Source organism: Pelobates fuscus, chromosome 5 (genome assembly GCF_036172605.1).
Source record: "Pelobates fuscus isolate aPelFus1 chromosome 5, aPelFus1.pri, whole genome shotgun sequence".
NCBI classification, from domain to species: Eukaryota; Metazoa; Chordata; class Amphibia; order Anura; family Pelobatidae; genus Pelobates; species Pelobates fuscus.
Genome location: NC_086321.1, coordinates 24,345,356 through 24,633,713, shown reverse-complemented (window position 1 = coordinate 24,633,713; position 288,358 = coordinate 24,345,356). Strand labels below are relative to the sequence as shown.

General features: G+C 41.2%; 1 protein-coding gene across 3 annotated transcripts; it reads left to right on the top strand.

The window, feature by feature from the left end:
- Positions 1-101,160: 101,160 nt before the first annotated feature.
- Positions 101,161-281,380, top strand: PAM (peptidylglycine alpha-amidating monooxygenase). Of its 3 annotated transcripts, none has more exons than XM_063453661.1 (26): positions 101,161-101,269; positions 102,558-103,043; positions 108,475-108,595; positions 124,863-124,920; positions 147,572-147,659; positions 184,121-184,206; positions 184,531-184,614; positions 192,087-192,135; positions 193,079-193,146; positions 194,641-194,721; positions 194,862-194,938; positions 201,267-201,370; positions 207,829-208,022; positions 210,097-210,168; positions 241,718-242,038; positions 251,701-251,830; positions 258,328-258,444; positions 260,256-260,328; positions 262,939-263,143; positions 263,693-263,887; positions 265,937-266,055; positions 266,688-266,787; positions 268,726-268,779; positions 278,540-278,854; positions 279,147-279,203; positions 280,597-281,380. In XM_063453661.1, exons 2-26 carry the CDS (start codon positions 102,952-102,954, stop codon positions 280,773-280,775), a joined length of 3,039 nt encoding a protein of 1,012 aa, XP_063309731.1. In that variant the 5' UTR covers positions 101,161-101,269; positions 102,558-102,951; the 3' UTR covers positions 280,776-281,380. The 3 variants fall into 3 exon arrangements, with proteins under 3 accessions (XP_063309731.1, XP_063309730.1, XP_063309734.1); XM_063453660.1 differs by lacking the exon at positions 101,161-101,269 and adding an exon at positions 101,662-101,909; XM_063453664.1 differs by lacking the exons at positions 101,161-101,269; positions 241,718-242,038 and adding an exon at positions 101,664-101,909.
- The last annotated feature ends 6,978 nt before the right edge of the window (positions 281,381-288,358 follow it).

Below are 288,358 nucleotides of genomic sequence, written 5' to 3'. Positions count from 1 at the left end.
TGGGCACCTGTTCTAAAGAAGGAAATCATGGCACTAGAAAAAGTGCAGACACGAGCTACAAAATTAATTATCTGGAAATCTATTCATAAACAGGGCTATACATAGGACACGAGGTCACACACTTAGGCTGGAAAAGTGTTTTTTTACAGTAAGAGCAATAAGGATATGGAATTCTCTGCCTGAAGAGGTGATTTTATCATAGTCCATACAAATGTTTAAACTGCAATTGGATAAATACTTGAAAAAACATAATATACAGGGATATAATTTCTAATTAGTGGGATAATAACTGCTTGATCCAAGGAGACATCTGACTGCTATTTTGGGGTCCAGAAGGAATTTTTCCTAGTTTGTTGCAAAATTGGAAGTGCTTCAAACTAGGTTTTTTGCCTTCTTTTGGATCCACAGCAAAAACATATGTGAGGAAGGCTGAACTTGATGGACACAAGTCTCTTTTCAGCTATGTAACTATGTAATATGTAACATACCTGTCTCTTGCTCTCTCCTAAAGGGCAGCACTTTACTCTCTCCTCCAGCTCTGCTTCACTCCCAACGTATTTGATTGCTATTTCCGTTCCTATTGTGTTTTACACCCCACCTCCTATAGACTGTAAGCTCGTTTGAGCAGGGTCCTCTTTAACCTATCGTTCCTGTAAGTTTTCTTGTAATTGTCCTATTTACAGCTAAATCCCCCCTCTTATAATATTGTAAAGATCTACGGAATCTGTTGGTGCTATATAAATGTAGTACATATAGAATAGGGATCCAGCTTGTATCACTAAAACACAAATAAAAAATACAACATAGCGTAATATTGTTGCAGCCTTATTGATTGCCCAATGCTTCAAGGTTACACTCACAGATTTGTTGTATATAATAAGCCTTCAGGTTGCAACCCCTGTGGATAGGGGGGTATGTCCTGCTGTTTGTAGTAATGCCAATCTGGAGACCAAGAAGTTCACACTCTCCCAATGGTTGGATGTAGAAAACGGTCAATTTATTGGCATATAGTAAAATAAATAAATTCAAAACGGTCCTACGCGTTTCGTTCCCTTTAGGAAGCTTCCTCAGGGAACAAAATTAAAATACATACAATTTGATTCACTACAAAATACTAACAAGTGTATCCATTAGCCTATCAAGTGCTATATAAATGGCAATAATAATAATAATAACAAAAATGCAAGCCATGAGTATAAATATTCCTAATCAGCAGATGGAGCTCCTTAAGGAGAACTTCCCACTGGACTGGCGAACAGACTCACTTTTGTTTTTAGGCCTCAAAATAACAAAAACCCCAGCTAGCCTATTTAAAACCAATTATCTCAGAATTCTAGCAGCCTTTAAATCCACGCTGCAGACATGGGAAGGGAAATTTCTTTCTTGGCTGGGTCGCATAGCAGCACTCAAAATGTCCCTACTCCCCAAGCTGCAATATCTTCGATAACTTCAAATCCCTCTCCCCACAGTTTCCTTTCCACAGTACATAATATGCTACGAAGATTTACTTGGCAAAACAAAAACAAAAAGATAGAGGGGCTACCAAACTACAAAAGTGAGTTTATAAATACAAAATACAAAAGTGAGAGCACAAATAATTGCATAAATACCACACGTAAACGTTGAATGTGGGATGTGAAAAATGCAAATATAGACAGACCATAGAGTAATATAGTATACACAGTAATAGCTAATATACACTTGTTACTGGTTCAACTCACATGGTCATGAGCCACTTAAAAAAAGCTGGCTCGGGCTAGTAGCTTGTGAGTTGAACTAGTAACAAGTGTATATTAACTATTACTGTGTAAATTATACTACTCTATGGTCTGTCTATATTTACATTTTTCAGAACCCACATTCAACGTGTACGTGTTGTATTTATGCAATTATTTGTGCTCTCACTTTAGTATTTTGTATTTATCTCACTATTAAGTGTGTTTGTAGAGTGATTCACACAGGTGATTGTAGCACTTGTCTTTATCACTTTCTTACTATTGTTTTTTATTATTATCATACAAAAAATAAATACCTGCTAAAGGGGGCCTGGGGGCAGCGATCCTTAACACGATGTCACTGCTTAATCCAATGCAATCTTCCCCCCAATGGCTACACATCGAATCATATTGGGCTAAACCACTGGAACTATATACATCGATGGACCCCAGCAAGTCATAGACCACCCTCACACCACCTTCTGCCCACATCACAGTTGCTAATGCACTTGTGGGATGAGGTCAGGGACGACATGGTTTGGTATCACACAATTTAACTGGCAACCCCGATGGCATCGATAGCGCAAGTGATCCCCACGTTCGACAAAAACAGGTGGATAGAACATACAATTGTATGACAAGGGAAAAATACTCCAATTCCCAGACTTACAAACACCATTCCGGTTACCTTCCCGGGCTATTTTTCCATATCTCCAGTTGAGGTCGTGCCTGCTTAGCACAAAACAAAAACCAGGTAATGCTAAACCAACCCAAATGCTCTCAAATATGTATAAACCAAACAACCCTCCAAAATAATTCTCACTGAGTTACCGCTTATTCATTAACTCACACGATAATGTCAAGATCACATATAAACAGGCATGGCACAATTGCAGATCCTGCAACTCATTAATTGGCTGAGAGCATCAAAACCTCACCTATTTATGTAAGATCCTGCTCCGTCTGCTTTCGATCAGAAGAACCAACATCACAGTCAGCTAGGTTGCTACAGTATCTTCCTATTCCCACTTGTCCTTGGTCTCACCCCACAGTTAACTTTATCGTGGACCTTCCATCATCCAAAGGCTGATGTCCTTGAAGTACTGCTATTGTTGTAGCCGATAAACTGACCAAAATGGTCTATTTTCTTCCAACAAAAGGAATTATACTAGTTTTCTGCACAACTGTCAGGTCAGCAGTCTTCCCCATGATTGTGATTCCTACTGAACCAGACTTAGAGACCATTTGAAGGCTCAGAAACCCTTTGCAGGTGTTATGGCTTACTTAGCTGATTAGAGTGTGACACTGTGAGCCTAGAATATTGCACCTTTTCACAATATTCTAATTTACTGAGATTGTGGATTTCGGGTTTTCATGAGCTGTAAGCCATAATCATCGCACTTATGACAAATCGCAGCTTGAACTATCTTGCTTTGCATGTAATGCGTCTATCTCATATATTAGTTTCCCCTTTTATGTTGCATTACTGAAATAAATGAACGTTTGCGCGATATTCAAATTTTTTGAGTATCACCTATATATTAGGAGGGTGGTTAAGCAAAAGCACCTTACTTAAACCTAGAACCCTGAGCTTACATTGTTCAGTTGTTCTTTGCCATTAGCTATGACCTGTTTGCTGTGTATTGCCTTCCAGGGTCCTGGCATTTGACCCTTGGTCCGGTTTCACATTTCTAACCATTGCTGCCTAGATTTAGAACCATTGGACTGTCTAATAGTGATGTCGCGAACATAACATTTTCGGTTCGCGAACGGCGAACGTGAATTTCTGCAAATGTTCGCGAACGGGTGAACCCGGCGAATCGCCATAGACTTCAATAGGCAGGCGAATTTTAAAACCCACAGGGACTTTTTCTGGCCACAATAGTGATGAAAAACTTGTTTCAAGGGGACTAACACCTGGACTGTGGCATGTATCTCTGTATTACACACAGTATCCCTGTATTACACTCAGTATCTCTATATTACACACTGTATCCCTGTATTTCACTCAGTATCTCTATATTACACACAGTATCCCTGTATTACACACAGTATCCCTGTATTACACACAGTATCCCTGTATTACACTCATTATCTCTGTATTACACTCATTATCTCTGTATTACACTCAGTATCCCTGTATTACACTCATTATCTCTGTATTACACTCAGTATCTCTGTATTACACTCAGTATATCTGTATTACACATTGTATCCCTGTATTACACACTGTATCCCTGTATTACACTCAGTATCTCTATATTACACACAATATCCCTGTATTACACTGAGTATCTATATATTACACACAGTATTTCTATATTACTCACTGTATCCCTGTATTACACTCAGTATCTCTATATTACACACAGTATCCCTGTATTACACTCAGTATCTCAATATTACACACAGTATCCCTGTATTACACTCAGCATATCTGCATTACACACTGTATCCCTGTATTACACACTGTATCCCTGTATTACACTCAGTATCTCTATATTACACACAGTATCCCTGTATTACACACAGTATCCCTGTATTACACACAGTATCCCTGTATTACACACAGTATCTCTGTATTACACTCAGTATCTCTGTATTACACTCAGTATCCCTGTATTACACACTGTATCTCTATATTACACACAGTATCCCTGTATTACACTCCGTATCTCTGTATTACACACAGTATCCCCGTATTACACTCAGTATCTCTGTATTACACACTGTATCCCTGTATTACACACTGTATCCCTGTAGTACACTCAGTATCTCTATATTACACTCAGTATCTCTGTATTACACACTGTATCCCTGTATTACACACTGTATCCCTGTATTACACACTGTATCCCTGTATTACACTCAGTATCTCTATATTACACACAGTATCCCTGTATTACACTCAGTATCTCTGTATTACACACAGTATCTCTGTATTACACACAGTATCTCTGTATTACACACAGTATCCCTGTATTACACTCAGTATCTCTATATTACACACTGTATCCCTGTATTACACACTGTATCCCTGTATTACACTCAGTATATTACACACAGTATCCCTGTATTACACTCAGTATCTCTGTATTACACACAGTATCTCTATATTACACACTGTATCCCTGTATCACACGCAGTATCTCTATATTACACACAGTATCCCTGTATTACACTCAGTATCTCTGTATTACACACTGTATCTCTGTATTACACACAGTATCCCTGTATTACACTCAGTATCTCTGTATTACACACTGTATCCCTGTATTACACACAGTATCCCTGTATTACACTCAGTATCTCTATATTACACTCAGTATCTCTGTATGACACACTGTATCCCTGTATTACACACTGTATCCCTGTATTACACACTGTATCCCTGTATTACACTCAGTATCTCTATATTACACACAGTATCCCTGTATTACACTCAGTATCTCTGTATTACACACAGTATCTCTGTATTACACACAGTATCTCTATATTACACACAATATACCTGTATTACACTCAGTATCTCTGTATTACACACTGTATCCCTGTATTACACTCAGTATCTCTATATTACACACTGTATCCCTGTATTACAATCAGTATCTCTATATTACACACAGTATCCCTGTATTACACTCAGTATCTCTGTATTACACACTGTATCCCTGTATTACACACTGTATCCCTGTATTACACTCAGTATCTCTATATTACACACAGTATCCCTGCATTACACTCAGTATCTCTATATTACACACTGTATCCCTGTATTACACACTGTATCCCTGTATTACACTCAGTATATTACACACAGTATCCCTGTATTACACTCAGTATCTCTGTATTACACACAGTATCTCTATATTACACACTGTATCCCTGTATCACACGCAGTATCTCTATATTACACACAGTATCCCTGTATTACACTCAGTATCTCTGTATTACACACTGTATCCCTGTATTACACACAGTATCCCTGTATTACACTCAGTATCTCTATATTACACTCAGTATCTCTGTATGACACACTGTATCCCTGTATTACACACTGTATCCCTGTATTACACACTGTATCCCTGTATTACACTCAGTATCTCTATATTACACACAGTATCCCTGTATTACACTCAGTATCTCTGTATTACACACAGTATCTCTGTATTACACACAGTATCTCTATATTACACACAATATACCTGTATTACACTCAGTATCTCTGTATTACACACTGTATCCCTGTATTACACTCAGTATCTCTATATTACACACTGTATCCCTGTATTACAATCAGTATCTCTATATTACACACAGTATCCCTGTATTACACTCAGTATCTCTGTATTACACACTGTATCCCTGTATTACACACTGTATCCCTGTATTACACTCAGTATCTCTATATTACACACAGTATCCCTGCATTACACTCAGTATCTCTGTATTACACACTGTATCCCTGTATTACACTCAGATCTCTAAATTACACACAGTATCCCTGTATTACACTCAGTATCTCTATATTACATACTGTATCCCTGTATTACACTCAGTATCTCTATATTACACACAGTATCCCTGTATTACACTCATTATCTCTATATTACACACATTATCCCTGTATTACACTCAGTATCTCTGTATTACACACAGTATCTCTATATTACACACTGTATCCCTGTATTACACTCAGTATCTCTATATTACACACAGTATCCCTGTATTACACTCAGTATCTCTGTATTACACACTGTATCCCTGTATTACACACAGTATCCCTGTATTACACTCAGTATCTCTATATTACACACAGTATCCCTGTATTACACTCAGTATCTCTGTATTACACACTGTATCCCTGTATTACACACTGTATCCCTGTATTACACTCAGTATCCCTGTATTACACTCAGTATCTCTATATTACACACATTATCCCTGTATTACACTCAGTATCTCTGTATTACACACAGTATCTATATATTACACACAGTATCCCTGTATTACACTCATTATCTCTGTATCCCTAAATACTAAAAAGGGGGGGTGGGACCTAATGTCCTCCCCCATGGCCCCCACCCCTGTGTGGTGAATGGGGGCCCTAAACAAAAGTAAAGGGGGATGGACCTAATGTCCTCCCTCCTGGCCCCCACCCCTGAGCGGTGGGTGGGGGCCCTAAACGCGAACGGCGAACGTGAATTTCTGCAAATGTTTGCGAACGGGTGAACCTGGCGAATCGCCATAGACTTCAATAGGCAGGCGAATTTTAAAACCCACAGGGACTCTTTCTGGCCACAATAGTGATGGAAAACTTGTTTCAAGGGGACTAACACCTGGACTGTGGCATAGAAACATAGAAACATAGAATGTGACGGCAGATAAGAACCATTCGGCCCATCTAGTCTGCCCAGTTTTCTAAATACTTTCATTAGTCCCTGGCCTTATCTTATAGTTAGGATAGCCTTATGCCTATCCCACGCATGCTTAAACTCCTTTACTGTGTTAACCTCTACCACTTCAGCTGGAAGGCTATTCCATGCATCCACTACCCTCTCAGTAAAGTAATACTTCCTGATATTATTTTTAAACCTTTGTCCCTCTAATTTAAGACTATGTCCTCTTGTTGTGGTAGTCTTTCTTCTTTTAAATATAGTCTCCTCCTGCACTGTGTTGATTCCCTTTATGTATTTAAATGTTTCTATCATATCCCCCCTGTCTCGTCTTTCCTCCAAGCTATACATGTTAAGATCCTTTAACCTTTCCTGGTAAGTTTTATCCTGCAATCCATGAACCAGTTTAGTAGCCCTTCTTTGAACTCTCTCTAAGGTATCAATATCCTTCTGAAGATATGGTCTCCAGTACTGTGTACAGTACTCCAAGTGAGGTCTCACCAGTGTTCTGTACAATGGCATGAGCACTTCCCTCTTTCTACTGCTAATACCTCTCCCTATACAACCAAGCATTCTGCTAGAATTTCCTGCTGCTCTATTACATTGTCTGCCTACCTTTAAGTCCTCAGAAATAATCACCCCTAAATCCCTTTCCTCAGTTGTTGAGGTTAGGACTCTATCAAATATTCTGTACTCTGCCCTTGGGTTTTTACGTCCAAGATGCATTATCTTGCACTTATCCACATTAAATGTCAGTTGCCACAACTCTGACCATTTTTCTAGTTTACCTAAATCATTTGCCATTTGGCTTCTCCCTCCTGGAACATCAACCCTGTTACATATCTTAGTATCATCCGCAAAAAGACACACCTTACCATCAAGACCTTCTGCAATATCACTAATAAAAATATTAAAGAGAATGGGTCCAAGTACAGATCCCTGAGGCACCCCAGTGGTGACAAGCCCAAGCTTCGAATATACTCCATTGACTACAACCCTCTGTTGCCTGTCACTCAGCAACTGCCTTACCCATTCAACAATATTGGAATCCAAACTCAAAGATTTCAGTTTATTGATAAGCCTTCTATGTGCAACAGTGTCAAACGCCTTACTGAAATTTAGGTAAGCAATGTCTACTGCACCACCCTGATCTATAATTTTAGTTACCCAATCAAAAAAATCAATAAGATTAGTTTGGCATGATCTCCCTGAAGTAAACCCATGTTGTCTCTGATCTTGAAATCCATGTGTGTCATGCCTTAACTATGGTATCCTCTTACTTCCTGGTTCCACGGAGCCTAGCCACACCCCTTTATGACACGTCTCCTTATTTAATCCGACCGCACCAGCTGATCGACGCTGGATTATTGAACTACGTTCCGTACTCACGAACCGGCTACAACTTCGTTGTGAAAGCCCTCTGTTATCGGACCGGACTGGAAGACTTCAAGTTCCCTTCACCTCTCCTCATCCACGACTAAAGCTGAACTCTCTTCACTCATGATAACCGCCTCTGAGGAGATCTCGGGAACCAGTGTTCTATGTGCCGGAAGCTAAGTAAAACCTCTGTGATAAGCGTTACATCTCAAAGCCGTTATTTCCTGTCTCCAAGGTCCTTCGATAAAACAAACCAGTTACAGCTAACTTCAACTCATACTCTATACAAGTTAGCTGCATCTGTCTTGCTTCAGTTAAATGCTATGGAACAGCTATTGTAACTTCTTATCACCTAATTCATTAATACTACTAAAAGACTCTTTCTGATTCAGTGTCTGCTAATTACTACCGTTTACTACTTAAAGCTACAGTGCCTGTAATTGTGGACTTCAGTTATCGTTTACTACTTAAGCTACAGTGCCTGTAATTGTGGACTTCAGTTATCGTTTACTACTTAAGCTACAGTGCCTGTAATTGTGGACTTCAGTTATCGTTTACTACTTAAAGCTACAGTGCCTGTAATTGTGGACTTCAGTTATCGTTTACTACTTAAAGCTACAGTGCCTGTAATTGTGGACTTCAGTTATCGTTTACTACTTAAAGCTACAGTGCCTGTAATTGTGGACTTCAGTTATCGTTTACTACTTAAAGCTACAGTGCCTGTAATTGTGGACTTCAGTTATCGTTTACTACTTAAAGCTACAGTGCCTGTAATTGTGGACTTCAGTTATCGTTTACTAATTAAAGCTACAGTACCTGTAAATTGGACTTAACGTCAATACCTTTTACTTTTTATAATAAATATTCAAACTATAAGAAATCTGCAGTTGTGTTCCTTCATAACAAATGTTTAGACGTGACAGAATAATCCAGCCCTTGTAATGGATCCAGCAGATTTCGATTCTACGATAACTACGCTGAATCAAAGAGTTGATACACTAGCCCAAGGTGTGCAAGATCTGCAAGTTACTAACGAAAGAATTCTCACTTATGTCAGAGATTTACAAACTCATACTCCTCATACTATTCTGCACTCGGCTAGTGATCCTGCTGTATGTAACCCTGAAAAGTTCTCTGGAGATCGTTCTAAATACAGGGAGTTCCTTAACTCTTGCAAACTATTAATTGCTTTGAAACCTAGATCTTATCCTACAGAAAGAACTAAGGTTTGTTCGGTTATTTCCTTTTTAAGAGGTGAACCTATGTCATGGGCCCATTACTTTCTGGAAAACGATGACCCCATCTTAGACTCACTGGATGAATTTTTTGAAGCCATGTCTCTTCTCTATGAAGATCCTAACAAACAAGCAACAGCTGATTTAACAATCAGAACTCTACAGCAAAGACATAGACCCGTTGAAGATTACATTGCTGAATTTAAAAGATGGGCAGTAGAAACGCAATGGAATGACATCACATTGCGCAACCAATTTCGAATTGGTTTATCTGAAGCTGTAAAAGATGAACTATCTAGAACAGAACTCCCTACTACTTTGAACGCTCTAATTCACCTATCAATCAGCATTGACAGAAGATTAAGAGAAAGAAAGGCCGAAAAAGCCCTCTTACATTCTAAAGACCGAAAACCTTTCACTCCCTCAAAAGCTCCTGAAAAGACTTCCTTACCAAGCGAACCTATGGAAATAGGGGTAATAAGAAGTCCTCTCACTCCTGAAGAGAAGAACCGAAGACGTCAATTAAACCTATGCATGTATTGTGCTTCTCAAGATCATTTGGTTCCTGATTGTCCCTTATTGAAACGGACAAAGGCCGGTAGGCAAGCCTATGCCTCTGCTATCTTAAGTGCACTCCCTTCTACACCAACCACTCAGTTCACTCCTATATCTCTCATACTACAGTGGGATAAGGTGAGAATTATGACTGAAGCTATCATCGATTCTGGTGCAAATGGAGTATTCATCGATTCAACCTTTGTAACAAAGAATAAAATTCCTTGTGTTCGAAAAAACACTTCTGTTCCTATTAGAGTGATTGACGGCTCCCTTATCTCCTCGGGACCGATTCTTCATGAAACCATCCCTCTAAAGGTAACCACCAATCATATTCATACTGAATTTCTAGTATTTGATGTTATTCCATCACCTCTCTATCCCGTTATAATAGGGATCAACTGGTTAAGGAACCACAACCCTCAAATTTCTTGGTCCTTTTCCAATAATATCGGTTATCAACCGTAATGTTGTTAAATTGAAACTTCCACCTACTTTGAAACTACATCCTGTTTTTCATGTGTCCTTGCTAAAACCTCATCATCCTGACCCTTTCCAAAGAAATGTCACTACTTCTCCTGATCCCATATTGGTCCAGGGTGAAGAAGAATACGAAATTCAAAGTATACTGGATTCAAGGATCCATCGTGGCTCTTTACAATACCTCATCAGATGGAAAGGATATGGAATTGATGAAGATACATGGGAAAACTCCTCTGTCGTTCATGCTGACAAATTGATTTCCAAATTTCACAAGCGTTACCCTTCTAAACCAAGTCAATAGCACCCAGAGGTTGCTCATTAAGGAGAGGGTACTGTCATGCCTTAACTATGGTATCCTCTTACTTCCTGGTTCCACGGAGCCTAGCCACACCCCTTTATGACACGGTCTCCTTATTTAATCCGACCGCACCAGCTGATCGACGCTGGATTATTGAACTACGTTCCGTACTCACGAACCGGCTACAACTTCGTTGTGAAAGCCCTTTGTTATCGGACCGGACTGGAAGACTTCAAGTTCCCTTCACCTCTCCTCATCCACGACTAAAGCTGAACTCTCTTCACTCATGATAACCGCCTCTGAGGAGATCTCGGGAACCAGTGTTCTATGTGCCGGAAGCTAAGTAAAACCTCTGTGATAAGCGTTACATCTCAAAGCCGTTATTTCCTGTCTCCAAGGTCCTTCGATAAAACAAACCAGTTACAGCTAACTTCAACTCATACTCTATACAAGTTAGCTGCATCTGTCTTGCTTCAGTTAAATGCTATGGAACAGCTATTGTAACTTCTTATCACCTAATTCATTAATACTACTAAAAGACTTTCTGATTCAGTGTCTGCTAATTACTACCGTTTACTACTTAAAGCTACAGTGCCTGTAATTGTGGACTTCAGTTATCGTTTACTACTTAAGCTACAGTGCCTGTAATTGTGGACTTCAGTTATCGTATACTACTTAAGCTACAGTGCCTGTAATTGTGGACTTCAGTTATCGTTTACTACTTAAAGCTACAGTGCCTGTAATTGTGGACTTCAGTTATCGTTTACTACTTAAAGCTACAGTGCCTGTAATTGTGGACTTCAGTTATCGTTTACTACTTAAAGCTACAGTGCCTGTAATTGTGGACTTCAGTTATCGTTTACTACTTAAAGCTACAGTGCCTGTAATTGTGGACTTCAGTTATCGTTTACTACTTAAAGCTACAGTGCCTGTAATTGTGGACTTCAGTTATCGTTTACTAATTAAAGCTACAGTACCTGTAAATTGGACTTAACGTCAATACCTTTTACTTTTTATAATAAATATTCAAACTATAAGAAATCTGCAGTTGTGTTCCTTCATAACAAATGTTTAGACGTGACAATGTGTTTTTAGATGTTCAACAATCCTATCCTTTAACATGTTTTCCATCACTTTCCCCACTACTGAAGTAAGGCTTACTGGCCTATAGTTGCCCGACTCCTCCTTATTACCTTGTGAATGGGCACAACATTCGCTAACTTCCAATCTTCTGGGACTACTCCTGTTAACAATGATTGGTTAAATAAATCTGTTAATGGTTTTGCTAGTACACCACTAAGCTCTTTTAATAGCTTTGGGTGTATTCCATCAGGTCCCATTGACTTATTTGTCTTTACTTTTGACAGTTGAAATAGAACCTCTTCCTCTGTAAACTCACATGTAATAAATGACTCATTTATCCTTTTTTTTAACAGAGGTCCCTTTCCTTCATTTTCAGCTGTAAATACCGAACAAAAATATTCATTGAGGCAGTCAGCTAGACCTTTATCCTCATCTACATACCTTCCTTCTTTTGTTTTTAATCTAACTAATCCTTGTTTTACTTTTCTTTTCTCATTTATGTATCTAAAAAAAGTTTTGTCCCCCTTTTTTACTGACTGTGCTATTTTCTCTTCTGTGTGTGATTTGGAAGCTCTTATAACTTGCTTAGCCTCTTTCTGCCTAATCTTATAGGTCATTCTGTCTTCCTCACTCTGGGTTTTTTTATAATTACTAAATGCTAACTTTTTGTTTTTTACTATTTTGGCCACATCTGCGGAGTACCACAGTGGTTTTTTGAATTTTTTGCTTTTACTGACTAGCCTAATGCAATTTTCTGTTGCCTTCAGTAGTGCAGCTTTTAAATAATCCCATTTATTTTGGACACCATTTAAGTTGCTCCAGTCTGATAATGACTCCTTTACACATATTCTAATTTTAGAAAAGTCTGTTTTTCTAAAGTCTAAAACTTTTGTGTTTGTGTGATGTGACTCAGTCCCTGTTCTTATATTAAACCACACTGACTGATGATCACTGGATCCTAAACTTTCACCTACAGTAATATCTGATACCAAATCTCCATTTGTTAACACTAAATCTAGTATGGCCTCTTTACGAGTTGGCTCCTCAACGACTTGTTTTAGAGACAATCCCAGTAGGGAGTTTAGAATATGTGTGCTTCTGGCACAAGTAGCTATTTTTGTTTTCCAATTCACATCAGGAAAATTAAAGTCACCCATGATGATAACTTCCCCCTTCATTGTCATTTTAGCTATTTCTTCAACTAGTAGATTATCCAACTCTTCAATTTGTCCTGGGGGCCTATAAATCACACCTACACGAACTACTGTGTGATTACCAAATTCTAACGTAACCCAAATGGACTCTATGTTCGTCTCACTAACCTTTATTAGGCTAGATTTTATGCTATCCTTCACATACAGGGCCACCCCTCCCCCTTTCTTGCCTTCCCTGTCTTTTCTATATAAAGAGTACCCTGGTATTGCAATGTCCCAGTCATTTTTTTCATTATACCATGTCTCAGTAACAGCGACTAAATCTACACTATCAGTTGCCATTATTGCCACAAGTTCATGGATCTTATTCCCTAAACTGCGAGCATTTGTAGACATGACTCTAAGCTTATCATTTTTTAACACACTTGCTACAGGCACCTTCTGTCCTTGTTTTGGGGGACAATTGGATTGATGTTTTATCACCCTTTTGCCCCCCCCCCCCCTCCTAGTTTAAATACATCTTAGCAAAACCTCTGAACTGCTCACTGAGAACATTTGTTCCCTTTTGAGAAAGATGCAAACCATCTTTTTTGTACAGTTTATTTCCTTTCCAAACAGAGCTACCATGAGCAATAAAGCCAAATCCTTACTCCCGACACCATTCACCAAGCCACAAGTTAAAGTCCCTAATACGCATCCGCCTCTCATTCTGAGTGTTATGCACAGGCAGAACTTCAGAGAATGACAGTGTGGAAGCAACCTGCCGTATATCATTGGCAAAAACACTAAAAACTTCCTTAACCTCTGAAACCTCATTGCAAGCCAAGTAATTTGTCCCTAAATGGACAAGTACATCCAATTCCCCTTCCTGCTTTGCTTGCTTAACAATATTTGAGATACGTCTCCTGTCTCTGTGAGCAGTAGCTCCGGGAAGACACCTCACAAGACCACCATTGTCCATCTCCACACCTCTTATGATGGAATCCCCCAACAACAATTGCTTTATATTTGGCCTCATCAGAGTCTTCAAGCCTCTCTGCACAACACCACTGGCCTCAATGCCTCTCTCCACAACAGCACTAGCCTCAGTGCCTCTCTCCACAACACCTCTAGCCTCAGTGCCTCTCTCCACAACACCTCAACACCACCATATTCAAGGATATAATCTTTCAATGTAGGGTAATAACTGCTTGATTCAAGGATAAATCTGACTGCCATTCTGGGGCCAAGAAGGAATTTTTTGTCCTTGCTTGTTGCAAAATTGTGCTTCAAACTGGGGGGTTTTTTTTTTTCTTTTTTTTTTCTTTTGGATCAACAGCAAAAAACAGGTGTGAGGAAGGCTGAACTTGATGGACGCAAGTCTCTTTTCAGCTATCTAACTATGTAACTATGTAACCTCTAGCCTCAGTGCCTCTCTCCACAACACCTCTAGCCTCAGTGCCTCTCTCCACAACACCTCTAGCCTCAGTGCCTCTCTGCACAACACCACTAGCCTCAGTGCCTCTCTGCACAACACCACTAGCCTCAGTGCCTCTCTGCACAACACCACTAGCCTCAGTGCCTCTCTGCACAACACCACTAGCCTCAGTGCCTCTCTGCACAACACCACTAGCCTCAGTGCCTCTCTGCACAACACCACTAGCCTCAGTGCCTCTCTGCACAACACCACTAGCCTCAGTGCCTCTCTGCACAACACCACTAGCCTCAGTGCCTCTCTGCACAACACCACTAGCCTCAGTGCCTCTCTGCACAACACCACTAGCCTCAGTGCCTGTCTCCATAACACCATTACACTCTGAAAGTGCAGAAAATGAATTATGTAGAACAACAGACTGTGCAATATGCCTTTTATCCACAACTCTAAGTCTACCAGATCCTACAGTAATCCATCTGCCATTCCTAGTATGTCTCTGTGGCAGTGGCTTTGCAGCAGTTGCAGCCTGAGTTTGTTTACCAGATAATTTACAAATCTCAGACTTCAAAAATACAATCTCCTGCCGCAAGATAGAGAACTGTCTACAGATTAGACAACAACTAAACCTCCAAAAAGTGGAACGCGAAACAAATGCATAGCAACTATTACACTGAACTAAGTTTGCCATTCCAATGAGATCAATTATTTAAATCAAACGAATCTTAACTTTTTATTTAACCTCCTGAATACCTCAGATTACCTCCAGTTTATCTCCAGAATATCTCCAACCACAGACACTTAGAAGCAACACTCTCCAGAATATCTCCAACCACAGACACTTAGAAGCAACACTCTCCAGAATATCTCCAACCACAGACACTTAGAAGCAACACTCTCCAGAATATCTCCAACCACAGACACTTAGAAGCAACACTTAGAAGAAGCAACCAAGCTCTATTAGCCAAGCTAATGACAACAGCCCTTATATACTCCTAAAATCACCTCCCACTAGGAATGTTTAACACCTGGATAGGCCTCTGCTTATTAGCAAACAATAGCTAATTTACACAGCAATCAATAGCAAGTAGCTACCTAATCCAATCAAATGCCTTATAATTACCAACAGGAAATCATACCTTGTGCAATCAGTAACCTTTTCCTACAGATGAATCTTACCTGTAACAGTAAAAAAGAAGAAAACTCTTAGCACAACTCTTAGATAGTTGAAGCTTCTGTAAAACTCTCCAGAATATCTCCAACCACAGACACTTAGAAGCAACACTTAGAAGAAGCAACCAAGCTCTATTAGCCAAGCTAATGACAACAGCCCTTATATACTCCTAAAATCACCTCCCACTAGGAATGTTTAACACCTGGGTAGGCCTCTGCTTATTAGCAAACAATAGCTAATTTACACAGCAATCAATAGCAAGTAGCTACCTAATCCAATCAAATGCCTTATAATTACCAACAGGAAATCAAACCTTGTGCAATCAGTAACCTTTTCCTACAGATGAATCTTACCTGTAACAGTAAAAAAGAAGAAAACTCTTAGCACAACTCTTAGACAGTTGAAGCTTCTGTAAAACTCTCCAGAATATCTCCAACCACACACACACTTAGAAGCAACACTTAGAAGAAGCAACCAAGCTCTATTCATGTATCTCTGTATTACACAAAGTATCTCTATATTACACTCAGTATCTCTGTATTACACACTGTATCCCGCTGCTCGCACCCGTACGGCCAACTCACGCTTGCAGGACCTCTCACGGGCGGCTCCTCTCTTATGGAATAACTTGCCTACTGCCATCAGACTCTCCCCTAGTCTTCAATCATTTAAGAAGGGCCTTAAAACCCATCTCTTCAGGAAAGCGTATGGCCTCCCAGAGTAATCTCTCCCTTACATACCTGTCTCTTGCTCTCCTATGGGATAGTGCTTTGCTCTCTCCTCCAGCTCTGCTTCACTCCTACTTGATATTTCCTTTCCTAATGTTTCTAATACCCCACCTCCTATAGACTGTAAGCTCATTTGAGCAGGGTCCTCTTCAACCTATTATTCCTGTAAGTTTTCTTGTAATTGTCTTATTTATTGTTACATCCCCCCTCTCAAAATATTGTAAAGCGCTACGGAATCTGTTGGCGCTATATAAATGGCAATAATAATATTACACTCAGTATCTCTATATTACACACAGTATCTCTATATTACACAAAGTATCCCTGTATTACACTCAGTATCCCTGTATTACACACTGTATCCCTGTATTATACACAGTATCTCTGTATTACACACTGTATCCCTGTATTACACACTGTATCCCTGTATTACACTCAGTATCTCTATATTACACACATTATCCCTGTATTACACTCAGTATATCTGTATTACACACAGTATCTCTATATTACACACAGTATCCCTGTATTACACTCAGTATCACTGTATCCCTAAATACTAAAAAGGGGGGGGCCTAATGTCCTCCCCCATGGCCCCCACCCCTGTGTGGTGAATGGGGGCCCTAAACAAAAGTAAGGGGGGAGGACCTAATGTCCTCCCTCCTGGCCCCCACCCCTGAGCGCTTGGTGGGGGCCCTAAATACAAATTGGGGGGGACCTAATGTCCTCCCCCCTGGCCCCCACCCCTGAGTGGTGTGTGGGGGCCCTAAACAAAAGTAAGGGGGGAGGACCTAATGTCCTCCCACTGGCCCCCACCACTGAGCGGTGGGTGGGGGCCCTAAACAAAAGTAAGGGGGGAGGACCTAATGTCCTCCCCCCTGGCCCCCACCCCTGAGCGGTGGGTGGGGGCCCTAAATACAAATTGGGGGGGCGACCTAATGTCCTCCCCCCTGGTTCCCACCCCTGAGCGGTGGGTGGGGGCCCTAAACAAAAGTAAGGGGGGGAGGACCTAATGTCCTCCCCCCTGGCCCCCACCCCTGAGCGGTGGGTGGGGGCCCTAAACAAAAATAAGGGGGGGAAGTAATGTCCTACCCCCTGGCCCCACCCCTGAGCGGCGGGTGGGGGCCCTAAAAAAATGTCCCCCTAGGTGACTAGGGGTCCCCAAACCCCTAGTCACCCCTTCCCCCCCCAAACAAAAGTATCCCCCTACCTACCCCTTTCACCCTAAAAATAATGAGGGAGGGCCTTTAACTAAGAAAGAACCTGTAAAGAAAAAGAAAAAAAACTTACCATTGGATGTTTTCTTTCTTCTAAAATGTTCTTTTTTCAGCCCCAAAAAAGGCCAAATAATTCTTTGGAATTTTCCCACGCTGTGTAATTTGACTCATAACTCTCTGACTGGTGGATTAAGTAACCAATTAGAGAGTTATGAGTCAAATTAGAGAGTTATGAGTCAAATTACACAGCGTAGGAAAATTCCAAAGAACTTTCCCACGCTGTGTAAAATGACACAGAGCACTCTGATTGGTGGATTTCAAACCAACCAATCAGAGTGCTGTGACAGGTAAATGTAGAGACTCACTAATCAGAGTGCTCTGAGCCTAATTGCAGGGCGGGGCAAGGCTTTATAAGCCTCCCCTCGCCCTGCAGAGCTCAATCTGCGCGGAGCCCTCCATGGGTGAAGATGGATTATTATTTTTTTGCGCTCGTTTTTTGGGGTTTTTTTTTTTTTTTTATTGCGTCGGTTATTATGGTTTATTATTTGGCATTTTTTGGGGCTGAAAATAGAAGATTTTAGAAGAAAGAAAACATCCAATGGTAAGTTTTTCTTCTTTTTCTTTACAGGTTCTTAGTTAAAGGTCCCCCCCTTATTATTTTTAGGGTGAGGGGGGTAGGTAGGGGGATAATGGCCAGGGGGGAGGACATTAGGTCCCCCCCAATTTGTGTTTAGGGCCCCCAGCCACCGCTCAGCCGTGGGGGCCAGGGGGGAGGACATTAGGTCCTCCCCCCTTACTTTTGTTTAGGGCCCCCACCCACCACACAGGGGTGGGGGCCAGGGGGGAGGACATTAGGTCCCCCCCATTAAACACAGGTTACTGGCTATGGGGGGATAATGTATAATAAACACAGGTTATTGGCTATGGGGGATAATGTATAATAAACACAGGTTACTGGCTATGGAGGATCATGTATAATAAACACACAAAAAAAATGATAATAATAAAATTAATGAATGCAGCTTCCGAATTAATCTAAATTGTATGCTGTCTAGGAGGAGGGAGGGTCTGCTGCTGATTGGCTGGAATGTGTCTGCTGACTGTGAGGTACAGGGTCAAAGTTTACTCAATGATAACGAACGCTATGTTCGCCAGGAACTATTCGCCAGCGAACCGTTCGGGACATCACTACTGTCTAAGTACGCTACTTGATTTGCATTTGTTTGCCTTAGACTTTCCCTTGCCCTAATTCCCCAGTGATCTACGGCCTCTTGGGTTACACACCATACAGCCACCTGACATAGTTCATGCCACATAAGTGAGCAACACTCTGTGTACGGCATATATAAATACTAAATACTATACAGACAGTAGCTGTTTGTCACCAATACATACTGTCATAAATTTCCTAACGCCTTATCCACATTTTGTGACCTATTCCTAATAACGTCTGCTCTTACAGATAATGTTCAGCTTTTACTGTCAGCCTAAACTCATTTAAAGAGCTAAATATTTCACCTTCTATGTTGCTGCAATAGCAATCACAACTGAATGCTATAAAAGGCATCCCTGTGCATTTGCACATATGCATGCTATTTAACAAACACTTAAACACACATTTATTTTCTCTTCCTTCATATTTATACTCTTTTTTTTTTCCATTCTCCCATCCTAATGCATATTCCCATGCCCACATATCCTATTCCCTCTCTTCCGCCAGTCTTGTTCCTGTCCCATATCTTCTAGTCAGTTCATTATCTTTAAGGTTGGTAGTTAGGTTAGGAATTAGTTGTAGTATAGATTGGAAAAGATTGGATAATTGGTGCCATTGCAGATACGTATGGTATTGATGCCAACAGGAATGAGGGGTATAGTGTAAAGAGGATAGGAGGGAAGAGAGATGTGGTAGAGCAAGCAGAAAAAGAGTGGATGGCATGCGTGGAGTATGCAGAGGAAGGGACTTAGTAGTATCAAGGAGTGGAACAGTGTGCATGGAGTATGCAGAGGAAGGGACTTAGTAGTATCAAGGGGTGGAACAGTGTGCATGGAGTATGCAGAGGAAGGGACTTAGTAGTATCAAGGGGTGGAACAGTGTGCATGGAGTATGCAGAGGAAGGGACTTAGTAGTATCAAATGGAAAAGGTTTGGCCACCATTAGACATTTGGTGAGGATGCATGGGGCAGCCTATGTCTAGTCAAGGTGTGGGAGGAAGAAGGGGTCACAGCCTGGAGGGTCAGGCCTGTGATGTAGGTCTAGTCTTGGGTCGTAGGACAGAGAGCAAGTAGGCCAACCATGCAAGGGATACTAGTTGAGGGCACAGTTGCTCTGTGCACTATGCTTGCTGTAAGGAGCTATAATGTGCGGTCATCTACCCGGATGGGGTGCAGTGTCTGAGAGTGAACACCAACACCATAGTGGTGGCACATTCAAACATCCCTAAAGGAAAGCATTGAGTCAATATATTCAAATGGGGGTTTCTGCGTCACAAGAACATGTTTTACTGTTTTTAGTGCAGTGGAAGGTGCATCTAGTGTCTGTTATATTGACATCACTAGCGATGGATTTAATCCTTCAATGTAAACTGTGCAGCTTCTAAAAAATTGCAATGTTTTAAATTGCAGGTTAAAAGGACAGGGAGAATACAAAAGAGAAGACAAAAGAGAAGTATGGATGCAAAAATGAAAGATAAGCAATTCTAAGGTGCAGATATAAAAATATATACAACCTTGTAATGATGAAGTGAGCGATATCTATATAGAAATAAATAAATCGCATATAGTGTATTACAGAACCAAAATGTTATAACACGCAAGATGATTGTAGTAACTCACAAGATTGTAATGTAAAACAGGCCCATCATCCTCAGTCAGGTAGGATCTTCAATATATGAAGTAAACAGATTCTTCTATAGACTTGGAATAAAAGAGACCAAATGATAGTGCAGACAGAAAATATATAGAATTAATTTAATATACAAATGCACTTACAAAAGGGTCCAAGTAAAACAGCATAAAAACCACACTCAGGTGGTATCAACAGCATCAAAGTAAGTCCCCAAGTGATGTAATCCGACGCGTTTCGTCTAGTCGACGTCCTCAGGGATTAACTCAGGATAATTGCTTATCTTTCATTTTTGCATCCCTACTTCTCTTTTGTATTCATACTATTGTATTGGTGTTTGTAGAGGGCACACTGTTTAGTAGGTTTGCTATTTACTGCTGTGTTGTTTAGTGGTTGGGTACTTTTTTGCCTTAAAAGGACAGGGACACTGCATCCAGACCACTTTATTGAGAGGAAGTGACCTGGGTGACTATAGAGTCCCTTTAATATCATACCTGTGGCATTTTGCAGAGGGTTGATCATTTATACTTTATATGGTTTTCAAAAGCTCTTTTGTTCAATGTCTGGTTTCCGATTCACACCTGTTTGAGGATTTCAACTATGTTTGAACTAAAATTAGATTCGATCTAAAATGTAAGGTTGGCAGAACCCTTAGTGTATAACATTGTCAAGTTTTACAGCAGGTCAAATAAAGATCTGTTGAGAGGAGTCCCTGATGCGAGCCGGCTGTTGGATGATAGTTTCCCTTAATAACGTTTTTTTTAGACTCCTGAACAGGTGTAGATTTTATGGTAAATCTTTGCACGCAGCCAAGCGATGTTAGCAGTATTATTCCACTTAATGAGATTTGGGAGTTGGAAAGGTTCCATTGTTAAAATAAAACCCGAAGCGCCGGTACTGATATGTCTATAATAAGAAATTGATCTGTATCTTAAAAAGCAATAACTATAAGAGAAACAAAGTGTTTACAGAACTTTTATAATAATGATATATTATATGCATACATTTTTATACATACACTTTCAAGAAAATTATATCACGGCACATAGATTTTACAATAAAATTAGAAACATAGATGTTGCTAGGGGGATTTGATGTGGGCTGGAGTACTATGTGAGGTCATGAAAACCCCAGCAAAAATTATACCTCCAGATGTACCACTTTAATGCATGAAACAAGATTAAAGCAGGATTACCCATAAGGCAACTTAGGCGGCCCAATGGTCTGCTATCTGGGCCTCCAACTCTAGCTGTCCCTTGAGGGGCCCTCCCTGAGCTTTAACAACTGCATTACGGTCCCCCGGCACTTCTCAATGACTCAATGATCACTGCACTGATATTGGTGCAGATCACAATGCTCCCCCACCAGACCACCATGACTCCTGCATCCCAGCTCACCTTCCACCGGAACACCATGGATCCAGTCAAGAGTGCCCTCCACTGAACCACCAAAAGATTAGCAAGAGGGAGGCAAAATAACAACTTCCCCACGTACAAAATCAGACTGCTCTACACATTCAGATTTCATCTACCACACACAACACTCAAACAGCACACACAGGCACATTCAGCCACCCGCCATACAAATACAGCTCTCAGCCTTCTCCACACACAACACTCAACCAGCACACACATCCTACACCCAATAAAGCTCTCAGCCTTTTCCATATACAAAACTCAACCAGCACACACAGGAACACTCAGCCTACCCCCACACAGCTCTCAGCCTTTTCCATGTACAAAACTCAACCAGCACACACAGGAACACTCAGCCTAACCCCTACAGCTTTAAACCTTCTCCATTTACAACACTCGATGTCCCTCACACACAACACTCACAGAACAGAGGTCAGGGCACTGAGAGGGGACCCCAATCTGACATCCAGCCTAGGGCCTTGGGCAACATTAATCTGGTGCTAGACAAAGTTTTTGTCTAGAGATGTTTTGGTAGAACATTTCACCAGTGAGCTTCATCAGGGTTACACTTATTCCTATGCATTTCTATTTGCTTAGTGCTCCTTATAAAAGGCACTATATGGAGTACACATGCCACATGTTGAGGAATTTGGTACCAGTGGATCAAATTATCTAAAATGCACACTGCTATTCAGCACAAACATAGTAGCTGAATTATGCCAGACATAAAAAAAGATATACCCCAATCTTACTCCAGGCTGCCCTTTTTTCTGAATATTTTCATACAACCTCCTCCAATGTCATGGGGTCATGGTCGTGAAGCCAGAAAAAGGTTAAGGTGCTAATTTGCAAGGATTTAACCAACATAACCAAGCTGATGGATAACCACTCCCAACCATGATCTTGTTTGTTTACTGCAGTTAGTGGAATACAGGCAGTACACATTGCCCGTTATAGAGGTCAAATCATGAAGAAAAACAGTCCAGCATGCCACCGTTGTAAAAAAAAAAAACTCTCCAATTTCCAGTCTTTCAATATATCCAGGTCAATATTTCAAAAGTATTCAGGTCTTTTAACTCACAGAATGAACAAACTGCAACAAAGTTTATAAAAAGGTTTCAAACAGTCATGTGAACAATAAGTAGGAAATTAGAGGGGTACCCATCAGAACTCATATGATGACATGTTGCTAAGCAATCAAATTGATTATCAAAAAAATGAGGACTCTGACACTAATTTCTTTTTTGTACTACAACTTGGCCCGTCTAATTAAAACTTTCATTCTACTTCCGGTAGCCATTTTTTTGAGAATCCATGAGTGGGGTCACTGACGCCTGGGTGCAAGAATCTTTTTGATGCCCCCTACCCCCCACGTGTGGCTATATTGCTAACTCCTCCCCTTTACAAACATAACCCTTCTAACCACACCACTCCACCCCCAACCCAGGTCACATGAATAATGAGTGAGGCGATAATCAAAAGTTGATTATCTTCAATAAATTCGAGTGTTTTTCACTAATGTGATATGCTGGACTGTCGCTTTTACATATCGGACTGCAGAACCATTAGGGAGTATGTGCTGGCTATTTCCTTGTAAGCATTAAAGAATTCTGGAATGGCAACACCAGTGGTAACATAACATCACCAGAACAGAATAGAGCATATCCTTAGGTTGTCAAGGTGGGTAAAAAAGGAGATAAATATCTGAGGTTCAGGTGGACTGATATGAACATGTCTTAGGAGTACAAAGCATGTTTAAGACACAAAGTATTCTTCAAGCTTTACCTGGTATACAAACCAGGCATTAGTATACAGGAGAGCTTGCAGGTACAAAACATAAAAATGAATAAAATAAAAGGAGTAAGTTGATTAAATAGAAGCCTTTATCTCAAGTCCAATAAATAATAGTAATAAAGCAATTGTTTAAAAATGTTGCTTACAATTTGGAATTTAACGTATAACCCTGCTTACCATATCCCCATAAAGTTAGAGAATATTGAATATGGATGACATCATTAAAATAAATTGGCGGACAGCCAGCGCACCCCCAATCAATCTATGTTCAATTGTATTTACTTTTTACCCTTCATGTCCTTTATTTTATCCAGATTCCCCAGGAGGGTATAAAATGCTGCTCCTTTTATTGCCTTACAGAATTTGTGACATTGATATTAACTGTGATATAGATTTCAGTGCTCACTACACCATAATCAATAAAGAAAATGAAAAATACGTGTTTCCAGGGCAGGGCACTGATGTATTCTTGTAGTCATGTCTGCCCAGGTACACGGTGTTACTGATATTAATAATAACTCTCCCCTAGGCCTATCTCGCTTTATTTATTATATAAACACTGTATGGAATAATGCAGCACCTTGGATCTTTACACACACTCATTAAATATCCACAGCCATCATGGAAAAAAGCTTTTATTTTAAATAAGATCTTACGGCATATTGTAATTACTTTTAAAGTTCTTATCTTCTGTTTTGTCACAGGAGGCTGCTGCAGGCAATTAACAGAGGTGGAGATGAGAAATTACATATTAAACACACTGAGCAATATGTGAAGCTACACAATGACAAACACACACTGACACACCCACAATGTCAGATACACATACACACATGCTCACTGACTTGACACACAGATCCTCACTGATTTGACACACACATTCACTGACATAAACACTAACACACACAGTCACTCATAGACATACACTGACAGACACACACCACAAACTCATCACTAACAGACACATACACACATTCACTGACTGACATACACACACACATATAGCCGATCCTGGGCAGGTGCAAAGCGCCCAGGCGCTCAGTGGGTAGAGGCACATCGCGGTGTTAGGCCCTGCCCCTCACGCTAAGCCACGCTCCTGTCTGAAGGCCCTCAGAGCTCCTAAAAGGCTGGCTGGGCTGGAAGGTAAGCACACACAGGGGAGGGGAGGCTACATTAGGGCACAGGAGGGGAAGGGCTATGAGGGCACAGGAAGGGGAGGGACCAAAAGAAGAGCACAGGAGGGGAGGGGGGCTAAAGAAGGCACAGGAGGAAAGGGGGACTACATAAGCGGACAGGAGGGGAGAGGGGCTAAAGAGGGCACAGGAAGGGGAGAGGGCTAAAATAATGCAGAGAAAGGGAGGTGGCTAAAGAGGGCAGAGGAAGGGGAGGGGCAAAAGACAGCATAGGAGGGAAGGGAGCTAAAGAGCACAGGAGGGTAGGGGGCTAGATAAGGGCACAGGAGGGAAAGGAGGTACATACGGGCAAAGGAGGGGAAGGTGGCTAAAGGGTGCACAGGAGGGGAGATGGTCAACATAAGGGGACAGGAGGGTACAGAGGCCACAGAAGGCACAGAAGGGGAGGGGGCTAAAGGGGAAATATGTGGACAGGAGTAGAGAGGGGATAAAGAGACATGCAGAGATGCTGGGGAAGAAAGGAACACAGATGGGCTGAGATGGGACAAGGACACACAAAGAGGGGTTGAGGGCAGACAGACACACAGAGGGGATGGGGGTACAGGCACACAGAGGAACATAGAAGCACTTGGGGGGCAAAGAGACACAGAGGAGCTGGGGAGGGGAAAAAGAGACACACAAAAGAGTTGGGGAGAAACAGATGCAGAGGCTATGGGAGGCACACAGAAGGGCTGTGGGGATGAACAGACACATAAAAGGGCTAAGGAGAGAGACACACAAAAGGGAGAGTTAAAAAAAAGAGACACGCAAAAGGGTTGGAAATAGATGCCTGCTGGCGGAAGAAAGAGGCCAGTCACAGTTGCCAGCGCTAGCCAGCCGGCAAGCCACAGCAGCCAGCCTGCATGCCAACCAGCCACAGCAGCCTGCCAACTGGCCACAGCAACCGGTTGGCCACAGCAGCCAGCCAGTCACAGTAATTAAGGTGAGAAGAGACAGCTTGAGCTGGGTATCACAGAGCTTTGTTATATCACGATATTGTAAATGGCGGCCAGAATTTTTTAGAAAACCTTCTCCAGGGCCCTTAAGACTCCATTGTAGTCTCTAATAACATACAGTTTACATGTTTGTGGAATGAATATTCTTGAACACACTAAAAATAATTGTGGGTATTTTTTACATTTAAAAAATTTAAAACACACTGCATCCCGTGCACACAGACACACACTACATCCCCTGCACACAGATACACCCTGCATTCCCTGCACACAGACACACACTACATCCCCTGCACACATACACACCCTGCACACACACGGACACACACTGCATTCCCTGCACAGACTAGACAAACACTGCATCCCCATCACACTTTGAGACACTATTCACTACACACACTGCATAGCATAATGGATGTGGTTGTTTGTTGGTGTGCATGCTTGTGGTGAGGATGGGGGGAGGGGCAGCATTTCATCAATTTAAAAAAAATGTTTATGGTACAGCGGTGGTACAGAGGTGGATTATTGGGCAGTCTTAAAGGAGCACTATAGTGTCAGGAAAACAAACCTGTTTTCCTGGCACTATAGGGTTATTAGGTTCCCTCTCTCTCGTGGCCCCCCTCCCGCTGGGCTAAAGGGGTTAAAACCACTTCAGCCACTTACCTTAATACAGCACCGGGCTTCCTCGGCACAGGTGTCCCCCCCTCACATGCTGACTTCAGCTCCCAAGTGGAGCCGCGCGCATTCAAACCTCCCATAGGAAAGCATTACTCAATGCTTTCCTATGGGGATTTGAACTCACGCTGCGTGAGTTCAATGTGATTTTCACACTGAGAATTGCGGAGACTAGAGGCTGGATTAACACTGCAATGTATGTTTTCAGCTGCAGGGTTAAAACTAGTTGGACCTGGCACCCAGACCACTTCATTCAGTTGAAGTGGTCTGGGTGCCTAGAGTGGTCCTTTAATATCAACTATAGGAGGCGTTATTGAATGTATTTTGGGGATGAAGTCCCTAGTCCACATAGCAATGCCCCTGGGGATGGGATAGAGCTAAAACTGGAAGAGAATTGTGAGATAAGTCACACAGGGACATTTACAAACATAAACAAACGTACTGCTGAAAACAACAATAACATCCAGTGAAAGACACTCATACATACATACATACAAACATACACACACACACACGCATCGTACAAATACATTCTTGCACTTACTAAGACATTTCATACAAATCAATAACTGCATCTGTACACATTATTTATTATTATACACAAATATTCATTTGAATTCACACACATCGGTAAATACATTTCTGCCTTCCAAATGCATTGACTCTCTGCAAGATAAACCCAGCTTATACACAGTTCATACAAAAACACTACCAGCTGACAAGCTCTCTGAGGAAAAGAAATGTCACTGATTAGCAAGTTTGGGACAACAATGACACTGGTCAGTGATTTGGGCACACAAATTGCACTATTAAAGGACCACTCTAGTGCCAGGAAAACATACTCGTTTTCCTGGCACTAGAGTGCCCTGAGGGTGCCCCCACCCTCAGGGACCCACTCCCGCCGGGCTCTGGGGGGAGGAAGGGGTTAAACTTACCTCTTTCTCCAGCGCCGGGCGGGGAGCTCTACTCCTCCTCCTCTTCTTCCTCGCGACGTCATCGGCTGAATGCGCATGCGCGGCAGGAGCCGCGCTCGCATTCAGCCGGTCGCATAGGAAAGCATTCATAATGCTTTCCTATGGACGCTTGCGTGCTCTCACTGTGATTTTCACAGTGAGAAGCACGCAAGCGCCTCTAGCGGCTGTCAGTGAGACAGCCACTAGAGGCTCTGGAGGCTGGCTTAACCCTCAGAATAAACATAGCAGTTTCTCTGAAACTGCTATGTTTATAAAAAAAAGGGTAAAAGCTAGCTGGACCTGGCACCCAGACCACTTCATTAAGCTGAAGTGGTCTGGGTGCCTAGAGTGGTCCTTTAATCTATTTGGACACAAAAGTGGCACTGATAAGATGGGGACAAAGATAATTTGAGACTAAGATGGCACTATTTAGCTATATTGGGACAGAGAGATGGCAGTGATTAGTTATATTGAGACAAAGATGGCACTGGGAAGCTGTATGGGGACAGAGGCGGCACTGGGAAGCTGGGCACAAATATGGCACTATTAAGCTAATTCGACACAAAAGTGGCACTGATAAGATGGGGACAAATGTATTTTGAGACTAAGATGACACTAATTGGCTATATTTGGACAGAGAGATGGCACTGATTAGCTATTTTGAGACAAAGATGGCACTGGGAAGCTGTATGGGGACAGAGGTGGCATTGGGAACCTGGGCACAAATATGGCACTAAAGCTTTTTGGGGGCAAAGGTGGAACTGTAGGAAATGGGTGACATGTGACCTGGGTTGGGGGTGGAGTGGTGTGGTTAGAAGGGTTATGTTTGTAAAGGGGAGGAGTTAGCAATATAGCCACACGTGGGGGGTAGGTGGCATCAAAAAGATTCTTGCACCCAGGCGTCAGTGACCCCAGGATCAGCCTTGCACACACATTTACTGACAGACACACTCACAAACTATATATTTATTTATTTTTATTTAAATCCACCCAGCCTTACTAACTTTGGGAGTGCTGGACAGACAAACAGGCGAACTGATGGAGAGTTTGGACTTGAGGGCGGGCGAACAGAGGGATGGGTGGGCAGACAGATATAAATGTAGGAGACACAGCTTTGATCACTGGTAGATAAGGCTAACATAGCAATTGAATATTTTGCTTGATGTAGCTCTCCGAGGCAGAACAATCATTATGTGGAAAAATGTAATTTTTTCAACTTTTACACAGTTCATTTGTTGAGATTCAATAGCCGTTAGGGTCATATAATGTCACCTTTTTAAAAAATGAGCAACAACCTTGAGAAATATTCTACCTGTTCCAAAATGCAGAAATGTATATTATAAGTCATGTAACAATAGATACCATTGGCAATAATTATATAGCGTAGCATTAAACTTGATGTTATTTACATTTGCAGTCAAACATTCGTCAAAATGGTGAATCACTTCCCTTAATTGTTGTAATTGATAAAGAGTTAGTAAGTTGATGATATTATTTTAACAAATAGCACATTTTATATATATACGCTAATTGATATTAACTCGATCCAGTTATAATAATTAACCTCCGCGACCACAAAATTCCCATGAGAAATAAAGGAAGTCTATCGTGAAAAACATGCATATTTTAACGAGTTAACTTTTATATATTGTGTGTTATACGATTGAAGCACAATAAAATAAATATAATTGACTTGTGTAATATCTATATTCCGGGACATGCAACGAGATGCATTTAAACACTTGGTTAAATAAGCTATTTCACTATTGCTATTGACTAAGGTAAAAATAAAAAAAAATATTTGCTAAAATCAAGATGACAGTTTACTCAGCAAATATGCTTTCCTCTGTTAAAACCATCATTTTTTTTTTATTTGTGCTGAATACACATTTACTTCTCGATTTTCTATGTAATGCTAAATACAGGCAACGTTGTAATTTAATCTCGTCTAGTTCTTAATGTGTTTCGGAAAACAAGTAAGTAATTTTTAGCTCAGCGTCTTTTCATGCTTTCTGTTATTCATTCAAAAGGAAATGGATTATAAAAATGTAACTGCATTCGGAAAGTGGGTGAAAATGATCATTTTTTTTTTTTATATACTGCAACCCCAAGGTAATTGTTTTTGTGGTCCTAATTGTGGTCCTAATTGTATCAAGGTATGTGGACTTACAATGAAATCTCTGACAACAAATTTTATTTTATTTTACATTATCAGTTTAATATAGAACCTATCTCACAAGTATATGATTTCACTCAAAAACAGAGTACAGAATTTGCTTTTTTGTATGTAAAATAATATTTATGTTTAAAATGTGAGACTTGGAATCAGCATTTGTCATTAGAGATGTCCCGAACAGTTCGCCGGGAACTGTTCACCGGCGAACATAGCTTGTTCGCGGTCGCCGGTTGTCCGCCTCCTGTTCATCATGGAAGTGGGAGGGTCTGGGAGGGAGGGTCTGCTGCTGATTGGCTGGAATGTGTCTGCTGACTGTGAGGTACAGGGTCAAAGTTTACTCAATGATGACGAATAGGGGGCGGACCGAACATCGCATATGTTCGCCCGCCGCGGCGACCGCGAACAAGCTATGTTCGCCGGCGAACAGTTCCCGGCGAACTGTTCAGGACATCTCTATTTGTCATGTTTACATTTCTCTTATTACAGCAAAGGTTGGGAGTACTAGCAAAATTCATGTAGTTCCTCCACTTTTCCCAGGAGCAAAAAGCATGCAAAAGACATGTACATTCAAGACACACTTTGCTCCTCTTCTGAGCAGTTGTAAAATTAACCAAGTTTGATTTGTGCCAGTCCGTTGATCGTTCACTGGTGGGCCACAATGTTGACCCACCTCAAAAAACAAAGGAACCAAAGTTGCCACCTTCCTATATTTAACTAGGTGTTGATAAGTACATCTAAAATTGGATTTTTGTAATGTGAAAAATATTGGTCAGATAGTGTGATATGTATGGTTACTGTATGCAGCCAGGGGCTGTGGACTGGGCATACTCTGATACTAAGGCAGCAAACAATTAACAAATGTTTGCTTAACTTGGTTTCATGGACGATGTTGCAAAGTTTATTTAACTTTAGGAGAAGGATCGTGTTGTAAAATCCTCTCAACAAGGGAGTTAAATATGATTTACTGTATATTGTCTGATAATCTACAGTGTGTGGGGAGGGAATAGATATAATTTGGCTTAAACTGAGTAGTGGCTATACTATAAGGAATTCTGCAACTTTTTGCTGTGTCTTGGACGAGAGTGGTGTCAGACTGTAGTGGGGCAATACGGTCTTTGGGAAGACCAATCAGGAGAGGGTTACAATAACCCATGCAGGAAATTACTAGAGCATGGACAAGCTCCTTAGTAGCATCTTAGAATGGGCCGGATACGGGCTATGTTTTTAAGAGGGAATCTGCAGGACTTGGTAACATGCTGGATGTGAGGCTCAAAGCTGAGGCCAGAATCAAGTATGACACCAAGACAGCGCTTGCAAGGATGGACTGATGTGGATACCACTAACTTGAAGGGAGAGTGAAAGAGGAGGATCAGTATTAGGAGGAGGAAAGACAGGGAGCTCAGTTTTTGAGAGATTTAGTTTCAGAAAGTAGGAGGACATCCAGTCAGAGATGGAAGAAAGGCAAGCAGTGACACATTGCAGGATGGCAGGGGAGAGGTCCGGGTAAGAGAGATATCTCTGGATGTCTTTTTTGAATCCAAAGCTTCTCTAGGACTGTCATCTGGATGTGCTGATACTAATCTTCTTTTTGAAAAGTCCAGATTACTCTAGTAAGGGTCTACACAAATTACTGGCAGGTCAGTCAACCATACATGCCAGGCTACCTGCCAAACAGGGTCCTAGTGAACGGAGAGCGTGCACGTCTGTTTGTAACGCACAGTTTTCAGATGTCCTCAAAAGCAGGACACCAAGGCATCGATTTAATATTGTTGGATATGCTTTCTAAATGATTTAATATTTTTGGAAAGACTTTTTCCAAACGTATTCATTTTATGAAACATACTTTCATTTTTTTAAATTTTGTTATTTTTTGATATATTAATATTTTTTTTATACAAGATATATTTTTTTAGAATTTAATATGTTTGAAAAAAATATTTTAAAAGTTTATCCAAAAAAAATTAAAGCATTTATAAAGCTTATTAAAAAAATATTGTATTATTTGAAAGTAGTGATGTCCCGAACGGTTTGCTGGCGAATAGTTCCTGGCGAACATAGCGTGTTCACATTCACCACGGATGGCGAACATATTCGATGTTTGGTCTGCCCCCTATTCGTCATCATTGAGTAAACTTTGACCCTGTACCTCACAGTAGGGTTTAAGACATACCTGTCAGTCTCTTAATTTACCTGTCAGAGCATTCTGATTGGATGGCTTAAACCCACCAATCAGAGTGCTCTGAGCCTAATTGCACGGCGGGGCAAGGCTTTATAAGCCTTGCCCCACCCTGCAGAGGTCAGTCTGCGCGGAGCCCTCGCCGGGTGAAGATGGATTATTTTTTTTGCGCTTGTTTTTTTTTTGTTTTTTTATTGCGTCGGTTATTATGGATTTTTATTTGGACTTTTTTGGTTTTAGATTTTAGAAGAAAGAAAACATTGAATGGTAAGTGTATTTTTAAAGGTACTTAGTTAAATGGTCCCCCCTCATTATTTTTAGGGTGAGGGGGTAGGTAGGAGTTTATTTTTTTGGGGAGGGGGTGACTAGGGGTTTGGGGACCCCTAGTCACCCGGGGGTGAGGGGGGTTAAATATGTATTTAGGGCCCCCACCCGCTGCTCAGGGGTGGGGGCCAGGGGGGAGGACATTAGTTCCCCCCCCCTTATTTTTGTTTAGGGCCCCCACCCACCGCTCAGGGGTGGGGGCCAGGGGGAGGACATTAGGTCCCCCCAATTTGAGTTTAGGGCCCCCACCCACCGCTCAGGGGTGGGGGCCAGGGAGGAGGACATTAGGTCCTCCCCCCTTTACTTTTGTTTAGGGCCCCCACCCACCGCTCAGGGGTGGGGGCCAGGGGGGAGGACATTAGGTCCTGCCCCCCTTACTTTTGTTTAGGGCCCCCACCCACCGCTCAGGGGTGGGGGCAAGGGGGGAGGACATTAGGTCCCCCCCCAATTTGTGTTTAGGGCCCCCACCCACCGCTCAGGGGTGGGGGCTAGTGGGGAGGACCCTTTTTATTTTTTTTATTTTTTTTTAACAGTGAGCAGCCACAGACTGCTCACTGTTTAATAGACATGCCCCTACTCGCGGTATAGCGAGTAGGGGCATAATTTACTAATACTAAGTAATTTTTACTTAGTATTAGTAAATTTGGCTGAAAGACCAATTTAGGTCTTTCAGCCTTTTAGTAGATAGCTCCCTAATACCGTGGGAATTAGGGAGTTATCTACTTATTAATTCATGTCATTACACTGACTGGCTTAGTAACTTACATTTTATATGAATGTGTGTTACTTGATTGTTGTAAATGTTGCAAATGCTTACAGCTGAATCCTGTCTATGTTTGTATACTTTTTATATGAAATTGTATACAGTGTAACATTCTTCTTCTTTCACTGGGTAAGTATATTCGTACTTAGGCAATACTGTGCTTCGGAACTTCGGAACTTCGGCACTTTGACACCTCGGAACTTCGGCAACTTCGGAACTTCGGCACTTCAGCAATTCGGCACTTCGGCACTACTACACTTCGGAAATTTGGTAATTTCGGCACTTTGGGACTTCAGCAATTCGGCAATTCAACTATTCGGACATTCGGAAGCACCCGAATGTCCGAATTATCTGAAATTCCGCCGAATTTTAATTCGTACCGAAACTAATTGCACATGTCTAGTATATAGTGATCATGATTTTTAGCGATATCCAATATTTTTAAGGTGGTCCCAGTGCCACCACTCATATCTGGTGTCACAATAGCTTGCATTTAAAAAAAACAACAACTTTTTTGAATGTAATATAATAGCAGTCAGTTTCCTTCACACGTGTGCATTTCAGAGCCTGCCAGGGCACAGTGTCACACCAGTGCAACTCATATCTGGTGTAACAGTAGTGTACATTAAAAAAAAAAAAACTAGAAATTTGACTGTGAAATAATAGCAGTCAGTTTCCTTCACACGTGTGCGTTTCAGGGCCTGCCAGGGCACAGTGTCACACCAGTGCAACTCATATCTGGTGTACCAGTAGTGTACATTAAAAAAAAAAATACAGGGGGCTTGTTGTCACCTTTCGGGGACCCTTGGTGTTGTACGTGGCTGGGTGGAGGAAGAGACCTTCAATGACATCAGTGAGGACAAGGAACGGGACATGGCTAGCTTGGTATCCAACCTTGTGCAAATGGGGAGTTTGCGGTTGTGCAAATGGACTGTTTGCGGTTGTTTGCGGTGCGTTAAATGGGGAGTTTGATCTGTCACTGTGAAGCGGGCGTAACCCTTACACTACCTGATCGATACAACATCATACCTGATGTTTTAAAGCACGTTATTCCAAACAATTTAGGTGATTTATGCCCTTTATGGGTTAAAACCAGACTCTGCATCAACTATGTAATTTTCCATGGGAGTTTTGCCATGGATCCCCCTCCGGCATGCCACAGTCCAGGTGTTAGTCCCCTTGAAACAACTTTTCCATCACTATTGTGGCCAGAAAGAGTCCCTGTTGGTTTTAAAATTCGCCTGCCTATGGAAGTCTATGGCGGTTCGCCGGGTTCGCCGGTTCGCGAACATTTGTGGAAGTTTCATGTTCGCGACATCACTATTTGAAAGTTGTATTCAAAAATGTTAAAACAAGGCCTACATTGGGATGGTGGGCCAGGGCATGAAAATCAGGAAGGTCACATTGAAATCAGACAGCTTGAAAGTAGGGATTTATGAACTGATTTTCCTCAGCACATGTAAGGCAGAAGTTTTCATGGAGTATTTGGAACCTCTACTCCAGAGGAACTCTGAACCAGTCACCTAGCCTGTAAAAATGTCTGCTATTAGCATATAATACATAGGAATAATTACAATTATTCTGGAATAACACATGGTGGTGGAAACACCAGAAAATGATCAGTAAAATGTTGTCTCTTTATATTTTAAACTTTCTCGTAGTAAGGAAAACAAGAACAGGTACGGTTACTAGGAGAACCGACATTGAAAGGTCAGCCTCAGGCTGCATATATTATATCTAAACTTCAGTACAGAAAAGCATGTTTGACAGCCATTAGTCTCAAGGTTTTATATACATGGCCTCCTGTATTTGCAGCACGACAAATGGCCAAAGGCAGTTTGGGGAAGAAACTAAAACTAGGCAGGAATTAAAACAACTCATTGAGGAGCTATTCATAGCGATTCCGAATATAGAGTGTAAAACGTATTTTCTTTCTGTTTCTTTTCTATTACAATGTTGCAGAAAAAAGGGAAATCAATTATATTTTTTGCACAACCAAACAGGTAACAAAATGGTAAATAAAAGTTCCTTTTTAAATTTAATTTATGGTAATTCTGTGTTGGAACCTAAATTAATTAAAATAATACTCCAAGCACCATACACAGCTATATTTCCTGTGACATATCGGCGCTGACCCCCCATTCTGATCTTTTCCAAGCACCATACCCACTAAAACATGTTGCAGTGGTTATGGCGAAAGAAGAGCCTTGTAGCCTACCCCCCACTACACTTTTGTAAATAGTCACACCATTTTAGAATGGAATAGCCAGAGCTTGCAAGAGGAATACATTAACTCCACACCCCGCAGAGGTTCAGACCATAGTCTCCCTGGGTTACTAAAGAATTATAAGGGTGCCCTGGGCTGGTTAGGGATATCATTGATCTCTCCATTTGCCTATGAAGGCACACACCATCCTTTTGTGCTGACTTATGGATAGCATTTTCCCTGCATGGGGAAGCAAGATCATTTGATCACCCCTGTTGCCCTCAGCCAGTGGCCATTGTGTAATTTGCCCAATGGCTAGTCTGCACCTGCAGCCACAACAGCACCAACAACTTGGGTCAATCAAAGGGATAGCTCTGGCCAACTTTGTTGGAGTGTGGTAAGATAAAAACATATTTATATACAGCCTCTTGGAATTTAGTGGCAATGGAGCAATGGTGCATTAGGTAGAGGATATTTTGCCACTCGTTGTGAGTATAGAAATTAACACGAATCATGTTTCACCTGCCCATAAGAGGAAGGAGATTGGGTTCCCACATCTTACATAAATAGTTGTTATAGAGTTAGTATGCTAGGAGGATTTTTTTGAGTCAGAGTTTACAAGGCTTTCAAAGATGCCTTGTGAGTTGCATGGGGAGATAATTCAAGTAGTGCCTGATGTGTCCTGATAGGCCCTGGTGTGCTACTCTAGGTAGCTTCAGATCTTCTGAAGTGTCATAGTTGCATAGTGATTTCAGGTTCCAGATTGTTCATAAAAGGTAGCATGGAGAGGAATAGAACAAGGTAATTTGAGGCAGTTCCATAGTTTCATAGTGGCACTAACAAATAGGTGTCATGGGGTCAGTTTTGCTACATTCGCTGGAGAAAGACATGGAGGCAGTGGTGAGTACTATCACACTATTTTCCCGTTTATCCATCACATGTGTTGGCAACAGATAGTCCAGTCTAGCAAGCTGATAAGATGTGCAGCATAGCAATATTTATGATAAGGTCATTCCTTCTGAACATTGGGAGAATCAGAATGTTGAGTCTAGTGTCCTTTACCGTGCACAAACACTTAATAATGGCAGATTAAATGTGGCAGGAAAAGGTAGATGGAATCGTGAGGGGAAAGTGAGCAAATGGAACATGATTTTTTTTTCTATTAAAAGAGAGTATCACTGCCTGATACACTTACCACATAGTAATACATAGTTACATAGTTACATAGCTGAAAAGAGACTTGCGTCCATCAAGTTCAGCCTTCTTTTTTTTTTCATTATTTTTAAACTCTAAATTAAAATGTTTGGCCTCTAGGTGAATTGCAGTTATGTAAAGTAAAGTTCGTTTTTTTATCCCGTTGGTACGGAATATTGTTAGATAAGCAAATAATTGTGTCTTAGAATTCATGCTACTTATTATAATTTGTCCCTGAAGTGATCTGTAAAATTAGTTATTGCAGTGTATATCTACATTGGGATTAAGTTAGTCATGCATTAAAATAGACTAAATTGAAGGATCAGTTCCAGAACCTTGTCTGGCATTGATCTGAAAATCCCATTGCACAATGGTTGAATATTTTCACTGTAAAATCTGTAATTTGTCTTTTGCGTATTAGTTTTAATACTCTTATGCCATTAACTCCTAACCAAGGAAACATACCGCAGTTTAAATAAATGTAATATTTATATAAGACACATGTTCACTATATTGTTTGGTATGTACTCCTGCCTTTAACAGTCTATCCAAGATTAGTGCCAGTGGGGCAGTTTCTTTGGCACAGCTGAGAATGCACCCAGGATAATTGGTAGACTTCGGTAGATCACGCCAGATATTGGCAAAATCCACAAACAGGGTAACATTTTTAAATAATGCTAATAACAAAACAATGATTTTCAAGTTTGTATAACAAAGAATTTTAATCAGTTGAGCATGCCTCATAAATTCAGGGAGTTCCCAAAATATAAAACAGGGTCAGACTTGGAATAAGAAACAACCCTGGGAAAAGTTACGATACATTTCATCAGTATATTGCACAGATATATAAAAGTGGGAAGGAAAAACCCTTAATGAAAATTATTTCTCCAAAATTAAAAAATATATATATATGTAAAAATCCAAAAGGCTTTGCACTCCAAAAAAATAATTACCCGGTGCATGATCCACATGCCCAATACATTTGTAAGAAAGGTCAGCACAAAAAGAGAAAACAAATTTTACATAATGTGTAGTTTTTTGTCTTTTTGTGGATTACAAATTAAGGAGATAAAAGAAAATCCTGAGATTGCTGATCTTTCTTACAAACATATATATAAATAATGTAGACTTGATAAACTATCTTTGTGTTACCTCCCTTCTAGACTTAGACAGGTCCAACCCATTTTCTCTGCAGACGTATTGGCACACAATCCCTGCAACTTGGTTGTGCATGTGAGTGAATGCTGTCCCTGCTAGCATCTTGCACTCAGCTACTTTGTGCTGGATCGTCTCAGAGGTCTCTTTGCACAGTCTGCACTTCGGTGCTGAGGGCCAGTGTTGCTAGAATTAGTGCCTCAGTGCTGTCTCTCAGTGGTGCTTTTTCCAGCCACTGATAGGATTTTTTAATGTGAGCCACACCCACTATCAGCTGGTGACAGTGGTGGAACTAAGACAGAGAGTGCCCTGGTGCAAGAATTTTTGGGGGTGTCCCCGCTATTGCAAAGATGGCACAAAGGTAGATCCCAATCTGTCATATAATTCTCACACTACTTTCACAGCTGGGGCTCTACTATTTTCCTATGCTTCCCGGGTTGTGTTTCGCACTGAGCAGTGTTTGTGTGTTTATATGTAAGCATGTTTTTGTGCGGAGTATATTTGTGTGAATGTAGTGTTGGAGTTTGCAGGCAAGTGTGCATTTGAGTATAGTGTGTTTTTTTTAATTCAGAGGTGTATTTATATATAATTTTGTTTTTTAATAAATAGGTGTGTTTGTATGTAGTGTTGATGTTTGAATACAGAGGTGTGTTTGTGTGTAGTCTTGGTGTTTGAATGCTGAAATGTATGCACATATACACATACACTGCCACACACAGATACACACACTGACACACATGCAGATATACAGACACACATTTACACATACTGAAACACACACTGCTAAATAGATATGGATACTGACAACATACACACACTGATACGCACACTGACAAAAATACAGATAGACAGGCACACAGATACAAACATTGACACATGCAGATACACATACACATACTGACACATAGATACACACACTGACAGACACATAGACACACATACAGATACACGCTGACACAAACACACACACACTGACGGACATACAGATACAAAGACACACACACTAGCACACAGACATACAAACATATATATATATACACACACTGGTCAAAATGTACACTTTCATAGCCACCCTCCCATTTCCTACCTTTTGCAGGAGGGTGGCTTCACTGGAGTCCAGTAGCAGGCTAGGGCTAACAAGACAAACAAAATAAATTTCCTGGAAAACCAGAGACAGATATATAGGTGGATTGGCGCTATAACGGTAAACAAAGCAACAACTCCCAAGTGCCAGAGAATCACCAAAAGGCACTATAGACATACATCATTTGGTAAAAAACAAGAGAATAGGGAGGTGCAAGAAATATAGTAGTATTATATTTATAATAGGTGAATCTCTGGATCAACAGTTCTGTGTGTGGTGACCGGCTTCCAAGGAGAAAAGAACACACTGTCTCAGACAGAATGGTTAATTATTTGCGATTGTAAATGTTAGCACCATTTGCTCCTGCTGGTGTTATAGGATCCTGCCGAAGTGGTCATCGTGCTGGTCTGGGTTTGAGAATGTTCGACTTGGTAACTATTTATCTTGGTGAGTTACTTGTACTTGGTGTCTCTGCCCTGGCTGGAGTATCACCACACACAGAACTGTTGATCCAGATATTCACCTATTATATGAAGCCCATGGAACAGTGAAACAGGGGAGTGGGCCTTGACAAGGCCAGGAAGTAGGCAGGTGGAAAGGTTTTGGGATGTTCAGGGCGGGGCTAAGTAGGGGAGGAGTCAGGTAGTGTAAATAGGCGGCCATCTTAAGTGAGGAGCCAGTTAATCTGAATTGCACTGACCTGTCACTTGTGGCTGGTCGGCGGAGTTCTTTTTCTTTTTCTCCCTCTGCAGGTAATGGCGTCCCTAGAGGAGATTCTGGACGGAGTTCGGGCGGCGGTTCGTGATCGAGGGCTGGCGTGGCTGCATGAACAGATCGGGGCTGCTACCACCCACGCGGAGGGACCGGAGAGGAGGTCGGCGCGGAGGACCAGGCCGCCACAGAGGTTGAGCCCGGGAGAGGCCCCAGCGGCCCGGCGGCGGAGGAGCCCTTCAGCGGTCGGCGGTTCGGAGGCCGGACCGAGCACGGCGGCGGCGGAAGGAATGCGGCAGGCGCCTTCGGGCGGACCCGCCGGGCAGGCGACTGTGGGCGCAAAACGGAGGCCACGAAGTCAGAAGGCGCCCCGCGTAATGGCGGCCGGCGGGACAGCGGAAAGAAGGACTGCGGCACCTCCAGTGGACCATGCGGCTGCGGATGGGTTCACCCACGCGGCCAGTGGGCAACGGACTGAGCGTCCCGGTGAGTCAACCTCCAGCGGTATCACTGAGGGGCAAGGTGGGAATACTGGTCGGGTTACTACAGCACCAGCGGTCCGCCAGGCAGTGCGGGGAGACCAGGCCAGCAAGGGATCCGAAGGGGCGGCCGGAGGGAGGGCCAGGACTGAGATCAGTAAACTAGGAGTAGAGGACAGCGGAGCGGGTCGGGCGGCTCAGAGGGTCTCTGGAGCTAGGAAAGCGACAGGCGGCCTATCCTTAGGGGCTAGGGCAGAGTCAGACGGGGCGGCCGGTGGGGGGCCAGGCGCAGCGGCTGTGGGAGAGCCTGTGGTGTCAGCACGATACCGGGGAACTAGAGATGGCAGTAAAGAGCGGGGGGGCCCATCCGGCTGCCCTCAGGTACGGCCTAGTGAAAAGGAAGCGGCAGCAAAGGGCCGGGGCGGCCAGCGGCGCAGCAGCAGCGCCAGGTGCAGCAGTGACAGGAGCTGGTCGGGAGGACGGGACAGCAGGGACAGGAGCCAGTCACGGCTAGGCCGCAGTGAATCCAGGTTCAGCGTCAGGGAGAGGAGAAGGAGGTCCAGGTCAGAGGAGGGGAGGCGGAGCAGAAGGCACAGTGGATCGAGATCTTCAGAGAGGAGCTTCAGGGAGCAGCGACGGGGAGAGCTCAGCAAGGGAGGTCGGAAAGAGCAGTGGAGAGGATCCAGGGCAGTCGGAGAAGAGCGTAGGGAGGAAGGGCGGGTAGGGAGCTACTCGGGCAGACTACCCAGGATGTCTTCTCCTTACAGGTCGCGGAGTAACTCACCAGCGGTTCCGAGGAGGGACCAGGCGGGCAGGAGTCGGCGTCTACTGGGAGCTCCAGTGTCAGAAATGGCGGATGGAGGGACAGCAACCCCGCGGCCTGCGGCGGCCAGGGGCATCAGCGGTGAGTCTACCTCTACACCACACCCGGGGACATTCATACATTGTTTGAAATCATTTATAGATTCGTGGTCAGAGGATAGGGAGCCACTTAGGTTCGATAGGGTTTGGTCAGCAGGTGAAGGCAGTGGGTCGGGGTTGGTGGGGGTATCCTCAGGAGTGACAGGTGGTACTAGGGAGGAAACGCGTCCCACTGATAAGCCTGACGGATCATCGGTGGGGGACGGGGTACTCGACGTGACGGGGGGGGACATTACGGAGGCAGCACGTCAGAATGTACATGTGTCCTTCGCGGGGCCGTTGGGTTGCCATTTGAAAGGGGAGGTGAAGGAGAAGATTGCGAAAGGGGAATTCGTGGAAATATTTTCCCTTCTTCCCCTGGAGGAATTCTTAGATTTAAAAGAGGAGGACAAAAAAGACGCCAAGAAGGAGGAGGAGGAGAAAAGGCGAAGGTATCGCAAGATACCGAAAACCTTCGGCAACTGGCTGCGAGCCTTTTGCATTTTGGCCAGTGTTATTGGGGAGAAGCGGCCGGAGTGCTGCTCCCAGTTGTTTTGTTACTTGGACGGAATCGGGGACGCATACCGCACCTATGGAGGGTTGGCATGGTGGAGGTATGACGAGCAGTTCCGCCAGCGACTGGCGGCCAACCCTTCCATGCGCTGGGACCAAATGGACCTGCCGCTTTGGATGCGGTTAATGATGGCGCAAAAGAGTGCGCCCTTTCCAGGGACTGCCGGCACCGCTCCCGGGGGGGCGGTGGCGGCAGGTCAAAAGAAAGGTGCCTGCTGGGCCTTCAACGAAGGACAGTGTAAGTGGGGATCCGCTTGTAGATTCCGGCACGAATGCTCAGGGTGCGGCGGGAACCACGGGGTCAACAGGTGCTTCAAGAAAGGTAAGTCGGCCACAGGGGGAGGAGCAGCGGGAGCGGCCGCTCCCACAGCTCCCGCTGGGGGTGTCACCAGTGAAGGTAGGCGCGATGTTGCCTTGGCTAAGGCAATACGCTGATCAGGCTGTGGCAGAATTCCTTCGGGCGGGATTTGCCGAGGGTTTCAAAATTCCCTTCAAAGCCACGGGGCCGGGGGCACCTTGTGAGAACCTCAGGTCGGTCAGGGAACACCCGGGGGTTGTGCGGGAGAAGTTGGCCAAGGAGGTGCAAGCTGGGAGGATGGCAGGGCCATTTCCGGCTCCGCCCTTGGCGAATTTGAGGTTGTCACCATTGGGGGTGGTTCCCAAGAAGGAAGAGGGAAAGTTTCGTCTGATTCATCATTTATCGCACCCGAAAGGGTCTTCGGTGAATGATGACATCGACGCCGACCTATGCTCGGTCTCCTACACGTCATTCGACAAAGCCGTCGAGCTGGTTAGGAGAGCGGGGCGTGGGGCGCTGATGGCCAAGGTGGACGTGGAGGCGGCTTTTCGGCTGCTGCCCATACACCCGGACTGTCACCACCTGTTGGGGTGTCACTTTGAGGGTGCAATCTTCGTGGACTTGTGTCTGCCTATGGGTTGTTCCATCTCTTGTGCTTACTTCGAGAGGTTTAGTACCTTCTTGGAATGGGTGGTGCGCACGGAATCGGCCGGGGGTGCTGTAGTGCACTACCTGGATGATTTTCTGTGTGTCGGCCCACGGGACTCTGAGCGGTGTGCTCAGGTACTGAGGGTTTTTCAGCGGGTGGCGCATACCTTTGGGGTGCCGTTGGCGGGGGACAAGACGGTGGGCCCCACCACGTGCCTTAGCTTCTTGGGTCTCGAAATTGATTCGGAGCTCGGGGAATGCAGGCTGCCTAGGGATAAGCTGCGGCATCTGCGACAGCTAGTGGACGTGGTCAAGGGGGCAAGGAAGGTGACCTTGCGGGGGCTCCAGTCCCTCGTGGGGAGCCTTAATTTTGCGTGCAGGGTGATCCCCATGGGGAGGATATTTTGCCGGAGGTTGGCGCAGGCAACGAGTGGGGTGCGGCGGCCGTCGCACTACATTCGGGTGTCGGCCGAGATGAAAGACGATTTGGGGGTTTGGGAACAGTTTTTGGACAACTTTAACGGGACAGTGTTCTTTCGGGAACCGACGGTGTCGTCGGCAGCAATGAAGTTGTTTACAGACGCTTCCGGCAGTGTTGGTTTTGGGGCCTACTTGGCAGGTAAGTGGTGCGCGGAGGCGTGGCCGGAACCGTGGAAGGTGAGTCCTCTGATTAAGAACTTGGCGTTCTTGGAGTTGTTTCCCATCGTTGTAGCGGTGGTACTCTGGGGTACGGAGTTGGCTGACAAAAAGGTGGTATTCTATTCCGATAACATGGCGGTAGTGCAAGCGATCAATAGCTTGACCGCCTCGTCGCCCCCGGTAGTACGCCTGCTTCGACAATTAGTACTTAGTTGTATGTCATTCAACATAGTGTTCAGGGCTAGGCACATCCCGGGGCTCCAGAACGTGGTGGCTGACTCACTGTCTCGTTTTCAGTGGGAACGCTTCCGGGAGGCTGCGCCGGACGCGCTGGCCCAGGGTCAGGAGTGCCCGGGTGTGATGTGGCAACTCGGGACGGCCTGCTTGGAGACTGTGTGAGGAGGTCACTGGCGCCGAGCACGTGGGCGTCCTACGTAAAGGTTTGGAAACTGTGGGACGAGACGGTGGCTCAGGTGAGTAGCGCCCCTACGGAGGGGCAACGCTTGGATGCACTTTTGTGGTTACTCTGTCGACTGTTCGCGGCTCAGGCGTCGCCTGCCATGGTGGATAGGCATCTCTCTGCCTTGGCTTTCCTGTTTAAGTTCAATGGCTGGGTTGATGATACCAAACACTTCCTGGTCCGTCAGGCAGTGAAGGGATTCAAGAGGGGGAAGAAAACGGTAGACTCGCGTAGACCAGTGTCCTTTGAATTGTTGCGGGAGCTGGTGGGCGTTCTTCCGGGTATTTGCAGCTCCACATTTGAGGTGTCGTTGTTCACGGTGGCATTTGTGTGGGCTTTTTTCGGGGCCTTCCGGATCGGGGAGTTGGTGAGCGCAAACAAGAAGGGCCTTGGGGGTCTTCAGCTCACAGATGTGGAGGTTCGCGAGGACAGGGTGCGAATTCAGTTACGCCGTTCGAAGACGGACATTTTTGGCAAAGGGTGCGCAGTTGTGCTGTTCGGGTTGCCTGGGTCAGGGGTGTGCCCAGTTGAAAAGGGGTCGGAGTACCGGGCATTGCGCCCGGGGGGTGATGGTTGCTTCTTGGTGCACCAGGATGGCTCGGCCCTGTCGCGCTTCCAGTTCGCGAGGGTGTTTAGGATGGGGGTAAGTAAGCTGGGCCTGGAGCCAGGGCAATTTGGGACTCACTCCTTTAGAATTGGGGCGGCAACTGAGGCCGCACGGCTGGGACTGGGGGACGAGAGGATTAAACGCATAGGGAGGTGGGAATCCTTGCGTTTTAGATCATACGTTAGACCAGATAGGCTGGTGTGAGCAGGGCGATGGGATGCTGTGATGGAAGTGGAATCCATCTGTTTGGTATTAACGTGTTTTTCTTTGCAGGATGGAAAGTATGGATCTGGGGCCACTCGTATGTCTATTGGGCTCAGAAGAGGGCTGCTGTTCGGAGAAGTGGAGCACAGCTGGGTTTTACTCAAGGAGAAGTGTCGATTTCTTGGTTTGGCTTTAGGGGGTTTAGCTGGCAAAGCCTTAGTAGTTTGTTGTTTAGCAGGTTGGCCGGGGGGTCTGCTCCAGACATAGTTTTATTACACGGGGGTGGGAATGACTTGGGTCTGATTCCGCAAAGGGAGTTGGTTAGACGGATGAAGAGAGACGTGGATCGGCTGTTGGACCTGGTCCCTGGCGTGGTGGTGGTGTGGTCGGAAATGGTCCCCCGTTTCACGTGGCGGCACGCCAGGGATCCAGTTGCAGTGGCTCGATGCAGGGGCAAGGTTAACAGGGCAATGGCGAGTTTTGTGCGGCGATTGGGGGGTATCGTAGTTCGGCATAGGGAACTGGAGGACATGCTGCCGGGCTATTTTAGGAGAGACGGGGTACACTTGTCAGACGTGGGTTGTGACTTGCTCAATCTAGGCTTTCAGGAAGGGATTAGCTTGGCCCTGTTTCAGGGTGGTGGGGGGCGCACATGTCCTTAAGGGATCAAGTCATGTGCTATGGCGGAACAGGGCGTGTTAAAGCCAGGAGTTAGATGGAATTGGGAATGGACAGGCCAAGGCCTAGGCTGGAGTAGGCCAGATGGATTAGATGTTGGTAGGTTCAAGCTCTTCGGTGGCTACGAACCTAGGGGGTAGGGGTGTCTGGGTACACCCCTACAGTTAACAGATGGTTTTGGGGCCTCTCTGGTAGGCCGTGTGTTTCTGGTTATATATTAAGTGAATGTTAATTATTGTTCAAAAGATAGGGTCATTGTCAGGGGTATTGTACGGGGGGATAGTAATATAATGTTAGATGGACAATGACCCTAAATTGTTAATTTATTTATTTACATATTTAATAATTAATAAAGCTGTGGACGTTATAATCCAACAGATAAATTCGGTGTCAGTGTTTTATTTAAGGTAAACTAAAATGGCACCTGCCGAATAACGACGGTGCATATGTCATGAAGCCCATGGAACAGTGAAACAGGGGAGTGGGCCTTGACAAGGCCAGGAAGTAGGCAGGTGGAAAGGTTTTGGGATGTTCAGGGCGGGGCTAAGTAGGGGAGGAGTCAGGTAGTGTAAATAGGCGGCCATCTTAAGTGAGGAGCCAGTTAATCTGAATTGCACTGACCTGTCACTTGTCCCACCCTCCCTCCCTATAGTTGAGTTTTGATCCCGTTTGGTCACAGCGGCGGGAACAGGGCGTGTTAAAGCCAGGAGTTAGATGGAATTGGGAATGGACAGGCCAAGGCCTAGGCTGGAGTAGGCCAGATGGATTAGATGTTGGTAGGTTCAAGCTCTTCGGTGGCTACGAACCTAGGGGGTAGGGGTGTCTGGGTACACCCCTACAGTTAACAGATGGTTTTGGGGCCTCTCTGGTAGGCCGTGTGTTTCTGGTTATATATTAAGTGAATGTTAATTATTGTTCAAAAGATAGGGTCATTGTCAGGGGTATTGTACGGGGGGATAGTAATATAATGTTAGATGGACAATGACCCTAAATTGTTAATTTATTTATTTACATATTTAATAATTAATAAAGCTGTGGACGTTATAATCCAACAGATAAATTCGGTGTCAGTGTTTTATTTAAGGTAAACTAAAATGGCACCTGCCGAATAACGACGGTGCATATGTCAAGTATAATACTACTATATTTCTTGCACCTCCCTATTCTCTTGGTTTTTAGCAGGCTAGGGCTGTTGAGAGTTAGAAGCTGGCTCTCCTGGCCCAGCCCCCCTCCTTTCTGTCTGCTCCTTCCCACACGGCTTCTATCTCTTTTGGAGGAAGTGACAGGCTGTCACTTTCTCCCACTGCTGCCAATAAGCAAGGGGCCCGGTTGCACTGTTAAAGGTCCTCAGTGCTCAACCGGGCCCCTGCTGACACATGCCGATTGGCTGGCCCTAAGAGCATGATCCATTTGATGGACCTCCCTCAGTGTGTAGTTCTGCCACTGGCTAGTGGTACGTCCCATGGAGAGGTTTGTCTTGCCATGGAACTCTTCCTTTTCTGCATTCTCTATCTGTTATTATCTTGGGCATTCTCTTAGCAGTTCATCTTTGGGCGCCATCTTCGTGATGTACTTGTTGATGCTCTGTGTTTCATCCAGGACTTGACACTCATCAGGCACCGATCTCCTTCTTCCATCTGGTGTACAGTCTCTGGGTGCTTAATTTAGGGTGGAATCCTCTATTCATAGCAAGTAGTTTTTGGGTCCATAGTGATTAGCTCATATGTTGGCCAGATTTACCATTAGCCAGAGTAGGCTAGAGTATGTGCATTTTTACGATTCAATAGACTCCTGGGGTGAGATAAGTACTAAGAGCCATAGTCAATACCCTCTCCAGTCAGTCGTAATAGCAGAGCTGCAGGAACAGTTACAGAGTGTGTAGAACTCCAGCTTCTTCAGTATCTGTGTCTAAGGCTGGACACGAAATGGAAAAGATCAGTTCTCATCTGCCCACTAGTAACCTCTTACAGAGGAAGTGCCTTGCAGGAAGAACAGTATGACATTGAGTAATGCATACTGTATAACCACTTGGATGTTGCTGTCCTCCTTGTGCCTTTTCCTCATGATTGCCGTGTGTTTGTGGTTTCCCCTAGAACTGTTCTCTATGTCTCCCATTTGGCCTTCTGGCAAACCAGCTCTTTCAGTCCTTAACATCTTCCGGTTTTTTTTGTCATCTTTAGTTCAGTTATCTAGTCCAAAATGACATTCTGATGGCCTTGCTGTATATCCTACTTAGGGAGATTAGTGAGTCAACATCCCACTCACTCTTAGCATACAGCTTAATGTCAGCCAGGTAAAGAAGGTGGCTGATGGCAGCTCCACTCTTGATCCTGCATTTGTATGATGTTCTTGCTGAAGTGATGGATATCTATACAGAACAGCATCGAAGATAGTGCATCACCTTGGTATATGACACATTTGATGTTCATGTGTGTAATTGCCCTGGAATTGGTTCTAGAATGGTTCTATACTTGCCCATCCATTTCTTCTGTTAGGCGTTTATGCAGTGTGGGGGTCTTTTAATGCCGGACAAAACTCTTAATAAGGGAGTAATCCATAAATGGAATAACCCTTTATGGCCCAGGATAATGAGCATCTTCTGAATTGTGAAAAAGCCCAATTACATTTTCTCACTGGGGCCAGGAGAGTGGGCATCTCCAAAGTACTGAAGGGGGCCACATATATTTTTTAAATGGCCCAGGTGTCTTGGAAATTTCTGTTCTTTATTTAACTTATTACTCTTATTATCACTCTTCATCACTCTCTTTCTCTGGGACCTATGGAGTGTAGGAAGAGGAGATGACACTCACTGTTCTCCTGGTACTTGAAGGCTTCCAGGGGAACCTACCTTTTTATTATTTGTTTAATTGTTGGAGTTTTTTATGGTGAAACCCAATTGCTCTGTCAGTGTCATAAAGCTAATCAGGTCTCTTTTAGGACATACTATGGCCTCAAAGATGTTTGCATGCCCTATATTTTTTGCAATGCAAGCAGCGAATAAAGTATCTCTGTTTGTAGCTGTAATTGACTTGATTATGACGTCTGTTTCTTAGCCCTCGTTCTAGGGAAACAGATCTGTTGGCTGAGCTCTGCCATGTTAGTAAATATAAAAGATATTTAACCTGATGTCCAAGCGTGACTTCATGCAGCAGCAGCGTGCCAATTTACAGCGCCAAGTAAATCGACTTGTATATGTTTGCAGCGTGAGATATATATATATATAAATTCCTCAATGTAAAGTACAGTAGATGTTAACATAAATGATGGTATGTTTTTTTTTTTTTTTTATGTCGAATGCAGTTATTATTCTTATTTCAAATTGTCCATTCTCCTTTAACCTTTAAGATGAGCATGACGGGAACGTTTCTTCATAAACAACCGATGTCCAAGGTTAGCTATTACTAGCCTATAATCTACGTAGAGTCATTAATTTCTGCCACATTCAACCTCAATTTATGTTGAGAAGAAGCAGTTCCTACATCATTTATCATGCTTCATAGATTGTAAAATTAAATTACTGTGTGCTGCATATTGCTCATTAAACGTATCACAAGTTGAAACCATAGCTTCTGCTTTCATGTAGAACTTCAATTTCTCAAAGTAATTAGAGCAATTCTTCTTTTTTTTATTTTTGTTTTTTACTTTTGCATATTCTTATTTTCATTCATACTATTCTTGTTCAAATGAAAGGTTTAATATGGCAAAGATTATATTGTTTCTAATTCATTGAGGTCCGGGGTTAGGTATATCCCTTGTACACGTTAGGAAAGCATACCATCTTCCGGGGTCCTCTCATAGACCAGTACACTCTCTCTCCTACCATTGTCCACTTGTTTCACACACCATTCTACTTATTTTAATACAGGCATTGTATCCATCAGTTCCTCCTCCATTCTGACATGCTGATATTTTGCTTGTATGTCTTTACCTCTTCCTCCTAAATTGTAAGCTTTTGAAGTAGGGCCTTCTTCACTTCTCGTCTCTGCTAATAATGTGTATTAGATTAATTTACTCCAGTGGCTCAACTAATGTAGACAGAGCTCTGGTGCAAAAAGTTTTTTTTAGGCTCCACTATAGAGCAGGGGTGACCAAAAGGTTTTTTTTAAACTGTCATGCATCTCTGACAATTCTTTGTCAGCTGTAGACCTACCATTTGCCCGTTCTTGCAGGGTTATTTGTGTGTGCAATGCTTGTGTGTAAATATAAGCGTGTTTTTGTATGGAGTGTGAATGAATGTTTATGTATTTGTGTTAGATGATAGAATGGAGACTGCAGGGGTGTATTTATGTGTATGTGCAAGAACCAACATTTTGAATAAAAAAAAAAAAAAGAAAGAAAGACAATACTGGTATAAGGGAGCCAGGAGTTAATTTTTCCCAGGGGCCCAGAAGGCTGTTATCCTATCTCTAGATACCAATCCCCAACGTACTCTTTTAAATAACGGAGGTTTTTAGTACCCGTAATAATTCACCTGGTCATCTTGCCTGTTTTTGTTGTACTACAAATGTTTCTGCAGATTTCTTTGGTTTGCATTGTGATTGTATCACTTTACATCACTTTCTGACCAGTTTGTTTAGCATCGAGTACAATATAGAGATAAAAAGTTGCACAATTACCACAGGGTTTACTCAGTAGAAGTAGAAACTAACGATAATATATATGCATTAGCCTCTAATAGAAAAACAAAGTTATTATATATATTTTCTCTGTAGATATAATTTTCATGTTAAATAATAAATGACCTTATGATCAATATGTAATAGGCTAATAATAAAATGAAAATAGAAAAGTGTTTTGTTTTTTCATTCCTATAGGACTATTCATAAGAATGAAATTAGACTCACACGATAAAGAGCAAATCAAGGCTCAAAATAAATGGTATATTTTACAGCTATGATTTTGTTTAGCTCACCTTTGAATATAATAATATGTTTACCTTTAAATACCTAAGGGCTGCTGTTCCAGCACATTTCAATTAGAATCATAATAGATTTTTAGCTACAGGCAAAAGCAGAGACTTCATTTGAAAGAACATTCAATGAAATGCAATACCATTTAAATCTAATGCACACTTCATAGAAAGGATCTTATTTGATGTAGGAATTGTTTGTTATTTCAATAGATGTTCTTTTCCATTCACCAAATGTTTTTTCTTCTTCTATTAACGCTGGATGATTGTGCCAACCTGACCCGACTGCAGTGAGCTAAAACACAAAGCTGAGACCAGGTGACATTTATACCTCTTGGCATCAAATGATTGTTTACCTATGAGTTGTGTGTTCTATTTTTCACATGCAATGTAATATTCTGCACGTAGTACATGTATAGGTGAGAGTGGCAGACATGGAAAAGGGTCAAAGCCTAGTGTGTACTTTCTTTTGCATTGCTCGTTCAAACACAATTTACAAACAATTTATATTTTCTCTCTAACAAAGTGGGCTTTTCACGTAGATGAGATCACGTAGATGTTTGTGTCTTCGCTGTTTTCACCTAAATTTTGCAAGTCAGTTCTCAGCTTTTCATAACTTACTACTCTATGCCTCCATCAATGTTACATCTATTCGTACAGACCTCCGAGTCAAGTTCCAATCACACTCCTATAGCTGGGCTTACATATGGTTAAAGCCTGGTGCTACCTGAAACATACCTCCCAACATTTCACATGAACAAAGAAGGACAGTTTAACTTTTGGGGTATGAGTTAGGATGTGGCCAGGTGCAGAACTGCACTGGGAAAAATAATATATTAGGTGCCTTGCTGATAACAAGTTATGCAGCTAAAATGTAATTTTGAAGAAGCACAACATATCATTTACAGAGACTGATTTCAAAACACATTTATTGTAGTGTAAAGATGCATTACTGGGAGTATTATCGCTGTGCAGCTCTGTTATACACTCCAACAATATGTAGCTCCTAGAAAAGAGGGGCATTAAGATAGAAAAGCGAGGCAGAGAGATTTTAGTTAAAATGAGGTATTGTTCCTTCAAAATTGGAACACTGGGAGGTATCCTACAGCAGAATCTATAAATGGATGTCAAATATATTATCTCTTCTTGGCATATGCCTGAATAGACCCTGATGGGAAATTCATTGTTTTACAAATGCAATGCTTAGTGAATATTCCCCTAGACATACAGAGCTAGAAATATATACAGTAACCTGCAGATGTATTGCATACTGAGACGTGGATTTAATAACATATATTATCTTATAGCAACAGATATCTGGACAAGCATCCCTTGATGGCTTCTTTGGTGAGAAATGACGAGGAAATTGAGGTGAAGAATTAAAGGACCACTCTAGGCACCCAGACCACTTCAGCTTAATGAAGTGGTCTGGGTGCCAGGTCCAGCTAGGGTTAACCCATTTTTTTTATAAACATAGCAGTTTCAGAGAAACTGCTATGTTTCTAAATTGGCTGAATGCAAATCACCACCAGAGAGAGCAGTTTTACCCCCTGGAAGTGGGGGGCAACACAGGAAGACTCAGAAAAAGCTGTTTCCTGAGGATTCACCCCGCCGAGGGGACTGCTTTAAATGTGGAAAGTCAGGGCATTTTCAGCGGGAGTGCCCTGCGAATTCCATGGAGGTGGATGTGGAGGTGCTGGCAACCGAGCTCGAGGAGACTCAAATGACCAGGTCTTACAAGCGAAGGAAGACCCGGCCTACACATAGTCTATCTGTAGGGGCCAAGATTGGGCCTAAATCTTTGATACACGTACAAGTGGAAGGAATTCATGCTTCAGCATTGCTAGATACAGGTTCTCAAGTCACCATTATCTACAGAGACTTCTATGAACGTCATTTGAAACACATTCCTATGGAACCTGCAGGAGAGTTTCAGCTATGGGGCGTTGGGTCGCAAGCTCAACCTGTGGAGGGATGCATAAAAGTGACCATAACTATTCCCCAGTTAAATACCGGGATGATATGTCCTATGGAGCTGGAAGCTTTGATATGCCCTGCAGCCAAGAAAGTGTGTGCCCCAATAATATTGGGTACTAATGCAAAGATGGTACAGGATGTATTCAGGGCCTATCTGACAGAAGTGGGAGATGTCTCCCTAGACCGACTGATGGAGGTCAGCCCTGTCCTAGGAAAAGAGTGTCGACGACTAGCCCTTGAAACAAAACCAGGGTTGTGCCACTATTCAGGAACAGAACCTGCATTTGTGAAGCCTGGTGAGACTAAAACCTTACGAGCCATAGCCTCAATGCACCATGAAATGTTGGGGGCAACTGGACAATACCTTATTGAGTCTCTGCCTGAAGAGGATCAGAAGAAGGGGTGGACTCTCATACCTGAGATAAAAGATTGGCGAAAAAGGTGGTGTCGGAGCTTTCCTGTGATGGTACAGAATTTAACCCCCACGGAAATCCGGATTGATCGTCATCAAACGATTGGTGTAATACACCTTTTAGATCAAGTTTCGTCCATCATGTCTGTGAGTGCAGAACAGAAGGATTATGTGAAAGCACCTTTAGATTTTGATCTAGAAGATTCTCCCCTACCACAGCAGTGGAAAGACAGCCTTCGTTCAAAACTGGCCACCCGAGAGGGAGTGTTCTCCAGAGCAGAGATGGACGTGGGGTGTTCTAAGAGTGCCACCCATGCTATAAGACTTGCTGATCCTACTCCCTTCAGAGAAAGGTCAAGAAGAATACCCCCTCGAGATGTGGAAGATGTCCGGGACATACTCCAACAGATGGAAGGAGCAGGCATCATCACAGAGTCCCGGAGCCCCTATGCCTCACCTATTGTGGTAGTGAGGAAAAAGAATGGTTCAGTTCGGCTATGTGTGGACTACCGTACTCTGAACAAGAGAACTGTGCCAGATCAGTACACTTTGCCCCGGATAGAGGATCTTCTGAACGCCCTATCTGGCAGCCAGTGGTTCAGTGTGCTTGACTTGAGGTCTGGATATTATCAGGTACCTATGAAGAAGGAGGATCAGGAAAAGACAGCTTTCATCTGCCCCTTGGGGTTCTTCCAGTTTACCAGAATGCCACAGGGAATCACAGGAGCTCCTGCTACTTTTCAGAGGCTGATGGAGAAAACTGTGGGGGATATGAATCCCAAAGAGTGTTTAGTGTATCTAGATGACCTAATTGTTTTCGGGAAGACACCAGAGGAGCATGAACAAAGATTGCTAAAGGTGTTGGATCTACTGCAAGCTGAAGGCCTGAAGCTATCAGTGGACAAATGCCGATTTGCCCAGAACTCTGTCACTTATGTGGGGCACATAGTCTCCGCTGAAGGAGTAGCCACAGATCCTGCTAAAATTGAAGCAGTGTTGAATTGGCCAAGACCAAATAACATCAGTGAGTTGCGGTCCTTTCTCGGATTCTGTGGTTACTAACGAAGGTTCGTGAAAGACTACTCAAAGATTGCTCGAGAGTTACATGACCTGCTGAAGATTACCTCTGACGTAAAGGGTGTTAAGGCACCATATCCTAAAGACCCCTTTGGAGAGAAATGGACTTCAGGATGTGAAGATGCCTTTCTGACACTGAAGAAGAGACTTACAGAAGCTCCTGTCTTAGCCTATGCAGACCCTGAGAAACCATATATCCTCCATGTGGATGCCAGCATGGAAGGCCTAGGGGGTGTACTGCACCAAAGTTATCCAGAAGGATTGAGGCCGGTGGCTTACATAAGTAGAAGTCTTACAGGTGCTGAGAAAAACTATCCAGTCCATAAATTGGAATTTCTGGCACTCAAGTGGGCCATCGTGGATAAGCTGCATGACTATTTGTATGGAGCAACATTCGAAGTAAGGACTGACAACAATCCACTTACCTACATCCAGACTACAGCTAAGCTGGATGCCACAGGACATAGGTGGTTGGCTGCCTTGTCAAGCTACAGTTTCTGCCTGAAGTACAAGCCTGGGCCCAAGAATATCAGCGCAGATGCCCTTTCCCGCAGACCTAGACTCCCTCCTCACCAAGAAGAAGAGGAGTGGGAAGAGATCCCTGGGCCGGGGGTAGGAGCCTTTTGTCAGATGTATGTGGTGGCCGAGAGTCAAGAAGAATTTGCCGAGCTAAGGGGGATAGACTCCATTAGCCACTCTCCAGAAGCTGTGCCTGGGGTGTTCCATGCTCCAATCAGGCTTCAACAGTGGCCCAGTATAACCACAGAAGACAAGAGGAAGGCTCAAGCGCAGGACTGGTATATTGGGATAGTTATCAGAGCAATAAAGACTGAGAATCCTAAATTGCTGACTTCTCTACCTGTGAGTCAAAGAGAATTATACCGAAGAGAATGGAGCCGACTACATCTCGAAGATGGAGTACTCTATAGGGTCGTGAAGTATCATGATCACCCCGATAGAAAACAATTGGTACTACCGCACAGATACCGTGGCATGGTCCTGAGAGCTCTCCACGATCAACATGGGCATCTCGGGGTGGACAAGACCTATGGCCTAGTACAAGATCGGTTCTATTGGCCTCGCATGAGGGAACATGTCGAGCAACATGTAAAGACATGCAGGAGGTGTATCCAGAGGAAGACCCTGCCTGTGAGAGCTGCCCCTATGGGTCATCTGAAAAGTGCGGGACCCATGGATCTTGTGTGCATGGACTATCTCTGCATTGAGAACGATACAGCGGGAATTGGAAATGTGCTGGTGGTAACGGACCATTTCACCAGATATGCTCAAGCCTTCCCCACTAAAGATCAAAAGGCTGTGACTGTAGCCAAAGTCCTTTGGCAGAAGTATTTTATTCACTATGGATTACCCAATCGGATACACTCTGATCAAGGTAGAGACTTTGAGAGTAAGTTGATCAAGGAGCTGTTGGGCATGTTGCAGGTGCAGAAGTCCAGAACCACACCTTATCATCCGGAGGGTGATGCACAGCCAGAACGGTTCAATAGGACCCTCCTAGATATGCTAGGGACTCTCAAGCAAGTCGAGAAGCGGTCTTGGAGTAAACATGTGGAAGCCATGGTCCACGCATACAACTGTACAAGGCATGAATCTACAGGGTTCTCACCCTATTTCCTAATGTTCGGAAGAGAAGCTCGATTGCCGATAGATGTCCGTTTGGGAGTGTCTCCTGATGGAACAGATTCAACTTCACACTTTCAATATGTGAGGAACCTCAAACAAAACCTTCATCGGGCCTATGAGTTGGCCACCCAAGCAGCAGCAAAAATGGAAGAATGGAACAAAAGAAGATATGATGCTAAGGTGAGATATCGGGAGATTCAAGCAGGGGATAAAGTTCTTCTCCGGAATCTAGGTGTGCCTGGAAAACACAAACTGTCTGACAGATGGAAGGATACCCTGTTTGAGGTTGTGTCCAAACTGGAAGGACTACCAGTGTACAACATTAGGGGCCCGGAGGGCCGAATAAAGGCTTGGCATAGAAACCATCTGCTTCCAGTTGTGTATGCTGATGAAGAGGAAGAGAGTAGTGAAGAACTGGAGGAAAACCCAACAGAGAGTCCTAGAAATGGGGCAGAGGAGCCCCCGGGGACTCCCAGTGCAGAGGATCAGAGGTGGTCATCACCCGCTGAAGAAACAGAGCAATTGCCTCCTTTAACTCCTGTGGTTTCACAAAGTCCCGGAACCTCTCCTGGGTCACTAAGTTCTCCAAGGTTGAATCCAGAAAGTCCATGTATTGTGTCTGGAACTTCCCTTAGAGACTCTACTTCGAGGGCAGGAGTCGAAGTTCCACAGTTGATGTCCCAAGATCCTCTCCCCCAGCGAGAACTGAGACACAGCACCAGAGTGCGGCAACCCCCTAGGACCCTAGTTTATGACAATATAGGAGAGCCCAGTTATGCCCCGCTGACACAAGCCGCATCTAAAATGGTCATTTTCCTACATGCACTAGCTGAAGTGGTAAATGTTAGTGACTCTTTACCCTAAATAACTAGCTAGCTAGGATGTTACTGTGCTAACTGTACTGTAGGTATGCTAAACCTTTCTCTGTTGAATTTTTGTTAAGCTCCCTGGCTAGGACTTGCCAGTGGAAGGCAAGTATTTTCAAGGGGGAGCATGTAACCCTGTGAAGTTACACAGACTGCATTATCTGAAATGCCCAGTAGATGGCACATGGCCCCAGTATGTTGTTAATAAAACATTGAGCATTGATCACATGACTTGCTGAAATCAGTGGGAGGAGTGTGGCATCATCAGTTCCTGGGAGGTTTTCCTGCACAGCTCTGGGGAAGGAGGGCCTAAAAGGATTCTAGAAGGATGACATGCTGAGCTGAAATGGAGGACATGTGAGAGACTGTAAAAAGAGATGCAACCTGGCAAAGAGAACTTGTTTCACCCAAGATCACACCAGATGAGAGAGGGACCTGCTGGCAAAGACAAGCATTGAGCCCAGACGTTTTGTGAATCCAGTGAGAGGAGACTGCTACTGACTACCTGTTTAACTGTGTTGTGAGGGTAAGCCAAACCTCTCCCTGTATCACCACAGGGCACCTGTCTTCTCACTCACAGTAAAGACTCTGAGGTCCCGTACAGACATTACACATCTGAGGCTGTGTCAGTGACTCTGTGGAGCAGGACTTATTAGGGCCCCAACTCTCCTATGTGCACCAACGGCCGCTAGGGCGAAGATAAGGGGGTGGGACACAGGTGTGCTGGTGGGTGAGTGGGGAAAATCCACATTTGCATTGTTATCTGTTACGCCATTGTATTTTCCTACGTGTGTCGGTTCAATTGCTATTTACCATATAAAGTTAGTTCCAGTTAGGCTGTGTCAGTCTTATTGCACCAAGTATGTTCCCAGTGGGACCCCACATCCCTACCCCGGATGTTCCACTGGGTGGAGGCGCTGCCGCAGACATGTACCCCAGCTCCCAGATAGCGGAGGCTCAGGATCCGCCTGTCAGGCATAGTGAATTAACTAGGTTTAAGGACCCCAAAGACACTAGGGGGCATCCCCAAAACCCCGTTACATATACAAAGAAATGCAAGGGATTATTATGTGGGCCATTTTTAATTAATCTAGCAGGTTACACTGAGAGGATGCAAGGCAGTAAAATTTTTCCCAGAAAAGGAGGCTTGGACCCAGAGTATGTTTTAATGTTAGAAGGCTTGTACATGGGTCACAAAGGGAAAATGGCCATGGTACGGACTCGATTAGTGGTTTTATTTCAGGGAGGCACTACTGTCCTCATGTTGACCACCCCCATCAATTAATCACATAACAGTGCATTTTTCACCTTGCACCACAGCGGGGCGTGTGTTTTCTCTCTTCCACAGGAAATGACTGCTATTCTCAGCAGCCAATCTGTCCTCATACTGACAGGCACTCAGGAGGTTAAATTGACCATAGACCCAGTGGTAATCTAATGGCCACAGTACTAACTCCCCATTTCAGATGACTTAGCTTGTGAATACACCATCTTGGGTTGTTATAGGGATTACCACAAATGTATCTCTCATTTAATATGCTCTTTTAAACTTGTATAAGCGTACTAAAATATTGAAGGAGATTTTTTTTTTTTTATTCCTTGTTACCACAACTGTAGACTCCAGGTGCGTGGGGTTTGAAATTTTGGTCAGGCTTGTAGTCTGGATCAGTTAGTCATGGACAACTGTGTCTTCTGTTTTTGTTTGACCCTTGGTTATTCAACGTTGACCAGTCAATTAAGCGGGAGCCAGAGTAACAGGGCATAGCTATAAATATGTTGACTATCTGAGGCCAGGTAAAATGCAGATGACACCAGTTCTGTGTCACCTGATCCAAATACTAAATGCTTATTAGGTTGAATGTAGCATAATCTGATAAATAAAATATTGACGGGGTGCAGACCCCGGTAGTGGCCGGTGTTGTCAGCATATATGCAATTGATAAAAGTTATAAATACATCTAAGAAAAAGAGCACTATATAAGGAGACCCCGACTTTCTAAAACTTACTAAGCTGTTTAAATAAATACAATTATACATAGGTAGAGAATAAGAGAAAATAATAATATACTGGTATACCTTAAATCAGTGTTTCCCAACCCAGTCTTCAACGCACACCTACCAGTCCAGGATTTAAGGATTACCCAGTTTTGTCTAAGGTGTTTTTTCTTTTTTTTTCTAAAAACACCTTAGACAAAACTGGGTAATCCTTAAATCCTGGACTGGTAGGTGTGCCTTGAGGACTGGGTTGGGAAACACTGCCTTAAATAATATGTTCTAAAACATTCTACAGCTATTTAATGTTTATAACTACATGTTAATGCTTGGTTTGAATGCCGTTGTTAAAGCTGAAGGGATGAATATATGGAGTGTGCAACATAACTGACAATTGAAAGGAGTTGTCACTGTGTTCTGTTTTGAATTTTTCTGTCCAAATCTTTAGATGTAGTTAGAAATTCCTGCCTAATAGCATATTGAATAAATGTTTTCTGGACAGCTGTATAATGGCGTCCCGAATGCGTGGAAGTTTGAATGCAAAGCTTCACTATATCCGCTGTGCCAAGGAGTAATACATTTCAAGGTCTCGAGTTGCCATGTTTTGTTTCACTGTGCAGAGTACAGGAATGCGATAAGAAAAGCAAAGTATGTTATATGGAAAATCTGAATGTGCAAGAGTTTGTTCAAAAGATCTCTGCATTCTACTTAAAAGAATAAATGCTCATTATGACTCTGTTTCGCGTGGGAAATTGCTTACTTTTTATTTTTTAACCTACTTTGGGTTGGTTATCGTTAATCTGTGTATCCATGGCTTTTTGTAATGACAACTCTGCTGGTTGTCCGCTGTGTGCATCCACTACTTTCTTGTTTTCTGTTTTAGTGAATGACAACATGAATCTTATTGCTATGATTGTTGTGTATGAATTCTATATTTTGCGATGGATAGATGTGTTATGTGTCCTTGTCCATTGTCTATGACTTTAAATAGTACTGAGTAATATTTGCATGTCATTAAAGCAAGCTTTAGTGTTTTCAAACAGGTCAAATGCTGTACAGCCGACATGAAAGATACCATTGCATGATATCACTCCTGGAGGTTTTAGATGATATAAGAGTTTGCTGGACAAGCGCTTGTTACATCTTACTTGAAAGGGGCCCCACAACAAAAATTAAACTAATCAAATCATGGATCCACATTTCCTAATTGTACAGTGACTAATCCTGAAAGTGCATCTTCCATTGGAAACAGAATACATGGACAAGAAATAGCTCCCCTTCTAAAGAATTGCCTTTAGGGGAGGATGGTCCAACTCAGCGTTGATTTTTTTCTTTCAAAGTAAATATATATATATATATATATATATATATATATATATATATTACATTGTTTTGTTAGTGTTAAGTGATATGTTATCCATATATTTTGGTGTAATGGCATTTTGCTATAATCTTGTTCTTTACACTGAAATTATCCTTTCCATCTTTGATACGTGTGTGGCTGGGATTTATGTGCTGGGACATCAATGGGCACTAAGTTTGCGCCACCGTATGCCAATCTATATGTGAGTTGGTGGGAGCAGTCCCATGCCCTATGGCGATAGTAACCTTTCTCATAACAGTATAGCTTTGCATAAAACATACATTGATAAACTGTTATTGGTGTGGACTGGAGACAGACAGGTTTTGGAAAGTTTACACTCTTATGTTAATACTAACAGAATGGGTTTGAGATTCACTATGGAGTATGTTGAGTCATCAATCCAGCTTTTGTATTTGACTATTAACGTATGGGTACTATATCTACCTATACGTATAGAAAAAGTACTGATGTGAATTCCCTTTTAGAAGCTACCAGTCATCACCCTTTTCATTTGATCAAAAGTATCCCTGTTGGTCAATTTATAAAACTTAGAAGGAATTGTGGTAGTGATGAGCAGTTTTTGGATCAATCTATGGACCTTAGACAATGGCAATTGAACGTGCTTTTAATATCGCAAAGAATTAAAAGAGGAGTGATCTCATAGAAACATAGAATGTGATGGCAGATAAGAACCTTTCGGCCCATCTAGTCTGCATTATACATTTTGTCCTGGCGCCAGGGTGTTTGTCAGTCTATCCTGCTCTGAGGTTGCCGGCTGATGAAGGATAGAGGCGTGGGGGTGGAGGGGTGAGGCCATCTGAGGGAGAATTGAGGTGACAGAGAGTGGTGATCTTCTTGCTCTGCTCCCTTGCACGCCCTGCTGTGATGATGGGAGCCTGGATATTGTGTCACCCTGGCTGGCATCACTAAAGAGTGCATGAGGGAGCAGAGCAGTTAGATAACAGTAGCCACACTCGAGCCCAGGAAAAATATCCACTTCAGCTCTCCCAAAGGTAGATAGACTAGGTGGACATAAATTAAAATTAAACACATAATCAGGGCCGGCCCGTCCATTGGCTCTAGGCGGAACATTTACAGGGGCGGCCCAGTACATGTCTATGCATATATATATATATATAGCGATTCTGTGCCCCCGGAACTCTCATGTTTCCCTCTTGCTTCTTCACATGTGCTCTTCTTGCAAACCTTGAGAGCGTTGCCGCGGGCTGCATTTCATCCTTTGACCCAGGCAGCACAATGCCGGTGTCAGTGTGTGTGTGTGTGTGTCCGTCTGTCAGTGAGTGCGTGTCTGTCAGTGAGGGTGCATGTTTCTGTGGGTAAGTTTATATATCTGTATCTGTCAGTGAGTGTGTGTGTGTGTGTGTGTGTGTGTGTGTGTCTTTCAGTGAATGTCTGTGTGTGCAGTCGTGGAACTAATTGAGGGAGGGCCCTGGTGCAAGAACGTTTTTTGGGGCCCCTCTAGTGCAAGAGTGGCCAAAAGGTAAATCCCCATCTGTCATACAACTCCAAAGATGCTATACCAGCTGAGGATCTACCATTTTATTTGTGAGCAGTGTTTGTGCGTTTGAATGTATGCATATTTCTGTGTGCTTTTATGTGTAGTGTTTGATTAAAGCAGTGTTTGTATATAATTTTAGCATTTTAATACAGGTGTGTGTTTGTATGTAATGTTTGCATTTGATTGCAGACAGAGGCGTAACTGGAAACCACAGGGTCACGGTGCAAAAATTGCCCTGGGCCCCCTCCATACGTCTCACCCCCACCCCCTGCTATCCCCTGCATGTGTTATATTCACACTGTGATGGACTGCCTGGAACCCCGACCGGGTACTTCCGTCAATCGCTGCTTCCTAGTACTTGCGAGCACCATAAGCACTGCTAGTTATTATTATACTCTCTAGTGCCCAAAAGGTAGATCCCCAAATGTTGTAGAACTACAACTCCCATGATGCTTTGCATGCTTTTAGAATGACAAAGCATCATGAAAGTTGTCATTTTAAAACATCTGGGGGTCTACCTTTTGAGCACCCCTGCTCTGGTGAGTCCCTAACTACTGAAACATGTCATGAGTCTTTGTTGTGTGAGTCAAACATTGTCAAAGGCATCAATGTAAGGCAACATTTTAAAAGTGGTCGTTCTTCTCTGTTAGTACAATGGTTAAAAGAATGAAATGGAGGGATGGAAAAACAGAACATGACTACATAAGGAAAGGAGAAAGGGAACAAAAGGGGGAGCGCGAAAAAAACAAGAAAGGGAAAAGAGAAAGAGAAAGGAAGAAACCTAAAAGTAGAGAGAGGGATACATCTTGATTACTTTATTAACTTTTTAGTTAATGTTTATCCTGTTTTATTATTTATTTACTATTTTCTTCCTGTAGTGTCATTGTTTTTTTTGGTTTCCTAAAGTTCGGATAATTTTCTTTCTTCTTGTTCCGATTCTCCTTTTCATCTTCCTTCTTCTTTGTTTTTCTTCTCTCTTCGCTTTGCTCCAGGGTTTATTTTGTCTGTTTGTTTTTCCCTCCCCTTCGCAATGCCTCACACTTAATGTCTGGAGAAACATTTCAGAGATTAATGTGATTCAACCTCCATTGCTCCTCTGGTACCTTTACTAATCATGATTCAGTTAGATAGAGTGAGCTGGGGTGTCCACTCTGAGGTCCAGAAATGTTCTCTTCTCTCTAATATAATGTAGCCAGTTGACCCCGAGGGTTGTTATGCTTTTGTGAAAAGCACTATCATCAGTCAGTAACACGTTTGCATCTGTTTATCCGCCTGATAGGTACCAGCATAGTTTTCTCCTTCACTCTTTGACGTTTTGCAGCATTTTCAGAGTGTGTCTTAGTGGTGGGGGCTGATATGAATGTAGCCTTAAACCCCAGGGTCTAAGAATTTTTATTTATTTTTTTAAATGGGCTTGGTTGCAGAGGGAGTTCAGGGTACAGGGATAATCTGTAAATGGAACTGAATTAAAATAATTTATAGAAGCAAGTAACCGACTTTCCTGTAAAGAAGTAAGGAGGAGCAGTGGGTGGGGATGTGGAGGGGTATATTTGTGATTGAGTTACCTTTGATGGTAGAGGTAAACCGTTTTGACAAAAAAGTTCTATCATCCTAAAAATTGCTAATCTAATGTAAAAAAAAAAAAGACATATTCACAAGATATGTACTAATTGTTTCAAAAATATTGTAGGATAATTAGCTACAATTGCACAAAATAATATGGATTTTCAATCTTGTTTAAGGTTATCTTAATTTTACCACATGACAGGAGGCTTCATATTTGCATATCTTTCTTTACTGAAAACTCCAGCAGCATAGAAACAGTAACAACCAATCAGAGAAAAGATATGCTGACCATAAAAGGCCCTGTCTATGACATCACTTCCTCTTTCTTTGCTGCTCCAGCCCTCAACAGGTCAGAGTAATTTTACCTCTCTGGTTTATGTACTTATATTGTCTTTTTATTGCACTATTCCTGTTTTCTTACTTTTATTATTGTATTATTACAGTTTTTCTTATTTTTCTTAATGTATTATTACGGGTTTTTCTTATTTTTCTTAATGTATTATTACTGGTTTTTCTTATTTTCTCAATGTATTATTACTGTTTTTTCTTATTTTTCTTAATGTATTATGACTGTTTTTTTCCTTATTCACCCCTATCTACCTATACCTGTCCCCCTCCTGTTTTCACTTACTCAGTCGCCCTGCTTGTTTCTGTGCCTCTGTTACCTCGCTTCTTTCGGGCTGACGGTCCACGGGCGTCACGGCTGTCCGTGCCGCGTTCGCCGCGCGGACCTGCCCTTACTGGCACAGGGGGCTGGGTAGGGACGGGTGGAGGGTAGCCGGGGTTAGAATTGTCTCCTGCCGCTCTTTTTCCCTTCCCGCTCGCAGCCGCGAGCGGGTAGCTCTCACCCACTCACGCGGCCGGCGGCCATCTTGGTTCTCGCGGCTCGCGAGACCCGCGACGGCCCTTCTCTCTCTTCACTCGGCGCTTCGGGAATCACCCGATCGCCGCAACAGAGTTGGGGGACCCCCCAACCCCCCCTTTACTTCCAGAGGAACTAAATTACTTAGTTCCTTTTAGTAAGTTAACCATTTAATAAATATATGACCACCAGCTAAAATAGTAAGCTAGTAAAAATATATGGACTATTTCACATTTTCAACCCTTGTCACATGCTATGTATAGATCGGTTAAAAATCCATGTTTGCAAGATGGCTTTAAACACTCACTGCTATTGACTTAAAGCTACCACACACAGTTTAGGTGTCATGCTGTTTGCCTGCAAACAAACAGACTGCTATTCTAGCTATAGGCATGTTTGAGCCCCAATATGGGCACCTATGAAAAACTCAATGATTTTCATTAAAATGTTTTACATGGGATTAAGTGAAACAATTTTTATATATCACCTGTTCCCATAACCAACAAGGTCTTTTTACTGGCAGTAGGTATGATCACATTCTGATGGTGGTCCTGTTTTTTATTGTTCGGTACAAGATAGTCTATGCAGGCACAATTGAGTTTTCTTGGTATGAAGGCTGTACTATATATGATATACATACCTTAACTGACATACTGCCTCACTGGTCCCTGCAGGGACGGATGCAACTATATTTCCCCTCAGGGGTTCAAATACTGCTAAACCCTTCAAAAGGGAATATTATACTGATTACCCGGCACAGGGTTATATTACATTACTGTACCCAAGGGTGCAAAATTTATGTGGGTGTCCTCTGGGTATTTTTTCATGGCACACCACCTGGGGTGACCCCCCAGATATGCATGCAAGGGCGCTGACGGCCCATTTCAATTGATGTGGGTGTCCTCTGATTGCCACGGCACACCACCCGGGGTGAACCCCGATGATATGTACAAGGGCCTGTATTTTCAAGAGATAAACACATACAGCCCTGATTTCACTGACTACGTGCATATACAGCCCTCTCATGGCCTGTCAGTTACTTTAAAGCAACAGTACCATGCAGGATACGGTTTGACGGCAGGACCACTAAGAAAACTGAGTGTACTGCGTAGTACCCTTCACAGGGATACATATATGTATATTTACGGTGCCTAGTGTACATATTGAACGTGGGTGCCCTCTGGGTTATTTTTACATGGCACACCACCTGGGGTGACCCCCAGATATGCATGCAATATTTGCAAGGTACCAATAATTATAATGTGGGTGTCCTCTGGGTACTTTTCATGGCACACCACCTGGGGTGACCCCCCAGATATGCATGCGAGGTCACTGACAGACCATTACCTTTGCTGTGGGTGTCCTCTGGGTTACCATGGCACACCACCTGGGATGAACCCAACCGAACAGACGTGGGTCCTGCGGTTGCAGACCTTATGGAGACAGGCCCCACGCACCTCTATAATCAGCCTGTATGATTTAATACCGTACATACAGCTCTGGCGTACATTTGTGGTGGACCCGGCTAACCTGACCAGACACCACTACCTGTCAGTCGTGCCTGCACCGCGGCTCTCAGTAGCCAGATTAAACTAATAGAGGTGACCCCTCTACACCTGGCACAGGTATTCATACTCTCAAACAAACTAAACAGGCAATTCAAACCATTTTACCCGGGTGATCCCCAGGTCTGCCAGGAGTCTAGCACTCCTACGTGCTGATCCTCAACCACTACTCCCACTGACTACCACTGTCTCCAAACAGGATGGGAATGAGTCATGGTGGACACTCTCAACCTTCCCAAGATTTTTAGGCAATGACAAACGCCGCTCTAGCGGCCTCAGTGGAGAAGGTTCTGTTATGGGCTCTGCCCCACACCGCTTGATGGAGGACACTTCCTCGAAGTACGTTAGGGAAACCTGACTCGGTGACAGCGGCCGAGGCAGAGGTAGCAATAGCGGCACTAAACCAGAGTGACCGAAGACGGACCGTTCCTGGATGAACGCTATTGGCTGCGCAACCCTCTGGGGATGGAAGTATGCGCACGCCTCAAGGCCAAATGCCCAGACAAAGTGGTAGTTGCGCCCGAGCCCAATAGCTGGCGTACTATGCGCCGACAGACGCAATTCTGTTCTGGTGCACATCAACAACACATTATGGGACTTAGGAACGACAAGAATTCAGCCCAAAAGCACAAGGCCTACTATTTGACGTAGTGTTCATGGCAGAACTCAAGGAGCACGTAAATCTATTCAAGTCTCCCCTACGGGAAAGGATGTTTTTGGGAGGACTGGTCGGTAGCGGAACCGAGCCGCCAGCCGCTTCTGGGCGACAGGTTCCAGGTCGTATACACAGTCCTCATATATTTTCTTACTCGCTTCTCTACTAGTGAGTCGACCTACATAGCTAACTGTTTCCAATTTTACGACCGGCAGCCTCTCTCTGTTTTACGGAATTGGGAGACTATTACCTAAGTCACCGGGGTTCTCCAGACCCTACATGGCCATGTCACAAACACTTCAAGATAGAGAAAATTCATCTTCTACAAGACCTCCTAAGCGATAACGACTGGTTTACTCATTTGGTAGTACACAAACAATGATCGCTTCTCCATCTGAGTTGGGCCAATTCCTCGGTTTTTTCGACATCGGCTTGGAGAACCACGTTCCGCGTCGGTCTAGGGCAAAGATCACCTCTATAAGGATAGAGGTCAGACACACCCTAAGGTTGGATACGATTCCTCTCAGGATACTCGCCGGATTGCGGGATTCCTCTCCTCCTCCATACAATCGATATTCCCTGGCCCACTACACTTCAGGGCCATGCAACAGCTGATGGCGAGATACGTACGCACCGGCCACTCTTACAACCACTGGATCTCACTGTCCGCAGAAATGAGGACGGAATTTCGATAGTGATTACTTCACATACAAACTTGAATTGGCTGAACGATCCTTGACTCTTCCTCCGGATGCGAAGCGGTGGATGTACCCTACAAACGTGCCCCAGCCGTTCTCCACAATAGCAAGGGTGCTTCGATACACACGTACCCACAAGATATCGCTCCTGCTCATGACACCCCTCGGACAGATCAACCGCGGTTTTCCGTAACGCCTGGAGATGTCGCGCGAAGACCCTCTACTACTCCCTGACTTTCCTCTTCTTCCGACGGGACCGCGAGGGGAAGCTCACTCCCTTGTCAGGGAAGGACTACTGGCACTAGTGACCTGGACGGTTTCAGGGGCTCCTGATCAGTCCACGACCTATTGCATCACCTAAGTCCTTCAATGGGACTCGTAGACTCCCGGCACCAGGAAATGCTATATTTCTGCCTGGTCGGCCTGGAGTGATTGGTGGGTGGAAAGGGATTCCGACCCCTTTACCGCACCTGTCACGCTGATCCTTACTATCTGTCACACCTGGTCTCGTGGGTCGGTCATATCGATCCCTCAACGTGATCTGACCCACCATATCGGCGGCGCACGTTCCGGTACAGGGCAGGTCAGTAGATCAATATTCACTGGTTTTGTCGACTACTACGGGGTGCCGAATTATCGAGACCCCTGGCACCCAAGTACTCACACCTCTGACAGGTGGATGTGGTGCTGAGATCCCTTAGGGAATGATCGGACAATCCTTGTTTGTCACTGAAACAACCTTCAGCCAAACTAGCCCTCCTATTATGCCTCAAGTCATTTAGATGTCTGGCGGACGTTAGGGCTTGCGATATGGATGGTTTCTCTCTCACACCAGACGGGGTTGCCTTTACCATGTCGAGACGAACTAAGTCCGATTCGTCTTCGGTGTCAGACACCACACTATGCGTGGTCAGAACGCTAATGGGTATGCCGATATCAATATCCCCCTTCGAACTCATTCGACGGGTCACCTCCTGACGTCTTACGTGAACCCTCATGGACCGGTGACTACCGCAACACTGACCAGATGGGTCTGTTGGCTATTGTCTTTCGCGGGCGTCGAACCTGGTTTCGGAGCCCACTCGGTCAGGGGAGCGGCGGCCTCAGAAGCCTTTTCGGGCTGACGCTCCCCTAGCCGGCATTATACGCTGCGCGGTCTGGGCGCGAGAAAGTACGTTTAGAACGTTCTATTCCGACAACATCTCATGCTTCCTTCACATTGGTCAATTCAAAGCTTTAAAAATGCAAATATGAAGCCTCCTGTCATGTGGTAAAATTGAAGATTATATTAGCTTTAGTGTACTAATAATCTTAATTTTAGTAATGACAGGAGGCGAATATTTCCCACCCTATAGGATCCCTCCCATGTTTCTCGTGTGGAACAGAATATGCCCTTTATGTTCAGGAAGGTAAGTACGTTATGGTTTGTATGTTTGTTAATTAGACCCGTATCTTGAGGGTCTTGTATAGGTTGAATATTAGACATGAACCTTGAATTATGTGGTGTTTATAGATTCTTAAATACCATTGCTTTAGTATTAATATATGTTGATATGTTTTCACACTCTAATGTTCGTTGGTATGTCAGATGCTTAATGCTTATTGTATGCGGACAAGTTATCACGCCAGAAACCTTTCACCTTTTTCTTCTTCTTGCAGCGTGAACGTCTTCTCATCGAGACAAAGATTCACCTTCCATACCTCTGCATCACGGAACTACTGGAGTTGGATATTCTAATATGTTTTTGAACTGTTGACGTAATATGATTATGTTTATTGTTGCTGTTTATTGTTTCGCTTCAAAGAAAGAGGAAGTGATGTCATAGACAGGGCCTTTTATGGTCAGCATATCTTTTCTCTGATTGGTTGTTACTGTTTCTATGCTGCTGGAGTTTTCAGTAAAGAAAGATATGCAAATATTCGCCTCCTGTCATTACTAAAATTAAGATTATTAGTACACTAAAGCTAATATAATCTTCAATTGCCTGCAGGATATGTTGCAAAATGTGGGTTGGTTGCCGAGGTAAGTTATGGTGCAATCTTTATTGCCTGTAAAATTGGGCTTGGTTACAGAGGTGTCACGGTGCTTACCCATTGGACATACTGCACCAACATTCCTGCGTGCGCTGCATTTCGATTGGAAAGCGGTGACTGCTGGGATGAGTGCTGTTGGTCTTCTGGCAGGTAGAGGATGCCGCACGCTCACAGTGCCCCTCTACTTATACTAATGGGATGGTTAGCATCATTTCTGGTTCTAGAGTTCCCACGTCATCCTTGACACACTGTTCCCACACTTCTTAGGGTCGCAGGGGTGATGTAGACTAGTCAGTGCCCACCTCCGTGTATAAAGTTTTGCCCTGTCGTGGCTTCCTCTTGGTTCCTTATATAGTGCATTATATATTCTCTGATGTTTTTTGGTTATTTGATTTGGTCTTATATTTTGACTCTCCTGAACTCTGTAATCCTGACTTGGCTAGTTCTATCGTATTCCTGTATTTCTAAAATAGTGATCTTGGCTAGTATCACGTTTATGCTTTTTTTTCTTCTATGTTAAACCCAGCCATTCTAAGGTCCTGTAATAGATCCTTCCTGTTTTCCTATCTCTAACCTATACTAAGTTGGCTAGTGAGTATAATACAGTATTGGACATAGAGAAACCATTACACGGCTCTAAAGTCCTAGACAAGGGGTTTCTGCTAAGCCCATCCAATGTTAAGGATCAATGCAACATCTTTCATTTTCTAATTATTGGGTATATGTATGTTGGCACCAATTATTTCTTCCCCTCAAATGTTTGTGTGAGACAATTCATAAAATCTGTGTGCACCCATCCACAAAAATAATACATTTTATGTATCTATCCTCCTATATATAAAACATATTCTATGTAAAAAAGTTAAATGAAAGAATAAGACAACCGGTAACCAGAAAGGTAAAAGATGGCAAAAGAAATGGCAGAAATCTAAGTAGTAATGTAGAAGCTCTCCTGTGTCTAATAATATAACAATAGTTAGGTGTACAAACTACAGAATAATAACAAAATGCTATGTATGAATAATGCTAACGAAAGAATTACTTCTGCTTCCAAATGAAACGTTGACTTTGATCAAAGGAGAAAATAGTTCATAAATATTTCCAAAGGTCACACATATCTTTAACACATGACCTGTGGAGTGGATTCAAATGAATCGAGAATATCTGAAATAGATTAAGATCTTGACATGTGTTTCTAGATATAAATGTAACTAAATTCCGGGATCATTGGCTTGGCAAGCTTCATGTCACATACAAACACTGGATCTGACAATCATCATTTCTCGCTTAGCAAATCGAACGCCTGAAGCAGAGCTTGAGGATGTTGTTAACGCAATTAAAGGCTCCTGTCCATCTGCCCTATGCACGGTTACCATAGTATCTCGTGGTTATGTCTCTTTTCATAAGGTCATTATGTACGCTTGGGTCATGGAGCTAAATATATGCATTGAGTCTTAATGAGATTCCGAGATCTGTGCTGTTTCTTATATTTGTCTAGTCTTACAGAAACGCATAGTAAAATCTATCCATGGCTAAGTCTCAAACAATCGGATATCAAATATAAATCAATCATTTCTAACACACTTCTTATACATTCTAGCTGCATTTGTCAAGTTGAAGGCATATTATATTATTTTCATTTTTATTTGTTAAGTGTTTTACCAGAAACAAAATTTGGATACCACCTCAGCAGTAAGTGTCCCTGGGCAAGACACCTAACGATATATACCTACCTCAAATGCTCATAGATTGTAAGCTTGTTCGAGCGGGTCCTACTTCATCTATCTAATGTTCGGGTATCTCTAGTGCTCTTAACACACTCCTACATAGTTATATAAAGACCATGGGTGCAGGCCCCTATGAGAGGGGAGACAAACCTGAGGTGGGGGAAGGTGTGGTGGGGTTACAGGGTCAGGAATTCTCATCCTTAATTATATACGCTATTACTTTGTCTGTACCTAGATCATATCCTATGTGTGTTTTTATTTTGTGTACAATGTCTCTTTGAGGATCATTTTTGGATCTCACCATCTGTTATATATTACACTAATGAACTTGGAACGTTGCATAATAAGAAATAAAAAAATATCTACTGTAGTAAATATGTTTGCACTTTTGAAGTCATCTTATTTTATTTAGCTATGATTAGCTATGGAAAATGGAAGCTTTTACCTTTTCATGAGAGTACCTGAACCTATCACTGCCCGCCCACTAAGAGGAATGCTTTGGAAAGGTATGCACACCAAATGGAAAGGTACTGGTGCCAGGGCTGGTGGATGAAGCTCAGGGACCAAGTAAACAAGCAATCGAAATCCAAATTAGGGGTTGAACCTTTTGAAAAATGCTTAAGCCATTTAGGTAAGACAGTGCCTGGAACCTCCAGACCTCAATAACATGAAGTGGGCAGAGCCCAGCACCAATCACAGTCAGCATAGGGTAATTTTAAACCCTGGGGATCTTCCTTGAGCACATGCCAGCCCAAAATAACCACGGGTGAGCACGATCTGCACAGCCATAGTATTATCCATGGGTTTAAAGGACTGTATGCAGCACCCACTTTGAGCGCAGCATACAGCTCATCGGTCAGCTTGGAGCCACTAAATGTGACCACAACTGACAGAAGGAAACTCTGGGTATCGATTGATATCTCTATATTGAGTCTCCCTGGTGTGAGCTGGGATTTAACCCTATTCACACCACGTTGTAGCAATAGACATTTAAATGGCTGTAGCAGTGCTCACTTTGAGCGCTTCATACTGTGCTTGTGCATCTGTCAGTCTAGGTCCACTAAAAATGTCCCTAGCTGACAGAGGGGAGCCCTGGATATCAATAGATGGTGTGAGCAGGGGTTTAACTAACGTCTAAGCTCAGTATAGTTAGCACATAATAATATGTCTTAACGTCATGAAGTGATTAATTACAGCCACAGTTCAGTAATATTACCCTTTATTTTTCCATTCATATATCAATTCACCACGATTCAGAGATTAGTAAATAAACCCTCTGAGTCAACTTCTAAAGAACTCCAACAGTTTACATTAGCGGCTATACTTGCAGTTTACTCTTGTTAAACAAATATTCACTGACACTAAATATAATAGAACGTAATGTCCTAGGTATTTTTTATGATGCGTACCAGAATTTTTTTTATTTTTTTTCAGTATATGCTCATTTCCAAAAGAAAGGAAATATCGTCTGTAATATGATTTTGTTTGAATAAATAGTTGCCAAGCTGTACTGTCATTCACAGAGCGCTCTCCTGCTGCACAACCTTTAGACTCTGATCTCTTGCTTGCGTCATTGCTAGTGCATCTCTCCCACACATATTTTTTTGTTTCGATTTTGGGGGAGGGAGATAAAAGACCAGGTGGAACATGCTGAAATGATGGTAACACTTCATTAAAAATGGGACAGCCAGCTTCCGAACACGAGGATGTTCTGTATCAGTTATTGTGGCAGTAGATAGGATGATTTAAGCAGAGCTTGCACACTGTTTTAAACCCAGCAATAATTTGTCTAAAGAACTTGCGTTCACTGCAATATTATCATTTTCAAGAAAAGGTTCACCTGAGGCCATTTTATCATCAAGGATGACTAAAGATCGCCAGGAAATGGTGTGACATATTAGTTTGTTTTGTTTGGCAAAGAGCAAAGTTTTTATTGATTTTAAGAATTGTTTATATCAAGACTGGATATATTGGTCTTAAACAGTCACCATTATTGCCATATTACTTCAACTCACCATTATGTGGATAAGCTTTCCAAATTATTTCATATTTTTGGATACAAATTTCAAATTATTGATTCACAGAAGTCATCATTAAAGTCTACGGAACTTTTCTGGATAAATCAGTTGAACAGTTTATCCCCAAAAAATGTTTAATCGAGGCCTAGGTGTTTTTTCGATCTAAAAATAAAAAAACAGTTAGAGGAGCACTATAGGGTCAGACACACAAATTGTATTACTGACCCTATAGTGTTAAAAACACTATCTGGCCCCACCTTGCCCCCCTAAATATAGTAAGATCTTATCTTTATTCTAGTCTGCTGGTGCTGGCTCTGCCCATGATCTGTCTCCTTGGCTGGCATTAACAGTAGTGATGATCTCAGCCAATCACAATGTTTTCCCATAGTAAATGCATTGAATTGGCTCATATGGTCTAGACTGATGATCTCAGCCAAGGAGGTGGAACCAAATGCCACCCTGGCCAATCAGCATCTCCTCATAGAGATGCAGTGAATCAATGCATCTCTATGAGGAAAGTTCAGTGTCTCTGTGCAGAGTCTCCCCAGGAAGCACCTCTAGTAGCCATCTGAGTAGTGGTCACTGGAGGTATCCCTAGACTGTAATGTAAACACTGCATTTTCTATGAAAAAACAGAGTTTACTCAAAAAAGCCTGAAGGGAATGATTATACCCTCCAGAACAAATATAACAAGCTGCAGTTGTTCTGGTGACTACAGTGTCCTTTTAAGTATTGGAACTAAATAAACTAAAAGATCATTAACTATCATCGAACCTCTTCACTGCCATCAGTTTTGTATACTCGTTGATATTTTTTTAGTATAGCATTGCAATGTCAAATAAAATATATTACAATAAATCCCATCTACCTTCACTTCAGCTGAAGAACTAGTGTTTAGCTGGAACTCTGTCTGTTTTTTCAGCCTTGGGACCATTAAAAATATCACACCGATCTTCCACATGTTCACATCAATGTGTGCAGTGCTTCTGAGCGCAATAATTGAGGGAATGAGGCAGGATTGGCAGTGGCACCTATAAACGCAATATCATCTATAATCTAGATCCCTGGTTTTAGGCAGGTAACTGAGTTTACTGTCTACAGACATTATTTGGAAAATAAATTCTAACATTTAATCTCCAATACTTATCTATCTGTGAAGAATCCTGATTACAGTATATAAATCGACAGTCTTGAATAACAAAGTACAGTTGGTATTTATTTATATATATATATATATATTGTTTTGAAATGTTTAATTAATGTGACTAATTGCAGTAAGGTGTTCATGTTGACAAGGAATGTTATCGTGAAAAACTCACGTTCTGCTTTGTAAAACACCAATCCGTACACAACCCATCTGAGTAAGGAAGGAGATTGGATTTTTAAACTCTGCCATCAATTCCAAATCACGTTCAGCAAACCAATTCATTTACCTATAAAGGCAGACTTCTGATCAATAAATCTATACACTTTTGCATTACATTTGTATGCACTACAAAATGTATTCAAACACACACACACACACAAATTGGTATTTTATTTCTTTTATTTTTTTTTACTTTATTCTGTATATTTCCTATTTTTTGTACCACGTGGACAAATCAAATCTTTTCTATTTAAATGCGTTGTTAACGCAAAAACAATACACAATGCAAAGCAATAACGATAAAAAAACAATGCACAGTTCCTGTTTTATCATTTACTAAAAATGCATCAATGTAGACTATAAATAAATTGTTAAAGAAGCATGTGTTTCTTGCCACAGTGTATGCAAATGAGCAACTCTGGCATTTACGGTGGATGGCTTTTCTGGAGTAATTAAAACACAGATGCAGCTCGTTTCTTTCCCAAGTGTTTTCTGATTGGCAGATCCGCTATGATCAACAACGCGATAGTCTGAACACTTTATCAGTGCCATCTGCCTACCATTTGCATACGTTGGATATCCCCTATTGAATTATGCAATTATTACATGAAACAACAATAACATCCGACATTAAATAATAATTTACCATCATTATTGTGAAATATTTTCCATTTCCTGAACAGCAGAGAATTACGCTTTGAAAATCACTCAACCTGTTCTAAAACGTTTTTTTGTTTGTTTAATTTTTTTTTATTAGAAAAGAGAGCTGTACTGATCAAATGCGTGTGTTGGAGTATGCGATGCTTCTCAGGGTGACTTTGAGAGGGTTGATATCGGATTAATGTTTGGCTTAAAAAGATTGTAATCTTCCATATGATGGTAAACTTTGAAAGTAAACCAAAAATTCAAGCAGACATTTAACAAAACATTAGAGAGAACATTTTTATTATAAGTTTCTTGCTTCTTACACTATTTGCGTATAAATGTAAATATATATGATGTATCAGAACCTTATTTGTGTTTTATACTACACAGCAGGGGTGCCCAAGAGGTAGATCACCTATTGTTTTAAAACTACAGCTACCATGATGCTTTGCCATTGTAAAGCCTTCTAAAGACATTGCAAAGCATCATGGGAGTTGTAGTTTGGGGGGGCTCTAACCCTACCGTATTCTTATAATATTGAAAAGAAAAATGATATAATTTATCTGTTATGCAAAATACATGCAGTAAGTATTAAAGTCAAATTCTGGTTCCATACAGACAAGAGGAAAAATCTGTGCCATGATCCATCTATGGGTTCTAAACCAAACAGCTCAGACCTCCGATGAGCAGCAATCTATCTTTTCCATAATACATGGTAATGATTAAATCACTGCAGTGCTTTGTATGTGTTTATTAGTGTGTCAAATAACCTTTCTCACAACTACAGGCCATATAAGACACTGCAGCGTGTATTGTTACAGGCATATGGGAGTGAGACAAATTCTCAGATTTAAGATAAGGTTAGTTGATATTGATATAGGGAGTAATTATAGACACTAGCTAGATGGTGAGCAATAATTTTGAGACAGCAACAAATATTAGAATACTAGTACATGTCTCCAGTGAAAACACTTAGTAGATTAAGAATATTCCTAACAGTCCGTGTTATGCACTACCTGCTGGTAACACTCAGTAAGTATCTCCCGCCCACTGCCACATAGTAACAAGACTATAGCTGCTTATTGCTGCAGACCAAGGAATTATAGCTAATGTTCATATAAGGAGAGTGCTGTTCTCAGGGCTAGAATTGAATAAATTGTCATACTTGGCATTTCCAGGCATAGCAGCCCAATAGGAGGGGTGAGGACTCACTGTCAATTCACTGCCGTCCTTGGTGGCCCAGTGTCAATTCACTGCCGTCCTTGGTGGCCCATGTAGAGAGCCCTTTTGGAGAGCTTATGCATGGAGAAAATGCTTTGTTTTTGTTTACATGCTGCAAGTGAATTATTTACAAGGGATTGGAGGGGGTATTGTGGGTTATGTGTGTCTGTGGAGGATGCTTGTGTTTTTGTATGTGGTTGGAAGCTGCTTGTTCTGCTCCACAGCACAACAGACAGTTCTAGGTGGTTTACTCATGGGTGTATTTTAAATAGTTTATTTAATTGTCCTTGGGGACAAGAGAAGAATAGTACAGCAGATGTAAGGACAGAATCATTGTATTTCAACTCAGCCTCCGAGTAAAAACGTTGGAAGGCAGTTAATGCATCACTGTAGATTGATGGATTAATATGTCATGTGAAACATACTGATCCGACCTTCCACCAAGGAGTCATGTAGCTAACCCTAGGAGTATAATGTTTGAATAATTATGTACATTTACTTGTGTTCCCACTACTTTATTAGAGACATAGACCTTTTAAACATAAAAATATGAAGGAACCCAAACAGCCTTTCACTTTATATAAAAAGTGTGGTTAAGGATCTCCATGATCTTCAATTGTTGGATTTTTTAGCACTAGGAACTTGGCTCGCTTCTTGAGGATCAACGATTTTGCAAAGACTGATGCTATTCTCATAGTGTGGTGGAATCTCGGTAAAAATAAATTTAGTAGGCCGAGATTACCACGTGGCATGTGTACGTGCATATGCTGACGTATCGATCAGTTGGTTGCACGAGGCAAGATACGATCAGTAGTGTACGGAGCATGTGCAAGAATACAGGATGTAGTATTCCCCTCCTCCATTGTGCTGGACAGGCCATGCGGTCAAGCAGGAAGTTAATTCTTACTTGTAATGATTGGTTAAGAGAATATGCGGGTGGAGCTTAATATGGGAGGAGTTATGTGCCTATATAAGGAGCCTGCACTATTGTCCGGGGCTCAGAACTTGTTGTATTTTGGTGACGTTAGTCCCTCTGAGTCCCGATCGGTGATCCAATAAAGAATCTCTTCCTTCCTGAAGAAACCTGTGTCCATCTCTCTGTGCTTGGCTTCCGTCAGTTTCTCCGGTATCATTTGGTGCATTGGCCGGGAAGCTCATCGTTCAACGGTAGCTGAGAGGCAGAGGCGTGAGACGGTCTATCTTTGCCCACGTTCTCTACGGCTGCACCCCTGAACTTCTGCGTGGACCTCCCTTCGTCTCGGCGCCACTGGTCTGTTGTCCAGGAGATCATCGCCCTCTACGTAAGAAGTGCTGGGGTGTCCCCGTCGATGAGTGTGAACGTCAGGAATGAGTGTGAACGTGTGAACGTCAGGATGAGTGTGAACGTCAGGAACGAGGAGGTAAGACAACTGCTGTTTTAGACGGCAGACCCACTAGGGGTATACCGATTGTGCGGTAGGCCCAAAAGGGGTTTAAATCTGTGTATGGAATCTGCCCCCTCTGTCGGAGGGAAGGAGCGAAGGCGCACCGCTCGATCGAACGCTCTTTAGTCAGACCGTTTGATTTTGTTAGTCAGGCGGGGCTCTGGTGTAAATAGCCCTAGCCGGACACCGGTGTCTTGTCTAGACTAGCGTTCTAGGGTGTATATTTTGTTCGCTAGGTCGGAGGGACCGGGAGACTAAGCGGCGTCTGTGTAAATTCGGTTCGCTAGCTCTCAACCTATCTTGGCTAAGTGGGAAGGCGTGTAAATTTGGAACCCACTAGATTTTTGATAGTTATCGACTAAGAGGCGTCTGTGTAAATTCGGTCCTCTAGCTCGCTATATGTGGTGCTTGGGCAGTGTGGCTAACCAAAACGTATGTAGATTGTTTTTAGGTAGTCCATTCAAGGTACTGGCCAATAGTTTAGTTGGGAATTGTAAATGTGTTAAAGATTGTTTAGTAAAGTGTATATCTTGTTAGATAGCGCGAGCTCAGCCGTCTAGCGAGAGTGTTAATAGTGTGTTGCTGTATTATAGTGCACGGTACCATAACCCTGTATATTTACTGACACTGTATATAAGTACTAATCATTGTCGTCCATTGCATGTTTAACACCATAACCACTAATAATTGTATTGTGACCTTAAATTGTGCTTTGACCTATGCTAACCGTACTGTAACCGCTATTTGTAAAAGACGATGTTACTGGGGTGTGTTATAGACGGGTAATTCATATATAGAGAATTATAGCGTGGGTGACTGTATAGTTTCGCCAAAGGGCATAATATTGATTATCTAGTGACTGGTGTAACAGCTGTGTGTGTACGGGAATTCCCTGAGTGTTTATTGTGTTATTGTATACGTTTCACTTGGTAACCGTACCACGTGGTGCTGTTGCCAGAGGAAACGGGTGTGACTGTTGAATAGTACGCGTGCATAGTATTCGTTGTCAACGACGTTCCATTGATAAGTATGGGCGCGTCGCAGTCAACGATTCCGGATCCCTTAGGTTGTATGGTGAAGAATTTTAAAAAGGGATTCAAAACCTGTGATTTTGGGGTTAAAATGTCTCCTGTACGTTTGGTTACTTTGTGTACTAGGGAGTGGCCTACTTTGGTTGCGGCATGGCCGCCACGTGGCAGTTTGGATCCAACTCTGGTACAGCGCTTACACGTGGCTGTATCAGGTAGGCCTGAACTTTACGGGCAGTTTCCATATATTGATTGTTGGAGACAGGCCGTAAATGACTCGCCAAAATGGATCCGGACGTGCCACGAGGAGCAATGTCGCCTCATGGTGGCTAGGACTTGTTTGTCCACTAGGACTGGTGTTAGGCCCATTTTGGACACGCCCCCTGAGTCCGAGATCCCTTTGCCGCCCCCTTACTTTCCTTTAAGAGGAAGTGACGCAAATGCAGGAAGTCCTGCAACCCTTCCCTCATTGCCCTCATCCACTTCCGCTTCCTCCTCCAGTACAGAATCCACCCCCTCTCGTACTAAATCTCCCCTTCCGGAATCAGAGCCAACCCCCATTAGATCTGAATATCCTGATTTGGCGCCACTTCAGACTTCCGGTCAAGCTTCTTCTAGCTCGACCCGAAGTGTTTTATTTACTACCTTTTCCCAAAACCAAGCTCCCACATCCTCATACCCTATTTCTCCCCGACTGGAACCCATAACTGACGCCCTTCCACGTAGCCCCATACAAACCCGACAACTGACCGGTACCCAACAATTAAAACATTATCAGATGCCTCTTCGTCTGAATCCCGGGTCAGCCTATATCGATGCCGCAGGTCAAATGGCACATGCTGACCCAGTCTTCGTATATGTCCCGTTCACGACAACCGATCTCTTAAATTGGAAGACCCACAATTCCTTGTATACTGAGAAACCACAAGCTATGACTGATCTGTTCACCTCGATAGTTCAGACACATAACCTGACATGGGCTGATTGCCAGCAGTTATTAATGACTTTGTTTAATAATGAGGAAAGGACAAGGATTAATCAAGCGGCCATTAAAGCGCTAGAGGATAGAGCCCGTGCTTTGAATCAAGCCAATCCAGCAGCATGGGCCGCAACACATTATCCTAACACCGATCCCGACTGGAATGTAAATGGTGCTGATATGGTTCAACTCAGAGCCTATAGAGACGCTATAATTGCTGGCATGAAAGCCGGAGGAAAGAAAGCCATTAATATGTCGAAGACAGTTGAGGTGATTCAGAAAAGTGATGAAGCGCCCAGTGTCTTTTATGACCGATTATTGGAGGCATACCGCTTGTATACCCCCTTTAATCCGGAAGACGCAGATAATTCCCGAATGGTGAACTCCGCCTTTGTCAGCCAAGCTTACGGAGATATTAAGCGCAAGCTACAAAAGTTAGAAGGGTTTGCAGGAATGTCTATCACCCAACTAATGGAAGTAGCTAATAAAGTGTATATGAACAGGGAAACAGAAAGTAAGAAAGAGGAAGAGCGCAAGATGCGTAAAAAGGCTGATATGCTAGCGGTAGCGATCGCAGGCGTAGATAGACGGGGCCCAGATAGAGGCGATAGTAAGTGGAATGAGGAACCTCTAAGTAGAAATCAGTGCGCATACTGTAGAGAAGAAAGGCATTGGAGAAATGAGTGTCCGCGAAGAGAACAGTCTGAGAGAGACAGACCTAGGACAGGTTATGGAAACTTTAGAGGCAGAGCGAGAGATATAGGAGGCCCCGGAGGGAGTAATGGTAATAGAGGGAGCAATGGGAACAGAGGAAGTGTTAGGGAAGATAGGTATTTCCCAGCAGCGCAAAGGTCCCGCGATAGAGAAGGTAGGGACTTTGTAGGATTGGCTGACACAGTCATGGAGGACTACTGATACCGACCGGGCTCCATCCCCCTTGGTCGAGCGGAGCCTATGGTCGATGTATCAATAGGGTTGCTCCTCCATCTGGAAAGACTATTACTGTAATAGGAGAAACTGGAAGAAGTGCTGAAAAACCGGTTCTTAAAAGTCGACTCTGTACATTGGGAGGCCACGTAGTAAAACATCAATTCCTTTATATGCCTGAATGTCCAGTCCAATTGCTGGGATGTGATATGCTATCTAAATTACAAGCGCAGATTACGTTCCTACCAAATGGAACAACATCCTTAAAGTTTAATGGACCTTCAGGTATTATGACATTATCCGTACCAAAGGAAGAAGAGTGGCGACTTTATACAGCGTTGACTAGCCAAAACCCTAGGAGTGATGAGTCTTTATTCAACATACCAGGAGTTTGGGCAGAGAACAACCCACCAGGACTGGCCCGCAATATTCCACCTATTAAAATTGAACTAAAACTTGGGGTTTATCCAGTGAGCCTAAGACAATATCACATCCCGCAGAAGGCTAAGAAGAACATCCAATCTTATCTGGATAAGTTCATACGGTATGGTATCCTAAAATTCTGTACTTCCCCCTGGAACACCCCATTGCTGCCTGTTCAAAAGCCCGGTACAGATGAGTATCGACCTGTGCAGGACTTGAGAGCAGTCAATGATGCGGTTGTTAGTATACATCCAGTCGTACCCAATCCATATAATCTGCTTGCTTTAATTCCGGGCGGGGCTACTTATTTTACAGTCTTAGCCCTTTAAAGATGCCTTCTTTTGCCTCCGAATTGCCGCAGAAAGTCAATGTATTTTCGCTTTCCAATGGGAGAACACTGTAACGGGCTCAAAACGCCAAATGACCTGGACAAGACTGCCCCAAGGGTTTAAAAATTCACCTACCCTATTTGGTTCAGCTCTAAGTCAAGATCTACTGGATTTCGAGTCCATCCCAGGAGAGTGTGTATTGTTACAGTATGTAGATGACTTGTTGATAGCAGCAGTTACAAAAGAAATATGTCAGCAAGCAACGCACGATCTACTACACATTCTCTGGAAGGCAGGATACAAGGTGTCTAGAAAGAAGGCTCAGTTGTGTTTGCCAACTGTCAAATATCTGGGATTCCATATCTCTGAAGGTCAAAGAATTATGGGGCCAGAGAGAAAAGAAGCTGTGTGCCAAATACCGATACCCAAGAATAGAAGACAAGTGCGAGAATTCTTGGGGGCAGCAGGCTTCTGTAGGATATGGATTCCCAGCTACGTGATACTGGCAAAACCTCTGTATGCAGCTATCAAAGGTACAGAGCACGACCCCTTCTTATGGACTCAAGAACAGCAAACGGCGTTTGAAGATGTGAAGAAGGCTTTGATGAGTGCCCCAGCATTAGGTCTACCTGATCACACACGACCATTCTACCTGTATGTACATGAGCAAAGAAGAATGGCTGTGGGAGTATTGACACAGTACTTGGGATCATGGCAAAGACCTGTTGCCTACATGTCTAAACAACTGGATGCAGTGGCCAGCGAACTTCCACCTTGTCTAAGAGCCGTAGCTGCAGCCACCCTGCTAGTAGCTGAAGCCGATAAACTCACTCTGGGTCAAGAACTTTATGTACGAGTCCCACATGCAGTACAGACGTTGTTGGATTACAAAGGAAATCATTGGTTTAGCAACAGCCGTATGACCAAGTATCAAGCAATGTTGTGTGAAAACCCAAGAGTGCATTTAGAGACTGTAAACACCTTAAATCCAGCTACCCTTTTGCCACAACCTACTGAAAGTCAACATGATTGTTTGGAAGTAATGGATGAAGTATTTTCAAGTAGACCAGATCTTCGTGATTTTCCCATCCAGAACCCCGATGTTCAATATTACACCGACGGCAGTAGTTATGTGAAAGAAGGGATCCGCTATGCAGGATATGCAGTAACAACAATAGACAAGGTGATAGAAGCTCGGCCACTGGCGAAAGGAACATCAGCACAAAAGGCAGAATTGATAGCACTGACACGAGCGTTACAATTGGCTGAAGGTTTAATAGTGAACATCTACACGGACTCCAAATATGCGTTTTTAACCACTCATGCCCACGGAGCTTTGTATAAAGAAAGAGGACTATTGAATTCAGAAGGCAAAGAAATCAAATATGCAGCTGAAATCCTACAACTATTGGAAGCAGTGTGGGAGCCGAAAGAAGTCGGTATTATACATTGTCGAGCGCATCTGAGAGGAGATGGTGATGTAACTAAAGGAAATCGGATGGCAGACAGTACAGCTAAGCGTGCCGCTGAATCAGGAAGACAGGAGTATGTAGGGCATATAGCTACTCTTATACCAACTCCACTGTCTCAATGGACTCCAGTTTATACAGCTCAAGAAGAGGAGTGGTTAAAGACTGAACCTGGAAAGTATTTGGAGAACAAATGGTATCAGTTAGAAGATGGAAGAATAGTCATTCCAGCATCACTAGCGGTAGAAATTGTCCAAAACTATCACAACGGGACACATTCTGGGAGAGACAGCACAGAAGAATCTCTCAGAAAACATTTCTACATACCAAGATTGTCCAACTTGACTCAGGCCATTGTACGAAGATGTGTAACGTGTGCTAAAAAATAATGCAAGACAAGGACCAGTAAAGCCACCAGGAGTCCAGTTTATGGGGGGACTCCCCATGTCCGATTTACAAATTGACTTTACAGTGATGTCTAAATCGGGTGGACATCGTTACCTGCTGGTAATTGTGTGTACCTATTCAGGCTGGGTAGAAGCATGTCCTACTCGTACAGAGAAAGCAGGAGAAGTTGTGAGATTCCTGTTACGAGAAATAATACCCTGATATGGACTACCCTGCTCTATAGGGTCGGACAATGGTCCAGCTTTTGTTCATCAGTGCCTACAACAACTGACTCATATGCTTGGTATAAAGTGGAGGCTTCATACTGCATATAGACCCCAGAGTTCTGGTAAGGTAGAGAGAATGAATAGAACTATTAAGAACCAGTTGGCTAAAATGTGTCAGGAAACCCAACTTAAGTGGAACGTTCTCTTACCCATAGCTCTATTGCGAATCCGCAGTACCCCTACCAGAAGGATGGGCCTCTCTCCTTTTGAAATCATGTATGGGCGACCACCTCCCGTACTTGGTAACTTAAGGGGGGATTTGAGTCAGTTGGGAGAAGGAATTACCCGGCAGCAGGTTGTAGAGTTGGGTAAGACTATGGAGGAGGTACAGAAATGGGTACAAGATAAATTACCTGTGAATATTTATCCCCCAGTTCATAGTTACCATCCAGGAGACCAAGTGTGGATTAAAGAGTGGAATAATGTACCGTTAGGGCCCAAGTGGAGAGGTCCTTATGTTGTTCTTTTGTCTACCCCTACAGCGATAAAAGTAGCCGAAGTGACTCCGTGGATACATCACTCCAGGGTTAAACCAGCAGCAGTCGATTCTTGGCAAGTTACAGCAGATCCAGAGAATCCCTGCAAGATCCGGTTAAAACGCACGACTCAGTCGGAGTAACGAGGAACTTTGTGGATTACAAAATTTTATTGTTACAGAGGTTTGGTGAAGTGAGTGTTTAGACGGCCTTAATAAAGCCTGTCCGCTCACCGACGTATAGTGTATAAGCCAGGGAAAGTCTCGAAGGGACTCCTGTGAAGACGAGCAGAACTCCATTCCCTGCAGCCCTTACATCCTGGAAGCTGAGGTGCCTTCGCACGGACGAAGACTGAGGATGATGGCGAAAGATGTGTTTTTGATAATGTTTATTTATGTGTATTTTTATATTCAGGAAGGTAGAGGTACCGACACTCCTAGCTGTGAGGTATGCATTAAGACTACAAGAACAGGTAACCATATTTCCCAAACCCTAATTTGGCATTCACAATACGAGTGTAAAGGAGATATATCAAGATGTAGATACCTTAATATAGAATATAGTGTGTGCCATTTAGGAGTAGAAGAACCTAAGTGCTTCAGTCCGGAGTATCAACCTCGTACAATTTGGTTGACTCTCAGGAATGGAGATCCTCAGGGGACCCTAATTAACAAGACAGTATTAGAATCAATATATTCTTCGGGTGTTCTGCTATTTGATGCATGTAAGGCGATATCAAGTGGTAGAAAGCCGTGGAATGTATGGGGGGATCTTAGATGGGAGAGGACGTATGGGTCTAACGATAAATATATTTGTCCCAGTAGTAAAAATAAATATGTGAGTCCTAGATGCCCAAATAGAGATTATAACTTTTGCCCATATTGGTCTTGTGTGGGGTGGGCAACTTGGGGACAGACAGTAGACAAAGATATGATAGTGACTAAGTTGCCTACTAGCCCATATTGTAAGTCTATGGAATGCAATCCAGTCCATATACTTATAAATAACCCCGACAAGTTCTTAGACAAGTATGGTAATTTATTTGGGTTTCAAATATATGGGACGGGTTTAGATCCTGGGACAGTATTGTTTATAGGGATAGAGACTGATACGGTATCCTCCCAGACTCATCAAGTATACCATTCCTTTTATGAAGAGATGAGTATAGATAATAAGATCCCCCATAATGCTAAAAACCTGTTCATTGATTTAGCTGAAAGTATTGCCGGTAGTCTTAATGTTACCAACTGCTATGTGTGTGGAGGTACTAACATGGGAGACCAATGGCCTTGGGAAGCAAAGGAGGTAATGTCCGGTTCTGAGGCAGTTGACCAATTAATATCTACACAAGCCGATTATCATATGAGTGTTAGAGGTAAATCTGAGTGGAGATTAAAGACCTCCATCATAGGTTATGTTTGCATAGCAAGGAAAGGAATAATGTATAATACTTCTGTAGGAGAATTAACTTGTCTAGGGCAAAAAGCTTATGATGATGATACAAAGAATACAACTTGGTGGTCGGCTTCAAATGTCTCAGAACCATCTAACCCGTTTGCTAGATACGCCAATTTAAAGGATGTGTGGTTTGATCTATCCATCACATCTACCTGGAGAGCCCCAGCAAATTTGTACTGGATCTGTGGTAAGAAAGCCTATTCGGAGTTGCCACAGGACTGGGAAGGGGCATGTGTGTTGGGTATGCTCAAACCATCCTTCTTCTTGTTACCTATTGAAACAGGTGAGACTTTAGGTGTTAAAGTATATGATGTGAATCATAGGAAGAAAAGGGGACCCATAGAGATAGGCGCCTGGGAAGATAATGAATGGCCTCCCCAGCGTATTATAGATTATTATGGGCCAGCCACGTGGGCAGAAGATGGTACCTTTGGTTATAGAACCCCTATTTATATGCTCAACCGTATTATAAGATTACAGGCGGTGGTTGAGATTATTACTAACGAGACATCACAAGCGCTCAATCTTCTAGCGAAGCATAATACCAGGATGAGGACAGCAGTATACCAAAATAGATTAGCCTTGGATTACCTTTTGGCAGTAGAGGGAGGTGTATGTGGGAAGTTTAACCTGAGCAATTGCTGTCTTCAAATAGATGACGAAGGGCAAGCAATAGCTGAGCTTACTAGCCATATGGTTAAACTAGCGCATGTGCCTACTCAGGTATGGAAAGGGTATAATCCAAGTAGTTGGTTTGGTAGCTGGTATGAATGGTTTGGAGGGCTTAAGGCAGTGGTAGGTGGAGTCCTACTGATTTTAATGTTGTGTCTACTCCTGCCGTGTCTTATACCCTTAGTAGTTAGGTCTGTGCAAAGTCTGATAGAAAATATAGCAGAGAGGAAGGCTGCTGCACAGATAATGGCAATTTATAAATATAAGGCTCTAGATCAGGGAGAACCAATGCAGGAAGATGAATGTTGAAGATTCACATCATAGATAAGTCTGGTCTGGTTCAAGGTAACTTGCGGTGTATGCAAACTAAGGTTAAGTGATGCCTCAAGTAATTGTGAAATATCAAGAGGCATCAAAGGGGGGAATGTGGTGGAATCTCGGTAAAAATAAATTTAGTAGGCCGAGATTACCACGTGGCATGTGTACGTGCATATGCTGACGTATCGATCAGTTGGTTGCACGAGGCAAGATACGATCAGTAGTGTACGGAGCATGTGCAAGAATACAGGATGTAGTATTCCCCTCCTCCATTGTGCTGGACAGGCCATGCGGTCAAGCAGGAAGTTAATTCTTACTTGTAATGATTGGTTAAGAGAATATGCGGGTGGAGCTTAATATGGGAGGAGTTATGTGCCTATATAAGGAGCCTGCACTATTGTCCGGGGCTCAGAACTTGTTGTATTTTGGTGACGTTAGTCCCTCTGAGTCCCGATCGGTGATCCAATAAAGAATCTCTTCCTTCCTGAAGAAACCTGTGTCCATCTCTCTGTGCTTGGCTTCCGTCAGTTTCTCCGGTATCAATAGTGCTCACTATTTTTTTTTCTCCTGCATTATCTTTTGCCTTGTCAACATTAGATTTGCTTTTGCATCCTGCCACCAAGACACACGGATTTATACCCTTGAGAAAAGCGGTGGTTGCCTGGTGAGCCTATGCACCTGGATACCTATGTTGATGCCTAACACTAGTGTTTTTGTTGAATGAATTCATAACTTGAGGGGCCTTTTAAGAAAAAACAGCAAAGGACTAAAAACATGTTTGTGAGAGACAGTGATGTTGTGCTATTTGCTAGCTGAGTCAACAGTGTGAAAGAGGAGACTGAGAACGTTACATTCTAATTAGTTAATATGATGATAGAGTATCTTTGCCCTTTTTCATTATTGTTATTAATAATTATAACATTATCAATAAACCCATTTAAAAGTACACTCTATGCACTAAAACCAGTCTATCCCGTTCCCCAAAGATAAGTGTGAGAGAGATAATCATCTCTCTCACTCAGTTCTGTATCCTGGTTTTGTGCTGCCCTAGGCATGACAAAACTCAGGCACCCCCATCCCTCTCCCCCACCTTCTAAATACACATACACACTCACTGACAGACACATGTACACTCAGTGTCAGACACACATACACTAGCTAACAGACATACTCACTCACTAACAGACATACACACTCACTAGCAGACACATTCAGTCACTAGCAGACACAGACATTCACTAATAGACACGCATACACTCTCACTAACAGACATGCATACACACTTGCAGACACACACAAGCTAACAGACACACACATAGTAACACACTCCCTAACAGACACACACTCACTGACACCCACACACTCACTAACAGACACACACACTCACTAACCGACACACACAGACACACACACACTCACTAACAAACACACACACTTACTAACAGACACACACACACTCACTAACAGACACACATACACACTCACTAACAGACACACTCACTAACAGACACACTCACAGACACACACTCAGTGACACCCACACACTCACTAACAGACACACACACACTCACTAACTGAAACCCACACACTCACTAACAGACACACACACTCACTAACAGACACCCACACACACACTCACTAACTGACACCCATACACTTACTAACAGACACACACACACACTCACTAACAGACACACACTAACAGACACACACACACACTCACTAACACACACACACACTCACTAACAGATACGCACTAACATACACAGACACTCACTAACTAATAGACACCCACACACTCACTAACACACACACACACTCACTAACAGACACACACACACACTCACTAAAACACACACACACACTCACTAAGAGACACACACACACTCACTAACAGACACACACACACACACACACACTCACTAACAGACACACACTCACTTTTTTTTTTAATTCAATCCCCCAGCCTCCCTACCTTTGGGAATGCCTGGGTGGATTAACACTTTCCCTGGGGTCCAGTGGGGCTGCTGGGCTGCAGTCGGCGAGGGAGCACTGATCCTCCTGCTCAGCTCCCTCCGGCTCCGGCATCACTGCTGTGCTCGCGAGGGAGCTCAGCAGGAGAATTAGTGCTCCCTCGCTGCCCGCCCGGAAAGCTCGCCGCTGCCAGTCTGGGTGGACCTGAGGTGGCCAGCCAGCGAGCACTTGGGCCCCCCAGGTCAAGAGGTTGGCATGGCAAATGCCTTGTTTGTCTCGGGGTAAATACACCCCTGCTCTCAATAAAGGACACTTGGAGGCTCCTTCGGCATCTGGAAGAAGACTTAGAACCCCAGATCGGCTCTGTGTGATCTTTTGAAGTCATCAGAGTGATTGTAAGCAACAGTGTATTCATCGCGAGGCTAACAAGGCATTTGCTTTGGGCGGAACTCTCCTGGGGCAGCAAAAAAGTCACCCCAGTGCATGCCTTGTTAGCCTCATGTCCTGGGGTGCCCAAGAGCTGGCTGGCTGGCCACCTATAGGCACTTGGTGGTGGGCAGCAGCTTGCAGTGTGGTTGGGTGGTGAGTACTGTAGTCTGAGCTCTTCCTGCTCAGCTCCATCGCAGTGATGCCGGGAAAGAGAATATGACATCAGTCCGGCTCCCAGCATCACTGAGTGGCGCAAGAGGGACAAGTGGGAAGCAAGAGCTTCCTTGCCGCCTACTCTGCCAGTTCCCCCTGCCTGCATGCGCACCTGCCCAGAAGAACAAGCAGCCCCTGCAGCCCCACTGGACCCCAGGTGAGGAATTCACTCCAACGTTGTGTCTGTCAGTGAGTGTGTGTGTCCATCAGTGAGTGTGTGTGTCCATCAGTGAGTGTGCATCTGTCAATGAGTGTGTGTGACTGTCTGTCTGTCTGTCTGTGTCTGCGTAATAGTGTGTGACTGTCAGAGTGTGTCAAATCGGTGAGTGTGTGTGTGTGTGTGTGTGTCATTGTATGTCAGTGTATATGAGTGTGTGTGTCAGTCAGTGAAAGTGTATGTTGGGTAAACAGTGTGTGATCATACAAAATATCTTGTTATATCTGCTCAGACACAAACCATACTATAACTGTTCTGAAACAAATCAATGATGGGTTCACCTTAACAGGAAGTGCTCATTAATCCAACGGATCATATAGTCTTCAGAGGAAACAACGCAACATTATTAAATGAAAGATTTTCGAGAGCCAGAAACAGATTTCAGTAAACAACAACATCATTAACGTGTAATCTGTCCCCTGAAAAAAACACTTTATTAAGAGACCAGGCTTTTGGCCAACTTGTGTTTCTGATCAATTTACATTTTACATTGAGCGTTCCCAAATTTCTTGGGGGTATTAAACCTAAGATTCCATTTTGTCATTCTCTATCATTGAGCAAAACATTACACAGAAATCACTAAAGACATTACCTAGAAAATCGTTGTTATGACAAAGGAGGGACCGATCATAAACTCTATTTGTATGCGACGACAAGAGTTTTAATATAATTGTGTTCCTAAAATCTGTGCTAATATGCCAATAGGCATTGGACCAAGAGACTAATCATTCCTCGAAAACTGTCATATATATGTATATAAAATATATAAAAGAAGCAATACCAAAACTGCTATTCATTTTATGTTTTAGTATTGCAGAATAATAGTTATATTTGTGTTTTTCTTACTTTTGTAGACTATAAATGAAACAAGTAATACATTCAATGTAATATAGCAAATGGTGAAAACCTGTGAAATTAAGAGGAATATGGCTGAGCAGGTAATGCAAAGCAGAGAACAATTTGATATAATTCACAATCCCCTAATTTTACTGTATCTGTCAGTTAGTACATAAAGGCATATGAACTTGTATAGATTCAATAGAAGGTACTCAATATAGGGCAGAGTATGAAATAAACCCCTTTATTGAGTTTTAATAAACAATTGCTAAGGAGAATGAATAGATCAGATCTCTTGATTTTGTTTTGAATATCACCAGCCTTGTCCTGTGGGTCCTGTGAATGCCTAAATGTGTGATCTGTAGAAGGTTGTCAGGGCAAATACACAGTACAAATGCAATGGTATGACCTCAAGGAAGCTGGGTAAAAATTCTTAGCCTACTAAATTTTCGCGTACTTTGATAGATACATTCTCAAAAATAAGATGATCAGATTTAGAGGGTTATTGGGCTGTCTTTTTAGATTCTCAGGGTGACTGTGTGCAGCACTGACATTTAGCGTCTCCACGCTCTGCATTGAGGAGCTAAACGTCCCCCTGAGAGATGCTTTGATACAAGCAGGGCCGGATTAACATAGGGGCTGATGGAGCTGCAGCTCCAGGCCCAGGCCCATGGAATAGGCCCACTGATTTAAAAAAAAAAAAATTTTACATTTTTTTTTTCACACACTACTCTTAGGGATTGCACCTGGCTTTTATTTTATTGGCACAGCCATTATTTAAGGCTGCCTGGCTGGTTCCAATATTGCAATGCAAATGCTGGTATTTTTCTCAGTATAAACAAGAGATTACTATGCAATACCAGCACTGGCCAGTAGGGGTCGCTGTGTGTGGAGACAGGCAGGGATAGGCAGTTCCAGCATATCCCTCCCTGCCTATCTATACTCACTGATCTGCAGGGGTGCAGCTACAGAGTCTAGACAGCAACTCCCACCCTACAGAGGCAGCCTACAGCTCAGGGAAGTAAGGGATGGGGGAAAGGCTGCAAGGAGACATACACTGAGACACTAAGGGACATTGGGAGACATTATGACACAGACAAATGGGGACACAGTGTCCCCATGTCTCTCAGTGTCCCCATGTCTCCCAGCCAGTGTCCCTTGTGTCTCAGTGTGTCCTAGTCTCCCAGTGCCCCGTCTGCCAGTGTCTCACTGTCCCCATGTCTCCTAGTGCCTCCATGTCTCCCAGTGCCTCAAGTGTCTCAATGTCCCCATGTCTCCAAGCTAGTGTCCCTAGTGTCTGTGGCCCTGGTGTCTCAGTGCCCCCATGTCTCAATGTCCCCATTTCCCCCAGCCTCTCTAGTGTCTGTGTCCCTGGTGTCTATGTCCCCATGTCTTCAAGTGTCCCCTATTTTCCCAGTGTCCCAGCCAGTGTCCCCTAGTCTCCCAGTGTCACTGGTGTCTCCGTGTCCCTAGGTCTCCCTGTGTCCCCAGGTCTCCCCGTCTTCCTAGTGTCCTAGTGTCCTAGTGACATGGGGACCCTGGGATACATGGGGACACAGGGAGACATGGGGCATTGAGGCACTGTGATACATAGGATCACTGGGAGAACTGGGGACACGACACTAGGGGACACTGGGAGACATGGGGCACTGAGACACTGATACATAGGAACACCGAGACCTGGAGTAATCGACACATGGGGGCACTGGGAGACATGGGGGCACTGGGAGGAATCCATCTATACAGCAGAATCAAACTAAGTAGTATTTTGGTGATTTTACAGCATTTTCTCTTATGTCACTCCTTGTGATTTACATCATGTGATGTCACCCATACATATTTAATTATTCAAATTAGTAAGGCCGGTATGTTTTTCCAAGAAAGGTGACAACCCTAACTACTTTTCACATACTCTTACTTAAGTATGGACACTTAAGAGGGATGTAAGGGAACAAAACTTGTGTGGACTGGCTGACAATGAATATAGTGAAAGGGACACTGTAGTCACCAGAACAACTACAGCTTATTGAATTTGTTCTGGTGACTAGAATCATTACCGTCAGGCTTTTTGCTGTAAACACTGTCTTTTCAGAGAAAATGCAGTGTTTACATTACTGCCTAGTGATAACTTCACTGGCCACTCCTCAGATGGCTGTTAGAGATCCTTCCTGGGTAATGGCTGCCTAAAATGCATCCAAACATTCAGTGTCTCCTCCCTCTGCATGCAGACACTGAACTTTCCTCATAGAGATTCATTGATTCAATTCATCTCTATGAGGAGATGCTGATTGGCCAGGGCTGTGTTTGAATCATGCTGGCTCTGCCCCTGATCTGCCTCTTTGTCAGTCTCAGCCAATCCTATGGGGAAGCACTGTGATTGGATCAGACTATCACTTCTGATGATGTCAGCATTTTCTGAGTCTAACAGCGTGCACAGTTACAGCTTCAGGCTTGAATACAGTAAGATTTTGAAATATTTATGGAGGCATGAGGGGCCCAGAGGGGCTAGATGGTGGTGTTAACACTATAGGGTCATGAATTCATGTTTGTGTTCCTGACCCTTTAGTGATCCTTTAAGGTAATGCTGGCTTTGGTCTCTCTAACACTGTGGCATGTTCCCTTTCTTCTACAGTCACTACATACAGCTTTTCTCTGTCCCAGACTATAAACCAGGAGCTTCTGCCTGCTAGTAAGAAGGTAAGGAAACAAGTGGACCAGCGAGTGCTAGGGTACAGTCCTTAGAAAGCGTTGAGCGAGCGCATCATTAGATGCATTTATGCCAAGCTCAGGGTGCTGTCTGCATAGTATGCCCTTAGTTGGCCAGCTGCATGATTGGCAGTGAGCCTGACATGCATTCATGCCAGGCTGGCCTTCTAATTCCTTGGGCAGACATGTCCTCTTTTTGGGCATGTTCGCCCCTTTTGGCAGGTTATGTGATTTGTGTCAGTGGCACATCCTTCTCCGTGCCCATTGACTGCCTGCTTGACTGGACACTGCTGTTAGGGTTATGGATTTACTTGAAAGATGAAAACATAAATTAGTGAGAGATTAGCCTAGGGTATGTGTTTTCTTATAGCTGCTGTTTTCTTTCTCTCCAGCACCATCTCCATCAGATAAATGACGCTTGGGAGTGTTTTACTGTTTTTGGTCGATATGATTCTGTAATTAGGCCCGTCATATTTGTCAGCACCAGGTCCACTGGGCTCTTAATCTGGCCCTGGATACAAGGAGATTCGGATTGGAAGCTGGGTAAACATTCTTAGCATACTTTGGTAGATACATTCTCATGATACTTGGGGTGAATGGGGATATTTTAAGGGTAGCAGAGTGATTGGCAGATTCTTGGTGTCAATAATTAAATGGACAGATGTATATGGTTACTGAGCTGTATTTGAAGATTCTTAGGGTCACTGTGTGAATGGGAAGTTATAAAGTGTGTTGCTATGAATCTGTAACGAAACCTAGTATACCCGATCTGGGTAACCAACATATTAAAATTTCACCCAGAATGGTTCAGGGGTTCGCAAAAAGTATGGAAGTCTTTCGTGACCGGCTAACCGCGAGGTTGCTGCCCAAAACAGTTCCATGAGTTTGGGTAGTTTTGCCGGTCTATTTCGTAAAGTTGTAAAAACCGAATAATTCCACAAACGGTTCCACCTGGCTCTTAGCAGCGATTGTTCCCCTCATACGAATGAACAAAAGTACCAAACAGCGCTCTTCTAGCTGTTCGGGAAATAAAGATCCAGCGTTCGTATGTTGGGACCGGTGTTCGTGAAGTCGAGTGTCTGATTTTAGTTCCAGACACTCAACGACCAAGTCCCGCTGCCTTTGTTCGCACATAAAAAGATGGCCGCCACAGGTAGAGCCTTCAATTGAGGCATGCTTTGAAGTTAACGAGCCAGGGGGGTGGTCTCTGTTCGGTAGTTACATCTACCGAATGAAAAAGGGGAGAAATACCGAACACAAAGAGGGATTTCTTCACAGAATCTAAATTCCAAGGCCTGTTTTTCATTCCATTACAGTTCTGCTGATGGTTAAAGTGACACTATAGACACCAGAACCACTGCAGATGAATTTTGTGGCTCTGGTGTCTATAGCATGTTCCAGCAGTATTAGCACTGTAAACACTGCCCTTTCAGAGAAAAGGCAGTGTTTACATTGCTAACAAGTTACAACTAGTGGCAGCATCTCCACGCAAGGCATGGAGATGCTGAACGCTCCCCACAGAGATGTATTGATCCAATGCAAGTCTATAAGGAGATGATGATTGGTGCAGCACAGTGTTTTGTCATGCATGCACCATAGCCTCCTCATGCTTTCCAGTGGGAAACCATTAGATTGGCTGAGATCATCAAAACAGATAATATCAGCCATGGAGGCAGGACCTGCCATGACAAGACCGGTGCGGCATAGGAGAAAAGTTGAGTAAAATCACTTTTAAAGGGACACTATAGTCACCAGAACAACTACAGCTTATTGTAAATGGTCTGGCGAGTATAATCAGTACCTTCAGGCTTTTTGCTGTAAACACTGTATTTTCAGAGAAAATGCAGTGTTTACATTACACCTAGTGATAACTCCACTGGCCACTCCTCAAATGGCTGCTTCCTGGGGCAGTGCTGCACAGTATGACTGCAATTCAGTGTCTTCACCTTCTGCATGGAGACACTGAACATTCCTCATAGAGATGCATTGATGCTGATTGGCCAGGGTTGTGCTTGGCTTGACTCCTTGAAAGTCTCCTAGTCAGTCAATCCTATGGGAAAGCATTGTGATTGTCTCAGATAATCACTACTGATGTTGTCAGCCAAGCAGGCAGATCAGGTGCAGAGGCAGCAGCTGCAGACTTGAACAAAAGTAATATTTTACTATATTTAGAGAAGCAAGGGGTGGCATGGGGGCTAGATGGTGCTTTTAACACTATAGAGTCAGGAATACATGTGTGTATTACTGACACTATAGTGTTTGTTTAATTCTGGTACAATAGATGCTTGTAAACTGCATTTCCTATTATGCTCAGAGAGCCTAAGTCCCATTTGAATTATACTCTAGCCCATATACCTGTATGCCAAGCTTTGACTTTGTTGCTGTAGAGAATATTCCATTGCCACAGTACAGTTAAACTAAAGTTCACTAAAGTAATTCACTAAACAAAGAATAGTGCAGACTTGACAAGAAAATATAGAGTTTAGGTCAAATAAGCTAATCTGGTAAAATACCTAAACCAGAGATTTTTGCTAGCATGACTGTTTTTGTCTATAATTCAAAAATCAACAAAGATTCACAGTTTAGAAAATAATCAATCCTAGCTGGATGAAATATACAGATTTGTAATTTAACATCTCCTAGGAGAAAATGTATTTTGTTAAATTAAAGCTAGTATTTTTGTATTTCGATGTACAAAGTCATCATTTCTCTTTCACCAGTTAGGAAAACATTGGCAGATATCTATGTACAATTTAGATGGAGGTCAGTGTTCAAACAGCCCAAATAAGTAAGGATATAATTGTAATTTAATATATGAGTCATATGACTAATTCCGAATGCGCTAATTAATTTGACAGCAGAAGTAAACAGCTTCATTATATGCTATAATACAACTAAGGGAATTTAGACTGCATAGAGCAGGCCTCTAGGGGACAAACATAATTAAACCCAATAATACTTCAAAAAGACTCCATTGAACTACTGGAGAACACTGAGTTACAGGCATCCTAACTGCAACGTTTGGGGTTTTTATTACAATTTATTATTTTGAAAGTCATCATGCAACATATTTAAAATACTACAACAGGTTATTCTAGACCAGGGATAGGCAACCTTCGGCACTGTGGGTGTTGTGGACTACAGGCCCCATAATAGTCTTACACACATAATGCTGGCAAAGCATCATGGGAGGTGTAGTCCAAAACATTTGCAGTGCCAAGGGTTACAAAGCACATCCCTACTTACTTATTGCACATGTCCATGCATTTTCGAATTAGAAAGGGAGCTACAATCTGTTTTTATATCACATATTTCCTTAACATTATAGGATGGTGTGATATTTTACTTTGGGCTTTGTTATAACATATGTTCAGGGATCAATGTTGTCCATGTAATTTTTATATTAGAACAAGGAGCCTTGTTTAATAGCAATAGTTGAAGCCCAGGGGTTCCAGCTCAACTGTAAATTTGATGGCCCCTTCCTCATATATTTGCTTAAACCTCTCCTAAAAAGAGCCCAATAGCATGTGCTAAGTCCATCACTTAACCCTAATGTGGTCTATAAATCACACTGTGACACAATTCAGAGTATTAAATAAGGCCATATTTACCATATTTTTCCGTGTATATGTTTTTCTCAAAAAATGTTAAGCCTAAAATTGGGGGTCATCTTATATACGAACCGTCACTGAATGGGTTAAAAAAAACAAAAACAAAAAACACTTGTGCGCGGGGCCTGTCATCCAACCAAGCTAGTCACATGTGGCTGGAGCTCCTTCAAAAATCTAATTATTAAGCCAAATACCTATGGTACTTACGATATTTGGGCACATAGCTTGGCTACTCGCTGACAGAACACTCAGCTTACTGTTGGGTTCACTACTGCCAGGTTCCTGCGGACATAGGCTGTGTTGTACACCTCTGCGACCTGCTGACATACCTGAAGCAGAGGATGTGCTTCTCTGTGAATTTGATCGATTGTGTGCGCGGGTCTGGGAGATCTTGCGCAACAGCATGCTTTCTTGCATCACTCTGGACTACGCCAAGACCTCATGGCTCTGGACTACAGATAGACGCCGCAGGGTGAGGCCTTGCCCAGATATCCCCAGTAGGGTACCGCGGGCAAGGGCATAGTTGCTGCCAACAGCAGGATGTGTCCGGACGTGGCCAAACCTCAGGGAGCGGCCTATCAAAGTGTGAGGGGGGCCAGGACAGGTGGGGGATCCTGATAAGCCAAACTGGACTTCAGTATATAGATGTTTAAAATGTGTTTTTTTAGGGGGGCTCAAAAAATATGGGGCGTCTTATACATGGAAAAATACCTGCTGTATTAGCCACAATACCTGCTGTATAAACTCTTAAACTCACCACATACGCAGCAATACCCCAACAGTAGGCTTTATAATTAACAAATCGTATACCTCAAAGTGTCATTTCTCTCTCAGTATTTCAATAGACTCGGGGCTAACAATAACATGGTGACAAAATTAGACAGGGGCTTTTAAGGACCACACATAAAAGCAGCACCCCTGTATAAGAAGGATATGGCTATAGACCAGAATTCACAAAGTAATTGTACAGGAACAATGCAGCGCTTACGTGTGGCTATAAATAACAAAAGTATGAAAAAAAAAGGCTAATGTTCCAAAACTCAAAATAAGCAAAAATAAGTCTGCGTGGGATTATATATGTTTGAGATGTGAGTTTTCTCTACTATACAAGTGGCTATATCTCACCACTGTAAAACACCACTCTGCGGTAACGGTTACAATGCATATTTTCATAGAATAGCATATTTTGATTTGGCTACAAAATAATGCCTACTTTAATATTGCTGCCAATGTAACCCACATCCTTAGATTGTCAAAAAATAAAGTCGAAGTAATTAGCATTTCAGTTCACCAGCATCTGACTGCTCTTCTGGAGTTCCACCTGCTGTTGTACAGGATTATACGAGTGCTGCTTTAATCCGAGAGGGCTCAGCTGGCTGCTATCTCCAATCTTCCTGGCACACTGCCCTCTCCGTCTCTAGAGATGTAAAGCTCCTTTAGAAATGTGGTGGGTATAGTGGGAATAAACTAAGGACACAACAAACTCAGCTTTGTTAATATTAAATAGTAAAATACTATTTATATTACAAGGTGTCCAGCCTGATAACAAATTACCATGACCATACCTCCGAAATGTTCCCAAATTTATGAGGTCATTCTTTGAGACTCGGGTGCCTCTGCCCCGCTCAGAACGTGAGTTTCTGTGAGGATGTAACAGCACTTCACAACAATGAAAACATACCGATAGGTGTTTTAAACTATAGCTATGATTTTTTTTTATTGGCTTTGACCTTGACCACGCTTATTGTCTCCAACCTTTGACCTCTGGCATCCTGTTCTTAATTCATAGATTTCCTGGCTTCTGATGTTTGGCTTGACTCTTGACTTCACTCCTTTGCTGCCAGCCCTGGCCATCGGACCCCCTGACGCGGTTTCCTGTCTGCTTCTTTCTGGCTTTATCGCTTCGTCTGTGAATAAAGACACCCATGCCCTTATGGATCTCCCAGGTTCCCGTATCACTCTCAGGCACCTGGTAAAAGTGGTAAGGTCATGTCTGTAAGCAGGGGGTGGCTCTAGACTTTGCGAGGCCTTAGGCGAAAATCAAACAAGAGGCCCCCACTAACACCATTAGTGAAAAAAGTAGGGGTTGCCTTGTGTGTGTATAAGAAGCTGTAGATAAATTGAATGGCAGGATTGCAGTGTTAGATACAGAGAACTAGTCTCTGTATTCATCTTCAGAGGCTTGCATTGTGACGGCATCCTGTGCCGCTCTGTTGTGAGCTGTCTGACTTTAGTTATGGCATAATTTGCAATAAACTAATTTAAATTGCGATTACGCTAATCGTTTATACAAGATTGCGGTGTATGGTTGTATAGCCTGGCCACCATGTATACATACGTGCCAGTGTAAAGGGGTTATTGGAAACAAAAATTAATATTTTGGTTGGGCTTTTAAAAAATAATTTACCAAATAAAGTTACAGATAAGAAAACAATGTCATAGACATTTTCCCCAGATAGTCTATAATCCTTTACATGTATATTATCATATACGTGTTTCCCCATGTATTGTATATGTATGTATGCATATAATATTCATGTTGCTTGTGTGAAAGAATTTACCTTGATTCCAAGGCTCAAGCTTATAGGTGTCATATTCGATATCCGATATTAAAATTGACAGGAAATGCTCAATGCTTAAAACGACACTTAAGCCCATATATGTCTAGTTCTGGGAGCAGATAGCTTCCACCTGAGCTGTCTCTCCTAAATCAGTCTGTTCTTTCTCTTTCTCGGAACATATCTGTTATATGTACATGACGTTCACCCCTATGTCTTATCTGTACTCCTTTCACACTTTCACTCTTTTTTTAATACTGTTCTATGAGTATTTGCACGTAAGCACTTACTTTTTAATGTATAAAAGCACATACTGATAAAATAAACGGCTTATTTTGATAACCAACACATGTCTGCTGTCTAAATTCACGCTCCTCCAAGTGCACTTATAACAACAGAGAAAAGGCAGTGTTTACATTGCCTCTAGGGACACCTCCAATTGGCCACTTCTCAGATGGCCACTGGACGTGCTTCCTGGCTCAGGGCTGCAAAGTAAGCAGCTCTGCTATTCAGGCTCTGCATGGGGACCCTGAGTGTTCCTCATAAAGATGCATTGATTCAATGCATCTCTATGAGGAGGTGCTGATTGGCCAAAACTGTATTTGGCCCCGTCCCTTGCCGATTTCAGCCAATTCAATGCTTACCCCATGGGAAACCTGGAAATTTCCTGGTGGGCCGACACACTATCGGGTCTGTGTGCGACTATACGGACAATGGAGGGACTGAGGGAGATAATAAGGCACATAGAGGTCTGGGGGGAAAATGGATTGAGATACATAGAGGGCTGGGGGGATAGATTGAGAAACATGGAGGGATGGCGGGCTAATGAGACATATGTAAGGCTGGAGGCGGTGGAATGAGACACACGGAGGGCTGGGAGAGTGGGGGCTATTAGGGACTCATGGGGGGCTAATGAAACACATGGAGGGCTGGGAGTCTAATAAGACATATGGAGGGACTAATAAGACACATGGAGGAGCTGAGGAAGCCAATGAGACACATGGAGGTCTGGGGGGTGGATTGAGACACATGGATGTCTGGGGGAATGGATTTAGAAGCATGGAGGGGTGGCGGGGGTAATGATACACATGTAAGGTTTGAGGGGGTGGAATGATAAACATGGAGGGGCAGGGGAGTAAAATGACACACGGAGAGGCTGGGGAGAAAAAAAGACACAGAGGGGTCTGGGGAGAAAGAGACAGAGGGGCTGAGATAGAGGAACAGGAGACACACAGAGGGGCTGGGGAAGGGGAGAATGAGACACACAAAGGAGCTGTTGGGATAGAGACACACAGAGGTGCTGGGGCCTGGGAAAGAGACTCACAGAAGGGCTGGGAAAATGGAGAATGAGACACACAGATGAGCTGTGGGGAAAGAGACACACAGAAGTGCTGCAGCCTGGGAAAGAGACTAACAGAAGGGCTGGGGAATGGGAAAACGAGACAAAGGGGCTGGGGCTTAGAGACACACGAAAAGGGCTTGGGGGAGAAAGACACAAACAAAATGCATCTTCACTTGGGTCTCCCGCTCTCCCTGTAATTTTGAGTCGACCGGTGAGAGAAAGACTTCGTATTAAAGGGACACTATAGTCACCAGAACTTCTACAGTTTAATGTAGGGGATCTGGTGTCTATAGCCTGTCCATGTATGTTGAGCACTGTAAATGCTACCCTTTCAGAGAAAAGGCAGTGTTTATATTGCTGCCTAGGAACATCTCTAGTGACAGTCACTCAGACGGCCACTAGAGCTGCTTCCTAGTCTATGTTGAGCATCTCCACTCTCTGCATGGAGACGCTGAGCGCTCCCCATAGAGATGCATTGATGCTATGCATCTCCATGAGGAGATGCTGATTGGTGCGATGAAGCGCAGTGTTTATAGCGCAATAGCCTCCCAATGCTTTCCTATGGGAATTAAATTGGTGACTGAGATCATCCAGTTGTCAGCCAAAGTGAAGAGCACACTCTTGTTATTTCAAAATAAGCAAGATAACGTAAATTTTTTAATGCTGTGCAATAACATACATTCACAATTTCAGTCTATTTACGAAACTTTCCTTAATATGTCAAGGTAGTTGGACTGAAACATTGATTATAGACTGTAAGATCGTTTGAGCAGGGTCCTCTTCAACTTATCGTTCCTGAAGTTTTCTTGTAATTGTCCTTTTTATAGTTAAATCCCCTCTCATAACATTGTAAAGCGCTACGGACTCTGTTGGCGCTATATAAATGGCAATAATATAATAATTATATGCAAATTCACGTCTGCTTACAATAAATCCGCTCTTTTGTTTATTTTGAAGCCCTATGAGTGCTTTCTTTCACGTTTGAGTGATAGTTTTCGGTTTTCAGTAGTTTTTTTCCTGCTTTCATATCTGCGCACCATGCTGGCGCAATGCATTATGGGGCTGGTATAGAATCAGGCGGAGTCTAAATGTTGGGATTGACCCTTAGGCCCTGATCTTTATATGAAATTCCAACAGTCAAAATTAGCATTTCATAGAGATTCTATTTCTATGCTCTATGGAATGCTAATCTTTCGTGGGTGACGGTGCTGCCTTAACCCCTTAAGACCAAACTTCTGGAATAAAAGGGAATCATGACATGTCACACATGCCATGTGTCCTTATTAAAGGTACCAGCCTGCCACAAAAGCCAAATTGCACAATATTTCTAATGCAGCTATTTGCCTAAATTTGGCACAAAAGAAAAAAAAATATTTCAATTGGGTATTTAGTAAATGAAAATCTAAGGATTATAATTTAAGCCAATTGGAGTGAATGTAAAATTTCAGGTAACCAAACTGAAAATATACCTGGTTTGGAGACTTTTCCGATAGGGCTATTGTGGTGTAACATTTGAAATCCCCTTTGAATTGCGTAAACTTAGTTAATAACATGGTTGATGTTTAGTGGGTGAATCTTTAAGAGTTTGATCACACTGAAAATACAACTGGGATGCCACTACCATCACTCTCAGCCACTCTCTGCTTCCATGAAATGTTGGTTGGACCAGTCTCTATGGTTCAGTAATCACGAGATAAATTGCTTCTGTCACAGCACTGACCAACAAATCTCTTCCTTTCAGGCTGGCTGAGAGTGATGGTAGTGACAGTTCAGGTAGTCCAGATGATGTGGATTTCAATCAGCAGGCTGAGAATACTGGTAGTTGCAGCGCACAGTGGATTTCCCTGCTGTGAGTTTTAGTAAATCTGGCCAGGTTTCACGGTAGCTGTGCTCTCCTCCAATCAGGATTTGGCAGGCTCATACAATATGTGTTAGATCACACTGTTACTGTATCCTTTCCCCAAATAGCTCGCATTTCACACGTTCCAGCTCACTGCTTCCCATCATAAAGTTGAACCGTTTTTGAATCGGCTCGCAAGTGTTTCTGGGAGTTGTAGTCTTTCAGCCCCAGCTGCCCCACACTCTGCTTCCTTGTCTGACTGCATGCACGTAGACCCGCAGCGAGCAGAGAATGAGGGCAGGAGCTGCTCCCGGCTTCTAGCAGCACCCACAGCTGGGAAGGTAGGTAGGTAGGTGAATGGGTGGGTCTGGGTCAGGGGGTGCAGGTCACCTTGCCCTGTGCCCTCTCTGTGATAGATTTGTAGATAAAAGTTAGTGTGCTGCCTGTCTCTGGGACTTTCCTGCCAGGCTCCCAGCATGTTGGCATCAGTTAGCCTGGCATTAAGGAATGGGTCCACCTGTCCCCTAATACCTGGCCAGGGATCCTCTGTTTACTTTGAGGGACAGTCTGTAACAATGTTGCAATACTAGGAGCTCCTGCAATGAAACCATTTCACTGCCAGAGGGAGACATTCTTAGCTTTATTTGGGAAATGGTTACATTGTGTTTATTAAGAAGCTGGCACCAGATGGAATTGTTAGCAGTGATTTGTTTATTCATGCAGAGTGTGTGTAGATCTGCCCATTGCTAGGCAGGTAACAAGCAGCTCCCACCATGCTCAGGGGGGGCTGGCTGAGTGACGTGGGAGTTGCTGCTGGAGATGTTGCAGATGCTGCTTTCCAATTCCAGGAATGACGTGGGAAAGGGTCACAGCTTCTTTAGACGTCATTGTAATAATGGTAGGAGTTTCAGACTCCAGGTCCTCCCATTTCCAGTTCTTATGCCCCTTTTGTGTGGAGAACAGGATCTCTTTAGAAAGGAGGTAAGTGCTGGGCATTGCAACTTTAGGGGAATATTTGTCTGGGGGGGAAGGGGTGAGGTGCCCCTTCTGACAGCCATAAATCAAATCCCTTATTATTTTTTTGTGGATTGATTATAGCTAATTAGTATTCATAATTGACCTACTCACATTTGATTCCATTTTTACAGTTTAAACTTTCACTAATCAGTGAGTGACTTTTTGATTCAATGGCTTAATTTAGTATTGGGTAAAACAGGTAGACCCCCAACTTACTGGCAAAGCCTCTTGGGAGTTGTAGTTTTCTAATAGCCTGCTTTATATTAAATTGTCTAATATAATGTGTGTGTTGAGTCTTGTTACTCTAGCTACATTTTCCCTGTGCTGGTTTGTCTTGGCTATTTTTGTACCTGTTTCATGTGTTTATTCAGAATAATCAGAATGCAGGTATAAAGGGGCAATTTACAGGAGAAGGTTTGGATGTCAGTGAGAGAGTGGTATAATATTATAAATTATATTATCAAAATGTGACATATATAGAAATATTCAGGCTGCCAATAGGTTTGGGTTTAGGGTTCTAAAAAGGATAAATTCACTAAGAATCTTTCAGGGATTTGCTGAAACTAATGTTGTAATATCTTAGTCATCCATTATCGACTCCTCTCTTCCCAGGTTCTTAATGAAGACTGATACTGCTGGACCTTGAATGATGTCACTTAGAGGGATGTGTAGCTGTGGGTGATCAGCTGGGTGCACTACCCTGGGGAGCCAAACATCTCAACTTGCACTGTAACTGGAGACTAGAAAAGATTGGATGGTGGAGACTCTGCCTTAAGAAAAAATACACCCAGATTTTCCAAAGAATGATTGTTTTTGGCTGATCATTGGCCGGATTTACAGTGTCCACCCGAGAGCTGTCACCCTGTGCAGACAGATGAGCTGTCAGACCACTGTATGATGCTTGTGGGGCTAGCAGTGATGAAGTAGTGGATTATTACAATTTCCTAATTGCCAGGATTACAACACTGCCTATCATTTGTTGCTCTAACAAGCCTGGAGAGCAGACATGGCTACTTTCTTTGGCAGCCTGATCTTGCTAGTTCTTGTTTTGCAAGACAGCTGTTACTGTTTCAGGAGTCCTCTATCTGTCTTTAAGAGGTGAGTGTCTATCCCTTTGGTGATTTGGTGTTCTTTACAAAGTTGTGTGTGTTTAAAATATTATATATACATATATACTAATGTGAGTATTTACAGCCCTACATCGTACCACATGTTGCTATCATATGGTTTTTTTTTTTTTTAATTCTCCCTGTACCGCCTTATGGTACTATATTTAGGAGATTATTTACTGAATAACACATTGCAGTGAATTCAATACTAAAGTCAAGATTTAAGCTAAAATAAACAAACTGTGCTTTTTAACCAAGTTTGAGATTTTCCCAAATCTACTATTTTTGCCTTATTTTTGCAATTCCGTATGCCGTCCAATACAATTCAGTGTTTACTAAATAAACGCCCCAGAGTTTTCATTTTGAACAATTTTTTTTTTTTTTTTTTTTTTATTGTGTGTTTACATTTCACTTTTGCGGTTCTTTCTTTTTCTGAAATCCACCATAGATACAATTCCCCTTCTCTTGTCTGAAATTGATAAGGTCAGAAAAATCAATTCCTTGCTCCCATTTGTGATGTTGATTTTTAATATTATCGCTTTAATCTAGCCATTCTGATTATTTTATACCGAAGAGTGCAGAGAGATATCTATACATTTTCAATAATAAATATTTCACTTGATCTTTAGAATATATATAAACCATTCTCCACGAGGGAAATCTAAATGCATCTGTCTCCGTATTTCTGATGATTAAATATTTATAAGTGCATATATAATTCAGGACATTTATCAATAGAATATTCCATATGTCTTAACCTCTCCCTATTGTAATTTGGCTGATGTTTCCATTGTATTCAAAGCTTTGTGCTATGTCAAGAGAAGGCTATGTTCAACAGTCTGTTGATCAACTACAACTTCTATTGCTCTTAGCCAACAGCCGGGTCCAAAATATGTATATATTTTTAATCTATTTAGACAAGGGCAGTTAATCTGTCAGACTGCCTCGGTTTTCTAAACGTGCATTATTTAATAGTTTTACATAAAATATAATGCATTCCTGTGAATATTTATTCCCGTCGAGAATATCATATTTTCCATATGCCACTAATTATATATCCGAGTGGGAAAGAACGTCACGGATTTATGTTGTAATTGTATGTTATCTTCCAAGTTTGACATTTCTGGAATATTTGGCGTAATCCTAAATATGTTTCGGAATAAAGTTAAAGCCTGTAACCATTTTTGTACCTCTCCCCCAGGGAAATTTTAGAAGGCAATTTATCTGTAATGTTTATAAGCAGTTAGTTTAATTGTTTGATGTATAGATCAATCCTAATCTGTTAACCATGAAATCTGTAATAGACTCCTTTATCTCCAAGCAGTATATCTCTTTCTGTGTTCTATATATCTTTTCTAATGCTCCATTATTCGTTCGAGTTTTAAACTAGTAAAAATAGCAGTTTCCTTTTTGCTATTAAAAACCAAACAAAAAAAAATCTTCGAGGGACTCCGTTATATCCACAGAACTTTGCAAATTTTGGCCTGATTTTTGCTGTTCTGAGAAAATATCCCACAAACCCACACATTCACACTTTTTCTCCCTTGCTCTGTACAGAGATATACAGCATTAAGGTTCCTTTTTTTTAATTTTTTTTTATTTCATGTGTATTAATACAGTTTTTGTCTGTATATCATGTTTGTGTTTTTTGTTTTTTTTGTATGTGTGCTAATTTGTATAGTTTTCTAGAATTAACTTGTTTTGTCTTCTTTTATACATCATGAATTCTGGACAAAATGTCCAGACATTTGTATCCTGACGTCTTGTAAATTACTGCTTTGGCTGCAAATCCTCGGGATTGATAATTTTCCACCAGTGAGTTCCTTCCAAGACTAGTCAATCCTGCCCAACTTGTTTTTTTAACTGGGAATGTTGAACTTGTCTCATAGAGCTTAGCCAACGTGTTGTTTTAACTGGGAATGTTGAACATGTCTCATAGAGCTTAGCCAACGTGTTGTTTTAACTGGGAATGTTGAATGTGTCTCATAGAGCCTGGCCAACTTGTTGTTTTAATTGGGAGTGTTGAACATGTCTCGTAGAGTTTAGCCAACGTTTTGTTTTAACTGGGAATGTTGAATGTGTCTCATAGAGCCTGGCCAACGTGTTGTTTTAATTGGGAATGTTGAATGTGTCTCCTAGAGCCTGGCCAGTCACTGGTTTATTATAAATGTAACTCATCGCTTTGCAGCATTTATGTTCGTGTAAAAATATGAATAAAACTGCAGCTCATGCTAAACAAATATGTACGTGTCTTCGATACGTTTTCTGTATAGGTTTATTTGTGTATTGACATGATAAGCAGGAGCCTCATATGCACCCATGGAACTGGCTCCCTTACAGGGGCGGATCTAGAACCTAATCTCAGGAGGGGCACTTGTAGATTATTTATAGGCACAATAACCACTACAGCTCTCTGTGTATTGGGGCAGAGTGTGCTTGTTTATTGGGGGCAGTGTTGTGTGTGTGTGTGTGTGTGTGTGTGTATTGGGGAAATATGTGTTTTTAGGGAGGGTGTGTGTATTGGGTGCAGTGTGTGGGGGGGTCTGGAGTTGTTGGGGGCAGATAAATATATACTTTTTTTGTTGTTTTTTCTAAATTGAAATTTTATATCCCGCCCTCCCTGTTTACCTTTTCTGAGGGAGGGGGAATATTTCCTGCAATCCCTGGTGGTCCGGTGGAGAATCCCTGTTGGTCCGGTGGAGAATCCCTGGTGGTCCTAGTGGTGAGAGTGAACTTTAGCCTGCAACTCCTGAGGTTAGCGTTCACTCTCACGAGGTAATTGCGGCAATGCTCTGTGCTCGCGAGAGGAGGACCCAGAGGAGTTGCAGGCTAGAGCTCCCGGGATCTTCTCCTCCTCCCCTGCCGGCCGCCAGAAAAGTGCCTGCGGACCGGTAAAGGAGATCACTGATCTCCCCTCCAGTCCGTGAAGGCACCCAGCAGGGCTGGCAGAGGAGAGCAAGACACTGTTGTTTCCCTGGATCCGCCAGTGCTCCCTTATAGATTTGTGTTGGCTAGCCTCTCAGGGGGTCAGAAGAACCAATGTACTTGAAAAACTAGGGTCACAGCTATACCCCTATTATCCTTTTTGTGTCTGGGTTTTTTGAGAAGGTTATAGGTGCAACCAGTGGCGTAGCTAGAGCTTTTGCTTGCCGGGGCTGCCCCTGATTTTGCTGCCCCCATCTCGAATCACGCCATGTCTGGTGCAGTTGCGGATGTCCGTGGCTGCACCGGACATACCTCTTTTAAGTACTACACACCTCTAGCCCAACACTGCTTAAAATCTTTTAAAGCTTTTTTTAAGAGGTCCACTCAATGAATACATGCCTGAAAAATTCATGCATGTAATTCAAGCACATCTACTAAACAGTGATTTTTTTTGGGGGGGGGATGGGTTTGTCCATTTGGGCAGCGTATTCCTTTAAATCATTTTTGTTACTGAAGCGCTACAGTATATTTAACTTTTTATTGGTGTGAAAGGAAACACTTAGGAGTGAAAAGCGGCTTATTGCATTACATTTATTATACACATTAAAAAAAAAAAAAAAAAAAGCACCTTAATATACTTTTATTTTTTGCCAGGGAGGGCTGGGGTGTGTAGAGGGAGCTGTGGATGGTGCAGGGAGAAGGGTGGACTGTCTGGGTGCAAGGGAGGGAGGGGAACTCAGGGTGCAGGGGGAGGGAATTTGTGCAAAGAGTAAAAGGAAGGGTCAGGGTGCAGGGGAGGGAGGGTATCTGTGAGTATGCAGTCAGGAGGACTGTCAGGTTACTGGGGAGAGAGGTGATCTGTTCTGGGGACGGAGGGGGGATGTCAGGGTGCTGAGCAAGGGGACTGTCAGGGTGCTGGGGAGAGACAGGATCTGTGAGTATGCAGTAAGGGGATCTGTGCAGGGGAGGGAGAAGGACTGCCAGGGTGCTGGGGAGAGACGGGATCTGTGAGTATGCAGTAAGGGGTCCTGTGCAGGGGAGGGAGAGGGATTGTCAGGGTGCTGGGCAGGGGGACTGTCAGGGTGCTGGGGAGAGACGGGATCTGTGCAGGGAGTCAGGGTGTCTGTGAGTATACAGGGAGGGGGCTGTGCAGGGAGAGAGGAGGTCTGTGAGTGTACAGGGAGGGGGCACTGTGCAGGTAAGAGCATAGCTGGTGTCTCTGCCAGGCTTCTCTTCCTCTTCACTCCGCAGGACAGGAAGTACAGGAAGTGACCTCACTTCCCACGCCTCTGGCCCCTCACTCACTGCACCGCACGGCGGCGACCTGGCATGCAGTGCAGGATCGCTGCCAGGTCTCACTAACAAAGTGGGAGGAGGGTCACTGCCAATATGCGAGCGAGCAGGGACCTTGCCGCCCCCCTTGCTACACCACTGGGTGTAACTATTTTTGTATTTCACTTATACCTAATCTACAGAAGGAGCAGATGTTGTTATGGTGCTTGGAGTGTCCCTTTAAGCATTCCTGAGAGATGTGTCATATGTCTCACGTGTCCCGATTTAGGGCCCAAATCCATCTTTCATTCTTTCCCATCCTCTTTTTTTATTTTATTTTTTTTAAAGCTCAATTTTGTTTTTGTGTTTTGAGTGTATAAGCGCTCCTAATCAATAATCTTCACAGTAATGTGTTTTTAAAAATATAATAAATGTGTTTAGAAATCAGTCTGTGTCAAGAAGATACACCGGTCTTGTTCTAAATTACATTTTAGTTGCATCATTTTTTTTTTTTTTTATTAGTAATGTGATTACAACTGCCCCGCCCCTGGCCCCACCCCTAAAATTAAAGTGACCCTCTTTGTCCATTTGAAATGTTGGGAGGTATGTATCTAGAGTATATAGAATGTAATATAATGTATTGTGTGATTTGTAATAACTGTAACTGCTTAGTACATTTTGTGTAAAAAAGTTGAAGGAAGATTGATAAATTGAAAGTCTGTGAAGTCCAAAACTCTTCATTCCATTGGTTGGGATGTCCGAAGGATCTTTGGCTTGATACATTTTAAGAATGGTGTGTTTGTTTATATCATCCTCTGCATCAGCGGTTCATAACCTCTTGGTCAGGCCCTTAAAAACTATATTTACATTCTGTTTCACAAGGGGCCTATTAGTTGGAAGGCATATTATACTACTCCGTTCATAGGCAACTACACACAAATGAAACTGTTTGGTTTTTGCCAAATATATTTTTATCTGTAACATTTTACAATTGAACAATTGGTCTCTGGTTTAAAAAAAATTAGATAAGGATTCCCCGTTTGCTTTATGCACACTTGTTAATAACTGACAATGGGAAAGCATGATAATAAAAGTTAATATTGGCCTAAAATGTTAATTAATATTAACATTAATCTTCAATTTGCTTGTGTGCATTGAATAAATAGTGGGGCTTTTTTTGTGTGTATTCTTGAGTTTGTAATTAATGGCTTTCATTTTCCAAGGTATCAGGAATCGAGCAGACCTGTTTCCAATGACTGCCTGGGATCCACGCGGCCAGTTAAATCTCCAGACTCATCAGACTATACACTGGACATACGAATGCCTGGAGTCACACCAACAGAGGTGAGGCCAACTGCATCTCATCTCGAACTAGCTTGGGTCAATGTGGTTTAATGATTAATAGTGAGAGCTCAGAAATCCAGCGATTTAACCAGGAGCACACAGCAAAGGGGTTATATAGGGTTCCAGTGATAATCCAATACTAGCACTTTGAACCCTAAGCAAAATGAAAGTGGTTGTCCCTATTCGGTACATTGAGTTCGGTACATTCGGTACATTGAGTTTACCTACCTGTTAGTCAAATAAATTTACATAGTGGGATTGATGACCCAACTTATAAGAACCTATTTTTAAGAAGGTAAAATTATATGTAATGACGTTTCCAAAATCACATCAATCCTTTCATAGCGTTACTTTTGACTTCATTTGTCTTGCTCTCAATAAAATTAATTAAATGGAAGTCATCGTAAAACGGCAAGTAGTGCTTTTTACTTATTTTATAGGATGCATGTATGCGTTCACTGCCTTTTGTAATGTAAATATTGATTTTCCAAGCTGTTGCCTATTATCATGACATTTGTGGGTTGCTTTAATGTCATCATTGCGTCTGTTTCTACTTTTAAGTCTTGGTATCTGAACTCCATGGGAGATGGTTGTAGCTCAACACTTGAAGACCTGTACTCCAAGTTCTATTTTTATTTTTTATCTATAGTTTATGATGGTACAGATTCGTGTATATCATTAGAAGATCGTTCTTTTCAATAGAATGGACTGCGGAGGCTGAAAAGACGTCTCTTGTTGTCATGCTGCAGTAGTTGATGACTCATTGTTGCAGATGGTGATTTTTTTTTTTTTTTCTTCAATTGGAAAAAAAAAAAAAAAGGGACCCTATTAATATGGGAAGGAGGAAAGGAGTATTGGTAGTTTCCCGGTAGACCATCCACAAGCTCACAATAGCATAATATCAGACTATCAGTAGGCAGCTCACTGTAGAATTTTAATTGGCCCCAACAACCCTTTCATGCTGTATAGGGCAGGCAATGTTTCGTACATGGATTAAGTGCTGGAACGTTTTCCCCATGCAACTAATGCTGCTAAACGCCACAACATTATTTCCACTGGAATTTTTTTTGAATTTGTGGTTGAAACTTGAGGACTTTTTTTGGCTAGAAAATACTTTTACATTTTTGGCAATGTCCATAATATAATTTTACTCTTTGCATAATATTTTAGTAATCATATAGCGGTATACAAAATGTTTTGGAATATATATATATATATTTTTTTAACTAACTGGTGTCTATGAGAAAAGTATGAGAAAAGTATTACTGATTTTTTTGAAAATTACAACAAGCTCACAATGCCACGATAGCTAATGTAAGCTTTCCGGATCAGACAATGATAAAGCATTTGATACAGCTGCACATTTTTTACAATATAATAAGCAGGCTAAGTCTACATATGAAGATATATGATGCTAGTAAAACATGTTGCTCTTTGTTGCTAGGTTGTACCAGCTTCTCTGAATGTTAGAGTACAACAGTACAACAGTGTCTCTCTGCCTGCAGTCCGAGGCGCTTCAGGTGGTGGCTGCTGCATGGGTTTCTTTCCTTGGGCCCCATGGGACAAATGGAGGTGCAGTTGCTGGATTCCAGATGTGGGTGGTGGTTAATGACCCATAGTTAGCCATGGAGTCCCCTGGGAGCCCCAATGTAGGCAACAGTCCCTTTGCTCCCTGTAGATCGTGAACTGGGTGCGTGGTGTCTCCATGTTGTACCTGCAGGGTGCGGGGTGATCTCCATCGATATTGTATGTTGTTCGCTCGTAGGAGGGACGTGAAAGGTTGGAGAGAGCGGCAAGTGTGTTCTCCGATAGGTCTTCGTAGAAGGAGAGTGCCATGCTCTCGAAGGAGTATGGGGAATGATTGCGTACCGCGTTGAGGACCGCCATTTTGTCCTTACTCCTCTGGAACCGGATGATCAGGTTTCGTGGTGCCTCGGATGGGGCCTTGACCGGTTTAGGTAAGTGGAACATCCCCTCTATCTCCACCGTTTTCGCATGCTTGGGCGGTAGAAGCACTTGGAGAAGTCTGCGTACCAGGTGGGGTAGTTCTGCCTCCGTTGTTTCTTCAGGGATCCCCCTGACCTTGAGGTTTAGACTCCTCCTTTGGTCCTCCGCCGCCGTAAGCCGCAGGTCTGTTTTTGCTTGTTGCTGTTTCAGCTCTAATACTGTTTGCTGCAGAAGCAATATTTGCTGAGCATTTTGGCTGGTTTCCCGTTCCAGTGTGCCCATATGGTCTGTCAGGCCCTTTAGGTCTTGACGGATTTGGGCCACGTCGGCCTGTAGTGTGTGTTGAAGGCCCGCTAGCAATTCTTTCAGGACTGCTGTTGTGACTGGAGCCAAGTCTGGTGGTAAGGGTGGCGGCTTGGGGGCTGGTAGTGTAGGTACATGCTCCTCCACTGCTCCGTCTGAGAAATCCTCAGAGATATCAGAGGCATAGTCTGCGAAGGCGGCCATCTTGGGTTCCCCTATGTTCGCCAGAGTTCCCCTATGTTCTTACTCATGCTTGGCTTGTCCGGCTTAGCTTTCTTGCTCTTACGACCCATGGTGCCTTCGCCTTCCCGCTGCTCCGTTTTGGGGTTATGTGGGAAGAGTTTATAGCCTTGTATTCTGTGTTAAAGTGGCTTGTTGGTGCTGAGCAGTTCCAACATGCGGCCATTCAGTTCAGCAGCTTGGCTCCGCCCCTCAATTTAGTGAATATTAAGGTAAGGGACATATGTTGCCAGGAGTTCCCTTGCACCTCCCAAATGTAAGTAGTTGCTGACGGTTTCACTTCTTAACTGGGGTCCTGTGCCAATCCCCCAAATATAAGTAGCTGCTAATGGTTTCCTGGCTGTAAGCATATTTTTGTTAATAGAAATTTGAAAAACAATAATACAGTGTTAGAATGCGGACAAATATCAACAATACTTAAAACCTAACAACCCTTATGGGGAGGGTAGAAATACAACTACAGGCAAATAAAAGATTAACATTTTGTCCATATTCTGGAATAAAGGAATTAGGATAAAGTGCTTGGAATAGATGGTTACCCAAAAAGAAAGGGAAACAAATTAATATAGTATAAGTCTGTTTCGGCAGCAGTGTATATCTTGATAAACTAAAACAAAGATATTACACTCACATTGTCCAGAGCTACTCACTTAGCGCTAAGTAAAACCGCGAAAGCCCCTGCATGGGATGAAAGGTATAGTCCAACATACGTAATACGTAAAAAGCAAAGGAACTCCAATAGTGTTGTATCCTAGATATATTTTACTGGTTAAATAATAACCAGAATACATACAGGGTTGTGAGCCGTATACTGTGCTCAGTGACCATTATTAATATTGTTTTAAACATCTACAAGAGTTCCATAGGTTGAAAGATTTAGTAATTTCCCTGTTGGAGAACTGCGTTTCATTACTGCCAGCCTAATTAGTTGTGATTTACGCTGGCGGGCAGGCAGTATTGAAGTAATATTTCCTGTAATTAAAGGAAAAATGTTCTTTCCCAGGACGTGTAATATTATGTTTCCATACCTACTATATCTAATTCATATGTTTGTGTGGTCTGATAAATGCAGATAAAGTGTAGAAATGCACATCGCTGTATTTACTGCATCTGTGGAACTGGGTGCCTCCTGCTTGACTCCCTGTTAATTATTGATTTCAGTTCTGCTCTTTGAAACTGTCCATCAGCATGGGGAGAGCATGTAGAGAGGTGGAGAAACAGAAATAATGTTACTGCTTCTCCTTGTCCAATACAGTGTGTACCCTGACTGTCGCAGGGCTGAACTGATTAGTGATGTCATTTCCTAAATCCATTCCAGGGCTTGTGCTAGAGTCAAATAATACATTACACTTCTAGCCACCAATCAGTTCTTACCAAAATGTTTCTAACCTTTTGATTGATGCATTAGAACTTCGAAGGAACCTTGCATGACTTAAACTATATATAGATTTATTTTAAAGAGAATTTGAATGTTTCAAAATCCTGGTTGTTATTTCACGTGATATTGTACTGCTGCCTTTGAGCGCATCTTCTTCTACAGGACACCTTTGCCAATTAGTGTTCATTACCTTGTGGAACATTGCATGTGTTCCAACTTCTGTTTTAGTTCTATTCAGGAACACTCATACTCGGTAATAATCATGGGAAATTTGGCTCGATCTAGGTTAATCCCATCATAGGAAATGTGCTGGCTGCATCACTTGAGCTACCGTTTATAAACCTGTAGTGTACAAGATTCCTAATGTCATATTCATCATGTCTAACCAGGCACAGCAGGAACTGCATGGCCGAGCTCCCATTCCACTTGCTGCCTTCCATTGCTGGATCACTGTTGACCTGTGAATCACCGCTCTGTTGATATATTAGCATGTTTCCTCCTTTGTGTCTCAGATGGGTACACCTTGCAATCAAATAATTTTATATTGGTATTTTCTATATGACTCAGCTCTTCTTGATCTGGGTAAATTACATATATTGAAAGTAGAGTATTAAGTTTCCTTTTTATATGCAGTAGAATAATCAGACAATTTTCATCTTTTTACTTTTTTTGTTGTTTGGAAGATCCTTCAAAACATACAATTTATTGTAGTAACACTAAAAGGGTATAGCAAGCTTTGTTGAAGAATGTTCAGTTAAGGTGCATAGATCATTTATTGTGACATTGTTTTGGAATGAATAAGGCATATTCTAAATTATGCACAATGCCATCCCGTGTGTGGGCTTAGCTTAGCTTTTGCCTTTGAATTTTGCTCACGGCTCCTGGCAATACGAATTATGAATATACAAATTGCCTTCTCATAAAGAAGGTACCTAAGACCAGACAAATGTGTGTTCAGACTGTATTTACACTGACATTTATATTACGAGAGAACACAGGCTGTGTAAAATAAATCTATATTTCTAGGTAAGGTAGAGAAATAATTAGTAAAACTCAAATGGATCTCTGAGCCAGACAGCAGTCATATCCTGTATGGCAGGGGTAAGCAACTTTTGCCACTCCAGATCTTATGGATATCATCTCCAATAATGTTCTTAGAGCCATGATGCTGGTAAAGTAGTCCACAACCTCTGGAGTGAGGAAGATTGACGAACCCTGGTTTATGGAAAGGAAAGCCACAGAATAGATGCAGAAACCGATTTGTGAAGGGGCCGAACATGAAACACTGGCTATAGTCCTCATTGTGTCAAGAGGAGTAGGCATTTAAGATTGTGACCTTGTTGCCACAATTTATTTTGTCACTAGGTTAAAGTCATGAACCTCTGTCCAGAAATGTTGCAGTCTGTGTTTTGCCTCAGTGTCTTCATTTAGTTGTTGTCTTTACTGCACAATCACTGTGTCCATTGTATGTGCGCGTTTATTTTTAGAACACACGAAGGCGATAGCCCAGAATTTTCGAGTTGCTTTTGGATAAGTACTGTTCAGTAACAGCTTCTTATCATACTGGCTGGGGAAGAGAAAAGACATAAATAGATATCCACTTCCAGCCTGTGAGATAGGCTCCTTTTCCCTGTGCCAAAAATGACAAAAAAATCTGGCCAAGTTTAGAAGTGACACATTTGCATTAGTACATCATTATACGCCTACTAAGTCCGTTATTTTCTAATATAGTTTGCTGTAAACGTAATATATAACATTGGAATTTGTTTAAATTCAGTCTAACAGAATATATCTCAGTGTAACCTGAGCGATGACATTGGACGCCAGTGTGAGATAGGCATATTGTTTCCTTGAGATTAACATTTCAGAAGTTGTAGGAGATGATAGATGGACATGTCAAAAGGCTTGGGTCCCCGAGGGCTTTGCAGGTGTAGTACTCTGTAGAACGTTTTGTTTTCCGAAATATCTAGAATTCTGAGATTAAATAATAAACGCAAACATGTACAGTTGTTTTTTTACAATCTGTTTTATAATTCTGATAGTTACGATTTTCAACAATGTTTAACTATCTAGCAGTACAAATAGTCACCCCGGATACTCACAAACATTAGGGGCAATGTGTAGGCTAAGTTATAGTTAGTAATGCATATTTTTAAAATGAATCTTCTTTAAAGACTATTTTACATGTCACTTTCTGGTCTAGTGAGCGTTCATTGTAGATGCTGCACAATCTGGGGTCATAGAGCAAATGCACAAAAACTTAAGCACCTTGTATCTTTCATTTTTTATTTTTTTTAATCTTTAATATTTTTAGATATGTTTTTGTGTATTTTAATTCTTTATATATACTGTATTAAAAAACACGAGTTGGCTCCAGTCTGGTTTGTCCTGTAAGTGGACGCTTGATGTGCCAGGAATTCATCACACAGAGCAACATCTAATCAATAACCCTGTTTATTTTAGCATGATGTCAGATGCGTCATTGCGTTACAACCCTTGTCTCAAATAAGCTTTCATTTTCTAGAAACACCACTTTAGAGTGGAAAGTATGTATCTGTCATTGAGCACTAACCCACAATGTTTCTGAAAAGAAAAGAAAAAAACCTGAGTTAGAAATACATGATTGAAAACATCTATAAATTTCCATTCTCTCTCACAAGTGCGTCTTATTCATTCATTCTTTTTATTTATTTATTTTATGAACCCATTAGCAGCTAGATGATCATTGCACGCTAACACATACTGATCTGTACACATCTGTGATCCATACAGCATAATTCGCCCTTACAGAGGCGGCTGTATATTCTATAATCTAAATCCTCACCTTTTATTTAATGGCTAGCTGGGATACTTAGAAATCCAAAAATAAAACCTCGGGGGCTAGAATCTTCTCTCGTCCTGCCCCATTTGTATGGCTGGTGGTTTATTATTAAAGGACCACTCTAGGCACCCAGACCACTTCAGCTTAATGAAGTGGTCTGGGTGCCAGGTCCAGCTAGGGTTAACTAATTGTTTTATAAACATAGCAGTTTCAGAGAAACTGCTATGTTTATCAATTAGTTAAGCCTTCCCCCTAATTCTCTAGTGGCTGTCTCATTGACAGCCGCTAGAGGCGCTTGCGTGATTCTCACTGTGAAAATCACAGTGAGAGCACGCAAGCGTCCATAGGAAAGCATTATGAATGCTTTCCTATGTGACCGGCTGAATGCGCGCGCAGCTCTTGCAGCGCATGCGCATTCAGCCGACGGGGAGGAACGGAGGCGGAGAGGAGGAGGAGAGCTCCCCGCCCAGCGCTGGAAAAAGGTAAGTTTTTACCCCTTTCCCCTTTCCAGAGCCGGGCGGGAGTGGGTCCCTGAGGGTGGGGGCACCCTCAGGGCACTCTAGTGCCAGGAAATGAGTATGCTTTCCTGGCACTAGAGTGGTCCTTTAATGATGGGGTTTACAAGCATGCCCCACTAAAGTAAGACAGAGCCCTAATAAGGGAGTGCTCATCAATCAGCTACTCGTGAATTTGCTAAATGTCTTCAGGGTATAGGTTCTGAGTTCTGACTGTGCCACCAGATTCAGGACACTTTGAAGGTATGGCTATTTCATGGTTTTCCATCTATGATCTATAGACCCAAACTCACTGGTCACTTAATCTACACTACATTTACAATCTACATGTCTGGCAATTAACTGTGAAGAATGCACCTTCCTGCATGTAGGTATTTATGGCCATTAATTCCCATTCGGTCACTGACATCAAGTGCTGTTTTGTATCTTTGCAAAAAGACATTTGATGGAGGCGAGCATGCCTCAGTTTGTGTCTTGGTGGTAAGTTAGCTTTTTGATAACCTCCTGCATATTTCACACCAGTAAACTATTCTAGAGTGTTTCATAGGGTGAATAAAAAATATTGCAAATAAAAACATGACTTTTCCTCTTTAAGTGGAAGTTTTGTTGTGAAAAATATGGATAGAATTTGCTAAAATGTGTGAGTACGTCGGCAGTGACGTGGGCTACGGCTGCTGATCTCTGCAGTCTGTCCGCTATCTAGGCCTTGCAGGCTGCAGGAAAAGTAACCGTTCTAGAAAATATGTCAGTTCAAAGTGTGATTTAAAGCAGAACTGTCACTTCTCTGGAAATTACAATTTGAATAAAATATTATATACAAAATCATCAACTAGATCACCATTTCAGATGAGAACCCCTTTTTTTTTTTTGCATAATACGAGATGCAATTTGCAACACTGACTGATGCGTCCTTTTAGGATAGCTCGCCCATCTGTCCCGATTGCATCTTTCCAATGCTCAAAGTATGTATCAGCGAGCTGATCCAGAATATACATATATTATTTGTATTCTTTGAGGATGGAAGGACTATTAGGCACAGCTCCACAAATAAAATTATACAGTGAAATGACATGAAACAAAAAGTTTAATGAAAAGGGAAAGTACCCCCCAGAATGTAGATTTGAGGGGGTAACTCTCCTCACCCCCCAGAATGCACAGCCTTTTCTCCTGGTTGCCTTGCTCCAGATAATAGGCTGACGTCATAGCAATTCTTTCAGCTAAATCCAGTGTCTTTTATCACCCTTGGATTTACTTACCATTAAACTCTTTTGTGCCAGAATATACATCTCCCAAGTATTTTGTAAAATGCTACACGTAACCCTTTCCTTTCTAGAATGTATTTGTGAAACACCAGATCCTTGTTCCATTGCAATGCCCATTTAATATCATAGAATAAACCTCTTGAAGAAGGGGTTGTTATTCTTGCTAACTATATTGACAGGATTATATTTTTTCCCAGGGATTTAAATGTATATTTGATTGAATTCAGTCATTGCTGCGACTGCAATGGGGGAAAAAAAAAAATGAAAATCTTTATTAGATTTTTATTTCATCTTTCATGAGTTTCATTCTAATATAAATCTAGTTCTTCTTTAGGCTTACATTAAACCTCCAGTATTCATTATACAGTGTCGATTTCCTACCGTGATGATGGGCACAATAATCCTTTTTCAGATTTTTTTGATGATCGCGTAATTGCTCAGCAATGGAATGCAATGAGCTGCCTACTCTCCCTTCATGGCTAGACTGTGGTTGCTCTTTGACACTTCCACTTCACAACTACAGAAGTTATAGCACTTACAGTTGACCGGAGCAGGTCTTGCAAGTTTTACATTCTGACTTGTGACAGTTGGCCTCCTATGACCGTGCCACATTTACAGTCACTGAGCTCTGTATTACGACACATTGTATCACCAATGGTTGGAGATTCCATAGCTACGTGCTGGATTTTACGCACCTGTAACAAGTCATTGGGCTCAAACACCTGAACTCAAGTCATTATTTGGGGTGTTCGCATTACTATGGCCTAAGGCTTTCTATTCACTTTGAATTCTCTGCAATTCGTACTTTAGTAAATACCCCTTTATGTCTGTTTCTGTCCTACACTTTAATAGTTGTGTCTGCTATGAGCCTTTAATTTAATAGAATATTTTCACCTTTTTCATATTATCATTAATAACTCGGTTACACAACTGTGTGTGTGTTAGATCATTGTATATAGAATAATAATAATAGTGACCCGTGGGGTACGTCTGTTTTTTATTTAATATCCTGTATGACCCATAATATGCGTTCCTTTTATAAAGATAAATTACAGATGTTACGTTAAGGAGACAGACAAACATAGCCTGACAATATGCCGATGCAGCTCTCCACTTTCCTCCTCCTACCAAAGGGTTAACACTCGCCCAACAAGGATTCCTCTTAAATCATACTTGTGTTAAATCATTGATGCTGCAATACTATCCCAAATGCATTTGACCCGCATGCCTTGCATTTCTTATTAATAAGCCTTCAATCCGATCCTGTCTTGCAGTCTGCCATTATCAAGATATAGGAAGCATTACTGCAACCTGTAGGCTAACCTTTGTATAAATCTCAAACGCTATGCGATACTTTGCTTGATATTCCAATCCACTTGTCCTTGGCACTTATTTTATTTTTATTTCATCCTGATTTTAGTGAGTTAAGACTTGAATGCAATATATACTGCATTAACCAGACACTCCTGACAAATCAAATATAACAGTGCATATGTGCGTTGTGTAAAAATCCGTCAGCAAGCAGCGCAGGTACCCTAATAGGACGTTATATCATTGTATATAGAATAATCATTCATCCTAAACTAGTACTAGGGATTCATACGGAGAAGGCCGTACTGCATCAGTAGGGCCTAATATTTCTCACCTGGAACACCATGCAAGAAAGCTTTTATTTGATTTACGATTGGAAACGCCTTTCTTTTCTTTCATTTCCTTTTTTTTTTTCTTTTCCTTTTTCTTTCTTTCCATGTAATGTGCTAAACCTTTTGGGTTATTCGCTGAACACCAAATTAAATAGAAACTATAGCAGTTTTAGTGTATAGATCGATCATGCGCCTACATTCTCACTGCCCAATTCTCTGCTGGAATTTAATCACTTTTGTTTGTGTTTATGCAGCCCTAGTCACACCTTCCCTGGCTGTGAATCACACAGCCTGCATAAAAAAATTGGTTTCATTTTAAATCAGATGTTAACTTGCTTTAGAAATTTGTATCCCCTGCTCTGTAAATTGAACTTTAATTACACATTGGAGACTGCTGTAGGCTCTAGAAGGCTTTAAAGGGACACTGTAGGCACCCAGACCACTTCAGCTTATTAAAGTGGTCTGGGTGCAAACTCCCATCACCCTTAACCCTGAGCATGTAATTATTGCAGTTTTTATAAACTGCAATAATTACCTGCTAGGGTTAAATCCTCCTCCAGTGGCTGTCTATCAGACAGCCACTAGAGGGACTTCCGGGTTCTTAGACTGTTGGTCGTCCAAACCAGTGTTCTCCAATCCAGTCCTCATGGACCACCAACAGTCCAGGATTTATGTATTTCCCTGTTTTATTCCAATGGACATACTGACAAAACCTGGGCTGTTGGTGGTCCATGAGGACTGGGTTGGAGAACACTGGTCTACACTACGCTGGACGTCCTCACACTATGCATGAGAACTTCCAGCGTTGCCGGAATCCCCATAGGAAAGCATTGAATAATTCTTTCCTATGGGGAGAACCTAATGCGAGCGCGGCAATTGCCGTTCATGCGCATTAGGTCTCTCCTGTCGACGGACGTCTGGCGGGGGAGGAGTGTGGGCAGAGCTAAGTCAGCACCAAGGGACATCATCGCTGGAACCAGGTAAATGACAGATGGGGTTAATAACCCCTTCTGCACCACATGTCGGGGGGGGGGTGAGGCTTGACAAAGGGGGAAGTTTGTTTACCTGGCACTATAGTTTTCTTTTAATTCTCTCTAAGTATGATGTGATTAGAAATTCGATGCTTTTAATTATGAGGATTCTGAATCTAATGTGATTTTTTTTTTTTTTTTTCTCTCAAGCATATCTTTTAATTTCACATTTGTGATAACCAATATTCGAAGGAAAACACAGATAATTAATTTGCAGGTAATCTTGTGCAAACAGAATATGTAAATTCTATTGTGAAAGCTAAATATTGGCTAAATCTAAAGTTAGATGGGTGCTGCAAATGAATTCTTACTGATCTGTGTTTCTTTATCAGTAATTATAGAAAAGGCAGGAGTGGGAAACACTATTAGAGCGATGATTCCTTAATTGTGATTCTGAAAAGCTTTATAAAACTGAGAGGTAGAGAGGCCTTATTCACATTTTGTATCTTTCATAATTATTTTGTTTGTCAGTTACTTAAAGTTATTTATCAACAATGTATAATTATAAAGATATGTGTAAAATTTCTATTCTGATAATTTTAATCTTGGAGGTGATTTCACTTTATACAATAAACACAAAATAAATCAGGACCATTAAACAGGGCTGTTTGGAAGCGTAATCAGGGAGGTGATGAGGTATCTGATGACACCAAGGATTGGATGAAGCTCTCTCCTCCAGTGCTACATGATGCCAGCATCGGTGACTTTAATTTCCTAGCAAACAGCCTTGAACTCAGCTCTCTATCGGAGAATGCTCATGCCCCGGTCAAACTTATCTTAATGATTGCTCGGGCTAGGCACTTCCGATCTGGATGTTTTTTGGACATGTGCTCCTCGTGTCCAGAGCTTTCAAGTGACGTTCGGTTCTTGTGGGAAATGTATTATTTCAGGGATACTGTTGTAAGGTGTCCTGATTTCTAGTTGTTCATTAAATAGTTGAGATTCAGTTATGTCCCAGACACCAAGGAGCCGGAGTGGAGAATGTATTGTGTGCCATGATGATCCTTGTTGGTGATAGGTGTATATAAACTGGCCTGTTGCTGAATAAAAGTTATTCATACTTTACCCTTCCTCAAGGCTCTGCTGATGTTTGCGATTATCGCTGTAATAACTCTAAACTTCCTGTATCAGTGAAAGGGAATACCTGGCGGAGATACTCAGTCGGAATATAGGAGCTCCGTCACAACTGACCATGGCAATAAACTAATGTAGCGACTGCTAGGGACCTTGCTGTTGAACTGTGTAGGGTATCTCTGCTGTGCAGACCCTCAGAGCAGTATGTGTGCTAAGAAATGCGGGGTCTGGTTGAAGCTGCAAATTCTTTACTGTAAACCAAAATATTCACTATGACTCATAATCTGGGTGACCAGAGCCACTATGTTTACAGGGACACATTTAATTTTGTCATATCTATGAAAAGAAATTAAAAGGGTTGCCCTTCAGTATGTATAATGCATATTCTGCAGGATTCGTCACTGCCTAATTGCTTAATTGCCAGATTCTTAATTGCCTAATTGCTTAATCTTCTACACATTCTTCAGAATTTTGCATATTACAGGGCTACACTTTTCATGTGCTGCCCATCAATATGTATATATGATATGTGTCTCAGAAACCATGGTGGTTCTGCTCACCCTGCCCATATGGTTTCTGCTAAGTTTATCCTGATTACTCTAAAATTGGGCTCATTAAGAGAACACTCGTGAGTTATTCAGAGTCAAATTGCCTGTACCTGTATGTAAATTTTTATCAAAGTAACGATTTCAAGAGAAATTGCCACTTTTTTATAAAACACCTTTGCCACACCTTTCAGGCTGTCGGTCACACAGCTCATGAGGGTTTCCTGTCTTGCTCAATTTGAGCTGTAATTCATAACTGAAGTTAGGGGCTGCCCAGATCTTGAAGCTTGCTATTGATATACTACTTGCAGAGAAGTGTAAGATTGGCCAGTTATGCACATGTGTAATTTATCTGCAAGACTTCTCAATAAATGTCTCTGATGTCCGTCACAGAAGAGAAAGTCTGTGCTGGATAATAAGGCGAGGGATAACAGTATCTGCGGACTATAGTCATGTAGCTACTGTAAACAACAATTTTTTTATTTTTTATATACCCTCAAAAATAATGCAGAAAATATACTTGGTTTTTTTTACAGGTATTTCCACTAGATGGTGAATTTTTTTTAATGTTTATTTTCTTGTATTGACAATTGAATTGACCATCATTTTATAATGGATTCTATACAGAGAGCATTAAAATTCTAACATTTACCTTTGAGTTTTTGCCTTTGTCATATATATATATATATATATATATATATATATCTCATATATATATATATATATCTCATATATATGAATTTTGCAGATTGTAATTTTTTATTTAAATTTTTTGTATTTGATCGCTATATGTATGTTTCTGTTACTTTATTATCCATGATATACAAAGTACTAAAAATAAAGATCCTTTATGCGTTACAAATCCTCAAGGTTGTGGCTCATTCCCTAATGTCATTATCTTTTTATTAGCGGTTTAGCATAGTACACAAAACTTTGCAAGTAGGGGTTTATGGGGCATGTAGTCCATCTCTTGGCAGAAGCTCTACTCAACAGGTGGGAGGACTGAAATTGCTGCCATAGTTGATACCGGCATCACCACTGGTTTTGCCATTTGTATGTTTATTTCATTTTCAAGCACAAAACAATTTTATATAGTATTTGAAAAATAAACGTTATGCAGAATTCTTTGCTTTTCTCTCTCTAAATAATTTGCGTTTTTTTTCTAGTTTCTAAGCAGAGGAATGTGATATTATAGCTGTGTGAGCCCACATCTTTTGTCCCTCCTTCTAAGGAATGTTTCTAAAATAACACAGTTGACTATGTCATCATGAAGCACAGCGGACGTTGCTGGAAGTTGTGTTGTAATATATGTCACCACAAGTTGTAGTTTATCAGTAGAACAATGTAGTGTTTTTCTGACTGCTGTGAAGGATGTTGCTGGAGGCCTCATTATGTATGATCAAACCATTAATTATTACTTTGCATGTAATGTGTTAATCTCTCTGGGCTATTCACTAAACACCAAATTAAATAGATACTATAGGCATTAAAACAACTTTATCTTAGCAAAGCAGGTTTAGTGTAGTGATGGATCATATCTCACTGCTTAATTATCTGCCGTTTAAGAGTTAAATCACTTTTGTTTCTATTTATCCAGCCCCAGCCACACCTCCCCTGGCTGGGACTCCTACAGCCTACATGAAAAAATGGTCTAATTTTCAAATACAATGTTACCTTGTTTAAGAGATGTTATTCTTCTGCTCTGCTAACTAAACTTGAATCACACACAGGAGGCTCCTGCGGGATAATAAATTCGACATTAAACATCCTGTGTAATTAAGAAACTTAAAATAGCTAGGTTATTTTTAAGGAAGTGTTTAGGAAGGCTGTGTTAGTCACAGGCAGGGAGGTGTGATTAGGGCTTTATGAACAAAGTGATTTAACTCATAAATAGGCTTAAAGTGTTCCTTTTTAAGTCTAGACCCCAGCTACCAGTTCTCTAGTAATAATTCTATCTGAGTAACCTTCATTCTTTTTCTCCATCTAATAAACAAATATACAAGTGAGTAATTTTCTCTGCAGGTTAAAATAAAATTCTCAAAATATTTATATAATGTTGATCTAACCAAGCTGTAGTAAATTTAGCCTTACTTACCATTCGAGGATCTGGCTAGTTTTCAACGTGTAGGTGGTCAACTTGGAGGTGCATCACAGTTTTCAAACCCTGAGTGAATATAATTGTTTCAACAGATGAGCTGCCTAGCTAGAATACGCCGTTCCACTCTTCGGGAAAAGGAAATCAGAGCTAAGATTAAAAGAAGAAATATGTTCTTTTTTTTAAACTGTTCAGCAGTTTTGACATCCTTTTTTTTAAACAATATTGTGAGCTAATAGAAAAATTCTTGGTCAAAAGATGATCGTTACTTTAACTCAAAGGTTGTGGAGCCAGTTCCCAGACAAGCTCAAGCATGCAAGATGACTGCTAGTCGGTTGCCAACTGACCATATGTATTTTTTATTTTATTTTATTTTTTCATTTTGAAATTGTATTTTTTTGGTACTGTAATATTTTTATTTTTTTTATTATTTTTTTTTATCGACACATTTTATGATCTCACCAATCCGTGCATGGCATTTGTAGGTGTCGGGTCTCCCATTTCTGGGATACCCTGAAATTGTTTGGTCCTGATCAGGGCAAACATTGATTTTAAATGAATTTAGCAACAGGGATAAATCTGGTACAGTTGGTATAAGAGTTACATTTTATTGCAGCAACATATGTCTTTCATAAAAATCACGTCTGTGCTTATTTGTAACTTTTATACAGAATTGTTTGACGAACAGTTGATTTTTACAGATGCCCCAATTTAACAATTTAATCTTATTACTACTATTCAACGGAAAAACATAGGAACTTTGACCACATCTCTATCTATTTAAATGGACAACGTACTTAGCAACACAAAATTGTTCAGCAATATAACAAGATTATATTTAACGTTTGACTAAAAAGCTGCTCACATTTCCTATGTTACCACAATGGAGTAAAAGTCGGGACAATCGTTAACGATCATCATTGATGAAGTTCCAATTTATGGGACAAAATGTGCTGAAACAACTTAATGTGATTTTTATTTAGTTACTAAACCAGGATGTAATTTTGGGGACTTAAGCAAGGAATTGCTCAATTTTGCCTATTTGATTGCTGCATCAATTGAATTGAGTTTATTTTTTTTCTTTATATGCATCCTGTTACTTGTTTAATCTTGAAAATGAAATTGAATTTTAGGACTTTTCACAGCAGGTCATTTTGTGCCCCTTACATATACTAGTAATATCCTTTTTAGAACTAATCAAGTTGTTTGATTTAAAAAGTTTACCTTTGTTTGTCTGTGTGATCTACCTTAAATTCTCTTAAATATTTTTTTAACTATTAAGACACCAGTAACAGATTGTGAATGAATGCGTCCACTCTTATTTCTCTCCTAGGATAATGATCTAGACTGTATTTAAACTAGAAACACAATGGATGTTTACTTTCTGCTAAGTACAATTCATTTATTTTTCAGTCTGACACCTATCTGTGCAAAGCTTACCGGCTGCCAGTTGATGATGAAGCCTTTGTAGGTATGTACTTTAAACATCACACTAATCATTTTTCAACATTACTCAACCATTCTCCTTTCCCATCACAAACCTAATCTTCTGTCAAAGTCTTCTCAACTAGCATTTATCTTGCCTAATGCAGAAACATAGTAGCGAGGGGGAAAACTCAGCATCTCAGAGTCCAAACCACAGGCTGTATGACAGGGGGCTAAGAGTAATGAGCTGCTGAGTACATATGTAGATGGCCTTGTGTTTGGGTGAGTGGCCAGCTGCTTAATTCCACTCAGCTGTGCGTGCCATCCTGAAATGTGGAATTGTCTTATGATGCTGCAAGTGCTTTAATTATAGAATCAGACGACCAACAACCATCATATCACCAATTTATAATAATGCAGGAACGCTGTCTTATATATTAAGGGCAGTAGATTATTTTTTTATTTTTTGTAATATCAGCCCAATGGTATGGGCTACACTACTGTTTATATAAAAAGACCGCAAAGTAAAATCCTTATACAGTTATGGATTACAAAGAGATTTTTGATCCATGCGCATGGTTTTTGTGCACTCTAGAATGTGTATGACAACACCATTGGATAATTACTAACTCCGCCCCCCATATACTATAGCTCTCCAGCCAGCCTATCAAGCTGCGAGGCGCCTACATGGTATTCCTGTAACACCCACCCATTATAATAAAATGTATTAAGGCTGCTTAAGGGAATTTTCTTTTTTTCTTGGGGATCACATATTTATTTTACTTAAATTACCTTTTTATGAATCTTTGGGCTTAATGTAATTATAAAAACTGCATTTTTAAGCATTGTAACCCAGAAATGGGAAGATTCAATGCATCCTGTGTCTGTCTTCTATGATGTCATAAATGAGGACTGTGAGCTAATGTTGCCAAATTAGAAGATATTAAATGTATTTTTCCAGAGTAATTTAATATAATTATGTATTTATGTGTATTAATATAAGAGTCTGTATTACTCTCTATTTTATGATTCAGTACAAGATAGAATAGTTTTTTTTTTTGTGTGTGTGTGTATATATATATAAATAAAAGACGTTTTAAGAGATTAATTTCAGCAGCAGATCATTTTAGTTTATCATTTAAATCTCCAGTTTTCTTTTTAATATATATATATATATATATATAAACACTGTTTATATTTAGATCATTAATGCATTCAAGTTTGAAGTTTTACTTAACAATAAAAACTAAATACAGTTAAAAAAAAATGAAAAAAAATTAACTAGGCATTCTGTGTTCCACTGACGTCTAAGAGACCCAGTTAAGTGTCAGACTGCTCAAATACAGGTTGTCTCTTAACAGTGGAATGGGGACAGGTCACTCCTGGTACTATATTCACTACAACAGACTGAAGTGATTATGGTGCTTAGTATCTCTTTAATCTCCAACCCATGCCTAATTGGTCTGGTCCCAAGTGGTCAACCTCCATTGTGATTAGTGGTCAACAACACTCCAAAAAACACATATGCCCTTTATAATTTCCTGGATTAGCTTTTTAAATGATGTCATATTTTTGGATGCACTTTTAAAATGATTTAACATCATTAGCCACAATTTGGTGCAGAGTATGACGTTATTGTTTAATTCTATCAATGACCTGGACCCCTTTTCCTTTTTACCTCCTTTGCTGTGTAATGGTTTTGTTTATGTTTATTGATATTAGCAGTTTGATGTCAATTAGGTTTTATAAAAGCTTACACTGAAAATAACTTAAAAGGCAATGAAGTCTATGGTTTAACAAAAGTAGCAAATTATGGTTTGAAATAATATATCTAAACAGACAGTAAAACGTTATCTGAAGGTTCACACAATAAATGGTAATTTATTCATTTTCATAGCTCCTGGTTACATTTAAAGGCATTGAATATGTCACCCTGAAAACGCAGCTCTTGGTTTTTTGTTTGGTCTGTTTTTTTGTTCCTTTGATTGTTGGTATGTGATGCTTTCTTCAGTCGACAGTAGTAGAAATGTAAAGTAGGCTGGAGGCTGAAAAGGACAGCTCCCCAGAGCATTGAGGTTGCTATGGTAATCATTAATGATGAGAAAAGAGATGCTTAGGGGGCTGGTGAGAAGTGCTTCGAGGGGATGATGATCTTAATAGCGCGGTTTGCATAATATTGCAAGTCTAAACTTGTATCTGCATCACTTGGACCTTAATTACTCTGGTCACGCAGCTCCAAGTTTATGCCAACTGATTAATGCACTTTTATTTTTTACATGTATTTTAAAATGTAGTTTTTTGTTTTTTGAAAGGTTAAGTACTAATTAATTTGGAAGTTAAGACTCATATACGACCAACTGTCCTGGCTGTGTAGCAACTGGTTCTTAAAGAGCCTAACCAGCTCGAGTTGAGCCCTTTTTATATTGCATTATGAAGATGATATATTAAAATATTAAAAAACATTAGTAACAATAATAATAATATAAAAAATTAACTTTGGAATATGATCTCCTAAGTAGCTAATCTGAATCCATTAACATTTTGCATTTTATTCCCACTAAAAATATATACAAATGAAATGTTTGCAATTCTTAACTTTTTTTATTTATATGTTGTCATCTCAATTGCTACTCTTGGTGCTGTCTTCTTCCCTTGCCTTGAGTTGCTTTGCGGACATACTGTTGTATATTTATAGCAGAGGTGCCCAAAAGGTAAATCCCCAGATGTTTTTAAACAACAGCTTCCACTATGATTTGACATTCTAAAGCAAGCATGTCAAACTCAAAGGCTAGCACGGGCCAAATAAACAAGGTTTAAGTTTACCGGTATGTGGGCCGCAAAAAAAAAATCAAAAAGCTTAAATTTTCATAGAAACGTAGGTTTATTTTTAAAAGTACAGTAGAAAAAAAACAAAAAACAGCACCCCCCTCTATTAAACCCCAGCTCCCCCTTTATACTAAATCCCAGTGTTCCCCCTCTATACTAGATCCCAGCACCCCCCTCTTCTAAACCTCAGCCCCTGTTTAATACAAAAAACAATATGAGCTAAAAAGTAGACTCCACTCACATTGCCGCTGCTAGTATGTGACTCCGGAGTCCGGGCTCTGGTATACCCCCAATGGCACCGTCCACATCCTGTGCCAAAGCGGATCCTCCTGCTACTCCTTGAAACCCTTTAAAGGTGGAGCACGTTGATGTCACGTCGGAATTTGACGTGGCGTTGCGTGCCTCCATGCACCTTCAGGTCCTCCACTGTCCAGCCGCGGCCATCGCAACAGTGACCAACACACACTCACTGACAGACACACACACACCCACTGGAAGACACTGACACACACACAACCACAGCGCGCCCCTCCCTTGCTATAACCCCCGTCCCACACACCCTGTCACACACAGTCACACGCAGGCAGCCACACACACACACACACACAGACATAGAAACATAGAATGTGACGGCAGCAAAGAACCATTCGGCCCATCTAGTCTGCCCAGACAGTCACACATAGGCAGTCACACACTCAGAGGCAGACAACCACACACAAACACACAGGCAGGCAGCCACACACAAACACACAGGCAGGCAGCCACACACAAACACACAGGCAGGCAGCCACACATAGTTACCTCCGTTCCTTGTGGAGGCAGGCAGGCAGTGCAGGACTCCTTCCTGCTTCCCCTGCAACAGTTACACTGCACTTTTAGCTCCGCCCCGTTGCAGGTAAGCCCCGCCCACGCCGCACGGTAAGCCCCGCCGCAAATTTTTTTTTTATCCCGGCCGTCCATGTGTGAGCTGTGTCAGACGCAGGGTGCCCCCTGCTTCATGGCGCCCTGTGCGGTCACACAGCTCGCACACCCTTAGGGCTGGCCCTGCACACACACTCACTGACAGACACACACACTGATTGACTCACTGACTGACAGACACCCACACTCCCTGCCAGACACACACACCCACACTCCCTGCCAGACACACACACCCACACTCCCTGCCAGACACACACACACACACACACACACACTCACTGACACACACACACACACACAAACACACACATTCTTGCACACACTCACAAATCATTTTATTTATTGCTCCCTCCCTTTGGGAGCTGGTGTGGGGCCTCTTCCTGGGGTCCGTTGGGGATCTTCTTTCTGGAGATCTCCCTTCCTGCTCCTCAATGCTCCCTCACGCGTGCAGTTTAGTGGTGCCGGAATGACGTCATATTCTGGCACCCGGCATCATTACACAGGGCGTGTGAGAGGGAGCAGTGAGGAGCAGGAAAAACAGTTTCCTTGCTGCCGCTAGTGTGGAGAGCCTACTCTGACATAACAGTAAGCATTGCAAACTCGCTTGTTCTAAAGCATTCTAAATGCATACAAAAGATCATGAGAGAGGTAGTTCTTCAACATCTTGGGATCTACCTTTTGGGGACCCCCCCTGATTTATAGATAAAGCAGACTAAAGGTTGACTGAGAAGGCAGTTTAAACAAAAAAAACACAAAAACTTTTAAGTGCTGAAGTTAATCATCACTGGATTAAGATAAACAAAAAACAAAACAGGTTTTCTCTTGTCTTTGTTCCTTTTGTTATCTTAGCCATTTGCTAATTAATTAAAATAGCTTCACATCGCCATCTAGCAATGTATGCAAAGTAACTAAAACAGAGAATAAACTTTTTTTTCATGTAATATTTATTTTCTTGCAATTCAAGTATTGAATAGTATATTTCTATATTTCCATTCATTCTGTTTTGGTGTTCCTTTTAATACACCCACACTCTAGACTAGACAATCCATTTCACTAATCCTTTTTATTCTTACTTCCCAAGTGTTATAGAAAAGATAGAGTTGAATGCCCTGCAACTGTCGACTGAAGATGTAAAGTCTAGCTAGCATACAGATTTTAGGCATATGACACTAAGGGACAGATTGCAAACTAATTGTGTACTTTTGCCAGAAGCAAAGCGAGAGCCCGAGCTGGACTTTCAAGTTAACAAAAGCACATAAAAGCCTTTCTAATTGAGAATTTAAATGGATCTGACCACAATGCCACGTTAAATGGAAATCCCCAAGGATTCACAATTGCAAAGTGACTTTCTTCCTGAGCACAGAACATTAATCTTCAGCAATCTCTTTTGCCAATAGAGAGAGTCATCTGTGCTAGCAACTATTCCTCACTCACAAAATGTACAATACATTCAGCATAACATGTGAAGCTGCTTACTTTATTTAATGAAAGCTATTATCCGCAGTTGGGTTAACATTACAAAAACTATGTATAGCCCGGTATTAATCATTTAATGTTGTGTGTGTGTGTGTGCGTGTGTGTGTGTATGTGTATGTATATATATATATTTTTTTATTTTTATATATTTTAATGCCTCCAATTATTTAGAAGTGATGCTTATTGCAGGCTTTAAATGGGCCCTCTAAGCAGCACAACCTTTATAGTTCAGTGTAGGGGATATATGCTGTTAAGAGTCTATGGATGACATCCTCCAATTTTGTGGTCAACATTTTTGGGTGTATACTGTACCCAGGGCCCGTACAAGGATTTTTGCCCCCTCACCCCTTAAAACACAAAATGCGTATTCACCTGTGTGTCTTGTAACCCCCCTTTTTGATTTTCTTACCCTCTTTAGTGTTTTTTTTTACCCCCTTACGTTTGCGTGTCTCTTTCTCCCCCTCAGCCCCTTTCTGTTGCTCTCTCCGCTCAGCGCATTTTGTGTCTTTTTCCATGCGTTATAGAAATTTTTATATATATATATATATGTAGCAACACACAACCATACAGGCACTCATTCACAGAGATATGCAGGCACACAATCAAACAAATACAGGCACGCAGCCATACAATCTACACATACAGGTCTTACAAACACATACATACAGACACACACACACAGAGACATCCAGACACTGTCATTCAGACACAGACATACAAAGACATACATACACAGGCTTATAGTCATACAGATACAGGTATACAGAGCAAGGGCGGATCCAGAGCCTAATCTCGGGAATGGCACTGGTAGTGGGTTGTAGTGGCTGTAATTAAAAAGTTAGGGACTGTAGTGGGGGGTACAACTGGAATTGGGGGGGTTACTAAATGTAGTAGTGGGATAGGAGCTGAAGTAGGTTGATGGCTACAATTTTGGAAAAGGTGTGATATGGGTCTCAATATGGTGGTGGGGGAGCATGGGACAGAGGAAGTGGGACAGGGGCTTAGGGAGGGTGAGACAGGGCCTTAGGGAGGGGGGCTGGGTAAGGGGACAGGGGCTGGGTAGGGGGACAGGGGCTGAGTAAGGGGGACAGGGGCTGAGTAAGGGGGACAGGGGCTGAGTAAGGGGGACAGGGGCTGAGTAAGGGGGACAGGGGCTGAGTAAGGGGGACAGGGGCTGAGTAAGGGGGACAGGGGCTGAGTAAGGGGGACAGGGGCTGAGTAAGGGGGACAGGGGCTGAGTAAGGGGGACAGGGGCTGAGTAAGGGGGACAGAGGCTGAGTAAGGGGGACATGGGGACATGGGCTGAGTAAGGGAGACATGGGCTGAGTAAGGGAGACATGGGCTGAGTAAGGGGGACATGGGCTAAGGAAGACACCAGCTTGTACCCAGACACCAGCTCTCCTCTGCCACATTGATGATGTCCAACTTGGATGACCATGATTGGCTGAAAGCTGGGTCGAGATATAGCAATTGAACTCATGCAAGAAAATTGAATGTGTTGGGGGGGAAAAAAGCTATTTAAAAAAAATTGGGGGCTTTAAAATGTTGCCATGAAAGTACGTAACTGCTTTATGCACATCTTCATTCAAATTATATTTATTTGTCTCACCAAATTTACCCAACATTTTTTTTTTGTGGCGCTAGAAACAAATACACTTTACGTTTACAAACGTCTACAGAAACACAGAATATTGTTGCCGTGTTAACAATGGGATGTGCAAATAGGCAACGGAAGCATATTGATAGCTTAAGGGTGTCCCCGTGACAAGCAGAAGGATTGAAGCTGACAGGGAGTTACTCAGCCAAGAAATGGCTGCTGTCATCTTCAGCCATAGCTTTCACTCACATGGCTGACCAGTGAACAAATGTCTCTCTTTGTTCGTGATGACTGATTGTATCTGTGACACCCAACACCCTGCCCGTGGATTAGACTGAGAGCATCTATCTGGGCAGTGTTCTGTTTGTGAAATGTGTTACTTAACGTTTGCCAGGTCATGTCCAAAAGCAATGATGCTAAGGTTACAAGGTGCAGAATTATTTGGAGTGAAGACAGATGAATTCTAGATGAGGCATTTGTCAGAGGCATTGACTGTTGGGAGCAGTGATGGGAAATAAATACCGCTAAATGAGCCTAAAACAAGGCCGTGTGATCCCGGCAATAAACTCAGGCTACTTATCCTTCAAGTCACCCTAAGGCAATGCTGAATATTCCCGAGAAAATGTAAATGTGTTACTAACAGAGCAGTGCGTCAATATATGGGGAGATCTGCAAATTATCCAGTAAAAAGTCTGGCTATTTTATAGTAGCTAAATCCAGTGTAATCGAGCAGGAATACATACAGCACACTAAATGTTCATTATACACATATGCTATAGCTATAGATTTAATGTTACAAAATTGCCAATTTTAGATCAAATTAGAGGAGCTGCTAGAACAGCCGAGAAATATCCCGGATTACTGAATAGACCTTAACGTTTATTGTGGGGAAAAGGTGCGTAGATTATTGTATTACTAGCGTACTTTAACATAATAATGGATTTTCTTGGAAAAATACATAAAAACCAGTCCTTTATTCTACAAATCACTACTTGTTTCCCCATATACTTATTTTACAAGAATTCATTATTTCGCAGGAAACTTTTGAGCTCTAAAACCTCTTTAATGGTGCAGATAGACGCCCCCTTGCTGGAAATTACTCTTAAGAACCCCTAGTTATTGAACACATTATTGCTTTCACGGTGTAGTTGCTGTTGTATTAAAAGCACTTTTAACCCAATGACTGCATTTGCAGACACAAGCATTTAAGCCTGGGATTGCTACATAGTATTCTCTTTTCCCACTAGCACCTATGGGCTCAAGATCCTTAGGCAAGGCAGTATGTCCCCAATATGGGTAGGATGACCAATGATGTTTGTTCTAAAGGACTAGCTGTGTATTCTGTTTTTGACATAACTGGAAATGTTACAAAGATATAAAAATTATGTGAATTCATGTCCTGTACGTAAGGATGGTGAGATTGTTCACTAAATTCTGAATGTTAGTGGATTGAAACCCGTATTGTAAAATTTAGACAAAGACTGCTTATTTGGGCGGAAAAAAACCCTCTCAAGCTCTGTATAGTCACAGTTTTGCTAGTTTGTCCCAGTGTTTGTTGTCCTTGTAGTAGACCTTATGAATTAAGTTAGTGTAAACATCAAAGAATTGTGTGGCAAAAAACTGCACGGCCAATCAGCATCTCCATGGGGAGCATTAAGCGCCTTCATGCAGACCCAACTTTATACACTGCCCCTTCCCCCCATTCTGGTACACTGCCCCCAAATCCAATACACCGCCCCCTCCCCCCATTCTAATACACTGCCCACAAATCCAATATATTCCCCCCCAAATCCAATACACTGTCCTCCCTCCCCACATTTAATACACTGCCCCCTCCCTCCCCAATCTAATACACTGCCCCCTCCCCAATTTAATACTTTGCCCCCTCCCTCCCCAATTTTAATACACTGCCCCCTCCCTCCCCAATGTAATACTTTGCCCCCTCCCTCCCCAATTTAATACATTGCCCCGCACCACCCAATCTAATACACTACACCTTAATCCTCCCAGCACTCTAATTTTATACACTGCCCCCCTCCCCAAGTTATTACACTGCCCCCCTCCCCAATTTAATACATTGCCCCGCACCACCCAATCTAATACACTACACCTTAATCTCATACACTGCCCCTCGTCCCTCCACCCTAATTGAATGCATTGCCCCTCCTCACAGCACTCTAATTTTATACACTGCCTCCCTCCCCAAGTTAATACACTGCCCCCCTCCCCAAGTTAATACACTGCCCCATCCCTCCCCCAAATTAATACACTGGTCCCTTCCCTCAAATTAATACACTGCCCCCCTCCCTCCCTCAAATTAATACAATGCCCCCCTCCTTCCCCCAATTTAACACACTACACAGGAAGGTCCCTCCAGTTCCAGCCCTGATTTCTCTGCTCAAGCAGACTAGACACTCCTCTGGCACTGCGAGCAGGAGGGAAGGAAGGGGTACGCTTTTGACCGTGGGAGGGAAGACAAGAACCAGACAGGAAATCTCACCATACCTGAAAACATCTCCCTGATTTGTGATAGGTATGTTTAAATTATAACTTATTCTCAATTTGTATATATTTTTTTGTGGGGTCCAGTATTTTTTCCATTGGCAGACACCTTTATTGTTGGAACAGGATTAAATTGGGACTGGGTTATATAATTGTGACAGCTAACCTTAGAAAGGGGGCTCGTGGCATTTGATCCATCCCTTTCTTTTGTGGGCTAGAAATAAAAGGGGTAAGTGCTTATTGTAAGTGTGTATTGTAAAAAGAGCCTGAAAACTTACCTCGGAAGGATGAAGGGCTGAGTCAACCCTGCTGAGATTTGAACCTGCGACCCAATAGAGAAGTAGGCCTGATGGGTCAAAGGAAATAGGGCGCCCCCTAGTAAATTATCATACATATGTACATAAATAAAACATAACCTTTAATGATTACTGCAATAAAATATTCATGCCTATAATAGGTCAACAAAAAAGAAAAGAAAAAGGAGTAAAATATCAAAGGATACAGATGTCTGGATGGGGATGAATATCCTAAGGGATATTGCATAAAGTAAAAAAGAGGAAATCCCCACACCTTATTGAGTCTGTCTCTAAGTAGTAGTAGTGTATCAGGGTGGTATATGTACCCTGAAAGCAGAAACTCCTTAGGTGCTACTATGAACACTCCCTATAATATCCCCTGGAAGCAATCAAACCAGTGGGGTAATAAGTAGCAAATAGTAATCTACTTGGGAGAAAAGTAGTGATGGAGATCTGCAGCAAAAAATAAACAAATAATAGTGAATAAAGTCTACTAACTGAATACTTAGATTTCTAGTCTGAATGTAGACACTAAGTGGATACAAAGTTATTAGTGTCAAGGCTACTATGTAGCACACCGCTTCTAGGGCTGGGGAATGAGTGTAACATGCAAGTCACGCTGGAAGAAATATGTGACCTTCTTTCCAAGTACTACAATCCTGTGTTTTGAGCAGATCTGAGACTAAGCACAGAAAGCTTTGATAACCACTCCTCAGACCTTTCTGCTACACTTTAACCTTTGCAGTGTTGGGTTATACTGAACATGCCCAGCAGTTAGGACTCCATAGACTAGACTGGCCAAGCTACTTATTTGAGTGAGCAGAGCCCGAGGCTGATTATGTAATTTTTTGGATATTGCACAAAACTGTGGAACTTTAATAATGAGGGGTTTTATATATGTTATTATTTTCCTTTTTTTTAATTATTATTTTACTATATTGGCCGATATGTACACACCTTCTAACATTGGGAGATAGTCCAAATTGTGTCATTGAAAACCTGTGTAAGCTTGATAAAGACCTGGGCCCAGGTTGAAACATTGCAGATCCAATAAAAACTGCCTTCCACATATCACAGTAAGTGTCTGAGGTTTTATTAATTTATGCAGATTATATGGGGTTTGCTGACCCATGCTCAGTGCACCCTGTGTTTATTTTTGTGATTGAGTGCAACACTCCTTGTTTTCTTAAATTGAAAACCTGTGTGACATGCATGCCAGGTTAACAGCAGCCTTTTTACATAAAGGGCTGTTGAAATAGCTCAGTGGGCTAATCCATCATCCGTAGAATTCTGTTTAGTTCTGGGGGTTGCAGGTTCCATTACCAGCAATCTTAATTCAGCCCTTCATCCTTCCTATATAGATAAAATGAGAACTATTCAGTTGGGTAATAGCAACATCCCCAGGGTGTACTTGGAAACCAGAGAGTACCTGAATGTACCTTTCCTTGTGGCATAGGATGGGATGCGTGGGATAGACACAGGGCCGGATTAACATAGGGGCTGATGGAGCTGCAGCTCCAGGCCCAGGCCCATGGAATAGGCCCATTGGTTTAAATAAAAAAAATAAAAAAAAAAAATTACATTTTTTTTTTTTTTTTTTACACACTACTCTTAGGGTTGCCAGGTATTTCTCATGTATCTCTTAGGATTGCCAGGTATTTCTCAGAAGTATTTCTCAGGTATTTGAGGCTTCCTAGCCGGTGCCGGTATTGCAGTAATACCTGCAATACAAATGTCTGTCTCAGTATAAACATAGATTATTCTGCAATACCAGCGCCGGCCAGTAGGGGTCGCTGTTTGTGTGGAGAGAGGCAGTGATAAGAAGTTACGGCATCTCCCTCCCTGCCTCTCTCTACTGTCTGATCTGCGGGGGAGCAGCTCTGCACAGAGAGTCCAGACAGCAGCTCCGAGACATGGGGACGCTGAGACATTGGGACACTGGGGAACATGGGGACCCTGAGCATGGACGTCCGCAGGAATTTTTCCGTGGGGGGGCGGGGGGCATAATTGTAATGACATCCATGCTTGGCCCCTTTTTGACAGTGTCATGAAAGGGAAGGAGCATAGTCATTTTCACATAAAGCAAGGATGAATAGCGTTTTCACAACTATGGTGTCAGGAATATATGTTTGTATTCCTGACACTATAGTGTTCCTTTCATCAAATTACAGCAACATTCTGGTCACCATAACAACTTTATCTAAATGAAAATGCTGTGATGCAAGGAGGCCCCCGGGTGCTCTTTCTTTGAAGGGGTGAAACCGCTCTCAAATGGTTTACCCCCAAAGGCTTCCTTCAGCTCCAGTTCTCCAGGTCGCTCAATGGTATTCGACTTCTGAAACAGAGTGTCAGGAAGTGCAGATTGACGTTGGGCATGGGTGCCGCTGATTGGCTAGAGTGGTCAGCTGACACTCTAAGCCAATCGCTAGTTCCCGATTCATAAAAATGTTTTACGTTTTTATGAAATGGGAGCTACTGATTGGCTTAGAGTGCTAGCTGACCCATCTAGCCAATCAGCGGCACCCCTACCCAGCGGCCCTCTGTGTTTCCTGACACTCAGTAAATAAAAGTGAACACATTAACACTGATATTGTTTGTTTTTACCTGGGGAGATGAGAAGGTCCAAAGTTTCACTGCCAGGCCCAGGTACCAACGCCTTATGATGTGGTGTCCAGAATGAAGTGCTCCAATCTCATTTTCTTCTCCTTCATTTGACACAGTCTTCTTTGTCTTCTGAGGCTCCTTCTGCTCCTTTACCTTTCTGCTACTTTCTGCTTATTTTGCGCCCTTCTGCTCCTTTGTCTTTCTGATCCCTTTCTGCTCCTTGATGGCTCTTCCTGCTCCTTGATGGCCCTTCCTGCTTCTTGCAGACCATTCCTGCTTCTTACTGCCCTTCCTGCTTCTTTCTGCCCCTTCCAGCTTCTTGCAGCCCCTTGCTGATCCTTTCTGTTCCTTCTGATTCTTCCTGCCCCTTCCTGCTCCTTGCTGCCCCTTCCTGCTCCTTGCTGCCCCTTCCTGCTCCTTGCAGACCCTTCCTGCTCCTTGCAGACCCTTCCTGCTCCTTGCAGACCTTTCCTGCTTTTTGCAGACCCTTCCTACTCCTTTCTGCCCCTTCTTTCTCCTTGCTGCCCCTTCCTACTCCTAGCAGACCCTTACTACTCCTTGCTGACCCCTCCTGCCCCTTGCAGACCCTTTCTACTCCTTGCTGACCCCGCCTGCTCCTTGCTGCCTCTTCCTACTCCATGCTGTCTCTTCCTACTACTTGCTGCCCCTTCCTTCTCCTTGCAGACCCTTCCTGCTCCTTGCAGACCATTCCTGCTCCTTGCTGCCTCTTCCTTTTCCTTGCTGACCCCTCTTGCTCCTTGCAGACCCTTCCTACTCCTTGGTGACCCCTCCTGCTCCTTGCAGACCGTCCCTACCCCTTCCTGCTGCCCCTTCCTATTCCTTGCTGACCCCTCCTGCCTCTTGCAGACCCTTTCTACTCCTTGCTGACCCCTCCTGCTCCTTGCTGACCCCTCCTGCTCCTTGCTGCTCCTTCTACTTTACCCTCCTGCTCCTTGAAAACCTTTCGACCCCTTCCTGCTTCTTGCAGCCCCTTTCTATTCCTTTCTGACCCCTCCTGCCCCTTGCAGAACTTTACCTTCCTCTATGCGGTATCCCCCACCCCCCATCCCTCACTTACCTGCTCTGTAGGCTGCCTCTGTGCTGCTCCCCTGCGGTTTCAGTCATGAGAGAGAGAGGCAGGGATAAGCTGTAGCTTCCTGCCTTTCTCCATTCACAGCGCCACCTACTGGACAGCGCTGGTATTGCACTGTATTCTCACACTAAAACGAAAAATAGCAGCACAAGCTGAAAAATCCAGGAGGGGGAAGGGGGAGGCAAGTATCCCCCTTTACCCCCCCATTCGGATGCCCATGACCCTGAGACACTAGGGACACAGTTGCCCCATGTCTCCCAGTGGCCCCTAGTCTGTTACCCCATGTCTCCCAGCCACTGTCCCTAGTTGCTCAGTGGCCCCATGTCTCCCAGTGTCCCCATGTCTCTAAGTGTCCCCTAGTGTCCTAGTGACATCAGGACACTGGGAGACATGAGTACACAGACTCTAAGGGACACTGGGAGACATGGGGATACAAACACTAGGGGACACTGGGCGACATGGGGACACTGAGAGGCATGGAGACACAGGGAGACATGGGGACACTGGGCGACTTTGAGACATAGGAGACATGGCAGTGTCCCCATGTCTCCCAGGCAGTGTCCCTAGTATCTCAGTATCCCCATGTGTCCCTGGTGTCTCTCAGTGTCTGTAGTGTGCCAGTGTCCCTAGTGTCTCAGTGTTCCCTAGACTCCCAAAGTCCCCTAGTCTCCCAATGTCTCTGTGTCCCCATGTCTCCTAGTGTCTCAGTGTCCCCTAGTATAAAAGAAAAAATCTCAGGCACTCACTATGATAGATTTAGGCAGGTTTATTGGACACCGCAACGTTTCGACCTGTACCCAGGTCTTTATCAAGTCTCCAATGTCCCCTATGTATCAGTGTCTCTCAGTGCCCCATGTCTCTCTGTGCCCATAGTGTATCTGTGCCCGTAGTGTATCTGTGCCCATAGTGTCTCTGTGCCCGTAGTGTCTGTGTCCCCTAGTATAAAAGAAAAAAAATCTCAGGCACTCACTGTGATAGCTTTAAGCAGGTTTATTGGACACCACAACATTTTGACCTGTACCCAGGTTTTTATCAAGTTTCCAGTGTCCCCTATATATCACAGTGTCTCAGTGCCCCATGTCTCCCCGTGTCCCCTCGTGTCTGTCACCCAGTGTCCCCAAGAGTCTCAGATTTCACAGGTCTCCCAGTGTTCCCTAGTATCTGTGTCCCCATGTCTCCCAGTGTCCCAATGTCTCTCAATGTCCCCTAGTGACATGGGGACCCCGGGAGACATGAGGACACAAACACTAAGGGACTGGGAGACATAGGGACACAGACATTCCCCCTTTTTGTGTATGTTCGTCCTTTCGGCTGTTCTGGTTATGTGAGTTGTGTCAGTAGCCCACCCTTTTACCACATCCATAGACTTCCTGCTTTACTGGACACTGCTGTTAGGGGGTATGGGTTTACTTGAAAGATGAAAGCATGAGATTAGCAAAGGGGTTGTGTTTTCTCATAGTTGCATCCTATGAGTTTCCATACAGCATCATCTCCATCAGATACATGACGCTTAGGAGGTAGGACTGTTTTAGTGTTGTTGGTCAATAAGATTTTGTAATTAGGCCCATCATAATTATCAGCACCAGGCCCACTGGGCTCTTAATCCGGCCCTGGATAGACATAAGGCTATCGTAGATATAAGATAAGGCCATGGACTAATGAAAGTATTTAGAAAATCGGGCAGACTAGATGGGCTGAGTGGATCTTATCTGCCGTCACATTCTATGTTTCTAAAGTATGTTATTAAATGTTGTTGACATTATATAACTCGTTCACACTGCATTTTATGAGAATATCAGAATCCAGGACTGTAGGAGGCGAGCATTTAATCCTCTGCAGAAACTGATAGTGTTTCTGGTAAATAATTCTCAATGCAAATTTTCTCAAATAAGCATTAATTGGTTAAGCATACTTTCATTAGACACTGTATAATCTGCCTGCTAATTCTGAATATATTAAAATGTGAAAACAGATTCTAAATGCTTAGTAAGTAAAAAAAAAAAAAAATGCTGCCTCAAAATATAGCTTGATTTTATTTTTTCTGAATGTATATTTTTTTTTTCAACTATCGCTGCTGCCTCAAGTAATTAAACTGATTTTTATGGAAACATGCATATTCATATTTTATGCCTGAAAACCACAAGCTGTCAAAACACATGTAAATGTAGAATATTTTCAAAAATCTTTCAAAGTTTAATTAAACACTGCTGCAATATGAACATAAATATACTATTAACGGACGTATGTCTGGACTATTTGGTTTAAAATATTTTTTCTTTGTAATGAAAAAAACAAGGTAGTTGTCACATAATATTTTTGATGTGTCCACGAGGCAGTACATAAATAATATGATCCATTTATTATTAGAATCTCACAAATGGAACATACTTAATGCAGGGTGGTGGAAAACAGCTTGAAGTCTTGTTGTCTTCTAGCTGAGCTACACTCATGCATTTAATATAATTGTGTATCTGTCATCTATTTCATATTAATTCTAGCACCACTGACATCAGAATCTCTATCTACAAGAAATAATGGACGATGTACGGCAACATAGGAAGCGAAAATTTAAAGAACTACTTTAAGCGGCAAAACCATAAAATCTTAATGCAGTGATTTTTGATATGTTGCTGTCCTTTGTCTCTGGCTCTGTAAAACATTGCCATTTGTGAGAAATGGCATGCCAAGTGTTTTACATTTTTAGAGAACACGCCTCTAGTTTCTGTCATACAGAGAGCAATCAGAGTTACTCATTTTTAAAGGGACACTATAGTCACCAGAACAAATACAGATTATTGCATTTGTTCTGGTGAGTAGAATCATTACCTTCGGGCTTTTTGCTGTAAACACTGTCTTTTCAGAGAAAATGCAGTGTTTACATTACAGCCTAGTGATAACTTCACTGGCCACTCCTCAGATGGCTGTTAGAGATCCTTCCTGGGTCATGGCTACCTAAAATGCATCCACACATTCAGTGTCTCCTCCCTCTGCATGCAGACACTGAACTTTCCTCAAAGAGTTTAATTGAGTAAATTCATCTTTGTGCTGGCTCTGCCCCCGATCTGCCTCTTTGTCAGTCTCAGCCAATCCTATGGGGAAGCACTGTGATTGGATCAGGCTACCCCTTCTGATGATGTCAGCAGACTGCTTGTTTTTCTGAGTCAAACAGCATGCAGAGTTACAGCTTCAGGCTTGAATACAGTAAGATTTTGCCATATTTATGGAGGGGCCCAGGGGGGCTAGATGGTGCTTTTAACACTATAGGGTCAGGAATACATGTTTGTGTCCCTGACCCTATAGTGATCCTTTAAGTTTTTCAAAAAGGTCTTTGCATTCGACGACATCATTCATAGCATGATGACGCTGAATGCTGCCAACGATTCTCAGGGAGAATAAAATTCAGTGACTCTCAGTGAGAAGCATTGGAGAGGTAGGAAATTGCAGTGCATGTGCCATAGGTCCCCAATGCTTCGCAATAAGATGCATTGGATTGGAATGAGATTATAAATACTGATTATCGTACCGAAGACAGAGTAGTTGTCGAGAGGAGAAATGTCTCAGCGCTAAATTCTAGTCAAGTTTAATGAGTTTTTGTTATGTTGTGTTTGTTTTTTGTTTTTTAAAGGGTAGTGCCTGAATATAACACACAGTTTGCCAGAGACAAAATTTTTAGAGAATTAACTCTAGAATCGCACATTAATTGCCATAAAGGAAAAACATTCTCTAGTTTAATTCCATTTCCCAACTATGTTACTTGCAGCTCAGTGAACAGCAGATACCTCCCAACATTTAACAAAGACAAAGGGGGGCATTTTAATTAGTTTGGATGTGTATCCAGGGATGAGACTGTTCTGAGAAATTTGAGGTGGCTTAATAATATTAATTTATATTACTATAATGTAACTTAGAACAAGAACAATGTATCTCTTTTACAGAACTGATTTCCTAAACACAGTTATTGAACACATTTATTGTAGTTTAAAGACACATTGCTGGGAGTATTATTGATGTGGAGTTCTGTTATACATTCAGACACACCAACAATATGGAGCTCCTAGAAAAGAGGGGCAGAGGGGAAATAAACTAAAATAATTAATCTAGATCAGTAGTTTCCAAGCTGTATGCTTATAGGGTTTGGTGGTTTAGTTCCTGTCAGTCCTTGTTGTACTGTGCCATGGACTGGTGGTGGAGACAATATGATCTACTTTGAGTGGCAGCTTAGAAAAATGCCACCACTGTAGGTGTTACCTCATAGTTGTAAAAAGTCAGAGCATCGAGATATTACTTTGTCTCTGCTAGCACTCTCATTTATGGATTTTAAGGAATAGCGATGGGAGCACTGATATCTGCTTTTGAAATTGTATATGGACCAACAGATCTTTCCATGGCCTCTTGGGATGATTGTCTCTTTCATTTACAAAAATGGGCTAGAAGGAAGAAGTCCAATTCGAAGAGAATGGAAGGGTAAGAAAAAAGATACCAGGGGACTTAGTTGAAGACCCCTGCAACGACAATGGAGTACTGCTAGAACAAAAAATGTATAAGGTTAAACTTTGGCATGAATACATTTTTATTTTTTGTCTATTATGTTCTGTATATGGTATTCTTTTCACTATTGCTATTATCGTCTGCTGATGTGTGTATGGTGTTATTATAGATGGTTACTTAAGTTGGCTGTATATTCTGAGCATTTTGTTGTTTAATTTATTTTCTGTCCTGGGGTTATAGCACATTATACCTCTCCTCATGTTGAGTTATTTAGTTCAACAGCATTAATAATTTGTCATATTGGGTTACATGTTATCTCGTCTACAGTGTAGCGGATTATCTTCAATTATAGTCAACGGCTGTTACATACTCTAAATGGCTTCTAATGACTAGCTCTACTTAGGCTGTTAAATAGCTTCAAGGACATGATATTATTCACAGAACCTAGTTGGCCCTAGAACATTGTTGTTGCTGTTCCAATTTTCTTTTATTTACCCTGCACAGGTCTCAACTATCATTTTTTTTTTTTTTTTTTTTAAAGGTGCCCATGTTTTTTTGTTTTGTTGTTTTTTAATGGTTTATAGTTTTCTTTGAATCTATTTCCATTAATGCAAACACCAGATTTGCTATATTGCATTTACATATTCATTTGAATTTTGATTTCAAACCTCTTCTTCCCAATGTATTCTAATACAATGATATAAAGTAGAGTGCTTGGACAATGACTGGCGTGCTAAGGTTTTATACAAAAGGTGGTGTGAGAAATGAAAATGCTGCTACCAATGAATAATATTAATTTAAAAAAAATTAAATGCCTTATCTCATAAAACATTATCATGTGGCATTGAGATCCTCCAGAGCAACCAATTTCTAAATGTTTCGCCTTTTATATTATTATTTCTTATGATTCATTATTTTACTTCTTAGAAGAAGAATTACGAAGAGTAGAAACAATAGATCTATTGAAAAATGTAAATGTTCTATCTAGAAATGCAAAACTATAGCTTATTATCTAGAATAACAATGGGTATTTCACATAGATAAAAGCCTGGAGTTTAACAGAAACGTACAATAAAAAAAACAACAACAATTAATAGGATGGTACAACTATGGTATGTTCAGAAAAACTGTTCCATGTTCACACAAAAAACATGGGGACTCCAATAAAAGGCCAGTTGTGGCTACCAATAAACAAGTTCCTCTTCACCCTCAACATAGAACCTCGTCTCATGTGTGGAGGGGACAACTATATTCACTCTGGGGATTGCTATATCACTGTACTCCCCTGGGATTATAATCACTTGTTCTTTTAAGAGCATACCTGCTATACTCTCTTGGATGAGAGGTCTACCAACTGGAAGCTGAATCCTGGTTTTTGGTCCAGGGAGGGTGGGCGACAGCGAGATCCCAACCAAGCTGTTACACCTGAAGTGGGTGCTACAGTGCTGATGGTGTCTGGTGGAGTGCATGGAGTACTCGTGAGCACTAGGAGCATTGATTGGCAAAGACACACAGTCGGGGTGCAAGATGGTCCGCCACAATATTTGCGAACAATTTTATGTCAGTATTGAGGAGTGATATGGGACGTAAGTTTTGTCCCTTGTTTGGGGTTTTCCCTGGCTTGGGGAGGGTAGTCACATGGGCTAAGAGCATTTCTGGTGGCATAGTTCCTGATTCGGTTATGTGTGCAAATGATTTGTGTAAGTGGGGAATTAGTGTATTGGAGAACACTTTATAATACCTGTTGATTTGTCTGGTGGCATATTTGCAATTGCCCAATGTATGTCATCAGTTGTGATTTTTTGAGAGATGGTGTTTCTTTAGTGAGAATGGGCAGTGAGATCGGATGTAGGAATGTGTCTATGTCCGATCTAGTGGGTTGGTGTATAGAGGTGTCTTTTTTTATTATTATTATTATTATTATTATACAGGTTGCTATAAAATGATGCGAGTTCATTATTTATGTCCTGTGGTTTTAAGAGGTTTTTTATTGTCATTTGTAAGAATGTGCGGTATTTTGGACTGTGCTTGTTTGTGGCGAAGCATGTTTGCTAATAATTTACTGGCTTTATTGCCTTGGGAATAGTGCCTCATTTTAGATTTTGCATAATGTAGATAGCTTTTTGTAATTTTAGCTCGTTAATTCGCTTTGATATGGTTTGTATGCCCATCAAGACTTTAATTATATTTAAATTATATATAATTTAAGAACTTCTCTTTACCAGAAAAAAAAATGGGATCAAATGACAAGGGGTTTGCAGAAGAAGACTGTGACCAAATATAGAAAAGTGGGCAATTGATGATTTTATTTTAGCCAGTATTATATGAAATTGAGTTAGGGTAAACCTTAACATGGCCTCAACCTAATACTATGTTTATTTATTTATGTATTTGCAAAACTGTCTCTCTGATAAAATCAAATTATAATATTATGTGTCCAGGTGGGGATTGTTCAGAAATTAATGAGCAACTGCTAAACAAAACTTTGTGTTAAATGTATTTTATTGAAGCTACCTTATCTAGTCATATGCCATATTTATTTCCTATTTATTCCCGTTTCCTCATTTTGGATAATACTCTCTGCAGTTTACTGACACATTATTTGGGCTTGTCTATGTGTTTGTTTGTGTGTTTTTGGTTATGCGGATATCTGTTACATTGCAAAGCTTCATGATTGCGACAATATAGATTAGTCAGTATGACTATCTGAAGAGGGAGTCTACATGGGGAAAATTCAAAGAGCACTATATGGTCAGGAACACAAACATGTAGTCCTGACCCTATAGTGTTAAAAGCCACCCCTTGACCTCTAAATATAGTAAAATCTTGCCTTGATTCCAGTCTACTGCTGCTGGCTCTGCCCCTGATCTGCCTGTTTAGCTGACATCATCTGAAGTGGTGGTCTCAGCCAATCCAATGCTTTCCTACAGGAAAGCATTGGATTGGCTTATATGGTCAAGGAGGCAGATCAGGGGCAGAGCCAGCACAAGTCAAACACAGCCCTGGCCAATCAGCATCTCCTCATAGAGATACGTTGAATCAGTGCATTTCTATGAGAAAGTTCAGTGTCTCCATGCAGAGGCTGGAGACACTGAATGTCAGTCAAACTGTGCAGCACTGCACCAGGAAGCTCCTTTAGCAGCCATCTGATGAGTGGACAGTGGAGTTATCACTAGGCTGTAATGTAAATACTGCATTTTCTCTGAAAAGACAGTGTTTACAGCAATAAAACCTGAAGGCAATGAATATACTCACCAGAACAAATACAATTGGCTGTAGTTGTTCTGATGACTATAATGTCCCTTTAATTCAATTGTGTAAGAGAGGTCTTAGAACGCTATGTATTTCTGTATAATTGTCATTTGGATTTTGTGTGCTGCTTGTAAACTGTCTTCATGTGTTTCTAATTTCCGTAGCCTGGTTAGTATTGTTGTCTAGCTTGACTTTGTATTAATGGAAGCAGCTGGCTTCCTGACGAGCAATTTCCTTTTGCATCATTGTGACATTCAGTAAAGCAATGTTTTGTGTATCTGCACATCAGGTCACTATATGGAATAGTGTATTAGTGATTAAATAAACAGTTATAAACTTGCTGCTATTGGAAAAGTTTTTTTTCTCTGAATATTACATTAATTTATACCTATCCCCAAATTTCCTCTGTTTAAAAAAAATAAATAAAAAATCTCCAGCCAATTGCCATACCTTCTTTTCTTTAACCCCTTAAGGACCAAACTTCTGGAATAAAAGGTAATCATGACATGTCACACATGTCATGTGTTCTTAAGGGGTTAAAGTGTCGATCTCTGTGCTGTACCTGCTTTTGTCTCAAGCATCCAATATTCTGAACCAACCTTCTGTGTTAGGTGTTTCGTTGTACTTGTGAACAGAGCTGACAGACTTTAGGCTGTAAGTCTTGCCATGACCTCGTTCAGGATAACTACTATAATGACTCCTCTGACTGTGTCTTTCATATATCCCAGGGGCGTTGCTACATCTAAAAATGACCGGGGGCTTGTTCCAAAATGGACTCTGGGCTCTACACTTTACAGCTCCACATCAGTGCCGCTGACAGGGGCGTTGTTAGGTTCCAGAAATACCTCTGGCTTGAGTCTTAATCAAAACCTTCCAATCCTTACCCTAAGGCTCCACCTTTAGTACACTGTTAATTTATAAAGAATTTGTTTAATTAATGTGCTCCTCACATCCATGTAGCCCATACACCTCCCTCTCCTACTAGAGACAATTAAGGGTTCACACCGCCCTCAACAATTTAATGTCCCAAGTCATCCCCATGTATCTACCAGTCCCCCGTTTAATGTGGGATCCTTTCAGCCCCCCCCCCCCCCCCCAAAGTACCCTCACCCAGCACTTCTCTTTCTATATTTACTCAATGGAAACGCATACAGCACATGTACATAATACAAGTGTCATTTCTATAAAATTTGGGATCCCAAAGCTACCCTTCAGACCTCTCTCTCTCTCTCTCTCTCTCTCTCTCTCTCCTTACATCAGTCTCTCTTTCTGTTTTTTTAATCTAGTTTATTTGTCCTTCCAAGGGCTGCGTTTATTTCTTCTATAAAAGTGAGAGTTTGTGATTTTACGGTTACATTCAGGATGTTGCATTCTTAAGTTTATCATTCTGTTTATATAAACTGACATCTGGAATGGAGATTTGGTTTTGTATATGTTTCCTCGGTGCTCTTTCAAAAACCTTAATAAACAGTAAATCTAAAGAAAACACAGGAAAGCAGAATTGACTTGGCTGCTACGATGCATAGAGCATGTATCAGATGTGAGATTAGAAGTGGAAAGGAAAGGAGTACATAGTTTGCACGTCACATGCTAATGTACTTTATTCTGAATGTTATAATATTAATTTTTATTTTTTTTTCAGTTGACTTCCGGCCCCATGCCAATATGGACACAGCACATCATATGCTTCTGTTTGGATGTAACGTGCCTTCTTCCACTGATGACTATTGGTAGGCGATGTACTGAATAACTGTTTTGCTTCTTTTTGCAACACTTTAATATTACGACACCCCTTACAGGAAATTCCATTCTTAATTCCAGTTACTTTGTTACTCCATTCTTCTGCTGTTTGCTAAAACATTTTAAAGGGAAGGTCGAGATTAGAAATGTTTTTTATATTTTTTTTTTATGAACGTGAGCAAGGCAGCAAAAATTAGAATATACCATTTATTGTCTTTCAGAATTATTTCCCTAAGCCCCTAAAATCCTACCTCTTCTGCAAGTTGTGCAGATAAGTTGATCCCACTTCCTTTTGTCCAGCATTTACTTTTTTTATCCATGCTGGATAGTGTCAGATGCTTTACTTTCTTGATTAACTCCTGGCTATTATCATACTGCCTTTAATAATTACATCTCCAACATCATGCGGCGCTATATAAACTCTCCCATATCTTAAATGTGTGCTAAATTACAATAGTAGTACACTGACCCTGCTGATTGGACGTTGCATTTTTGGTTTATGCATGCCATCCTGTAGAGACAAACTCCCTGCTGCTGTTCTGTGGTTTGCTGTGTGAGTGTGCAGGATTAAAAGGCCATATTCATATATGTTGATCTGTGCATAGTGTGCAATAAAAAACTAACAAAATAGTTAAATAAGCTGTCTTCAGCTCCAGCTAAGGTGGGACTGGGACATTCTACACCGAACAGCCACAACACGACAACCACTGACAGGTGAAGTGAATTACATTGATTATATCATTACAATGGCACCTATCAAGGGGTGCAATATATGAGGCACCAAGTTCCCTGATGGCAGTGGTCTCTTTCAGCAGGATAATGCCACACTGCAAAACATTGTTCAGGAATGGTTTGAGAAACATGACAGAGTTCAAGTTGTTGCCTTGGCCTCTAAATTTCCAGATCTCAATCCGATTGAGCATCTGTGGGATGTTGTTGGACAACAAATCTGATCCAACTTGCAGGACTTACAGGATCTGCTGCTAATGTCCTGGAGCCAGATAACGCAGGACACGTTCAGAGATCTTTTGGCCACACGCAGGGCCGGATTAAGAGCCTAGTGGGCCTGGTGCTGATAATTATGATGGGCCTAATTACAAAATATTATTGACCAAAAACACTAAAAAAGTCCTACCTCCTAAGCGTCATGTATCTAATGGAGATGATGCTGTAGGGAAACTCATAGGATGCAACTATGAGAAAACACATACCCTTTGCTAATCTCATGCTTTCATCTTTCAAGTAAACCCATACCCCCTAACAGCAGTGTCCAGTAAAGCAGGACGTCTATGGATGCGGTAAAAAGGTGGGCTACTGACACAAATCACATACCCAGAAAGGCCGAAAGGGCGAACATACACAAAAAGGGGGAATGTCTGTGTCCCTATGTCTCCCAGTCCCTTAGTGTTTGTGTCCTCATGTCTCCCAGTGTCCCCATGTCACAATGTTGCGGTGTCCAATAAACCTGCTTAAAGCTATCACAGTGAGTGCCTGAGATTTTTTTCTTTTATACTAGGGGACACAGACACTACGGGCACAGAGACACTGGGCACTGAGAGACATGGGGCACTGAGACACTGATACATAGGGGACACTGATACATAGGGGACATTGGAGACTTGATAAAGACCTGGGTACAGGTCGAAACATTGCGGTGTCCAATAAACCTGCCTAAATCTATCACAGTGAGTGCCTGAGATTTTTTCTTTTATACTAGGGGACACTGAGACACTAGGGGACATGGGGACACAGAGACATTGGGAGACTAGGGGACTTTGGGAGTCTAGGGAACACTGGCACACTACAGACACTGAGAGACACCAGGGACACATGGCGATACTGAGATACTAGGGACACTGGCTGGGAGACATGGGGACACTGCCATGTCTCCTATGTCTCAAAGTCGCCCAGTGTCCCCGTGTCTCCCTGTGTCTCCATGCCTCTCAGTGTCCCCATGTCGCCCAGTGTCCCCTAGTGTTTGTATCCCCATGTCTCCCAGTGTCCCTTAGAGTCTGTGTCCTCATGTCTCCCAGGGTCCTGATGTCACTAGGACACTAGGGGACACTTAGAGACATGGGGACACTGGGAGACTTGGGGACACTGAGACACTAGGGACAGTGGCTGGGAGACATGGGGACACAGACTAGGGGCCACTGTGTCCCTAGTGTCTCAGGGTCATGGGCGTCCGAATGGGGGGGGGTAAAGGGGGATACTTGCCCCCCCCGGATTTTTCAGCTTGTGCTGCTATTTTTCGTTTTAGTGTGAGAATACAGTGCAATACCAGCGCTGGCCAGTAGGTGGCGCTGTGAATGGAGAAAGGCAGGAAGCTACAGCTTATCCCTGCCTCTCTCTCTTGACTGAAACCGCAGGGGAGCAGCACAGAGGTGGCCTACAGAGCAGGTAAGTGAGGCATGGGGGGTGGGGGAGACCGCATAGAGGAAGGTAAAGTAGAAGGAGCAGAAAGGTTCTGCAAGGGGCAGGAGGGGTCAGCAAGGAATAAAAAGGGGCAGCAAGAAGCAGGAAGGTTTTCAAGGAGCAGGAGGGTAAAGTAGAAGGAGCAGCAAGGAGCAGGAGGGGTCAGCAAGGAGTAGAAAGGGTCTGCAAGAGGCAGGAGGGGTCAGCAAGGAATAGGAAGGGGCAGCAGGAAGGGGTAGGGACGGTCTGCAAGGAGTAGGAAGGGTCTGCAAGGAGCAAGAGGGGTCAGCAAGGAGTAGAAAGATGCAGCAAGGAGTAGGAAGAGGCAGCAAGGAGCAGGAAGAGGCAGCAAGGAGCAGGAAGGGGCAGCAAGGAGCAGGAAGGGGCAGCAAGGAGCAGGAAGGGGCAGCAAGGAGTAGGAAGGGGCAGCAAGGAGTAGGAAGAGGCAGCAAGGAGTAGGAAGAGGGAGCAGGAAGGGTCTGCAAGGAGCAGGAAGGGGCAGCATGGAGTAGGAAGAGGCAGCAAGGAGCAGGAGGGGTCAGCAAGGAGCAGGAGGGGTCAGCAAGGAGCAGGAGGGGTCAGCAAGGGGCAGGAGGGGTCAGCAAGGAGTAGTAAGGGTCTGCTAGGAGTAGGAAGGGGCATCAAGGAGAAAGAAGGGGCAGAAATGAGTAGGAAGGGTCTGCAAAGAGCAGGAAGGGTCTGCAAGGAGCAGGACGGGTCTGCAAGGAGCAGGAAGGGGCAGCAAGGAGCAGGAAGGGGCAGGAAGAATCAGAAGGAACAGAAAGGATCAGCAAGGGGCTGCAAGAAGCTCGAAGGGGCAGAAAGAAGCAGGAAGGTCCATCAAGGAGCAGGAAGAGCCATCAAGGAGCAGAAAGGGATCAGAAAGAGAAAGGAGCAGAAGGGCGCAAAATAAGCAGAAAGTAGCAGAAAGGTAAAGGAGCAGAAGGAGCCTCAGAAGACAAAGAAGACTGTGTCAAATGAAGGAGAAGAAAATGAAATTGTAGCACTTCATTCTGGACACCACATCATGAGGCGTTGGTACCTGGGCCTGGCAGGGAAACGTTGGACCTTCTCATCTCCCCAAGTAAAAACAAACAATATCAGTGTTAATGTGTTCACTTTTATTTACTGAGTGTCAGGAAACACAGAGGGCCGCTGGGTAGGGGTGCCGCTGATTGGCTAGATGGGTCAGCTAGCACTCTAAGCCAATCAGTAGCTCCCCATTCATAAAAACGTAAAACATTTTTATGAATCGGGAACTAGCGATTGGTTTCGAGTGTCAGCTGACCACTCTAGCCAATCAGCGGCACCCATGCCCAACGTCAATCTGCACTTCCTGACACTCTGTTTCAGAAGTCGAATACCACTGAGCGACCTGGAGATCTGGAGCTGAAGGAAGCTGAAGGAAGCCTTTTGGGGGTAAACGGTTTCCCCTTCCCCTTCCCCTTCAAAGAAAGAGCACCCAGGGGCCTCCTTGTATCACAGCATTTTCATTTAGATAAAGTTGTTATGGTGACCAGAATGTTCCTGTAATTTGATGAAAGGAACACTATAGTGTCAGGAATACAAACATATATTCCTGACACCATAGTTGTGAAAACGCTATTCATCCTTGCTTTATGTGAAAATGACTATGCTCCCCCCCTTCATGACACTGTCAAAAAGGGGCCAAGCATGGATGTCATTACAATTATACCCCCCCTTCCCCCAGGAAAAATTCCTGCGGACGTCCATGCTCAGGGTCCCCATGTTCCCCAGTGTCCCAATGTCTCAGCGTCCCCATGTCTCGGAGCTGCTGTCTGGACTCTCTGTGCAGAGCTGCTCCCCGCGGATCAGTGAGTAGAGAGAGGCAGGGAGAGAGATGCCGTAACTTCTTATCACTGCCTCTCTCCACACAAACAGCGACCCCCTACTGGCCGGCGCTGGTATTGCAGAATAATCTATGTTTATACTGAGACAGACATTTGTATTGCCGGTATTACTGCAATACCGGCACCGGCTAGGCAGCCTCAAATACCTGAGAAATACTTCTGAGAAATACCTGGCAACCCTAAGAAATACATGAGAAATACCTGGCAACCCTAAGAGTAGTGTGTAAAAAAAAAAAAAAAAAAAAATGTAAAAATTTTTTTTTTTTTAAACCAATGGGCCTATTCCATAGGCCTGGGCCTGGAGCTGCAGCTCCATCAGCCCCTATGTTAATCCGGCCCTGGCCACACGAAGGGAATCTACACAATATTAGGCAGGTTGTTTTAACTGATCGGTGTACGTGCCCTCCTGTAAATGCAGTCCTTGCAGCGAGCCTTTTCCCACTTGAAGGTGCAGGCTTATGCAGTCTGCATTAATTTGTTGTGATCATCTGACTTGAAGCAGTAAGAATTTACAGAGCCATATCTAACAATAAAAATAAACAAACTTGAAAGGGGGGCACTAATAAAATTAATAGGGGTCGATTTAATATCAGAATAAAGCTCTCGCGGTCTATTAGTTGAATGACTGCATTGTGTTCTTTGTGATAGGCTGTGGATGTACCCTACTACAACCCACCACACACACCTATTCAGCAATGAGGTTGAAGTGAGCAATGCCGGGTGTTAAACAGAGTGAATCTGTAAAGATTTGTGGAATTCGTTCATTGTTTAGCCATCAATATTATTTATTTTGCTTACGTTAAAAGAGCTAATAATGTTAAAGGGACACTATGAGTACAAACTCTACAAACTCTTAATGTAGTGGATTTGATGCATACATGCTGTCTGTTTTCTATGGCAAGGTCTATGTTTGCCCCAAAACATGTCTCTAGAATTTATTACCAGCGATTATCTGTCCTGGAGTCATAGAAGACAGATCAGGATGCAATGAGTAGTTAGTGTGTTTTCAAAAAACAAAAAAAAAAACATATATATATATATATAGATATATAGAGAGAGATAATATATGCACACATACATATAAAATTACTTGCACTCACGGTCTTTTCCAGATTAAAAGTGTAAATCTTTATTGTAGAATATCCATTAAAAAGGTATCTACATTTCAGCCTTCTTCCGGGGCTTTCATATTTTTATTTCTTTTTTTTTGCCATTCAGTTTGCACACAAAAAGGGGCCCAGTATTATAGGAAAACACAGGAAAATGATAACCTTGGAAATAAATACATTGATTTTTATTGTTAGAACGTTTGAAATAAAAGTTTATTTGAAGAAAGTAAGAATAGTTTTTATAAGTAATTTGTTAGTGGTTGCATATTTAAAACAAAACAGACAAAGCAAAACTATTTTGGAAAATGATAAATAAGGCTAAACCTGAATTTTTGTAAAAATTTTATTGATCGATTTTTATTGATAAACTGGCTAAATACATGATGGTACAGTTGGTAAAGCAGGGCAGGGTTCTGAAATAAACACAGTGGAGAAATCAGCACAAACTACGATGTGTCAAAGAATGAACTTGATGGACTTGAGTCTTTTGTCGGTTTGTATCACGGCGTAGCATTGGTAAAGCTATCTTCGTGTTATTTTTCTTAAGTTATTTAAAATGGTACGGCACAGCTTGAAAAATGACGTTTATTGTGCGTTTATTGAAATATATGAGCAGCCTCTATTTTCAGCATCTATTTAACACGTGAGCAGCATACATTCATGGTGAATAAACTTCTCTGATGTTGATGGATTTGCTCATTAGACGTGGGAATGTATGCAAAACAAATCGGTATAACGAATGAATGAATAGATGCATGCGTAAAAGCTACATTCTGCATGGGTTATCGTGGTGTAAGCTTGACATTTCAGAATGTCAAGAATTCTATTGGCCTCATAGCTCACGCTGCCTCTTCTGACTCTGTATGTCAATGTTGCATCAATATGTGCATCTGTCTGTTACAATGATGGATTTAGGTTGGCTGAGCTGGGATTTATAACTTAGTTTACTAAAATGCACTTGCATTTGAATTCATCCGAATTTAGACTGATAGTTGTTCAGCCAAATTTAATATCTATACAGTACCCTGATTGGCCCATATTCATGCCCTTTTGGTCTCCAGAATAGTTTTTCATGAACGACATTCGGCCAAGTCGAATCGTCACATGAACAAGCGTTGAACATCCTGAACAAAATTTCAGTTTCAGGACAAGAATTGTTCGGCCGAACTGCCTTGCACAAAGTCTACTGGAAACCTCGAGCACTAGGGTGGGAAACAGGAGAAGAGGGAGGACAATGGGTCACAAAATGGAACTGTCTGTCCCGGATTGGACAATGTGTGAGGTATGGTGTCCCAGTTTATCATAATGCATTTCACATGCGGCCTCAGGCAGTCTAATAGATGGACAACGTTATATGAATTGGAACTTTCAAACATCTGAGGTCTGACATCACAGATGTAATTGTAAGAGTTTAATTACCTCTTAGTCTATACCTTTTTATTCTTTGATTTCCATTGTGACAGACCCCTTTTGGGAGTAACAGATACCATCTCGGAGAATTGCCGTTGCATATGGATTATTGTGGATTTCGGGTACTTGTGGATCCGTACGGTATACAGCGCCACGTGGAGAGAACAATGGGTCGCGGCCATTTTGACCGCATGGACTAATGACCGAACTTTCCACACGACGAATGCCGCCCTTACCGACAACGTACGTCCATGCTAGTCAACGGATCCAAAGTACCGAAATAGAGACACCGGATCCAAAAGAGAGTTTTCGTTTATATTGTATAGTTCCTGCGTAATTGGTGCAAACGTGTATCTGGCGAACGGCTCGACCGATCTAGGGGATTTTCACGTATGTTGTTCCCTTAGATCTCCGTTCCCTAATACACGTAGCATATTGTATTTTCGTTGCATATTTTGTGTGTTATTAAAACTTGTAATAATCGTATAATATTCTGCTCGGTACAGTGGGAGTGACTCCCACTGTAAATGTATTATCTCCTCCGGATACGGGGAGGAGTTGTTGTACGGCATAAAAGCCCGAGTTACCGAATAAACAGTATTCCTACTTTGACCCTCAACACAGAGTCTCGTCTCGTGCTTGGAGGGGATGACTAGTACTTGGATGTCGTAATTATGGGGAACCTGTTATGCTTTAGCTAACTTCGTGCTTGGGGGAAAGGACACCTTCTCAGCGGCGTAAACCCCTACTACACCGGGGTGCCGCTACAATTGGTGGCAGCGGCGGGATCGTTCTTTCACCCCAGAAGGACAGCTACCGAGAGCAAACAGGATGGAGGCCTACTACGGAAGGTTGAAACGATCCACCCTAAAAGACTTGTTGGAGAGCCGTGGTCGTTCGGCTAGCAACAAAAAGAAAAGAGACATTTTGGCAGAATTGGTCGCATTGGACTTAGCGGAACAGAATGGCGAACTGGGTGTCGAACCAAACCCAGAACCAGAGATCGCCTTGGTCCGAACCCCGGAAGATGAACGATTCGACCACGAGGTGAGGGTAAGGTTGGCTCACTACGGACCAAACCCCTCGCCTAGGATCGTGACCCAAGTAATCGCAGCGGTCGATGCCAACCGGCGCCAGACGTCAACCAGCGCCAGTCCAATTGCTGGAACTCTTCAAACTCCCGAGGAAAAGAGGAAAGTCCACTTTGCCGCTTTTAAAAATTTCGTAGAAACAGAGGGGGAGATTGACCAATACCTGGCGGATTTTGAGCGTCAATGTGCCCTACATAAAGTACCCGCCGAGGATTGGGTTAAAATTTTGTCTGGCAAGTTATCCGGACGAGCCAGTGATGCTTTCCGAGCAATCCCGGACCATGAGGTGGGAAATTATCGATTGGTCAAGGAAGCCCTCCTGTCCCGATATGCAGTAACCCCCGAAGCATATCGGAGACGCTTCCGGGACTCCCGAAAGCAAACCGGTGACTCCTACACCGAATGGGCCTGCCGACTGCAACGCACGGCTGGCCACTGGATGGATGGGTGCCAAGCTACCACCGCGGAGGAGGTATTACAATTGTTTTTGTTGGAGCATTTCTTTGAGAAGGTGGACAAGGAGCTCAGGGAGTGGATTCGGGATAGGCGACCACTTACCCTACCCGAAGCCGCTCGGATGGCTGACGAGTATGCGGACGCCCGCAAACCCGACCCCTCGGTCCAAAAGGCAGCTCTCCGAGTCGAAAGCCGCCCCGTCGGCCCTACTCCAACCACCTCCGCTAATCAACCTAGCTACAACACCCCCTCCCGCTTCGCCCAGTCCAGTGCCCCGGACCGCCGGCGGTGTCATAGGTGCCAACAGGTGGGCCACCTGAGAGACAAATGCCCACTAGATCCAGCTCGACAAGCTTCTTGGAGGAAGCCCGCTGAAGGGAACACCCGGCCCTTTACCTCCGGGGCCCATTGCATTGAAGCCCAACCCCTGGGGGAAGAGCAATGGGAGATTTTGCACGAGGCCAATCCCCTATATGCGGCTGCCGTAGATAACCGGCAGCATCACGACAAACCGTCCGAGTAAATGGACAAGTTGTCAGTGGATTACGAGACACTGGGGCCACCCTAACGTTGATCCAACACGACCTGGTCCCCGAAAAGGAACATACTGGACAAACGGTGGCCGTTAGAGTGGCCAGGGGTGCAGTACATCGCCTCCCCACGGCCCGAGTGCATTTGGATTGGGGGGTGGGAGCTGGCCAAGTGAATGTGGGCCTGATGAAAGGGCTACCCGCGGAAGTACTCTTGGGAAATGACTTAGCCCCGCTGTTGTCCGCTTTTGCTCCTCAAGGTCCTGCTGGAGCCTGCCTTGTCACCACCCGGGCTCAGGCTCGTGCTATTGGAATCGGCCCGCCAGTCGCGGAGACCCAGGTAAGAGCTAACCCTCCGACTGTGACCTTAGGACAGACTCCCTTAGACTGGGATACCCCTGAGACTTTTGGGAGGGAGACGCGGGAAGACGTCACGCTACGAAAGTATAGGGATAAGGCAGATAAAGGGGAACTGGGGACAGATGGGGAAAGCTACGAGTGGGTGGGGGATAGACTGTATAGGATCCCCCAGGAGCCCGCAGCAGGTAAAAACCCCGTTCCGCAGAAGCAACTAGTGCTACCGAAAAAATACAGGCAAGAAATCATGAGGATCGCTCACGATATACCCTTAGCTGGCCATTTAGGAGTGCGTCGCACGGGCCATAGGATTACCCAGAATTTCTTCTGGCCAGGGTTTAACCGGGACGTGCGACACTATTGCAGAACCTGTGACACTTGCCAACGGGTGGGTAAGAGGGGAGATCGCCCAAAGGCTAAATTAATGTCGATGCCGATCATTGGGGAACCTTTCTATAGGGTCGCCGTCGACATTGTAGGCCCCCTAGCGCGACATAGCCCGTCCGGTAAGAAGTACATTCTTACCGTGGTGGACTATGGGACCCGATACCCCGAGGCAGTACCCCTGCCGAATATTGAAGCTGAGACGGTCGCCGATGCCTTGGTTAAGATATTCACTCGAGTGGGGTTCCCTAAAGAAATCCTATCCGACCAAGGAACCCAGTTCACGGCCGTCCTCACACAGCAGTTATGGAAAGTGTGCCACATTAAACCCCTGCTCAGTTCCCCGTACCATCCCCAAACTAACGGTCTCTGTGAGCGCTTTAATGGGACACTCAAACAAATGTTGAGGACCTTTACGGACGGTTGCAGAGACTGGGAAAGATTCTTACCCCACCTGTTATTTGCGTATAGGGAGGTCCCCCAAGAATCTACGGGTTTTTCCCCCTTTGAGTTGTTGTATGGGAGGAGGGTACGAGGACCCCTCGATCTCATTCGGGACCACTGGGAAGGGGAAACCGAACAAGCAGGGACACCTATTGTGCCATATGTCCTGGAGCTCCGGGACCGCATGGAGCAACTCTCCCTGTTGGTAAGGGAGAATCTCCAGGCGGCCCAGGGGCGACAAACGCTGGTACGATAGGGGTGCCCGGCAACGACTATTTCACATAGGGCAGAAGGTATTGGTGCTAAAACCGGTCAAGGACAACAAACTGCAAGCTGCGTGGCAGGGTCCTTACAAGGTTTTAGCCCAACTCTGTGATACCACCTACCTTATTGCCAGCTGTGCAGATGAAAGGATCCAACGATCCTTTCATGTGAACATGTTGAAGGAATACCAAGAGCGACAGGAAGATGTTAACGCTGTTTGTGCCCCAGCTACTGATGACCCCGAAAATTTACCCCTACCGGACCTACTGGAAAGGGAGACTCACCCCGACCCAGTTAGCCTAGTGAAGCTGGGAGAACGACTGAACCCTACGGAGCTAGAGCAAGCTAGACAGCTCCTATGGGAGAAACAGAGTACCTTCTCCCAGGAGCCAGGATACACCACCCTGGCCATACACAAGGTAGAAACCCCAGGGCAGGCCCCCCTCCGACAACCCCCTTACCGTATTCCGGAAGCCGTCCGGGACGGGATGCTGAAGGAAATACGGGAAATGACCCAGCTGGGGGTCATTGAGCCATCAGACAGTCCCTGGGCCTCTCCCGTAGTCCTAGTTCCCAAGAAAGACGGAACCACTCGGTTCTGCGTCGACTACAGGCGACTAAATGAAAAGACTACCACTGACGCTTACCCTATGCCCCGGGTAGACGAATTACTAGATCGCATAGCCAGGGGTAACTATCTCTCTACCATAGACCTCTGCAAGGGTTATTGGCAGATACCCCTGGCCGAGGATGCCGTCCCCAAGTCGGCCTTTGTCACCCCGTTTGGCTTATACCAATTTAAGGTCATGCCATTCGGGATGAAAAATGCCCCGGCTACGTTCCAGCGAATGGTGGATCGGCTCCTCGATGGCTTCCAGGAGTTTGCGTGTGCATACCTGGATGACATTGCGATCTACAGTGAGTCTTGGGAAGAACATTTAGTCCACGTAGGGGTAGTACTAGATAAGATTCGGGCCGCGGGCCTGACACTAAAGCCCGAGAAGTGCCATTTAGGAATGGCCGAGGTCCAATACCTGGGACACCGGGTAGGGTGTGGAAACCAGAGACCGGAGCCTGCCAAGGTGGAAGCAGTAGCGAACTGGCCCACACCGAATACCAAGACCCAGGTATTGGCCTTCTTAGGGACCGCCGGATATTATAGGCGCTTCGTCCCTGACTACAGTACGATAGCCAAGCCCTTGACTGACCTGACCAAAAAGAATTTACCCAGACAGGTCCTGTGGTCTCCCGCTTGCGAAGCCGCATTCCAATCCCTCAAACATGCTCTTGTTAATGCTCCTGTCTTGGCTGCCCCAGTACCTAACAAACGTTTCCTTGTACATACAGACGCTTCCATGTATGGACTGGGGGCTGTGCTGAGCCAGATCGGGGAAGATGGAAAAGAGCATCCGGTCGCATACCTCAGCCGAAAGTTGTTACCGAGGGAAGTGAGCTATGCGGCCGTAGAGAAAGAGTGCCTGGCCCTGGTATGGGCATTGAAAAAACTAACACCGTATTTGTATGGACAAGAATTCTCTTTGGTAACCGACCACAATCCATTGGTATGGCTTAACCGGGTCGCAGGGGACAATGGCCGATTGCTAAGATGGAGCTTGGCCCTGCAAACATACAATTTCACCATCAGCTATCGACCCGGTAAGCTAAATGGCAACGCCGATGGGTTGTCTCGACAACTGGACAATTCTCCGGACAAGTGAATTCCGGTCATCCCTAAGTTAATCCGAAAGGATCAATCCAGGTCTGCCGGAGTGTACCACTAGGAGGGAGCCGTGTGACAGACCCCTTTTGGGAGTAACAGATACCATCTCGGAGAATTGCCGTTGCATATGGATTATTGTGGATTTCGGGTACTTGTGGATCCGTACGGTATACAGCGCCACGTGGAGAGAACAATGGGTCGCGGCCATTTTGACCGCATGGACTAATGACCGAACTTTCCACACGACGAATGCCGCCCTTACCGACAACGTACGTCCATGCTAGTCAACGGATCCAAAGTACCGAAATAGAGACACCGGATCCAAAAGAGAGTTTTCGTTTATATTGTATAGTTCCTGCGTAATTGGTGCAAACGTGTATCTGGCGAACGGCTCGACCGATCTAGGGGATTTTCACGTATGTTGTTCCCTTAGATCTCCGTTCCCTAATACACGTAGCACATTGTATTTTCGTTGCATATTTTGTGTGTTATTAAAACTTGTAATAATCGTATAATATTCTGCTCGGTACAGTGGGAGTGACTCCCACTGTAAATGTATTATCTCCTCCGGATACGGGGAGGAGTTGTTGTACGGCATAAAAGCCCGAGTTACCGAATAAACAGTATTCCTACTTTGACCCTCAACACAGAGTCTCGTCTCGTGCTTGGAGGGGATGACTAGTACTTGGATGTCGTAATTATGGGGAACCTGTTATGCTTTAGCTAACTTCGTGCTTGGGGGAAAGGACACCTTCTCAGCGGCGTAAACCCCTACTACACCGGGGTGCCGCTACATCCATCTAAAACGCAAGTGGGAAGCAGTAGTTTGTAATGACTGGATATAACGTTCTATCCTAAAGATCTACAACATCCAGAGTCATTAATTGCAGTAAGCAGATAGTGATTTTAGTAATGTCAGTACATAAATAATCAGCTGATCTTTTCAGACCTCTGCTGCGTGTTTACCCTTTATATTATATTCTAATCTAATGCGTGCTATTCTGGCTCGTAGCTTTCCTGTGCAGAATCATGGACTATGACGGATGTAATGTAATTATGATATGCATTATTTGACATAAGAAATGAGTGCTTTAATATGTATGAAACAAATTGTATGGAGCATTGTTTGCACAGAGAATGCTGAGCCTAAAACGAGGTTAATATGTTGTGTTTCGCATTGTTGTGTCACATTTTCAGTCTTGTCGCTTGCTTCCTGCTTTCACAAGAGTGCACGAATACATTTTTCTTTGATTTTACGTTGAATTTCTTTTTTTATTTAAATTTTTTCAGAACAGCCTGCTTTTTTTTTTTAAGTTCTGCCATGAAGCATATCTGAATTCCTATCCATCTGATGGTTCATATTCCTTCCTCAAGAGATCACAAGAAAGGTCTTGTGTAATCTTAAATTACCTGATGTTTCCATCAGAATTTGATATAACCATCGGCATTTTCCCTTCCAAACCTGCATACATTCTCCGTTACCCAGACAGCATCTCTGGTATTTTGTGTATACACATTAAATGGTTATATATATATATTCAATATTAAATAACTAACCCAATTTTAAAGCATTATATAAATGATGCATTAAAAATATGACAAACCAAAATAAGTACATAGTTACGTAGCTGAAAGAGACATGTGTCCATTAAGTTCAGCCTTTCTCACATTTACTTGTTCTCATAATACTCAACATAACATTTCCTAGCACAGTTACATTTGTTACATAGGTACATGTTTTTTTTGTTTCGTTTATTAAGTAGGCTGTTTGAAGCTATTTCCCAATCCTCCATCCATGATCCTTGTGACTCAAGCCCTCACCAGAGTTTAAAAGAGGAGAAGAAAGATGTCTGCTCAAGCAGTGTATGTGGTGTCCACAAACAGGGTGCCCAGAGGTCCTGTTGCATAGAATTCAATTGGCATTCTAGGGTTTAGGGAACAGGACAGCAAGCATACAGCCTGAGACAGCAGTATAATTAACAGATTTTACTATTAACATGACGTAAAGTCATGATTTTATTAATGACACGGAGGCGAGTATTATGCATTCTCTTTCTTTATTATACTCCCAGTAGCAAGAAAAGGGAAGTATGAGAGAATCATAGAAAAAAGAAAACCATAACAATAGCCTGGTAACAGTAGCACCAATCAGCATACAGTATAATCCATATAGGTGTAGTGTTCCTTGACTCCTCCTCTTTCTGCGTAGATCCTGAAGACCATTAGTGCAAAATTCAAGTATTCCAACCATAAATACGAATCCACGAACAAAAAACCATAACTGGAACTTCAATCTAGAACCGTTTCAACCGTGAACTCTCCAGTTGTATTCAAGCTAAAAGAGAGGAGAAATATGGTAATATCTAAATCTCGTGACTGTTATTCCGCAATCAACAACTCGTAAACCATGTTAATCAAACGATGTAACTATATCAATTTTTCAGCCATATTGCTAGATCGAAAAATGCATCACATAAGTCATATTCATAGACTACTCACTCACCTGTGTCATGAATGATCTTGTACCTACCGTATTAAGGCATCCTAAATGCTTCATGTTCTGGGTTGTAACCTACTCACCACCCTGGGTATGGCGGGTGGGAATAATACTCGCCTCAGTGTCATTAATAAAATCATGACTTTACGTCATGTTAATAGTAAAATCTGTTAATTTTATTAAAGACACGGAGGCTCCTATTATGCTATTTCAAAGCTGAGCAACCACTGTATTCGAAATGTGTTGCACTGGGCGTAAATAGAAATTACGAAATGTAGACTCATTCGACCAGTCGGCTGCCCGTAGTATATCTTCCAATTTACAACCCAACATGGACGCTTTAGAGGCCATAGCTCCGCGAACGGAATGTGCGGAAAAAATCGAGGTGTCTATGCCTGCCATTGACAGCAACCACTTGATCCAACAAGCTAAAGTAGCAGTAGATACTGGTAGGTGAGGTCTTTTGAATGAGATGAACAGTGGATGGATTTGTCCTGGACGGAGTGAAGCCGTGCGATGCTCATATTCCTTCAGACATAACACCGGGCACAAATTTGGGTTGTCCGGCAATGATGGGTAGAAAACTTCCTTAGTCGAGGATTTCATTCTACGTGAAATATTGAAGGATACTCCGTTTGGGGTAAAAACACGTGCATGCCAGTCTAGCGCCCTGACATCAGCGACTCGTTTACATGAAAGTAAACAAAACAGCATCAACAGTTTGGCCGACAATTGTTTCAGTGAAAGTTCCTGGTTCATTGGCCACGATTCGATCAATCGCAACATCACATTGACATCCCAAAAGGAAGAATATCGAGTTTGAAGAGGTCGAGTAAGACGGATGCCTTTGAGTAAACGACAGATAAGGGCATGCTTACCTATTGGGGTGCCATCCAACCCCATATGTCTCGCAGATATAGCTGATCTGTACAGATTTATAGTACGAAAGGCTTTCCCTTCCTCAAAGAGTAGAGTCAGAAATTGTAGGACTGCTTCTGTAGAAGCTGATATGGGATCCATTGACTGTCCCATGCACCAATCAGACCATTTTCTCCAAGCCGATCCGTAGGCACGTCTGGTACCTGGTGCCCATGACTCTGCCAAGAGACTGAGTGTCGTCTGCGAAACCTCCTCGAGATTCCATGATCTCCTGAAATGAGCCATGTCATCAGTTGCAGTAGGCCTTGGTTGGCCAGTTCGTGACTCATTCCCTCTGGGTTGGTTAAGAGGTAGGGAATGTCCGGCAACAGTTGTGGGAAATCTATCGACATTTCCAATAATTGAGGAAACCAAGGTTGTGACCTCCATAACGGGGTTATCAGTGCTAGCGTCCCCTTGGAATATCGAAGGACCGCCAGGGTCCGAGAAATGAGGTTGAACGGGGGGAACGCGTAGTTCCTGTCCTTGGTCCAGTCCTGCAGGAATGCATCTGTTGCCAGAGCATCTGGATCCGGTCTCCAACTGAAGAACCGAGGAAGCTGGGTGTTCAGTCGAGACGCAAAGAGGTCTATACTGAAAGGTCCCCAGAGCCACGAGAGGCGCTGGAAAATCTTTGGATGGAGATGCCAGTCCCCTGCGTCCCGAAGGTATCGGGAGTTCCAGTCCGCCATTGTATTGTCCTGCCCCGGAATGTATTCTGCTATTACCGAAATGCTGTGTTTCAGGCAATAGTGCCAAAAATCTCGAGCCATCAAAGCGAGAACCTTCGATTTTGTACCCCCTAGATGGTTGATATAAGGTACCGCTGAGACGTTGTCCATCTTGATTAAGATTGAGCATGAAATGCCTTTGGGGGTCATACTGCGAATGGCAAAAGACGCTGCTAGTAGCTCTAGGCAGTTGATGTGTAACAGAGACTCTTCGTTCGACCATCTGCCACCGGTGGAAACTGACCCGCAATGCGCGCCCCAGCCGTGTAAGCTGGCGTCCGACTCTATGACCAGGTCCGGCGTCGATCCAAATATCGCCTGTCCGTTCCATGCCTCCATGTGTGCTAGCCACCAGTCTAGTTCCTCCCTGGAGTCTTCGTCCAGTGTGACGCAGGTTTTGTATGAGTGACCAGAGCGTAGATATGAGGCTTTGAGTCATTGTAGGGCACGATAGTGTAGCGGTCCTGGAAAGATCGCCTGTATGGACGATGCCAAGAGCCCTATGATCCTCGCAAGTTGTCGGAGGGAAATAGTTGTACGGTGCATAAGCCGTCTGATCTCCTTCTTGATCGAAATCATTTTGTCTTTGGGTAGACACAACCTCTGTTGAACAGAGTCGACTTGGAAACCCAGAAATTCCATCTGCCTGGAGGGTTGTAGAATTGATTTTTCCCAATTCACCAAGAATCCTAAGTTTTGGATAAGGTGGATCGTCCAGGATAGGTGAATGCGAAGTTGGGATTGAGATTGGGATAGAAGAAGGATGTCGTCTAGATAAATTATTAATCTGACCCCTCGTGTGCGCAGGAAGGCAATCACTGGTTTTAGCACTTTTGTGAAGCACCATGGAGCGGAGGATAGGCCGAACGGCAGACATACAAACCTCCACTTCGTTCTCTGCCACTGAAACTGTAGTAAGTTTCGGTGCGCTTCTGCGATCGGGATTGTCAGATAAGCGTCCCGTAAATCTATTTTGACCATCCAATCTGATGGTATGAGGAGGTCCCGAAGGCAATGAATACCCTCCATTTTGAAATGGTGGTACTGGACATACGCATTTAGAGGCCGGAGATTTATTACTGGACGTACCCCGCCTCCTTTCTTGGGGACCAGAAACAAGTTGCTCACGAAACCTTCTGTGTCCCATGGGATTTGTTGAATAGCGTTCTTGGACGCTAATTCTGCGATCTCTGTAGAGATCATCATCTGGTGTTGGCTGGCCATATTTAGTTCTCGAGGGAACTGTGTCTGAACCGGGTGGGAGGTTAACTCCAACATGTACCCTTCTATCGTATTTAAAACCCAAACATCTGCGGTTAAAATCTTGCAAGCATGCTGAAACCATGCCAGTCCGCCCCCCACTTTTACATGGGAAAAACTGAGATATTCGGTACTCACCATAAGGTCGTCTGCTTGAAACAGACCCCCGTGGTCCACGGGAACTCCAGGGCCGTCCCCGAGATGGGAAGAAAGGGGTATAGTGCCTCTCTGGTACTGGTCTCTGGTTATTAAAGGAGCCTCTGCCGGCTCTGGTTGAGCCTCGAAATCCACGGCCGGGTAGACGGCTCCTTCCTCTGCCGTCCCCTCCAAAAACCCGTGGTGTAAATACTCTCTTAAGAGATGTCTGAGCCTTATCAATCGCCGTGAACGTCTTAACGTACAGCCCCAGATCCTTATTAAAGGATTCGCCAAATAATAAGCCTTTAGCCGCTGGGCCCGGCTCGTTGGTCGCCATGCTGGTCAGTTTGGGCTTGATTTTTAGGAGAATCGCCTTTCGGTGTTCGGTAGCCATAGCCGCATTGGCGTTACCCACCATGCAGACTAATCTCTGCAACCAGCCTATCGCTACTTCAAAATCAAATTCGCTTTCGCCCGATTGGGCGGACTCCACTAGCTCGTATAGTTTAGTTATGGGTCCCAAAGTATCAAGGAATTTGTCTTGACAATTTCTGAGGGAAAAATCTAATCCCTTCCTTGGTTTCCAACCAGACTTGTTCAAGAATTGGACCAACTGAGAGTCCATGTCCGGTGTCTTTTCCACCGAGTCTGGGAGGATGGGACGTGGGCATTCTGCCCGTAACTTATTACGCCCCTCCTTGGATAAAGGCTTTTGCACCCGAAGTGCGAGATACTTCGCAATGTGAGTAGGCGGCTCCCATGCTGCCGAGCGAGGGTGACGGAGATCATCTGGGTCAAATAACGGGTTACCCAGTGGGTCCCGCAAATGGTCGCCCTCGCCAGAGTCAGGAGGCGCAGTGCCCTGAGCCGTACTCTTTTGGGTAGCAACGCCTGTTTGGATGTCAGACCCGGAATCTGAAGTTCCGCGCTGTAGTGATCCATATAGGAGTCCTCATACTCCTCCTCCACACTCCGGTCCGAATCGGACGAATCCCCATGGGCACGTGCCCGTTTCCAAGTTCTGGCCGATTTTGCCCGGCCAGGGGCTCTAGTGCGCGGTGGTATCGCGCCATCTTTGACAGCCTGAGGCGTGTCATTCAATTCAGGCTGAGCCTGCAGTTCTGGAGGGGAGGTCACATGTCTGCTCTTTGCCAACGCCTTACGTCCCGGTTGTGCCACGTTAGTGGGTATCGGGTTGCGTATGTTCTGCATTCCACTAGTCTGTGTCTGTATCAGTGCCTCTGTTATAGACTGAGTGATAGAGGACGACATTACCCCCATCGCAGAGGTTAAAGCTCTGTTAATGGATTGTGCCATGGTAGCGTCCAGGAGGGATTGAAACTCCTCGGATGCCATGAGGCTTGCGTCACTTAAACCTCCCTTGTTAGAGGGGGAAACGCCTGATGTGGGGCACATAGACCCTGAGGGTCTGTCACTCTGATCCTGCATAGCAGATAAATCCTTACAGGGAATATATATACCCTAGTTCAAATAGTGGAAAATATTGGGCCCAGTAAAATCCTCTATACACTTGGTACCTAGCCAATATAAATAGCCTGTAAAGGAAACTAGCTTGAGGAAAAAACAGCACAAAAGAAGGGTGTCAGGATAGATTAATCCTCCACACCACACTTACAGTTTGGTAGAGATAGGACAGCCAATAACCTGTAATAACATCCCAGTCTGGGTCTTAGGAGAGTGCTTGGCGGGTAGGAGAAGCCGGTAGGAGCTAAAACCCAGCAGATTCCCGCCGAAATCGCGTTAAAATGGCCGCCGCGAGTGTAAGTTACACTCCCGGCGACATAAAACCAAAAAGATGGCCGCCGCGCTACCAACTGCGCATGCGCGACCGGACTGAAAGGGGAAAATTAATTTCAGGGACCGCGCATGCGCGGCCGCCCGCAAAACCGCGGAAAGACCGCGGACATAAACCGGAGGTGCAAGCCAAGCACCAGAAGGTAGAGTAAAAGCCCCAGACACCTAACAGGGAAACAATATGTGAGGGCAGGGAGGAATCACTCCCTGAAGCAGGCAAGAAGCACTCTCCTGACACCAGAAGGGGATACACCACAGGAGCAAACAATAATGATATCACAATATAAGTATTACACACAATCTAGTGAATAACCAATTAATGTGTAGAAATTAAATACAAATAAATGTATAAAAATTCAGGAGTAGCAAGATGAGGTACTTAACTTGTCTGAGGGAGCAGCAAGAAAGAGGAGGAGTCAAGGAACACTACACCTATATGGATTATACTGTATGCTGATTGGTGCTACTGTTACCAGGCTATTGTTATGGTTTTCTTTTTTCTATGATTCTCTCATACTTCCCTTTTCTTGCTGCTGGGAGTATAATAAAGAAAGAGAATGCATAATAGAAGCCTCTGTGTCTTTAATAAAATCCATAGACTAACTCTGGTAAAGCAAGAGAAGTAGCTTTTTTCTCACAGCCAATGCTAGTGACGACTGTGGGAACTTACAAAGGTTGACAGTGGAGATCTGCAATTTGTTATGTTTTGCCAACTTTAAGCTTAATGTGAACCTGCAATGCATATTTTCACTTAAAGGGACACTATAGTCACCAAAACAACTTTAGCTTAATGAAACAGTTTTGGTGTATAGATCATGCCCCTGCAGTCTCACTTCTCAGTTCTCTGCCATTTAGGAGTTAACCCCTTCAGGACCGGCCTGTTTTTGCGAGGTTTGTACGTTAAGGACCAGAGCAGTTTTAACACTTTTGTGGTGTTTGTTTTTAGCTGTAATTTTCCGCTCTCTCATTTACGGTTCCCATACAAGTTATATATTGTTTTTTTCACGACAAGAAGGGCTTTCTTTACATACCAGTATTTATATTATGTCATATATTGTATTTAAAAAAAATAATAAAATATGGTGAAAAATAAAAAAAAAACATGTTTTTGGACTTTTACTTGAAAAATATTTTACTTATCTACAAAAGCTAATGAAAAAAACTGCTAAATAGATTCAAAATTTTGTCCCGAGTTTAAAAACACCCAGTGTTTACATGCTTTATTGCTTTTTTTTTGCAAGTTATAGGCCTATAAATACAAGTAGGAAATTGCTGTTTCAATATATATATATTTTAAATGTATCAATAGTGACATTGTTACACCGTTATCTGTCATAAATCCCCGAAACACACCTAACATGTACATCTTTTTTAAAGTAGACAACCCAGGGTATTTAAAATGGGGTATGTCCAGTCTTTTTTAGTAGCCACCTAGTCACAAACACTGGCCAAAGTTAGCATTTATATTTGTTTGTGTGTTAAAAATGCAAAAAACGCTAACTTTGGCCGGTGTTTGTGACTAAGTGGCTACTAAAAAAGGCTGAACATACCCCATTTGCAATACCTTGGGTTGTCTTCTTTTGCAAATGGTATGCCATCATGGGGCTAATTCTCATTCCTTGGCTACCATACGCTCTCAAAGGCAACCTAACCAATCTGACAAATTTCAATAAAAAAAAAAAAAGTAAAATCAAGCCTTATATTTGACCCTGTAACTTTCACAAACACTATAAAACCTCTACATGTGGGGTACTGTTATACTCAGGAGACTTCGCTGAACACAAATATTAGTGTATCAGAACAGTAAAATATATCACAGCAATAATATCCTCAGTGAAAGAGCTGTTTGTGTGTGAAAAATGCAAAAAACTTCACTTTCACTGACAATATCATCGCTGTGATATGTTTTACTGTTTTGAAACACTAATATTTGTGTTCAGCGAAGTCTCCCGAGTAAAACAGTACCCCCATGTACAGGATTTAGGGTGTCATAGAAAGTTACAGGGTTAAGCACAGTGCTAGCAAATTAAATTATCTGGACTTTTGGCCTGGGTTGGCAGGCAGGTCCCTCAAATTGCAATCATTAAAATTACTTAATTAGGTAAAAATATTACATAAATATGCACGTAGAATTTTAATATATATACATATTTATATATTTGACATCTACGTGTATATTTATGAAATTATTAATGTAATTTTGTATGTGGACATATGTATATTTCGTATTATTTTTATTTATTTATTTATACATAGATATATATATCATTACATTCTAAGTGTATTTTGATATAAATATATATATATCAATATCAAAATACTGTTAGAATAAAATTGAATATATATATATAATTTTTTTTTAATTATTAAAAATTATTTTTATTTTGTGTTATTTATTTTTATCAACATATTATTTGTATTTTATAATAATATATATATATATACCATATATATAGTTATTATATATTGTATATATTCGTGTGTAATTTAAATATAAGTGTATTTTTATAATTATATACGTATATATAAATATAAAAATACACTTAGTGTGACATTATATATATTATATATATATACATATATTATATATATAGGTATATATAGATATAATACATGTATATATATCATATATATATACACATATTTTTTTTTTTACACCGATTTCTTTTTTTTTACACTTTATTTTATGATTTTTTACTTGCAGGGAGATTGCCTGTCAGCACAGACAGTCCCCCTGCAGGCAGATACAAAGACCCCTATTGCGGTCATGTGATCGAGTGATCACATGGCCGTGGGGTCCTGATCTGCCGAGGGGGGACTGCCCGGGCAGACAGGCAGTCCCCCTGGACCGGGAGGAGCACTGATCGCCGCCGTGGGACCGACGGCGATCAGGTAAGTTGCCCAAAACCGTTATGACGGTTCAGGACCGTCAGCGGTCCAAACGCACGTTTTACCGCTGACGGTCCTGAACCGTCAGCGGTCCTTAAGGGGTTAAATCACATTGTTTATGCAGCCCTAGCAACACCTCCCTGCATGTAATTTACGTAGCCGTCCTAAACACTTCCTGTAAAGAGTCATCTAATGTTTAGACTTCCTTTATTGCAAATTCTGTGTAATTTAGAATGTCTTATCCCCTGCTATGTTAATAGCTTGCCCTGCAATAGCCTCCTGTATGTAATTAAAGTTCAATTTACAGAGCAGGAGATAAATAAAAAAATAAAAAAACTTTTAAAGTTACATCTGATTGAAAATGAAACCATTTTTTTTTCTATGTAGGCTGTATCCATCACAGACAGAGGAGTTGTGGCTAGGGCTACATTAACAGAGTGAGTTAACTTCTAAATGGCAGTAAATTGAAGTGAAACTTCAGAGGCATGATCTATACACAAAAATGGCTTTATGAAGCTAAAGTTGTTTTGGTGACTATAGTGTCCCATTAAGCTACTCCTGTTTAGTTCTTTCCAAAATGTCTAAATGCTTGGGTTTTTTTTTACTCCCCTTCTATGCATATCGTTCGTCTTTTCGCCACACTTACTACCTGCTCAATGCCACCATCAGTGCGCCTTTGTAGTGCTTCCCCTAAAAATGCTTCCCAGCGCCTTGCACAGACTCTCTAATTTAAGCCAAGCCTGGAGGCATGTTCTCTTGCAGACCGACATTGGCAAAGAGTCTATGGTGATAATCTGTCTGACCGGAGGGGGGTAAATGTGATTTTAATGGCACTTTATTGCAAGAACTACACATTGAGTAGCCATTTCACTCGTGCAATGTACAGACAGATTAGGGAGAAGGTTTCATTCCTGCAGAGCTCAAAGTGGCATGACAGATACCCTTTAACCATAAGACCAAGTAGGCTCTTTTTAAAAGACCTTTTGTTTATGGTAAACGTTAAGATACTTTGTATACGATAAACAGAGTTATTCACAACCGTGAGAATTGTCAGGTGGATTCAAGGTGGATTTCAAATTTAAGACCAAAATAGTCAAATTTAAAGCTTAGCTGACTTGGACAATATTACCCGTTAAGATATTTTGGCATCAAAATTCGAAGTTTACTTTAAATTCAACATTTTACTTTTTTTTTTAATTCCTAATATTCACACTTTGGTAAATAATCCATAATGGGAACAAATATGAGAAAAAAAAATATAGCGAGTGATGAGTGAATTTTGAGCACCACTGAATTTCCATTTTTTTTTTTGCAAGTTGATGTCTTGCAGATTGCGAGCTCACTTTGTTGGCAATTGCACTTGTTTACTTTGCAGACAATGGAATGCTGTCAGTCTGAAATGGATTGCACAGACAGTGGAATTTGAATTCTGAAATGTAAAACTTTTAAAATGGTCTAATTCTTAAATAAAAGAAGACACAAACCAGGGATGTTGAAAAACCTTTTATACCATATAGACGTTCCATATTGCTGCAAGCATTTATTATCTGTTTATTCTGGGTGCGTTGTCTAAGTTTTCGGATCTGGAGTGTTGTTGAATCCTCAGGTTTCGATTGATCTCTTTTCTGATGTTGGTATGGTAGATAGATAGATTTCCTCTCTGACTCATTGTTCTGTTAATGAAATTATGAGTTTTTTTATTTTTATATTTTTTCAAAGAGCGATGGAAGCAATAAGTCATTCTGCACAGCTTTAGAATCTAGACAGACATCACAATTCAATTGTACAGTGACAACAATACAAGTCATCGTGACTCCTGGACCGGGGGGGGGGGAGAGAATCTCAGCCTTTTTTTTCCCCTTTTTCTTTCATTTCATTTATTTATGTTTATGACTTTATCAGAGAGGGAGACAAGCAGCCATTTTTTATTATCATTAAAAATATGAACCTGCATACAATAAAGTGAATTTATTAGTGCGGTGTCTGTCACGTACAAGGCACGTGACGTAAGGTATATTTATTACATCTCATCAAAACCTTTTCAGGTGTAACAAGTATCTTTCAGTATATGTTGCAATTTAACTGAATCAGTTATGCGTCCCAGCTAAAACTTACTGGAATTTAATTATAATCATAATTCCAGTTAATCAATACATATATACATGAGCCCTGTTACTAAAGCTGGTCTTGACTGATTCAAAAAGCTAAAGAAAATATATGTTAATTTTAGGGGGTGTCCAGGATGGATCCAGAGCCCAAACTTGAAAGGGGCACTCCTAAATTGTGTAAAGATATGAAAATGTGGACACATACATTCACACAAACACAGATACCAATTAAAATACATATACTCCTCCACCAAGATTCAAACATACCACCACACGTACATAGACTTATACATATACCCAAATGTTCATATCAACAAAGACATATACTACCTCACAGATGGATATACAGATTCCTACATACGATATGGCTGCATGCATCTGTAGGTAGAATGCCCATAGTTTCTTAGATTTAGAGCAATAAACACTGAGGTTGTGTGACCACGGACAGGTCTGCAAAGACATCACAGACATTTATGTAGATAATTATTTACCTTCATGGTAAAATATTTTATAAATAAATAATTATATAACGTAGCATAAGCATCTTATTTTCATTGTTTTGTAATCATGTTTATTTAGTATTGCAAATACTATAACCTTCCAAGTGTCCCTATTCAGGAAGGACATGTTTTTGACCCAAATCCCTCTGTTTTTTTTTCTAGAAGCTCCGTATTGTTGGTGTGTCTAAGTGTATATTAATAATACTCCCAGTAGTGTGTGTTTAAACTACAATAAATGTGTTTAGAAATCACTGTGTTAATAAGATAACGGGTAAGTCGGGGGGACTAGCAATAGCATATAAATCGCTGGTAAGACCACACCTTGTATATGCTGTGCAATTTTGGGCACCTGTTTTAAAGAAGGCTATTATGGCACTAGAAAAAGTGCAGAGAAGAGCTACAAAATTGATAAAAGGAATGGAGCATTTTAGTTATGAAGAAAGGTTAAAAAATGTAAATCTCTTTAGTTTGGAAAAACGGCTCCTGAGAAGGAGATATGACAACATTATACAAATATATTCGCGGCCAGTACAAACCATTACCTGGAAATCTATTCATAAACAGGGCTATACATAGGACACGAGGTCACACATTTAGGCTTGAAGAAAGGAGATTTCATCTAAGGCAAAGAAAAGGTTTTTTTACAGTAAGAGCAATAAGGATATGGAATTTTTTGCCTGAAGAGATGGTTTTGTCAGAGTCTATACGGATGTTTAAACTGCAATTGGATGAATACTTGCAAAAACATAACATACAGGGATATAATTTCTAATTAATGGGATAATAACTGCTTGATCCAAGGAGACATCTGACTGCTAATTTTGGGTCAAGAAGGAATTTTTTCCTAGTTTGTTGCAAAATTGGAAGCGCTTCAGACTGGGATTTTTGCCTTCTTTTGGATCAACAGCAAAGCCATATGTGAGCAAGGCTGAACTTGATGGACGCAAGTCTCTTTTCAGCTATGTAACTATGTAACTAAGATACATTGTTCTAAATTACATTTTAGTTGGAAAAACTGTTATTCGTAAGTAATCAAAAATGTATCAGATCAGCTCTGCCCCTGACCACACCCCCATTTACATGAATAAAATTATATTGGTTATAGTCCATTCAAAATGTTAAGAGGTATGAAAAAGGGGCATATACATTTAGTAAAATAGTAATTGTTACTTTTAAATAGGGACCAAGAATGTACCAAAAATCTTTAAGGCCATGTTCAAGAACCTGATCTATGAATGCATGTATTCTATGTTTGCAAATGTAATAACTTGTTTACCCATTCATCCCTATATTTGTATAATATCCTAGGAACCCCATGTCTATTCCTTCCTTTCAAAAATATACTTGCATATAATTTTAAAGTTACTAGATAGTAACTGCAGCGAATAGTACTACAGTCACTGCTTACTGACTAGTTCCGTTCCTACAACTAGGTTGGAAAACAAATTGGTCAGCGAGGATGCCTCACAACAGTGAGACAACCAAGTCTCCCATGTGCTAGACCTCAGGTCTATGTTCGGGGAATTCCACCGAACATAGACCAGCTCACTAGCGCAGAGAATCTCTTACATCTATATTTGGGTAAATTCCCTAGATTTAGATTTGGGGGAGCCCCCACGCTAGAGAGCTGGTCATATGTCTGAGCAGTTGGTAAACGGGTAAGTCGATAAGTGAGGACTACCTGTACTTATTGAGTTGCAGGGAAATATGTAACATGTACAACAGAATTGCCCTGTAGAAAAAAATGCAAGCAACTGTGAAACAGGAGATAGAGTACACTTAATGGCAGAAAAAAATATTTATAATTCCATAGCATTTTTAGTTCTTGTTCTAAATTAAATTGTTACTAATAAAAATGTAATTTAGAACAAGAACAATGCACCTTATGTACGAGGACTGATTTCTAAACACATTTATTATACAGGTGATACTCGAAAAATTAGATCATCGTTCAAAAGTTTATTTCAGAAATGCAACGTAAAAGGGGAAACTAATATACGAGATAGACGCATTACATGCAAAGCAAGATAGTTCAGGACGTGATTTGTCATAAGTGCGATGATTATGGCTTACAGCTCATGAAAACCCCAAATCCCCAATCTCAGTAAATTAGAATATTGTGAAAAGGTGCAATATTCTAGGCTCACAGTGTCCCACTCTAATCAGCTAAGTAAGCCATAACACCTGCAAAGGGTTTCTGAGCCTTTAAATGGTCTCTCAGTCTGGTTCAGTAGGAATCACAATCATGGGGAAGACTGCTGACCTGACAGTTGTGCAGAAAACCATCATTGACACCCTCCATAAGGAGGGAAAGTCTCAAAAGGTAATTGCGAAGGAAGTTGGATGTTCCCAAAGTGCTGTATCAAAGCACATTAATAGAAAGTTATGTGGAAGGGAAAAGTGTGGAAGAAAAAGGTGCGCAAGCAGCAGGGGTGACCGCAGCCTGGAGAGGATTGTCAGGAAAAGGCCATTCAAATGTGTTGGGGACTTTCACAAGGAGTGGACTGAGGCTGGAGTCAGTGCATCAAGACGGATTGTGGACATGGGCTTCAGATGTTGTATTCCTCTTGTCAAGCAGCTCCTGAACAACAAACAATGTGAGAAGCGTCTTACCTGGGCTAAAGAAAAACAGACCTGGTCTGTTGCTCAGTGTTTTCTTGTTTTTTTGCATCTCATTTGGAAACCAAGGACCCAGAGTCTGGAGGAAGAATGGAGAGGCACACACTGCAAGATGCTTGAAGTCCAGTGTGAAGTTTCCACAGTCTGTGTTGATTTGGGGAGCCATGTCATCTGCTGGTGTTGGTCCCACTGTGTTTCATTAAGTCCAGGGTCAACGCAGCCGTCTACCAGGAGATTTTGGAGCACTTCATGTTTCCGTCCGCAGACGAACTTTATGGGGATGCTGACTTAATTTTCCACACTGCCAAAAGCACAAAGCCTGGTTCAATGACCATGGGATTACTGTGCTTGATTGGCCAGCAAACTCGAGAATCTATGGGGCATTGCCAAGAGAAAGATGAGAGACATGACACCGAACAATGCAGAAGAGCTGAAGGCCGCTATTGAAGCATCCTGGTCTTCCATAACCCCCTCAGCAGGGCCACAGGCTGATAGCTTCCATGCCACACCGCATTGAGGCAGTAATTGCTGCAAAAGGGACCCAAACCAAGTACTGAGTCCATATGCATGCTTATACTTTTCAGAGGTCCGGAGGGAGTGGTGGCGCTGCCTCGGCCAGATGTTCTCTGGCACGCCCACTGTCATCGGCCTCTGTGTGTCCCGTTGTGGCTAAAAGCATTAGTGTCTCCCAGGTGCAAGGTGGCCCCTCCTAATTGTGTCGCCCTCCTCCGTTGCCCACGTCTCTGTCTGGTGGTGAGTCCCACCGGGCGAGGTCCCATATTTTGCCTATCAGTTGCCTGATTATGGCACCGTCGTTGGGTCTCCTTGTTTTATTGATTGCATGCAATATTCTAATTTACCGAGATTGTGAATTTGGGGTTTTCATGAGCTGGAAGCTATAATCATCACACTTATGACAAATCACGGCTTGAACTACCTTGCTTTGCATGTAATGCGTCTATCTCATATATTAGTTTCCCCTTTTACGTTGCATTAATGAAATAAATGAACTTTTGCACGATATTCTGATTTTTCGAGTATCACCTGAAGTTTAAAGACACATTACTTTGAGTAGTATTGCTGTGGAGCTCTGTTATACACATAGACAATGTGGAGCTTCCAGAAAATTGGGACATTGGGGTACAAAAGAGCTCAAAATAGGGACTGTCCTTCCTATATTGGGACAATTGCAATGTATGTTGTTAGAATGTAAAAATGAAACCTATTTATAAAGGGTGCTTAAAAAAAAAAAAAAAAAAAGCCCAAAACTGACAAAAGATACAATAGCACCTGTGACACTTTGATAACTACCTCACTTATTCAGTCTTTTTTTTTTTTTTACCTGAGCGAACTGACAGCTTTCCTGCTTTCCTGCACTATTAGCTGTGTAGTACGAAGAGAGAAAGGGTATATTATAAATAAACCCGTAATTGATACTCTTTCACTCACTCAGCAATTCTTACTAAAAATCAGCATACGTTGCAGGAGGCACTATTCAATTAAAGTCAAGTTATTGCATAACAAAGAAATTATAAATATGAGATGCTGTTATCTAGATCTCAGAATACCGTGCTAACTCTGCTTCAAGCAGAAAGCCTGGCTTATTCATTGTACTTGAAAACAAAGGAATACAGCAAGGGGGAGTTGATATATTTTATCTGCATTCCCAGATCAGATCACAAGTGTGGCTTGGATGTGATAGATCTTCTGAAGATTCTGTTTCAGAATGTTTTCCCCAACTGTCTTTAGTGGATTATGTGTGGATTAAGAAAGTCCATCCAGTATTTGTATCGAGAGCTCTGACAGACACATCAAAGACCTGATTGTCCTCGAAGACTGAATTGGACTACGTGGTCTTTCATATAGATATAGTAAGTAATGCATTCAATGTAAGGTGTTAGTTGATAGACATTAGTGGTGATTTTATATCCTAAAAAATGTCTTGTAATCAATGAAACACCGGTGAGTCAAAAATATAGTGAAATGTTAAGCTCCAAAATTCCAACCAAATTAAAAGAAACTACATGGATTAAAAGCCATTGTTTCTTTAAAGGAACTCAGGACGCTATAGACATCTAGACCAGTTTATCTCAGAAAAAGTTAGAGAAAATGCTGTGTTTACATTGCAGGATTAAGACAACCTCTAGTGGCTGTCTACCAGACTTGGCTTCCTGGCTTTTCATGGAGTTTAACTCTGTGAAACAACGTTAGACAATTAAATTTTGCATGAGTATGTCCACCATCTTTTAAATCTCTACTGTAAAGCATTGATTCAATGCTTTCCTATGAGGAAGGTCTCCGCACATTAAATGTCCCCATCGGCGTGACAAGAGTGGAAAACAGGCATTGGAAACAGGTAAATATAAAAACTGCCTTTTAACCCTTTAAAGGGAATCTCCAGTGCCAGGAAAACAATCTGTTTTCCTGGCACTGCAGGATTCCTGTCCCTCCCACCCCCCAATCCCCAGTTGCTGAAGGGGACTTACCTGAGGCAGTGACATGTCCCACGTCGCTGCCTGCTCCTCCCCCGCCGCTCCACCTTCTGCCTACGTCGGCCGGTGGGCGAGACTGATCCCGCCCACCGGCCGAGGAGACCTAATGCGCAGCAATGCCGCGCATGCGCATTAGCGCACCCCATAGGAAAGCATTGAAAGCAATTTTCAATGCTTTCCTATGGGGAATTGAGCGATGCTGGAGGTCCTCACACAGCGTGAGGACGTCCAGCGACGCTCTAGCACAGAAAACCTGTGCTATAGAGCAGGAAGTTCCCTCTAGTGGCTGTCTAATAGACAGCCACTAGGGGAGGACTTAACCCTGCAAGGTAATTATTGCAGTTTAAAAAAAACTGCAATAATTACACTTGCAGGGTTAAGGGTAGTGGGAGTTGGCACCCAGACCACTCCAATGGGCAGAAGTGGTCTGGGTGCCTACAGTGTCCCTTTAACCCCTTAAAGACACATGACATGTGTGACATGTCATGATTCCCTTTTATTCCGGAAGTTTGGTCCTTAAGGGGTTAATTACCCAGGTGGGGAAGGACAATATAGAGTTTTGTATTCCTAACCCTATAGTGTTTCAAGAAAGGGATATACATATATACACAAATGTAAAAAACAAATATTCTATGTATATGTATTTCCTTTTAAATTGTTCCTTTTAAGTTTAGAATACTGCCTCCTCCTTATGTTGTTTTTTTGTTTTTATCAAAATAATTGTAAAAAAAATGACATGTTCCTTTTCCTAGCATCTCCCTGCAGTCTACTTCTACTGTGAAGTTATCAATCCAGATTACGTTTGTCCGTAGAGAATCATTGAGGACGCAAGGCGCGTTGGTGGCTATCGCTGCAATATGCTGCAAAAAATCAAAAACAAAATAATGATTCAATCCTTTCCCATCAGAAGCACTAGCTGTGTTTGGTGTTATCATGCTGTACTTTGTGTAAGATGGAAGTGACTCTAATGTCTGTCTGTCCAAATGTAATCACGGTCTTTTCTCATAATACGCAGCCTATTTTATTATTATTATTATTATTATTATTGCAATTTATATAGCGCCAACAGATTCCGTAGCGCTTTACAATATTATGAGAGGGGATTTAACTATAAATAAGACAATTACAAATAAACTTACGGGAACAGTAGGTTGAAGAGGACCCTGCTCGATCGAGCTTACATTCTATAGGAGGTGGGGTGTAAAACACATTAGGACAGGAATTTGCAATCAAATAAGGTGAGCTGCCCTTTAGGAGAGGGCAAGAGACAGGTATGTGAGGTATTGGTTAGTCTTGGAGGCCATAAGCTTTCCTAAAGAGATGGGTTTTAAGGCACTTCTTAAAAGATGCAAGACTAGGGGAGAGTCTGATGGCGGTAGGCAGGCTATTCCATAGGAAGGGAGCCGCCCGCGAGAAGTCCTGCAAGCGCGAGTTGGCCGTACGAGTGCGGACAACGGACAGGAGGTGGTCACGGGCAGAGCGGAAAGACCGAGAAGGGACATACCTATGGATCTGTGAGGAGATATAAGAGGGGCTATAGTTGTTCAGTGCTTTATAGGTGTGAGTTAGTACCTTGAATTGACTCCTATAGCATACAGGAAGCCAATGTAAGGACTGGCAGAGGGGTGAGGTGTGAGAGAAACGACTAGAGAGGAAAATCAGTCTAGCAGCAGCATTCATTACGGACTGTAGGGGTGCAGTATGGCTTTTGGGAAGACCAATCAGGAGAGGGTTACAATAATCCATGCGGGAAATTACTAGAGCATGGACAAGCTCCTTGGTAGTATCTGGTGCAAGAAAGGGGCGGATGCGGGCTATGTTTTTAAGATGGAATCTACAGGATTTGGCAACATGCTGGATGTGAGGCTCAAAGGTGAGACCAGAGTCAAGTATGACGCCAAGACAGCGCGCTTGCAAGGATGGACTGATGTTGGTACCACAAACTTGCAGGGAGAGCGAAAGAGGAGGATCAGTATTAGGAGGAGGAAAGACAAGGAGCTCAGTTTTTGAGAGATTGAGTTTCAGAAAGCGGGAGGACATCCAGTCAGAGATGGAAGAAAGGCAAGCAGTGACATGTTGCAGGACAGCAGGGGAGAGGTCTGTACTCTGTGTGAGTAAATATAGTGTTTTAAGTGAATATATTAATAGTGTATATGAAATAGCAGCACAATGGTCTGTATCTAGTTATTATATAGTCATTATCGCAGTAATTCAAACCTCTTACCCCTTGAAGCAGTTCTGTCATCGGAATTGGTGTATACACCATTATATCGCATGTTTAAAACTCCCTTCACCTTCGGAACGCAGGAACTGGGGAAGGAATTGTACATTGAAATCTCTGTAAATTATCATGTAAATTATTCAACAGCAATAATTATTTCCATTTTCATATCCTTGAATTAAAATGCAAATATTTTTTACAGTCTGTTGGTTCGAAGTAGTCATGTTTTATTCAGATGACTCACATACACAAGATGCAACGCAAAAATGGAAAATAACCCTCCAGAATGCTTCTCCTGTTCCCTGTTCCACACGCCTTTCTTATTCTGCTTGTCAAACGCTTATCAGCCCAGACTGTCCGTTTGGTAAACTAAACACATGCATGATGGTGCTGTTAGCCAATGAATACTGTCCAAATCTAGTATGACAAATTAGCATTGGACAGCACCTGGGTACACATGGCACTATAACCACTGCAATATTCAGTAGTGATTATGGTGCTTAGTGTCCCTTTAAGGATTGATACATTTGTAATCCTCATTTATTTTAATCAACTGTTTCAGAACTAATCCAAAGTTTATCCAAAAGTGGCAGAAGCAAATCCAGTTTGTTTGTTTATTTTTTTTGATCAAGAATACAGTTTGGGCAAAGTATGCTAATCATAGTCAATGAATATGACAACGCGTTAAGACAACGTTAAGACAGCTTTGTTTTCCAATTTAATTAAATCATCCATCATTGTGAAAAGAATTGGACTAATACAAATTAAAGTATACCCTTAAAGGGACATCAAGGCTGTATTTGGACATAACTTTTTTATGCAACGTACAACAAATGCAAGAAAGTGATTTTCCCATTATTTTTTGGAGGTTGGGAGTGGGGCAAGGATTGTCCCTTGGTCCAGAAGTCATCTCCCACACTTCCTGAGTACTATATTGATTCAAGCTCCACACGTCCTATAACACTTTTCTGGAATGTCCTTACCTTCTGGTGGGAAAAAAAAAATAAAACAAATGGAAATACATGCGTCCCTTCTCTGCATTTTTAATATTGTGCATTATTTACTAGATGGTGATACGATTACTGTTAAAGTGAATATTGCTCCGAATTTAGTAAAAAGATCTTCATCTATCATCATGTATTATAACATACAAAAGCATGTCCAACCCTGCTTCTATGGTTTTCATATAGCCTTTCCCACACTAAGTCCCCACCGTTTATTAGATTGATTACCCCCATCTGTCACCCATGAGTGGGTGCTGGAGGAGGGCACTAGGTCCCCCTCTTATTTATTGGTATAGAGTGAGCTGTGGATTACATGGCAGTGAGTGTTAAATGGGGTTATGCTAGAGAGAAAGTGGTTATCTAAGGATATGATAATTGGACCTGTGAGCCATAGTTGGCGAGGAGAGCAGAAAAGTGGCAGGGAGAGATGGACAGTCACAAATCTCGATAGTCGGTAGCCCTGGGCTTTGCAGAGTGCAGGACAGAAGAGGAATGATGGATGGAGATGGTGACCTGGTTTCAAGCATTAACCTCGACTCAATGATATTAGGATGTTATTGGCCCCCTTTCTGTTAGAGACATTGCATAAGATTCCTTTCATTTAGTTTGAAGGGCTTTTCCCTGCAGTCAGGTTTGATTGTGTGTGTTGTATATGTTTATTTTCGCAGGATATATATTCGCATTTTGTTTATGTACTAGAATTGGGGCTGTTTCTGCATCCTGATTGTTTCCACATTCACAAATTAAACATCCAAAAGTGAATTTGTAACCATTCAAAGATTTTTTTCCAAAGAATTTGTGCAACTTTGGCTCATTGCGCCGGTGCACTTGACTGGCATGTTGGAAAAGGAGCAGAATAAGCGACAAATTACAGAATTATTGGTTAATACACAACCTGTAACATTCCAATTAAATGAAAACAAATTAGAGAGATTTGCCAAGTGAGTAGTAACATGCTTGCCTATACTTCAAGCGGGGGGAGTTTCCAAATTGTTTGAAAAAATGTAATGTTTTAGATCAGCGTATATTTGCTGTGAGACATTCTATGCCAGAATCATGTGCCAATTTCCTGTTGTACACATTTTGTTTTATTCTCAGTCTATATACATTTTTAACAATTATTTTAACACTATAGTGACAGGGATACAATAATGTATTCCTGTCACTACAGCTGGGAAAACACTATTTAGGTCCCAGCCCCCCTGTAAGAAAATGTAAAAGGTGATTTTACTTTTTCTCATCTGGCTCCACCCCTGCTCTGCCCCATTGACTGAGATAATCAAACTTGATGATCTCAGCCAATCCAATGCAAGCATTGGGGGAAGCCATTGTACACGCATATCAAAACGCTGCGCTGTGCCAATCAGCATCTCCTCATAGAGATGCATTAAATCACTGCATCTCTATAGGGAAGGTTCAGTGTCATCATGCAGAGTGTGTCCATGCATGTTGTGCAACACTGACCCAGAAGGCACCTCCAGCAGCCGTGTGGGTGACTTCCACTAGATGTATATCTAGGCAGTAATGTAAACAAAGCCTTTTCTCTGAAAAGGCAGTGTTTACACTAAAAAGACTTTAGGGACATAGTATACTCACCAGAACAACTACATTAACCCCTTAAGGACACATGACATGTGTGACATGTCATGATTCCCTTTTATTCCAGAAGTTTGGTCCTTAAGGGGTTAAAGGACCACTCTAGTGCCAGGAAAACATACTCGTTTTCCTGGCACTATAGTGCCCTGAGGGTGCCCCCACCCTCAGGGACCCCCTCCCGCCCGGCTCTGGAAAGGGGAAAAGGGGTAAAACTTACCTTTTTCCAGCGCTGGGCTGGGAGATCTCTGCCTCCGATCCTCCTCCGTTCCGCCCCGTTGGCTGAATGCGCACGCGCGGCAAGAGCTGCGTGCGCATTCAGCCAGTCGCATAGGAAAGCATTTACAATTTACAATGCTTTCCTATGGACGCTTGCGTGCTCTCACTGTGATTTTCACAGTGAGAATCACGCAAGCGCCTCTAGCGGCTGTCAATGAGACAGCCACTAGAGGATTTGGGGGAAGGCTTAACCCATTAATAAACATAGCAGTTTCTCTGAAACTGCTATGTTTATAAAAAAAAATGGGTTAACCCTAGCTGGACCAGGCACCCAGACCACTTCATTAAGCTGAAGTGGTTTGGGTGCCTAGAGTGGTCCTTTAAGCTGTAGTTGTTCTGGTGACTATAATTTCCCTTTAATGGGCTCTTATAATGTACATGCCACAGTTACATGGGAAGTAGTATATACTCAGAAAATATTAAATTTTTTTATATTTAAAAATTCTTCAATAATACTCATTGCACTTGAGACACTATAAGCATCAAATCAACCTTAGCTTAATGAAGCAGTTTTGGTGTATACATCATACCTGCCATTTAGGATTTAAATCACTTTGTTTATACAGCCCTAGTCACACCTCCCTGCATGTGACTTACGCAGCTTTCCTAAACACTTCCTGTAAAGAGTCGTCTAATGTGTATACTTTCTTCATTGCAATTTTTATTATAATTTAGAATGTCTTATCTCCTGGTCAGTAAATCATCAGAAACCTGCACTTTTATAAACTGTGGGGGAAAAAATTACATAATTAAATCCTGCACTCAAACTCTTACTACTTTTGCTGGCAGCTATGGCTATTTATAGAACAAAACCAAAAAAAAGTTACCTGGGGGCTATACCAATCCATATGCATAGTTAAATAGAAGAGGTTTTTAGTGCTACTCCAAAAGTCATTAAACATGGTTCTGAGAACCTCTCTTATTTAAATATGCATATGGATTTGGATAGTGTGGAGCTGACCTTTATTCTTGTTTGTTTATTTGTTTTAATTACAGACTCTATATGCATAACGCAAGCTGAAGTGCTTTATGTGTTTGGAGTGTTTTCCTGTAGTCTAGCTATTTCTTTACACCTTTAGTTACTTGTTTCATTTGTACCTTCAAATATTTCAAATCGCCAAGTGGGACAGTTTCATTTTCGGCGGTGCGGCTTTTCAAAAACAATAGTAATGTAGAATAAGACCAAATATTTTACTCCGAATAGTTTTTAAATATATGTATTGTAGTATAATGACCTATTACTGTGGGTGTTATTGTTTATATTTTTTTTTTCTCAATTCGTAATAATTTTAAGATTTTCTTATTTATTTATTTTTTATAATTTGTTTTTGCACAGGGACTGCGGTGCTGGAGTATGTGCAGATAAGTCGAGCATTATGTATGCATGGGCGCGGAATGCACCTCCGACCAAGCTTCCTAAGGGTATGCCATGATTGTCCCTTCAAATTTGTGTTGATTTTGTTACATTTTTGTAGTTCCTCGCTGTTAACCGTTATTTTATAAAACTTGTCTGTAGAGCAACAAGAGCTTTCTTCAAGTAACGGAGATCAGCTTACCCAGTATATAGAAACAGAGTCTACTCTGTTTATCTACTTAGATGTTTCTGTGTGTGTATATAGATATCAAATATTTGTGCATGCATGTTTGAACGTATACATAAAATGTATGTTATACTTGCAGGTTTGCAAAGATATATGCCCTGTTTTCTAGATATGACATATTTTTTGCTTGTTTTTTTTGTTCTAGGTGTTGGATTCAGAGTTGGAGGTGAAACTGGCAGTAAATATTTTGTGCTCCAGGTGCATTATGGTGACGTCCATGCATTCACGGGTAAGTGGAGTGTCACATTTAAGCGTGCCAGTTGAGTTTCCTAGCTGAAGAAAGTGGTCCAAATAGGGACACAACTGATAATGCCAAATCAGAATCAGAACATCCACTTTAGCGAAATCCAGAGAACTGGACAGAGTGCATACTCCCAAGGAACCGAGTTAAGTTTCAAACTGTACAGTGGTTTGACTACTTATTGAGGGATGGTGGGTTTCAGGAGACTCCAGTACAGGAAACCACTTCAGAGAAGGCTGGTAGACGGTTACCTTTTTCACCTCTATTAAAAACCGCTAAAAGAAAAAAAAGAAAGCACTTTACTGTTCCTTTGACCTTAGCAAATTTAGCGTAATTAGGTGTTTTAATGTTTATATCATGCACTGCAATCTCACTGCTCAAATCTCTGCCGTTTTGTTAATTCACTTTGCTTATATTACTATTATTATTATTATTATTACTGGTATTTAAATAGTGCCAGTATATTCCGTAGCGCTTTACAATATTATCAATGGGGGAGAATAACCATAACCATAAATAACCACAACCCAAGAAACTCTGAATGTAAAGGTGGTGGTGTTGGGTTTCTCCTCTCCCCTCACTGCTCTTTTAAACCTCTTCCCACCCCCCCTTCTCTCTCTTTCCCATCATTTGAAATACACTCAATTCGCCTTTTCAAACCCTTCTCTGCTAACATTGCTGTTATTTACCGCCCCCCTGGTTCCCCTCTTCTCTTCCTTGACCACTTTGCTGCCTGGCTACCCTATTTCCTCTCTTCTAACATTCCATCCCTAATTCTCGGGGACTTCAATATTCCTATAAATCCACCTTTGACCTCTGCAGCCACCAAACTACTTTCCATGACTTCCTCCCTCGGGCTATCGCAGTGGGCAGATTCTCCCACCCATGTAGCTGGCAATACCCTTGACCTAATCTTCACTTATGCATGTACAGTATCTAATATCTGCAACACTCCATATCCACTCTCTGATCACCACCTCTTATCATTTGCTCTCACATACCCCCTCACCCAAAAACCTCAGCCTAACCCCCCTCAACTCAGGAGGGACCTTAATTCTCTTGATCTCCAACAGTTGTCAGCTGACATTGATTCACAACTGCTGTCCATCCCTTCCCTCTCCTGTCCTTCACAGGCCATCTCCATATATAACTCTACTCTTACATCTGCCTTGAACACTGCAGCGCCACTCCAAACAAGCACCTCGAGGAGGACCCGCCCCCAACCATGGCATACTAAATCAACGCGCTACCTGCAAAGATGCTCCCGTTGTGCTGAACGCTCCTGGAGGAAGTCTCGTACACAATCAGACTTTCTCCATTATAGATTCATATTGTGTTCATACAGTGCAGCCCTTGCCCTTGCCAAACAGTCCTATTTTTCCACTCTCATTAGTTCATGTTCCCGCAACCCCAGGCGTCTCTTTCACACCTTTAATTCTCTTCTTCGCCCTGCTGTGGCCACCCCCAAAACTAACCTTACTGCTGATAACTTCGCATGTTACTTCACTGACAAGATTGAACAGCTAAGGAAAGAATTCTCCCCTCCTTGCCTTTCTGTTTCTCAATCACACATAGATCATGCCTTTCCTACCCTTCAGACATTCTCCCCAGCTACTGACCAAGAGGTGGCTGCTCTTCTTTGCTCCTCTCGCCCCACCACTTGCCCGCTCGATCCTGTCCCATCTCACCTTATTAGATCTCTCTCCACTTGTCTCGTGCCTTCTCTAACAAACATCTTCAACTGCTCGCTCTCCTCTGGCATCGTCCCTGCTGACCTTAAACATGCCACTGTAGTACCTATACTAAAAAAAACATCCCTCGACCCATCCACCCCCTCTAACTACCGTCCCATATCCCTGCTCCCTTTTTCCTCAAAGCTTCTGGAAAGACTTGTCTTTACCCGTGTGTCTCATTTCCTCAATTCCAACTCTCTCCTTGACCCTCTTCAATCTGGCTTCCGCCCTCTCCACTCTACAGAGACTGCCCTTATCAAAGTTACTAACGACCTAATCGCAGCTAAATCCAAAGGCCACTACTCCATACTAATTCTTCTTGACCTCTCAGCGGCCTTTGACACCGTTGATCATGCTCTCCTTCTTCAAACTCTTCAATCGCTTGGTCTCTGTGACTCTGTCCTCTCGTGGTTTTCCTCCTATCTCTCCCAACGCTCATTCAGTGTCTCCTTTTCTAATGATACCTCCTCCCCTTGCCCTGTCTCGGTTGGAGTTCCCCAAGGCTCCGTCCTTGGTCCCCTTCTATTTTCTCTTTATACTGCCTCTCTTGGCAAACTTATTACCTCTTTTGGATTTCACTACCACCTGTACGCTGATGACACCCAGCTATATCTCTCCTCCCCGGACCTCTCCCCTGCCGTCCTGCAACGTGTCACTGCTTGCCTTTCTTCCATCTCTGACTGGATGTCCTCCCGCTTTCTGAAACTCAATCTCTCAAAAACTGAGCTCCTTGTCTTTCCTCCTCCTAATACTGATCCTCCTCTTTCGCTCTCCCTCCAAGTTTGTGGTACCAACATCAGTCCATCCTTGCAAGCGCGCTGTCTTGGCGTCATACTTGACTCTGGTCTCACCTTTGAGCCTCACATCCAGCATGTTGCCAAATCCTGTAGATTCCATCTTAAAAACATAGCCCGCATCCGCCCCTTTCTTGCACCAGATACTACCAAGGAGCTTGTCCATGCTCTAGTAATTTCCCGCATGGATTATTGTAACCCTCTCCTGATTGGTCTCCCCAATAGCCGTACTGCACCCTTACAGTCCGTAATGAATGCTGCTGCTAGATTGATTTTCCTCTCTAGTCGTTTCTCTCACACCTCACCCCTCTGCCAGTCCTTACATTGGCTTCCTGTATGCTATAGGAGTCAATTCAAGGTACTAACTCACACCTATAAAGCACTGAACAACTCTAGCCCCTCTTATATCTCCTCACAGATCCATAGGTATGTCCCTTCTCGGTCTCTCCGTTCTGCCCGTGACCACCTCCTGTCCGTTGTCCGCACTCGTACGGCCAACTCGCGCTTGCAGGACTTCTCGCGGGCGGCTCCCTTCCTATGGAATAGCCTGCCTACCGCCATCAGACTCTCCCCTAGTCTTGCATCTTTTAAGAAGTGCCTTAAAACCCATCTCTTTAGGAAAGCTTATGGCCTCCAAGACTAACCCTTACCTCACATACCTGTCTCTTGCCCTCTCCTAAAGGGCAGCCCACCTTATTTGATTGTAAATTCCTGTCCTAATGTGTTTTACACCCCACCTCCTATAGAATGTAAGCTCGTTTGAGCAGGGTCCTCTTCAACCTATTGTTCCTGTAAGTTTATTTGTAATTGTCCTATTTATATTTAAATCCCCCTCTCATAATATTGTAAAGCGCTACGGAATCTGTTGGCGCTATATAAATGGCAATAATAAATAAATAAATAAATAATGAGACAATTACAAAAATTTACAGGAACGATAGGTTGAAGAGGACCCTGCTTACAGAAGCTTACAGTCTATAGGAGGTGGGGCGTAAAACACAACAGGACAGGAGGTAGCAATCAAACAAGGTGGGAGTGAGGCAGAGCTGGAGGAGAGAATAGAGGGCTGCCCTATAGGAGAGAGCAAGAGACAGGTATGTGAGGTAGAGGTTACTCTGGGAGGAGATAAGCTTTCCTAAAGAGATGGGTTTTGAGGCAATTTTTAAACGATTGAAGACTAGGGGATATTCTGATGGCGGTAGGCAGGCTATTCCAAAGGAAAAGGAGCCACCCGCGAGAAGTCCTGCAAGTGTGAATTGGCCGTACGGGTGCGAGCAGCAGACAGGAGAAGGCCATGGGCAGAGCAGAGAGACTGAGATGGGCATACCTGCGGATCAGTGAAGAGATATAAGAGGGGCTAGAATTGGTCAGTGCTTTTTTAGGTGTGGATTAGTACCTTGGATTGAATCCTACAGGATACAGGAAGCCAATGTAAGGACTGACAGAGGGGAGAGGTGTAAGAGGAGGGACAGGAGAGGAAAATCAGTCTGGCGGCAGCATTCATTACAGACTGTAGCGGGGCAATACAACTTCTGGGAAGACCAGTTAGGAGAGAGTAACAATAATCCATGCGGGAAATTACTAGAGCATGGGCAAGCTCCTTAGTAGCATCTTGCGGGCTATGTTTTTAAGGTGGAATCTACAGGATTTGGTAACAAAGAAAATGTGAAGCTCAAAGGTGAGGCCAGAATCAAATATAACGCCAAGACAGCGCACTTGCAAGGATGGACTGATGTGGGTACCACCAACTTGAAGTGAGAGTGAGAGAGGAGGATCATTATTGGTAGGAGGAAAGAAAAGGAGCTTAGTTTTAGAGAGATTGAGTTTCAAAAAGCAGGAGGACATCCAGTCAGAGATGGAAGAAAGGCAAGCAGTGACATGTTGCAGAACCTCAGGGGAGTGGTCCGGTGAGGAGAGGTATATCTGGGTATCATCAGTATACAAATTAAAAGCAAAGGTAATAGGCGCTAACTATAGCTTAGTAGGTCTGTTAATGTTGGCTGCAGTACAAGGATTCCCAAACCTCGTGAATAAACAGATAGTAAAATAAATGGCTTATACCGCGCCCAAAAATTATATGTACATACATTTTCAGATGGTGTAATACTTTAGACCTCAGAATAACAAAAATAAAAACAGCAATAATAGTGCAATACATTATAGTAGGATACAAATTGAAATGTTAGTGCTATTTGAGATCCACTCACATTTGATTGAGCTATTTAAGAGCTATGCTGTGTTGCGTGTGGACGGTATAATCCCATCTAACGATGTATGGTGATGTAGGCAATACCGGTGCTCCAAATGCAATGCAAATATGCATAGTATATATGGAGACAAGTGTAGAGAGAAACAAAAACTCCATGGTGAAGTAAGTAAGTACTGTATAAATAAAAAAAGAGAATAAAATAATGTACTTACATTTACTTAACAGGATTCGAAGGCAATATTACCATCTACCATCCATTGAGTGCATTTCTGTCTGGGCCATATTAATGTGCTGTTCTGTGTTACACTATATTAGTGCTCTTTTTTTTAGATTCACAACTGCATCCTCTTTAAATTGTATTTTGGTGAGGTGTTGGTAGGGCTGCATAAACAAAGTGATTTAGTTCCTAAATGACCCATAATTGAGCAGTGAGACTAAAAAAGCATGATCTATACACCAAAACTGCTTTATTAAGCTATAGTTATTTTGGTACTTAGATTATCGTTTTAAATTGGCTATACATGCTAATAATGATCTTGTTTCAAATGTTACAAGACCATTGTTAAATTGACACTTAAAATACCGATGATAAGGCTAACGATGGCTAGAATATTGTTAACATTATATTAGTGCATGTCAATGATCGCTTGAACTTACTAATTGAAAGTGCCATAGTGATTAATGTTCTTTATAGTATGAAATGTAGATCGATATTTCAGCAGCTGATGTAATGTACGGAGTTCATTTCTGGACTCGCTAATACTTTTTTTCCCCCTATTATTGCACACTTAAAAATACCACTTACAAAATTGTAAAAGCAGCGGAGGCCAAAAGGTGCAAATGACCTTGATTAAATTGGCAGATATAATTCATACATTAAACCTTTCCTAAACCGTATTCTGTAGAAAAGGGAAAAAAAAAAAAATATTCTTTATTTAGTGCAGTGTGAAAGTGTGTGTTTCATTCATTTTATTTTTTAATAATATTAAAATTACTATTATCTGCTGCTCGGAAACGAGCAAAGCTTTGAATAAGGAATTGATCAATAAAAAATACCACTGCAAATATTGATATTTATCAGTAATATGGTAGCATTTCCCATTGTGCTTTTATGCTAGGATTTTTTCTTAGAATGAGACACAATTCATATAATCCCAGGTTATAAGAGCATTAACCCGAGTAACTGCAGATTGGCAGCCCCTGTTGCCATCACACTGTGTAGCAGGTACAAACGACAACTATGTGATATAAGCCTAACTTGTACCCTTACATATTCAAGTATCTGTGCAAATTATTTTTCTATAATGAATCAAATAATGATATTTGATGTAATGCTACTGAATTTTAAATTACTTTTTAATTTTCAGAAGGTAGTTGTAAAAAATAATGCGGCTAAGCTCTGTTATTACATTGGATGCTTGTGAGATATCAGATCAGTACATTTTCGTATTTAACCCCTTAAGGACACATGACGTGTGTGACACGTCATGATTCCCTTTTATTCCAGAAGTTTGGTCCTTAAGGGGTTAAAGGGAAGCTGTCCCTTCCACGAATTTTTAATATTCACTTTACTTACCCCCTTTTGTTTTGAAATATGTATTTGTAAGGTGTGAAAAATGAAATACATTTTGTAATTAACACCGCTTTACGCTGAAAGTGGGTGCCACCATCGTAACCTCATGACTGTCAATAATATAGAGATGAGGAAAATGTTCTAAAAAAAAAATGTGTGTTTTCTGTTTGGTTTCTAATCTGTATTTATTAAAATACCAAAAATATTAAAAGATATTTCAGGGCTCATTACTGTCCAGTACGTTTGCATTTACAAATTAAAGTTAAATAACTATAACCATTTTTGAGTGGTTGACCATATGGCAGCAACTCGAGGTGAATTTAACCCTGTTTCTAAAAAAAAAAAAAAAAAAGACCTGATTGAGGTCAAGTAGTCTGGGTGACTATATAGTGTTCCTTTAGGTTTTTCTAAAAAGGGTCTAAATTTGTTTACTTTTCTATGCCTAAAATCTGCCATTTTCACAAAGATATACCCGTTTCAGGCAAGAGCAGCAGAAAATTTCCGAAGGACAGTGATGAAAATGTTGCTAAATAAACTTTGTTGCTAAAAATACTTTGTATATTCAAAAATGGAAGTTGGAACACAAACGAAGCAACAGAGTAAGAAAAATATGATTTAATAAATTGTGCAAACCCCAGCCAATACTTTGACTAGTCTACCCGAATGTTGGAATATCTTATTATTATTTTAATAGGTGCCCTAGACTGAAATGGATTGTGATGTCATTAACTAAATCTTTAATATAGATCTTTAAAAATGGTGCATTACACAAAAACGGTTAATACGTGTTATAGGTGATTTTCAATGCTTTATTCATTTGTGGAATTTCCGTAAAAGTGACAGCTCCTCTTTAAATTGATCAAAGAGAGAGACTTGGAGATCTCAATCACGAATGATCCCATCCTCTTGCCCTGCTGAATAACATTGCTCTCTGCATTATTGATCATTTCAGTGTCTTTTGAACTGATAGTTGAAAGTCTAATATACTAAAGTAATGAGTTTTCCTGAGATGCATTGTACTCGGTTTGATTAATGTTGTGATTTTTCCTGAACTAGTAATTTCTGTTCTTAGCAAGTAATAGTTTGCCGTTACTGTTTGATCCAGAATCCAAATTATCCTCATATTCTGTATTTTTATAATTGTTTTACAGATAAACATAAGGATTGCACAGGTGTGACTGTACAGTTAACATCTGAGAAGTATGTATCACTTTTTCTATCTCCTAGTTACAATAACCGTATAGATTTTTGGACAAAATATTCCAATTTGAAAACCCCCCCAAAAATGTTCAGAATCTGGTGTATGACAACTGTATTCAAAAATATGAAATCATTTGAAACGTGTATCCAAAAATATTACATCAACGCCGTAATTAGTGTTTCAACAGTACAATTCACTCACATCTCAACTCTACTGCTTTATCACACAGTCACTTGTTTATGGTATCCCCCACACATTGCTTTGTGTTCTTATGCTTCACTTCCTTTTGATTGTAAGCTCGTTCGAGCAGTGTCCTCTTGTTCCTGTTTACACTTCTAGTTAAAGTTTGTCTTGTTTACTGTTATATCCCCGGAATAAAGTTGTAAATCACCACATATGCTGGTTGCATATGCATCACTGGAGTGTTACAGCACCACATTTTCTCTTCTCTGCACAATGGAATGCTGGGAGATAATCGGATCAGTTGTAATGCCAAGTTCTGATTGGCTGCTGACATTACTTGCTTTCAACATTCTCCTATATAGAATTATATTGTATAATCCTTCACCACCTGTTTAATTGCAGCAATATTCTAAGGAGACCACCTCCTCTCTGGGAAAATCGACGAACAATAATTACAGAAGAAAATTATATCATATATCATTAAAGTGGAAAATAGACTGACAGCTTGTAGATAATTGCTCATTCTAACAGCTAACTAACAGTCAGATTTTTTTTTAATGTGTATAATGTTCTAGGCTGTTTGGCACACATTGATATTGATATATTGATGGATTAAGTTACATGATTTATTATGTGTGGTGCATCTTGGGAACATGGTGGTGCTATAATTGCAGCAGTGAAACATGTTAGCTCTTTGCATTTTGTGGGATTTTTAGTAATTATGTTAAATGAATAATGTTTATTTTTTTCCCCCCTAAGGCAGCCAATGATTGCAGGCATTTACCTCATGATGTCGGTAGATACTGTAATTCCACCCGGTGAAAAGGGTAAGTTTTCCAAAGTGTATCTTTTTCTTCCTCAACCTCTGTCTCTCTCTGTCAACCTCTCTCCCTCTCTCTCATGCATTTTAATGAGGCCCCCCTTCTTACTTCATAAGATATTTGATGTGAACCCTCTTCTATTGATGGTGAACATTCTTCTCTGGACCTGCATGTAATTGTTGAGTGCCCTCTAATTCCAAAGGGTAAATACAAACAATTGAAACATATAGAGTGCTCCTTTTTTTTTTTTTACCTTTACTGAGATATTTTTTAAATTTTTGGGGTTATTTACTAAATAATTAATTGCAGATGTTAGCCCTGGTATTCAAGGTTGACTATTAGCTAAAGTTAGACTATTTTGACCACAAACTATCTTCACAGTTCCTGGTTTAGTAAATAATTAAGCAACTTCAAATTACTGGTTTATTTTCAAAATGTTGAGTTTGGAAAGGAACACTACTGCCTTCTGACATGGCATTTACAGGTGACTGCCATTATAAATGTCACTCATGTCTGATAAAGATGTCTTTGAGCCTTTTGTTGTTTCCATAATTTGTGTCAAAGCATGCCCACACACGTATAATGCAGTTTTATATTTAGAGCTTTCTTATTCTTTTGGAATATTAGATTCTGTGTAACAGCTAGGTCATCTTGCAAGGGAGCAGGTTCCCACATTTGGTCACATTGAACTGCTTTTAGATTTAATTCAGGATAGGTATTGATACACACAACTGAAATGCCTCTGGAACTTCATTACTCATAAGTTAGACCCATGAAAGTGCCGTTTCTTTAGAAGCGACCACCACAAACCCATATAAAGAGTAAGGGTGTCCATTTAATTAGTATTTATCAGTAAAAATCAGGTTTTCTTTATCATTATGAGATTTGTTTGTAGTGTGTTTTCACTCATAGCTTTATATTATGTCCCTAAAGTTTTAGATTTTTGGATATACTATAAGTATTTTATTCTTCCCGCTAGACCTTTGCAATTTCATTTCTTTCCTTTCCTCTCTTTCATTTTCCTCCTTGTGTACATCCTTTATAGGAGGCTAAAGAGAAACTATTTTGGATTACATTTCTCTATCCAGTTCTTATGGTTATAGCACTTTAACTGGATGAAATGACATACCAGTATTTAAGATGTTTCGAGTTTTGAGTCAGTTCTTCTGAACAAAGCGCACATGCACACTCAGCAGTGACAATTCAGATATTGACAATTGCATTAAGTCACAATTATTCACAATTACTTTCATGTAAAAAAATACCTCCGGCTAAGTTAAGCAAACACTTTAATTACAAAACCATCATTACAATTTAACTTTATTTAATTAAAAGCCAATTGGATGTCTTATTAATTAGTATGTGTGTCATACACACTTCTAATAAGCAATGGGTTTCTCAAAGGTAAAAAAAACAACAACAAAGCTTTATCATCCCATTTATTAAATAGTATGTCTTTGGTACACAGTTATTAAAATGTGTTTATTTTCTTCGTAACAGCTGTTAATTCAGATATTGCCTGTACCTACAACAGACCTACAATGCATCCTTTTGCCTACAGAGTTCACACTCATCATTTAGGTAAGGATTCTTCATTCTGTATTTTTTTTCTTTCTAGAAAGCTCCTAGACACTGTAACTGAATGATAATCTCTGTAAAAGTTTGTTAGAGCTCCTGTCTTCATTACATTATTTGCTGTTTTGTTTCTGTGATGCTTTTAGGCCAGGTCGTTAGTGGTTACAGAATCAGGCACGGCAAGTGGACACTAATCGGCAGACAAAGCCCTCAGCTGCCACAGGTAAGCCCATATACTTTTATTTTCCCCAAGAAAACAACAATTTTTATGATGCCGGATGAATTGTGGATTATGATTTCTCACAATGAGATTTACAACCAGCTCTCTATAAACCTCCTAAACTATGTGAGCAGGGAGCGTTGTTCTCCTACGGAGCTCTACAGACAGTCTAATAACCTATCCCTCTTGCACAATATAGAAAGTAAGAGAATTCTTTTTTTGTGTGTGTTATAAAGAAATCAGTAAGTATATTCTATGTAGTTCAGCTCTATCTTTATAAAAATATTTTTAGTTCGCCAATACAATTCCATCTAAAGTTGGGGGGGGGGGGGGGGGGGGGGGGGAAACACAAAACTCTGTTGTAATCTATCAGCACCCCTTCCACTGGGTGAATTACATTTATATGTCTGCCTGTTGGATTGAAGCCTAATGGGAAATTCTTTCTGTAGCTAATGTCCAGAGTAGGGAATAGCTTATTAGAGCATGTTACAAACTCCCTGCCAGAGGTCTAGATATCCTATTATTACTGTGCAGACATGAATTGAAATTAAACAAAAGGTTCTGAGCGGGGCTGAAATAATAAGAAAGTTTGTGTATTTAGAATTCTTGTCTTGAGTTCCATTGGATGGAAGTGGGAAATATAAATAAAATGTGATTGATATTAAATCTGCAACACCAGCTGTGGACTCTGCATATTTTTATTTACATATCGGACTTCTTACACATAATTGTGCACAGTATTTTTGATACAACTCAGCAGTTAAACCGTATCCAGAGAGTCCAAGCTTTTTCTTTGTGTCTATCATAAATATGTGCAGCTATAATTGTATTTCAAGGCAGTAGTGTACATATATAGCCCTGATGTAGCTAAATTGATCACCTCTTTCTCTGAGCATTATGTGTCTTGCACCTGATTGAAAAGCACTTAACGTGCCACGTTGTTCTTCACCTTGCAGAGATTTTTCCTTTTTCTCCCAGGATCTGTAAATCAGCCCCACTTCAATGAGTCCAGATGTATGTGCATTATAGCATGTTTTTACATTTCTCATTGAATACAATATTCCATTAGTTTGGCTCTTAAAGGGATACCCTAAGCACCAAATCAAATTTAGCTTAAGTAAGCAGTTTTGCTTTATACATCATACCCATGCAGTGCGACTGCTCAATTCTCTGCTATTAATATCTAAATTATATATATATTTTTGGTCCATAACCGGTATTCCCTCTCTCCACAATGTACCAACAAGTGGGAAGATGATCTACAGGTCACCCTTGCTGACAATGACCTGACCAACAGATTACAGGAGGTGTACTACAAGCCCTACACCAAGAAGTACCAGACTCCAGTAGTCCTCGATTTTCAGAACCTGGCATATACAACCATGTGATGGTGCTATGGGGAAGAGATCTTTCGTGTTCTTGAAAGACTGACCGATAATCCACCAGCTTTTGAAACTGCAGTTTTATTGTTACACCATACACCCTTATCCCTCGGTTTCTAAAAAATGCTTGGTGATACCCCAGTTGCTTAATGTAGCAAAGGCTGCCATCCCACTTTATTGGCGAAAGCCTTATTTTCCAACCTTTCGAATTCCATGGAGGTCTTAGGTGACCGGCTAACCACGAGGCTCCTGCCCAAAACAGTTCCATAAGTGTTGGTGGTTTTGCCGGTCAAGTTAGAAAAGTCTCAAAAAGCGAATAAATCCACAAACGATTACCCCTGGCTCCTAGCAGCGATTGTTCCCCTCATACGAATGAGCAAAAGTACCGAACAGCGCTCTCCTTGCTGTTCGGGAAATTAAGAAGCAAGCGTTTGTGCGTTTGAACCGGTGTTCGGGAAGTCGAGTGTCCGATTTTAGTTCCAGACACTCGATGACCAAGTCCCGCTGCATTGGTTCACGCAAACAAGATGGCCGCCATTTTCTCAGCCACGTGGCGTTCGACTATATGAACGGCGGCCACTCAGGGAGAGGGCTTAAACGATGGTTTGCTTTGAAGTTAATGAGCCAGGGGGGTGGTCTCTGTTTGGTAATTACAGCTACCGAATGAAATAAAATAAAATAGCTGAAATAACTTTGTGATTTCTTCACAGATACCTCAAAGGGCATGATTCTGGTATGGTGGGGGTAGAATTCTAGCATGATTCATTGTTAAGGACCACCTGTGCGATCTAGATGGCTATTCACGATATAGATAGCAAGTCCCATAACCTCCACACTCATTGACCCCCCCACCTTTTTCTCTCTTAACTCTCTCTCTCTTAATTTTTATCCATTCTGGCTTCTCCCCATTCATCCTTTTCTTCTCTCACCATATCTCTTCACTTCTAAGTATATCACCGCCTTTCTTGTACACTCATTTTCTATCTATATCTTATACTTTAGCAACTTTACTCACCTGCTTTTATATACAATACTTCCTTGGCTTAAATTTTGGGCCAGGTGGTTAAGCAATGCAAATAATGGTTGTGTCCAGGGTTTAGCCGCAATAAACAAACTGATATTTCCCTGGAGCTCATTTTCTACTTACACAAATGTTCCACACTGAGCAATAATATACCTCTGTACCTACAATTGTTACATGTTAGACGTTGTTGTAATCACCTATATATAATGTATTTTAGCAAATTTTACCTTATATTTTGCATTGGTGTACTGGGCCCTATTGCAATATTGCCTACATGAAAAAATGGTTTCATTTTCAATCAGATCTTACAGCACAGTGTGTTTACTTTAGAGGTCATTTTGCTCTGCTCTGTTCATTAAATTTTAATCACACACATGGGGCTCCTGCAGACTATTAATAAAACAGGGGATATGAAATTCTAAATTAAACTGATTGTTTAAACACTACATCTGTCTTTACAGGAAGTGTGTAAAGAGACTGTGTAGGTCACATGCAAAAGGGATTTAACTCCTGAACAGCAGAGAATTAGCTGTTTGACTGCAAGGGCATGATCTATACACCAAAACCACTCCACTTAAGTTAGTTATTTTGGTGCTTATAGTGTATTTTTAATTGTTGTCCTTTGCAGTCTCCAAATTGAAGATCCATCTATTAATGGTGATATTAACAGTGTGCATTAAACTAATATATAGTTATACACTGTACCAGTGATGGGGGAGCATTTCTGAGCCTGTGTTACAAACTGTTGGTAGAAAACAACTAAAAAGTGATCATTCGTGTTTTCTCATCTGCTCCCAGATAAATGATTTCTCCTCCCAGGTCTGGTGCTTGCCTCTTCTCAGTTAAAGTGCTTGATGTGCACTCAGGGCCAGATTAACATAGGGGCTGATGGAGCTCCATAACATGTATAGCATGGAGGAAAGACGAGACAGGGGGGATATGATAGAAACATTTAAATACATAAAGGGAATCAACACAGTAAAGGAGGAGACTATATTTAAAAGAAGAAAAACTACCACAACAAGAGGACATAGTCTTAAATTAGAGGGACAAAGGTTTAAAAATAATATCAGGAAGTATTACTTTACTGAGAGGGTAGTGGATGCATGGAATAGCCTTCCAGCTGAAGTGGTAGAGGTTAACACAGTAAAGGAGTTTAAGCATGCGTGGGATAGGCATAAGGCTATCCTAACTATAAGATAAGGCCAGGGACTAATGAAAGTATTTAGAAAACTGGGCAGACTAGATGGGCCGAATGGTTCTTATCTGCCGTCACATTCTATGTTTCTATGTTAAAAAAAAAAAAAAAAAACTTTTTTTTTTTTAAAACACACTACTCTTAGGTTTGCCACCTCACTGATATTTTAAGGCACAGACGGTATTTGAGGCTGCCTGGCCGTGATGGTATTGCAGTAATACCGGCAATACATATGCAAATATTTTCCTCAGTATAAACGGAGATTACTCTGCAATACCAGCGCCGGCCAGTAGGGTTCACTGTGTGTGGAGAGAGGCAGGGATAGGAAGTTACAGCATCTCCCTGCCTCTCTCTACTCACTGACCCGTGGGGGAGCAGCTATACAGCACAGAGAGTCCAGACAGCAGCTCCAAGCCTGTAGAGACAGACTACAGCTCAGGTATGTGAAGGATGGGGGAAAAGGCAGCAGGGGGACACTGAGACACTAGGGGACACATGGAGGACACTGAGACACTAGGGGACATGTCAACACTGTGAGACATGGGAACACTGAGACACATGGGGACGCTGTGAGTCATAGGAAGACACATTGGGACACGGAGACTCTAGGTACACAGTGTCTTCATGTCTCCCAGTGTCCCCATGTCTTCCAGCCAGTGTCCCTAGTGTCTCAGTTTCCCCATGGCTCCCAGTGTCCCCTAGTCTCCCAGTGTCCATGTCCCCATGTCTCTTAGTGTCCCCAAATGTCTGTGTCCCCATGTCCCCCAGTGTCCACATGTCTCCCAGCCAGTGTCTCAGTGTCCCCATGTCTCCCAGTGTCCCTATGTCTCCCAGCCAGTGCTCTAGTGTCTCAGTGTCCCCATGTCTCCCAGTGTCTGTTTCCCCATGTCTCTGTGTCCCTAATATCCCCATGTCTCCCAGTGTCCCCAAATGTCTATGTCCACAAGTGCCCCCATGTCTCACTGTGTCCCCAAGTGTCTGTGTCCCCATGCCTCCCGGCCAGTGTCCCTAGTGTCTGTGTCCCAGTGTGTCTCCCTATGACAGTGTTCCCTAGTCTCCCGGTGTCTGTGTTCCCATGTCTCTCAGTGTCCCTAGTGTCTTAGTTTCCCCAAATGTCTGTGTCCCCATGTCTCCCAGTGTCTGTATTCCCATGCCTCTGTGTCCCTAGTGTCTGTGACCACATTTCTCCCAGTGTCCCCAAATGTCGGTGTCCCCATGTCTCCCAGTGTTCCCATGTCTCCCATTGTCCCCAAGTGTCTCAGTGCCCCTATGTCTCCCAGGGTCCCCAAGTGTCTTAGTGTCCCCGGATCTCTGTGTCCCCATGTCTCTCAGTGTCCCCTAGTATCCTAGTGACACAGGACACACTTAGACATGGGGACACTGGGAGAAATGGGAACACAGACACTGGGAGACATGGGGACACTGACACTGTGATACATGGGGACACTGATGCCAGGCTGGCCTTCCAATTCTTTGGACAGACATGCCCCCTTTTTGGGCATGTTCGCCCCTATTGGCAGTTCTGGTCACGGGATTTGCATCAGTGACCCACCCTTTTACCCTGCCCATTGACTTCCTGCTTCACTGGACACTGTTGTTAGGGGGTATGGATTTACTTGAAAGATGAAAGCATAAATTAGATAAAGAGATTAGCATAGAGTATGTGTTTACTTTTATAGCTGCATCCTTGGAGTTTCCCTCCAACACCAACTCCATCAGATACATGACGCTTGAGAGGTATGACTGTTTTAGTGTTTTTGGTTGATACCAATGTACCAATGTACCCTTACCAATGTACCAAAGCTTGCCCCCATATACACTGAACAAAATTATAAACACAACACTTTTTATAGTTTTTTCCCCCCATTTTTCATGAGTTGAACTCAAAGATCTAAGACTTTTTCTATGTACACAAAAGGCCTATTTCTCTCAAATTCTGTTCACAAATCTGTCTAAATCTGTGTTAGTGAGCATTTCTCCTTTGCCAAGATAATCCATCCATCTCACAGGTGTGGCTTATCAAGATGCTGATTAGACAGCATGATTATTGCACAGGTGTGCCTTAGGCTGGCCACAATAAAATATGTATCTAAGCCCTTGGAAATGGTTTCTCTTTGTGTCAGATAGTGTGGTCTGGGTCTCACTGTTGTTTTCCATGTATGTATTCTGTCAGAGTGATAATCAAGGGCATCACGTTTGGATTTGTGGATTTATGCTTTAACCTGCAAAATGTATCAATAGTTGCTTGAATTTCCCAAGTCCGTCTGTCTAACTCTGACAGATTGTCTGGTAATGATTTGGCACATTCGGCCGGATACATACTGCAGTCTCTAGGATTGATGACTGTATGGTAGGCTGCTCCTGAGTGCCAATTCAGAGCCTTTTTAGTGCCACTGGTGTGATAGGTTTGTCATTGCAACTGATAATTCTAATTCCTAGTTTATACTCTTGTTTAATCAAATATAAATTATTGCATTTTTAAAAAGAATGTAGCATTTGTGATACATTGCAGAGTGGCAGCCATAATGCTATTTGACATGCATGCTTTCTGTATGCTGTATGTTTTATCACTCACATATTACTGTGCCCAACCTTTGATGTGATAATCCTATAGGAAAACCTCAATAAGGCTAGGCTAGTTGGCCTATTGCTTGCAGATCTGTCTTTACAGAAATATTACAATTTACTTTTTTTTTTTCTTCTTTCTATTATTTTCTGTTTCTTTAGGCATTTTATCCTGTAGAACATCCACTTGATGTTAGTCCTGGGGATATTTTAGCAACCCGATGTCTCTTTACTGGTGAAGGCAGGACAACTAAAACATACATTGGGTAAGTTCCATTAACAAATGAATTGATAAAAACTGCAATACACGAAAACGGATGTTTAGGAAAATCTTCTCTTGGTCCAACAAAGCTCACACTTAAAGGGACACTCCAGGCATCCAGACCACTTCTGCCCATTGGCGTGGTCTGGGTGCCAACTCCCACTACCCTTAACCCTGCAACTGTACTTATTGCCACTAGAGGGCTCTTCCTGGATCATAGCACAGGAAACCTGTGCTAGAGCATCGCTGGACTTCCTCACGCTGTGTGAGGACCTCCAGCGTCGCTCATTTCCCCATAGGAAAGCATTGAAATGCATTTTCAATGCTTTCCTATGGGGAGCGCTAACCCGCATGCGCGGCATTGCTGCGCATGCACATTAGGTCTCCCCGGCCGGTGGGCGGGATCAGTATCACCCATCGGCCGACGCAATCACTAGGAGGAGCGGCGCGGAGGAAAAAGCAGCGACGTGGGACATTGTCGCTGCCTCTGGTAAGTTACTGAAGGGGTTTTCACCCCTTCAGCAACCGGGGATTGGGGGGTGGGAGGGAGAGGGAACCTGCAGTGCCAGGAAAACGGATTGATTTCCTGGCTCTGGAGTTTCCCTTTAACCCCTTAAGGACCACACTTCTGGAATAAAAGGGAATCATGACATGTCAGACACGTCATGTGTCCTTAAGGGGTTAAGAACCATATATGATCAGCTTAAATTAAAGTCATATAAAGGCACTTATCATTGCTACAAACTGGATTGTAAGCATTTAGAGGTTCAGGATTGGATATGCCCCTTTTTAGGGATTGGTGATTGTTTTTGTTTTTTTGTTTTTTTTTGTAGTTTGTGATTTGATGGTTGGGAATTCCGTTTTAAATAGTTTTGGGGTTAGGTATACCCAGTCTTTTTCGGACCATGTCTTCTACATGAAAACATGTTTATCTTCCCAATGATTTCATTATAAAGCTTGTTATTGTTTGGTTTAAAAATATACAACTGGTCTGTGCACTGGAAGCTGCGAATCAATGGCATTAAAATAATTTGAAAGCTTTAGGTCGGACTAGCATGTGGTGTGAATGTGGGTGACTTTCCGAGCAGTGTGTGTGTCTGTAGAGACAAAGCAATTAAACTGACAGGTATTCAGCACGCACAGAACGAATGAGAGGGATTTTCACAGCATCAGTAGAGAGTGCATAGGTTGGTGACCGGCTGATGTGGCCTCTTGGGGCTCTAGATTTTCAATGCATGGTGAAGCTAAATCTCTTCTTGGAGCCGGTTCGTTCTGCGTGCTTTCATTACTGTTGCCATGGAAAATAAGTGAATTCTGCTAGACACTGCTGGAAAGGATGGCACTGACATATTTTCATTGCAAAAAACTGCCTTTCCTGTGTTACCAATTCTATTCCTCTTTGTCATAACAGAAACTATGTTAGCCAGAATTATATGTAAATATATAATAGAAAGAGCGAGATTTATTGGTGTGTGTGTGTCTGTGTCTCTATCCATCTCCACACGCACACAATGAATATCTAACTATTATAGATTTACATATAATTCTGGATAATATATATAATGACATGTCTGTTAGTGCACCCATTGTACAGCGCTATGGAATCTGATGGCGCTATATAAATAATAATAATCTATATCCAACAAACTCCAACAAAAACACGGCACTCCAGGATTGCATTTGCACCCAGGAGGGCAGTTTTTTGTTGTTGGGTGTAATATCTGCTAAACATTGCAACGGCACTGTTTGCTTTTGAAGTCCTTGTGTATGTATGTATGTATGTATGTATGTATGTATGTATGTATGTGTGTATGTGTATATATAAAAGCGATTATTTGTTGAACATCATTTGCATATGTCCATCCAGAATCCCTTGCGGTGGTAACATCCCTGCAAATTTGAGATTTCTGTGGGAAAAGCAAGTCTTATGGTTTGACTGGTGTATCGAGATCTGTGTTTAACAATGTATTGAAGACAGACAGACAGATGTTCTATAAATGTATACTGTGTTTTATGGGAAATATGCCAGAGAGGGTTTTCTGAGATATCCTAGTAAGCCACGAGACAGATGAGATTAATGAGAGCTAAAGTCCTGTAGAGCAGCTGAAATAAATGTACTGAATTAAAATGGCAAAAGCTGCCGTCTGGAAATAAGAGAAAAAGAGAAGATAATTCATTTCATTTGGGTGTTGTGTTCTCGGGTCCTGAGTACCGAGGCTCCTACTGCCTACTCAAGGCAGTGCTTTGACTGTCAGTCCCAGTCTGCAAGAGATAAATGAAGGCTAATGTAACAGAGGGCTCGATCAGTTCTGGACTTGCAGGGATCCCCAACATGGCACATTAGTGCTAATTTGACATGGGTGACCCTGTCATAGTTAAGTGAATTAACTATATTGAGTGTCTGCTCTTTCGGTGTCTGTTGGTCTCCTGGTGGTGTTTCGATCTGTTTTGGCACCAGATGATTAGCCATTTGTGGTGCAGACCACTTCAATTCTGTGCCAGCTAGGCGCTTTCTTATAAAACATTAAAAGAAAGCATATTTTCTGCCTAATGGGGTAAGGCCCTACTATCTAAAGCTGCATGGGATTCATATACATAAACAAAGCTGAAATATTATTGTGATACAAATCCTATGCCGAAGTGTGTGCACATAACACAAACATGTATTCCTGACCATATAGTGTTAAAACCATTGGATTGGACTGAAATCGTCAAGGAGGTGGCATGGCGGTTAGCCAAACACTGTTATGGCATACCCGCACCTCCTCATAGAGATGCATTGAATTAATGCATCTCTATGAAGAAAATTCAGCGTCTCCATGCAAAATGGCTACTAAAAGTTTACCTGATTTTATCAATGAGGAGTGGCTACTGGAGGTGTCCGTAGGGGGCAATGTAACCACTGCATTTTCCTGAAAAGGCAGTGTTTACTTGAAAATGCCTGAATGAAATTATTATACTCACCAGAACAACTACATTAAACTGTTCTAAAGACTGGTGACTATTGTCCCTTTAATGCAAAACTACCTGGGTAAGGGAGAGGCGTTGGGAGTGGCGGGGAGTTTTCATTGGTTAATTGTTACAATTTGTTTCTCTTACATTGCTCTGAGTAATGTGAATGCATTTAATATTCTCTATCACTATAGCTCCCTATGATAAACAATACCCTGAGAGTGGTTTGGCTAAAAAGCAATTAATTTTTGAGGAAACCTACTTTAAATGTAGTGACAACTGTTACTAAGGCAAAAAACAAAAACTATAAACAAAAAGGGTCTGGGAAAAGTTCCCTTTCAGTAGAGGATAACGGTGTTTATAAACTGCTTCCTCAACATCTCTTGGCTTTAAATGCACTCTGCGGGAAAGTGCGGTAATAAAGCAATTCGTATGTCTTGCTGAGTGAACGGCATTGTGGAATTCCAGGAGTCCCTAAAGCAAGTGTGTGCAACAGACACAACTGTGAGTAGCTTTGTTCTTGAAAACTTGACCGGATAAGCTATTTTCAAAAAGCATCCAAAAAACAGACGAAGAGATCTGTCTAAAATGTCACTTACTGGTTCCTACAATCGCTATAAATCCTAAAGAATTTTCAACAAGTAAAGTGCTTCAAAAAAAGTTATAATGGTTTCCTCATTTTATTTGATACAAAACATTTGTTGATTTAGTCCGTGTTCTGATAAAAGTAAGAAAAAAGATTATTGTAAAAGCGCTAAATAGGCATTCCAAAGGAGAAAATCTGGGGAAAACAATCTCCTAAAGAAAGTAATTAAAAATATCAAAACAAAATTTAAATCGTAAAACAGTGTTAATAACAATTATTGATTAATGCTTTTACCCCAGAAGGTTCTTAGCACACACAGATACAGAAAAGAAGAAAGAAAATAAGTGAATCACAAAAAGAAATATACTAGTACTATGTATATATATCAATGGAATGTGCAACAACTGTCTGTATTATAATGAATTATATTCTATCTGTATGACACTATATTTATATGTATACGTTGTAGTTTATGTCGTTTTAAAGACCTTGATATATATATATACATTTTAAAGCAAAAATAATTATTGGTGTGATTTGCTTTTAACCTGAGTGTGGCTCCACAATAGGCAAATGCTAGACTTTGAAAATTACCAATGGAAAACTTTAGGGGTAGACCGAGCACTGACTTTAAATTTGCCCCTTTGACTGATGGCCGGTACTACCCTAACGAGGCTGGAAGGCAAAACGCGTAGACGTACGACGCACTGAAGTCACATAGTTGGCGGAGCTTGAATCTCAATTTGGAACTGTTGGCTGCTGATCGAGTTGGAGAGAGGACTCCCGAATATAAGAACAGTTTAAAGCAGAGACATATAGTGTCCCTTTAATAGAAATAATGTATCCCATTCTGTTCACAGATATGAAAAAGCACAAATATTTGGAATGCTAACGTTGAATACAAAGATTTATCATGTGCCACTGTTTTAGCAACTCTATCAAAGAGACAGTTTGATAAATTGTTTAAGTGCATTACATCAATATCTATGTCGTGTAATATTTTAACATCTTAGTGTCAATCAATACTGCTTTGGATATTATGCCAAAGGTTCATAGTTGTCATCTCCCAAATCAATATCTCTTTTAGTACAGCCGTATGACAAATAAACTTTATGTTTAGCCAGTGCTTATTCGGCAGCAGTTGCATCCATCGTAAAATATGAATTGTCTTCATACCAACAGCTTTATTCATAGTTGTCACAGCGCTGGAGAGGCAGGGCCATCTTTAATGTTTATTGGACCTTGGGCAAGGATTTGCTTGGGCTCCCTGGTCCCCTCCCACCTTCTAGCATGCAAACACGCCTTCCACCCAAAGACACACATAAAGAAAACACAACAAAACACACACATATAGATCGTAGACTTAGCCACACTTATTTTTCACCTAGAGGAAATACACACACTGACACAGATACAAACACTGATACAGATACAGACATCCAAATACACAGATATACAAAGACAAATACGCAGACACACAGGTGTATACTCAGATGCACACTGGCACACATACAGACACACAGATACACTCACTGACAAACATGCAGACACACACTAAAGATAAACAGACAAACACACAGACATATATGCAGACACACACTTACACATAAAGATGTACAGACTAAAATATAAATTTTAGTCACCCTCCTGTTTCCTACCTTTTGGGTGCTGGAGGGTGACTTCCCTGGGGTCCACTGGCTGGCTGAGGCTGTTCGGAGTTGGGCTCTCTGCCAGTCCAAGTTCCCCCTCCCTTTCTCCCTCCAATGCAAATTGTGTTGGCTAGGAGGCGCTGAGCTCATCACACGGCGACCGGCAGGTTCAAGGGGCAACTGCTTTGGGCCCCCGGACAGCTGCCCCTTTTGCCATGCGTTAAAGACGGCCCTGTGTCGAGGCACTGTCATATAGCCATGTCCAATAAGGGCTCTGGGTTTAACCGTGGGATGAGACTGACCTCACGGTTTATTCTGGTTTGGTCCAACTTCCATGGATTTCCCGGTTGGTGTGACGTTCTGCGGGCTCCAGAGCCCATTTAGAGCTCCACCTCTGAATATGATGAAATTGACATGAACGTGTGTGTGTCATCACATCATTGACATGCAACGCACATTTTGGCATCACAAGGTAATTTACGGCTCATCCCTGCCTAGGGCTATTTAAACCCTTTTTAGTTTTTTTTCACTGCCCTGCTGTAGTTTCCATTTACTGGTAATCAGAGAGTGCAATTTTCTTGTATTTCTATTTGTCATTGAGACAATGACAATAGTCCTATGAATGAAGTTATACACATGGTTTCTCTTGAACATGGTAACAGCAGAGGCTACTTCATAGAAAGCTGTGAGCGATACACTTAGTATGAACCCTTATATTGGTAGCATACAATCTTATCGTGCTTGAGAACCATTTAATGTTTTTTTTCAAACATCTAATACTCTGAAACTTATTGTGGAGCACAGGTCTGTATTTTTTAATTTACTTTAATTTTAAATGAATTGATGTATTCCGTCACCTTCAGAAATTTTGATCCACAACAGTGGTCTCCAAACCAGTCCTCATGGACCACCAACAGTACAGGTTTTGTCAGTATCTCCATTGGAATAAAACAGGGAAATACATAAATCCTGAACTGTTGATGGTTCATGAGGACTGGGTTGGAGAACACTGCGCTAAACCATCTTTGCTATATTTTTCTATTCTTTTTTTTATAACAATAAGTTTATGGTGGGAGTCAGACCACATAGGAATTCAAAATGTACTTTGTTCTTGTATGTGAGGTCTGCCATCCCATGTTGACCTACACCTTTCCACTGTTAATACTATAGTTCGAGAAATGTCAAGATTTTTATGTGTACTCTATGTTTTAGCAGTCGAGTGAATGTTATCCCGCAAGACATTTCCAAATACCTTTCCCATTTTCTTTTTGACAGGGGTACATCTAATGACGAAATGTGCAACTTATATATTATGTACTACATGGATGCAGCCCGTGCCAGTTCATACATGACTTGTGTGCAGACAGGAGATCCAGATCTGTTCCAGCATATCCCCGAGATTGCTAATATTCCTATTCCTGTTAGCCCTGACATGATGATGATGATGGGACATGGCCATCATCACCCAGGTAAAGAACAGGATATTTTATTTTTTTCGGTCTTATTTATTTATTTTGTGTTGGTTCAGCTTGATTTCCATCACAGATCTACAGCTATGATCTACATCTAATGAAGGAGACATTCTGTCAACTTCCAAATCATGTCTCTTCAAATAGTAGCTCCTTCTACAATGTTTTGTTCTACTTTCCTAACTGTAAATTAAGAGTCCAGCCAAGACCCATACACTGAACTTTGCCAATCTGCACTGTACTCCGTGCTCTTATTTCCCATAAATAATAACCAATGAGGTGGGGCAGGACTTGTTGGTAATGAATGCACCTTCAATCACTCCATCTCTCTACAGTGCTGTCACTCCACTTGCTACAGAATCCAAGAGAAAGAGGCAGGCATCCCATTTATTAAAGCCATATATTTCCTGGTACGCAAAGAAAATACAATGTTTTGGAGATATAGGCCTTGGTCATGGCTGAAATAATGTATCCATATCGTGTACATGGCCATATGTGGCTTTAATGAAGGAATTTTATCATTTGATACACTTGATGTGTGTTACGCTACTAGGGGTGATTTATATTTGGAACTCAACTGCAGCTTGTAAACTCCCTAATTACAATAGTGAAGAAATGGAGAATCCCTAAGTATCAATACAGTAGCTTTAAGAAAAGAGAGAATCTCTGGTAACTTGATTCAACCGAAGTTTTAATAAGTGTTAAACCTAAATGAATTGCATTTAGGCAATAATCCAATAAGATGAAGTGCAAGTAATCAACAACACAAAGTTTATTATTAAGTATTTCTTCAGAGATCCATTAAGTAACATTCTTTAAGTCCATGAGAATAATCTTCAATAGGAACAATAATCAAGTAGCTAAGAATATTTGCAAATCAAGAACAGTTCATAGTGAATAAGCATGATGAGAGTTGTCCTTCATGTAATTAGTAGATTGAAGCACTGAATGTATTTGCAAAGCAAGAAAACAGTTCATAGTGAATAAGCATGATGGGAGTTGTCCTTCATGAGATTAGTAACTTGTAGCAATGAAGGTTTGAGTAAGCAACCATTAGTTCATTTATAAATGATTTTGTAGACAAGTAGCTGAAAGATATACTTAAGGTTAATATGGGTAGTCCTCCAATAGTTCAGAGATATGGTCCACTTGTAAAGTAGCAAAGTATCCGTTCTCCAGTAATCCTTTATGGGATGCAGCAATCCTTGCATTTGCTCAAAGGCTGGAACGGCTTGTCTGAGCTTGTGGAGAGGCAAGTCCGGTGGAAGTAGATCCCAGTAGCTGAGCCTGTGGAGCCCGCGGTCTCGCGGAGGCAGCTCACACGTTAGCTCACACAATCAATCACCAAGCACCCTCCCTCTGGCCCAGTCTCCCTAAATACCATCAGAGCTGTGTCAGAGGGGGGCGGGGTCCGGCTCCTCACAGCTGAGTGCCGAACCCGGAAGTGTTACTCCATGACAATGTGATGGCCTTCCTCTTTCTCTTGGATTCTGTTTTCCCAGAAAGTCTCCTCTGTGTTCCTGTACCTCCCTCGGTTTCTTTGTAGTTTTCCTTCCTTTATACTGATTCCGGTTATTCATGGACAAGAAAGCTTTCTTTTATATAGTACTCACTCCTAGTGGCTCTGGAGACTGATTCCTTAGTTCTCTGAGCTCTGCGTACCAATCCTGATGTATCTTTAAATCTTTTCTCCTTGATCTATTGCTTTCCCGAAGAAGCCACATTCATATGTTTTTTTGCTACTGTCCTTTTTTTTAGTTATGTCCTTAAATAATGTCTCATTGATTGCACACTTTGTACTTCTACTGATTTGTGAGTATCCGACTCCGTTCGTTCTACCACTTTGTACATTTACTGCTTTATGAACCAAATCCTGTAGCATCTCTATCAATTACAGGACCTGGCAGTGTAGCCGCAAAATCGTAGGCCATTCCTTTCATCCTCGGGTCTTAGCCACGTAACTTTGCCACCTCTTTCTACCAGAATAAATCCAAATTATTTAAAAATAACACAGGATACTTTGTTTTCCGAAATGTTCTTCTTATAAATCTGTTTTATTCTGTTCTCTTTCAAGATCCCAAAGAACTCGAAAAAAAAAGTGTTCTCCAGCAACCTAAAAGGGAAGAAGAGCAAGTGTTAGATCAGGGTATGTATTACTAATGTTTGCATTTAATACTGCGGACATTCTGTTGTTGTACCATAATTTGTTTGGATCGATGTTCTTGCAGCACTATACCATTATGTATTTTGGGTATTTTAATCCATTTAGTGTTTCTCTCCCCTATCATTTGAAAATACTGGAACCTTACTGTTCACTGCTTGTTACTTCGGGTTGAAATCCGTTGGACAAATCCTCTCCAGTTCTGTACACATTGGGATTCAGTGCTGATTATTCTATTGAAGTCAGTTATCATCTCTGACTGTGTCATCAGTTCTGCACAAATAAACCTCCCCTCTAAAGGAGCTAACCTGATCCATAAAAATGGTATATTACACATAGGCATTAACAGCAATTTACACTGCATTATGGCTTCGGTAGCCACTGAAAGGGCAATGTTTAACCTTCACGTCTAAACCTGAAGGCAAGCAGCTGTGAAACAGGTTATTGTTACCTAATCTGACACCACTTTGGAGTGCGAGAAAACGAGAAAAGTATCAGCATCTTGTGTGAGTAGCTTCCATTCCCAGCAAGTATAAGAAACATAGAGCACTCACTTCAAAGAGTCTTTTTTATTTTATGGAAATTTTAGACATTTTTTTCTTTTAAGATCGTCACAAATGGGTAAATTTGGAGCTTGTCTTACATACGAGCCTCATACACTCGTTGAGTACAGCATTCATTCAGCTAGCATGCTATTTTTGGAAATTTGGTAGAAAGGTTTATATTCATTTTTTTTTATGTGTGCAGGTTAAAAAAACAAATGACACAGGAGGTGAATTAGTAGTTGGTGCATACTCGGCTTGTTATCTGAAGTAGGCACAGGGGAATGTGAAGAGTTTTTTATACCGAGGCAGCTCCTAAAAACTGTTGTCAGTCACATGTTTGTGACCGAATGACTTGTGGAGTTGCATCTAGACCTTGTATATGGCAATTTAGGTCAGTATTCTGTTTCTGAGCATTGTCTTGTTTGTCCCATAATCAGTAACACTGACATATTAATTATGGGGTGGTGAAGCTGATAGCATGAGATGGCTCCGGTGGGATCTTTACATTGCATCATAGCAAATAATCGATTCTATGTGTAGAGATGTACATTTGTGCCATTTGAACTCCACTGGGCCAACATGACTAGCACAATAACATGGACATCTGAGCTGCAGTACATGTGATATAATATGTGTTGAAATTAGTAATACCCTACTCTTTTTCCTCCGACTTGTGTTGTATTCATTATGTTCTGCATCTTACCTCCCCATACAAAATCATTCACCTCTATTTGTGCAATATTACAAATAGAATGTGATAGTGATGGGGATTGTGCAGAAAAGATATGTTAACAAAAGTAAGGGTATATTAACTACGGCTACCCTGCCTAGCCATGATCGCTATAATGTGCTCCATTGAGTCAAATCTTGTGTCAATGATGTCCACTTAGGTAAGAAATCATGCTGAAATAATAAGGTGTGGGTCTTTAGTCAGTCTAATGCCCAGAAAGGGCAAAGTGATCATTCTCTATTATTATGTAAGATTTAGTTTCAGTCTGTCTACTTTCACATATTGTAAATTGGGCTTTACAAAACCCGTGCTTTTTGTTGAGTTGAGTGTATAGTAGAATATTTCTCCCAAATCGATCATAATTCTAATATATTGAGTAATGATATGTGCAGATTTGTAATTATGTGGTCACATTAGCTGCAAAAAGTCTTATTTTTCATTCTATGTCTGACACGTGTGTGCCTGCTATATGCTTTATGTCTAATTGTCTCTGCATGCGGTTCCATAGCCAAGGCAAGGGAGACAGGGGATAATTATGTCTTGTGTCATTGAATGTGGTTATTGATTGAGATAGAAACCCTGCATTATGATTGCTGTACAGGGCTAGAATTGATGCCATGAACTGTTGGGGGGACCAAAAAGCTCTGTTGCTTTTGATAGATGCCCCCATTGAACCTTGTCAAATGTCAAAAGAGGAGTGAAGGCATTCCTCTAGATTGTTTTAGATTGTAATGTTAATAAAAGCATAGATGCTGATTAAACTTGGGAATTCCCATTGAGTTGTTACAAATTATACAAAATGCGCTCTGGTTCTCTGCGTTCTGATGTGCAACCTCTACATATTTTAGCCACACATTGAATTACAGTTATTAAATATTTGTTCACTAACCATAAGGTGTAACTTACACCCGTTTTGTTTTCTGTAAAATAAAGATGTAAGATTTACTCTGCTTCTTTTCCCAGTTTTCTCGACCAGAATATACTTCTGAGACCATGTTTTTTCATGTATAAAACATTACGTTACACTTAGTATTAAAAGCTTTGTTTCCACTGAGCGGATCAGTTCGGGTCAGTTCGGTACGGTACACTATTTTGAGTGTTTCCATTATGAAAGTGGCCCATACAACCGAATCATACCACACCATTCAGGGTCCTTCTTCAGATGTAGGGCTATAGGAAATGGAACGGTTCGGTTAGGGCGGAGCTACTATACAATCCATTGATTGGTGGACAGGAAGAGCATTTTTTCTAAACCCTGCATGGTCCCTGAAGGTCTGACTTGCAGTGGAAACGCTCATCTGAATAGGCTGGACGATTCTAAACCTTCCAAACTGTACCAACCCGAACCAATCCGCTCAGTGGAAACAAGGAAAATGTTGTCTCTGCTAAAAGCCCATCAATCAAGTAAACGTATATGTGAGCACTCAGTCCTCAGAGTCCGCATCAAAGCTGTCGCATAGCGATTGACGGCTATCCAAGTACGGCATAGTTCGCATTCCTTCAGGTTTCTTGTGTCTTAGTTGTGCTATCTTGGCAGTGATGTTGGTTTCAATGAAATTTCAATTGGAAAGCACTCCTTAACACTTAATGTAGCCTGCGTTCAATTTAATGAATGCCTTTAACTCCGGGTAAAACCACACATCCACACAATTTTTATTTTGCCCTGCAATACTTCCTGACAAAGAACAAGAAATTCTCAATGAATGATCATATTATTTTTCATGCGTATGCGGACTTTTCTTGTGAAGATTTGCTGAATAGTCTATAAATAACCAGACGTGATTAAGCCAAAATAATAAAATAGTCCAAAACTCCGGATAGTCAAATAGAGCCAATTCTTATTATCATTATGCATCCTGCAGAATTGTATTATCTATGAATTGTTTAAATTGTCCTTTTTTTCTCGTTGACCTTAATTGTAGCCATGTGGGCTTTTATCTCCCTCCTACATCTTCATTTCAATACGTGACTTTGTGATTGTGTAGCTTTGACACCGCTCAGTGAGTCAGTGGATGATTCATATATTACAGTGTATTTCGAAAGCCATTTTACGCATTAAACACATTCCGAGCTAATTTTCTCGGTGTGGCAAAATATATATTTTTAAAGCAAAGAACTTTAAACTTGAAATGATCTAAAGTCAAACATCAGTGCTAATATAATGCCAGTTTACTGATGTATTTGGCTTTAATCTTACTTATAAAGTTAGTATAATGCCAGCTTTATGGTATTTGTTACCGTTTTGACTTGCTCTTTTTTAAAACCTCAGTCTTTTCATCGTATTGTGGTCACAGTTCATGAGCTATTTGTGGGATAAATCCATTCCACGTATCTTCATGTACAGCGCATACGTTCAATCTGTAGAATGTTTAATATATGCTGTGTTTTGGCAAATATTTTGTAAGATTTTTCTTACATACATTTTTGTTGTACCCTGACAGTTCACTGTTTAGTAGATTCCCAGTAGATCCGCTGTGACCTAGGGCACGTATTCAAATTGATTGCCTCCCAGGGTAACAAACTGTAGAAGTGATGGCAACGTAGAGGATATGACCGCTGTCACAAAGGATTCAATAACTGGCAGATCTAAATGATTCATTTTTAATAACATGTGGTTTAATAACATGTGGTTGCTATCGAACCGGTTTAATCGCTAACAATGTATCTTAGTGAAAGGAAAACCAAATTGCTACAATTTGGCAAAAATACCCAAATTGTTATAGCTGAGTTGGGCAATATCTCCAAATCATTTGCAATATTTTAGTCTGAATTTCACAATTCGGTTTGCCGTACAATATATTGCACTGTTTAATGAAACCCTTTCTTATATTTGATATGAGACCTGGCTGTAAATCAGCTGATTATAGGTTTTGGGTGAAGTAATTCCCTGGCTCTTACAGGTTTAGAATTAGTCTATAAGTCTATATAGCCAAACAATAACCATAACACACACTTTACACATATTTATTGGAATGCAATTTGTAGATGTATATTTTAGCGTTTTTTCTTGGTTAATCATGGTTAAGAAAAATAAGCTCTTTTAAGTTTTTATTTAAAAATATATGCATTTAAATGATAACTGTTTGCATAACTAAATTATCTGGACTCGTATATTGACTTTAAGTTCTGTTGATATATATATATATATATATATATATGAATTACATATAATATTCAGTTTCTTTTATCTTTTCATAATTTTCGTGGTTTTTGTATAGGGAATCCTAATTTAGATTTCAAATAAATTCCTTAAGCAGATAGACATGTATTACATGCAGTTACAAGTCCAAAGGTGTCCAAGCACATAGTGTAGACGTGATGTTTCCATGGCAATAGGAAACCGTATTGTAACTTTTTAGCATTCTGAAAGAGAATTGAAACCTTGGGGATTCTGTCACCAGGGAAAATGTCATTGTGCTTCTATATGTCAGATAGACACATTGTAACGTCCTATGAAACCAGTCTAGTTTATGTAAACATGTGTGCTGTGCCGTTAACCCTATAACCTGTCAAGATGTCATGATTCAATTTAAATAACCTGTTGGATTAAGTGTAAAAATAATGGTATATTGTATTCACACAAAGCAGAATATATCTGAGTTCTGAATTAAAGCGTAACCTTGTGATATAGGCCGAATGTTGAAATATCACTAAAATAATTGATTTAGTTCTCTTGAGTGGCAAGGATTGCTTACAAGGTGTGGCATTGCTAATTGGTTAAATGTCACTATCTAATATATTATTAAATAATGGAATACCTTGATGTCCAAACCATTCATTGTGATATTTCTTGCAAACACAAGGTTTGAAGAAGAAAAGTGATTGAATGTATGTTGCAGCAGGCAATTATCTAAAAATGGTTTTGGTGTGATGGCTCATTTATTTACGTCTTGTAATAGTTACAAACATGCCACGAGTTGTTCAGTTCTTGCTGGAGTCATCTTAAACGAATATAACTCTTTTAGGTTATATCATGTATTTACTCCCGAACATATTTGCATGCTCAACAAGTTTGAGTGGATCCCTCTTAATAAAATACATTGCCATTATTATTATTATTATTATTATTAAATTAATATCACAAATTCGTGATTTTAGATTTTTTTGATACTTTTATTGCACATTATTATTGACTTTTTTTTTCGAAATTTGAACATAACTTTGTCAGGAAAGTGCTAGGATTCATACTAAAGATAAACATGACTTGTGATTTAATGTTTATGTAAATTATGTAAGAAGACGTTTTCCTAGCAATCCTGTGCAATTTCTGGAAATTAATCTCTTTCCGGATTTTTATTTTATTTTTCACTCAACGATGATGTCACTTAAAAACAAGTATGTTTTGTCAGATGCAAAAAAGAATTCTAAATTGTGCGCTTGTTCCTTGCCCTGGACACATTGTCATCATGTAACAATTCTGCAATTCAATTTTATGAATGAAATATACAGCCAAGGACACCAATAAATATGTATCATTCTTTACAATCCTGAGATTGGAATATATATTCTATTTTTTTTCTGTTTTATGCATTTAGAAGAGGCTAGAACAACACTCAACAGTATTTATCTACACAGAGAAGAGCTTGCCAACCCCAAAATTAAGACAATGCGTGATAAACATTCTTCTTGTCAAACTACTGAATCTCATCCAGGCTGATAGATGCCACAAGGGAACGACACTTCTGAAATCTTGCCACATATTCTAAAATGGGTTGTGGCTTTTTGACAATTTTTTAAAACATTCTAGTCTAACTTTTGCCTGTGTTTTTTGACCAAATCCAGTCAAGTGGCCCATTGCACCACCGATTCAGCTCACTATCCATGCCACACACTAACAAACAAACAGACACACACACACACACACACACACAAACACAAACACACAGACAAACAAATATAGGCATACTGACTCACACATACATACAGGCATACTGGCTGACACACAGACATACTTGCACACAGACACATACTGGCACACACATAGACAGACATACTGACACACAGACGTACTCATACACACACACACACACAAACTTTACACTTTTAAAGCCAGTTTCCTACCTTTGCTGGTACCTTTCCTGGGGTCCAGTGTGCTGGCTAGAGTGCTTGGGAGTTTGGGTCTAGCGACAAAAATAAAATTCTTAAAGGGACACTATAGTTACCAGAACCACTACAGCTTAATGCAGTGGTTCTGGTGTCTATAGCCTGTTCCTTCAAACCGTGGCGGAATTACCACGGTCACACTGCTGACCCATGCCTCTGTGAGTTGCCTGAAGGTGGGGGCATCGAGAGGAGCCCTCTCACAGGGGGCCCAAGAGGTGGCCGTCTGGCCACCTTAGGGCAACCCCGAATCTGCGGTTATCCAGTCAGGCAGAGTAGGCACCTACATACCTGGATGGGAGGCGCCTACTCTGCCAATATATACCATAAGGGGGTGTGAGGACAGGATGCAGGCGGCTTTCAGTGGTGGTGAGGAAGGCTGATCTGTGTGTGTGTCTGACAGTGTTATGGTACTTTTTGAAAGTAAACCAAAATGTTCAAATGTCTATCTGTTCCTGTCCAAATCAATAAAATTAAATTGCGTATATACGCTGAAGTAATTAAGTCTGACACACAAGGTTCAGGTTAAAATAACTTCGAGAAAGTTTATTGGCAAGTGAAGAAAAAGCGGGCGCGCAGGCCCTTTTAAGAGGTATTTTGCGTCATCATTGATTATTAGAATATCAGCAAATAAACACCATCAATTGGATTAATTGTTAAGTGTCGGTGTTAGTGTCTTACCTATTGGTTCAAAAATAAAAAGGTTAGTCCCGTGCCCACCCATCAGAGGTGGGATTATTCTGGACACGGGTGGGGATAAGGGGGTCCTAAGCGTCATTTTACACGGTCAATGATATCAGGCTTTATGTCCAGGTGCAAGGTCTCTTATGAATAGAACATTTCATTACTACTGTGTTCTGTGGCCTTCAAACTATACTATCTTACAAATTCTAAGGAGTAGCCAGCAAGTCTTAAGGAGTAACCAGCACCTCCTGGTATTTGTCCTTGAGGCAAACACAGTCTTTGTCTACTGTACTAATTGGGTTGGGAAGTTCAGTCACGTAATGTAATTTTAAAATGAACAAGTTAAGTCATGAGGACAAAATGGAGGATTGAAAGAGTCAGGTTAGGGGGACAAAATGGAGGATTGAAAGAGTCAGGTTAGGGGGACAAAATGGAGGAGGAAGTCACAGTATAAAGTTAAAATGGAGTTAGTACAATAATTCAATACACGTACAATAGTAATTTTTAATAATTCCACATCAGTCCCCCCTATGAAATGTTAGATTCTAAGAGATAAAAACTTTATTATGTTAGTATCAGAAAACGTGTTAACCCAAAGGCACAGAAACCCCGTGGCCGCTAGCTAGGTGTTAATGCAAAGTGCAAGTCTGTCCCTAGAGCTGACCCTAATAATAGGCTAACTCATCCATCAGTATGGCTCTCGAACACTTCACACCCATGGGTGTCCCATGGCAGCTAACCCACCACTTCTCCGCACGGGGCCTTTACCATTCACTGACAGATGCTGTCCCTAAGCTAGTCCCTTCCTAGAATTCCTGCACTTTATCAACAAAAGGGAATGTTTGCAGCGGCAGACAGGGTGAATTGATGTCTTGGGATTCTTGGTCATCAACTTCGAGATGGGTGAAAGTGGGTGCCGTTTGGTCAACAGTCTTCATGAGGGATTTTCTCAGACATGGGAGGACACAACAAAAGAGAAGAGCAAGAATAAAAAGAAAAATTAGTATAGCCATACCAATCTGCATTAAAGCCTTTTGCCATCCTGTCATCGAACCAAACCATCTTTCCCAGGGATCTTTTATCCCAGAATTCCTTTTTAACTCTTCAGACAGGTCATTTAATTTTTCTATGGCTAATGTAACTTTACCATTAGGGCCTGTGTTTTCTGGGATATATGTACAACATGTCATGGTGTCGGGTAAAATTTTACAAACCCCTCCTTTCTCGGCTAAGATCATATCTAGGGCCATTCTGTTCTGAAAAGTCATTTGGGATGTGGCCTGCAGCTGTTCGGCCAACCCTTGGAGGGCGTCTCTGGTGTAATTAACAAAACGCTGTTGGTTGTAATAAATATAATTTATCCAGTTTAAATTCTTGTTTGCGGTAACTATGGTAAAAATCGATTCAAATCCTGCAGCAACCTCATCCCTTGCTTTAAACTCATTGGGCACCCCCCTAGGCACTCCAATGGCATCAATATACACATGAGGATCAAAACTTCCTTTCACTGGGGCGTCACGCTTAACCTTAGTGTGTTTGGACCCATGGGTGACGAGGTGTGTGTCAGAGATGATATGTATAGGCATAATAGCTTTAGCCAAAGTACACTCCCCCCACCACTGTTTGTCCATTCTGGATCTTAGCTGTAAATCCCCACACAACCAGTAAATATCCCCTAGTGACCTGGTGTGAAACTGCAACAAGTCCATAGAGACATTTCTGTAGGTAGCACAATACCCCTTGGAGAAGTTACCCAAGAATTTACCTATTCCATCGTAATTAGCATAACAAGTGTAATTACCTTTATACACGGTAATACCATCTGGGGGTTTGACATCCTGGGTTAGGAGAGGATACTCCTTTGTCCATGCAATACATATGGACCTGTTAAAATTATAGTGATAGGCAAAAAGGCTTAAAACACATTCTTCTATATCTACTGGTAGGATTAAAGGCACGGTACCCAGGTGAGGCCGGGCACCGCCACACACATAACATGCAGTTCTATTATGCTTATTAGCATTATATTTCATCCATTCTAACCATAGATTTACATCATTAAAACCTGTTTCAGCGGCCATGGTATCTTCAAAAGTGGGGTTAGCAATGGCCATCATGTCTTGAAAGGTCTGGATATGAGGTTTTAATGGGTTAGGGACCATATGGGTGGCCCCTTGCCACTCAGAAGAGTTGCACATATCTTTAAGGTAGAAATGCCCTAACTTTTTATAGGAACCCTTTTTCCAATACATTCCCATCACATACTGGTCCGCATCTGTTGGGCTTGGATGCTCAATGTTAAGGATTAATTTAATTGGTGTACTCCCCCCAGGCTTTCTCAAAGTCATTCTCTGGAGGAGGGATCTACCATGATCATCTACTTTAGATACGGCACTTTTTGGTTTGTAACCCCAGGCAGGCCCGGCATTCCATCCCGCCGCCACACAATGGTCACAATTGTGCCCCCATTGCTTGTCAACTACACAAACATATGGGTCTTTCGAATGAGGGATATCTCTATAGATGCTCTGGATTTGTGGTGTGGGAAATGGGCATTCTACAATATCACAGTAGTCAAAGGTATAAGTAGCCACCTGGGTGCACGATGAATTATACCAGAAGGTGTACCCACTAGTGTCTTTGGTAATGGCTACTTGCTGGGCCTTCATAAGGCTAATTAAGGAGAAGATGTACCAGAGATACATGTTTGTGCGATATTCGCTTCCTCTGGGGCAGGAGATTTCTTGCAGTGGGAAGCGTGGATCCAATTTGGCCTACCGGCCAATTTGACGGAGGTTGCGGTAATCAGGAGAACTTGGAATGGACCGTCAAATCTTGGTTCTAGGGTATTTTTCCGCACAAACTTCTTGACCAGGACCCAATCTCCGGGAAGTAGGTTATGAGAACCTGTATCCAATTCGGGATCTGGAATTGAAGAGAAAACTTGGGCATGTATTTTGTTTAGGACACTTGCAAGTTCAGTTACATAGTCTACTAAAACATCTGATTGGAGTTGCAACTGCTGTGGATAATAACAACCTAGCCTGGGTGCTGTCCCAAATAGAACCTCATATGGGGACAGTGAATGCTTCCCTCTAGGTGTGTGCCTAACACTAAATAAAGCTATTGGTAGGCTTTCTGGCCAGGGCATCTTTGTTTCTTGTGACATTTTTAACATTCTGGTTTTTAGAGTGCCATTCATGCGCTCCACTTTACCACTACTTTGTGGGTGGTAAGGGGTATGGAAGGCTAGAGTCACCCCTAGGGCAGTCCAAATTTCTTTAGTCACAGTTGCTGTAAAGGCTGGGCCTTGATCACTCTCAATGACTTCTGGGAGTCCGAATCTACATACAATATCTGTAAGTAGGCGCCTTGCGGTTGTTTTTGCAGTGATATTGGCCACTGGGTATGCCTCTGGCCATCCTGAGAACATTGTCCACTATGACTAGTGCATATTCATGGGGCCCACTCTTGGGCATTTGGATGTGGTCAATTTGAATCCGCTGGAAGGGGTACATGGGCTTTGCCAGGTGTTTCGCAGGTACTTTAACTGGTCTTCCTGGATTGCATTTTGCACAAATGACACAGGCCTTGCAGAAGCTATTGATCAATGTTGTGATTCCAGGTGCTTCATAATACTTCTGTATGAGGGCGGCCATCAATTCTTTTGACAGGTGTGCAGGCCCATGTGCCCATTGGACAACTGCTGGATACAAATTTCTGGGAAGACAAAATTTGAAGTTGTTGTAATATATTCCGTCCTTTTGGACAGCTCCTTTCTTTTTCCATTTCTGGATTTCTTCAGGAGTGACTGCAGCTTGCTGTTCTTGTAAAATTCGCAAATCAGTAGGAAGAGTTTGCAGAGCAAAAATAGGGACTTCTTCTTCTTCTTGTCCGGACACTTCTTCATCCACTTCCTGCAGATCCCTGGCCGCTAGCTTAGCAGCCTGATCAGCTAAATGGTTGCCCTTTGCTTCATCTGTATCCAATTTCCCATGGGCCTTGACTTTCAAAACGTCCACTTCTTCGGGAAGTAGGAGGGCATCCATTAGCTCCTTGATTGCAGTGCTGTGTTTGACTGGTGTACCGGCGGTGGTAAGAAATCCTCGTGTCTTCCAAATTAGGCCGAAGTCATGTGCCACACCCAGAGCATATCTTGAATCTGTATAGATGTTGGCACGTTTTCCTTCGGAAATTTTGCATGCTGAAGTCAGAGCCTGTAATTCAGCTTCTTGCACAGACATTGCTGGCGGTAAGGATGATGATTTGATGACTTCGTCTGTTGTGGTTACGGCATATCCTGTGTGATATGTTCCTCCTTCATCGGCATATCTTGATCCATCCACAAACAGGGTAAAATCCGGATCTGGTAATGGATTCTCATGCACAGTTGGTAAGTGCACTGTTTCCATTTTCATCTGTTCAAAACAGTCATGAGGTGTTTCTGGGTCATAATCATTCTTTATGACCAGGTCTTGAAATTCCTTTTCCAGGAAATGGCGTGGCCATGCTTCCAGAAGGTCAGTTGTTGGGTATTTGGCAATACCATTTTCCTGTAGCTGTTCTTCATTCATGGTGGCCCATAGTTTTGCCATGGGCCCAAGATCATTCCATGACCTTGTCTTCAACTTGGTAACAGGAATATGTGGGATAGCGGTATCCCAATGGCGGTAGAGGTAGTTAAGTTGTTGAGGTAGCTGGACCAAGACCATGCTATTACCTTCAGAGTCACAATAAAAGTCTTGTGCAGTGAGCTTTACATCGGTCCAGTGGTAAAGCTCATCTTCATAGCAAGGTTCGGGAGTAATGTTTGGCTTGTACCACATGGTACAGAAGGCGTAATCCGGGCCTTCACAAAGAGGTGTCTCATCTTCATAAAATGACAAATGTGGATGCATGACTTTCTTGATACATCCACAGAGCAGGTAGATGTAGGTTTCATCTGTGATAAATCCATAATAGATACCCCCCTCAGGGAGTGGAAGAAGAGTGGACGGATTAAGCACTTGACATCTTTGGATGGAAATGTTGTCAGGCAAAAGAAGATGACACTGTAGGCGCAGGTGTCTGGCTGGAGACACGTGCTTGAGCTGGACTTGGTTGATAATAGCAGAAATGTCATGAGGGGCCAAAACAACCAGAGGGTGGCCAAGGACCAGGTCCGAGGTTCTTTCAATGAGCTCTCTTGCGGCAAAAACAGCCCTGAGACAGGAAGGAGTCCCTCTGGCCACAATGTCTAGTTGACATGAGAAATATCCAATAGGCCTCTGGCGGCCTCTTAAGTCATTCGTTTGGGTGAGAACTCCTGTTGCGTGGCCTTGTCTTTCAGAGACAAATAATTTGAAGGGTTTGGAGTAGTCAGGTAGGCCCAAGGCAGGAGCAGAAGCAATGGCACGTTTTAAAGCACCGAAATTGTCCAGAGCTTCATTGGTCAGACAGAACGGGTCAGACTTAAGAGCATCATAGAGAGGTTGCATAAGCAGAGAGGCTTCTGGGATCCATGCTCTGCAGTAGGAAATGAGGCCTAGGAAGGCATGAAGAGACTTTGAAGTCCTTGGAGGTGGAATGTCCAGAACAGCTCTTACCCGGTCCCGAGTAAGATGTCTGGTACCTTGAGATAGGCAATGTCCAAGGAAGATCACTGAAGATTGACAGAATTGTAGCTTGATGAGTGAAGCTTTGCATCCTTGTTCTGCCAAATAGCAAAGGAGACTAATTGAGCAATTTTCAGTAGTGGGTATATCAGCTCCACAGAGTAACAAATCATCCACATACTGGAGCAGAACAACTTCTGGGTGCTCGGCTTGCCATGGGTCAAGGATGGTACCCATGGCCTTTGCAAATTGACTTGGAGAATTTTGTGCCCCTTGGGGCATGACAGTCCAGGTATACTGTTGCATCTCATGAGTGAAAGCAAACAGGTATTGACAGGATGGGTCCAGTGGGACACTGAAAAAGGCATTGGCCAGGTCAATAACTGTGAAGAATTTTGCAGATGGTGGGACTCCAGAGAGCAGAGTATGGGGATTTGGTACAAGAGGGGTGTCCAGGACGGTAGCTTCATTGACAGCACGGAGATCCTGAACCATCCTGTACTTCTCTGGCTCACCCTTTGGAGTTTTCTTTTTCACAGGAAATAACGGGGTGTTGCATTCAGATTTACATTTTACCAGGGCACCCTTCTCCAAGAGTGCCTTGATGTGGACAGAAATTGCAGCAGACTGTGCTGGTTTTAATGGATATTGTGGTTTTCTTGGTAACTTAGCTCCTGGAATAAGCTTTACCACCACAGGGGGAACATTTAGGTGACCTATGTCCTCTGGGCCTGAGGACCATAACTTGGCGGGCACCTGTGTTTTTAATTCTTCTGGGAAATTGGACCTTAATTCTGCTGCTTCCTCACGGGGCTTTTCTAAATGCAGCATCAGAGGCAAGGAGCACAGGGCTGAAGTGTCTGATACAGATAGAGGTGTAAACATTTCTACCTGCCCATCTGGGGTAAAAGTGATGGATGCTTGCAGGCGTGAGAGAACATCAGCACCTAACAGGTTAATTGGGCATGTGGAGGATACTACAAAGCGAGCGAGCAGGCTAGAACCAACTCGTAGTGGAGTTGTTAGAGGGCTATGTCTCGGCTGGCCATCCACTCCAACACAAGAGACATCAATATTTGACAGAAAAGATGGGTCTGGCAGGTCTTGTTCTCGCAGAACACTACGGGCTGCACCTGTGTCAACAAGGAATGTGGTAGGGTGGCCTTCAATGGGCAAAGTCACTGTGGCAAGTGGCCCCCCTTTATCCCCTGTAGACACTGCCATTACAGGGGTTACAGACACAGGCTTGCCAGCTTCCTAATCATCTGGTTCTTCAACAATTGGAACCTTTTTCTCGGTCTTGGGGCCTGGGGCAGGCTTGGAGAACTTTTTGGGTGCCCCTGGTTCCCTTTTAGGTTCCGGACAGTCACTTCTGTAGTGTCCCTGAGCCCCACAATTAAAACAAATTACATCCTCTAACTTGACTCCCTTGGTGCCAGAGGTGATGGGGGTAGCGCGGGCCACCATGAGGGGAGCTGGATTGGGTCTTCTTGGGGTCTGAACAGATTCCAAACCTCTAGCAACTAAAAGCAGGGTATCCAGGGGAACAACCTTATATTCAGGGCGTGCAGCAATGATTCCCTTACGTATAGAGTCTTTAACACCTTGGACAAACGCACCTGACAGCATTTGTGAATGAATTTTGTCTGTAAGATCAAATCCTAAATCTGTAAACATTTGATACAGTCTTGCATGGAACCTTTCTACTGATTCTCCTTTGTCTTGAATAACATCAGTGAGGCCAGCAGCCTGATCCGCAAGTTTGTCTTTAGCCCATTCTCTTAATTGGGTGCAAAAGGTTACCCCGGAGGGGTAATCAACATCACTGGAAAGTAGATCTGTACTGAGGTGACGGGCCATGCTCGGCCAGTATGCATCCCCTGCTTTAATAGCACAAATGCTCAGCAAATCACGCCATGCGGCGGAATAGGTCTTTTGAATTTGAACTATCCCTCGGTAAAAAGGCATAGGCTGTTTTTCTGGGTCGGGGAGCGATTTCATTAATGCGCTAGCTTGAGTGGGGTTAAAGGCAACATATTTAGGAGGGGTCCGTTCACCCCGGCCCTTGTGTCCAAAGGGATCATCGATGGAACGATGAGTTGAGGCTCCTGCAGCGGCTCCTGCAGCCTCCGACGAGTCCTGGGATGAACTATCCTCATCTCTCTCATCTAATTCTATGATCTGAGCTTTCTTTCGTGCAGGGCCCGGGTAAGGTGACAGGACCGGAGGATGAGCGGGGGTCCCAGATGCGGGGGTGGCTAGCGAGTCATAACCGGGGGATAGGTAGTCACCGGGAATTACCGGCATCAGGGCTGTACTGGGGGCCGCCATATTAGTGGCCGGAAAGGGTATTGTATTAGGGTTAAGGGAAGAAGTGGCGGCCATGTTGGATGTGGGCACATCCGGAGCAGACTGTGTCGGACTGGGCATGACCGGGACCTGGGGAGTGGCTTGGGGAAGGGGTAGTGGATATCCGGGATAGGGCAGAGTCATGGGATACGGGAAGGGGTAGGGCCAGGCTGGGGAGGGGAAGGAGGTGGGGTATTGGACTGGGGTGGAGATGGGAGGGGACGGAGAGGGATTGGTAGGGGTGGGTGGAGGGGGAGGAGTCGGGGCGAGGGTGGAAGAGGTGGTTAGTTGGGCGGATGAGGAGGGGAGGGGATCATGAACGGAGAGGGAGCGTAGGGAAGGAATGGCAGATGAAATGTTAGGGAGAGGTACAGCAGGTAGCGTAGGGATGGATGAGGATGATGGGAATGTTAGGGACGGGGAGGGGGAAAAGAAAGATCCATCAGAATTCAGGACCGGGTAAACAGGGGAGGTGGCGGGATGGGTGTTAGGAGGATTGGGAGTGGGGAACATAGTCAGCTGGCTATCACCCACTGCTGACTGAACCTTGGGGATAGACGTCCCCTGGGCGCCACTTTGGGGCGCTGGCTGAGGGTAGACCCCAGCAACACAATTCTGATGATACACAAACAATTTCACACCTTTGTGATTTATTTCTTCCTCAACCCAACCTTCTAGCTGAATAGCCTTCGCTACTCTGTACCATGCTTCAGCAGTCTTTAATAAACCATTATCTGTAAGCTTGCCTTTCATTTCTGCCAGTAACTTACGCCAACTTTCTGGTTGCAATCTTCCACCCGTTGGTACAATAATTTTACATACTTTTGCAATCTTTACAACACCTTTAACCATCTCCTCACCCTCTCTGTTTTCTACCAAATCACATGCTAACCAGCCCTTACTGGGCTTGCTTAAATCCTGCCCCATAATCCCTTTACCCCTCTACCAGCGTCCTAGATATAGAGAGAGAGAGAGAAAACTGAACAAGAACGTCTACAATGCTCGACTGCCACCCGAGAACCGTGGGACTTTCTCAGGTGCGTCTTCCCAAAACGTAGACTAGTCACTGAATCCGCCTAACCGGGGTGGTAGACACGGATTGGAGCGAGGTGAGAAGTGTGTGACCAATCACTTCTCTTTTAAGAGGAATGGGAGTGGATAGTATAATAATATAGGAAGTATAGAAAAGATGAAAGGCAAGGAAAATCCTTAGAGACAGACACAGGAGTTCATGAGACTCCTAATTAGAGAAACAAGACAACAATACAATTGAAATACAGTGCATGTATCACAGTACAAATGAAATCAACAATAATCCCTTTCCTTTTACATGTGCTTACTCCAAAGTCACCTCCCTCAACCTCGTAGTGTCCCCGCTCGGAGAATGACTTCCTCAAGTCTCACTATCACAATTAAATAATCAGTGGACCTTCAACTCAACTAGAGCCGAAGGGTCCGGGTCAGGACGTCCCCAACTCAACTAGAGCTGGATGGTCCGGGTCAGGACGTCCCCAACTCAACTAGAGCTGGATGGTCCGGGTCAGGACGTCCCCAACTCAACTAGAGCTGGATGGTCCGGGTCAGGACGTCCCCAACTCAACTAGAGCTGGATGGTCCGGGTCAGGACGTCCCCAACTCAACTAGAGCTGGATGGTCCGGGTCAGGACGTCCCCAACTCAACTAGAGCTGGATGGTCCGGGTCAGGACGTCCCCAACTCAACTAGAGCTGGATGGTCCGAAAGCGCACAGTGAAGCTAGCTAGGCTATCAAAGTGACACAAAATTGGATCACAGGAAACTATGATTCTACACAGATCCCACAGTTCCACAAACTTCTTTTTCCATACAGCCACAGCCACGAGGCTCCTAAAAGAAGTAAACAGGCAAAGAAGACCCCCAGGAACACATCCACAGGTCAACCCCCCTTTATCCCAAAAGGGGTAAAATACAAACAGACAGACAAACTGAAGACCCAGGCAAATCCCCTCAGGTCCACCCCCCTTTATCCCAAAAAGGGGAAAACAAGCAAAACAGAGAACCCCAGGCAAATCCCCTGCAGGTCCACCCCCCCTTTATCTCAAAATGGGGAAACAGGCAAACAATTCAAACACACCCAGGCAACAGATAGACTAAAATGCAGGTAAACAAGTGGGTAACGAGGCACCGGGCAAGATATTACCTGTCTTTGATGTCCTCCCGGGAAGCAGTCACAGACACGTGGACGGGTCAATCAAAGGGGCCGGAACATACCGGTGGCTCTGCAGAAGTCTCTACCGTGTACCTGGAGGTGATCAATCTCCTTTCCTTCCCCCCGGATTCCTCCGTCCACCCTTGTCTTCCTTAGGACGGCTCACCGGCCGGACATAGCCCGATGCCCCACGTTGGGCGCCAAGTTGTTATGGTACTTTTTGAAAGTAAACCAAAATGTTCAAATGTCTATCTGTTCCTGTCCAAATCAATAAAATTAAATTGCGTATATACGCTGAAGTAATTAAGTCTGACACACAAGGTTCAGGTTAAAATAACTTCGAGAAAGTTTATTGGCAAGTGAAGAAAAAGCGGGCGCGCAGGCCCTTTTAAGAGGTATTTTGCGTCATCATTGATTATTAGAATATCAGCAAATAAACACCATCAATTGGATTAATTGTTAAGTGTCGGTGTTAGTGTCTTACCTATTGGTTCAAAAATAAAAAGGTTAGTCCCGTGCCCACCCATCAGAGGTGGGATTATTCTGGACACGGGTGGGGATAAGGGGGTCCTAAGCGTCATTTTACACGGTCAATGATATCAGGCTTTATGTCCAGGTGCAAGGTCTCTTATGAATAGAACATTTCATTACTACTGTGTTCTGTGGCCTTCAAACTATACTATCTTACAAATTCTAAGGAGTAGCCAGCAAGTCTTAAGGAGTAACCAGCACCTCCTGGTATTTGTCCTTGAGGAAAACACAGTCTTTGTCTACTGTACTAATTGGGTTGGGAAGTTCAGTCACGTAATGTAATTTTAAAATGAACAAGTTAAGTCATGAGGACAAAATGGAGGATTGAAAGAATCAGGTTAGGGGGACAAAATGGAGGATTGAAAGAGTCAGGTTAGGGGGACAAAATGGAGGAGGAAGTCACAGTATAAAGTTAAAATGGAGTTAGTACAATAATTCAATACACGTACAATAGTAATTTTTAATAATTCCACATCAACAGTGTGTGTCTGTGTGTGTGTGAATATCAGTGTGTTTGTCTGTCAGTGAGTGTGTGTGTGTATCTGTCTGAAACATGGAGGGGATGGGGGCTTTGTAAGAAACATGAAGGGTTTGGGAGAGACATATGGACGGGTTGGGGTTAGGTAAGACACATGGAGGGGTTGGGGTGGGGGAGAGAAACTTGGGGCATGGGAGAAACACACAGGAAGCTAGGGGGTTGGAGAAACACATGGGTGGGTTGGAGAGACACATGGAGGGGCTAGGTGGTGAGACACGTGGAGGGGCTGGGGGGGAGAATAATACATCTGGGAGGGTTGACACATGCAGTGGCTAGAGGGGGAATGAGACACATGGGGGGTCCCAAGTGCAGTTTTCACACTGGGGACCGGGTGGTTTCTAGTTCCGACTCTGACTTCAGGCTTTTCAATGTAAACACTGCCATTTCAGAGAAAAGGCAGTGTTTATATTGCTGCCTAGTAACACCTCTAGTGGTTATCACTCAGACGGCCACTAGAAGTGCTTCCTGAAGCAGTGCTACACAGTGTGCAGCACCTACATTCCGCCATTCATGCTCTGCATAGAGATGATGAATGTTCCCCATAGAGATGCTTTATTCAGTACATCTATATGAGGAGATGCTGATTAGTGGCAGCGCAGTAGCCTCCCAATGCTTTCCTATGGGTAAAATGTTGAGTAAAATCACTTTTCCCATGCAATCAAAGGGGGGCTAGTCACCTAAACAGACACACACACACACACTGACAGACACACACACCCTGACAGACACTCAGAAATTATAATTTTATTATTTTAATTGAAATCCACCCAGCTTCCCTATTTTTGGGAGAGCTGGAGTAAATTGGCTTTCCCTGATGTCCATTGGGGCTCCTGTCATGTTCTTGCTCTGCTCCCTCTTGTGCACTGTTTAGTATGCCGGAGCCAGAATGCCGTCATATTCCATCTCCCGGCACCACTGCACCGGGCACGAGGGAGCATAGCCAGAACATGACTGTTCCTCCCTCGCCACCTGGCTTCATTCCTCACTGCTGGCCTCCTCCATTCTCCCTCGCCGCCAGTACTAAACAGGTGGACAAATCCCAGGAGCCAGGAATTTGTCGAGCCCTGGGGTAGGGGCTGTAGCAGGTATAGGGGCATCAATTGGAGGTTTGAAAGCTGTAGTAGGGTATAGGGGCAGCAATTGGGGGGTTAGGGTCTATAGTAGGGTATAGGGGCAGTAATTGGGGGTTAGGACTGTAGTAGGGTGTAGGGGCAGCTATTGGGTGGGTTAGGGCTGTAGTAGGGTATACCTGCAGCATTATAGAGATAAGGGTCTATAGTAGGGTATAGGGGCAACAATTGGGGGGTTAGGGCTGTAGTAGGTGGGGTGTTAGAGTCTGTAGTAGGGTATAGAGCTATAGCAGGGTATGGACACAGTAATTGGGGGAATTTCCCATATGTGGGAGAGCGGAGGAGGCCAGTAGTGCGGAATGAAGCCAGATGGTGAGGGAGAAAGCTGTCATGTTCTGGCTAAGCTCCCTCGCGCCCGCTGCAGTGGTGCCGGGAGATGGTCCTTTAATATGAACCACCTTCCATAAACCATGTAGAGGACAAGATCAGTTTGAGGTGCAGTAGGTATAGATGCATTCTGTGTCTTATGCTGACAAAATAACCAGAGAATTGTCTTTCTCATCACCCAACATGGCATCCAGAAATGGGTAAGATGTGGCCCAAGTGGCACAGCAACCCACAATGCCTAGCGTGCCAGCCAACTAGTTGCCAACAAGTTGTAGGATGCCACTACGTCACTTGGATAGAAAAAAATAGGGATTTGGGGGCACACGGAATATGCATTTCTCTGCAGTGGTTCTGCCGTAAAGGCCAAAATGTATACACAATACAGATTTAAGAAATGCACACAGTGTGTACAGTGTTTTTTAATCTCACTTGGAGGCATGCTTGTCCCATGCACAGCTTCTTAATACACTTATGGTTGTACTCCTTATTGCTATACCACTTGCATAGCTATTAAATCCAAGACCATGAGAAATGTCTATTGAAGTAACTGTTCACCAATATCATTTACTAGCAATTAACTAACAGTGTGCATAGATACAATTGTATTCAATCTAATGTGACTCCAAGTCATGTTGATCATGGCAGGTGCACTCTACAATGTCCTCAATGTACAGATGTCCCTTTTTTTATGGGGATGTTAGGTCGTTGGGCTTTTTGGTCGTAGACCAGATAAGAACACTTCGGATTCTGCAGAGTTCACTTTATCTCTTACTTTTTTGAGTTCTAAATTAATGTAATTCATCTTACTGCCTCTGGTGTTCTTCTGGGATGAAGAATAGCGACATAATAAAGTCTGTGGCTATTATTCTCCTGCCTAAATCTCTTTTGTGCATTTGCTCTCCTTTTGAGCAGTGTTCATAAATCTCTTAATTGTGACTCAAGCGGGCAGGCGTGATAACCTCTGCATGTGTCTCTATTGATGGAAATAAACTGTATATCCATCCTTCCACGTATTTTCCCCTGTGTTCTGGTTAATGTAGACTTGTTCCTGATAGATGGGTTCAATAAGCAGTACCTAGCTGCATCTCGTACATCATCTCACTCCTACAGCTCAACTAGCGAATCATTCTTCTTTATGAAATTCATTATATATTGTGCTTGTTGAGTTATTCAATTGCCCTTGAATGCATTTCTGATTGAGTTGCAGGGAAACCTGTATCTCTTTAAATTTTATGTCTTTTGGATTTTTGCAATTGCATTTTTTATTTAAAAAAATAATGCAATAGAGATTATTACATTGTTCTTGCAATAATAAAATTGAAAGAAAGGTTAATGTGTGTGTGTGTGTGTGTGTGTGTGTATATATATATATATATATATATATATACTCAGGGACACGTATATGAATCAATTTCTTGAAAAAGTCCATTACATATGAAATATATAGAATATGTTTGTGTACGATTATTGTTAATTATATGGTGCCAACATATACCACACTGCTATAAAATAGGTTAACTAACAGATAAGAAGTTGCAACAAGGCGAGTTGGACATAAAGAAGGTGATCAGAGGAGCTAACAGTCTAGGGCATGGGTCCTCAAACTCAGATGTTGCTGAACTACAACTCCCATGATTCTTTGAATTACATAGATAGCCAGAGACTCATGGGAGTTGTAGTTCAGCAACATCTAGGGGGGGCGGAGTTTGAGGACCCATGGTCTAGGGGAATGGGATAAAATGACAGGAGGTAAGGGTAAAATGCATTTCACATATAGAAAAAGTTAGCTGCTAGAAGAGCTTACAATAGAATCTTATTTGTTCCATGGCACAGGTGGAGGAAATATTTCCCCTGTTATTTTTAATAATGTCATATAGATTTCATAGTATCTTAGTAATTTGTAAAGAAATATTGTTTTTAGATACTATTGGGTCAGAACTGGTTCTTAAGGAGTATCCTGATTCTGAGTGTGGATTAACATACCTGGCGGTAATCCAGAGCGTGGTTCGGGGTTAATTTTCAGTAACAAAAGCAATAACCCCGAGCCACGCTCGGAATTACACTGTAGTATCACTTACCTTATCCCTACTAGCCCGTGGTGTAAAAAAAAAAAATACATACAATACATTGTAAAAATAATGTACCACTTTAACGTTAAAAAAAAAATTACATAATCAGACTGCCGGGGAGGTTAAGGCCTAAGCAATTGATGGAAGACCTAAACCATAGTAAAATCTTTGTGATTAGATCATTTATTCCTAACTATTCTTGTAGTGCCCCTGTTCCTAGGGATATTATGCCCCCCTCCCCTCTCACCCTTGATTGGATGGCTACTAGAGGTGCTTCCTGGGGCAATGCTGCACACTGTGACTGACATTCAGTATCTCCACCCTTTGCATGGAGACACTTAAATTCCCTTATAGAGGTGCATTGATTTAATGCATCTCTATGAGGAGATGCCGATTGGCCAGGCTGGTGATTGGTTCTTCCTCCCCCCCTGGGCCTGCCTGCTTAGCTGAGATAATCAGAATTGACAATCTCAGCCAATCTTATACTTTCCTATAAGAAAGCATTGTGATTGGCTGAGATCATCACTTCTGATGTCAGCCAAGAAGGCAGATCAGGGGCAGAACCAGCACCAGCAAACTAGAATAAAGGTAAGATTTTACTATATTTATTTACTATATAGATTTTCCTTTTGTTGGGACACTCCAGATTTTGGGATTAGTTCCTTGGATTCCCACAATTGTGAGGGCATCCTTAGGTGCATTTGCATTGTGAAGCTGCCCCTAGGACAAGGCAGAAAGCACTTCAGCTGTGCTCTCTGCATGGTCCTGTAGGTTGGGGGCCACTCAGTAGCCTGTCTGTCTGGCGTCCTTGATGTTAAGCTGACACCTGGCTTTAGTGGGCAAGCATTAATACTGCCCATTATGGGTTCCACCAGTGATGCCAGACAATGCCCCCTTGAGGGCCTGCCCACTTGTCCCAAATGATATATAAATATTGATATCCTTACATTAGTGCATTTTGCACTTGTTTTTAGACATGTGGATACATAAATAAGATAATTAGTATATATTTAAGTAAGTGATATAAGTTTTATATATTTAGCGTAGCCTGGCTTGGGATTTTTATTGACTTCTAATTAAGGAGTGAATTTTGTGAATATTGCGCTCATATATGCTTGCAGATATTTTTCATATTCTTACATTTTTACTTACACCTATTTTGTTAGTATCAGCACCAATCACCCTACATAATATTTTTGGGCGATTAGTTCTGGTTAAGAGTATTGACTGGTCTTGTAAAAACCTCACTATTGCAGAATGAATATTTGTGGCTCAGAAGGAGATATTGACAATATGTCAGAATAATTCATTGTCTTTGGGTTTTGTGTTTGTCTTTTAAATACCCTTTAGAAGTTATTTGCAAAGGCTTAAGGATAGCAGTTCCTGCTTTGGTCCATATTAACGATGAAAAACTGCTGGTCTAACAGGGTTCGTTTTTATAGTGCTGGAAGTTAATTTGAATTAGACCTGCCCCAGAAGTAGCTGTGATCCTTACATCGGATTGGAGAAATCAATGTCATATTTGTAAATTGAAAGACATACCAAACTTAAATTTATTCCTGTGCCTCCACAATGGCTACTTTAATGGTATCCATATTCCCCTCCACCAAATGATACACGATGCATCCCTTCGCACTCAAGTGTAGTGTCCCATATTTGGAGATATCATAGCAGGAAGAGGCCCGGAGGGTCCAAAAAATGTAGGAATAAAAATGCAAAACATATTTTGTCCTGTAAAAGTGGTATCTGGAATTGGATTCTATGGATATGTTTACTTTTACTAACATATGCAGATTTTGTGGGAAATTGTAAAAATAGGTCAAAGTATAGTGAAAAAGTTACCAATAAATAAGGTGATGCAGTAATGAGATTGCAATCATATGGCCACAGTGTCATTAAACCACCTGAAAAAACAAACACATTGCACCTAACATTCTAGTTTGTGTAACTTCCATATTTAGGACTAGGTTGTAGGACTAGGGTTAAGATGATTAAGGTTAGGAGATACCTGCAATTAACTCTTGGAACACTTGGAACATGTTCAGCGTGTGCCCACAATTCCCCCTTTTCTATGTATGCTTAAAGGTCCAGGCCTATTTCCTTTTGGGTTGAGCACACTGCCCCCAGCTTCAGATGCCCCTCTGCAGATGACCACAGGAGAGTATATGAATTTGAGGAGGTTTTGAATAGCAACATCACTTTAACAATATTTGGTATAGAGCAGATTTGTATTGTAAATAATATATATAGTGTCACTTTAATTATTTAGTTATGACACTTTATTTTTTGAATTGTGGTTTTGCTTATTGCTTTATTTAGTATTATATATATTTACAATGCACTTATATTGGATTATTTAAATGCATTTCAGTTTAAGGTATATTTAGCACGGGCACTATTTAAGTAGTAAATATTACAGTAAGCATGTTTGCCTCCCGTGTTATTAGTTTACGTCCCATCAATATTGGAGTACTGTCACGTACCCTGTCTAAATTAAATCTGAATCTTGTAGCTGCAGCGCTATACGTAACCCTATATCCTGTTGGATTATTGACATCATAAGGGAGATTTCCTTTCCAATGCCCACACTTAATCTTCTACTGTTCGTGCATATTATGCGAAAACTAGTGCTACCTAACTTTTTTTTTTTTATTCTTTATTCATCGATCATGCATGGTGTTTGTACAGAAAAGAGAAGGGGGGCGACATATGCATACCTTTGTTAGTACAATGGAGTATAACATAAAGTACAGGCTAGGGTGTTGGATAGGAGCATTGAATACTTCTTCGTCCACTTTCACCATAGTGCTGCCTAACTTATAACGTATAGGGCCAACTGTATCAGCTACCAGGATTCCACTGAGATTCCTGAGTAGATCTACCTGATGCCGTACTAATCCACCCATCCAAGCTCTGGTCTTAGTAGAATTTTTCATCGTGTCCTTTCTGTTTACTTTGCAGTGAGCAAAGGTCTAATCATTCAGAATGTCCATAACATTAAATATTTTTTTTTTACTAAGGAGCAGTCAACTTGGGTCAGTGGGTAAGTTGTTACTAGCGAAAACTGAATATTATTCATTACAAATAAAACGAAATATATTTTTTTTCTAACAGTATTCTGTTTCATGGTTCACAATATTTAAATCCTCAAGGAGGTTATTGTTTTGTCTCGTGATAGTCTTTTTTTAATGAGATTCATTCGTGCAGACATTAAAGCACCACATTTGAAGAAGAAACACTTTGTTGGTTGCAAGATTCCTATTTTAGCTGAGTTTATTGGGAATGCACAGTACGGGAGCAGATGGCTGCTCTGAGTAATGTTATTTTTACAGCAATTTGCACATTCCTATTCAAGTTGAATCCACTATTGTATCTTGCCTCTCTGATCATTTCTGATCATAAATAGATAATTGGAGAGGTAACTATTATCTCAGTGGGGGTGTTCTTTTATAGATTCGTGTTGCACACAAATATTTAAGAATATACTTTGTTTTTAACCATCATAACTGATTTCCTTTTTTTTTTTATCTATTCATAATTTTTTTTTTTATATCAGGTCATTAGTAGTGATGTCACGAACAGTTCGCCGGGAACCATTCGCTGGCGAACATAGCGTGTTCGCGGTTGCGAACACGCACGATGTTCGGTCCGCCCCCTATTCGTCATCATTGAGTAAACTTTGACCCTGTACCTCACAGTCAGCAGACACATTCCAGCCAATCAGCAGCAGACCCTCCCTCCCAGGCCCTCCCACCTCCATGACGAATAGGGGGCGGACCGAACATCGCGCGTTACACACTATACATTTATTATTTACTTCTTTACATATTCATTTTTTTAAGATTGAATTTCTGCCATTTTGAGAGCGCACTTCCTAAGATGTCTGCATAGTAACAGAAGTAATGTAAGTATCAAAAGAAAAGTTGCATAGTTTCTGCTTTACCCCTCATCAACTGGCCGCACAGCATGATGGAAAGAGACACAGAGTTTGTAGAACCTTGAAATTCTCTCCAGGTTTAATTGTAGAGTCAATTTCAGGCACCACAGATGCAAAAAAATTTCTCTGTTTTTCTTTTTTTTTTTTGGTAGTTGCATAAGTCAGATTTATAAAAAATAAAATAAAAAAGGTCGCGCCATCAAATCTCTTGATTTTCACTCCTTCCAAGATGAAGTGATAATGTGTGTGGAATCCAAAGGAAGTCCCATACTAAGTGAATAGTGGAAAAGCTCTTGACAAAAAAACTGTTCTTGGTTAAGGAAACTTTCTGAGTTATTTACTAATGTCTGAATTTTAGCAAATTAAATCCAGTTTGCCAAAGTGAGGATTAAATCGCTGTTTTCCATTTTTTTAAATCATTTTATCCTCAATGTTACGGTTCTAAAATTGTAAAATAAGTAAATAACTCTGAAATAAGGTATCATTCTTATTTGACATTTTAATGCATTATCAATAAAATTAGAGGGTAATTTTTACTCCATATATTTCCTTTTATTTCACTGATATAATCCTGTGGAGAAAATTAGTTTTAGATAAATCCAATGGAATTTTGTGCTAATAGTCAGTTTTGTTTGATACATAGTGTTTTGCAGTTAAATGGTTGAATAATGTATCATCTCAGGTGTAGTAAGTAAAATATTAAGAAGAACGGCTCGTGTAGGTATGGTGCGAGAATTCAAAATTCACTTCCTCATTATCTGTCCAAATTTAGATGTCACGACGTTTACCTAAGTGCACACAGCATACCATTTGTATCCAAATTTGAAAAGATAACGAGGCAATTATCTTGGTAGCAGCGGAGGGACTGACTTTGGATGCCAGGAAAGCCCAGTTTTTGGCAAACTACATACAAAGATTTGTATCATTATTACCATGAGAATGTGCTTTGTTATTATGGTACTTATTATCCCTTTAAAAAAATATTATCATTGAGGTACACGCTGGTTTAATTATAGGAACTATGTAGCGTTATAAAAATACAAATCTGTGTTCCTAAAGTTATAGTGATCCTCTCCTTACCTCTGAATAGGTTACTTCCCCCCCAAGCAACAAAGAATAAAAAAAAAAATTAAGATTTACTTACCTAATTCTAGCACTGAGGCTCCCTCAGCTCTGCTAACCTCTCCTCCCCTCCCCCTGTAAGGGTTCAGTCCAATACTCCTCATGCTCAGCGAGTGCCTCGCGCATTCATTTACTTGGACTGTGCCGCAGAAAATGTAACAAAAAGATGAGTTGACCAAGCAAATTATACAATGCAGGACAAAGTGGAACCAAGGTTTGGCCTGTATAACTATAGTGTCTCTTCTGTGTAGGCCTTTTATTCTATATTTATAATGCAATGGCTAAGACCTCAGTATAATTTCAATTTGTGCTATACATAAACATGTAAACTTTAAAATATATATATATGCATAAAATATTAATAACATTTTCAGTGTATAAAGTGTTCTATATAGTAATGATTTTAATCGAGACATTGGAGTTTTTTATTTTTTTATTTGTTGTTTCCTTCTTGTCCTTCGTGAAGTGCTACAGCGTATTTCCCATAATTATAATTTACCTATGAAATTGGCTTAATAATAGAAGTAATTACTGCCTGAGATAAGATGATTCCACCTCAGGGACTCGTCTCCCAAGACCTAGGTAGTCAGAAAGCTGGTAAAGATAATTGGAAAGTAAAGGATTGTTTGCAAACATGACATAATCTATTAAGGTCATTTATTCTGTTTCCAATCATCCCTGTAAGAAATGCTATCCCGGGCTGGATTACATTCTCATTACAAGTGCTCTGAGCCATGACGTCCATCATGAGACACATGGATGTATGAGCGCTGTGTACAAGTAACGCAATGCCGGCTCAAATTTAAAAACAAACAAACAAACAAAACTGGTAAAAGTTGTCTTTTCTCTTTTGCTTTGCAAACTCATATACTAGAATATAAAAATGCCATCTTAATGATGCCAAGCCTCAGCTGTGGGATTCAGAGGAAGGATGCTTGCTGCTCCTTATCAGCACATTTTTTTTACCATGGCAACAACCTCACTAAAAACAGCAAGGAGATGCGTTCTGCATTAAATTGCAAATACTTTGGAGAAAATATTAGAAAACACATGTAAGTCTGCCTTATGCAAGGCAGGTCCAATTCTCATTGGCGCCGGCCTTAACCCTCAGAGGGTTGCCTGAGGGACGGACGGCAATGTGTTGACTTCTAGCGGTTAAATTAACTCTTGGACTGCCATGCATGTGACCAGGCATAATTCGTTGCTGTCTGGCACACAGAGGGTTAAGGAAATCATAGTAACAGTTTGACAGTCATTTAATTGCCTATTTAAAACATGCATTAATGTAGTGGCTTTAAAACAAGTAATATAAAGAAAACACAGGACAGAAAGCTATTATAATTTTATTTGTATGTATTTCTTGTGTTCGGAGTTGTACAATCCCAGGTAAATTCATTATACTTTAAGTCTGCTGAACATATGTTGGTTGAGATTTACAATGTGTTAATTGGCTATAGAACATTAACCTGGGAAGCTGTTTTGTTATATTCTTTAAGCTTTGCACAGATTACATGTTACATTTCTGTCCAAATGTAGCATCCTGGAGCAAATGCAGGTAGAATGTATTCTCTCAGAAATAATATATCACCTGCTGCAAGATTGTATGAAAATTCTATCCGTCTGTTAAGATTTAAACCATTCTTACCACTTTGACCTCCTCGTGACAATTAGATAAAGATACCATGACTTACATACTGTAAATGGCCATTAAAGGAGCAATCTAAACCGCGTAGTCTCCCATAGTCGATATAGTTGTTATGGTACCATTAGGCTGCGGTTACAGTCCTATGGTTTCTGGTTAAACCATTTTTAAGCAGTTTGACCAAAACCAAGTGTCCACAAGGCATTCCACGCTTGCTCCCTGCTCATAAAATCAATAGTGTGGCAATATCAGTTCCATCCATATTTGGAAGTTATTGATTGGCTTCACATGGCTGTCATACAAAGGCAGGACATGAACATTTTTTTCACTGTGACATACACTGTTTTGTATGTGTGTGTTTTTTTTGGGGAGGGTGAGTGGGAGGTGTTGCTAAGTTGTATTTGTGGAAGTGTACACACAGCAGGTGATCCAAATCTTATGTATCAAGTGGGTTTGATTCGGAATGTCCACATAGACCAGCCGTAACGTGGAAATACATTCTAGACTCTAGACAGTTTGCCATTCTGGAATATCGCTCAGGTCCCTTTAATCCTTAATAGCTGAATTATTAATTGTTCACTTATAAACCCTTTTATATTTGCTTTGGCTTTCTGTTTTATTTTATTCCCAGAACTAGACTGAAGGAGTGTTTTATACAAACCATTACAAACCGTAATCAAGTAAAAATCCTCTATTTCCCCTGAATAATTTATGAACCATGGTCCTTATAAGGATTCATCCTCTGGCATCTTTTACTCTACATTTTTTAAATAGTATTTTGCTACTAATTTTCGGTATGAACCACTCTAGTCCTCCCCTTTGAACTTTTGCCTCCAAAGCAGCCTGAATATGTTGCTGAGTTTGATTCTACAGGTAGCTAGAAACATTCCAAAAAGATTGAGGTCCATGATGGCATAACACTGTAGTTGGCTGCCTATGCTCCTTATCATGCTCCTATTCCACCTCATCCCTAAAGGAGTAATATCTGTTCACTGTAGAGGCCATTGATGCCATTCATTCAAATTAAATTCCCATCTGAACAAAGTCCCAAATTGTGTCCTAACACGAATGGACGAAATTCGGTAGTTTTGCCGGCGTCCTGTCTAAGTGAGAGCATCGCGAGATCACAGAGGAAAGATAAGAATTGTGGTAAAATTGCTCTGACCACCGGAAACGAAGCACACTTTGCTCCTCCGCTGGTCATAGATTGTCAGGCGTAGGAAACCTCCATAAGACAAAATAGTCCCTACTTTGTCTTATTATTTAAAGAAAACTAAAGCAGACAGGAAGAAATGAAGACCAGATGCTGACAGAGGGAGAGAATAGGAATCGATTAGGGGAAAGGTTAGTTCGGCATGACAGTGCCGCTTTAAATCTCCTGGAAGTAGCTATTATGTGGTATACTGTGACCACAACAGAATGCAACATTACTCAAGCAGGCTCTGGCATTATGATTGAAACGATGATCAGTTAGTATTAAGGGGTCTAATATTTACCAAGAAGACATTATTACGCCAGCACACAGAATTGTTGGCACGTACAGGATACTTGTTTATGCCACATTCCGATCTTCCTTTCTGCATGTCGCTGCAGAGATCGAGATTCAATCGACAAGGCATCAATTCCCCCAGACCAGTTTTGGTGGGCTTGCACCCACTTTAGCCTCAGTATCCTGCTCTTGCCTGAAGCATTCAGAGATCCACTCATGCATAGCACAGCACTTTAATTAATAATTGATTTTAAACTACAGGTTGTTGTGTTAAAAATCCAAGAAAATCAGCATTTTCTGAGATTCTCAAACCACCATCTCTACCAAGGTCCTTCATATCAATGCAATGGAATGGTCACAGTGATCTCATATTAATTCAGAGAGAGAAATAGGCACCAGAATGGAGTTAAAGGGACACTACAGTCCCCAAAACAAATGTAGCTTAATTAAGCACTTTTAGTCTATAGATCATGACCTTGCAGTCTCACTGCTCAATTATATGCCTTTTAGAAGTTAAATCACTTTGTTTATGCAAACCTAGACACACCTCCCTGTGTGTGACTGACACCACCTTCTTAAACACTTCCTGTAAGGTGACATCTAATATTTATACTTACTTTGTCGCACAGTCTGTTGAATATAGAATGTCTTTTCTCCTGCTCTGTTAATAGCTTGCCAGACCCTGCAGGAGCATCCTGTAATTAAGGTTTAAAACGTTTAAAGTAATTTACATCGGATTGAAAATTAAACCATTTTGCTTTCATGCATTCTGTGGGAGCCACAGCCAGGGGATGTGTGGCTATGGCTGCATAAACAGAAGCAACAGTTATTTAACTCCAAAATGGCAGAGAATTGAGCAGTAAAACGTCAGAGAGATTATCTATACACTTAAACTGCTTCAATAAGCTAAATTGTTTTGGTGCATTAGGCTAGGTCAGGAAACATCCCTTGCATATGCTTATGAGTACACATGCTTATTCTCATGTGTGGAGACTGTTTTTCTGCTTTCATTTTCCCTGTTATACTTAAGGGTTTGTTTGGGCACAGGACACATATATTCACATGCTCTTGATTTGCGCACTTTATGTACAATTGCAAAACACCAAGCCAGTTTGATGAAAACCAAAGAGACTGCACTTTAAGACTCTTGGCACCATATTCACTACAATAAGCTGAAGTGGTTATGGTTCTTAGGGTGTCTCTTTAATTCAGGTCTGGCATACTTCGCATTTTATTTTATGTAAAACCAACATAACTTTTAAAGTCTGCTGTAAATAACATTTATTGAAATGTGATTGATTTTCTTTTTTTTCCCCTCACAATTCTTTTCTAATGTTAATTCGGCATCATCAGGCCCTTGTGTAACTGAATATATTGTAATACATGAGAAATGTGTTTTCAGCTGCGGAGTAACTGTAACAACATAAGTTATGGTTACTTTTATTAAACTCAATGAGGTTAATCTGCTATGGCATTTTTGTGCAATGTTCACATTTTCTCTCTGCGTGTCTTTAATATTTCATTTCTTTTTGTGTTCTTATCTCTTTTCTTCCCGTGCAGGTGATTTCTATAGCCTTATATCCAAACTGCTAGGAGAAAGGGAAGACGTTGTACATGTCCATAAATATAACCCAACAGACATAATAGATTCAGATCTCGTAGCAGAGATTGCAAACGTAGTACACAAGAGAGAGCCTGGGTGGTATATATCAAGGCAAGTCTTAGAACATGAGGAGAGGCCTGACACTATTCTCAACAGAGATCGAATTCACAAATTCCACAAGTTAGAATCTACTTTGAAAACACCACTGAAGTCGCTCAGTTTGGTGCAGCAAGCTAGTTCTGGTGCAAAGGGCAACTGGGAGAAACAGCATCCAGGAGGTTGGTTGGGATACAACTTTTTCAAAAATAGCTATGCAATGTGTTTTAATCCACATTAGCAAAACCTGAAGGGAAGACCCGAAACAAACTTAAAATAATCCTGGAAGTGAGATTTTAGTGTATTTATTTATTTTTAAAGCTGAATATATTTATTTCACAGAAAAAAAAAAAACATGGAAACAAAAAAATTGTATGCACTATATGGAAATTGAGATTGAAAATTGAAACCTTAAAAAAAAAAAAACACACACACAAAAAAAACAACAACAAATTGTCGACAAAGTACAAAAGGTTCAGCAGTAAGCAGGACCATTACAATACATTTGTTTCCATGGTGCTACTTGATAAACCTGACCCTCATGGGATTGTTTGATACGGTGCTAGTTGTAAAATTTTAATTTAATTTAAATTCTTGGCCAAGATAGCCTAGATGAAGACAAAGCTGGCTACCTTTGAATTCCTGACACTTCGCAAGTGAATCACCAGATCAGTGTTCGTAGCACATGGTTGACTTACCTAGGCACCCCAAAAGTTTGGAAAAAATATTTTCCATGATGCTTTAAAAGTCCTTAGAGCAGGGCTGGGTAAAAGGTAGATCCCCAGATCTACAGCTGCCATGATGCTTTCTCAGCCTTTAAAATGTCAAAGCCTCACGGAAGTTGGAGCTCTACAGCATCTAGGGCAGGGGTAGGCCAACATTACTGCTGAAAGAGCATTATGGGAGATGTAGACCACAACATCTGGAGTGCTGTATACAGTTTGCTCACCTCTACCTTTAGAGCCACGTCTAGCTGACAAAATATTTTTTCTTGTAGAACTTGCAATCTGCACATTAAGAAAGCAATTATAACTACCAGGTCAAAATGTTCTGCCTTGAGCTCAGAATATTGCTATCGACATAATGTGCGTAGAAGATAAACCTTACAAATATGTTCACTGAGGCACAATACAAGCAAACAGACCTACGTAGTGTAAACGTTACGGTGAATTTTCCGCTAATAAACCTTAGTGTTCCGATTGCGGAATGATACCACACAAGCTATATTGCTGGGAGTTTTATAGGGGGTGCAGAATCCACGTAGCTTCCGCTTGATAAAATCAGTATTTATTGCCAGCCCGTGTCCACACTGTAATTGGAAAGTCTTGACTCATTCCCTTCAGGTTTCTATGGCAACAATCTTTGATGGTATTGCTTTTTTGTTTTAATTGTGCTGTGGTTACTGTGATATCGATTGTGTTTAGTCTTTCTTGCTAATGTGGAAAAGCCAGATAATAATGTAGCATGTGAAAATTATCCTTTTAAAAGTAAAAAATATGCATGCATGGCAGACATGGATTATGTAGACTCTTCTTCAGTTTGCTGGCTCTAAACACATCTTGCCGCCTTCTGTTATTGTAACTCGTTATTTTTGTGTCTCTCTTTTTTTTTCTTTTTTTTTTTTTTTTTAATACCTTTTTGATTATAATGACCGCTATTGCATGGCAGGTCTTCTGTAGACCAAAAAAATGAAAATTATCCGTACGTCATCTCTAAAATACATGGTTTGAAAATACTGATACAGTTAAAATGTTTTGGTGACAATTCCTTATGTCAAACCATACGTTTACCATGTGTGGTTCCAATTAATGTCTTCAGTGGTTAAAATTTCAATATTTGTTTTCAAATTTGGCCGTAATATTGAGATTTAGTATGGCCGTTTTTTTGCCCTGAAGATACAGTGGATTAACATTTTGGAAAAGAGGGCCTTTGACGTTTTGGTGGGGGTAACAGGCCAACCCTTTAAAATGTCACAGTCAAAATATACTGCTCGAAAGTGGTCAGACCAGGAAGTGCTGCCAAAACTGTCAACTCTCAACTCTAAGACCAGGTTTTACATATAATTTGTCTGCTTTTTAGCCGATATATTGGACTGCTGGGGCCCCACCAGATCCAAAACACAACACTCCGTTTCATTGTAATCTAACCCTCTAAAAATGAATTATTTATTCTCCAACATATTCTGGACTGGAGTGGAATACAATTGGGAATTGCAGTAAAATATATAAAAGATCCAAGTCATAGTGTGCTCTGGTAGTCCAGTATATTACATTGTAAAAAAAAAAAAAATATGTGCTTTGGATATCATGCTTCAAATTAAGTTATAACTCATATTACATGTATTACGTTAATAAATTTTTTATCCTAGATCATTTTTACTACAATTCTTTTACAACCTAAATTTATAGACTGCAGTTTTTATGTGTTTTCTTAGGTTCTCAACCTTTCTCAAGTGTTCTCAGCAAGCTGTGTAATTGTTAGAAGAAGAAGAAAAAAAACAAACAATTTTATATGTTCCATATTTAGCCGTGACTAATTCAGCATTTAAATGTTTAAATGGTTCACCAATTAAGAAATAAGACTAAAAATATGTAATGCTTTTCCAATGTATTAACTTGCTTCGGTTTTTAATGTTCTTTTCCTGCCAATTCGTGGACTAAAAGTTGAGCCATTCGTTTGCTATTTACAGGGACCGTAAGAGGAAACACTATTTTCGGCACTGAGTATTATGGAATCATTTGTGAACAATGGTTCTAGAAATATTTTCACATAGCAGACATCAAACATGAAATATTTAAATATTATGTACTAATATGCAGCCCTGTTAAAAATATATTTTATGAATATTTTAATCTATATTTCATACAGTCATGATCTTAAATATAGTTCAGGTTATTATGCTGGATATCAAAACGCAATTCTTTATGGGACTTGTGCAAACAAAGCTCTAAATTTAATTATTTAGTGTAAACGTTTCAAATTATTTATCTACAAAAGTCACCATTAGAGTCTATGGACATTTTTGTAGATAAATAATTTGAAAAGGTTTTTCTAACAGATTATGATAATGTAACCCCTGTTCCCTTCAATATTCAAATTGATATAAAAAATAAATTAATTATATTTTCATGTATTTTGGAGTATGAAATCTAGTTTATCAAGCCTCACTCATACATTTCTTTACCAGAAGTCACTTGTCACTATAATGTTTGTAAATTTTCTGAAAATGTAAGCTCACCTCCTAATTTCAAACAGTAAAGGGAATTTCAATGGGTCATATTATTCCAACAGTCAGGGGAAAATGGAATGGGCTTATATTAGTGTTAACATTACATTAGCATTTCACAGTTTGGTATAGCAGTTTAAAATACCATTATTTTAGAAATATGATTTAATTGTGTATACTGTATATAGGCATCATGCTCAATTGCAGACTCTCCTTTTACACTCTGTTGTCATTTTTAGTAAGCTATACTGCTGGTAATGCCTTCACAGTCCTTTCACATACCCATAAGCAAGGTAGTTGACATTTGTTGTTACTCTATTTTGTCACATCTACTATATGTGATAAAAAATATATAGTTTTTGCTTTTATGCTTTTAAGATATATTGCGAAATAAATGACATTGTGTCTCTAAATTTAAATTATGTTGCCAGGATTATGTTGCCAGGAGTGCCAAAGGCCCATCCCCCATTGTCCAAGACAATGATACCAATGATACCAAACAGTTTGACTACTTGCCTAAGGTTCTTCAGACACCACTCCCTGTCTCCACTACAGCTTCAGAATAGATGCAATAGGGGGGCCTGGGAAACCCTGGCACCATGAAAACTACAGGGTGCTGTAGTGGTTATGGTGCTTGGCGTGTTGCTTAAAAGAATAGGATGTTAACTTAGAATTGTGGGTAGGACAAAATATTAGAATGAGCACGCAATTGGCAAGATCTGAGCAGTTACTGAAGAGACATTAAGATGGTATTATTGTCAGATTTAATGTCCTGTTCCAACTTGCATGGTATTCACTTTATGTCACTGTGATTTAATGTTTTAGGCTTAGATTGCTAAAATAAAAGCCAAGTTCCTTAATTTACCAGTCAATTCTAATTACAATGATTTCACATTTGTCAATTTCTGACTAATATGTGCCCTTGGAGCAACTCGGACATTTATTTTATTAGGATTTTCATTTCTGCAATCTCTGCGAGGCGTGTGGTATATGTTATATTGAAACTACAAGTTACTTCTAATAGTTGCAGACCGGCTTCTTTAAAAGAACAGATAGTTACAAATGTAATTGCCATTTACATTATATTGGATGGAGCAAGTGATACAGCTATAATTGAAATTATCAAGTTCAATACATTTAAGGCAAAATAAGACACCAAAATACACATTGACACAAATTTAATTTGCTACAAAAAAATGACAAAATAAAATCTTCCCAGATTCCACTATTAATTAAAAAGGTGTTCTAAGCAACATCATAACCATAACAGTATAGACGTTATAAGTCTTTTGGTGTGATACCCTCTATTCTGTCTAACCATATTTAAGTGGTTCAACAAAATACAAGGCTCTCTCTGGTATCCAAAATGCATTGATATAAATCCAAACACTCCTTCTGACTGTAGGAATAATATGCCCAATTGAAATTTCCTTTACTGTTTGTAAATTTTCTGAAAATGTAAGCAAACCTGCAGAACCTGGGACTTGTATGATAAGATGCAAGCAGTGGGATAACACACCCTTTATGCATTAATTGAGACAAAAGGAGAGGGGTGGGGTATGGATCAAAGCACTTATACAGCTTGACATAGGGTAGAACCCAAAGACTCATAGCAAAATAATCACAATGTGCTGTATCATTATGATTTGTAGATTGCACCTTTAACAATATATTATTGTTAGCAATATTTCTATTATTATTTTTTACTCTGTAGTTACTGCTTTAGTATAGATGAAAAAAAGGAATTGCTAGCAAATCATTCCAAAATAAGGGGAAATTTAATTATTTCCCCAAGCTGACTGGAAACCACAGCACAGATTGTCAAATTTGATGGAATGCCACTAAACGTAAAGGAAAACCTTTACTTTTTTTAAAAACAAAATGAAAGGATGCCCCAGGAGTTTTAAACTCAATGCATTTTTAGATTTAACACTGAGAACCTGTCTCTTCTTAAATCCGACACAGTCCAGCCAAGAGGTGAGTATTACACCACTTTGTCCCATCAATAGAGCCATAAATTACTTTAAATAATCTGAAATTAAAGAAGGTAATAATGGTACCTTCCAACGATGGCCTCTATTTGAAGGACAACTAAATGCACACAGACCACTAAATCTCAATGACGTTGTGTGGGTGACATGGCCCTCTAGGTGTAACCCTGCACTGTAACAAATTGCACTCTGGTAGAAACTGCAATGTTTACTTTGAAAAGTTAAACACACCTCTAGTTTCTGTCTTCTTGACAGCCACTAGAGGCGCTCTCCCTGTAAGAACCAAGTCAGACTCCGTTTTTAATTAAATGCTGCTCCTATAGAGCAATTGATTGGCGCAGCAGTTAGCCACACATGAGCACCAGCCTCCCAGTGGGGAAACATTGGCTGAGATTGACAGGACAAAAAGTGGCACAGTGATGGAATTAAGGTAAGCACTCCACACTAGGAGGAGGCAGTAATCTTAATAGGTAGCAGGGCATTGTAGTGTTTCTAATTGATCTTTGTATTCCTAACAGTGCATGGGTGTGGATTTTGTAATTTTTTTCATTTTTTTATTTACTTGTCCAAAGGATTAAAGCAGTAGCCGAACCTACTTGTCCTGACACAAAATAATTTCATTTATAAAGATTGGGGTCCCTGCCAAGAGTTGTGGACATTGACAGGGCTATTTTCTAAGCTCATTTTTTTAAAATTAAATATGAATGGAAAAATAGAGGCACACATAGCTGATCTGAAAACACTCTGCAAGTCTTCTATTGTCACAACATAGCTATTTTTGCCTCAGTTTTGTCATTTGGATTTATTTTGCAAAAATTACTGCGAGTGTCTCCCCCTCTCCCCATAGTCCCTCCCTTTGTTATAGTGTGTGGTGTACTGGCTATGTGTCATGTATGTGGCATGTGTTGGCTGTAGGTGGTGTGTGTATGGTATATGCTGGCTGTATGGATTGTGTGTTGGCTGTAGGTGGTGTGTGGTATATGCTGGCTGTATGGATTGTGTGTTGGCTGTAGGTGGTGTGTGTGTGGTATGTGCTGGCTGTATGGATTATGTGTTGGCTGTAGGTGGTGTGTGTGTGGTATATGCTGGCTGTATGGATTGTGTGTTGGCTGTAGATGGTGTGTGTGTGTGTGTGTTCTATGCTGGCTGTATGGATTGTGTGTTGGCTGTAGATGGTGTGTGTGTGTGTGTGGTATATGCTGGCTGTATGGAATGTGTGTTGGCTGTAGATGGTGTGTGTGTGGTATATGCTGGCTGTATGGATTGTGTGTTGGCTGTAGGTGGTGTGTGTGTGTGTGTGTGTGTGTGTGTGTGTGTGTGTGTGTGTGGTATATGCTGGCTGTATGGATTGTGTGTTGGCTGTAGGTGGTGTGTGTGTGTGTAGGTGGTATGTGCTGGCTGAATGGAATGTGTATAACAAGTGTTCTAGCTACAGTTGTGCTTCAAAGTTTGTTTACCATGGCAGAAATTGTGACATTTTGGCATTGATTTTGAAAATATGACTGATCATGCAAAAAAAAGTATTTTAATGAAGGATAGTGATTATATGAAGGCATTTATTATCACAAAGTTGTTTAGCTCCTTTTTAAATCACAATTATAACTGAAATCACCCGAATGGCCCTGGTCAAAAGTTTACATACCCTTGAATGTTTGACCTTGTTACAGACACACAAGTTAACACATACAGGTAATGGAAAAGGATATAAAAATATATCCAGTCAGCACTGTTCAATCACTTATTAAGAAGTGGAAAATTTGTGGATCACTTGATACCAAGCCAAGGTCACGTAGACGAAGAAAGATTTCAGCCACAACTGCCTGAAGAATAGGTCTGAATACAAAGATAAACCCACAGGAAACCCCAGGAGAAATACAGGCTGCTCTGGAAAAAGACGGTGTGGTTGTTTCAAGGAGCACATTACGACAATACTTGAACAAAAATGAGCTCCATAGTCGAGTTGCTAGAAAGAAGCCTTTACTGCACCAAAGCCACAAAAAACAATATGCCCCCAACACATTGACACACCTTACAGCTTCTGGCACACTGTAATTTGGCGTGATGAGACCAAAATAGAGCTTTATGGTCACAACTACAAGCGCTATGTTTGGAGAGGGGTCAACAAGGCCTATAGTGAAAATAATACAATTCCCACTGTAAAGCATGGTGGTGGCTCACTGATATTTTGAGGGGGGTGTAAGCTCTAAAGGCATTGGGAATCTTGTGAAAATTGATGGTAAGATGAATGCAGCATGTTATCAGAAAATACTGGCAGACAATTTGCCTTCTTCTACACGAAGGCTGTGCATGGGACGCTCTTGGACTTTCCAGCATGACAATGACCTTAAGCACAAGGCCAACTTGACCCTCCAGTGGTTACAGCAGAAAAGGGTGAAGGTTCTGGAGTGGCCATCACAGTCTCCTGACCTTAATATCATCGAGGCACTCTGGGGAGATCTCAAACGTGCGGTTCATGCAAGATGACCAAAGACTTTGCATGACCTGGAGGCATTTTGCCAAGACGAATGGGCAGCTATACCACCTGCAAGAATTAGGGGCCTCATAGACAACTATTACAAAAGACTGCATGCTTTCATTGGTGCTAAAGGGGGCAACACAGTATTAAGAACTAAGGGTATGCAGACTTTTGAACAGGGGTCATTTAATTTTTTTCTTTGTTGCCATGTTTTGTTTTATGATTGTGCCATTCTGTTATGATCTACAGTTGAATCCGAATCCGATAAGAAATAAAAAAAAATGTGTTTTTCCTGCTCACTCATGTTTTATTTAAAAATGATACATGTATTACCAATTCTCTAAGGGTATGCAACCTTTGGAGCACAACTCTATTTGTAGCGTGTGTTTGTGTTGGCTGTATGTGATGTGAGTTTGGTCTGTGCTGATTGTATGTTTACTAGCTATATGTAGTGTGTGTATGTGGAGGCTGCATGTAATGTGGTGTGTGTTGGCTTTATGTGATGTGCGTTTGGTTTCTGCTGGCTCTATGTGATGTATGTGGCTTGTACTGGTTGTGATGTGTGTAATTTAAGTAAAAAAAAAAATAATTGAAAAATATTCCAGTTAACATGGAACAGGAAAGCAATACCTGCTAATGTACTGGCTGTGAACACAGCAGTGGGAATTGTGGGAGCTTTCATCTCATGCCTTCCCTCTGTTTTCAAGACCTGTAGCCTGTGTACGTGAGCTTAGCTGTCGGTATTCTGCATCCCGCAGCTAAAAAGCATCCCTTCACCTTTCTTACCGCAGTCCCAGCATTCAGTGAGTCAGAGTGCACGCTAGGAATCCCAGCATGCACTCTGGCTAACTTAAGAGCGCTGGACCATGTGAAGGCAATTACTGAGGTCAGCACATGCCAGAGGCAGAGACCTTACTTCTCCAGCCCGCACCAACTCCTTCCAAGACAGCCTTACCTGCGGCAGGGATAAAAGAATAAAAAGACATCCTGCCCAGTGTGTCCCGGATGTCGGGCAATGTAAATTCAACATCTCTGCACTAGCGTGATCCTTTAATTCTTTTGGATAAAACTTTTTTTTTTTTTTTTTTTTTCATTTCAGACATTACCTGCCAAAATAATTTTCAAATACTTTATTGTTTAGGGCTTTGGTAAATTGTCTTCATCAATAGTGATATTCCATCTCTTCCCTCTACCGTTAATTTAATATTAATATATTATCATCTAATCCTACCTATCTTTGATTTTAATCTATAAAACTCTATATCTCAACATAAGATAAAAGAGAAGGTAGGTGGATAAACATTTTAAATGATCACAGTCTGATATTTCAACTGATTTGTCTACAAAAATTCTCATATACTTTAATGGTGTCTTCTGTAGATACATTTGAAAAGCTTTTATTAAAGATAGATTGTGATAATTTGAAAAAACATTGAGGCCAGTGAGATTTATGGATCTGGGGTGCTGGGTTTGGCAGGCCACCAGAGGCCTACAATGATGAGCAGAGCTGCTTTCTAAAAGGACAGACCTGTCCGAAAAGGGAGTGTGTCAGTCTGGCATGTGTCCACGCCAGATGAACTGACAGTGTTCTGGCTGACCCCAAGCAGGGCTGACCATGCTTAGAGTGATCCTGAAGCATTCTGCTACTGACTGAATATACAGAAGAAAAAAAACAGGATGGTGCATTAGTTTCTATTAATTGACTTTATTATTTTTTTTTTTTTTTTTTTTTTTTTACGAAAATATTTTTTATCAGAGCACTTCAGAACGGAGTGTGGTTGACTAGAAAAAACAATGGTTTAATTTTCTAAAATGGCATCAATGGTAAAATTCCAAATGGTGTTTTAAAAATAACTTAAGACTAGCCGACTTCATTTTTTTTCTTCATTTCATTGTAGATGTTTTGACAATTAAGTTTATGTATTGTACTGAAGAATTGTTTAATATTGTAATTTTTCTCTTACATTTAAATAATACTTGGTAAATGCACCGCCTATAAAATAGTGTTCAATTGCTGACAGTCTTTTTCCTTCTGAGGTCAGTAAAGGTGAGTTTCATGTTTTTTGGTAATGATACACCAATTATTAGTAGCATTTTGTTCATTAGCTGTTAGTCAATTTTTTGGTTCTGATCTGTTTGTTTTACATTCAGACTTTCACATGGAAGAAGTCATCAACTGGCCAGGAGTGAATCTTAAATTGGGACAGGTTTCTGGATTAGCACTAGATGCCAATAATAACTTGGTCATATTCCACAGAGGTGATCACATTTGGGACGCAAAGTAAGTTAAGATCTTTTTTTTTAAATTTATTTTTTTAATATATATTTGCGTAGTTGTAACTGTATTGCTTAATTATCATGCATTGACCTCAAACACACAGATTGTAATTTACAATGTAAATACTTATATATTGTATATTATTACAATTCACGTGTTTAAAACATTAAAATAAAAAATAAACTAACCTTTATAAATTAATTCTATTGAGATATTTATAAACATTTTAAAGATTTATTGTTGGTTACTTAGACGGAGACACTTATCATTAAAGTCATATGCTGTTTAGCCTTAATGTGTTCCAAGACACTTAACGTTAACTTACGCGTTTTACTAATCTGACATAATGTTTACTCTGCTTCTCCAAAGGTAATCCAAAAAGTTATCCAAATGTTTTAAATAAAATAAAATAAAAATACTCCAATCTCCTCAACATATCTCTCGTCCTTGGGATGAACCATCTCAACAGCTTAGTCAGTTGTCTCCTAATGTATTGAGACAAAAATGGAACAGGTTCATTTTTAATTGTTGTTAAGGTTTCCAATGCTCAGGGAAAATATATATCTATATAATTTTGTGTGTTAGTTTAAATATAAAGAATATATTCACGTATAATCAGTAAGAATTTGTTTCTTCTAATGTCTGAGGATGTTTTAGTGTGAAGATACCAAAGGTAATAAGAAGAAAACCAGATATAGTATAAATCTTGCAAGTTTGCTATCAACACAGATGCTCACGGTCTAGTGTTTTTTATCTGTAAATCACAAGCACTAGATTTAGACACCTTCCCGAACCTTGCATAATCCATAGCTGCCAATTAATCAAAATATTATGGAACGGTTGCAGCGATATGCACACCGATTTTAAATATTAAAGCTTCACTGTCACCAGGACTCTTCTCCCCCCCCCCCCACCCCCCCCAAAAAAAAACCAAATGTAAGCATATTATTATTATCACCATTTATACAGCGCCAACAGGGGGATTTAGGACAATTACAAGAAAACTTACAGGAACGATAGGTTGAAGAGGATCCTGCTCAAACGAGCTTACAGTCTATAGGAGGTGGGATATAAAACACATTAGCATATCATTAACATAACATTTTCATGACATTTTCATAAAGACTATCAGGGTTATTAACTAAAGTTATAATTTAAGCAAAATGTAAAATTTAAGGCCAGTGAAGCTGAATAGAAGGCATAGCTGAGTTATAAATGTTTTCAGCATTTGACAACTATATCCAGTCCGCCCCTATGATATATGCAGTCACCTTTTGTGAAATTGTTTACTGCTAAGAAAAGTCTGTTATATGATTTTTTGCGCAGATGATGAGAGGTGAAAGCCTTCAAGTACTTTAAAAATTAAGTTTGCCTTTAATTTTCAACCACCAAACATTTCCATAAATATTACCACGAATGTTAGTAACCAACATAGGCACTATTTAGCACAAGTTTTTAATGCCACGTGTCATGGACAGGGTTGTTCAAGATGATATTAAAGGTGTTTAACGAAACCGAGGTGGAGTGTGCAGGGAGTGCGAATGGTAGTTTTAGGTCTACTGAGTATTAATTTGAATTGTTCAGTAACATTAGTAACATTATAACATTATATTCTGGGATGTTTGTGGATGTTTGTGCATTATACCTTACTCCACAAATTCAAAAAATTTCAACTTAAAATTGAAAGATAAGAAACAGCGAATCCTGAATGTAGCCAAACAAATAATTCCTATGTTTTGGAGACAGGCTATCACCCCCCGCTAATGCTCTGGTTTCGGCACATGGAGGAACTCCAGGTAACGGAGGAGTTACACGTTGGGGCCTCTCATAAAATGACCTTAAACTCAGACATCTGGATGCACTGGCTGCCCACTACCTCCAAGCAGGATTTCTAGGCTCAAATGCAAGGCAACAGAGAGGATTAGAGAGAATAGGGTTAGAGCGGGGAGAAACCAGGAGTCCACTCCCCCATCCACACCCCTCACCTTGCCCTTTATTCCCCCCCGTTTATCTTCCCTCCCCTTCAGAGATTTTTTTTGGTATGTTGGTGTATTCAATTCTAAAGACCACAGACACTACTCACGAGACAAGATACATGGAGACGCAGGAAGAGGTTGACCATTTCAGATAGCCGGTTAGGGGACAATCCAGGGTCACCAAAAAGCTGATATTCTAAAGCTCTGGGAGCAGTGGCAAACATGACCGCGACACTCACCGACCAGACCAAACCTAAATTGTAGATAGGGTATTATAGTTTTAAGAAACAGTTTACGCTGATAAAAACATTTATTTCCCTTATAATTTCTTTCTTGTATTTATTTATTTCTAGTATACGTATCAGACAGTTTGTGCATCTATTTCAATGGAGAACTACAAAAGTACTGCAGATTGTTTGTTTTAGCAGGGTTACAGTATTTCTAAGCACAAAAGAAAAAAGTGGAAAAAAAAATGTAATTGCATAACAGCTCCACCATATGGAACGTGGAAATATTGCTATGACAGAAACATATGAGAGAAACACTTTAACCAAGTTTATTTGCTGCAGTTTATTGATCTGTCTTTTGGAGATTCTTTCAAAAAGGCTACAGAGTCCAATGTGTGCTCTGTCTAAACTATTTTCATTGATTATTTAAGTTTTGGTGTCTCATTTAGGAGCACATCTCTGTTCCTGTACCTCTATATTCTCAGTATTATTGTGTGTGTGTGTGTGTGTGTGTGTGTGTGTGTATATATATATATGGAGAGAGCGATATTTTGGATTTTGTTTATTTATTATCATTATGCATACTACTGGGTATTTTGCACTTATCTTTGTTATAGTTTTTAACGAGTATCTTTATAATGATTGTTTTAGTTAACAGAACACACTAAACATTATGAGGCCAGAGGTCACCTTCCGACAATAGTCTGTGAAACCATTTACAAATGGTTTCACATATACCTTGCTATCCTGGCTCCTGCAGGTCTTCTGGTCTGAGTTCATACTTCTACATTATTTCACCAAACCACGACTGGTTTAGAAAATGTTTTTGTTGAGAGTGCCAGCTGTGGCCAATGATTACTGCCTAAACTTGGAGTTCTTATAATAATGCGGAACTCCTACCAGAAGGACAATGGGCGTTTAGCGTAGAACTCCTAAAATGTTAGACAGATTACCATCTGATGGTGCCCAGGGACTCCTGACACTTACTTGCTTACAGTGTTCCTTTAAGAAACCTGCCTGCTCATTCTATGTTCTTTATTTTGATACTTGTAAAGCCGGAACATTTACAATATCAAGATAATTTAAAATGGTTCTGAAACACACCTGTTGTCGACAAAGAGTATAGGTTACAGGGTTATTTCTGGGTAGGCATAAAGACGTGAAGTTGCCATTAAACGAACAGGTTAAAATGTATGAAGCCAGTGGAAAGGCATAAAACATGTAAAAGAAAAAGATAATAAAAGTGGAAAAAATGAAAAATAAAATTAAAATCTAAAGATAAAAATAGAAATAAAAATAGAAATAAAAAATAAAATAAAAAATGGCAACAGAATGGCAATAGAAATGGAGATATAGGTGTATAAGGTCACTAATAAAGTATAAATGTATCAGCTAATCCGGTCATTACCTCCTATAATATAAGGTAGGTAGAGTCCACAGGTTGCTGAAATGATATTCTAGTAATGGTTAGTGAACCACTGCAATGCAAAAACCAATACAAAATGTAGAATCCCACAAAGGATTAAATGATCAGTGATGAATAGTAAAATTCCGTGCAACAGACAGAGTACTATTGGAAAATGTATTAGTACATAAAAACTGTCAAAGAAGGCACATAGAATATAAAATATAAAAAATAACTACAATAGTAATTGTCCCAAAAAAGAGTAGCAAATAAAACAGCATCAATACTAGATATATCAGAATGGAGTCCAGAGATGTAAAAAAACACTTGCTGGCCGGCCAGCCGGACCGAAGTGAATAAGGACTCCCTCGTGCTGAATGTCACTTAATTCTGTCCGCGTGCGTTCCACTGCGGTTCAGGATGCGTTTCAAGGTGCTTGCTTTCAGGAACTGGTGTGTGAAAATGCCGCCTTACGCGTTTCGTGATCCCAGATCACTTCATCAGAGGCTGGCATCTTAGAGTCTGCGATCTGTTTTATACTTGTTCGGTCTGATCTACTTAATGTTGAATTAACCCTTATTGTACTGATACAAATAAGTCCGGTTTAAAAATCATGTTTGGCAGAATTAATGCAACTCATAATCACTTAAAATTTCATAATAGAACGGATACCAATTATGGTGAAAAGGAAAAAACGAAAAAAACATAATCTATAAAAACGTATTCTTAAAATGATTATGAAAGCATGTGTGCATCATATAAAATATAATAATCATATCATGATGATGAATATTTGTTGATACATAGTTCTGTTTTTAATGTACACAATTGAAAAGTATCGGAAAAGTAGCTTATAAACGAAAATAGACATATTAAACATATTCTATGCAATATGATGGAAAAATGGATACTTGTTGTTGGATACTGATTAACTAAAATACAAATTACACAAGAACAAGAAAATAACATATTAATCGTTCCAATCGAAATACCATAACAATCATATATTCTGGTTTGTCATGGGTCTGATTTTTTTGATATTAAAAAACGAAATAACATTTATAGAAGTATTGGTTGGAGAGATAATTATTTTCTTCTACTAAAATAATTAAAAAGGTTAACATTTAAGCAACAGTCTGTTCGTATTAGTGAATTAACCCTTGCTATGCTTATATGTGATAATCCAATTGGGTAGAATTAGTTAAACTCCTCAAAGTGCAATTTATAATCACTTTAAACTCTATTAAAGGTAGTAAAAGGAGAAAAGGAGAAAAACGAGAAAGACATAGTCAATCGAAAAACGTATTCTTAAAAACATATGTGCATCATATAAAATAAACAATCTTATAATAAATACTTATACAAAACTCGATTATCAAGATACACCTATATAGAAGGGTAGAAAATAGAAAACAAAGAAATACACATATTAGACATATTACAAATTGATATTCAATACAGAATTGTGAATAATAAATACTTTGTGGTGGATACTGATAAACTAAGCTAAAAATATCAAAAGAAAAAGGGGCATAAAAAGAAAAGTAACATTTTAATCCAAGTAAAAAAATCATGTATTCTGATATATCACGGATTAGTTACGGATCCGTTTTTGGTGAGAAAATAATAGACATTAAAAAATCGTGTTGTACTAAAACTAGTGTAATTAAAGTTAATCAAATTAATATCAATTCTTTATTGTTTTCTTTAAAAAAAACATACCTGGGGAAATGGAGAATAATAATAATAATGGAATATGATATTATTATAAAAATAGTATAATATACAAACATAGAAAATTTCTTTAAAGATTAAGTCGTAATCATCTCCCTAAACTTTATATAAAGACCCATATGGTATTAGTGCTCTATGCATATCCACCTATAATATTTTATCTATACAGGTGTAGCAATTTGACTAGTGCTGCAATGTATATATGAAATGTTTCTTACTATACATTTACACGATGTTTGGATTTACACTTCAAAATAATTTTGTATTAAAGGGTCAGTCTAAGCACTTTAAAAACTTTGCTTTATTGCAAAGTGCATAGTATTTAGACCACCCTGGGCACACTTTTACTTCTGAGAGGGCATATAGGACTGTCAGTCAAGTAGCCCAGAACACTTCCTGTGTGTTGCTTTGTATGGTCTCAATGGACAGGGAATTATGGGATAAGATCCTTTTCTATAGCTAAGAATTAGATGCTCTTAATTCAAGTGTCTAATCCTTGTGTGGTTGGGTCTGTCTGCAGCTCTAGGCACTTACTAAACAATACTTTAACAGGCAAATACATATTCACTTGTTTTTATTTTCTATTTAATTTTTGCCAATATTTAATTGTATATTCTATATATTATGAATAAGTGTTCGGACAAACTTTTAAGACAACCTTTTAGATATATATATATATATATATATATATATATATATATATATATATATATATATTATACCACTACAATCATTTGCAAGGATTGAGTCTGCTCTTTTTTATGTATTGGCTTAATGTATAGGATGTGTTTTATCAGCTATAAACAAGTTCAGATGTATTATAATTCTCATGCAAAATGCAGGTGATCAACTTCTCTGTAAAATAGATCCACGATTCAAATGTGCTTTAGGTTATACTTGTGCTCCCTCTAGTGTTAATACAAATAACAGCATAGTGTTGTATTAATCTAGTGTAAATGTCAAGTCATGTGGGACAACTTGTGATAGTTAATAATGAATGCAGTGTACATCTTACACATACTACATATATATTGCATTGATCTATCAACTATTGTGTTTTATATGCATTCAACTGTACAGCTATAACTGAATAACTGATACTCATTTAGCAAGATAATGTATTTCGGATATGTGAATGATCCTTACCTTGCTTTACAGCTCGTTTGACAATACATTTGTTTACCAACAAAGAGGAATTGGACCAATCGAGGAGAACACCATACTTGTTGTAAACCCCAACAGCTCAGCTATACTGAAATCAATTGGCAAAAACCTGTAAGTGGGTCTCGTTTTACGTTGATAAAACACAAAATAAAGTTAAACTAAATAGTAATGGCGTGTTGTTACTATTTAGTTTAACTTTATTTTGTGTTTTATCTACATCAGTTAATATTGGTGGACTTTGCTGGTAACATTACTAATTGAGAGTGAGCAACCAAGTGTAGGACTGTTATACCGGAAAAGCAAACCGGACGTATGGAGGGTGCTGAAGAAATACTCCTCCACCACCCTGTTATCTATCCAGGTCAGCAACCTATGGCATGAGAGCCATGAATAGGTGGCAAGGTGCCTTTGCATGGCACGCAAGACTTTCAATCCCAAACTGGCTTTGTAACGAACATTGTAAGAGATCTGCTAGTGTTAACCGAGCACTGGCAGTTATTGCAGCAGGTGGTGAGGGGAAGTCCTCAATTCATGCATTCCAGCACTTAGAGGAAGTGCTCTCAGATCACTTCCTCCCAGAGCTTGTGATGGGGAATCCACACTGGTGGAGAGTAGCCTGCAGAAGCCAACACAGCCCCTGTACTTGGGACCTGTACCTGGCCAGCCCGTTCCCCAATGAACCCCTGGAAAGCCACCCACACATTCTAAAATATACAAATAGCTCTTGAAGAAGTCTCACCGACACGCAAATACCATAAACAGTCAACATACAAATACAAAGCCCCAACAAACACAACACCAATTCTAATTCACATACATGCACACAACTCTACAATCAGCCTCCCACAAACACACACAAAACCACACACTTACAACACACCACACACACAATCCCACAAGCAGCCCACATTCACGCACATAACATGATACACGGACAGATACACATGTAACACTCACAAAACCACAAGCTGCTCACGCACATACACAATATAACATAGCTCACATACGCACAAATACAAACCCTACAAAACAGCTGCAGAACCCATACATAACACAAGCAGCATATGATGACATACGCATGTAAATTTGTTTTAATTTTAATTTTTTAAATAGGACCAGCATGCCAAATGACTTCAAAGTCTTTTTTTAACACAGCGCTGCTTGAAGGTTGCCTATCCCTCATCTAGAAAATAGTGAACAGATTTAGTGCAACCTTCCATAACAGGCCAAGTGCTTACCTTCAGTATTTGCTACTTGTATTCCATTTTGTTGTTGTCATGTTTTTTTTGTTCTTTGCAATGTGGAACACTATCAGGGACACCCATTGTGGTGTGTAATGTAGTTGTGGAGCTCTGCTATAAACTCATGCATGCTAAAATACCATAACAAGAAAATGATGGAGAATTTGGGCGCAATATTGAAATGGGTGGGAGGTATAATTTGGAAATTCAGTGTATTAAGTTGTCAGGTTTAATATTTCACCAGAACTGTTAGAAAAATAATGTTGCAAATATTTATCACATTTGAAATAATTGGTGTACACAGAGGAGCAAAGGCAATGTCATATTCTGTTATAATTAACAGTCCTGCACGCTTCACACAATCACTTGCTAAGTGGCACTTTGATTAAAGAGCTGCGACAATGGAAAAATGTTCTACATAATACAACAAAATAATGATTTTTAATTCTGCATGTCAATAAAGAACAGGATTGCATGCATGTTTCGATTTTGTACATCTATCTGTCCAAACTAATAGAGCAAGCTGATACTGCTTTATTAAGTGTCTTTTATTGATTCTCGGATGTAATGGCAAATATATCTTTATACCGTGTGGAATGTATTGTATAATCTGCGTGAGATCAGGGATGCATTTTTTTAATGTCACCTTCGTATTTAATCTTGATTAATGTTGGTTTTCAGGTTTTACCTGCCACATGGTCTGAGTATGGATAAAGATGGGAATTATTGGGTCACAGACGTCGCTCTACACCAGGTAAACTTTTCAGTTTAGTAACGTTACAGTCGAAACAGTAACTGAATTAATGGCTGTCAATTTTTAAAACAGATTTACTCATCTTTCATAACCTTGACCGGTTTCTGTGGGGTTCCTATCCATTAAAAAGGAGATTTGAGATTCCTAAAGCACTTTAGCTTGTGAGGAGTGTGTCATCCTTTTTTTTTTTTTTCTTCTTCTTTACAAAAAAATTTAGATTTCAATAGCATTTAACAGTTTTATAAATTTAAGTGACCATATAGGTATTAAAACAGGTTTAGTTTACAGATCATGCCTCTGCAATCTCACTGCTCAATTCTCTGTCTTTTAGAAGTTATATAAATTTTGTTGCTGTTTATGCAGCCCTAGCCACAACTCCCTTTGCTATGGCTGATTTTTCATTTTCAACCAAATGTTAACTTTCTTTAGAACGTGTTAGAAGATTTTATTTCCTCCTGAACTCTAATCACACATGTTCTAGAAGGCTGTTAACCGAACAGGAGATGAGAAATACTAAATTAAACAGACTGTGCAATAAAGGAAGTTTAAACATTAGATGTCTCTTTACAGGAAGTGTTTAGGAATGCTGTGCAAGTTACATGTATAAACAATGTATTAACTCCTAAATGGGAGAGAATTGAACAGTGAGACTGCAGGGGCATGATCTATACACCAAAATTTCTTCATTAAGCTAAAGTTGTTTTTAATGCTATAGTGTCCCGTTTAACCTTGTTATACCCCCTGGCTGTCAATGTCCTGTTACTTCCTGGGTGTTTAGCTTAATCTGGGCAGGGCTAGAGGGCTAGCAAAGGCTGCAGGCAAAAGATCTACAGCTTTTGCAAGCTGCTTTTTAGATATACCCCAATAAAAAAATGTATAATTAAAAGCATGCATGCTTTCATTAGAGGTATATCTACTAAACAGTGGGGAGGGGGTTTGTTTTTTTCTTTTGGATTTGGGCAGTGGATTGCCCCTTTAAGAGCACACTTTTATTCTCCAGCAAATATAAAACAAACAAAGGTGGAAATAGTGTAATTGTGGACCTATACATCATGCAGAGCTTAATGCAAACTAAAATAGAGATATACTGCATAAACATCCATATGACCTTAATAGCACACTGTGAACAATAGATAACAGTAATAACTGGCTTCTAGCTTTAATGGTCCATTGGGGGTTTTCACAAATAGTATTCATGCAGAGATTGATTGCTGCGGGGAAGATTAAAATGGTATAAATTATGGAGGGGGGCTATAATAAACATCCCTTCCAAATCCAGTCCAAATAATCTGGAAAAAATTTAACTCCCTCTCCTTCTTCAACGATTGCTCCAGATTATTTGGACTTGATTCTGAAGGAATATATATACTAATAGGGAATATATATAGAGACACAATATATCACCTATTGTCTTAAACTTTAGGATCACTTGTGAGGATGCTCCAGGGGGCTAAGTTAGGGTTTACCTATGTATAATATGAGATAGGAGACTCCATTGCAGCCGTTTATACAGGCACCTATACCATTAGCATCCATGAAGGTGCTATAGGATATCAGTATCAGCCACTAATAGAACCCATGTAGGTGCAGGAGATTATATTATTTCAGTTTTTTTGCACCCTTGAAGGTGCAGTAATTGAGGGTTTTTGGTGATTGTATTTAATAGTCCAGACTTTAGATAAGTTGACATTTTGCAGGGTAAGGAGCAGCATATAAATAGAAACAGGCACTTTTAAGCCTCCAGATAATTGCTACCTTTGATTACCGTCGTACTTACCTAAGCTGTGTCTAAAGTTACTTACCTTCTCCCTCCTTCTATCTCTCCAGATCTTCCAATATCATCTCGCTTGGTATACTAATCTTACTATTATTACCCTACTTTTCCACTTTTCTACTCCAATAACCCCCTGAACTACCATTACAGCCAAATGTCAATTTAGGTGATCTCTCCCTATTATAAATACGTTAGGTGTTTTTCCCCTAATTAAACTTCCCTCTCCTTTTTCAACGATTGTTCCAGATTATTTTGACATTGTAATTATGAAATGATTCTGAAGGCATGTTTATTATACTAATAGGGAATATATAGAGACACAATATATCACTTGTTGGCTTGATTTTTAGGATCACTATATCTAATTAGCATATAGATACAACTGTCAGTTTTATGTTTATTTTTGGCAATGGATAATAAAGCCTGTTATATCATTGAATAGACTGTTAAATGGTTATCCTTTGCTATATTGCACCAATCTTCTCACACATTGTTTACTGTTGTAGACATTTCATTCAATCAATTACTTAGTTTTATGAAATACCAAACCAGGGATTCTCACATGAGGTTTATATTTTTATTATAAGTTTTAAGCCCTGGGTGGAATTGGTACCACCCCCACTGACCAACCCCCGTCCGGGATATTCTCGGCATAGGGGTATTAATTTTGGTATTCATTTTGTTGTATTACAGATTCTCCATAAGTCATGTACATCTTAACTATTTAAGGCATTTTTCAGGAGAAAAGTTTGACATACATTGGTGTAGAACCTCATACCAGTAAGGTTATTGTTGTGGGGTAAATTTGAACTATATCCTTATTTTTATGTACCAAGGTTTTCAAGTTGGGACCGCAGGGTAATGAGCTCTTGACTTTGGGAAAGGCTTTCCAGCCAGGAAGTGACCGCAAGCATTTCTGCCAGCCAACTGATGTTGCGGTGGACCCGATAACTGGCAACGTCTACGTGTCAGATGGCTACTGCAACAGCCGAATTGTGCAGTTCTCACCAAACGGGATGTTTATCATGCAATGGGGTGAAGGTAGGTGAAGGCTGTGTAATCATTTTTTTTTTTATTTTTTTTTTTAACTGTTGATCCAAGATCATGTCTGTGTATAATTGGTAGAATAATAATAATTATAATTAACAACACTTTAAATATATATATTTAAGTTCTGGTTTACTAAATCTACATTTTGGTTTACTGACTCACATTTCACAGTTGTTGCATGTTTATGATGTGGGATACTTTGTATATATGAGTGTGCAATGTTTTTAACTTAGCACCTAATTTGAAAGTTTTTCCATATAGCTATCATTATTATTTCCTAAAGGTTATACAACTATAGAAAACAAGAAACAAAACAAGAAACATGTAAAAGCTCTTTTTGTGAAATAATTTGTGCCAATGCATGCCTAAAAAAAATAAGGCTTTGTTTGTTTTTAATATGCCTCTAGTACTGAGACAGTCCGTTTTTTACTCCAAAGTCATTGTATTGTTGCTGTATGCAGTAATCTAGTTTTCTATTATACATTTTGTTATTTCTTGTATCAAAATGGATCAATGTGACAAAGAGTTATTATTTTACAGAAACGTCTGCTAACATGGGACCTGGTCAACTCCAGATCCCGCACAGTCTGACATTGGCTCCAGAACACAGCCAAATCTGTGTGGCTGATAGAGAAAATGGCCGGATTCAGTGCTTCCATTCTGAAACTGGGCGTTTTATTAAAGAAATCAAACACAAGGAATTTGGAAGAGAATTATTTGCAGTCTCCTACGCTGGTAAGTTCTCACTTCAATTATTTGGAATAACACTGTCCAGAGGTATTAATTAGCCAATGTTACATCTCATTTGGAAACCATTACTTTACAGCCAATTCCTCATTCACTGAACTTTTTTAGGGTAGTTCTCTAACCTTTGAACTATCAAGCAATCTCCCATTCCATTGCACATTTTAGGCCAAAATCCCCAAATTTGGGATATTTGCAATTCATTAATGAATTATTGTACAATTCTTTGGTAAGTGGATAATTTGTCGTTTATAGAGCCGTACAGTTCACTAGCACTCATAACGTTGAATGTTGCAGAGTATATTTATTAAGACAGTTAAACGTTATTGCATTCTATATCAGATAAAAATTTAATTGTACTTTTTATAGGTATAAAAGTATAGCAAACATGCAAACTAATGAAGGCATATTCAGTAAACCACATCAGAACAGAGCATTTATACCAAGCTTCAATATATAAAAAATATTACAAAATGAAAATATTTTTCATTATATTAAATCATTTTTACAGTTGATCCAAAACCATTAAATCATTTGGAAAGCTAATCCAACAATTTTAAACCGAGGCCTTAGTAGGATAGTTAACAAGCTCAAAAACAAGAGTCAAAGTGACATTTTGGTTTGAAATATAAAGGGCATAATAGGGCATAAAATAAACCGTGTTCCAGTTCAAAGTCCAAAATTCCAGCATGGCTAGACAAAATGGAAATTGTGGGAAGATTTAGCCAATGCCCAGTGGAGGAACAGGACAGATGGTCCAGAAGGCATAATGCTTTGGATCAGCCGTTTTGTGACTGTAAACGTTCATGATGAGTAATAAGTAGGCACATTTAGACACCAGACACCTGTTGGTTATCAAAATAAGCCTTTGACCTTAATTTTTCAGTTGTGATTTTATACACTAAAAAAGTAAGTGCTTACGTGCAAATACTCATAGAACAGGTGGGGGCTATCTGCTCCCGGAGTTAGACATATGTCATTTTAAGCATTAAGCATTTCCTGAGTCCAAGTTAGCCAATTTTAATATAGGATATCATTATATGACACCTATAAGCTTGAACCTTGGAATCAAGGTAACTTCTTTCACACCACCTACTTCCTCCAGTTTGCTAATGAAGTCTCTTTAGACCGGGATCAACACTGATGGTGTCCAAGTGGTGGGAGAAACAGGGATGTTGAAAAGGTAATAGAATGGTCATTGGTGTTTACAGGGAAGGAGAGTGCACCCTCCTCAAGGCCAGTGTCCACTAGTAATTTATTCCCAACTGAAGTTTCAAGTAAGGATGTAGCAATCTGTAACACAGACTGGGATAAGTGAATTCCAAATGTAAGGTCAATGAAGCTGGACTGGAGCATAGCTGACTGACTGATTTTTTTCAGTTCAGCTATTGTACCTTTACATTCGAAAATAATTTTGAATTCCAGACAATTCTCACTTTAGTGAATACACTTGGAAGAAGTATAAAGGATGGTCAATCTTGTCTGTTTTAGGATTCTGCAAAAATCTAAATTTGGCGGGTGTAATAGAGATGAGAATACGGTCCAAGACAGAGGTCTAGAGTAGTGAATCAGCACAGCATCCAAAATGCTAAACCATTAAATAATGATTTTGTTCTCTATAATAGTGGCTAAAGATTGTGTTATACAAACTATCTTTGTTGTTAAGTCAGCATTGGTCTTTCACGGGCTTTATTTTAAGTAAATTTCACAAAAAATCGATTAGCAGTAAATATAGATTCTGCTCACTTTAAATAACTTCTTAATGAGCTATTGATCGTTGTAAGTGGAAAGAGGACTCGAAGAAAGTTGGCACTGGATAATGAGTTGAAATGGAATCCTGACATTTAAGAGGAAAGCTGTTACCCGTTACACTACATTCATATTTCAAAGAAACGCATTACTCCTAATGAGCTTTATCTCGTTTTTCATGGAATACCCCATTGAGACAGCATTCATATTATTATAATATTTTTTATAAAACCACTACAAACCCTTAATGCACAATTCTTGCTCATACTTATGTCTGGCTTCCCATTTCAGATGGATTATTGTATGCTGTTAATGGCAAGTCCTACTTTGGAGACTCGCCACCTGTTCAAGGTTTTGTGATGAACTTTTCCAGTGGAGAAATTATAGACACATTTTCTCCTGTTAGAAAGGTAATATCAAGAACTGAAAGAGGTCTAGTACTTGGGGGAGGGGGACTTGTGGCGATGAAAACAAAATTACCAAACCAGAATTAGATGCAGAATATTTTTTTAATAGAAATTGTATATTCTATCACCTAGACTTTCAACCAACATTTTGCTATTTTGTTATCAGATCTTTAAACCGCAGGTGTTTGAGACTAATCCTTTAAAGTGACTCTCTGCAAGATTTTACATAGTATCAACAACAAAAAAATCACCAGCATATGTATAGATTTGTAGTTTATCCTTTTGGCTAAAATAATGTTTAGATAAAATTAGATTTTCTACAAATTTGAACCTGCTTACATTTGTCACAAATCCCATTAATTTCCTTAATTTGACAAATTCTATTTTTGTCAAAATAGTTTGACCTCAACCGAATGGACTTCATTCATTCATTTGCTCCATAAACACTACAAGAAAATATAATGCAAAATGCAAAAAGCTGCAGTGGTTAATAATAACAAATTCTGTATTCTTGTGTTTGTCTATTTCATTAGTTTTTTTTGTTGAACTGTTACTGATCCTGAACTAATTACTCTGAGTACCAGCGTGTTACCATGTTACATGTCCGAAATCCTCATATCTATCTTTTACCACAGAGCTTTAACATGCCTCATGACCTGGTTGCCTCTGAAGATGGAACGGTTTATGTTGGAGATGCACACGCTGATACTGTGTGGAAATTTACTCCCTCGGAAAGTAGGTTTTTCAAAATAATACAATATTTTACTCTGAGTGTTTTTGGATTTCTGTCTTAACAAATAAATGTTTTTAGACACACAGGCAATGACACAGGCAACACACCACCGTAACATATACAGGACACTTACCTTATTCCACAAGAAACTCAAATTACAAAAATGAATACTAGTTTTAAATTTAACTTGGGTTACAATATATGGAAAATCACACCAACTTAACATAAGCCACTGTGCACGGAACTTAAAGAGGTAATCCAACCACCACCAACTCAGTGATTTGAAGTGGTTATGGTGGTAGGTGAATGTTTGTGCCGTGTTTCTGCTTGAAACTTTGCGCATCCAGAGTAATTTTTGTTTGTGTGCGTGTGGCTAGTTGCACCCCACAGCACAAGCGACATTGGCAGCTCGATTCCGGGCTGCCTAATGTCAATTTTGTCCATATTTTATGTCTGTCGTCAGCGATAGACGTAGAAATCTTCCCTTCCTTCCCTCGCCAGCCAGGAGCACGCGCATGCGTTCTGAGACGGCAATTGGTCCAATCACAAGCTTCTCTAGGAGAATTCTGTGATTAGACCAAGCAAGGCTCCTGTGACGTGAGGACGGGGCATGGAATTCCCAGCGCTGGGTTGCAGGTAAGTAAAAATCTTTTTTTACAGGTTATTCTGCAAACGGATCGAGACCTAATCATTCGTGCCCCCTCTCGAAAGGGTTAAAGTAGCCCTTTAACATAAGCCACTGTAAATGGAACAATCATATCTTGTGCAATATGCACAACAGTGTTCATTTAGTTTTAGTCATAGTTTTTTCACTAAAAAGCCATTTTAGTTTTATTCGTATTTTAGTCATCTGAATTGTTTTAATCTTGTTTAATCGACTAAATCTCCAGTAGATTATAGTCAACACAACTAAAATCTAATGGGTTTAGTTAAAACCTCTTTCTGTCTCTTTTGTCCCTTCTCCAGCTTCTCTGTGTCTCTTTGTGTCCTCCCAGCCCCTTTAGGTGTCTCTCTCCCAAGCCCTGGTCGGGTTTTTTTGCCCCTTCCACAGCCCTTCTGTGGGTCCCTTACATGCCAGTGTTTTGTGGGCCTTCCCTTCATATCCTTTTTTTCTTTTCCATTTTTTGTTGCTAGAATAAATATCTTTGTGTAAGTCTGGTTGCTTGGTGTTTCCCTGTATGGAGTCTGACATGATCCCGCTGCTGAGGGGATAAAATGACGTATATTAAACAGAACATTTTTCCTGCACTAGAAACTGCACCTTTACCTCCTAGCTTCTATGAATCAGGCAAAAGTAATAAAAAAAACAGGCTTCATTTAAGTAAGACCATATATTTTTGTTAACCATTCAAGAATTAAAAGCCGCAATATGTTCAAATGTGTATGGATTATTATTACATATGTAACAAAATGTATCTGCCATCAGAATAAGTTTCAATGTGCCATCCCTGTGCAGTGTTTCCCATGCTATTTCTCCATTAGAGGTGTGTGCCCTGACCAGCTTTGTGATTACAGCGGCACTGTCACAGAAACCCCACCTTGAAAAATGAGTATTTCATAAAAATAGAATCTTTATAAAATACTTATTTTAAATTTGTTGGAATTTCAATTAAATCCCAGCTCTGTTTATATTCCTTCCTACACATCAATAACGTACTTTTTCGCATGAAGTCAGCTCCTGGGGCTAAAGTGGACCAGCTGATGGAAAATGGCCATGCCCGTGACGGACGTGTAAAGGAAAGTAAACGGTCACCCTTATCTGGCCCCCCCGGTGGCAATATCACCGTCGGAGGTTCTTTGTGAATTCGGCACAGTCCCCGGGTTGGTGACAGTGCCGCTTTAATGTCTTGACTTAGAAATGTTGCTGGAGAGATGTTTGATACCCTTGGCCGTTAACAGGCTCTGTAATCAAATCATTGTGTTTTTATCTTTGTTTTCAGGGGCAGAACATCGGTCAGTGAAAAAGGCTGGCATAGCAGTTGAAGAAATAACAGGTACACCAAACATTTGAAAGTTTGGAAAGCTTATTAAATCAAGGCTCTGTTTTGTTTTTTTTTTATTTTTTTTTTATTTGTTTTTTTTATTGAGGATCCTTTAAAGGGACACTCTGATACATCTGCACCTTAAGAAAGCTTCGTACACATTTCCTGAAAAATAATTGATTTGTTTTAACTTCTTTTATTGTACACTTTGTGTAGTTTAAAACTTCTTATTGCCTGCTCTGCTGATAGCCTGCTAGAGCCTGCAGTAGCCTCCGGCATGTGATTACATTTTAATTAACAAAGCAGGATGTAAGAACTTGTAAAGTAAATACACTGCGCTGTAAAAATGAAAACCTTCTGTACATGAGGTAAGTGAGTCACAACTAGGGTAGGTGTTGCAAGGACTGCATAAACACACATCCGTATTCACTAAAGGGAGAATTCATAAAGTGAATTGAAAGCGAATTATATATTTAAAGGGGAACACTCTAGCTCTGGAATACAAACATATTCCTAACACAGGAATATTAGACTAACTATTAAGATTATTTGACCCTCCTTAATTAAGTTAGATAAAGCTATGTACTTACCTTATATCCCCTACGGTGCTGGTCCTGCCCTGACCATCCCTCCTCTGCTGGCATCACTACTGATTATTACCACCATTCCAGTATTGCCCCAGAGGGAAGCATTGGAAGGCTAGTGTGCATGAGTGATAATCGCTGAGCTGCACCAATCAGCATCTCCTCTGACACAGTTCATCCTTATGGGGAGCGTTCTGTGTTTCAATGCAGAGTGTGGGCATGTCAACTGCTTGTCCTGCAATCTTTGTAGGACCGTTTCCAGAAAGCCCCTCTAGTGGCTGTCCAAGTGAGCTGGTGTTAGGCAGCAATGTCAACACTCCTCTTTCTCAGAAAAGGCATAGTTTACGTTGCTGAACATACAGGGACAGTCTCTCTGCCCCAGAAACACTATATTAGGCTGTGTCCCTTTAAGACCAAAATAGCTCTACTGGAAGCATTGCTGACTTGTAAAAAGGTTTCTAGTTCTGCTATTTAAACCTTATACACCAAAATAGCTTCATGAAGCTAAGGTTCTTTTGGTGCCTAGCATATACCTATAAAACACCAATAACGTGTCCCGTACTGACTGTCTCCCTGAGAGCCACTAGAGGCACATGTCATGGAAGCCCTCACAGGGAAACCATTGATGCGGCCTCCAAGATGTCGAGGGAGGCAGAAAGTTAGATAGCTGGTGAACAACACAAAGTAGATATAAACCTAAGTGAACGTCTAATATTCTTTATTGGACATTAAAACGGAAAAAAAACACATAAATATAAAAAAATAAGGTGAATACGATACATACACCTAAATAAATGGGATAAAATGGTCCGTGATGATGGGAGTAGCTGTATGTTCTGGTCAGAATAAATTAAAGGTAAGCTCTTTTGATAAAGCAAAATGAGAATGAATTTAGAGACAAAATATCCAAAGTAGCAATGTTGACGTCTGCAACAAAGACGTCACATAGTAACAAGACATTCAGCAGTAATAGTGATACTCTGTTTCTATAGAATTCTGAGTGTCTGGGATGGCATATAATATCATTAGTGGATGCTAAAATTGGCTCTTTGCAAATGCTCAGGATACATAAATAGAACTGGAGAGAGCAGAAAATCACTCAAAAGAAAAAGTAGGATGCCGACGACCTACTCCTCACACTTACGGACCCAACAAACTCCACCATTACTGCCACCATTACTTAGCACACTGGCACAATTCTCCACGGTCTCAGGTTACCGACTGAACCTAGACAAAATGGAGGCAATCCCAGTACAGATCCCCATGGAGACACTAACCACCCTCCAACAACCTACACATTCCACTTCAGCTCCACACATATGTAAACTAGCTTCCATAAAAATTAACATACTACCTAGATTCTTATATCAATTTCAAACCTTGCCCGTCCCAATTTCCACAAAAGACTTCAAAACCCTACAGACACACGTAGATCAATTCATCTGGGCACATAAAAGAGCCAGGATAGGTAGGGTCATAATGTACCTCCCGACGAGAGCGGGCAGACTGGGATACCCACACTTCCTATAATACTTCCATGCGGCACAACTGACACAGGTACAAACCCTACACGCACCGGCCTTGCTCAAGAAATGGGTGAACATGGAGCACGATCTGTTCAGCAGTGACTTCCCCTCCCTATATATCTGGCTTCCAAAGCCCACACCCCCACAGACAACGCCGGCCCTCACAACACTCCCTCTTGGTACGAACAGCCCCGGAAACACCACTGTCCCAATGTCTCGGCTTGGGAGAGGAACTTAGGACCCCCAGAGGACCCCACAGATTGGAGGGCTATTTGGGAAGTCACAGCAACTGTTACAATCTGCATCAATCATAAAGAGCAGGCGTATAAAACACTTATGCAGTGGTACCATATCCCCCTGAAATTGAAACCTATGGGAGTATCCACAACCAACCTTTGCTGTAAGGGCTGTGGCCAAAAAGGGACTTACTACCACCTGTGGTGGGAATGCCATCAAATAGCTCAATTATGGACAGAAATAGCAAACCTAGCCTCCAAAATCCTACAAACATCCTACTAATCCATCATTAAGGACCCCTGGTCGTAGTTATTATCCAAACCTCTGAAAGACATGCCACGAGCACAAAACAAATTAATAGCTAAAATGACACTGGCCACCAGACGAGCCATTGCATCACACTGTGGGCCAGTGACAGTCCCGACCATAGGACGTAAAAAAGAAAATAGAAGAGACTAGGAAAATGGATAGCCTCTCAGCCCTAATCCACAACACGACCAAACTCTGTGACAAAATTTGGGACCCATGGCTGTTCAAGTTCCCAATCCAAACCTGGCGCCTCACGCTACCATCCTAAAAACAAACCAGTGATACCTACCTGGGTTACCAACAATAACCAACAGTCCACCCATACAAACCCCCGATCCCACACACTACCCACCCAAATCTTTCCAAACCCCAGGGTGACAGAGCTCCACTTAACCAAAAACAGCACTATAGACACAAGTCTCTAAGGCCAAGACGACCACCCAGAAACAAGGGGAACTCCAAGGCATCATCTTCCCTGCACCCTGGCCCTTCCCACTCTCCTCATAACCAACTAAAAGCCCACGGACAACGCCAGAACAAATACACACTAACTTAATGGAATACACGGCTCGCCTGCACACCCACAATGGAGTCCAACGCAGAAATACCTGATACCAGGTGAATGGAAGCAAGCCCTACACTGTCCATAAGTAGACAAGTCAAATGCACAAAGACCGCTAACCCTAGTCATACCTAACTCGGCTTAAATAATCCACAAGATATTCAACAAAATGAGCAGTGCAGTCCTGTTATAAAGTTGTGCACTATCATTAGAGCCAAAACCGGCAAAAAAAACACTGTTTGATTGCAACCCAACTTCGAAGAGACGGTGCAACTGCATCGTACTATATTAGATAATGTTACATGTTTACGAACCTTCCTTGTTTGTATGTTTATCCAATTCTATAACAAACTTTTCTCGGTGCACAAACACTGAATATCTATATTGTCTTCCAAAACTCCAAAACAAAGAATTAAAAATAAAAAAGTAGGATTGAACTATGTAATGTCACTTTAAAACTTAACTTAAACTTTCAACATAAAATTCATAGAAATGAGACTGCTAATGTTTCCCATATGAGCTAAAATCAGCTAAAGTTGCCTAGTGTATCCATGGATAGGATAAGTTGCCTGCCTATAAATTCCCTTAAACATAAACTGACTACTCTGGCCGTAAATTGTCTTAAGAGAATTATAAATGCATACTAAACTGTGAGTGATGCTAAGCGATCATTCCCATCAACAACACTGGAAAATGGTAACTAAATATTCTCTATATTTAAGTTTTATCACAAAGGGTTCTTTAAAGGAACACTATAGGGTCAGGAACACAAACATGTATTCCTTAGCCTATTATGTTAAAACCACCTGACCCCCTCTTACCTTGCTAAATATAGTCAAACTGTACTTGTATTCAAGTCTGCAGCTGCTGCCTCTTCCCCTGTCTGCCTCTGAACTGCCTCTGTCTGTTGATATCATCAGAAGTGGTGGTCTGAGCCAATCACAATGCTTCCCCATAGGATTGGCTGAGACTGTCAAGGAGGCGGATCAGGGGCAGAGACAGCACACGTCAAACACAGCAAAACAAGGAATAGTGAGCAGCGCATAAATAGCAAATGTGAGTGTTGTAATTAATGTGCTATAACCACATTTGTGATATTATGTATCATAAATCATAGGTGAGTAGTGTGGGATGGAAAACCAATAAATATACCCTAAGATAAATCTTAGGATGATGTTCCTGGAGACATAAAAGGAATAAAAGAAAAACTCTCATAGGGCAACACAATAATTCATCATAATAAAATTCCAGTTAATATTCTCCAAAAGTCACACTCGCATTTTATAGAGCCTGTTGGAATAACTGGCTCAAGTACATCAGCTTAGAGTGTGATAGATGTGTTTCAGCCCAATCCTTTCCATTCACTCACTCCCATATCCTCGTGGCCACCGTCATGGTGCTCACATGGGTGTGTAGTGCGTCATATCCGCTTCCGCCGTATGCGTTCCAGCGGCCCCATTGGTCTTCTCCATGCGTTCCACATACACACCAGCCATTTTTTGGGGGATGCAAATGACGTTCCTTCCACATCGTTGGTTTATTAAAGGTGAGGGTGTGTCTGCCCATATGTTCCTTCACTTTAACACAAGTCCCACAATTCTTTACCGTCTATTGCGCCGATAAATCGGTCATTAAGAGAATTCCAATCTCAATAGTCCATAATGTCCATATAAATAACATTATATATGTAAGAAAAAGAAGAAAGAGGATAATTAGACATAGAGAATAAAACCTCCAACATAATACACATTCTAAACCATAATAGGCATAAATATAATCCCATCTCATCCAATACATAAAAAAAAACCATCAAATATAATTATATATATCAAAGTCTATATTTAGACCAGTTATAGTGAGGGTCTCCCTATCGAAAACCCATCGGTGACCATTTTACAGGTTTGTAAGTTGCAATTCAAAAAAATTCAGAAGACATCGGTTTCATAAACCAAGATAAAAACAAATGATTTCAATGCAGATACTGTTTGACTGCCAAGGCATTTCTGATTTGGGGGAACCGTACCCGAAACATTCATTAGTGGCACATTGGGCTAGCTTCTGGTAATATCACACATTGATGCCACCCATTGACTGCAGACGTAAGCTGAGCACCACACGATAGAATTTCAACACAGAAGCATTATGGGAAATGCACATGAAATGGCTATATTTTTATTTTATAGTTTTTTTTTAAATGGCTATAATTTTCAAATCTTAATTATATTTATTTTTTTAACTTCCAAAAGTAATAGTAATCTATATAGAAATACATTGTATCTTTACTCCAAAAAGCCTTCTAAATCTCACTCAAGGGGAACAAATAAACAGATTGATTAATCAATTCAGTAAATTAATCTATGGATATTATTGATAGATCCTTAAGCCAAGTGAGTCATTAAAATAAAACACTACAGGGCAGCCTGAAAATTTATACAATTTAACTCAAGCAGACAGAATTTTTTAAGAAACACAGATTCATAGATCTAATTTTTCTGTATGGCGCATATCCCACACTGAATAGTAATCCTGCGTTTTATCGGTACCTCTTAATTTTTAACAAAGAGAAAGTACAGCAACAAAAAAAAACATACTAAACTCAAGAGCAACTAAAAAAAATAGATGTCACAGAATGATTTATTTCACAAAACATCTGTTACCATTAAAAAGAATAAATAAAAAAAAAATGGGGTAGATAGCGATCTACCAAATTCAAACAAATCAAAATGTGAGTGCCAGTGGCAATGCAATTATCTGTTATGCTATATTAGCTATTTACTGTTTTAATAAAGTGTTTATGTATTTAATTCAATATTTATTTCTACAAAAACAAAACAACACAACTTTAACCCCTTAAGGACCAAACTTCTGGAATAAAAGGGAATCATGACATGTCACACATGTCATGTGTCCTTAAGGGGTTAAAGTGTTGATGACATTTATGAACACACCAAAATACACTCTTAAGACATTTTGCCAATCTAAATCTTGCTTTTTTTATTGCCAAACAATAGTGTTCTGAGCACGATAAGTTATTTCTAAAATGCTTCCAATTTTTTTCAATGGTCTTCCTCGATATGCAATATAAACCGGTCAAGTTTGAAAAATATATAAATTATAGAGACATCATAACACAGATTATTTCCATACTTACAGAAAACACCTTTCAAAAGTTGGTAGGTTTAAAAAACAAAAGTTGTAAACGTAAAGTGCATGTGATGTATAAAGTGCAGCTGGTTAATACCGTAGAATAAGCCACGATAATTCCACTGTTACAATAGGTAGTGAACAGTGCAATAACAAAGGTACATAGAAATATGCATACACTCCAGAATGTGTCACACAGTGTAATGTACACCACTTGTATGTGTGCACCAAGTGATACGAGGTATAAAATACTGTACCGTAAAATGAGTTCAAAGAAGTCAGTAGAAATGAAAGAGGCAAAAACTCTCATAGGGCAACCCAATAGTACACAGTAATGTGGAAAATAGAATATAAATGATATAGTTAGTATCACACTCGCTCTGTTAAAAGTAACTGGCTCAGGTAGTATAGCCTTGGTGTGATGTAAGATGTCCACTGTAATAGGGAGGTATCCTTGTCCACAGTTGTTCCAGGATACAGGAAAAAGGCAAAGCCAGTAAAAATGGTATAAACAAAATTTATTACAACAATAATAAAAGCCTTACATTAAGGTAACTGGAATGCCACAGTCCAAAAACCTATTGTTTATTGTACTCATTTTATACATATTGTTCAGACATCTGTGATAATTGTATAGAAATAGTTACCATCCTGAACACACAGCTTTATACTCGAGTATTGGAGTTATATAGTATTACAAATAGGTCACAATATATTCACTTTAATACAGTCTATGTCTGAGCGATCCTACAAGGTGATTTCTTGTTGTAATATTTGGATGTGATCCAGAAGCAATAATATTTTCCCCCCTATTTGAGGCTGGCATTATATCATTTGCTTTGCCATCTGATTGGCAGCAATCCAAGCTGGAACTGATTGACAAAGAGTTTACACACATACAGTGATTGCTGTACTGAGCCAAACAAACTAATTCATTTAAACAGGAAAAGGACTCTGTGCTAGACAGATTGGCATCAGCCCGGCCACCAATCAAAATAAAAACTGCATTATTTCTTTATTTATATTAAGTGTACATAAACAGAATGTAATTTATTCAAACATGTATTTGTGATTGAGCCTGTTAACTCTGCTCCAGACGTGTATGGAACTGTGAACGGCACATTTTCCAGTCTCTGGACTTTATATAAATTACAACTAAAACCCATAGTGCATGTACTGTGATACGTACATAGAATTACATATTCATACAGAAAGGATTGAGATCTTAGAGTTTCAGTTATGACTGAAGTATTTCTAAGATATGCAGACCATGCACTCCTAAGCTGGAGCAGCGAGGACACATCTGCTAATATTATATATGTATATATTTGATGTTGGGGGTAAAGGAGAACTTGTTTCCATTCTTGCTTTCTGTAGTCCTGACCTTTACTTTACTCCTGGTTCTGTGGACGTCCATTATGCTGGACCTCTGCCTGTTTCACGTTTACCCTCTGCTTGCAGACATTGTTTTTCTGCCTTTGGCACTTGGCTGGCCACTCTAAGGACCGATATGTGTTCATATACTGTCTCCTTTAGGTTTGCCTGAGTGATAACACTCCTGAAACCGAGCCAGTCACAAACCTTTACTCCATTCACTTAATATTTACACACAGGGTGGTGTACAGTCAAAAAACTCCTTATGCATTTCAGGTAATTAAAGCCTTTAACTCCTTCACTATCAAACAGTTTGCAAACAACACAAAAAACTCAAGAATGTAAGTGTTTTTGGGTCTCTTGGAAAGCAGTGGTTTTTTTTATTCTTTATTTTTGGTGTGTCGTAGTACATGACAATTGTAACAGTATATAAAACATTAGTATGCATTATACATAGTTTATGGTATACGTGGCATTCATCTGTTGACTTCCCTTGCAATGGTTTGTGTAGTCGACTCTTCTGCATGGGAGTCTTTCTTTCCGACATCACCGAATTTTATACAATATGACATTAAAACATGTAAACATTCTTAATTACAGAAGATCTTGTCATTTCGAAACTCCTAAGTTAGCGATTTGCATGTCAAGCGTAATAGGAGAGGGTAAGGGTAAGCAAGAAGAGAAGATGAAAGAGATAGTGAAGCATACATGGTCGTAGTTCAGGGTACATGGGTCAATTACGGTTGTCATCGGTTAGGCCTCTATTGTAGGAACTGTGCAACATAAATAATGGTAAGCTCAGCTGGGGCTTCATGTCTTTCTAGGTTTTGTGTCCGGTCGTGCCGGGAGGCCAAGGTTGGGATTCTTGTTACTGGGTGTGAGGGCTTATGGTCTCCCCTCCCAGCTCCTGCTCCCCTAGTCCACCCAGTCTTTAGCCATCCACAATTCCCAGATCGTTTCATACGATTTCGTCGTGCCTCTGACTTGCGCTGTTAGGCGGTCCGTTATGCATGCGTCTTTTATTTTGTGTAGTCAGTTTTCATGATTGGTATAGGTAGGGCCTGGAAGTAGAATAGCGGTCTGGGCATTATGTTCATTTTTATTGAATAGATCCTTCCCATCCAGGATTGTCGACCCATTTGTCTAAGTCGCCTACCAGGGTTTTGAATATGGGTATGTAATTGGAGGAGTATAATTGTGTTGGGTCTGCCGTTAGTTGAACTCCCAGATATTTTATAGACATGTGTGCTATGGGTATGCGGTACTCGTCTCATACGAATGCCGTGTCCGCCGCCGACATGGCTATCGGTAGTGCACTAAATTTAGATAGGTTCACTTTGTACCCCGAAAGGCTGGGAAGCAGTGTTTTAAATGCAATTTTAGTTTCAGTATGCATAGATAGCTTATTATTTCATGGGGAAAAAAAGAAATTACGATTTTGGTTGGACAGAAAAATAATTTACCAAATAATGCCTTTACATTTAAAACAAATGTGTTGTAATTAAGTAACATTCCTGAATATGTAGCATAGGTTTCCCCCCCTCCCACATTACATGTATCTGCATTACCACGACATTGCCTTGCCGCTTTGGGACTCACATATACACACACTCGCTACACACACCTACACACACACACCTACACACACACACACTCCCTACACACACCGCACCCCCATCGGGAGCGCCAGCTCTGCTGCCTGGGATCCGAAGCCTACTTCCAAATGAAATTTGTGTAAAACAAAAAAAAGATTTAATTGCAGTTTTATAAAAAAATTTATAAACAATTCTGGGATAAGAGTTCATACCTACACAAGTCTCGATAAGAAGGGGTTAATTATAATAGTTTCTATAGTTTTCTTTTATTGTGGTCTAAGTTGGAGAAATAAGACCTGGAATGCCTCTGTTACGTTTTCTTCTCTTTTCGTGCATTTCCTTTTTTCAATTGATAGACTTATTTACGTAAAAGTTTAAAATTAGGTGATAAATTAAATTGTATTTATTTTTAATACAAATTATTTTGTTTTTCTCTTACAGAAACTGAAATTATAGAGACACGTGTGAAAAGCAGACCAAAACTTAATAACTTGGTACACGCCAAGGAGCAACAACAACAACAGCATTCACAACAAGAACAACAACAGCATTCACAACAAGAACAACAACAGCATTCACAACAAGAACAACAACCGCAGACACAACAAGAACAACCACAACAGAAGCAAAACATTGTTGAACACAGTGGTCCTGGGGTATCTCTGGTCCTCATTATCACCCTGTTAATTATCCCAGTTGTGGTTCTAATTGCAATTGCAATTTTCATCCGTTGGAGAAAAGTCCGTATGTATGGAGGTAAGTTGTGTTCCACCTTCTAATAATCAGTTTCGAATTGCCTTCGTATTGAACATTTCTCAAAATGAAGAAGGTACAGAATATATTTATATGTCATATGTATTTAGTACTGGATCGTATGTAAATGTTGTTGATCCAATTAGAAATCTGATTGCCATTATGGGGTCGAGAAGGAGTATTTTACCCTTTTTGTGGACTTTAGTCTTTTTTTTCAACCCAGATAAACTACGATTTATTTTATGTTATATGAGAAAGGGTTTTAAAATAGCCGTTGTATTTGTACGTTTTCTAGGTGAAATTGAACACAAATCAGAATCGACTTCTGGAGGAATCTTAGGAAAATTAAGAGGTGTGCTTTTATTTTTAAATGTCACAATTTAAACGTAACAAAGGGCATGTGTTTTAATAAGAGCAAAATAAGTTTGTTTCATGTGAAGCTTGATTTTTGAAGAACCATCTTTGTGTATGCATGGTTGTAATAAGAAAACACACTAGATAATAAAGGGAGTTTAGATAAGGCATCTCAAATGCTCCTCTGAATGTAGTGGAAAGATGTAACATGAGCAAGGTCATTGATTACATTAACAGGCTTCAGGAAACTTGTAATGTTCTAAAACATAGGATAGGTTTGTGTTACGAATTACGAACTATGAAGATGCAGTTAGGAAAGATGATAGACCTCAAATTTGGCTTGGGGGTAACCTAGCCGCAATACTTTGTGTTTTCATCTTCTACATTAATTATTATTGGTAAAATTATAACCCGTGGCACCTTTCGGTGTCTGCATTCATTCAGTTATAGTAAAATGTCCCTTAAACGTCTGCAGGAACAGTTCAACTAAGGATTTGCAAAAACAAATATCCAAACTTTGCTCGCTTCCGACTACCTCTACGCTTGGTTTGTGAGAAATTGTGTAACCCTAAGAAACACCCACTAGAGATTTGTTTCTGAAGTTGAAGCACTTTGGCCTCCGATTTAAATAACAGTAAAGCTTTATTGGAAGCCAATAAATATAATTTTGAATATTGAATACAATAACTACTTTTACCAAAGATATTGGATTCAGCGACATAATAATAAATGATAAATGGCCTTGAAACTTTAACTTTCATCTACTAAAGCTGTTAACGTTTTTTATTTAAAAAAAAAAAAAAACTAGTGTTGTCAGCAGCAAAGAGTTAAAAAAAAAAAAAAAAAGGGGTCAAAATAACCTCCATGTTAATACAAGGCAGATTTATTGCCTCCCCCATAATAACAAATATCCATGTGAGCACAATGAGAGCTCCACCTGGTGGGTAAACGCTTTAATAGGCTTTCCACGCCGTGCAATATCAATCAGTGTCCTCTAATAGGCAAATCTCACCATCTCGAGACGGGAATGGGAATTTTAACTGGCATTAAACTTGATCAAAATTCAATAAAAATATCGACCAAAAACAGTTAAAATTTATCAATTTTTTTTTATTTTTTTTTAGCCAATAGAATTAAATTTATTCCAGTCCTAACTCCATACATGAGCTAGGTGTCCTTCTTGTATGTGTTTACTTTAAGGCTTAGAAAGACAATTGGAATACAAAGAATATCATGAAGTCTTTATCAACTATACAGTTTTTGTGTGTGGTTTAAGTCCCGGAGAAATGATTTGGATTCACCTCATATGTGGTGTAACAGTGTCTATCTCAGATCATCGATACATAATCATGTTAAATCTACAAAATGTTATAACGGTATATTTTGTGTAGGTAAAGGCACCGGGGGCCTCAATCTAGGGACCTTCTTTGCAAGTCACAAAGGATACAGTAGAAAAGGATTTGATCGGCTTAGTACAGAAGGAAGTGATCAAGAAAAGGATGAAGACTCGGATTCCGAAGAGGAATATTCAGCCCCTCCGATTCCCCCTCCACCAGTATCTTCCTCCTGAAATGGCTGCCTGACTACTTCCATTAAGCCCTTAGCACGTTTAAAATTGTGTATTTAATTGTAGCTGTACTAGTCTCTGTGGGCAGTACAATTGTCATGAATTCCTTTTCTTTTTATTACGAGTGCTGTTGTAGTCTTTATGTGAACATTCAGAATTATTTTGTTGTCACTAAATGAAGCTTTACATCATCTATGTAATTAATACTTTCTGGTTTAAGGGGACTTTTTCCATAGTTTTATGGCCTTCCGTTGCTTTTTTTTTTTTTTTTCAGTTAGCACTTTAATTGCCAATTTTACATATTTTTCATGCCTTTAAAAGTCATAATTAATTGCAGTACAAATATTCGTGCCACATAAATACAGAGCTGCTAAATCTCTTCTATTTTTTTAAATTCACAATATGATATTGCGTCCAAAAGAAAAAAAAAAGAAAAAAAAGGATAAGAGACAGAGAGGGGGAAAAAAAATAAGAGAAATTATTTAATGTTATTTTTTTGTTTTGTTATGGTGTTTTGGATGTCTTATTTTTAGATGGTTACACTGTTTAGAACACTATTTTCAGAAACTGAATGTACTTTGTGTAATAAAGTGTTCGCAGAGCATTAATATTGACTTGCTTTCAAATTTTTGCATAAATAATTTATTTAGTATGGTGTATATATAGGTATATTGAAGGTAAAAAAAAAAAAAATTAAAAGTGGTTCAAATAATATTAAGTCCTATTTTGTTCATCCGAACACTTCAAAAATTGCTCGTTAACAAACTTGCTCTCCAGATCCTGCATATGGTTTATGACAAAGATCTATATATTTTACAGAATATCAGAAAGAATTGCATAAAGCAGGATGAATATCAGTTTTAATAGAACAGAGTTTGTTCAGCCAGTATTTTAATATATATTATTCTGATGGAGCTGTGCTCTAAAACGTCCTGTAAATCAGAATTGTGTAAAATATCAGATTTACTGTCCGATTTGAAGTTCATACCACGAACGAAAAAGAAGAATTTTCTTGTTTCCGTAGCCAATGCAGAAAATTCATTTTATTTTATTAGAAATATTCATGGATGTGTCAACAAGTCCATTGTAACTATAAATTTGGGTAATAACTTTTTACTGAAGATTTAATGCTATTATTTAATTACAATTTGTGGCTTGGGAGTAGGTAGGATTAATATCAAGAATGTGTTTTTTTATGGACATATGCTTGATAACAATGGACATTGGTGGCAGGGATTAGAATTCACATCTGATGGTCCATTATGGGGTCCATGGGGTCTGTCATTAACGCGCACTGCACACTGGCGGCAGATGTAACTGCATCTCTCTTGCAGGCAGAGCCTGCATAGCAGGAGAAGCTCTTGTCTCCCCTCCCTCCCCCAAACCACAATGAGGAAAGCCCTCCATCAACCCAGTCCCATAAACATTTTTTTTTTTTTTTTAGTCTCTGCCCTCCCTTTCACCCTTCCTCTCCCCATAACTTCGCTGGCTCAGCGCTCGCACATGTGAGTGAAGCTTTTCATTCTATGAGAAGCTGTTGATTAGACCCCGGCGTGGTTCCGGTGATATCAGATGGCGGTGCGCCAGGCCGCGCTGAGAAGTTCTGCTCGGCACTAAATGTAAGTAAACTATTTTTAAAATGTTTTTGGAATATTTATGTAGGGGGGTACTGATAGAATAATGCCAATAAACATTACATAAAAGTAAAAGTACACCACTGCATTCCAACAGCAACAGTACATACAAATACACTCCCAAAATTTGCAGAGGGAGGGCTTTTCTCAGTGTGATTGGAGAGAGAGGGAGAATTGCAGAATTATTCCATCAGGGTTAATTGTTCTACATTCTTGCTCACTCTGAATACTTTATTTATTAATAACTTGACTGGAAAATATACAAAACTGCAGGTATACAGAAACATTACACTATGGATGCCATAGGAGTTTGAAATGCATTGTAAATAAATCCATTATTACATAGAGGATTTGCAGTGGAACTCCAATAGTTAGTTCTCAGTGCTTACGTTAGACCATTGAGATGGAGGAAAGTTTGTTTTAATATTTTAGGTATAAAAGAGCAGAATTGAATTATTTTGTTCTCTTTTTCTAATTGTTTACATTTTTCATATGTGGATTCTAAAACTCAAACCTGCTTCTACCTAATCGGACCCACCATATCCAAGTAACGGTTAGCATTTTATAATGACATGTTTCAAACCACTGTATCTCTTCCTAACCGCCACAATGCCTTAGGACTAGTTTTCAGACTGAATGCATTGTTCACTATACATACAGTGTGTTATTGTCTCCTTGTACAATAGGTACTTTTATATAAATGAAAAACTATGGCCGCTTCTAACTGTTAACGTTAATTTGGTATCCTAATACAGTTGTTTCTCTTGCTATAATGATAAAGAATATTTGCATAATAAATGGGTCTGCTGAAAAATCTTTCCTAGATACAAAACATTGTCCTTTCTACACTTTTATTATAACTTGTGCATAATTATACATACTTTATACAACAGTGTGCAGTGGATTATAGGTAAATAATGCCATTAATGCCATAACTGTGAGTGCTACGGTATTGTATCCCTCAACCTCCATTGCTGCCTCTGTCTGTTGGAATTGGCTTTACTTGGGGACACTTACTGAAGTTGGGTATCATCGCTGTTGATGCCAACATGATGGCTTCACATCCAGCAAATCGGCACCACAGTGTCCTAAACTCTCCCAATAAACAGGAGTAATGGCTAAAGCGCTACGGAATCTGTTGGCGCTATATAAATGGCAATAATAATAATAATGGCAGAGAACTGCCTAGGAGGAGGGAGTAATTGCATTTTTGCATTGATGATTCCTGTACAAATATTCAATTCCTAAATCAAGTCTAAAATCTACTTACCCCCTATAAAATGTGTACATGATTCTGTTCTTGATTCACGGCAGACAGGGATCGAGCTGACAAATCATCATCCTCCGATCCCTTATCTTTATTCTTCCCCGGTCTAACTAGTCTCATCTCTTCCAGTGTCACTAATCCTAACCAATGTTATGAGCTCACGACGGGTTTATTTCCACTTTCACTAGCTCCCTTTAATTTCACAGACACACTTACTGCCAAAGTTCCTACCTCTCTCCCTCCCTGTCCAATCTTACTAACATACTAACAGCCCACTCTTTGTCTAAAGTCATTACTAGCCTACACTTAGACAGGGCAAGAATACATCAATACATAAACAGAAAATTAGGAGAGCAGACCAAGCCGCTAGATTAAATGCTGGGAAAAAAACAAAAACCTCTTCTATTAACTAAAACTGGGCGTCCACTGAGTAAAATGGAAAACTTCTTCTTGACTGCAGTTATAAAAATAGAAATCCAGGCGGTATAGCACCCAACAAAAAAAGTGAAGTGGCAAGAAAACAAACACTCTGTAGAACTTGGCAAAAGAGTACATAGAGTATAGTAGACAAATGTAATATCCAATAAAAATACAATGGAGATCAAAAAATGGAGCACAAACCCAAATGTACAAAAACAGAGAGCTGATCTATGCCTAGTGTGGCACTTACTCACCATAAGTGTCTGTGCCGTCCCGTTTTTGTGTGCTTTGCATTTTTATTGAGTGTTACATTTTCCTAGGATTTTAATTCTTCTGCCACATTCCGCTTCGTGTTTCCTTTCTTGCACCCTCTGTTGTTAGGTGGTATATTGTCTGGCATTCTACATAAACACATACAGCTGACATAGACTAGCTAAGACAAATTTATGCTGGAGAGAAGAACCCATCTCTTTGTCAAACTTCTTCAAAAGGATTTGGACATAAAATTAGGGGGCATTGACTCAGCACCATAACTAACATAATGAGCAGAAGCACTTTGCTAGGTACTGCTAGTTTTGACCTTGAAGAGTCCCTTTAACTTTAGGAAGTATGAAGCAATATTTCCACGATGTGGCATTGATGATGCAAAATCGAGAAAATACAACAGCCAAAATGATGAACTCACGCATAAAGTCTATCGGATCCCATACTGTAGAAGTCAAGAACTGCATACGCACAAAACTATCTCACACACCCTGCCAGATAAATTCTCAGTTCAAATCCAATTAGACAAAAGAATAATCAGACAGTCTGGCTTTACAGAAACAAAGCAGAAAAGAAAAATAGCTGTGCAAGGAAAATTACTCCCACGACAATCTGACAAAGTGCCCACACATTACAAAGTTATTATCAGCTTGAGAACATTTTTTTTAGTTAACCATCATGGTTAAAAACCATGAGAAATAAACTAAAACAGGCAACTTTCATTACGGATGTCAGTCATATAATGCTTCATCTATCTTTACTGACTCCCATAGCAGCAAAACAAAAACATGACAAATCAAGACAAAATGTAAATCAACAGAAAACATGCTGATAGCTGTCAGCTCCAACTGAGCTAGTTAACCCCCTTAAGGACACATGACATGTCTGACATGTCATGATTCCCTTTTATTCCAGAAGTTTGGTCCTTAAGGGGTTAAAGGGACAAACAAGACAGGAATAGACCACACTTTTATGTATTGTATAATGCATAGTCTCATATTTAATGATTCATGCCAGTGCTCCCCAACCCTCTTCTCAAGGCACAGCTAACAGTCGAAGATTTAGGGATTACCAGGTGTGTATAAAGTTTTTAGAAAAATAAAAAAACCTTAGATATACCAGGGTAATCCCTAATCCTGGACTGCTAGCTGTGCCTTGAGAAGAGGGTTTAGAAGCACTGCTTTATACGATTCATAGCTCAATACTTTCTAAAGTTAAAGGGACACTCTTGGCAGCTAGATTACTTAACCCCTTAAGGACACATGACGTGTGTGACATGTCATGATTCCCTTTTATTCCAGAAGTTTGGTCCTTAAGGGATTAAAGCAGGTCTGTTACCCCCCACCCCAAATAATATAAATAAAATTAGTATAACATTTTATAAAGATAAAATCTTTCTCAAATACTCGCATTGACTGTGTTGGAAATACACTGAAATTCCATCCAATGTAGTCAAAAGATATAAGATAAAGTAGGAACTACTGCCGGGACAAGTTTTGTCATTTCCCCTTGTAAGACTGCAGTGTTGTACTCTCAGGCATGAGTGTGACTACAGCACAGATGTGGGTTACTGGTAGGTGAAGCTTCAGAAGCCGAAGAGGATCCACATGATGGAGACGTCAGCGACCACGAGGGACAGCTTCAGGTAAGCAAAACCTACCTTCCCCTGCACCACGGGCCACCTCACACCAAGCGGTGATGTCATCATCGGGACCTTGCAAAATATGCAAACACCCCAGAAGGTGACAGAGCCTCTTCAAATGTACAGTAAAACTGAACGGGGCAATCTAAGCAGCATAACCACTAGTGCTCATTGTGGTGATTGTGATGCTGTGAGTCCATGTTCAACAATTGTCTGTCAAATCATTTTTCCAGTGGTTTGACATAAACAGGGGATCTCTCCAGTATACGCTTTAATTAGCTAATGCCGTGAAACAATTATGCAAAAAGAATATTCTGAAAAAAAGGGAAAAAAATACCATTGAAGACCGTAGAGCACTTCAAAGCAGCTGAAACAATCTTTCTTGACCATAAGAAGACTAAAGCAATCGTCTCTCTCTTCATCCTGCGGCAGTAATTGTAATTAGTTCCCCAAAGCAATAGTCCCACTCATTATGAACAATTACTGAGGATGATTGGTTTTATTATCTTACAATAGTCCTACTGTACAGCTGCTTTAATGGTATTATACTTCCCACCATAGGGGACAGGACCGCCTAAAAAAAAAAAGGTGCAGGTCAGCCTGGTGTAAATGTCTTCTAGAGACTCTCTGCCTGGTGTCCCCTGCTGCTGGACACCAGAGAACAAACCTAGGATAGCAAGACAAAGCTCAGAATTCAAGACTGTGTCACCAAACACGGAACTGTTGGGTGTTTTATTTATTTTTTGACCAAATTTTGTTTTCAAACTTAAACTGTCCATGTTGCTGTCTGTGTATGTATGAAACCAGAGCTCAGGTTTTCTCCAAGGGAGAGGTTTTTTCCAGATGCATGCACAAGGTAGACAGCTCTGAGATTGCAGAGGAGGAAAAAAAACATTGTCCTTTTGCCATTTCTGCTAGAGGGGTAGGCTGTAAAACTGCAGTGATGAGTAGTAAAATACTAATGCTATGAACTACCCTCTCTGCACCTGTCAAGGCATCCAGAGGGCGAGGTGGCCGTGACCGCACCACAACCTTTGCAATGATGCAAACCTGACTCTTACACACCGACCTTTTACGATTCTAACTATTAGTTCCAAGAAATGAGAGGAACTTAAAGGTGAATTGTCACTTCCTAGGATTTTATAGTATCTTTACTTAACTCCTAGATTTAACAAATAAGTTATTTAGGGTGTGTGATAAATTGGAGTCCATTGTGGAAGACAGAATTTTCTAAATGTACACTAAACTATTTGAATAAAACCATGTTAAAACTCTTCAGAAAGAATTGAAACATATTAAGCTAACAGAAAATTTATTTAGGGAAACTGACAAAGATTGCAGGATTTGATGTCTTCAGCAACCAAAAATCCAACATTTAGGAGTCTAAAATATAATTCTCAGATGATGCAAAGGAACGAAGCACACTCTCGCCAATTCACTTGTCAAACCATCATATCTTTTCCAGATTTTAGAGAATCAAAACAAAATATTCCGACGTTTGCCAACATTGGCAGAAAAAAACTGGAGGAAAAGGGAATTCGAGAGACTCAAATCTCTAAATCAACTGCTGGGGATTATTGTCTGGATCATTCACGTTGTACACTGCCAGCAGTAAGGAGATATGGCAATCATTTAAGTGGAACAAAATTAAGTAAATGTAGAGAATCTGGAAGAATGTTGGTATTTTGCCTGGACGGATACATTACCGGAATATATTCTGGGCTTCCAAAGCAGATTGGAATTCAAGATATCTAAGCAAAACAGATTTGATGTTACTATTACATTTTAAAATACTTAAGGATTTATTCTTATTATCTTGATATTTCTTCAGAAGTTGAAAGGAATAAGAAGTGATGACTTTGACACTTTCATTGGTTGTAATAAACATTTTAGACGTTTGGTTTACTGTTATGTTAATCAGTAAAAACAGAGATAGCATAACCGTACCTATTGCTTAGTTCATACGACCATGAACTGGGGTCCGGCTTCACTAATATCTCTTGTGCCACAGTGGTGAACCAACGACTTACCACAGTCTTGTTTGGCATCCTATGTCCAAAACCCTTTATTATTTTTTTTTGCCTTTTCCTTTTAATCCCAAATCAATCCCAATATTCATTGATTTGGGGGGTGGCGTAGAAAAGAAAAATGAATAAATAGTAGTGTCTATATGCAGGTTATGAATCCAGAGAGCATATTAGAAAAGGTGCTTAAGTTAGGGGTCTACTCTCTGTATTTCAAATTGAAGCTGACTTGCTAAAGTTTGAGTGGATACAATCACAGAGAATTAGCCCGGAAATGGAAAATATTAGGCTAATGAATGAAGTCAGAGAATTGTTCTGTTTTAGCCTTAGATGTG

Excerpts from the sequence above, each read along its gene's own strand:
- PAM (XM_063453661.1), top strand. The coding sequence starts at position 102,952 with ATGGCTACTTTCTTTGGCAGCCTGATCTTGCTAGTTCTTGTTTTGCAA. Across the intron at positions 201,371-207,828 it reads ACAACTAAAACATACATTGG|GGGTACATCTAATGACGAAA; the intron begins GTAAGTTCCATT and ends TCTTTTTGACAG. Across the intron at positions 263,888-265,936 it reads ATTTGCAGTCTCCTACGCTG|ATGGATTATTGTATGCTGTT; the intron begins GTAAGTTCTCAC and ends TTCCCATTTCAG.